At 47.1% G+C, this 255,633-nt stretch overlaps 3 protein-coding genes, 2 long non-coding RNA genes and 2 pseudogenes across 7 annotated transcripts in view; 4 read left to right on the top strand and 3 right to left on the bottom strand.

The window, feature by feature from the left end:
* The first annotated feature begins 16,504 nt into the window (after window positions 1–16,504).
* Window positions 16,505–16,682, top strand: LOC142583781 (U2 spliceosomal RNA; annotated as a pseudogene).
* Window positions 16,683–19,260: 2,578 nt separating this feature from the next.
* On the bottom strand, window positions 19,261–134,130 carry LOC142583707 (cytoplasmic dynein 2 intermediate chain 1). The gene is made up of 27 exons (XM_075694194.1): window positions 133,791–134,130; window positions 126,957–127,647; window positions 111,440–111,616; window positions 110,118–110,191; window positions 109,852–109,919; window positions 107,945–107,975; window positions 107,695–107,784; window positions 107,082–107,279; window positions 104,759–104,919; window positions 103,122–103,245; window positions 102,098–102,209; window positions 75,068–75,159; window positions 73,004–73,127; window positions 70,014–70,090; window positions 65,977–66,050; window positions 65,836–65,911; window positions 64,077–64,200; window positions 43,794–43,854; window positions 42,548–42,591; window positions 39,379–39,559; window positions 34,285–34,396; window positions 33,777–33,846; window positions 24,767–24,825; window positions 24,229–24,274; window positions 23,246–23,420; window positions 21,465–21,522; window positions 19,261–19,395 (listed from the first exon to the last, which is right to left on the bottom strand). The coding sequence occupies exons 1-27, from the start codon at window positions 133,803–133,805 to the stop codon at window positions 19,288–19,290; spliced, it is 3,222 nt and encodes a 1,073-aa protein (XP_075550309.1). The 5' UTR covers window positions 133,806–134,130; the 3' UTR covers window positions 19,261–19,287.
* Window positions 94,092–95,330, top strand: LOC142583329 (tubulin alpha-1C chain pseudogene; annotated as a pseudogene).
* A 16,023-nt stretch (window positions 134,131–150,153) lies between the features above and the next one.
* On the bottom strand, window positions 150,154–152,640 carry LOC142583328 (uncharacterized). 3 transcript variants are annotated; one of them, XR_012828597.1, is made up of 5 exons: window positions 152,577–152,640; window positions 152,413–152,504; window positions 152,181–152,339; window positions 151,465–151,624; window positions 150,154–150,650 (listed from the first exon to the last, which is right to left on the bottom strand). It is a non-coding gene; the product is annotated as an uncharacterized LOC142583328 (long non-coding RNA). The 3 variants fall into 3 exon arrangements; XR_012828598.1 differs by lacking the exon at window positions 152,577–152,640 and having other exon boundaries at window positions 150,155–150,650; window positions 152,181–152,286; window positions 152,413–152,556; XR_012828596.1 differs by lacking the exon at window positions 152,577–152,640 and having other exon boundaries at window positions 150,155–150,650; window positions 152,413–152,553.
* Window positions 152,641–179,517: 26,877 nt separating this feature from the next.
* LOC142583327 (mitochondrial import inner membrane translocase subunit TIM44) lies at window positions 179,518–182,399 on the bottom strand. Its single transcript, XM_075693750.1, has one exon. The coding sequence runs from the start codon at window positions 182,368–182,370 to the stop codon at window positions 180,976–180,978; it is 1,395 nt and encodes a 464-aa protein (XP_075549865.1). The 5' UTR covers window positions 182,371–182,399; the 3' UTR covers window positions 179,518–180,975.
* Window positions 182,400–182,892: 493 nt separating this feature from the next.
* LOC142583326 (uncharacterized) lies at window positions 182,893–187,841 on the top strand. Its single transcript, XR_012828595.1, has 4 exons — window positions 182,893–183,274; window positions 185,743–185,942; window positions 186,784–186,892; window positions 187,099–187,841. It is a non-coding gene; the product is annotated as an uncharacterized LOC142583326 (long non-coding RNA).
* A 51,820-nt stretch (window positions 187,842–239,661) lies between these two features.
* Window positions 239,662–255,633, top strand: part of LOC142583325 (uncharacterized) — a 19,655-nt gene continuing 3,683 nt past the window's right edge. Inside the window, exons 1-3 of the mRNA XM_075693749.1 lie at window positions 239,662–239,886; window positions 248,477–248,634; window positions 252,956–253,038. Coding sequence (XP_075549864.1) covers window positions 239,722–239,886; window positions 248,477–248,634; window positions 252,956–253,038 — 406 coding nt within the window. The 5' untranslated portion in view covers window positions 239,662–239,721. The remainder of the gene's footprint in view (window positions 239,887–248,476; window positions 248,635–252,955; window positions 253,039–255,633) is intronic.

The following is a 255,633-nucleotide window of genomic DNA, read 5'->3' as shown; positions in this document are numbered from 1 at the left end:
GTTTCGTACCTAAAGAAGAGGTTAATGACGACAATACATCTCAAATTTCTCGGCGGAAAGTCATAGGGCACATCGGTGCGGTCAATGCTGCAGCTTTATAACGCCTTGCTCCTCGGTTTCGCAGGACACAGCCTCCCTGTACTTGGTAACACCTGCAAAACAAACCTGCGTGTACTCCAGGGACTACAAGCTCAAGCCCTAAGGACGTGTCTCGGTCTTCCGAGGTGTGCGTCTACAGCGCCAACGATTGTCATAGCTCGAGATCATGCAATATCAACGTACTTGGCAACCGACGCTCCCATGGCGCATATTCGGCACGTTGCCCGACTACCTTCTCACAATCTTGCCGCTCTACCCGCAGAAAGGCCCCACACAACTTTCAGTCGTATAATTGTTGCGAATCGTACCTCATTGCCATCGAACTACATGCCTGCAGCAAGACCATCCTCACCATTATGGTGCCTGCACAGACCTGAAATACGCCTCGCCATCCCAGAAATCATGAAGGAAGCTAACATGCCGTCGTTTGCCCTGAAGCAGGCCACATTAGGGCTTTGACATGTGGTGCACAGAGGCCGCGTACACGTTTACGTCAATGGTTCGGTCACACCTACAAGTTCAGCTGCCGCTGTGGTGATACCAACAATATCAGTCAGAATACAGCTAAAACGTCACTTGTATCATCAACGACAGCTGCTGAACTGGTAGCCCTGCGCGCGGCTCTTCATTTCATTCAGGAGGAACCACCCCATCATGGTCCGTCTTCTGTGATTCCAAAGCAGCCCTAAAGAGTGTACTCTCAGCACTGGGCCATGGATCACACGAGCAGCTTGTCGCATGAGATAAGAGAAGACCACCATCGCATAGTTGACGAAGGACACGATATAATATATCAGTGGTTGCCTAGTCACTGTGGCATACATCGCAATGATCGAGTGGACGCAGCTGCCCGATCTGCCCATGACGGCGTCCACTGCGTTGCCATTCCTATTTCGAGAGCCGGCGCAGTGAAAAATCTTTCCGCACTTGCGCGTGACCTGACATTTGCTCATTGGAATTCATCTGAGTTCACAAGTGCACGCCTTCATACCCTGGACCCTAATTTGCAGCTCCGTATTCCGCCCGAGCTTCCACGACGTGACTGCACCCTCCTAGTCCGTCTATGGCTTGGAGTAGCATTTTCAAATGCGTACTCTTTTCTTATCGGAATGGCCAACAGCCCACTTTGTGACTTCTGCGGGTGCAATGAAACAATCGCGCACTTTCTTTGTCAGTGCTCTCGTTTCAACCCGCAAAGAGCAGTCCTCTCAGCCACCCTAGACAAAACTGGACAAGCGCCCAATGACAGAAAACAAGATCCTTGGAAACTGGCCTACGCGAACATCCGCGCGATCAGCTATGAAGGCGATGCTGCGGTACTTAAAAGACACGGGCTTTCTCACAATTTGTGACTGCACACTGTGTGACGTAGGCTTGTACAGGGACACTGCGTAGCACTAGGAACGCCTTTGCGGGCTGCATGACAGTGCCCACAGAAACAGTTCGTGTGTACGTGAGCGTGTGTGTGTAGGTTTCTTTATTTTTGTTAATTTTTTTATCCTTATCTTTCTCACCTATTGCATCCCCTTGCCCCTCCCCCAGTACAGGGTAGCCAACTGGAGATAATCTCTGGTTAACCTCCCTGTCTTTCCTTTGCCTTTCTCTCTCTCCCTCTCTTTTCAACCAGTTTCCAAGAGTTTGTTTTTTCCTCTCATAAAATCCAGGCAAGGGACGCTGCCGGTGTCACTGCGCAGTTATCGAAAGTCGGTCCCATGGCGTCGTCCCGCACGGCTGCATTACGAGAAAATAAGCGTCCTGCTCGAAACTATGCTGCACCCGCACTTCAGTTTAGTGATGAGGACTCGAGTTACGATTCCGTAGATGACAGCACAGCACATTCAAGCTCTGACGGCGCCGATGTTTTGAGTCAGCACGGGATATATCCGCGGCTGTTCACCGACTAGTTTCCTTCACGGCAATGAGCGGTCTCTTTCCTTGTGCGCACTTATCTGCCGATCTTTTTGCACAACCTGAGAACTCTACCGATTATCCTCAGGGGGTAAACTTCTCTAGGTTATGATGTGCTGCCATCGGCAGCGAAGAAACTTCCGTTCACGCCAAGAAGGCCACCCGTAGCACATCGCGGCCCAGCACTATGGATCAGTGCAAGAAAGTTTACAACGGCATGCGATTTGTTTCTACTCTTCATCTCTGCAGAGGGGATAAAGGCAATCTGCAAACATGCATATAGATATGCTTGGATGCATAATCTTGCAGTTGGCCGGCTACGCTGAGTGCAATCGGTCCCGGAAGAGGTGCATGACTCTGAATGAACTGGTGAAGTACGCACGACTTCTCATCGGACCATCCTCATAAGATGCCGAAAAGGCGGAGCTGCAACATGTATTACGAGGACCGCAAAGTTGAACGAAAACCAGACGTCTTGTGGGAAAAATGCGGAGTGCACCTGTGCTTCACAAAATCCAGGAACTGCTTCACCGTATGTCATGCGATGTACTGGTCTTAGTTTCTTTTTTGTATCCGAAGAACGACGGTGTACTGAGAATTTATTTTTTCAGACACTATTCCTGGATTATTTATTCTTGAAATGTATATTATGAATTCCTTTTGATAATTTTTTTGTGGATATCACGTTTTTATTGTTTTTATCAACTGGCAGCAAAAAAGGCGCTTTCTAGAACATTTATGTTTTACCTAATAAACTTTTTTATCTGTATGCGTCAAACGAGAAGTTCCTGGCGCTTGTGCACAACACACTAGACAGACTCATTGAGGCCCAGAGAGTAGTGCAGTATGAAAGACTAACGCAGAGTTTGACAGGAAAACACGTCTTAGACGACATCGGAATAACCTACGAAGCACAGCACGGACTGCGGAGAGACATGCCAATGAAAATAAGGGACATCTCTCAATACCCTCGATCCCCAGAAATATGCACCCGGAGTTTCACCTAGACAGAAGAATCGCAAGAGCGAGAGCTCTCCACAAAAGATTCCGTAATGCCAGGGAAGTGGTCTATGTGGACGCGGCGGAGTAAGCAAATAGAGAGAGTATGTCGATAGTTGGTACGAGTCTAGAGGGTGATTCCAGAGTTAGTAGCATTGTGAAAACAGGAAAGGCGGAGGTGGCGGGGGTGGCGGAGGAGGCTGCCTTAGCCCTGGCAATATCCTCTACGGAGGCTAACATCGTAGTGAGCGACTCCACGACAGCCTTCAAGAACTATGCCATCTGAAGAATCTCGCCGGAAGTGCTGAGAATTTTAACGAACTTTCGTAAAGGTCGAGACGTTCACATTATATGGGCACCCGCACACTCCTCCTTTCCCGGAAACGAAATAGCGCGCAACCTGGCTCGAGAGCTGACGGGCCGAGCAGGTGACATGCAAATATTGGGAACCGAGAGAGACCGGATGACGAGCCTTAACGAGATCACCAAACACTATAAATTGGGAAGGGCCCATTTCCCCCCAGCACACTCTCCGCTGAGTAGACGGCCAGCAACGGCATGGCGCCTCTTACAAACCAATACATATCCGAACCCGGTGGCCTACCACTGCTACCCGGACCTTTACACGGATAGATGTAGATTCTGTCAAGAAAGGGCGGACCTACAACATATGGTTTGGGCTTTTCATCGGACATTCACATAGAATAGAAGGAGCAAGACCAGAGAGCAGTGGGAGACCGCGTTGCTCACCTGTGCACCGGAAGACCAAATCAAGGCAATCCAGCAGGCCGGAGGTGCCGCCAGGGCCCAAGGGCTCGATGCCGTCATCTAGGTAGAGAGGCCTATACGTCTCAAATCTGCTGTCCACAAATAAAGTTTATTCCTCCTCCTCCTTCTGGCAACGTATGTTTTCGGAAAGAGCATTTCATTATGTACAATGTGCTACGCTGGAGTGTCGTGCTGGAGAATTAATTGTAGTGGTCAAAGGTCTTCTTACGAGACTTATAAAAAACGACCATTTTCTCGCCGTAACGAAAGAGTTAAGCTTCGCCTTCAAGGGCAGAACATGATAGCATTAAAAAATACCTGACTGCTTCTCACACTTCCCGGCAGCTGTAGCTTATGTAACCGTAACGTTTACCGGGAAGCGCTGGTGGCGAACGCTATGCAAGAAGGCGAGCTTCATGTGTGCGTGTGTGTGTGCGTGCGTGTGCGTGCGTGCGTGCGTGCGTGCGTGTGTGTGTGTGTGTGTGTGTGTGTGTGTTTGTGTGTGTGTGCGTGCGTGTGCGTGTGTGTGTGTGTGTGTGTCTGCGTGCGTGCGTGTGCGTGTGTGTGCGTGTGTGTGTGTGTGTGTGCGTGTGCGTGTGCGTGTGTGTCTTTGATGGTGTTACAAGGATTCGAGCGGGCCGCGCCACTCCTACTGAGGCAGAACTCAAGTCGCAGCTGAAAAACGTTATTGCGTTAAGAAAGGTTTCTGTTTGAGTTTCCGCGTAACAGAATTATGTTTTCGTGTATATTCAAATTACAGACGGACGCTGTCATTTCTTCTGAGGCATTTTTACTTTGCCAAATTCCATTAGTTCAGTAACGTCTCTACGCTCTATAGGGAGGTCCTGCGTGGTTGGGTATGCATGGTTCGGAATGGGTTCTTTCCGAAAAGATGGTCGACGCTTGGCGCGGGACGCCAACGCCGGCTTTTTTGCGACACGCGGCCATTAATGCTCTCGCGTTAATACACAGAAACCGGTTGTGACGGCGATTCGGCTCAGTTGACACAAAATATCTGCACGATAAATGCATAATTTGTCATGTTAACATCGAAAACCTCACCGGTTATTACAACAAGTGCTGGAGGGCGGGGTCACTGCCCCAGCAGTGGAAGACTGCCAAGACCATCCTCATCCCCAAACCAGGCAAGCCGCCGAACAAGGACAACCTCCGGCCTATCTCGCTGATGTCTTGCGTGGGCAAGGTGTTGGAGCACGTCCTCATGTGCAGGTGGCAGGATTACCTGGAGGAGTCGGGACTATATCCCACCACGATCATCGGGTTTCGGCGTTCCCTCGGCACCCAAGATGCAATGATTCTGTTGAAAGATATCATTGACGACGACACCCTAACGGAAGACAACAAGGCCATTCTGGGGCTGGACCTGCAGAGTGCCTTCGACAAGGTGAAGCACTCTGCCATCCTAGCCCAGGTGTCCAGATTCAACATGGGCGCAAGAACGTACGTACAATTACATCAAGGACTTTCTGACGGGGCGGACCACCGAGCTCTGCGCCGGCGATCTACGGCTCCAAGAGAAGAGGCTCGGCAGTGTCGGGACCCCCCAGGGCTCGGTTATTCGCCGTTGTTATTCAACCTCGTTATGATCGGGGTGGCCAAGCGACTCTCTCGCGTCGAGGGCGTCCGACATACCATCTATGCCGATGACATGACACTGTGGGTTCCGGGAGGCAGCGATGGTCACAGTGAGAGCACGCTGCAAGAAGCCGTCGACGCGATCGAAGACCAGCTGAACGGTTCCGGTTTGATCTGCTCACCAAGAGAGTCAGAACTGCTGGTGTTACCCCCTAAGTACGTCAGACGTAACAAGAGCGAACCGAGGGATTACGAGGCCATCAAGATCGTGACGAGGAACTGCCAAGTGATCCCGGAGGTCGACAAAATCCGGGTGCTCGGCATGATTATAGACAAGCGACGGGACAACGGCGAGACTATTTCCCGCCTTACAGCCAAGATTACCAACGCAATACGTCTCATCAGACGGGTCGCCAACCGCAAGGCCGGGATGAAGGAGGAAAGCTTGATTCGGCTTGTGTACTCCTTCGTAATCAGCCATGTCACCTACGTTGCAGCCTTCCACAACTGGATGCAATGTGAAAGAAATAAAATCAACGCCCTGATACGCCGAGCTTACAAGGCGGCGCTCGGACTATTCTAGTGTACGAACACCAACAAGCTCCTGAGCCTGGGGGTAGACAATACCCTCGACGAAACTGCGGAAGCGCAACGGACCGCCCAGCTGGAGCGGCTCTCTATGACCGAAGCCGGCAGGCGCATACTTCAATACTTGGGCTTCACGCCCGGAGCGAAAGCGGCGAGTAGCAACGTTTCTGTCCCGGACGGAACCCGGCGCCGGATTCGGGTAGACCTCATCCCGAGAAACATGCACCCGGAGTTTAACAAGGAGAGAAGAGCGGCGAGGGCCAAGGCCCTCATCGACTTTCACGCCAAGGACGAGCATGCAAGGTTCGTGGATGCGGCAGAATACCAGGGAGACTGCGCGGTGTTAGTAGCTACCGTCATCGAGGCGTCGTCCGGCGCGACGAGGGCAGCGGCGAGCTTACGGGTCCGCGAGGCGTGTCAGGCGGAGGAGGTGGCCATTGCCCTGGCCATTGCCGATCCCGGGTGCCAGACGGTGTTGTGCGATTCGCGAAGTGCAGTGCGGAATTATGCAAAGGGTAAAGTGTGTGGTGAGGCTGTGCGCGTTCTGTGCTCGGCTGACCTGAAACGACAGAATCGGTATGTTAGAATCAAGTGGTTCCCGGCGCACGCGGGCAACGATGCGTCCGAGAAGCACGATAACCACAACGAGACGGCACACGCAGTGGCGCGAGCGCTAACCAACCGCGCTGCTGCAACCGACCGTCCAACGTGGTGTAGTGCAAAGGACCGCATGACGACGTTCAATGAACTTACACAGTTCCACCGCCTGGCTCGAAGGACTTTCCCACCCCCGCACCCGGGGCTGAGCCGAGCGGAGGCGGTGCTGTTCAGACAATTGCAAACTGGTTCCTTACCCACCCCAGTGTTAATGAATCATCTGTACCCGAAATTATATGTGAGTGATGTGTGCCGCGTGTGCCAGCGGGAGAGGGCCACCCTGACGCACATCCTATGGGATTGCACCAACTTCCCCAATGAAGCTTTGACAAGTACAACGATTCCGCCGCGACTCGCGGCTGCGGCGGAATGCTACGACCATGAAAGCGAAACCTGGGCCGTCCAACAGGTCTCGGCGGCTCTTGAACGACAAAAGCCCAGCGAAACCGACGAAACGTTGCCCTTCAGGGCGACCGACCGCGGGAGTAACACACGCTGGAGTTGAGTAGAGACCATCCGCTGAGAAGACGTCAGGGTCCGCGTCACGGCGTCATTTAGTCATGGTGTCGTTCTGCAGGCGACTCAATGAAGTTGTTTCTCTCTCTCTCTCTCTCTCATGTTAACACACGTAATCATCACAATAGTGCAGTAGTGCACACATGCATAAGCTAAATACGCAAGCAAAAACGAATTAGCTGCCCCGAGCCAAAGAATGCTTACGCGTTAGTAGACAATTCTCAGAATTCCTGCAGCATACTTTTTATTCTTTCGATAAATTAGTGTGCGTAAAGAAATGTAATGTACTTAAAGCTAGGAGTGCATACAGCGCCGTGGCAATAGCTTTTGCGGAAGCGATCTATTGTATGGAAGCCCCGCATCACGTGGTACCCCTGACTACTTGTCTTTATTAACATCCCTCTCGCGCCTTAATGATACGGAGCCGCGCATCCGTCACGTTTACAGACAAAACAGCTACATTTACAGACAGATTTACCGTTATTTCATGTTTCGGGTCACAGAGGCATACCGGGCTTGCGGACACGGCACAATTCGTCCCCGTCCCTCTGTGGTGCGGTCAGGGAAAGCGCACAGTCCATTAAATAGATCGGAACAAGGCTCTATAAGATTGCCCAAGATTTCTGGCATTCCTATTGGCAGACAGAGGGAGTGAAGTTGAGCGTTGTCTGTGCGAGGCATGTAAGGGTAACGCCGGGTTGTTCAAGAGAGGCGCGTCGTTCGACACCAAGCGGGTGGCAGAGAGTTATGTATCCATCGTGGGTGGGGGAACCGCGGTTTGCGAAGAGTGCGTAAGCTAGTTGCCTGCGAGTCGGGGCTTCCGCCAGTCTGTTCGCAGAAGCAGTGCCGTGGCTTTGAAGTCAACCGGTCACCGCTAAACCGCACCGTGCCGAGACATTCCGCAAAAAGACCAGATGCCCCAACGGGGCGTGGAAGTGTTTTCTTCGGGGAAGTGTGTTTTGCAAGTTTGTGAGACAAGAGACTCGTTGCACTGCAAAGAACTTGTGGCAACGGCCCTGACGTATTGGAACTCCGGATAGTGTCACCCTGGAGCCCCGTTGTGTGCACACTGCGCGCATCGCAGTGTGATTGGACGAACGACGGGGCGAGGAGGGTGTTCGGGACGCTTTTAAGCACGTGCAGGGCCATTGGAGGGGGAATCGGTGGAGCATTGGCTAAGTAGACCCAAAATTGTAAGATGACTGTAACTTTCGGCTCGTAGTGGGATGTATGTGTTTCCATTCTATCGCTTGCCTATTCTATCTTGATAAACAGTTAACCCCTTGCAATGAGCATCACAGCCTTGTAATGTGACTTCGCGACATCCACAACACCTTCAAGTTTCCCTCACCGACATCGAGACGAACATCAGGGCATAAGACATCGTCCCATGTTACAAGCATGCACGCCATACCGCGGCGGTTCCCTTTCAACCATTTTTCTTATTACTGAGATAGATTGGATGCCGGCGAAAACTTGCGCGTGCGGGGACTATACTGTGAAGGCTCATTCACACTGGACCAGCAGGACACCGATTTCGGTCTGCCGACTGTCGGCGACAGCGTTTTTTCCCTTCGTGTCGGCGCCTCTGTCACACTGTACCGAGACGCCGACAATCTGCCGACGGTCGGGGGAGCCGGCACCAAGCAAAAAGAAAAGAAAAAGGAAAAACGCTCTCGCCGACAGTCGGCGGACCCAAATCCGCGTCGTGTTGGCCTAGTGTGAACGAGGCTTGAGAATGAAGCCTCACTTCCTGTCCGTCCAGTCAGCCCTGCCTATCGTTGCAAAATTACGCGACCCGGGCGGCGAGCAAATAGCGCCACTTAAAGGGAAGCTGAAGAGTCTGTCGAATTCAATAAGACGCTCATATACGGATGCGGGAACCTTATAAACCATGTAGATAAAATTTGGTTTTTTTTTTCATTTAGGAGCGACGTCATCGTCGGTTAAAATTGCGCTGTAGCTCCGCCCCCAGTCGAATGCCACGCGCTGCTGCTGACGCAGACGATGCGAGCGGAGACCGGAAACCGCGGTGTTGTGACGTCAACTCTAGTGTTTTGTTCCTTCGCAGCCTGCGCGACCGTGCCTGACCGTGCTTGTTTCTGCGTGCGTGCCATCGTAATCTGCTTCGATCGACCCTGCATTCCTTTGTTGGTGCGTCTGCGTGTATGTAGAGTGGTCTCACGTAGCCGACGGAATTCGCCGCCTTTACGACTTCGGTTACGAGTAGTGTGCGGATGGCGCACAGACGAAGGTCACTACACGTACTGCATGAACCCGGAAGCTTTTCACGCGTTTAAATCGTCTTTGTTGATTGCCGACAGCTTTGGACAGCGCACAAATGCCGACGATCGCATCCCCGCTTACGTTCCACGAGGAGGCATGCAGGAACACAACACTACAGTTGTTTGACCGGAAGCGAGCTCGCTAGATCGGCGAAAGACCGGCGAGATCACTAGATCGCTTTGCAAAAAACATACTCACCAAAGAGCATTTCCAACACGAGAGATCCCAAGACTTCGCTTTCGTTCGCGTCGAAAGCACTGCTCGCACCAGCATCGTTTGCTTCTTCGAGAGGCCGGCTCTTCGCAATCGGCTCGTACATGTAGGGAGTAACGCCGAACTCCTCAGAAAAACGCAGTCTCTCTCAATTTTCCATTACCTCTTAATTTTCCATTACAGCACCAAACTACCTGGCACCGCGCTTCATGTGTAGCGGCAGCGGTCGGTGACTAGAGTTGACGTCACGAGGCCCCCGACCAATCACAGGCGGAAACGAGACGCGCGAGCTCGGCGTATCCGCTGCTGCACTTTTCGTCGAAATAAAATATATTTGCGCTTTCTTTTGCTCAATTTCGATACGATATTCGAATTCGGAGGGTTGAAAACCATTATGTACACATGTTCACTCATTTTTTATGGAAAACCTTTCAGCTTCCCTTTAAATACCCATGCACTCGAAGATGATAAAACAAAGAGGGCCGTGCTTCTGCAACTTGACCACGTCATTATATGTTCCGTCTCCGTCACAACTACTCGATCTTCACATCCAGACGGTTCTCGATGTTGCTTTCTTCTTTTTTCTTGATAGTGACACTTACTTTCAGCTTTTTCTCACTCAACTAATCATTTTTATTTCTCTTTTCATGTGCAGTTCGCATGCCTGTTACTTGCCGTCTGCACAGATTGTGCCAACTATAGCGGGCTTTTCCCCTTGCCAGGTGGCCATAGCAAATGTATGCTTTCATCCTCGCGCCACATCTTTTATTTTCGTTTATTATTTTATTTCCAGTACCTCTTTCCCTTCATTACGCGTTTTTAATTTCGTTTTGACATCACTTCAAATGATTTCTCTTCTGCTTAACTTTTGCGGCTTGCTAAGACAGCAGGTGCACCTAGCCAGCTACACCTAAGCAGCGTGACCAACAGCACCCGAGTATACAGTAGCCTGAAGCGCCGCTTACGGTCACCACCGGCGCCACTATACGGGAAATAAACTTGCGGAATCGAGGTAGCTAATCACTTCTGAGCATCACGCCTTGTACGAACTACACCTAAGCTTGAACTAGGAGAAGGATGCCTATCGCACCACAGGCTCATGACATTAGGCCTGATTTTTTTCTTTCATAAGAACCTAATGCTGGAATCGGGATACTCCCCACTGTTCTAGCCTCCGAATCTATTTTTCCGCCGTAAAATTCTAATTGTTTCTTTTTCTAAAATTCATTTGTTGTGTTAATTTTAAAAAAATCTTTTCAATTATATTAAGATTGGCATTCGTGCTCAGTGTACCTTATGGTGGCCCGGGCTAACACTTTGCTATGGGCATTAAGGTACAGAAATGACGCAACAAAATACGCAAGGTACGTTTACCCATGCATTAGAAATCTTACTTGCCTGATTTAAGTCACAGCTGGCGGCGCACTGACGGGCTAACTTTGAAATCCTAGCGCTCCCTATTCGTAGTGGACTCGTTCGTTTCGCAGAGGGTGTTTGCGCGCTATAAGGTATAGAAATGAGCCCCCATCACTGGCGTCCGAGACTGGTCTGCACCGCTCTGGCTCGCGGCACTCCAATAGGCATTTGGGGCTCATATATATATATATATATATATATATATATCATGATCATATAAAACCAGCAGACAATGCAGTAAAGGAAAGCATCGGGGAAATCAGCTATGGTTGTAATTGAAATGTAGAAAATAATGGACAAAAGGGAAATGAAAGTGGGCGAAAAGGTAACTTGCCGCAAATGGGAGGCGAACCCGCAACCTCTGCATCACGCGTGCGTTGCACTACCAATTGTGCGACGGCGACGGCTATCAATCCGGCCACTATCTTCGGTAGTTATGTTTTACTAGATCTTGTCCTGGGAGTGTTAGCCAGCGCCATGGTGGGAGGATGGGCAACATCCTTGTTATTTTTTTTTTGCCCGATGGCGTCACGTAGCACGTGAACTTTTTAGAGCAGACAAGCGGCCAATAAAGCCTCACATGCTACCTACCCGCCGTGGCTATGGTGTTGGGCTGCTGAGCACGAGGTCGCGGGACCGAATCCCAGCCACGGCGGCCGCATTTCGATGGGGGCGAAAACACCCGGGTACTTAGATTTAGGTGCACGTTAAAGAACTCCAGGTGGTCGAAATCTCCCGAGTCCTCCACTATACGGCGTGCCTCATAATCAGAAAGTGGTTTTGGCACGTAAAGCCCCATAATTTAATTTTTAATTAATTTTCACATGCTACCTAGGGCCATCAACGCTGGAGACTCGAGACCCTCGCTATGAATGAACGAAAAGAGAAGGGAAACCGAGGGGCTCGTTTTTTGTTGATCTTTGGCCTACGACTTCGTGGGAACAAAGAAGAGCGCTTATTTCTCTCTCCCATTTCTATCGCTCTTTTTGTTGCCGTATGCATCGAGGGAAAATATACAGAGTGTTCCGCGGCTATCTCTGTGATGCTGCGTAAGCCCTGCAAATCTTGTCCAACATGGCTTTGAGTCATTGAATTTATTTGGGATGACGACATCAAAAGAATGTGCATACGCGGACACTGTGATAAAACGCTCAGAGGGCTCTTGACGTTGTCCATTGGCACGCACGGCCCACAAGACTCGGATTATTAGGCCTAATGCACTAGATTTAGCTTATAAAGGTGGCCAAAAAAAAATAGATATTCAACGATGTATCAGTGTACAGATCATAACAGGCTCATCGCTGGCGTTTGCTGGTATTCATTCGTATCTCTACACAGATTATTCCTCGACCATGGCTCTGGACGACCTTATGCCGTTTGGTTACACGCCTGTCACCATTAACAAGTTGACGAAACTTCCTTGGTATGATCCGACATGTGGTCCGCTTCGCACTGACAATGCAATGTTTGTGATCGAGAGGGAGGACAATTCACTTTCGATAGCCTATAGCACTTTCTGAAAGTCAAGCACGTGCAGCTACGAGAGTCAGTATTTGCAGGTGAGTTAATATATGAACAGAAGGCCGTACACGTTTCATCAATGGCCGTCAGCTCTTTAATTTTAGCAACCGAAGGAATAAGGTGACACAGTTGGCTTACTCGTAGCGAGCACAGATTGGTAGAATTTGCTTTGATTTTCTGCCAGAAAAAGCGTGCGTACGTCAAAGAAAGCTACAAAAGTGGATAAGCGAAGTAAGGAAGTCGTCATCGGTTTGTGCATGCAGCCACTGCTATGCGTACTTTGGGATAAAATATGTACTGATGCCACCCCGTTAGCGCAGACATGCTAGGCGTAATTCAATACATGAATGAATTATGGTGCACAATAAGGGGACTTGACCTTTGACTTTTGAAAGGGCTAAAGTATTTTTACTTTTACTGACATTCACATTACTCAATTTTCACAAGCACGTAAGAGGACGTCCTCAAGATGGAATAAAGAGAGTGCACATAAACAGTTGGCAACCTGAACAAAAGTTTTAATCACGAGCTGACGAACAGACTGCGCGCTGTCAACGCTATCACGCTTGAGGAAAAAATTCGAACTGCATCCATAAGAACGCTCTAGAGCCTGTGAATCAGTCTGAGCAAGATAAGATTGCGGGCCCGGTCTCACAAACGATCAATTCATTCCACGCTTCCTCAGAGGTATAACAGTTCGACTGTCGTGCCCGGTTGGCGCGGCCCTTTCCGCACTTTGGGTGACTTCGTCCTGACCAGCGCCGTGGGCGTACTCGGTTGTTGTGACGTCATGGTACCTTTTTTCCAGATCGACAGCTTCGAGCGCTACGCGCGCATCGCAACGACGACATGCTGCGCGCCCGCCATGGAACCTCGGCTGGGCGTCAACCCTCGAATGGCCTCTTCTTGCGGAATAGGCGGATGCGTCGGCTTGGGCCCCGCTCGCCGTCTCATCCTTAACGGGAAGCGATGATTCGGGAGTGACAGAAAAGCCCGCCTCGGTCGGTAAAAACCGCAGTGGGAAGTCGCAAGTCTTCGGCCCCGACTTCTGTGCTGCGAGGCGTAGCGGCGGGTATAGGTCGCCGATTATGGAGAATATCGAAACGCACAGGGCGACCATGGCCAGCACCACGAAAGCGAGGCAGACCCTTTTCGCCGTCGCGACACACGTCGTTAACGAAGTCCGCAGTCGGCTAGGAGCCGACGGTCGAGGCTTGCCCAAGTGATGTTCGATCGGCTCGACTCGGGACCGCAGGACTTGAGTCGTGCGTAAGGAGCCCGTCTGTGGATGGGGCCAACTTGTATTGGCCCACGCGTCCATATCTTCAAGCAAGGACTGACGATGCTGGACGTGTTGCTGCTGCTGCTCGTGTTGTTCGCCGGGTGATGTTGCAGCAGCCTCTGGAACAGCAGGAAGGAGGTGGTGCGGCAAGTCAGCGGAGCTTGTCGACGGTGGCACCTGCAGCAGCACACTGGGTGCGTGGGTCGCTTGGTCCTGCGTCCACTGGAATTTGGGCTGCCTCGGCTTGTGGCCATCGCTCTGCGTGCCGAATGCCATGCCTGGCAGGCTGCCGCAGACGATGTTCTCACGGAATGGGCCGATTCGACGAAATCATTCAAGAATGACTTCAATGGCTTCAAGAATGGCTCGTGGCCCTCGGCGCTTTGCCTTGCAGTGCCTGGTGGCCTTCTCTGCGCCCTGCTCATACAAGCTCAGGGAAAGATGCGTAAACTAGCCTGAGGTTCAAGCGGAGCTGTCCGTCCAATTTTTCTTCATAACCTGCTAAGAGTTTGGTACATACCCACTGCTGAGGATGATGATAATGATGATGAGTGCAGACATTAGTGCATAACCACAATAGACATCTTTATTTTAACGTACGCTATACTATAGCGGGTCGTTACAGCACATGCGCGGAACGCTAAACGACGCCTAGCGTATAGCGTACGCACGCTATTTCAAAGATGTAGCGTTAGCGTCCTTGCGCCGTTTGCGCAGCTTGCCTAAAGAAAGAAACGTTCGAGATGTCGGCGCCACTTATCGCTGCAGTCGGGAGATAGCCGCAACAACAGCATATGGTCTCTGAGATTTGAATATCTCGCAGGGCAACTAAAGCTGTAAGAAATGTGCTCTGCTTAGTGTACGCTATACTACAGCGTATAGCGTACGCTATACTATAACTGTTTAATGAGGGATAGCTCAAAAGCGGGCAACATACTATAGAGCGAGAACAAAGTTGGGGGAAATGCTGATAACAATGAAAATATTAAAGCTATAATTTAAAAATTACATGATAATATTCATTTAATAGTAAAGGATCAACATGAGGGATATGTAAAACTTATAAAATAAATGTATTGCAGGGAAGACTATTGAGAAATAAAAATTCAGTGCAATTCCACGCTGTGAAGGCGGATGACCAGCGTATGTGGGCCCTTTAATGTCGAACTGTCCACTGCCGTCCGTCAAACGCCGTATGCACGTAAATGGAAGATGAGGCGCAGCTAGTCGCTCCTCCGCGATGTTGAGCCTCCGAACACCGAGCACTTCTTGCGCTTAGCATTCGAAACAAAATTCACGTAACCCCAGTTCCCCGGAATATGCACCCTGACCGTGATAAAGGCCGAATAAAGGCAAGAGCACAAGCTCTGGTTCGACTCTGGCGATGACACATCGGACACACCAGTCCTATACACCGACGTGGTCTGGTACGCAAAGAGACGTATACCCTGTGTCTAGTCGTACTAGATAGTAGATACATTCTGAGGGCTTCGGCCACGCTCAACATTGTGGACAATGGCACGGCGGTAGAGGCTGCTATCGCCCTAGCCATCGTACACGCTTCAACGATACCGGCACCGGATGGACCCATCACAGTGGTGACTGATTCACAGACCGCCTGCAGGACTCTGGCACAAGGGATGGTGACAACCAACACTCATTGCATCCTTACATCATTACATTCCACAGCATTACACAGGGTGCGTATCGTCTGGACACCTGGCAATGAACGTGCTAATGCGGTAGCCCGATCGCTGACCGAGCGCCATTGGAAGAGCTGTCCAACCAGGACGACGCACCGACAGAACCACTGAACCATACTGAAACTCTACAACATTACAGAGATAGCAGGAGACACTTCCCCCCCCACCACACAATTCCATTACCGAGAAGATGCCGTCGCGTGGCGACAGCTTCAAACTAAATAATTTCCCTGTCTCTATCTTCAAATCTTCAATCCCACACAACATCCTCAAAATTTCCGTACTGGGAGTGCCCACACCCTTCGGGTTACTCCCCTATTCCTTCACCTTTCTCCTGGGAGACTGCGCTGACCAGCTCAGACCCGCAAGAGCAGCGACGGCTGATCCGACGGGCACGCTGAGTGGCGCGAGCCGATGGAGCCCTCAACTAAGGGCTCCACCCTACGAGGAAGTCTTCCCACCTCATTAGAAATAAATGTTTTCTCTCTCTCTCTCTCGGAAGATGATGAGGCACCGAGGGGTATACATACCCATGTATTGTTGCAAAACGCGGCACGACACCTTTTATTAACGAATCCCGGCACGTAGAACAGACGCGCCTCACAGCACTCCGAGGGCGCACTGCTTCAGCCTAGCCAAGGCGATCGCGCGTAGGTCGACGTCCCGAAGTGCAGTAATGGTTGTGAGGTCACTAGAAAACCACAGGCGGTCACACACAACAGAGGCCACAGAAAGTTAGTCCCCCACAAATTCCCTCTGAAAGCTGGCCGTTGCTCCGGTGAAACATTCCAAGTTTGCAGGATCGGGGCCACATGGACGGTTCGAATTTGTTTCCGCCTCGCGGTCATGGCGGGCAGCACGCTTACTGGACCGCCACCACGGGAGAACGGAAGGAAAGAAGATACGCAAGCTCTTGGAACGCCAACAAAGAGGGGGCGGTGCGAACGCAGACATGACTGTCGCTGGTCAAGGTGTAGTATCTGTTCTTATCAGCTTAATATCTGATACGGGTCGTATTTGGGTCGAAGATATTAATGGCGTTTTTCACTGGTCGATTCGGAGCAGGATTCCTTGCTCCGCGGCAACGAATCCGAATTTCACTGGTCGATCTGGAGCGGATTCGCGCGTTCCACTGGTCGTTCCGGATCAACTCGCTCCGCGCCGGATCGCTCTCACTTGCTCCGTCACCGAGGCGCGGATTCGGGCACAAATAGCTCGCGTCACTTCCGTCTTCAAGCGAAATCGGTAGTGATTCGGTACCCGGTTGGAACGCACAACATTGTGTTGCTTCGCAAAATGGCAGCGTTCGGTGCTACTGCAGAGCTCGTGTTTAGCGAGGAGAGCTCGGACGACAGCGATTACGAGGTGACGCAGGTGCTGTACGAATCCTTCTATGCACGTTGCCCACGCGCAATTCTTGCGGGCGCGACATGGAAATGACGGACTCTGCGACTGCCGCGGTCAAATTACGCACGGGGGACGGCGAGTTTGGTTGCCGTGGAAACGTACAGAGCGGAAGTCGGACATGGTTTCCGGAACCGGTTCGTGCGACGTGTACGCAGAATACCTGTGTGATCACCCGCGGAGCGTTTTTGCGCTCCGCTGGCCGAATCGGATTTGTGAAACCCGAGGATTTCGGCGGCCGCTCTAGATCGACCAGTGAAAAACGCCATTAACTTACTTTGGAAGTTGGTGGAGTGCTTAAAGAGTGCTTCGCCTCCGCCACGGGTCGGCCCGGTATTGCACTATCTTCGGGATTGGCCCAAGTACATGTGGGGAAAAAATTATCAATCTACATGGCTCTTGCTCACGGACACATTTTTCAATAAAACCTAGCCATATACAGCTTCGCTGCAATAAGTTGAAAATAGTGTGAGCCTGATAGAATGAAATATTGTAGGACGGTGACGACAAAATCTGGTTCGCAGCATTGGTGAATGCGAAGTAAGATATTCCGGACAAAACTTGGACAATAAAGCACTACAGCATACGTTCTGGGTTGGCAACTGTGTTGTGGTTGAAGCTCAAGGAAGCTATTCAAGATTTCAATCCATCTCATAATATATGTATTAAGCATATTTTTTACATTCGTAATTTAGATTTGGAGCAGGTGAGTTATCTACATTTATGGTATACTGGAATGGGGCAGTGTGTCGTCCGCACTGCGAAGCATCGGTAGAGCCGTGATCACTTTTTCGATGACGCCATCAGAACCGGTGCGCTTAATATGCAAAATTTAGGTACGTAATGCGCAACTTTCTGCATTTGTAATCTAAAACGTTGTCAAATTGATGATTGGGTATCCTTCTGTCTTGCTGGGCCAAGTCTCTCCACGGGATTTCTGGACCTATACGCTTCGAACGCAGGGGCACTGTAGTCGAGCAAACGTGAAACTTGTGCAAGAAAAATTACCTACTTGTAAGACTCCGGCCGGGATAACGTAAAACTATTTTAATCTGGCGCCCGCACACGTTGGGCTGGGTCCAAGCCATTTTTTACCTATCGCAGTGCGTTATTTGTAATAAAAAAACTGATTCGAATATTTTTACGCTATTCTGGCCCTGGTGATGAGCACAGGTACGAGTTTGACGAATTATACGACCAAGTGAGCTCTCTCAAACAAACGTACCGCCGAGTTGCTACGTTTGTTTGGGAGCCGAGCGAGAGCCCGATTTAGTTCCGATTGCGCACTTGCGTGACTCGGCCACGGAGCCATCTGTGCACGTGACAAGCACGTGACTGAGTAATGGATTGCCCCCCTCTACACGACGCCCAAGTAAGGCGCGTGGGTAGTACGGTTGCAAAGATGTAGGCGATAATAGTGTAAATGTGCTTTGTTTGTGCATGTGGTTTAGACAAGCGACCCCATCTGACTGAACTGAAAGGTGTTTCCCATCAAGAAAAGAAAGTAAAATCAGGATGTTTGAATGGTAGGTGCATTGCGCACGTTTGAAGAATCAACTCTATCTGTCGCTTACCTCTGCGCTCTACACTTTGGTCGTGACTTTTGCGTGCACGGTAGCAATGGGAAAAAAAGTTAGCACAAGTCTCCGGGGGCGGCGAAATTGCGATAGGTCGCGGTGTTGCGCAGGCGAGGGTGGTGTCCTTGTATATGTGCATGGCTCCCACAAGCCATATCGAAACATTGAAAAGGCCAGTGGCCATGTATACACGGACGCTAGTAGACGAGGGGCTGGGCTCTTTCCGCCTTTGTAGTTCCGGGGGAATCAGACGACAGTTCTGTACAGCAATTATGAACCTCCATACGCCACGATCTTTTCATCTCGTATGCCGGACAGTCGTCGTTCTTCAAAAAAAGTATAGCGACTGCTTGTGCACCGAACTGCCCTCTGGTGCGGGCGATGTGAACGGCCCCGTGTTCTTGCTATCAGCTATAGGGCGTCTACTATCAGTATGTCGTCAGCTGTAGCGCGGCTTATCGCAATTCCGCCGCTCCGATCGCCGGTACCTTGGGCTAATCTTTCTTTTTTTTCGCTTCCACTGCACATGAAATCGTACCAACTTGCCTAATAAGCTTTCTTTTTTTGCGTAATTTAAGGTACGTTAGGGCGGGGGCACGGGAAAGCGGTGCGTGATTTATGTCTACTTCATTTTAATCTAATCACGAGGCCTCATCAAGCTAACTTTTGTCGAACCGTCGACCACATCCGACAGTCTCAACGTATAACCCAATGCGCGTCGGAGATACAAATATACGTGCACGTTTATTAATTTCTACAGGCCGAGTAGCTTCTCTCGTATCTGGTCGCGGCTTAGCCGGTGGCTGTCGTCTGCGGGCCCCATGAGATGCACCTGCGCTACGCCGTCGTCCATGGCCAATGCCTGCAAAGACACATTGAAATGAAGGTTGAAATCTAGTTTAAGAAAAGGCACAATTAAACTAAATAACGCGCACACACTATAACACATTAAAAAAACGCGCCACATCGTTTGAGTCCTTCGAAATAGAAGGTTTGTTTCTCCTTCTCATCTCTAGCTCTCTCTCTCTGTCTCTCTTTCACAGGAGTCGCTAGGACCCATTAGTCACATACTGCCCCGCTACCGAACACTGCAAGTGGAGCACCGGTATCGGAATTGCAAGCATTTTTTTTTTTCTATTCTCAGTTTGACGGCCAAATGAATCAATCAACTTTAACGATGCCTACCGTCGCCGTCCAAACGTTTGCGAGAAGCCGGCTTCTCCGCGCACTGTGTCTTACCGCGGTGAAGCCTGCTTTGGTGACCAACTTTGACGAAGTCGTGGCCGAGAACAATGACCAGCCTTGCCCGCGACAATAAATTGATCGATCGAGTAGTCGAATAGTGATTGAGGTCGATGGAAGCGTAGGTGGAAACACGGTCTCTCGCGTGTCGCTCAGCGGAAAGAGGGCTGAAAGGGTAGTGGAGAGAATTAGGGCACGACGGCGGCAGAAACGAAGGCGCGATGACGCACGGTGTCTCGACAATGGCTGAAGTATACGATTCATATACGAATATACGAATGTGTTGGTAGACCACACGCTGACGAGGCGTGCGTGTCACGGGTAGGGCACGCGAGCAGCGATTGTTGAGACGCCTTCACCAGCTGGTAGATATTTCGCAGTGGATAGAACGAGAGGAAATAGTTAAAATCATTAATCTAAACGTTCGGGCGCTCATTTGTGATTGCACTACCGCGGGTCGCTTTCTCGGATTATGGCACTTCATGTGTTGCTTATGTGCACACAAAGCGAATGTTATAAGCTCCCTTGTTAAGAACGCTGCCGTACAAAAAGAAAAAAGAAGAAAGCAGAGAAACGGTATACAAGGGCCCCAATGATCATCCAAGCAAACGGTGAATCTGACGACAATCCCACGACTTTGAAACGCTGCGATGACCGCCATCGATCGTCTCAGCTTGGCAATAACAGTGGCTAGCCATTACTATATCATTCACGGGCGTGTCGACGTTGGATGCCTTCGATCAGTTCGTGAGCACAGCCTTCTGACGCGCCTCGAAATGTTTTCTTTGTCGGAATTTCGCGGTTGTTTTTGCAGGGACTTTTGATGTTTTCAAGCCGTTGCGGCTGCCTTCTGGCACCGCGCTCTGACGATTGCGGATCATGACAACAGGCCTTCTACTTTTTCCGGAGAAGTGCACGAATCGCAGTGCCAGCAACGTCGTTGCATTCGTCTTTGTCGTGAAACCACGGTGTGCCCTCGTAGTCGAGTTGGCATTCCGTGGTTCTAGCATAAAAGCGAACGTAACGCTGTGTTTCTTTTTTGCGTACCTATTGGTGTACGCAAAACAGTAAAGAAAATCACTTTTTTCCTGATTTCATATTCAGCAACGGCTCAGTAGACGCCAGCCGTGTACCTGCACAATAGACCCCGATAGGAAGTGAAATAATTTATAGGCCAATAAAAGTTATCGATGTCAGTGTCACAAAAGTATTTTCGATTCTTCCTTTCTGTCTTCCTTTCTTTTGTGAATTCTTGCCGTGTGGCAGAAGGATTCACGGTAACAATTATAACTAAAGTTCAAATTGCTCATTGCATGTTCAACCTGCTTATTTAGTTACGGTTGCTACGGTGAATATTCTGTGAACATTATATTATTAATTTTTAGCACAATGTTCAACTGTATGTGCGGCCAGTCATTTTCGTGCTGATCTGTGAAGTTCTCGAGTGTTGTAGTTTAAACGACTGTTGTCTGCTGCCAACGTGATAATTTTCCCGGACACAGTCAAGCTGCCTCAAGCAGCTGTTAGCCCGAAGACCATCCGGACTTTTGCTGGAGAAATAAAGTGCCAACTTTGATTACACGCACTCGCCTAAATACCAGTGCAAATAGCGCGGGGCCCGAGTCTAACACGCAATAGGCGTCGTTAAGTACAGCGCGAGAAACACGTAATGATAACCTGTAGTCTCACCAAGCAACGCTCCAACGTCCTGGACGTCAATGCGCTGTCCGCATCCATCGCCAACACCCTGAAAAAGAAAACGAATTGGCTTACATCAACGAGCGGTGCAGTCCGCCCAGCCCACCCAGCGTTGCTTGTTTGTTTTCTTTTTCGGCTTTGAGGGGCGAACGGTCGGCGAGCCCCTTATTCCCATTCCACGACCGTTGTAGAGCTGAGCAGCAGAGGGGAAGTGCACGGCCAACAACTGTTCACAATGATAACAGCTCGTAGCATTGAAAATGGAGACATTCACACAAATGTCACGTCGTGTAGAGACAGTGAAGAAACAAACACTCTAAAAAAAAGTGAGTTGTAAGTTTAACTTTTTATGTTACAAACTTACATCCAGAACAAGTGTTGAGTTAGTGAGCTCGGGGTCGCCGGTTCGACAACAGGCCGCGGCGGCCGCATTCCGAAGGGGTAGAAAGCAAAAAATAAATAAAATAATAGTAATAATAAAGAAGAGAAAAAGGGCGTCTACTACAGCATCCGCGATTCGCGTGGCCAACGCCGTAGCAGACGCCGCGGTTGTCTACACTTTGTACGGAGCGACGAGCGAGGAGGACATCGAGGCAACCTAGCCACCATCACCTAGACGTTCTCTAGAGGGTGCCCTAGCAGCCGCCGGAGAAGAACGCCCCTCCTCCCTCGCCTCACCCCTTCTGCCGCGCGCGCCACAGGAGAGGGCACACATCCCGGCCGCGTTCCTCGCTCGCGCACGCGAGATTGAACCGCGTTCGCCGGCTCACCCTCACGCGCTTTCATTCGCACATACAGAAACGGCGTAAGGCGACGGTTTTATCGCCCTTGTACTTTATACAGAACCTCACGGCGACGGCGATGCCGACGGCAGAATTGCGCCTAGAGTATCCATATAATTGCTATCGCAATAAAAAAAAACTGTCATGCAGTGGGCTATTGGTGCAACTTAAAGAACCCCGGGCGGTCAAAGTTAATCCGGAACGCTCCAGAAAACCACGCTCCTTAGAACCCATTGAGAAGTTTCGAGACAATAAACCCCACAATTTAATTTATCCGACGAATATGTTCAAGAAATTTCGGACACAGGCGCGTCTCACACCGAGCGATAACACGATAACAGCGCTGATCCGATGAAACAAGCTCACAGGCAAAGCGATGTACAAGGAACACATTTTTATCAGATTTCTGCGCAACGCATAGCTTCGATGTCGTATCTTCTAGGGATAAACCGTAGGAGCAGATAACGGTTAACACTACCCTCAAGAAATTGACTCGCGCCAAGTCGACAGCGCTGACGCCGTTCAGTTCTATAAAGAGTGTTTAGGAGACAGAGAGTTGAATTAACGGAACTGAATGGGTAACAAATTGGACGGAAGCTTCGGACCGATGTCGACGTATCGCTATGTCGCAAAGCTCGAGCATCGAAGGACTCGCACATTCGCCACATCGTTTTCGTATTATTATAAGCGCGAAATGTACGACCGAAGACGTAGCTACTGGATCGCTTCGATCCACGTCCTTTGCGGCAAAGCTGCAAAGGGCAAGCTGGTCGCAAGCCGGTCGACGCCCGTTTCAAGAACAGAGCAGTTTCACGACACAATAAGTGGAACGACTACGCGGGACGGGAGTGTGGTTGTTAACTGCTAGTCGGCCCATAAACTCCCGTGGTTCGTCTTGTCCTAGCTACGTCCTCACACTGCGCTACGACTCTTGAGATGCACCTGTCAACTTGAGGTTTCGCAACTGGTGTTTCGGCAGAATGAACGCACCTGGAAGACGGAAACCTGGCGACCCCTGTGGGGCCGTCGCGCTTCATCGACAGGTCCCAGGTGGTCACCTCTCCGGCCGCCGTGGTGACGTAGAACTGCGTTGGAGCACACGGGCTCCAAATAAGCGCTCCAAGCTCCATCCTCTCCAGCGGGTTCCACTCCCACACGGCTTGCTCTGCCGTCAAAGGGTAACAGTAAAAAATTAAGAAGAAAATAAAAGGTCTCAATAGCTAGATCGACAGCAGAGCAGGGAGGACGTACTGGCGTAGATTTAAATATACACCATCAAACGTGGATCGATGGATGGATGGACTTCAGCTTGCGCGTGAGCGAAGCACAGTAATTCTACGTTACAAAGCAACTATCTCGACAGAACAAGAATTTCGTTATAAACGACATTTCGTTAAAAGCCGATATGCCCTAAATGAGCTATAATGTGGGAAATGCACGTCAACAATGTAGGAGCTTGTAAAACGGTGAAACGACATCGAACGCTATAGCACAATGGCTACGTGACAGGTGAGAACTTCCGCTCGTTGCCGCGAGCAGCTCTTTCGTGCATTGGTTATGGTCACGTGACGCAGCCATAGGAGCTGGCGTCACGAGTGACCTCGATCTGCAGCACTCTGCTAATTAAAATTGACAAGAAAAAGAAAGGTAAATGAGTCACTGAACATATGTGCTGCATAACAGCGGCCCTGTTCCGATTTCCCGCTTCGCACTCAGAGCTATAGATTAATTTAAGAGATTTCCGGTGCCACTTCAATTGAATAATTCGTTCTAAAACGCATTAATTGCAATTGGAGCAGCCAAAAAGTTGTAATAAAGTCATTTGGTCATAACGAGGTTGTAACCCTTCCGCCAGTAACGAAAATGCGACGCATTCGCAAGTCATGCGTTCACCGTCCTGGGTTTACACGTTACGTTGCTCCGCGATAATGACATAAGTTTACTAAAGCATTTCCTTTAGATTGCGAACTCACCGTACTCGAGAAAATGCAGTCTGAGAGCGCCATTTCTGCTCGCCACCTGCGGTAGAACGTGTCGCATCTTCAATAAGCGCAGTAGCCGACTTTCCAGAACACATCTTGCAGCATTTCCAACATCATTGCCAGCAGGCAATGATGCTAAGGAAAGTATAGGGGTAATAAGCTGTGGTTGAAATTCGAACGTGAAAAATAATGAAGAAACGGGCAAATGAAAGCGAACGAAACGATAACATGTCTCCGGTGGGGACCAAGCTTACAACGTTAGTATTACGCGTGCGATGGCCTATCAGTTGTGCTACAGCGACGGCCACATATATATTTCAGGTGTTACGACGCAACACAAAGTAGGTAAGGCTGCAAACAACACGCTTTAATAATGGTGAATGGTAATGGTAATGGTAATGATGGTACCACATGGGGGCTAGGAGAGCGCAAGGAATCGTCTGGATGTGCTGTTCTAAGGACAAAAGCAGAAAACTTGAAGAAGAATAAGTGTTTGAAAAATTGCAAGAGATAAAAAGTGTTGGCTTACGAGAAAAAATGATGGGTGATGAGGAGACAATGAGATACAGCACTCCTGAGCAGCCCAAGCTGAAAATGGAAGCAGTAAGAGTGATTACAGCGTTGAACGGCCAAACACGGGACATATAACACCACTCCTGTGTGGGTCAACATTCGTGATGCAAGCGAATGCGGTTATCGACAAAATCCAAAGGTAATGGCGCTATTATTAGTTTTAGAACCGACTAAGCTTTCAACTTATATCTATGTATACACGCTCGCAAACTCGTGATGTCACAAAGAATGTGACACCAGTATGTGAACATTTGTCAACGCCAATAACACGTTCATGTAACTCCTTTGTGTACCCTCTGTGCTGTCAATCTTACTCGCAGGTATATATTTTTTCGCTGTCTTCTTCACTGCTAAAATACTTGCTAAATCTAACTTTAGTGATTGTCTACTAAATATAATTGATAGGTTTTCTATTTGTCCCGATTTGGCCTTCCTGTGAAACTTCTTGTTCTTACTTGCAGCAATGAAAGTTCCACGTATTTAGACTACCCATTGCTATGGGTCTAAATATATTCAAACAGAAGTTCACTAATCTCACCGACTCCCATGCTCCAAGCATCACAAGTGATGAGCAAAACGTGAACAAGGTGAATGCTGGACCAACGTTTCGACAAGTGCACTCGTCTTCTTCAAGGCCTTGAAGAAGACAAGTCCACTTGTCGAAACGTTTTGCTCATCATCTTGAATTTCCATCTCCCGCATTCCCCGTCTTTTCTAAGCATCACAAGTGGTAAGATGAACACGTCCAAACCATGTATTAACAGTTTTCTTGTTCGCCCCTACTAACAAGCGGCACCAGGCGTTTTCTAAACATAGCGAAAATAAGACTCTAGGTTACCTTCGTAAACTACACGAATTAGGAGGAAGCTTTAGCTCGGGCCCAACTCCGATGCGGCCTGTTCAAATACATGTAAAACGCAAAAACGCTTTTCTAAGATAACCCCTGAACCGATTTTAATGAAGTTTGTTGCATTTGAAAGAAAAGGATAAGTTTTAGTGACTGTTGCAAGTAAAATTTCTATTTAGGGCCTGAATTTCGTTAAGAGAATTTTAAAGAATTCTCAAGTTCGAAAAAAGATAGATGCACGAAGCACGTGAATAACTCTGCATCAAGAACAGATATCGCGGTCCTGTAAACGGCATCCATTAGATCATGCAAAGCGGGCAAATTCGATATGTCAATTTATATTTTACGTCAATTTGTTGCGTTGCTTGCAAGGGTTCTGCAAAAGCTACATTTCTATATTACTGAATTTTTTTTAGATCCATGTGTAAAATATCAATTTTGTCCGCTTTAGATGTACTACCAGATGCAATTCCCAGAATTGTGATATCATTTTTGCTTGCTTAGTTAGAGAGTTGTGAACTTGATAGTGACGTATTCTGAAAACTTTCGATTTTTGCCAATTTTTATTAAAAATTGACGATCTAAATCAAAAATTCGAAACCAACAGTCACTATAGGTTTTAAGCTTTTCTTTTAAGTGCAAGAAACCTCGTCAAATTTGGCTTGCCGAGAAAAATGAATTCTACTGTTACATGTATTTACACAGGATCGAGCACCGGAGCTAAAGCTTCCTCTTAACATTGTATAAGCGAGAGTCGTGTGAAAGCAAACAAAAGAAAAAAATGCTGTTCTAGCTCCCACAAAACCAAATGAGCGCAGCGTGATGTTTCGACCACTTTGCTTCGTCAGATATGCGCAAACGTACATTATTTTTTATTACCCCTGCTTGTCTAATTACACCTTCAATTAGCCTGTACTTGGTTGCCAACTTTCTTGACCTACCTCTTTCTCCATTCCGTATCCACACTTTTGAGGTTCAGATACTCGTGCACTTTAGCCACCCATTTATTTCGATGCCATGTTCCTTAGTCTCTCTTCAAAACTAACCTTGCTCTGCGCTCATGTGACTGCAAAAGAAGCCCAGCCCCTGCCAACTTGCACTAACTCGTTTGTGGTTTTACCTTGCGCCCACAAAGCCAGTCGGGCCGCTGCCCTCGACAAGATTGCTGAGTCACAGCACAGAATGGAATTTCCGAACATTAGAGCTGGGACCGTTTACACTGTTCTGGATTCCTCACACCACCTCATGTTTATTGTAGCCTCAAAGTGCTCTATGTTTCATTACAGCTGCGTTACGCTTCCCTTTCAGTTATAAATTATCTTGGTGGACGCCTGCAGTAGGTCTGTCGCCTTGGAGGAAGAAAACAACCTCCGGCGGCGGTTCCTTTTGGAATCCTGGCACACCCAGATGACGTCGGCTAACATCAGTCGTTTGTGAGGAACACTTACTGCCGTTTACTTTGAAGGTCTATGGTCCGCGAGCCTGCGAAAGCGCTAAAAAAAAAAGCATTGCTATGCCTCACACAATCTCACCCCTGAAGAAGGAGACGATCGAGTTCCGAAAAGTCGTGTTTTTAAAATAAATATCGGTTAGAGTTTTCTTCGCTTTTAAGTCAGTCGTCCCAAACCGGGCAGATATATCCTCGAATCTTTACCTTCGAGTAAGGTCTTCGTCTATGTGTACGGCGAGTTATTCATATTGCTTGATTATAACTTGTCGTTGAATTGATACCACGTCGTCACTTGTCTCCTCATTAAAGATGACAATTCCTCATTTCTCTGTGCTAAACTTAAGGCCTCGATTTGCCGCTTCACTGTCACTTATCTTCGCCAGTCTCTGTAAATCCTTCGCATTGTCCGCTAGTAGCACAATGTCGTCCGCATACATCAGCCCCTCGACCTTCTGTTGCACCTTTTGCCAATTACGGATGTAAGACAGATCAAAACCCAATTCACTGCTTTACAGTCGTCTTTCTATGCCCTCAACATAGAGGGTGAACAACAACGGAGAGAGGATGTCCCTGCCTTAGTCTTTGGTGAAATTCCATCGCTTCTTCATTGCTTCTGCGGCCTTCCCATACTATTTCTATACTCGGTTGTCCCTCTATATCGAGCTCACTCAACAGCTCCACGAAATCGTCGTCCATGCCCATGTGCTTGAAAATATTCCGTAGCAATTCCCTGTCTAGGTTGTCGTAAGCTCCTTTCATATCTACAAATACTACTAATAAAGATGTATTCTAAGCTATTCAACTCTCTATGCACCGCGTTAGTACAAATATACCATCCTCTTCTCAAGCGCTTGCCTGGTTTGAACACATTCTGTAGTTTCCTTCCACCACTCTCCCCCCCCCCCCCCCCCCCCCGCACAGTATATCGCTTTTCTCCACCCACTTCGACAGCTTTGATTTTATGGCTTGCCGTGATATTTCACACACAGCGTTTTTTTTTAGCTGCACCAAATTTGTAATAATTGCATGTGGCATATGTCGCAATTCTAACTCTTGATCTAAATTACTCGATGAGGCGGCCATTGCTTCTAGGAGAAATCAAGATGATAACTTAAATAACATAACTACGCTAAATAACTTTCTAGTTAATTATTTACGACACATATTTGAAGCTACGAATTGTACCTAGCGAGTAGGCAAGGTATATCGACTTAGAACGAATTCTCACGAACTACTCCAGTTTCCAGATATGAATTTTCTAAATGTCCGCCAGAAATGGATTGGAATTCCAGTTACTTTTGTACTCCAATGCATAAAACGGCGTTTTCTTTGAAAATAAGTGGAACAGTGCATTTTTACCGCAAGTTTGACGACGCATATCTCGAAACCGGTGCCGTCCTCAGAATTAGTTCTAAGTCGATATGTCTTGCATGCTCACGAGCTACCATTAGTAGTTTGAAATATGTGCGTGAGGTAATTCATTACTAAGGTAACTAGTGCAATTATGATAATAATTCAATAAAATATTTTGATTTTCTTTTGTAGAAGTAATGGCCGCCTCATCCAGTAGTTTCAATCAAGCGTTAGAACTGTGCTATGTGCCACGACCATTTTTTTAAATTTGGTGCAGCTAAAATAACTCCCTGCATATTACAGACGTCACTATAACTGGCTTGCATGAACTCGTCTTATCCTTATCACCTTTTCCCTTTTGGATAAGGTTCATCCTGTTTTAACGCCACCCAAACGGAATTTTATTCATTTTAATAACTTGCTCCATGGCATCAGTTAGCAGTTCCTTGCTCTTTGGACCTAGTTGTTTAATTAGCTGTGTTGGGATTTCATCGGATATTGCGTACGTGTTATTAGGGGCATTTTATTTTCTGCTTTTCTTTCAGTAAATGCTTTCTGCGCTAAATTTTGATCTCTCGCGCTTTTCTGGCGCTGTATCTGGCGTATCTGCTGTAGTGTGGACTCTCTTTCTTGCCGCAGTTATCCCTAATAACGTCTCTGATGCACCGAGGCGCGTCGTCTCCTTCAAAGACGTCTTCATCCCTCGCAACAATTTGCGAATGCTTAGTTCTTTGAGTGGCGCCCCCTGGCGCGAGACCTGGCTGCCGCACCGCGTTCGCTACGTGGAGGCGGCCCCTCCTGACGCTGCCGGCCTATACCTGCCCTGCTCGAATGTTTTTGAAATGTGATTCCACAGGTTGGTAGAACATTGTGTGCGGAATGTTCCGGAGCACTATTCCCTGCGAAATAGAGCGGCGTTGCCGTCTGGTCCACGCTTAGTTTGGATCACTTCTGGTGTAGGCCTGGATACACCCTCTCGCACCCACTCCGCGGAGCAAGCTTGAAGATTGTGAAACAGGATAAAGAGTGGTGCAACTAATATTTGGGATAAACCACCTTTCAGTTAAAGTATTGGACGTCTTTTTCAGCAAGAGCTTTGCGTATGCAACACCAAGTGGTTATAAAATTGTGAGCTAAATGTGAAATTTACGTTTAACTACAATGGCGCCCACGACGCCAATTTTCGCGAATGAGCCCCGAGATCGTCGACATATTGAACAAACAGGGCAGACCGGTACGACTTAGGTTAGGTGACAACACGGCTGATGATATTGTTACGCTGCGCGCCGGGGCAGAACAAAAGGAGATCGAAAAAAGGGGCGCGGTGTAGAAATAGGCTAATTTATGCTCTATATTATTTTGGAATAATCCACCCATTTCTTGGCCAATCCCCCATTGTGGGTAGGAGCCACACGTGCCACAGGCTACAACGACAACAACAACAAGGCCCGACTGCATGCAATATTGTCTCTGCGCCCCCTCGATCATTTTGTAAATATATCCATCTCCTCCGTAACAATATTACGTAGTGGATTTTTTCGAAGGACCTGAAATATACACAGGAGAAAAGAGCAGAAACGAACAAAGATAACAACAACAAAGTAAAAGAGACAACAGAAGCAAGCAACTTAAGCGTCTTCCCTTAGTTCGATCTTTCTGCGCTGTTTATTCAATATGTCGATGTTCAACCATCTATCCCAAATGAGCAATCTCGTTCCTGAGATCCTGCTTCGTTTCCAAAGCTGTATATATAGTCTCCCGCTTATAATATCGCGGCGTGATGTTTTATGACTGAGTCACGAGGGCCTGTTGCTGACTGCAACGGCTGTGATTACGTGAGATATGCATTAGGCGTATAACATTTGATGTCCTTCTAAGCGCGAGACCCTCATACGAGGTACACCGATGCTGCCAGGTACATTAAACGAAACGCCTTTGCCCTAAGCGTCACGGATCCCCAAGGCGAAGAACTCGCAGCTGTCACCATCCGGCGCAAGAGTCGCCGAGGCGGCAGAGGAAACGGCAATCGCTCTGGCGATAACAACTTGCCATGAAGTCGCAGCAATCCTCACCGACTCCCATGCAACAGCTCGCAACTATCGAAAAAGGACGCATGTCAGAAACCGCACCCGAGATAATCACCTCACACGCGCACACGCTCCCCAACACCAACACCACTTGGATTCAAGACCATCGAGGCACGACGGCAAACCAGGCGGAAACACGCCGCTGCCCGCGAGCATACCAGCCGGGCTTTCCTGCCTCCCCGGCCGGTCGCCAACGTTGATGACATAGCCCTAAACTGCTCGGAGCTACCGCAACACCACCGACTTAGCAGAAGAACGCACCCTTCATCACAAAAGAACCTCAGCAAAGAGGAAGGAGTCATACTGTGCCGCCTATACTGACAAACACCTACGTACACGGAATAATCATGCACAGACTCTATCTACGCATTACTAGTGAGCATGCACCCGCTGCGACGCCCCGGACAGCCTGCGACACACATTCCAGGATTGCCCACGGCACGACACATCCACAGACCCCACCTCACAAGCTCCACAAGACGGCTCCGAACAAGGACGCCCCATGGAGGCTGAAGAACAGCACAGCGTGTCAAAGCACATCCATATCGTCGCTGAAACATGGGAGGCCAAACATCCCTCTTGTGACCTGGACGACCAACGCAGTCTCGTCGCCCGGGCCAACGAGGCAGCCCAAGCCAGAGGGTTCTTGGAATAAGGAATCCTCCCACCTAGGGTTAACCGGGTCCTGACAATAGGATTACCGCTTCAGAAAATAAAAGTACGTATATTTCTCTCTATCCGCCCTTCTAATGCTGTCGCTTATAGAATTACCCCTAGAAAAGGAAAATAAATAAATTGTGTTTTCCCGTTCAGGCAATGCCAGAATACAGGCACGTATCCAAGAGGGGGCCCGAGACCCCCCCCCCCCCATATAAGTGGCCTACCTCCTCCCCCCCACCCGTCCACGCCCCAACTCCTCCCACAAATTCTTAAAGCGCCGCCAAATCAAGCTTGAGACTTGACAGCTATTCGGCGGTCAACGTTTTGCTGCCTCTTTGACTCCTTTTGGATGGCGGTAGTTAACGGCATCTCTTGGGGTGTGAAGGCCAGTATTCTCATCGATCGGTGCCCGCGTGATTAACTCGAGATGCGTTCAGCTGGCACCATCCATTGCAACGGTCACGCGCCTCGCTTTTTCTTCGTTAGTTCGACGTTCTTTGTTTAGACTCATTCAGGGACCAGGAAAGGGATTCAGTTCGTAGTAAGCTCTGTATGCTCTTGGAACGAGTTGCAGCAGGAGAAAACGCCAGCTGCGTTTAACTTTCCCTTTTGCCTCATTACTTCTTCGAGTGACGGCTCGCCACGACGCTGGCAGATCCTCGGAACCGTATACCTACCATATGGGTTAGAAAGGTGGAAAATAAGATCATGCCAAACCGCGTCCGTTGTCAAACCCTACAATAAACGTTAAACCCAAAAGCAATATTAATGTCACCTGTTACCTCGTCTGGTTTTTCGTTAATTATACAGTACTTTTCGCGCAAATTGACAACTGGAAACACGAGTCGCAAGGAGTTCAGAAATTACGCAATCTACGAAGGGAGAGAGTCGAGGCAACAGCCAAACAGGAAGGAAAAGCAAAATTAACAAATGTAACCGTTGTTTGTGAAAATATTTATGCATCAGCATCACTTTATTTAAAAAGGAAGTAGAGAAAACGCCGCCGGAAGTGGAGAATGATTCAGCGTGTTTTGAATGACGCTTCTACGATTATCAGTCGAGCCGCCTGACGTAGTCACTTCTCTGCTGTGCTTATGTGGGTGTTTTTCTAATCTTCCGCGGTGGACGCTGTACGCCTAGAAGCGCAGTGTCCTGCGCTCTACGCGGTTGTACGGGATCGGCGGCCACGCATCGTTACGCAACTTCCCCAAATAACAATACGAGTCGGGTTTGCCACTTGGTGAAGCAGTAAACGAGGAATTCAAGAGAAGTGTCATTGTGCCGGAAATATATATTTCTCTATATTGCTTCCCGACCTAATTCAAAAAGCGCTACTAGAAATCTTTATTTGAGACTCGCTTGTTTACTTGTTCTTGGCAGTGTTCTTCCTGCGCTTCTTTTCTGCGCGAGTCCATTTGATGTGGTTCCTTGTTTGTCATGCAAATGACAAACAAATTGTGGTATGTGTGAGATAGACCTTATTTCATTTCTTTCTTGCGGGTTTACGCGTCTTTATGGAAAACGGTTGTCATCATTTCCATTTGTACCAGTAAAGGTGCCCCCCCTCATTTTCCTAGAAAAGTTACCTAGGGTTGCCCCCCCCCGCGCCCCCCGATGATGATGATGAAAAACTTTATTTATCCCTCTTTAAAGGGAAGGGGGCAATGGAATAGAGGGTGGGGGGAGGAACTACTTGAAGTAGGCCTCCTTTATCCTCTCAGCCCACTCCAGGATGGCCTCCTGAAGATCGGGCCTGGAGCTGCGCAAGGCAGCCTCCCACTGCTCCTCACTAGATATTAATTGCTTGAGGAAAGGGGGAAGGGGGTGCTTAGGGCACCCCCACATGAAAAAAATCCTGGGTACGTGCCTGCCAGGAGATAATAAGAATCAACAAGAAAAGCAATTCTTTACCTCAGATATGCTCGGCTCTCAAAACGATAATAGAGTACTAAAGTGTTCTGTCTTTTGAAAAATACTTCTAAAACGATAATTTCACCTCACTGTCTTGAAGTTCATTTAACGTCGCTGCGAGACCGTGAAGATGCCGGGATAGAAATGGTTGGGCTTCTCTTGAACGTGACTTGACGTGAAACAGCGTTATGAATGAGAAAATAGGGCTTTCTTAGAAGTAAAACGCAATAAATAGTATTGGACCATTTTGCTACCTATTGTGGTATATATTGTTTGGTCACAGAGTAAAACTAAGAGAAGACAAACTATGCCAGCACTCAGCATCGCTAACTCTAAGTATGCTGTCGCATACTTAGAGTTACAACAGGCATGTTGTACATCTAGTTAGAGTTTCCAGAACTAACTATGGTGGAGAGAGAAAGAGTGCATATCCCAGGCGATATCGGAATTGATTCTATGCTTTATCAAGGGTATGCGGAGCATTTTTGCAGGCAGCTGGTGCCAGCTCTCTGCAAAATGTTTCTCACAACATCGATCCCCACGGTGCGGGGGATCTGCGCGTGCATATTTTTTCCGTGGAATTCTACTGCCTCACTGAATCCCAATTGTACTATACTTTGCAAGTCGGAACACTGACCACCCTGCTTATTATACGTACGCTTTTTCTTTGGACTGAACACCTTAGGTGATGTTCTCGCCTTGTAAAGATCCAAGTGAACGACCACTCCCTGCGCAAATTTAAAAAAAAAGTGAAATAAAGCAGAAACAATATAAATGAGTATATAAACGTAATGCGATATTCTTTTTAAAAAAACACGTGCCCCTCCCTCCCGGACACCAATTCCTGGCAACGCCACTGGTTACGAGGCTGCTATATTGCATACGAATATCGGTCAATAGAGTTGTTGTGTTCGTTATAGGGCAAATAATTCGCTTTTTAATCGGGTTCGTTTTAATCGAGTTATATACTCGTCGCCATGTATACGCACGGGCCTAGATGGCGCCCATGTATGCGCCCGTTCAGACGGGCTGCTATTACTGCAACCATCCTGCCTCCCTTCTTTTTGTCTCGCTACGCCTGCGCGCATCTCCTCGTGCGTCCGGCGTGTTGCCCTTCGGCGAAAGCCTTTTTACGCGGCGAGATTACGTGGTAGAGTCGGACTCACAATGTCCGTGGTGACCAGAAGGCGCGTGTCGCCGAGCCTGGCGACGCCGAAGGTCCTCAGCCCTTCGCGTGCTTCCTCGTACGACCTGCGTGCACAAGCGCGCCGACATTTGCTGCAGAGAGAGAGAGATAGAGTTCTGGCAAGATGGAAAGGGGAGGCAGACAGGCACGCTAAAACCCCTTAAACTTCGTAAAGTAGCGACACTCTCCTCCTCCGCCTTGACTCCTCCTCGTTTCTCCTCTCTTTCAAGCACCCTCCTCGGCCGTGGCGCCGCCTACACTGCTCGAGCGAAGCAACGGTGCCCCACATGCGCTCCTCGCCACTTCGTAGACGCTTCTTGAGCAAAAATGGCGCTTATACGCGGCGCAAGGGCCCACGTGATGCTATTAGGCCAATAGCGACGCGGCGTCGGCCTCGGCCCAAGTGCGCGAGGAGGAGGCGACATTCTTCAAAGCGTGGCACTACTTTACAAAGTTTAAGGGGTTTTAAAGGGAAGCTGAAACGGTTTTCAATTTCCATGAATTGCTGGGATTGGGAAGAAAAGGCCTAATAATTTACGGTTCCGAATTTTTTTCTTCGTTTTGTTAATATAAGGGGCGGAAATCGCTTTCTAAATCGCCGCCGCGGATACACCCCCATCGCTTCCCGGAGCGCCGGGTGAGTTGGTTGCCAGAGGAGAGAACCGGCGAGAGTGACGTCATTCGCGGCGACCGAGTTGCTTGACCGGCGTGCTGGCATGTACTGGCATGCCTCTTTCCGTCCTGCGCTTTACTCAACGACGCTACGAGAGATCTGCCGCCGCCGCCGCCCACGTTTGTTTTCTTTTGCGATTTTCGTAAAATGTTCTTTCGTGAAGCTGCCCGTCGCGGCAGGTTCACGTGCATGCTCGCGCGAGCAAACGCCGCTGGCACGCTGCGAAGCATAGACGGAAACGCCCGCAGTAATAAATTTCAGTGACCGGACTTCGTGCGTAGCTTCCTCAGCGTTGCACCTGAGGTATGAAATGGAGTATAGGCTTGCCTAGTGACATTCGACGTACGGTTGCAGTTATCGTGTTTACCACACGGCGGTGCTAAAACTGCCTAATATCTTTATGTCAACACTAGCATGGAGCACGCATACCGATTCTTGATCGAGCCACAATCGCAAAGTCGTCGAACCATAGTATGAATATTGCACATATAATACCTCTGGCCATCTCTGGATGTGTATGATAAGCAACTTCCGTGACTGTACCTCGCAGCACTGCATGTGCGCGGTTTGAAACGCGGCACTTATGTTCGCGATCGTGTATCAACACTCAAAAAACCACGCGACTTTAGTCAAGCAGCGGCAAGGTGCTTGACATCGCAGAATTGCACCCGTGTTTACAATCTAATGAGAAGTTAGTGCTTCGGCATTCTTCCAGCAGCAAGTTCCCAGTGACACTTTAGCGCATCAATCCGCCGCCGTGGTTCCTCAGTGGCTATGGTGTTGGGCTGCTTAGCACGAGGTCGCGGGATCGAATCCCGGCCATGGCGGCCGCACTTCGATGGGGGCGAAATGCGAAAACACCCGTGTGCTTAGATTTAGGTGCACGTTAAAGAACCCCAGGTGGTCAAAATTTCCAGAGTCCTCCACTACGGCGTGCCTCATAATCAGAAAGTGGTTTTGGCACGTAAAACCCCAAATATTATTATTATTTTAGCGCATTTTTTTCTCCCGTGATTGGAACGTGCAGCTACATGAAAAAAAAACATACGTACCAGCTAAGATTTCCAACGCGCGAGAAGGTGCACAAATAGCTCTCGCTGCTGGCACACTCAACATCGTCGTTGCCGCCATTGCCGCCATCGTTTTCCGTATCGACTGTCGGTTCGAACATGTACGGCGAAAATACAAGCTGTCCGAGACAGCGAGAACGTTCCATAATGCTTACAACTCAGCTATGAAGCCAGAACAGAACAGCGAGCTGCGCTCTGAAACGGCGGCGTGCGGCGGCGCCGACCGGCGACTGCCGCGATTGACATCACAGCGGCCCCGACAAATCACGGGCAACAGCGGCGTTCTTGCGATGCCCTGAGGCGCTGGTGCGCGTTTTCTTGAAAAAACAGCCGCTTGCTTTTGTTTCCGCCCTTTTTGAACCAGATATTCGTGTTCAGGGGACTCAAAACGGTAGAATGCCGCAGAGAACTTTTTTTTTTTTTCGAAAAGTGTTTCAGCTTCCCTTTAAGGCACGCAACGTCCTCGCACCCACCACCGCCAGCAATCGAGGTGGCTACACACAGATAAGGTCGGCAAGCGGGCGTGCGTACGGCGGGGGGGGGGGGGGGGTGCTCTCTATACGCAGGATTTGCGAATTATCCGACGGCACAGATCCAGACGGCCTCGCGAGTCGTGGCGAGCGCAAATGAGCGCGGTGAGTGTTATCTCCTAAAAGGCGCAGATCGTGCGTGCTCAAAATGCGCGCACGTCAAATCGCGTAATTTGCCTCACTGCGGCCGGTCCTGCAGTCGGATCGCAGCGTGACTTCCTTCGAATCAACAAAAAGGGGGCCACGCGGTGCACACCGTGCGCGCACTGCCGAGAAAGTATTCTGCAGTTCGTGTTCCTTCATATTCAATTTGGTTGATGTAGATGCATACTTTTGTGAATACATTACGGCATTGGGCAACGGGACCCGAGGTCGAGTACCGTATAGCCACCTCGTGCGAATCAATGCAATAACATTAATGTGCAAGAAAGCAACGGGAAGCAGGTAGAAAAAGAATTAGATGGGAAATTTAAGCACTAATATAGACGGTTTAACACTTGTTTTTGATATCGACAACATTATTTTACAAACCACCCGAGAGAGAAGGCACAATTTTACTGCGCGAATTCGATTACCGGAGTAAAAGGGACATACCTATAACTGAATGAAACGTCACATCACTAAACTAACAATCTAAATTCAATTAATTACCTCTTTATATAACGTCTAAATGAAAAATTGAAGCCGATGATTTCGGAAGGCAGGTTTTACTTGGAACTAATTTCTTAATTGACATCAATTTTGACAGAACCGCTCTGCACAGTTGGCTCACTCATTTATTTTTAACATGGCGCCTACTTAGGCAATGTATGAACGATAACACTAACGCATTCATTTCTCTATTCTGAGAACTGATCTTTTGAATACGGTTGCAGCCTTAGCATTAATTTTAAATGAATGTGCCCTACGAACTCATCAGTTACAATTCGTAAATTGCAACACGTGGTCTAAACTGATGTTTAAGAGGAAGCTTTAGCTCGGGTGCTCCTATCTAAATAAAAAGGAGAATTCGTTTTTCTCGGCTACCACTGTACCAAACTTCACGAGGTTTGTTGCATTTAAAAGAAAAACTTAAAATCTAGTGACTGTTTAATTCGAATTTTCGAGTTAAGTCGCCAAGCTTTTATTGAAAATTCGCAAAAATTGAAAATTTTCAGAAACAAAGCTATCAAGTTTACAACTCTGTAACTCAATAACCAAAAATGATACTACAATTCAGTGAATTGCATCTAATAGTGCATCTAAAGCGGACAAAATTGATATGTTACACATGATCGCGAATATAAAAGAAATTGTAATATGAAAACACAGCTTTCGCAGAACCTTTGTAACCGACGAAACAATTTCAAGTAAGATGTAAAATGACATATCGAATTTGCCCGCTTTGAATTATCTAATGGATGCCGTTTACAGAATCGTGATATCTGTTCTTGATGCAGAGCTATGAATTTGTAAGCCTCGTGCTTCTATATTTTTCAAACGGTCGTATATTTTAAAACATTTTTAACAAAATTCAGGCCCTAAATCGAAATTCCGCTTTCAACAGTCACTAGAATTTAACTTTTTCTTTCAAATTCAACAAGTTTAATTAAAATCGGTCCACCGGTTATTTCAGAAAAACGTTTTTGCGTTTTACATGTATTTGAATAGGCCACCTAGGTGTTGTGCCCGAGCTAAAGCTTCGTCTTGAGGACATTTGGCGAACTTTGCTTAAACAGGCCACTCGGATTTCTCGCGCAAGTAGTGCACGATGCAGCTCGAGAAGGAGAACTGCGCTACGTAGCACAGGCATACGATTGCTTTTCAAAGTCAGTTCAGGTAAAAAAGAAACAAAAACAAAGTACGCACGGTATGTAGGCGCACTTGCAGAGCGTGGCGTATGTTTCTTTGCTCCCGTGCACGTGTTATCGCGCAGCTAAAATTTACAGGCATGGACCAATTAGGTCGAGGAAAAATTAAGAGCTCGCTCCGGCTCGCTCGGTTGTCTGTTATGCTGCTACACTGGTCCGCGCAATGAGCGGCAGCACAGCAAACAGCCGAGAGAGCCGGATCGAGTGCTCTGCTCCCACGTGACCACCTTCCGCGTCCTGACATCACGACACGTACACCCACCGGGAAACAGCGACTGGTTAGCAGAACAAGCTATTACAGTAAACAATTGGGGGCGGTCTGAGACCCGCGACCTCGCGCTGAGCGGTAGAAAGGCATAGCAGCTGATTCACCGCGGTGGATAACGATCCTAACTGCCTTAGGGTGCCTCAATGTCCTCCTTGCCCGCCGCTCCGTACGGGGTGAATGAAGTCAACCGCCGCCATTCTCACGCCCGCTTTTCACGTCAGGACACGCGGCCTAGGCATGGCAATGGCGGTTCTGGCGGCGAGAGCCTCGTCAAAGAATGTCTCCAACCTGTACGGAGCAGCGGGCGAGGAGGACATTGAGGCATCTTAAACTGTCAAACATTCGAACGCCCTGTCTCGGAGCCGATCGCCCCGATAGAATGAGGCAAATCACTATCGCGCGCTCTGTTTCAAGCATCAGAACCTGCAGCGCACCACTCGCGGACGCTGAATAAAGAGCCGGTGTAATGCGAATATTCCTTCTGCCATATTCTGTTCCTTTCTCGTCATCTCACGAGCGGCCGGCGATGACGTAAGCGGAGCGCCGCCTCGACCGCTGATGAAGGGCGAAAAAGGAAAATAATTTCAACAGACTGGTTGGCGCCACGATACCGACATTGTCCACGCGTTAGCGAGTTGAACGCCGTATCGCCGCACCGTCACGGCGCAGGAGTGCATACTCACAGCGGCAGGAAGTGCGGCACCCGGAACACCGCGGCCCGCACGAGTCTCAGCGCGGCCCCAGGCGCGAGCCCGAGGTCCGAGAGGGATCCCTCCGGCTCGCTCTTGACGGCGGCCACCGCCCACGAGACCAGCGTGCCTTCTTCGTCCAGGCTCCAGACGTTGTAGCCGCCTTCGGACGTACCTGTGTCCGAAGGGCCGCCTTCTTGCTTTTTTTTTCCCGACGTTTCGGTGGAAAACAGCGACGCAGATTTATTATTGCGATAGCAATTGCAGGGAAGCTTCAAGCAAATTTTTCGCAGTCGTCATCGCCATGGCCGTTATGTTCCGTATAAAGTCCAAGTGTGATAAGATTCTACCGCCGTCCGCGCCCCGTATGCTGGGTGCAAGGGTGAGCGGATGGTAGCTTGATGCGCGCCCAGTAGAGTTCTCACGCTCCGCTCAGCGAGCGAATGGAGCGCGCATGCGCAATCCGCCTCAAGCGGAGCGAGGCCCGCTTGCCTGAGCTAGCGAGGGTGGTCGATGCGCGCGCCCTTTCCCGCGCACCTCGCTCTTGTCCAAGATGGCTGCCTCCAGTGACATGCACTTCAACCACGCCTTTATGTTTGTCTGCGCCGCGCAAGCCACAAAAGCGATTCGCGCATAGACCAAGATTTGTGTTTGCTACAACAAGTTGCAAGTGCTGACCCATTTTAATACCCCGCAGCGTGGGAGGATGTGGTGCGCGCTATGCAGCGCGTTGGCTAGCATTGGCGTCAGAAAGGATTGGATTGGATGCGGAAAGCAAGCTCGCTGGCTATCACGTGGCGCTTCCCGAGACGGCGCTTTATTTTTCCGAGATAAGATGGACCGGCATAGCATTACAAGCGCACGGCTAGATACTGCATCGACAAATAAGTTATATATATATATATATATATATATATATATATATATATATATATATATATATATATATATATATATATATATATATATATATATGTGTGTGTGTGTGTGTGTGTGTGTGTGTGTGTGTGTGTGTGTTCGTTTTACTTTATAAAAGTGATCAATTGATGTTTTTATTTTGTTTCGTTACTCTGAATTTGACCAGAGCGCGCTGTGACTATGAAAGGTCCGCTCCACAAAACATATAACTAACTGACGGTAAGGACGGCCAACTAAAACGCTCCAATATTAGAGGTCACGTGATCAAGGGCACGGTAGGCGGGGAGGAGGGATGTGAACGCCCGGCTCCTTCGCTCGCCCGAGAGGCTGAGCGCATACGCGACCCGTGCACCCTATATACCTTGGGGGCAATCTGTGGCGGGGTTGTCCACGAACCTTTCGCTCTAAAATTAGGAAGAGAAATTAGTCCAGAGGAATTCGAAATCCCAAAGGTAACGCCGGAAGCACTAAAGAAAGCCTTGGGAGATATGCAAAGGGGGAAGGCAGCTGGGAAGGATCCGGTAACAACAGATTTGTTGAAGGATGGTGCACAGATTGTTCTAGAGAAACTGGCCACCCTGTATACGCAATGCCTCATGACCTCGAGCGTACCGGAATCATGGAAGAACGCTAACATAATCCTAATCCATAAGAAAGGGGAAGCCAAAGACTTGAAAAATTATAGACCGATCAGCTTACTGTCCATTGCCTACAAACTATTTACTAAGGTAATCGCAAATAGAATCAGGAACACCTTAGACTTCTGTCAAGCAAAGGACCAGGCAGGATTCCGTAAAGGCTACTCAACAATAGATCATATTCACACTACCAATCAGGTGATAGAGAAATGTGCGGAATATAACCAACCCTTATATATAGCATTCATTGATTACGAGAAAGCGTTTGATTCTGTCGAAACCTCAGCAGTCATAGAGGCATTACGGAATCAGGGTGTAGACGAGCCGTATGTAAAAATACTGAAAGATATCTATAGCGGCTCCACAGCCACTGTAGTCCTCCATAAAGCAAGCAACAAAATCCCAATAAAGAAAGGCGTCAGGCAGGGAGATACGATATCTCCAATGCTATTCACAGCGTGTTTAAAGGAGGTATTCAGAGACCTGGATTGGGAAGAATTGGGGATAAAAGTTAATGGAGAATACCTTAGTAACTTGCGATTCGCTGATGATATTGCCTTGCTTAGTAACTCAGGGGACCAATTGCAATGCATGCTCACTGACCTGGAGAGGCAAAGCAGAAGAGTGGGTCTAAAAATTAATCTGCAGGAAATTAAAGTAATGCTTAACAGTCTCGGAAGAGAACAGCAATTTACAATAGGCAGCGAGGCACTGGAAGTCGTAAGGGAATACATCTACTTAAGGCAGGTAGTGACGGCGGATCCGGATCATGAGACGGAAATAATCAGAAGAATAAGAATGGGCTGGGGTGCGTTTGGCAGGCATTCTCAGATCATGAACAGCAGGTTGCCATTATCCCTCAAGAGAAAAGCATATAATAGCTGTGTCTTACCAGTACTCACCTACGGGGCAGAAACCTGGAGGCTTACGAAAAGAGTTCTACTCAAATTGAGGACGACGCAACGAACTATGGAAAGAAGAATGATGGGTGTGACATTAAGGGATAAGAAAAGAGCAGATTGGGTGAGGGAACAAACACGAGTTAATGACATCTTAGTTGAAATCAAGAAAAAGAAATGGGCATGGGCAGGACATGTAATGAGGAGGGAAGATAACCGATGGTCATTAAGGCTTACGGACTGGATCCCAAGGGAAGGGAAACGTAGCAGGGGGCGGCAGCAAGTTAGGTGGGCCGATGAGATTAAGTAGTTTGCAGGCATGGCATGGCCACAATTAGTACATGACCGGGGTTGTTGGAGAAGTATGGGAGAGGCATTTGCCCTGCAGTGGGCGTAACCAGGCTGATGATGATGATGATGATGACACGAGCGCGTACACGGCGTACAACCTCCCCACAGAGTACACTGTGGACCACACGATCTCGTGACGTGCTTATTCGCCACAGCGCTGGCGGCTTTGCATGCGAGAAAACGAGCGTGCGTAATCACGCCGTCTCGAAATGGAGTAAGCGTCTCTCAGTCTTAGATTAGCCTGAGCCGTTGCTGCTGACAGGTGTGCAGAGACACGTGTGCGTAAGAGGTGCTGATCACAAACGCTGAGGTACATATTCGAAGTTAATAAAAAAAGCGTAAACGTAGGGAACTTACTTTGCGTAGCCCGGTGCTGTTTGACAATGTCGGAACTACCGCACCTGGATGCGCATGCGCACAAGAAAAAAGAAAGCCGGCATGACACATATTTGTATACAAGCGTTACTGCAACTGCACAAAGAACTATAGTGGGGACCCATAGCGATCAAAAAAAAAATTTTTTTTCGCGGATACCACATGCATTATTCGTTTTACGCGAGGTTGTGAAACTATGGCCAATGAAAAGAGGCCGGTCACGGCTTTCTCGTTCAAGTCTACTTATTGACTAAACGGAAAGCACGTCCTGCTGCATGCGACACACTTTATAATTGATGTCACCGGGCTTGTCTTTGGAATCGTTGGTTCTATTATGAATATTGTGAGCACCATCATCATGTCAGAGAAGGAGAGTAGCCAGTGACATGCACGGACCTCGACCTCGCCTTAAATATAGTTATTAAAAGTGATATTCTCCATTAAAGATTGAACACACTCGAACAAACGTCTCGTAACATTCAAATTCAATTTTATTTTCATCTGAGGGATGACGGTATGTTAGCTCGGGAGAAAAAGTGCGTTTGTCGTCTGAGGAGAACCCGAGCCTCCCTGATACACGGAAAGCAACGAGGACATAAAGGCGAAGTCACTGAACGTAAGAAAGCGTGACAAGATTTTGCACAGTAGAAGACATAGTACATATGGACACCATTGCTATATACACAAATTACAATATACATAGACAGTTTTCTTGACGCCTAAATTAACATATCTTTTCACAATAAAGGTGCTTCCCCAATCGAACAATTAATTCAATAGTCAAATTACCCACTCCCACATATCAGTGGGTCTCGAAAAATAACCTTGGGCTTTAAGAACAGAAATGGAAAGCCACGAAAGCAAAAAAGAAAGCGCGCGCAGGGAAATGTTAGAATGTACACTGTAAACTAGCTCTTTTACGTCCTTAAGGGTGCATAAGGTACGGGTGTGAGAGTGTGAGTTACAGACCTATTTGCGCCCTTGTGCACACCCTTAAGGGTGCATTTTAGTTGACAGTGTACGCGTCTGGGACTCAAAATACTGCAGTAGGCGTAATGAGGCGATAAATGCAATGAAACACGCGTTTTAACGAAGGGTCGTCCTTTTTATCAGCAACGCGCGACTCGATTAGTCACGCATGCCAGATAACGTGAGACACGCCCGAAAAGCATCACTTGGTCCCCCATGCAAGGCGCGAAAGGGAACGAGCAGCGCTGTTAATACGCACGTTTGGTGGCAGCAGACGTCCACGATTTTGGCAAAGTGGCAGTCCTTGTCGAAGAGGGATGCTGGAAACAAAAGCAATGAAGGGTGCAGTTCTCGTGACTTGCATCTAAGCATGCTACTTGCGACCGCGATAGCCGTTAGTATAGTAGCTGGAACAAGTAGGAGGAGCACGCTGCACACGACACGCCTTCGGAACAGTTTTGGCGAACGTTTGTGGGGGCATCCAAACTACTCAGACCTGTGCTGTTGTACTGCCCGCCGTGGTTGCTTACTGGCTATGGTGTTGGGCTGCTAAGCACGAGGTCGCGGGATTGTATCCCGACCACAGCGGCCGCATTTCCATAGGAGCGAAAACACCCGTGTACTTAGATTTAGGCCCAGATTAAAGAAGCCCAGATGGTCCAAATTTCCGGAGTACACCACTACCGCGTGCTCCAGAACGTGGTTTTGGCGCGTAAAACCCCATAAATTTTTTGCTACTTTTGTAGTTCGACACAACAAAACAATGGCTACTTAGGCGTTAGAGTGATCGCGTCGCTGATAGCGCAGCAACATCACTCAATAAATACTGCAGCACGTAGGCCATGCAAGCGACTTTCCGTGGACGCCCGTATAATTAGGCGAGGTTTCACGCACATGTGTAATTTTTGGCGAGCCGGTAATGACGGTGCATTTCGATGGTGTTCACATTACAAAAAATGCAGTCATTACGCGATGTGACTTTTGCCCCAGAACCATCGTGTGTTGGAAAAGCACGCATTACCCCTAACACAGTATAAGAGCACGCGGCAAAGTACATGTACATATCACATTTCGCTGCTTACCTATTCAAGTTCTTCCACGGAGTTTTTATCTCAGCGTTGTCATTCACGACCCTTTGTTGGTTTTTATTTCTCTCAGTCAAGGATCTCATTTTCATAGCTAAGCTTTCGCAATAGTATATTATCTATTATTAAATATAGAGTGCACTACTTCGGCAGTCAGGCTTCTTACGGTTTCTCAACTATAGCGAACAAAAACCACGACGACTTTAAAAAGAAGTGCACAGCTGTGTGCGCACATTCTTTCTTTTTCTCCCTCGAACAGCACAACGAAGTACAAGCGGGCGGTAGACCCCTGGTAAACGCGTGTGTAGCTATATTTGCTTTTCAAGCTACCGCCACCATGTTGGCCCTGAACTATTCACGTCAGTCAGTGCCAAACGCGACACGATATAAGCCGACGCTAAGCTGCGCGTGCCCCTCCAGTCTATCGAAAGACGGCACTGGTCGACGCGACCACTTATTTGAATCATAAGGAAGCCGGAACTTTCTTTGCGAATTAAGCAGTAGCAACTAGCTCTGTACTGTTAGGATCGGCCTGCAGGGGTGCTGCTCTGCAAAGCTATTTCAGCCCGCTGCACGTGCTTCGATCGACCCGCGGTGGTGGCGCCCTTCAGAGAGCCAGCGAGGACAGCGCTAACCAACCATGAACTTTCTTCAGAGAACTGCGCACTACGGCAGCGTCAATCCACGAGGCGCCTCGTTCGGAGAATCTGTGGCGGCCGCAGGGCGGGCCACGTTTGGCGCCCAACGTATTGTTGGTTGATTTGCCGTGTCTTCATGGTCTCTCTCGGCAGCAAGAAGAGCTTCGCCCCCCCCAAAAAGGTGCTTTGCGGTGCGTGGGCCCCAGGATTCGTCACAGTCTGCTGACACTAGTGGCGACTACAGAAGAAAGGCAGCTCTGGAATTGAGAGGCGCTGGCTGGGGTCAGGCGTCACCACCTGGCTACGGGGACGCGCGCAACTCGGGTTCTGGGAATCCAAAGTGCGTGAGCCCTCCTCCTCCAAGTCGGGTCGACTGCGCCCCAACGACTATGGACAGTCCGATTGGACAGCCATTTCTCTCACCTAGGGAACTAGGGGCGGATGGAGTGTATAAGCAGCTGTTGTCGGCTGCTAAGGTGTGCTCGTCGTCGTGCTCTGTGCTCGTGATCGTACTCGAGAGCTGTGTGCTCGTCCGTGTGTTTGGAGCTTCATGCTCGTTTGCTGTATGCTTCGTCTTGCGTGCTCCATTTGGGAGCCACGCTAGACTGTCGAATGTCATCTCCTGTTTAATATGTAAATACTGAAAATAAACCCTGTACGCCTAGTTCCTCCCAAAGTTCCTCTCTACGACCTTCAACCCTTACAAATGGTGGCAGCGGCGAGATCGTCCGACAATCCTGCAACTGGCAACAGCGGTGTGATCGCCCGACAAATCTTACAGTACGAGAAACTGCCTCTTCCTGTCAGAAAAAGGCGACGATAATTTTCTGCACAAGGAAGCGGACACGTGCTGTGGTCCGAACTGCGACGAAGAAATGGAAATCAGGCCTCGAGCACGCTCGCCAAGAACAAGCATGGCTATTCCATTGTTTTCCGCAGGCGCACTTCCATGTCTGCGTAACGCGGGCAGTAAACGCCTGCCTTTGTCTCGCTAACCTTTATACAAACGCGTATGTTTCAAAGCACGCAAACAAAAGCAGTACACTCGGTTTGTTTTCTTTCAAGGGGTCCATATTTATTTTTTTTGTCGTAGTTGGTAGATCTGTACAAAGAAATGTACCAGTTGTTTGTTTTGTATAATAACAGTTAACGAACGCGAAAAGCGGACAGGTGCTTATTGAATATTTCGAAAGCCTGCCTGTTCCAATAATAAGTTGAAGCGCATTTCGCGTATATTTGCCCCCGCTTCTGTACACAACAAAATTCAAGTATACACCCCGCGAAATTGACGACTAAACATTATAATTCCACCCTGCGAAAGTAGATGTACGCTGTTGCCGACGTTACACACACCCTCACCGCAAGCGACGTACGTCACGCCCGCACGCAAGTGTTCGGAAGTACATCCTTTCAGGCCCTCCGCCAAGCGAAAGTGCATTATTGACCTAAATGAATGTTTAAAAGTAAAATGCGTCAGAAAAAATGTATAAAGTATGACTTACACGCAAGCCGTGACAGGCTGCGGATTGGTATTCGAATAGGTGGCGGCACCGTTAGCACAGCATGCATCCTCATTCTTGTAGGCCCTCCGCCTAAAGCGCAAGTATGTTATTGAAGATTCTGGGCTAGAATATGCATTGCAGTCTTCGAAATTCTTCCGCCCATGTACGTGCGGTACGCCGCTTGAGAGTCCGTGATGGTGGTCTCAGCTTTTGTCTGAGTGGTGACTAATGCGATCACTGCCCCTTCCGCTTGGAGGGCAGTCGACTATCTTGGCTCGTTTTGCAGGTATTGGGGGTGGCGGCGACTGCGGTTTTGCTGCATGAGCGGGCGTAGTCTGTATACACCGTAGTTCTAGTGCTTCCGTATTGTTTTTCGAGTGTTTGGGTCCTGGCCTGTCTTCACCCTTCGATATGGGTTGAAGGTTTCGTGGAAGCGGGGTGATTTTGCACTCTTGATGGAATGTCCAGTGGGATGTCCGCCGTTGTGTCAGTGGCTTGTGGGGACGCGTAGCCTAGGCGTTGTAGTACGTGGCGTCCAGTGGCAGCGGTGGATAGGCGCACTTTCCGCGCGGTGAAGTGGGCTTCAATCGATTATTCTATGGTCCAAATGCTAGAGAACGGGCAGTTGCTGTACCCGTGGGTGGAGCTGAAGCTTGTTTATAGGCCTTTCCGATGATTGCGTTTATGTTCTTACTTACCCCCACCTGAAGGGTGGCGTAGGGCCCGACGCAGGTTATCCGAGAAACAATGAAACCTTGTACCAGACGTACCATGTCTTGTTCTGTCATGCCGTTCTTCTGATTGGCCATCCTTCGGATTATTCTTGCTATCGGGACGTCTTTGAGTCTAGTTCTTGGATGAGCTGGTTGTTTTCGCAGTTTTCTTGGAAGGTCAGGCCCAGGATCTTGGCGGTGGAGGTAGAGAGGATATTATGTCCTTCCAGTGACATTTGTATGTCCGTGGCAGGGTCACGTCGCCTCTTCTGCACGAGTAGGAGCTCGGATTTTCGAGGGGCACAGGCGCACTGTTTTGCGTAGGCGGGAACCACGTTGGCAGCCTGTTGGAGGTGGTCTTGCATGGTTCCTGCTGGCCCTTTGTCAATCCATATCGTAATGCCGTCGGCGTATACTCTTTGCCGAATATGCGGGATTTCTGCAAGCCCCGTGGGGAGGCTGATCAGGGCTATATTGAATAATATAGGGAACAAGACCGCTCCTTGCGGTGTTCCTCTGCTTCCGCACGCAATGGTATCGGTCCTCAATGACGGCTTGTCTGTCTGTGAGGAAGCCTCGGGTGTACTCGTACGTTCTTTCTATGATGACCACTGCTGTTCTAGAGAATGTATGGGTCACGTTATCGCCTTTGAGGTCCAGGGCAAGTATTGCCTTGAGCGTGGTCTTGCTAGCAGGGCCGACGATTTCACTATTTGTAGGAGGATGTTTTGTATCGACAGGCCAGGACGGAAACGGAACATCATGTGTGGCATTTTTCTAGTTGCCTCGAGGTACATTTGCAGACGGATGAGTACGATGTGTTCCATAACTTTTCCGATGCATGAGATCAGGCGGATCGGGCGGAGATTGTCGACGCTCGGCGTCTTGCCTGATTTGGGAATCAGTCTCACCTCGGCTTCTTTCTATGCGATCGGCAGTTTGCGGGACATCCATAAATTCTGTTAGCGCTAAGCGGGAGCTTTCTTCTAGATTTGATATTGCCTTGTTGGTGACCTTATCTTTGCCTGGGGATGTATTTTCGCAGGTCTTGGCAAGGACCGCACTGACCTTAGCCTTAACGGGACAGTAAAGGCTAATACTAAGTCGACATGGACTGCTTAAATAACTACTCCCGGAACCTCGCAACGCTTGTTTCCTGCCAAGACTTAGTTTACGAGAAAATTGCACCTGAAGGGTTCGAGTACCTTTTTCGAAATTCAAATCTCCCGCCACCCAACTGGGGGAACGGTGACGTTGCATAGACCCTCACCACACTTTGCTGCGGCGTCCAACAGAGGGCGGTACCGAGCCAAGACAGAAAGTCAGAGCGGCGGATTCGCCGCTGCAACTGCTTTTTGGCCAAGTGGCGTAGACCGTTCGTGCCTCCGCGACATCGCATGGAAGTTGAATTCTCTGCTACTTGCAGCTTGTGCGACCTTCGCGAGCCATCAAAACCAGCGCAGCACTACGCGATAACTACTGAAACGCGAAAGCGTGAGCGGCGCGGAGTCGAGAGAAAACGAAACCGTTCGACCGCCCGCGTCGTTGTCAATGGTAATTTCAATGAGTTCTTTTGTCTAAAAATAAAATAGAACTGAAAGGCAGCATTTTATTTCGTCTTATAATACAAAACAATGATGTTTTGTGCAACGAGTGGTTGAGTACTTGTGACAGAATTTAACTGAGGAGTGCTTTCGTCATCGGACAAGTGCTTGAATTTCCCGGCGGACTCTTTAATTATGTCCTGCATTTACCTCAATTTCTCGATAATTAAGGCTCTGTTGGCGATAATATTGACGCCTTAGAGATTCTCGAATACTAATCTGTCACTTTAGCTTGACTTAACATTAGCCTTTAGTGTCCCTTTAGCGGATATTATTGGCTGATCGAATGTTGGGTTGGTGGCTCCATGTACGGAGGGGAGGGGAGTGTTCTTTAGCGGAATCTGGGAAATATCGTGTCATGAGGCTTTCCATGAGATCTTCTGTTGAGCCAAGGCTGAAGAGTGTTTGCATGGTATTGCTGGTTTCTCCGCGACCTTTGGTGGGATAAATAAGATACCGGAGCAGGTTCCACGTTTTGGAGGTGCTGAGCCTTCTATTTAGGCTGTCGCACATGTGGAACCAGTTTTGCCGGCTAAGATGCGCCGCGTACATGGCTGCCTCCTTGTTGAGATTGCCTATCCGGATTCTGAGCTTTCTTTTGTCTCTGTCTCTTCCATATCCGGAGTAAGCTGCGCCTGACATCCCAGAGGTGGATGAAGCGGTTATCTACAGCCGGGAGTTTGACAGACATTTGGAACTTCACACATGTGGTGGATTACATCGCTAGCGAGTTCTTGTAGCCAGATTCGTAGGTCATCTATGATTTGTTTCTTTCGAATGACATCCGAGTACGTTAATTTTGTCTCTCCTATCTTTCTTCCGTAGTGAGGGTTCCGGAATATTTTTTCGATGCTCATGTGATAGCTTCTCATATGGTATTTGTGGTTCCGCCAGCTGGTACGCGGGGAATTGGCTGTAAGAGTAAAGTCCGGCCTTATGCCTCTTGTTTCGCTCGTGCCAATTCGCGTTGGTGTGTTGAAATCGACAACGAGAGTAGGGTTCTCTTCATACTTGATTTATGAGAGCCCTCTGTCTCGTTTGTTTCTACAGCTGTAGCACCAAGCTTGATGCTCCGCGTTGAAGTCTCCCACTTGTTTGGGGCCGGCTAAACGTTTCACTTGCCATAAAATGCCGGCTAAACCTGAGGCCTTGCTCTTCGGACGACAGTAGATTTTAAGGACAAATACAGTCTTGCCCTTTGTATTCTGGGGATGAGTTCAGTGAGAATGTGGTCGTGGGTATTTGTCATAGGTCTTTGTTGAACAGTCGTTATGTCTCTTCTGATGAGAGTACATACGTCCATACAGTTTTTCAAGGTATGCGTTATGTACCTGGCCGTTACAGCTGAGCGAGTCGTTTATTGCAGTGCAGTGACTTGTGGAGTGGTTGTCCGAAAGAATACGTATTGTTGGAGGTCCCCTTTCTTATGTTTGAAACCGCGACAATTCCACTGTCAGATTAGGAGTGTGGGCTGTGCCATGGCGGGGTGGGTTGGGCTTCATTATTACTTGTACAGTTGTCCGTGGTATGGCGTCGGTTCGTCCTGCTGGACGCAGGAACGGCTTCTGTTTTCTCGAATAGCGTCCTGACCCTGTTGGTTGTTGAAGCTACCAGGCGTTCAATTAAGATTTGGGTATTTTGAACCTGCGTTCATAGTTGCGTGGTTTCACTCGCCGTCTACTCTATTTGTACTGTGGTTGCCTGCAACTGGTCTCGTACCAGATTGGTGAGCTGCTCGAAACCTCTTTGGAATTTTTGCTCGTTAATGCAGATTGTGCACCCGATGAGAATGACCCGGCATCGTCAGCGTTAGTTAGCGCACAAAAAAAAAATATATTGTAGGAACAGAAGGCCCACGAAGAATTGTCATTTATTAAACAGGTGTCTGCACTGATGTCGCGGCTACCATCGTTCAGCCTATATGCCTGATGGCACTAGTCTAGTCTCTTCTTCCACCGCGGGACTCTATGGGCACTATCCCCTACATGGCTCCTCCCCCCCCCCCCCTAGCGATGAAAGATGGCACTGCCGTTGAGCGGTTTAAGTTGTACAGATGGCACTGCCACAGTCTAAATGAGCTGGCGTAAAGCGGTCGATGGAAATTGTTTCTTCGCGCCCGTTGACAAGAAGTGTGAAAAAAATGGCGTCACCCTTGAGGACTTTGAAGGGACCGTTGTAAGGAGCTTGTAAAAGAGCGCGAGTAGCGTCGTGACGGATAAATACGTGACTGCTATGAAGTAAAGATGGGCTCACGTAAATATTTCGGTGGTCGTTACGAAGCGGCGGTGGTATAACAGTGGCCATTGTAATGCGAAGGCCGTCGGCGTGGATTGTAGGTCAGCAAATGACGGTTTCGAGGCGAAGAACTCACTGTGTACGCGAAGTGTCGTGCCGGAAATGAGTTCTACAGAGGAACACTGAGTATCTGCTTTCAGAGCTGTGCGAAGGCCTAGTAACCAAAGGCAGGGGTTCTGTCCATGGAATGATGGAGTCATGGGCACAAAGTGCTGTTTTTAGTTGACAATGGAAGTTTTCTACCATGCCATTGGAACTTGGGTGATAAGCTGTCGTTCGTACGTGCGTTACACCCAGAAGACGGGAGAGAGCTTGAAAGAGGGACGAGTCAAATTGGCTTCCTCTGTATATCGTTATGGCGCGTGTGGCACGCAGTAAAGAGAAATCCATGTATTTAGGATGGCCTGGGCTACGGATTCTGCAGTAGCGTGAGAGAGTGACATTGCTTCAGGCAAGCATGTGAAGCGGTCGATACAAGTGAGTATGTATCGTTGGTTTGAGGACGGTGGTAGCGGACCAACGATATCGATGTGAACGTGGCCGAAACGAACGACTGGTGGTGGAAAATGACCAGGCGCGCTCATAGTATGTCGACTGACCTTGGCGCGTTGGCACTGTATGCATGCCCGAACCCTCAACAGACGTCAGCGTTCATACGCGGCCACAGATAGCGGGAAGTGACCAGACGTTGTGTGGCACGTACTCTAGGGTGCGATAAGGAGTGTAGTGCGTCAAAACCTTGCTGCCGAAACTGATGTGGAACGTGCGGTCGAGGATTACCCGTAGACATGTCGCATATCACTGGGACGTTGCAGCCAGGCAGTGAGATATCTTCGAAGCGCAGAGAATCGTTGGCCGTCCGGAGTGTTTGAAGTTCACGGTCTGTGTGTTGAGTGGTAGCAAGGTGGACGAAGTCGATGCCGGGACGATTTTACTTGGCTTGCATTTATATGAATACGTGACATAGCGTCAGCGACGGGGTTATCAGCACCGCTGACATGCCGAATATTAGTAGTGAATTCGGATATATAGTCAAGCTGGCAAATTTCGCGGGGTGCGAGGAAGTGTTGGAGGTAATAGCATAAATGAGCGGTTTGTGGGCGGTGAGAATAAAGAACTGATGCCCTTCGAGATTGTGACGGATGTGGCGGACTGCGAGGTAGAGTCCTAGCAATTCGCGACCGAAAGTGCTGTAGCGCGTTTTTTGCGGCGTCAACTTCCTTGAAAAGAAAGGTATAGGCTGCCATGTCTTGCCAACTAGTTATTGAAACACGGCGCGAACAGCTATGTCAAAGGCGTCAACCATAAAGGACATTGGAGCGTCTGGTTGCGGGTGTGCCAAAAGAGTAGTGGTAGCAAGGGCGTTCTTGGCAGCGATAAAAGCAGATTCCGCAGCATTAGTCCACGATATAGGCGCGCTAGCTCGTGGTGTGCCTGACAGTATAATGTGCAGAGGTTGCAAAATTGAAGCACAACGAGGAATGAAACGACGATAGTAATTGCATGAGGACCAGGGATGCCCGTAATTGGTTGGTGAAAGACGGACGTGGGAAATCTTTAATGGTTTGGACACTGGATGGGTTGGATGCCATGCTCCTTTACCCGATGGCCCAGGAAATCGAGAGAAGCAACGCCAAACTCACTCTTTGAGATGTTTACAACCAGGCCATATTGACGGAGGCGTTCAAACACCTCATGAAGGTAAGATTCGCGTTCCAGACCAGAGCGATTGAATATAAGAATGTCGTCTAAATAGACGAAGCAACAAGTCAGGCCACGGAGTACTTGATCGACGAATCGTTGAAATGTTTGAGTGGCATTACGGAGGCCAAATGGAATTCGCACGTATTCAAACACGCCAAAAGGGGTAATGATTGCGGTTTTAGGAATGTCGGAAGGCTTGACAGATATCTGATGGTAGGCTTTTACTAGTGCCACCTTGCTAAATATGCAGCACCCATGAAGTGGTGAAGTGGTGACCGGTGAAATCGTGGATGCGAGGTACAGGGTACCTATCAGGAATAGTCACTTTGTTTAGGACGCGGTAATTGCCACGCGGTCGCAAATAACTCGTCTTCTTGGGCACCATGTGTACAGCAGATGACCAAGGGCTAGCTGAAGGGCAAATGAAGTCCTACTCGAGCATGTGTTCGAATGCTTGCTTTGCAATTTTCAGACGGTCTAGGGCTAAGCGGCGAGGGCGGGCGTATACTGGTGGTCCTTTAGTCACAATGTGGTGCGTGACGTTGCGCACTATTAGACGACCTGGCGAGGGTGGTTCGTACAGCTCTGGAAATTCCAGCAGGATGGTGGACCACGGTTTCGGTACCTGGGTGTGTGCTTGAGACGCAAAGGTGGTGCAGACATGGTGATACCTTGTACAGGCAGGTTTGTTGAGGAGTCAAGAAGGCGGCAGCTACGAAGGTCGACGAGGAGGTTAAACTTTCACGGAGAATCAGCGCCGATGATCGGGCCGCTGACGTCAGCGACGGTGAATAGCCATCGCAAAGGGCGTCGCAGACCAATACCAAGAGTGACAGATTTTTGGCCGTACGTTTTAATGTTGGAACCGTTGACGGCAGCGAGAGAACACGTGTCATGGCGATGTCTTCTGCGGGCTTGAAAAGTAGGGGGAATGACACAAATTTCCGAAGCAGTGTCTACAAGGTAGCGAACTTTCCTGACAGGGTCGGTGATGTAGAAGAGATGGTTTGATGTAGAGCCAGTACCACTAGACGTCATCAGAGACTGGCCCGACCGCTTCCTAGAAAGTTGCAAGGCGGACGGCACTGCCGTGTGCGAGTGCCATATCTGGCGTGATACCAAGAAATAAAGGGAAACAGAGGGCGTGACACGTTTTGGCCATGCGAGCTATGCCGCTGCTGATGGTTATTCGCCCGAAAGCGTAAGGCAGCCAACTGCTTAGTTAGCTCCACTACTTGCGCAGCAAGGTGCGTGCTTGAAATGACGGGTTCTTCAAATTGCTGTTGTAACTTGAGTTTTGTCGCAACGGGTGCATTACAACGGTCAAAAGTGGATATAACAGGATGGAAAGAATCCATAATCTGGTCTGCCATCGTCACTAAGACTGCGACAGACGTCGTAGTAGGCGAGGCACACAAAATCATGCGTACCTGGTTCGGTAAACGCTGCAAGAAGAGCTCCCGAAGTATATCAAATTATGGGGTTTTACGTGCCAAAACTACTTTCTGATTATGAGGCATGGCGTAGTGGAGGACTCCGGAAATTGTGACCACCTGGGGTTCTTTAACGTGCACCTAAAACTAAGTACACGGGTGTTTTCGCCCCCACCAAAATGCGGCCGCCGTGGCCGGGATTCGGTCCCGCGACCTCGTGCTCAGCAGCCAAACACCATAGCCACTGAGCAACCACGGCGGGTTCCCGAAGTATTTTCGAGTCTGCTGATGATTGTCTGGTTCCCAGGAGTTGTGTCATGAGGCGAAGCATCTCGGTCGGTTTTCTGTCACCAAGTTCCTCCGATGAGAGGAACTGTTGAATCCTTCGCGACTCAGAGTTGGTAGTGCGCCGTATGCTAACTCCCGCTTAAGGTTGTCGTACTGATCATCGGGCGGACGAGCTAGCAAAATGTCGTGGCTACCATCGTCGAGCCTATATGCCTGATGGCGCTAGTCCAGTCTCTTCTTCCACCGTGGGGCTCTATGAGTACTGTCCACTACAGTATGTAACGCTAGCTTGGCGTTCACGGACCATTAATTCCGCACGCGCAGACAAGTGCGTACACATAGCAGCTCGGCAGCAACGCAAGTGCGCTTACAGTGTGCGTGCGCACAACACTCGTGCCAGCAGCAGAAGTCAATTAAGTAACGCCACTCCTGCTTAATTAAATACCTAAATTAGGTACCCTCTAATCAACTGCACGCGTGCCACACATGCGCCCTACGATAGCAAGAACACACAACAACGATGACATAAATGCACCTCGAGTTTTCCTATATTTACTATCGCAAAAATTCGCAGGTGTCCTTAGCTACCGCCTAAGAGACGCGAAGGCGAAAGCCTTGTAAGACCTACTGTAATTCCCTTAATCCTGCTTAATCGACCTTAAACCACGCTAATCCACTTTAATTACCTAATACACCTTAATCTACTGTATGACACATTAATCCACACTAATTAATCTTAATCCTCCACCTTAATTGCCATTAATCCACCCGAATCCTTAATACACCTTCGTCCTCCTTAATACACCCGAATGCACCTTATTCCACCTTAATCCAATCACTAATCAATCATTGATCAAATTTACTAATAATCAGTCTTCTCTTTTACACGGCTGGACATACTTTGCTTCGCTTCTGGTCTTCCTTGGATCACGTGACATTTTCTGTACCTTACAACGCGACCTTGAAACATAGACTAAGGCTTTGGCTGTAAGTATAAAAGTATCAGATGAGATTAAGAAGTTTGCAGGGACGACATGGCCACAATTAGTACATGACCGGGGTTGTTGGAGAAGTATGGGAGAGGCCTTTGCCCTGCAGTGGGCGTAACCAGGCTGATGATGATGATGATGATGATAATGATGATGATGATGATGATGATGATGATGATGATGATAAAAGTGTCATGCCAATTCAGCGCAACTCCAGGAAGTGGTCACTGACTTTGACGATTATCCGCTTATGTGGCTAAATTATGAGCGCCCGGAAAAACCATGCTTTGTGAAGCTTCAGTCAGCGCTAGAAAAACATTGAGAACGAAATATTACACGGCTGTCAGTGGAGCCAAATGTAAGCTGACGTTGCTAATATTTGCCATCTTAAAAGGCCACCGCGCTTGCTCTGATTAGCCTGCAAATTTTGTCTGCATCCCTAATTAGAATTAGGGGCAATCTTGTCATAGAAATCATGCCATAAAATTGTTCAACCCACGATTCATATCGTTTAAACTAACGTTTCAATGTAGGATAAATACACACTGAAACTGTATTTACTACCAATACTGCCAGACTACCAAACTGTTTGCGCTACCATTGGATAAAGAAAGAACGTGGCATGATGGTATAAATGCACCTCGAGCGTTCCTATAATTACTATCGCGGAAATTCCCAGGTGTCCTTAGCTATCGCATAAGAGACGAATATTCATCAACGGCATACGTATACCTAACGGAATTTCATCTACAATCCATCTATTCGCAGATGACTGCGCACTTTAGCGCAGCATCAATGACCACCAAGATCACGTACATCTGCAGAATGACTTAAACCTAATAGAAAACTGGCGCTCAAAGAGGATGATGAAGCTTAATGTTTCGAAATGTAAACTTATGCACGTGTATCGAAAACGCTTTAACTCCACTTATACATACTCGTTGCACTCGACACCGGTACCGCAAGTACAGGAATATCGGCACCTTGGCGTCTTAATTACTGCAAAACAAACCTGGGCAGAGCACATAATAAAGGTTACAGCAGACGCGTCGAGGTCACTGGGATTCATAAGAAGAAATCAATCTTTGTCACCACCCTCTGTTAGACATATGGCCTACGAAACATATGTACGCACAAAGCTTGAATATGCTGCGTGTACCTGGAACCCCCATCAAATTTACCTCATTTACACCATTGAAGCAGTCCAAAACCGCGCAGCACAATTTATATGTTCTAATCATGACTATAAGCACGGTATAAGTAAAATAAAGAACGCCCTCAGTCTATCTTCTCTAGCATACCGACGCCGAATTGCCCTACTCTGTTTATTTCACACGATTTACTACACATTTTCGCGTTTACATGGAACGCTCCTTTTCCCGCCGATCCGCACTTCCCGGCGCCTTTTCAATTCATTGAGCGTCCAGTGTCTTCCCGGTTCTACTAATGCATTTAACAACTCGTTCTTGCCTACTGCTATAGCGGAATGGAATAAACTTTCCGAATTGATCGTCCTCGAACGTGATCATGTAAAATATTGCGATTTATTATCCACACAATCTATGTAATCCTCGTACTCACTACAGTTCACCTTCGTTTCTGTTCGTTTCAATCATGCTTTGTTTTTCAATTTTGCTTCTCTGTCCCAAGCGTTCTTGAATTGTATTTCGCTCCGCCGTGTGTATGCTGCGCAATGTTCTTTTTCTAGTATGTCTTAGTGATACCTGTTTGACCATGTGCATCCTGTTTTTTATTCATTCAAAGACTTCTCACGTTTTTCCCACTTTCTTTACTGACGAATTTATGTGCATTCTGTAAAAGTACTACCCCCCCCCTTATGTAATACCCCAAGCAGCTAAGTGATGATGATGATGATGAAGTCGCTGGACCCTTGTTGTGGTCGATTATATATATATATATATATATATATATATATATATATATATATATATATATATATATATATATATATATATAGCGAGAGAGAGAGAGACAGAGATTATTTCAGATGAAGTGGTCTTGACAAAAAAGTAGAACGCATTTTTCTAAGGTGTAGTGGAACCTTTAATGCGCATTCACAAATACAATAAATGCGCACAGCCTATTTTCATATACAGTCTTAGTTTGGCGTGTTTAGCGCAATAGCGGGCTTCGCGGAAAAGCTGGATCGAAATGTGCATGCACAGGACGTAAAACATGTGACCCATAGAGTTTAGCGTGCGCATGCGGGTTTACGTAGTTTGCGCAAAACATGGCGTCGGTCCCAGCCGCCCACTCCGAACTGAATTTGGCGGTGCCTTTGTAGAATTCACTTCGTCTGTAGCAAATGACTGTGTTAACAGCTTTCGACAAGTCTCGGTCCCCCTCGACGAAAGACTATTAGGGATAATCTTGTGGAATTTTCGAAATCGCTTCTCGTTTCGAACACGTCGAGGCCTAACGAGAGAATGATGATGATGATGATGATGATGGCGGCGGCGGCGACGGCGACGACGACGACGACGACGACGACGACAACGACTTACTGGCATTACCTTTGAAACAGGGCGGTGACAGATAGTCACCTAACCTGATTCAGTTACTCAGGTATGCTATAAATGCTTTTCATTCTAGCATCTTTGTATGCATCCCTAATCTTTCTTTCTTTTCCTCAAAGCTTCTCTACGGTGTACCGCTACCTGTGCTTACAACTGATCCGGTCGTATCAGTCCCTGGTTTTTTCCCACCAATAATCTAAACGTCTCCTGCTTATCTCAACTGCTGACCGGTCGATGCCTTCCGTCTACTATAAATCCAAGCCCTTACGGAAGCGGTCTCTGTGGGCGAATCCCTTCGCATCGGCAGCTGGACGTGAACTCGTCTCTCACGAACGCTACTTCCATTTTTCAGCTATCTGCCGCTGTTTCGGCGCCCGTCGTCCTGGCTTTCCTGGTGCTTGTCAAGATTCCAAATCAGTGTGCCTCCGTCACCAGCCAGTATTCTGATGCTCAGCGCATGCCCAGACGCATCTACACCAGGCGTGCAAATTGACTGACCTACGACGTCACCGGGATCTCGGCGCCACCCTGGGCCATAAAAGCGGTGGCCTCACAGTGAAACGAGTCATTTGGCAGCAGCGGCAGCTGGACGTGAACTCGTCTCTCACGAACGCTACTTCCATTTTTCAGGTTGGTGTAACAACCCTATTCCGTAAACCCGAGGTCTATTTTCTGAAGAGCGCTCTCGCTGCTGCTGCTGCCATTTTGCATTTGTTAGTCTATGCGTTCGTAATATTCTGTTCTTTTTTTGCGCATGCTTGTTGCTGCCAACGAAACTTGTTGATCGCGCATACATCATGTTACGCTGCTGCGCGTGCCGACAGCTTATAGCTGACGGCTGTCCTTCAATACGCTGCTCCGAGTGTGATTTTGTCTTTCATCTCGGACACTGTAGTGGCGTTTCGGAGGATACACACAAATCGAAACGAGGAAACGCACATAAATCCTGGAAGTGTGAGTCATACAAGGGTGGCGGAAAATCCCATATTGCACGTGAAGAACAGCCGTCCGATCGAGAGCTAATCACTCGGCTTCTTGCAATGGAAAGTAAGATTGACTCTCTCCTGGCCTTGTCTGCCAAGCTTGAGCCTCTTGAATCATCCGTCCAACTACTCTCTGATAAGTTTGACGACTTTCAAACACGCCTTCTTGCCCAAGAAAAGTTAACCAAGGAAGTTACGAAGCGAGTTGAACAGCTCGAGAAGGGGGAAGGGGTCAGCGAAATTGCACAGCTCAATCTGGATATACATAATCTAGAGTGGCGCAGTCGTCGTCTAAACATTGAATTTCATGGCATCACGGAGTCTGATGACGAAGACTTGATGAAGAAGGTTAACGACATAGGTACGACACTGGAGCTTAAGCCGTTGTGCTCGAGCGACATAACAGCCATTCACAGGCTTCCTGCTAAGCCGGGTAAAACACGGGGCGTAATTGTTAGCTTCGCAAAATCAGAAATTCGCGACGCTTGGCTGGAAAAAAGGAAGGCGTTACGAGACGCTAATACCAACATGTTTATCTGTGAAAATCTGACTCGTTTCTCTCGTACTCTTCTGGCAAGTGAAAAATGCTGGGCGAAGGAATCTGGCTACGCGTTCGTTTGGCACGCGAATGGAAAAGTACTTGTAAGAAAAAAGACCGGCGCACGTGCAGTTGTTGTCCGTGATAAGGACGATCTTGCAAACCTGAAATGATAGCATAGTCCTCTGCTATACTTGCATGAATGCGCCACTCCATTCATGTCAGATATCTCTTATCATACTGTGCAGCTGAAGGATGAGCAAAATCTTTCATTATTTCATTTGAACTGCCAAAGCTTGCGAAATAAATTTGATGAGGTTACCTTATTTTTATCGAGCCTAAACCATGAATTCGATTTCATTTGCTTTAGTGAGACATAGCTCACACCGGATGACTGTTTTTTACTACCTGGATATGACTGTGTGTCAGCCTGTCGTTCATTGAAGCGTGGAGGTGGCGTTGCCCTGTACGTCCGTTCGGATCTGCCGTACCAAATTCCACCAAATTATAATATTGTGAACGAAAATTTAGAATGTGTTTTTATTCACTGCTATAACATAATTCTTGCTGTCGTGTACCGCCCGCCATCTGGGTGTATAAGTGAATTTATGCAGTTTGCAGAAGAAGTATTTGTGCGCAGTATTGAAATCAACCGTGAATGTGTTTTTGTCGGCGACTTCAATATAGATGCTTCTGAAAATAATGCTACCTTCTTGCATTTCAGAGAACTTTTCGAATCATACGGTTGTACAAATGTAATTAACGAGCCTACCCGTGTCACCTCAAGTACTGAAACAATATTAGACCTGTGCATTACAAGCTTTTGCCCTGATGAAGTGAAGTCAGGTGTAATCACTTGTGACCTTACCGATCATTTACCAATTTATTGTCTAATACCATCGAAACAAAAGCGTACATTAGTAAAAGAAACACTGGTTAGAGACTACTCGGAACAAAACATGTTAAGGTTTAAAGAACTCATGGAAGGACAGAAATGGGATAGTGTCATAAAAGAAAACGATCCAAATGTTGCTTATAATGTCTTTCTGAAGTGTTTTACTTCTGCCTACAATGCCTCCTTTCCGCTAAAAGCTCCTAAAAAACACAAAAAGACAAGAAAACCTTGGATATCACATGAATTATACACCAGAATTAAACAAAGGCAGAGACTTTTCCAGAAGTTTTTAGACACGAGATGTGAAGGTGATCTTCAAATATTTAAGAAAATGAGGAACAAATTAAGTGCTGATATCAAAACAGCAAAACGAGAATTCTACATGAAAAAAGTTTCTGAAATTGTGGGAAATTCTCGTCTTGTATGGAAAGTGATCCGGGATATTATAGGAAAGACAAGTTCGCCAAAACGTGTTTTGTATGAAAATGAGTCCATGAGTGACATTGAGGTCGCAAACTTGTTTAACGAACATTTTATTAATGCGGGTGCTTCGGCAGATGACCGCGCCAAAATGCCTTGTGAACATTTTGTGAAAACACATTGTCAAAATACTATATTTATGTCACCCACCGATCAATATGAGATAACTGATATCATATTGGCTTTGAAAAATGATTGCGCCGCTGGAGCTGACGATATCAAAGCTAGACCACTGAAAGCTGTCGCGCCGATGGTAAGCATCCCGCTTATGCACATTATCAACCTTATTCTTTCAACCGCAGTGTTCCCAGACGCAATGAAACTAGCCCGTGTTGCTGTAATACATAAAGGTGGTTCCGTTAAAGACAAGAACAACTACAGACCAATATCAGTGCTTCCTATCTTTGCAAAGATAGCGGAGAACATAATACATAAAAGACTTTCCGGCTTTCTGACGGCAAACAATATAATAGTAAGCGAACAATTCGGGTTTAGAAAAAACAAGTCATCTGAAAGTGCCCTTCTTGAAATAAAGGAGCACATACTAGACAACATCGAAAAGAAAATAGTTACCCTGGGAATATTTCTGGATTTTAGAAAAGCATTTGACTGTGTCCAACACGATGTGCTCTTAAAGAAATTGCCATTGTATGGAATACGGGGCAAAGCTTGGTCTTTGATAAAAAGCTACTTAACTTCGAGAGCTCAATTCACATGCATAAATGGCGTAAATTCGGACTTAAAATTTGTAAAATTTGGCGTACCACAGGGATCATTACTAGGACCAACGTTATTTTTATTATACATTAACGATATTGTAAACATTAACAAAAATACAAAGTTAATTTTATACGCAGACGATACGAATGTATTCTTTACAGGTGCTCATGAAAGAGAGGTATTTCATCGAGCTAACGAATGGCTAACAGGTCTGGATTTGTGGCTTCAATCTAACAGACTTAAATTAAACATCAGCAAAACGAAATACTTACTCTTCCGGCCGCGAGGACACCACCCGACTATAAACTTGGATTTAAAATTTCAAAACGTTACCATCGAACAATCTGTATCAGTTAGATTTTTGGGGGTGACATTTCAAGAAAACCTTTCATGGACGCCTCACGTTGACAAGCTCCGAAGTGAGCTAGGGCGAGCTGTTGGAATCTTAAATAAAGTGAGATATTATATCCCGTCTGTGGTGAAAAGGCAAATATACTACGCGCTATTTCATTCCCGGTTATGTTACTGTTTCTTAGTATGGTCAACAACGACTAAGACCAACCTAGACAGTCTTTTTTGTTTGGAAAAGCGAGCGGTGCGTGCAATAGAAATTTAGAACTTTCTGAAGACACTACACCCTTTTTTAAATCTAATAAAATACTGCCTATTCATAAATTGTATAAATACAACTTGGCCCTGGAAATATTGCATCAGCACCAAGCAACACCTATTCAAACCAAATATCAAGTGAAACCTGGTCCGTACTGCCTACGAAAGAATTTAATACCCAGGCCACGCTCGCGTACAAAATATGGCGATCAAAAACTAAGCTTTATGATACCAGACCTTCTCAACGAATATCCGGAAATTGCTGAAGCGCTCGTTACAGCTACCTCAGCACACATTTTCAGAAAAATGCTCAAAAATTTTTTCCTTAACACAGACTAAAAATCGTGCTGGACTGATCCCAGTTGTTTTCCTCATTGTGAAAGTCCGATATATTTCCTGTACTAGGACGATAGTTCGCGACATACCTGTACAATGTATCAAATTATATGTGTATTTATGTTATTGATGTGTATGTGTATTTATGTTATTATGTTATTGATAAGGAACACTTATTGATGTTTAAGTTCTACCGTGTTCCAAATTGAGCCTATTGTAGCCAATACTTTTGTTATTATTGTTCTTGTGTGACTGCTGCTGCCAAGGGTGGCGAGGCCCAGTCAGGCACGTTCAGTGCCTTTTGCCGCGTCCCCCAAGGCATTTCTGTAAGGAATGTCTTGAATAAATGAATAAAGAAAGAAAGAACTGCTGACCGGTCGATGCCTTCCGTCTACTACAAATCCAAGCCCTTACGGAAGCGGTCTCTGTGGGCGAATCCCTTCGCATTCCATCAGGATGGGCTGAGTGGTCTCCGGATTTTGGCTACAGTATACACACGTCTCATCTAATTGCGCATATTTGCGGCGGTGTTTTTGTCCTTACGCAACCATCTCGGGCCTGAAATAGCAAGGCACTTTCCTTCATGTTATCGTTCGTAATTTCTTTCTTCTCATCCTTGTAAATCTTCACCGTCATTTCTGTCTCCGTTACTTGCGTACAATGAACTGTCTCTGTTTCTCTCACTTTCTTCCTGATCACTCCTGGTTCTCTATTTATACACTTTAAGTTACCCTGCACTTGGTTGCCAACTTTCTTGACCTCTTCCTCCATTCTGTGTCCCCAGTAAACGGGACAAAACCGTTGAAATTGACAGCTGCAGAGCGCCTGGAGTGTAAAAGGGGCGTTCACCGTAGCTTCTTGTGCTACGGAAACCATGTACGCGTACTGCACTTTGCTGACGAACTAAGGAGGTTATACGACGTGGCGCTGCAGTCGTTAGTCGCAGCGATTCATATGCAAAGAAGGGGTAAGGCGTGCAGACACGGACACAAGAGAAGTGTACAACACGAACGCCGACTATCAACTGCAGGAAGCACTGAGGCGAAAAAAGAAAGAAGACACAAAACGCATATGCGCATGCCCTTCTTTGCATTATGAATCCTTACCAACTAGCTCTTGTTTCTGTTGTTCTAAGTCGCAGCGACAAAGTTTTCCCGCAACACACTGAAAGGCTTCAAAAAAAAAATTGTCACCTGTGGAGTACGCCGGCATCTTCATGCTGTACTCTTGACATTGTGGGTAGCCTTCGTCGATCACAACGTTCTTGGAAAGGCAGAACTTGTCCCTGAGGTCCCACAACTCGACCGAACCGTCCAGCTGGAAAAATGAACCAGTCATGCGGATAGGCTTTCGTGTTTGCATAGGTCGACGGTTACAAACAACTACTGGTCGAAGACATTACCACTGCCGTAAAAATGAAATTTATGCAGTAGGCCTCTCAACTCATATTCTCGTATCACTACTTGTTGCTGAGCTGGTTGGTTTATATATATTATGGCAAAAAAAGTTTGGCGATTTCGCCCCAAAGGCGAAGCATTGACAGCGATAGCAAGGTATGGCGTTGCGTTTGAACTCTTCGGTCGGTGTTCCAACAATACGCGGGTGCGACATGTTGGCTCGACGCAGCATGCAAGACATCTGCTGCGCTGAAGAAACAGCGCCCATGCAGCTACCAGGCGTCTCACACCGCTGGCGTGTTGAGGAGCGTTGCCAGTGGCGTTGTAAGCGTCGCACTTCGATGATGCATGAGGCGAGACCGTCGGCACTATTTTTTTTAATGCGCAAGCATTCTTTGACGAGTATACCTTAGCCCGTCACACAAAAAGTGTAAGGCCTTGTATCTGCTCAAAAATGCGTAATTTGCGAAGTGGACACATTTAATCGTCATAATAGTGTAAACGTAGATGACTGGAAGCTTTAGAAGCAATAGGGAACAATCGAAAGAAGAAAATTCACGCAGAAACTCCTCTCGTATTTGTGTAAGTATGGGTAAACATTGTGCCACTTGCTCATCTCCATGAAGCCCGGTGTCATTATCAATGTTATGGAGCTAGATCCGACCAGTATAAACCCTTATCGACCCACAACGGTTGTTCACTTATCATATTTGATAGCGAACGGGATAATGCAGGTTTAATAAGGCAAAGTTCATTACGGCAGTCGAGCTCAAGACCTATGGTGTTAATCAATGTGACGGTAATTAGCAACGGTTGATTAAGATAAAATTAATTAAAACACTCGAATCCTCGACTTTTGGTGAGAGTCGAACGCACGACCTTTGGCGTTAATTAAGGTGAATTAAGATTAATTTAGTGAAACTGTTGCAAAACCACCACTACATTTGCTGAGGGGAATATGCAATGCTTTATTGATGGTTCGGGAGCTTGTTTTGAGCTTGTTCTTTATTAAAACGTATGCTGTTCTCCGTGTTGAATAGGTGATTTCAATAAATGTATGGACTGTTCGCTTCACTTTGCTCAGCGCTTGAAGCCTCTGCCTTACGTCGATATGAGCCATTTTGCTTACGGTGGCATCAGCCGTTGCTTAAGGGGTTATGAGCCATTCACTGTACGTGACGGACGTATTTCTCGTTCGGTAGGCATAGAAATGCTTAGACATTTTAAAAGAATGATCGAAGGTCCGCAGCCTTTTTGGTGTATCGTGTGGTCACGCCAAGGCCAAAAACGCCGGATTTCCCGCCTCGTGAGCCGTATAATGTTTTCGCTTTAAAACCTGTCCGAAAGAGGACGGAAGTTGCGCGGTTCTTAGCACGTTATTTGCTTCAAATAGGAGCAAGGGCGCTTGCCACGTCACAAGATGACGTTTAAAACTGCTTATATACATGGGCGCTCATCTGATCACCGGTGCTTGCTCGCTCATTCCACGGTGGTGAAGAACGCTCTGCGGGATTCTGAACGGCGTCCCAGTTCTGCGCGCATAGCTGCCACGTACCGAGCCTGTGACCAGGGACACCGCATCCAGAGGAGACCAGTGGCAACACGTCACCTGGCAGTTTGAGACGAGCACACTGTAAATGGAAACAATGCATCGGTGAGCGAGACCGCGTTTGCAGCACGAAGCAAAGGCACGTACTCCGTCGGCGTCGAAGGGCTGTTGAGGTTCCAGACGCAAAGGACCGTGGCACCAGGAGCTCGCATTTCATCCGGCTGCGACCCCACCAAAAACAGGCTCAGTTAGGTACAAGAACGGTTCGAGAGAAAATTCGTACAAGAACGGTTCGAGAGAAAAGAGCGCCCGTAAAGAGGCACTGAACGGGAACATCAGGCGGTATATCAGCGAGTTGCGCTTACTCAGTCGCAAAATGACCACGCTTATCACGAGAGGAGACCTGCGCCTGGAGAGACTCAAGTACGGAAGACAGGTGGCGACTCCACCCTGTAATTTTCGCACCAACTCGCCTCGACGTCGCGGATTTTTTGACAGCACCCACTGTGGTGTATTCTAGTTGCAAGTCATTTAACGCATCAACGTGGCCGGATTCTGCGGCAAAACAGATCGCATTCTACAGAAGGCTCAGTGCGGCAAGTTTCACGGAGCTGCGCTTCGCCACCGGCGGCCGACGTATAAAACAATACTTTGACAGACATACCAGCAATTAAGTTTCGATGGAGGGAAATTTTGAAAAGAGAAAAATTTGGCATTCATTCTTTTCTATAGTAATCACGCGTTCTCGGCCAAATGAATGAAATCTTTCTCTCGAAAGAATACCGCGGTAACTTATTCTTTTCTGTGTTCCTTTGAGCTACGTCCTCACCGGCGGCAATAAAGGGAAGCCCGCCTCCAGCTGCAGCACATCGCTCGTATTTAACCCGCTAGTGTGTAAGTATCATCTCTATCACGAAATATATATTAATGATAGAGGCGTGCGAATATTCGAAGTTTCCAACACCAATCGAATAGCCTCATCTATTCGATGGGTATTCGATTCGAGAGTTCACCACCATGGATTGTCTAACCTTCCTATCTTTCAAATACAAGAGATAACGACACTTATTATAGTCTCGAAAGAAAGAGAATGACAGAGGCGAGGACTGTTCCAAATTAATCTGCCAAAGGTGAGCCGCCACTGCTTCGAAGAATCACCAGTTGCTCAGCGAATGCATGTGCTCAATAATTGCCAATTATTCAAAAGGAATGGCTCGCTTTTAGGCAGTATATATACAAATTTGTTGCATGAATTGATTGTTTGGCCGGCATCACCAGGTCCACATCTTCAAAAAAAAAAAAAAAGAACAGTGGGCGGCGTTGCAGTATCAAATTTTTTTCTTCTTCGGCGAATATTGTAAGTGCATATGATGATGTGGATGTTTCCTTAACTTGAATTAAATTGAATTGTTTAAATAATGTGCCCAGAGACAGCCCGCATGCCTTCTAATTTGGTGCACAGGGAAGAAAGAAAGAGATGAAAAGATATCAAGAACAACATGCATCTAATTCAAGACGATGAGCAAAACGAGAACATGGTGAAAGCAGGAGCCAACGTTACGACAAGTGGACTTTTCTTCAAGGCCGAATTTCTCAAGACTCAAGAGTAATTCTAACTAAGAGTAATTCAGTACTATTAAATAAAACACACACAGGCTATCATATATGAAAATGTCAGCATTACGGTTATCATTCACGGCATTAAATAAACGTTCGAATCGAATTATGGACTCTGATTAAAAACTTTATGAGCTCTAAATACGTGATTCCACCGAAATCGACCTTCCGGAAAATAAAAACAAGAACAGTGTAGCAAGAGCGAGCATTCATTATACCCATGAATACAGCTATGCAAAAATGAGTTCCGCTACTTTATGTCTCTAACTTAATATTTTCATGCTGTACTTGATAAAGACTCGCATGTAACTAATAATAGACCATGTACCTAAATTACATAACTACATGTACCATGTAATTTTAGACCATTTACCTATCGAAAAGTAAATTAATGTATCTGCGCTACATTTCTTTTTCAGTTTTATTCTGAAGAACCACGCCAACGTTATTCCATATTTCTCCAACAACGTCGTTATCCTACAACCTAATCGTCATTACTGTCATTGTGTCATGGTACCTCAGATAGCTGAAATCAGTTGTTTTCTGCTTACTACCAACACTCCTGGTGTTCGGATGTCCAAGTGCGAATGGTATTACACTCATACGCAAATAAATGTATGTAAGCCTCCTTTTTGTACCAAACGGACTCCGCGCAGAGGTATGTTTGACTTTGTATGGACTCTTTTCACGGCGATCCCATGGGCGCCGCCATGTTTGATCACGTGGTGAACCGTCCATTGCTTGTCTCAGCTGCTTTCATTGCCGCCGTGTTAACAACGGATGTGCACGACGCTATTGCGGCTCAGCAAACAACTGTTTCGATCGGCAGTTATCGTAGACGGTGACTTGGTGACACGAGGCTTTGGGCACCGCTTCAGAGTACATGTAAGCGTTTTCAGAGGTCATTATGCCTTGCCCAAACGGCGCGAGCAGTACGGTGCTTGGGCGTCAAGCTGGGCTAGAAATGTATTTCAACCTGTTCAGACGTTCAGCTTAGGAATTAAATCAGAATCAGTGTGTCTTTCATTTCGTTCTTTATTTGGCGAGCACTTTGAAGAAGCGGCTTGTCATGTCTCTGACTCCATCGGTGCGGTCGCTGCCTGATTATATTCTGCCTAATCGCTCACGGGTGTGCTCAGTTGCGATAGATTTGTTCTTGCTGCGCACAATTAAGGCTTGCAACGTATACGCTCTGTGCTTTGTGATAGCTTGTAGCAAAGGCGTACTACATCTAGTCGCTCGCTTACTCTGTGGACCATCACGAAACGTTCACCTCCGAATATTCGTGCGCATTCCGTGTAGTTGCCGTCACCAATGCTTCGGCGTAGCAGGGGTATGTGAGCTTGGCCGCACAGACTCATTCAGCTCCTTAAAATGTCGGTCGCAACTTCTTGAAGCCAACTACCGCACACGCCCTCCCTCTACCCTTCCACATTTTGCAGCACATACGGTGCACACTGCGTTCTAGCGAACACCCAGTAGTATTTCGGGCAGCTGAATCGGAAACCGAACCGGAGCATCGCAAACCGGAAACTTGCCTCTGGTTAACCTCCCTGCCGTTCCTCTCTCTCTCTCTCGCTCTCTCTCTCTCTCTGATCACACAGCGGCAAGCAGAAGCGGTAAGGGTTTCGTATTCGTGCATTTTCGCCGAGGCAACGTGCGGCGCACCACCGAAAGTGCCACCTCGTTCCTCAAGAGCCAACTGCTCCACGAGAAGGGTGCCTATATAGAAAGTAGAAAATATGCAATATTGAATTCAATACTCGAAGGTCTTTCTTATCGAACATGGGCATTTAATTCGATTGGGTAGTTTCACTATTATGTCCATCCTTAGGACTTAGAACTTTGTTAACAGGAGAACTAAATTTGTGGCACGTTATTACAATGAATATAACAAGCCGCACAACATGCCTGCGCATAATTTCTGTTTTCAGCAACACTTGAAAAGACAAAATTAGTCATCATTGCTATAAAGGTGTGCGTATATTCGATATTTTGAATAGAATATAGTGATTGCAGGTAGTATTGCTACTGATCCGCAGTTTTCATTGTTGTGTTTACGCAAGTTGACGTTATAGTACACATGTGCCTACACGCAAACTGCACTTCTACACCACAGTTTACACCATTATTCACTTGTAAGAGCGCATAGTGTTTTATAGTGTGCGCTGATGTGGGCATACATTTATTTTTCTCCCTTTGCAAACTGACATTGCGCCTTGTACGAAATATTTACCCGCACTACTTTCTTTTTATTTTTACTTTATCCGGCGTAGTCTCCATTTCCGAATGTATGAAAACATTTGCTATTCGCATTGATATCCGAGGCCTCTTTCTTGCTGTAAACACCCAATGGCTATGATGAACGCAATTATCGACCTATATATATAGTTTTAAATTCTAAAGTACTTTGAGGTAGATTTAATAACTTTCTTTTTCGAATAATAGTGTCAGATTACAATCAAAATGTAGAAAATTCCAACAGTCTAATCTTTACTGCATTGTCGCAAGAATTATTCAGCGGCTACTGATATGAGCCACTGGCGTTGGGGCGTCGGTGAGCTTACCGCAGATGTGAGGTCGTGGCCTGTGACCAGGTAGTTTGGACACGGTCGTGAAAAGCGAACGAAGTTGATCGGAGAGCCTGCAAAACAAAGGTTTGCACGTTTAAACGACACAAATCGATTGTACTTTTTTAAAACTGTGGCCAGTGGGAAAGGAAGCGGTTTCGGCTGAACCAGGTAAAAAAATGATCTGGCTCACGCTGGAGGTACGCAGTAAACCAACGACACCATCATTGCGGCCAGTCGAGTGCTGTCGTACAGACCCACTAAAGGTTGGTGCGGGACCAGTTAGACAAAGTCAGCATTACGAAATTACGGCAGAGCCCATCTTACGATGACTACCAACGTTAATGCGTTTAGCATTCAAGCAACTCAGCGACACACCGAATTGCTGAAGACGTTTTTGTTTACAAACTACACAGTGGTCAGATTGCAATTGCTTCCGCTATATATGCGACATACGCTGCCTCCGAGATCGGCAGGCTTCACTGCGACAATCTCTCGCCAAGGTCGGCCATGACCGTGACGGCATGACGTATGCTAACGAGGGAATGACGACGATGGCATGACGACAATGAGACGAAAATTCTAAAGTTATGGGCACGGTGTAACTACGCCATAGTGACGACGACAGCCTGAGGACCATGGCATGACGAGTGTATACGCGCCGTGCACGCCGACGGACGCGCCACTGGTGGCGGCCTTGCGCAGAACACGCGGGAGAGGAGCCTGGCGCGCGCCGTAGTTTGTTGTTTCGGTGATCGTGCTTCTCTGTCTTATTGACGTTTTAAGAGCAAGATAGGCAATACCATTAGCACGTGTGGGGTGGCCAAAGCTTCAGGGAATGTCGAATAAGAATGGTTGCAGGGTGGGTGGCTCAAATACCGGTGAAAACGTGCCGGCGATACGGTTCTAATCATTCCCGGCAGAGTCTCATCATCGGGAGCAACGGTAGCAAAAATGGATTGTCGCTTCGAAGGGAAATTTCTTGTTCTCATCCTTTCCTTTGTCTCGTCGGTGTTTTTTTGCACTCGATCATAGTTAGACGCGTGAGCAACGAAGTTCGTCTGCAGTGCAGCATGAGGTTTAAAGGCATTTCGCTAAAGTTCCGAATGCTGTTTGCCGCTTATATTGTTTTCCGCTTCTTTACCGCGTTTCGCTAGCTAGGCAGCACGACTGCACGAGCGCATTGCGTTGTACGTTAAAGCTACTGAAGTTTGCAAGAACTGAAATGGTTGGTTTCATGTGGCGCGGTAAATCCTCGCACCAGCTTTCGCGCATTTCATGTTTTTACATATATTTTATGCGTGGCTTCGCACATGTTTAACTGTTGCTAGTTGCTCCATGCATAACTCTTGTCGATTCTTTTGAGCTGCGAAGTTTTCACTCTGCCTTGTTTGTAAAGCGCATAAATCACGCTGTGTCTTATCGGAATGATACCGAGGAAGTGCTTCTTTAACAGCTTTATTCTTTTCCCCCGAGGGCATCTTAGATATTGTTTGCGTTTTTGGAAATGTGCTTAGAAAATAGGTAGTTCAGGGCGAGAATTGCTAATAGCTGCTGCATACGGTATTTTTGTTCCATTTCTGGCTGAAAAGTTCTCTTCCGTTTGGGAAATCATCACACCTCGATGCTGCCTGAGCAAACTTAACACGCCGAGTGATTTGTTTGTTTCACAACGTAGTCCTTTCTTGCATGTGAGTTTTGTACTCAACTGAATTCTTTCTTATACTTACGCTGCAGACTACTAAACCGGGCCTTGCCGCCAGCGCTCAACTACTTTGACTGGCGCTGCTCTGCCTTTAAATATATCATGTGGCACCTCTCTCTAGTAATATAAAAAAGTACTGAAAAGTTAGTCAGTCTTTAGCTACGTACGTTTCCAAGCAGCTCCCTTGGGGAACTTAAAATTGCACAAACTGCAGCGGGAACGGTAGTTCATCGGCGTATGCAGCAGAATTGCATCGGCGGTACAGCACTAACACGCGCTTTTATTAAACTGTGTGTTTGGTGACTTCGTTGGCTAGTGTACGCGTTTCTATCAATAAATTGGCAATTACTCTTCTTGAGGTGACTTCGACTGCACTTATTCTGCGATGTCACATGTATTCATCGGCAGAAAAATCCCAACGGCATATGCAGAGATTGCACCGTGCGGATTTGTTTGATATAAGTCTGCACTAACGACGGGTGCTTATTATTCAGGTACGGAAGCAGCATTGCGGCAAGGGTAGAATAAAAAAAAACCATCGAGAAATCGCATCACTCAACAAAATTTATCGGCTAGTGAACATGAGCTCCACGTCATGTAAATGGGATTCATGGCGTTTGTCTGTGGGACACACCTTGCACGTATGTGGGCCATCTTGTCCCAAACACCGGTAACATCGTGTTCATACCAGCTCGCACAGAGGTCAGCATCTTCCCTACAGCTGCCACCGCAGAAGAAGCAGCCTGGCACCCGTACAAAGGAGAAATCGCAGCCGCGAACTTCATCCATCCTTGCTGCAAAGGGTTGTCGTCTGCTACTGCTCCCGCGTGTACTGTTGGAAGCGTCCGCTAGGTGGCTTTCAGTGGCGCCTCTATAGGTGGTGCATGAGGCGTGACGACTTTGTGATGACAATATATCCTGACGACGAATGTATGAATGCGGAGATATGACAGCGAATGCTTGACGAAAACTGTATGTCGAAGAACGCAATAAAGACGGTGACCTGCCAACGGAGGCATAATCACAATTGAATGAAGACAGCATTATGGCGACGTGATTGAAGAGCGGCATAATTAGTCTATATAGATAGACACAAGGTGGCTGAAGTAGGCTATAAGAATGCTAATCGCATTAATAAAATTTTACATTTACTGGTAACAATAGCGCATTAGCTTGACCTGGGACTACGAGTTTTTCAGCAGGCGATAAGCCCGTCAAAGGAACGGATATCCCTCTCAGAAACAGGTTCCGTAATTCGTGCAGACCGAAGGTATTGACCCACCTTTGGCAAAAGGGATGGGATCCAGCCTCAAGAAGCCGCCGCTGAAGCCGTCCACCTCGGATGCTCGCTTGAGGTTTCGCCGCGTTTTGCAGGCTAGGTCTTCATCAATAACGCGAAGCATGAGCTGTGGAAAGAAAAGCGCCAAGCAAGAGTTAGGAGTCTGGCTGCGTGTTTAGTCTATAGCAGCGCTCGAGTCGCCTTGGTTGACTTTCCGTCCCCGTCTTCTTTTCGCCCTTCAGCTTCTATAACAAGTCTGCAGACATGTTTTGGAAAACCATGTAGCCAAAGCCTTTCTTAATTCCAACATGAATAATTTGAAGCACAGCCAAAATAAGAAGGTGAGAGGGGTGGGAGAGGGGTATTAACCAATGTGCCGCCGCTACGTATGACATTCGAGCCAGACTGCTGGAATATTCAGGTGTATTTCATGTTGTAAATACCTTCTTGTTATGATGAGCTCGTTATTCCACCGCCGGTGTGTTCAGTTTCATGTTCTAAATGTACTCTCAGCTCCACGTACTTTCTTTTCCCGATGTTGTTTTGGCCCACACTTAAATGGAGCACTGTGACCCCTTTGTTTCTTGCGGCGTTGTACCTTTCGCGTTGGATGATTAGTCATACAGTGAGTGACGAAACACGCACTGCGAAGAGGCAGTTGTGCACGTGACTGCAGTTCTGTGGCTGGTCTTGGGCGTCCTCGAGGGGGAAGGTGCGCGGCGTCTGGTTTGAACTTTCAGCTTTTTTTTTGGGGGGGGTAGGGGGTAGGGAGGGGGTGCTGTAATACTGTGCACACGAGATCGCCGGTACTTAATGTATAGGCACGGGTTGGGCTCGGGCTTGAAGCCACAGGCCCAGGCCGGACTCGGGCCCGCTCATGAAGGGGCCTTAGTCATGCCTTTGAACACGCACGAACATTATGTATTGCATGGTCCAAGGCATCCTATGCAAAGCTGAAGTGACACGTGGTTTAGCAAATAAAAAGAAAAAGAAACATATAAAGTATTTTTCTCTTTTCTTTCTTTTCTACAAAACATTGTTTCCGCGTAAGGAAAAATAAATTAAACAAAAAACTGCTCTTCAAACCATATTCCTGTTACCGCTTTTGCGATTGCACTATTACAACTCTGGATGCTATTGTATTATTTTATCGCTAACGCAGGGGTGTCTGTCTCTACTTGTGCGTTTATTGTATGGTGTATGCTCGTGAATACGACTGTTCGTATATATATATATATATATATATATATATATATATATATATATATATATATATATATATATATATATATATATCTTAAGAAGCCAACAAACACTGACACCAAGGACAACATAGGGGAAATTACTTGTGCTTAAGAAATGAAATAAGGAAACGATAAATTCATGGAAATTAAAGTGGATGAAAAAACAACTTGCCGCAGGTGGGAACCGAACCCACAACCTTCGCATTTCGCGTGCGATTTCCATTAATTTATCGTTTCCTTATTTCATTAATAAGCACAAGTAATTTCTCCTATGTTGTCCTTGGTGCCAGTGTTTGTTGGCTTCTTATGATATTACTAATAAAAATCGGGCCCCTCGGTTAACCCCCTTTCTTCTTGTATATATATATATATATATATATATATATATATATATATATATATATATATATATATATATATATATATATATTCGAATGCTAAATGACCTCGTCGGACCAAATCGTACGATCAAGATAAAAGGCATGCGCTCCAGCGGGAAAAATAACACCACAGGCAATGGATCACTGATGTTCCCAAAGGGGAAAGAAAGATTTCGGTCTCCTTCCACACCAGGCCCGTGCAGGGCTCTATTATATACTACACAGACCTGTTCAAAATGGTTAAACCTAATGGGAAGCTCTTGGAACACACAACTCATAAAATTCCTGATTATGCTCACTGTTGCTCGCCTCTGTTGGGGACTGCAGCGGCAATGTGATAGAGCACACTATAGATGAACAAATTTAGCTTTGTGGAGGTGTTCTCTCACGAAAGCCTTGTCGAGCTCACTGCTTTACAGACGTGCAGCGTTATTCCTACTCACGTCGGACGAGTTCTTCAGAAAGTCCACAAGGTTCATCACGTCCTCGCCACTCTGCAAGCGCCGAGCGTCGCTGCCAATGGGTGTTCCGTTTCCTGCGAGAAGAGGCGCGTAAATGCTGGCTGATGCAGACTTGCACATGCGGCACTTCAGTATGCATCCCGTATCACGTCACTCTGGAATATGGAACTAGAAACAAAACCAACAGAACGCCACTTAAGCGAAGTTCGAGGGATCCCGGGAAACGAATCACACAAGTGAAACTTCATTCAAGCGAAATGTATAGATACACAAGCTTGGCACTGGACAGACGTTCTAATTGTTCGTTGAAGTGAATAAAAATTTTTTTAAGTGGTGCTCGTCGTAGTGGGGCCCGACGTAGTGGTATTTCGATCGCATAAGAACAGTAACACAGTTACAGTCATGACGCGGGAACGCTATGGCCCACTAGGTATTCCATAACATCGCCAGGCCCTATACTGTAAGGTGTGCAAAGAAATAAATACATAAACAAAAGAATAACGCGCCGGGGTAACAGACAAGTCCTATAAAGTATCAAACAAGCAGTTAAGGTTTGCAGAAGTCGCGTAAGTCTGCAACGACCTCGGCGGAGAAGTGTGTGAATAGGGGTGCATATTTGCCGATGCATGTTTGGTCTAATTGAATGAATGAATGTGTGGTGTTTATTGGCGCAAGGGCCAGGTATGTCCAAAGCGCGCCAAGTCAGTGTTGTTGAATTTGCAATGGATTTATGACTTCTATGAAGTTGATGTGACGTGGCTGTAAAGGGGCCTTAAAAAATGGTTGCTCGAATGTGCATAAAGTCCATGTGTAATAAAATTATGACAATGACAAAAACGTGTACTATGAGCATTAAGGTGCATTACGAAATAATGATACCATATAAAGATTGTGTAAGATTCTAAAATTCACTAGAGCACCACGGCCTCGTTAGAGACCTTGAGACACAAGGGCCTAGAAGCATGTGCTATACAAAACAACTATCACAGTGGCATCCTCTGGAAAGAGGATGCGCTACGAGTTTAATGGGCTTATAACATGTATGACAACATCTTTTAAAAAATTTGGGACCACTTTGGTGTTAAAAACGGTTCTTTACCAAGAAACATAGCTGGGTGAAGAGAGACGCAATAATGATATGCAAGAGGAAAATGGTTCTTTCTTTCAGATTCAGCTTTCCGACACTCCGAGAGGACGTGGAGGGCGGTCAGCCTCTCACCACATCGACCACAGGTTGGGGGTTCATTTCCAGTAAGCAGAAAATTGTGGGTACCAAATGCGTGCCCTATTCTGAGGCGACAGAATAGGACATCTGTTCGCCGAGATTTTGTTGGGGAGGGCCAAAAACATAACTGTGGCTTTATAACGTGCAGTTTATTACTTGTGTCTGCGTTCCACATGCGTTTCCAATGTTGTCGCAGTTTCTTTCTTAAGAAAGGCTTCATATCTGTGACAGGGACAGCAGCCGTAGGAAAAGTGGTTAGTGATGTGAGTGATGTGGCCATTTTGTCAGCTAGTACATTACCCTCGATACCTCTATGGCCAGGTATCCAGCATATTACTACGTGCCTATGTGATAGATACATATTGCATAAGAGCGAGTAAAGTTCAATGAAAACAGGATTTGTATGCTTTTGTAAAGAAATTAACGCTTTTACAAGACTTAACGAGTCTGTAAATACTATTGCTCTGTCGAGTTTTAATTTATTTATATGTTCTACTGCAGACAGTACTGCTTAGGCTTCTGCAGTGAAGATACTTGTTAACGGGTTCAATACGTCAGATTTAGAAAAATAGGGACCAACAGCAGCATAAGATACACCAGCATGTGCTTTTTACGCATCTGTGTAGAATTCTGAGCACGAGTACTTCGATTGAAGTTCACGGAAATGCATAGCTATTTCGAGGTCAGGTGCGTGCTTTGTTACCTGTACAAAGGACACGTCGCAATCTATCGCCTGCCACTCCCAGGGCGGTAATGGCTTAGCTGGAGGCATTAGGCGATGTTCGAGAACTGGGGCGTCCATTTCTTCGCTAAGTTCTCTTGCACAGAGTGACAAAGGAAGTCTCATGGAGGGTCTATTACAAAAAAATGTTTCGCAGGTCAAGTCGTTTACAGTTGTGAAACACGGATCTTCTTTATTAGAGCGCACTTTGAGAAAATATGTGACGCTGACGTATGTTCGCTGAAAATGGAGTGACCACTCGTCTGACTCTACATATAGACTTTCAACAGGGCTAGTTCTAAATGCGCCAGTGGCCAGGCGGATACCGTGATGGTGAACGGGGTCTAACATCTTTAGCACACTCGGGGTGGCAGAGTGATAAACCACGGCACCATAGTCAAGTCGTGATCGAACTAGGCTCCTGTAAAGATTCAGTAAACACTTCCTGTCGCTACCACATGTTGTGTGAGATAGGATTTTAAGTAAGTTCATTGTTTTAAAACATTTGACTTTAAGACATTTTATATGTGAGATGAAAGTAAGCCTCGAGTCAAGTATTACACCTAGGAATTTGTGTTCATTGTTCACAGGTATTTGTTGTCTGCCCAGTTCTACGCAAGGATCTGGGACCAGACCTCTCTTTCTTGTGAAGAAAACACAGGAACTTTTGGGGGGGGGGGTGATGATTCTAAATCTATTTTGGTCTGCCCACTTGGACACCTTGTTTAAGCCCTGCTGTACCTGTCTTTCACACACTGTAAGGTTGGAGGATTTGAAAGCTATCTGTATATCGTCTCGTAGACGGAATAAAAAATGGGTGGTGATATTGAAGAACGAAGTGTGTTCATATTAACGATAAAGAGAGTGCAACTGAGTACTCCGCCCTGAGGTACACCTGTTTCTTGTATAAAAGGTCGCGATAATAGGCTGCCAATTTTTATGCGGAAGGTACGATTTGACAAATAGCTTTCAATTATGTTCAGCATATTTCCACGGATGCCCATTTCCGACAGGTCTCTCAAGATCCCGTAACGCCATGCCCTGTCATACGCTTTCTCCATGTCAAGGAATATCGATAGGAAAAACTGTTTATGTATAAATGCATCGCAGATATTTCGTTCAATGCGCACAAGATGATCGGTTGTCGACCGCCCTTATCTGAAGCCATACTGATAAGGATCGAGCATATTGTTGAGCTCAAGGAAATGGATGAGTCGCCGATTAATCATTTTTTTCAAATACCTTACAAAGGCAACTTGTGAAGGCTATTGGGCGGTAACTTGCCACTGAGGAAGGGTCTTTGCCTTGTTTCAATACAGGGACCACAATGGCTTCTTTCCATGCGGTTGGAAGGTATCCTACAGCCCAAGTAGTGTTGAAAAGTGCGCGTAGTGTAACTTGGGTGTCATTGTGTAAGTTTTTGATCATTTCATACATGATTCCGTCAAATCCCTGTGCAGAGCTCTTGCATGCGCTCAGGGCAGCTCTCAACTCGGCAATACTAAAAGGACGGTTGCACGGTTCATTCTGTCGATATTTTCTTATGAGTGGCTTACATTCTCCTATTTGTTTGTATTTGAGAAAGGATTGCGAATAATGGGTTGAGCTTGACACGCTCTCAAAGCGCTCCCCAAGTGAGTCTGCCTGATCTTACAGGATATCGCCTTGTGCGTTTACCAAAGGGGGGGACTATGTTTGTCGCCCTCTTATCCTATCAACCCTGTTCCAGACTTTGGCCTCATCTGTGTACGAGTTGATACTCGATAAAAACTTCTGCCAACTCTCTCTTCTGCACTGTAGGCGGGTTCTCCTGCCTTGGGACATTACTTTCTTAAAGTTGAGAAGGTTACCTGCAGTGGAAGAAGCGCGTAGCAACCCCCACGCTTTGTTCTGTTTCCTACGAGCGATTCTACATTCCTCGTTCCGCCACGCGACACGCCTTTCCATGCCAAGCCACTTACTTCAGATATGCATTTAGATGCGGCATCTACCTTGAACGCTGTAAAATACTCCACTGCAGCATCAATTCCTAACGAAGACATGCCATCCCATGAGATACTAGTGAGAGTTCGGAATTTCTCCCAATCAGCTGTATCAATCTTCCACCTAGGAGCCTGTGGTGGATATTCGTTTTCTTTAGGTGATCTTAGCAGTATGGGGAAGTGGTCGCTCCCGCAAGGATTTTTGGTAACTTCCCATTCAAGTTCAGGCAGTATAGATGGGGAAACTATGCTAAGGTCAAATGAAGAGAAGGTTCTGTTTGCAAGGCAGTAATATGTGGGTTTCTTCTTATTCAACAGGCACGCGCCAGAAGAAAAAAGGAACTGTTCAACGAGACGACCTCGCGCCTCTATACGAGAGTCGCCCCACAGGCAGCTGTGAGCATTGAAATCGCCAAGAACAACATAAGGTTCTGGCAATTCATCTATAAAGGACTGAAATTCATATTTCTTTAATTTGTAATGTGGAGGTATGTAAAGCGAGCAAATAGTGATGAGTTTGTTTAGGAGAACAGCTCGAACCACCACTGCTTCAAGGGGCGTTTGCAATTGTAAACGTTGACACGCAATGATTTTTTGGATAACAATGGCAACATCGCCCGATGATGCGACAGCGTCATCGCGATCGTTGTGAAACGTTATATACTGTCGGAGAAAGTTTGTGTTCTTATTTTAGGTGTGTTTCCTGTAAAGACAGCCCTTTTGGATTGTGTTCGTGGATGAGTTCTTGCACATCATCAAGGTTTCTAAGAAGACCTCTGACGTTCCATTGAATAATTTGTGTATACATATTGGAAGTAAAATGGGTGCTGTGTGTACAGAAACAGAAGTAGTAATTATAGAGATTACAGAGATTAGATTACAGAGCTCTTTCAAGGCCCTGTAACGGAAGTTCAGCCCTTTCTGGAGCGTTCGAGGGAGCCTCGCCGCTCCTTAGGCGCTTGGTGCGCCGTGAGTATAGGTGTAGTGTCCATTGCCTCATGTGAGGCGCCGGACACGCGCTCTTGCGGGCGAGAAGTTTTCCGAGAGAGTCCTGCCTCGGAAGGCAAGACCCCTGAGCTCTCCAGCCCGGAATTCGATGGGGCTCCCTGAAGGATTTGGCTGCGCCGGCTGTTGCCAGCGCTGGAAGGGGCTGGAGAGGTTGGGCCTACCTTGGCTGCGCCCACCTTCGGGGTCGATGGTCCCTCCTGCTGGGTTGGCGGATCAGCGCTAGCTGCAGCCGCCGCGGGGGCAGATGGCGTAACTGCCGACTCACTGCTTGTGGGTAGGACAGCCGCCGGAGGCCGTTGTGACGCTGCCCCCTGACGCGCCACTTCGGCAAAGCTGTTCTTTGTCAGGTATGCTACCCGCCTGCGTGCCTCTTTGAACGATATGTTTTCCTTAACTTTGAGTGTGACTATTTCTTTCTCTTTTTTCCATGATGGACAGGACCGCGAGTACGCGGCGTGTTCCCCATCACAGTTCACGCAGTGTTGAGCATTCTCGCAATTGTCAAATGGGTGCTCTTGGGCACTATATGTAGCGCGAGTCGGGCGGCCTCGGTAGTTCTGTGAACTGTGGCCATATCTTTGACACTTAAAGCATCGGAGAGGATTGGGGATGTACGGTCTGACTCAGATCTTTATGTACCCAGCCTCAATGGTCTCAGGTAGCATACTTGATGCGAAAGTTAGAATTAGGTGCTTTGTTTCAATCTCCTTGTCATCGCGCCTGATCTTTATCCTATTGATATTTATCACATTTTGATCGCTCCAGCCCTCCAGTAGTTCGGCTTCAGTCAGTTCCATGAGATCAGCATCGGAAACGACTCAGCGGGTGGTGTTCATTGTGCGGTGCGGTGTGACTGTCACTGGAAGGCTCCCGAAAGATACTAGATTAGAGAGTTTTTCGTGCTGTTTCTTATCACGAAGTTCTAAGAGGAGGTCGCCAGTTGCCAACTTGGAGACATTATAACCTGGGCCAAGAGCTTAAGTAAGTGTCTTTGCAACCAGAAAAGGTCAGATCATCCTCGCTGCCTTTTCTTTTTTCTCTGAATGTATTACATGAAATCTCCGAAAATTGTCAATGTTTCGGCAAAAAAACTTGAAAACTTCTTCGCTGCGCCCTCCTTTATGAAGGCGATCAGGAAGTGGTGGAAAAGAACTTGCCATAGATATATGCGAAAATTCGGCAGCGCCGCCAGCCACCCACCAAGGAGCCCAACAAGGGGACGCTGCAGAAACGTGAAAAGACGGCCTGCACGCGCCAGCTGTACGACACTACTATAACCAAATCTGTTATAACCAAGGTTCCGTGGCTATCCCACACGAGGTTAACCCTTGCCGCGAAGGAGAAAGGAAGTAAATAGAAGAGAGAAAAAGACAGGAAACGCCAGAAAGTGAGAGAGAAAGACGAAGATTCGAGAAGGAAGAGAGGAAGAGGCGACTGCCGATTTCACCTGGATAGGTCAGTTCGGGTGTGCCGTCTATGTGAAGCAGAGGCCGAAGAGGTGTGTTGCCTCCGCCGGGGGCCTTAAAGGTCCAAACACCCAGCATCGGCTCAATCTCCGGGATCCCCCTTTCCCGAGACACGGCTAAGCCGCGCACGGCTACACGCGGGAGGGGCCAACCCTCGTGTGCTCGAGTACGTGGTGTCGCAACACAACAAACGCCTGCTGACGCAGACGCCCCTGCGGAGTGTTTGGTCTAATTAAGCATATTTTCACGTAGTAGTGACGGTGAGGAAAGCCGCAATACTGGGAATGACGAAACTAGCGTTTTATTGGGCGAACTTGTGCCCTAAAAGAACACGCTATACTCAAAGAACGGCGACAGCGGCGAACACAGTCGGCGATCGTCGAAAATCTGATCAGCCGATCAAGCGCGTCAGCTTGTATACATCAGTCGTCGAACATTCCAGAGTAATCGCTGGGACCCGCGTGTCTGCCACAAAGTTCTACATTATTCGCATCGTGCATACATGCAATCAGATTACACAAGGTTTAGGCACAGACAGCGGATGAAACCACCGACAACATTCCCGAAACTTTCTATACATTCAGGTGCGTTCTGCACTGTGCGATAACATTTGTTGGGCGGTGAAACGTGGTCTCCCGATAAAGATAAAGAAGTACACGTGTCATTACTCCCCTCTTAAAAAAGCATCGTCCCGATGCTACAAAGAGAGCGAAACACCAAAGGACACTTATGAAACAAAAGTTACGAAAAAACGAACAGAAACAAAGTCCAAATGACACTTACGTCCCACAGTTCATTAGCCTAAGGTCCCAAAGTTCATTAGCGCTGGTAGTACGGCTTGTGTCGCTCAACATGGACTATTTCAGAGCGTGAGCGGCGCCGCTGTGATAGTGAAATGCCGTCTGGCACGACCTCACAATCCAGTGCGCCAATGCGTCGGATGATCTTGTACGGTCCGAAATAGCGACGCAGTAGTTTCTCACTAAGTCCTCGTCGCCGTATAGGGGTCCAAACCCAAACACAGCCGCCGTGCTCGTACACGACGTAGCGTCATTGGATGTTGTAGTGTCGGCTGTCGGTACACTGCTGGTTCTTGATCCGTAGGCGGGCGAGCTGTAGGGCGTCTTCGGCGCGCTGGTGGAGATAGGTGGCGACGTCAAGATTCTCTTCGTCGGTGACGTGCGGCAGCATGGCATCGAAAGTCGTCGTCGTGTTCCTGCCGCAAACCAGCTTGAACGGGGTGATCTGCGTAGTTTCTTGCACCGCCGTGAAGCGAAGGTTACGTACGGCGGGACCACGTCACACGTCTTGTGCTCGACGTCAACGTGCATTGCTAGCATGTCGGCGAGGGTCTTGTTCAGGCGCTCCGTGAGACCATGCGTCTGCGGGTGGCAGGCAGTTGTCCTCCTGTGGCTTGTCTGGCTGTATTGCGGGATGGCTTGGGTTAGCTCTGCTGTAAAGGCCGTTCTCCTGTCGGTGATGAAGACTTCTGGGGCACCACGTCGCAGCAGGACGCTCTCGACGAAAAATTTTGCCACTTCGGCTTCGTACCCTTCGGTAGAGCTTTAGTTTCAGGGAAGCGGGTGAGGTAGTCCGTCGCCACGACGATCCACTTATTTCCGGTTGTTGACGTAGGAAACGGCCCCAACAAATCCATCCCGATCTGCTGAAAAGGTCGGCAAGGAGACTCGATAGGCTGTAGTAATCCCGCTGGCCTTGTCGGTGCTGTCTTGTGTCGCTGATAGTCTCGGCATGTCTGGACGTAACGGGAGACGTCGGCGGTTAGGCACGGCCAGTAATACCTTTCTTGTATCCTCGATAGCGTCCGGGATAAACCGAGGTGCCCAGCGGTCGGATCGTCACGTAGGGCGTGCAGTACTTCTGGACAAAGCGCCGAAAGAACAACAAGATAGTTAGTTAAATGGGGGTTTAATGGCGCAAAAGCAGCTAAGGCTATGCTGCGCCAAACACGAGGTGTTTTAAAATCCAGTTTATGGAGGAAAAAGCCGTGTTCATAATCTATATTATATGTAAAAATTCAGTGTCTTCTAGAAATTTATGCACGTCACATAATGGTACTAGCGGATCATCACCTAAACTTAGAACAGGGTGTAAAGGTATGTGTAGTTGATATAATTTGTGCAAAAGTGTTCGCCTGTGTGTTTCAATCTGCGTACATGTGAGTAATATGTGCATAACTGTTAGTGGCTGTTGACATTTCTCGCATGTTGGTGTGTGTTCTTTCGTAAGTAAGTAATTGTGTGTGAGGTGTGTATGCCCAATGCGTAGTCGGCATAAAACTACTTCGATGAACCGCTCCTGATGATAGCATGACTTCCACTCGCCAACTATGGATTTCGTGAGATGTAGCTTGTTGTCGGCACAACGGTCCCATTCGCGTTGCCATTTTACCGTTAAGGCTTTTCTAATTGCACGGATGCCATCTTTATATGGGAGTGTTGTGTTTTTAATGTCTTTTTGCGCTGCCATCAATGCATATCTATCAGCTGCTTCGTTACCCGGTATCCCAACATGGTTTGGGACCCAGCAGAAACGAATTCACCTCCCGTATTGGTTAAAACCCACCATGTTTAAAATTTCTCCAATCAGGGGTTCACACTCAGATTTCAGGTGTAGAGCATTCAGTGTGCCTAAAGAATCTGTGTATATGACTGCATTTTTGTGTTTATCAGCGATAATCTTTTTAACAACAACCCATATAGCGAGAACTCCGGCCGTGAAAACAGAGGCGTGTTGTGGCAATCGAATACTTTTTCCTAATTTTCCGTTACGATCCCCACACCCACGTGTTCTTTCGTTTTAGAGCCATCAGTGTAGAATTCCATGTGATTTTGACGTTTGTCCTGAAGAGCACCAAAATCTTGTGTAATGTGTTCGCGTGGAGTGTCTTTTTCCTTTAAATGTGTCAATGTCCAGTAACATAACGGTTCAAAATTGTACCACGGGGGCAAACGCTGTGGCTTTCCGGCAATCTGGAGGACTTCGCAAGGAATGTCGTAATACCGAACATATTCCTCATATCCCAGGACAAGCGGTTTAATCATGTTCGGTTTATTTGTATAGTGTAGGCGTGAGTTGCATTGTGTGAGGATGTTGTAGCATATGTGTTGCGGTGATGACTGAATTCTGAGTACGTAAGAAAAAGTGAGTAATGCTCTGCGCTGGCGGGTTCATTACACTCGACGTATAAACTTTGAATAGGTGAAGTTCTGTAGGCACCACTTGCCAGTCGCAGTCCAAAGTTATGTGCTGGATCAAGTAGTTGGATGTAGGACTGTCTGGCTGAGCCGTAAACAATGGAGATGTAGCCTAAAAGGCTACGAACAAGAGACCGGTAAATACGTAAAAGACACGTTCGGTCGGAACCCCAGTGCTTATGAGATAAAACTTTCAGGATATTCAATGCTTTATTCGCCTTAATCTTTAGTGTTTTAATGTGGGCTAGGAAGTTAGTTTTTTGTCAAAGATTAATCCCAAGAATTTATATTTATTTATACTCAGTGGGCGCGGCAGCAGTGCCGAGATGCATCGGTCAAATCCATTCGTGTTTGCCATCCAGGTTGCGCTTGGTTTGCTGCTCACTGTAACCGGACCTTCACCAGGGAATGCGTCGACGCAACTGTTCCGCCTACCTGATATCCCGGGACGTGACTGGTCTTATCGTCGGACACCAGATGGTGCCAGAGGCTACTTGACCCCGACCAGTTCAACTCTATCAGAGCACAAGACGATGACGTCACGGGAATGGTATTTAAGGATCTGCTTCTGCGAGGGATCCTTCAGTGGGCGCGGCAGCAGTGCCGAGATGCATCGGTCGAATCCATTCACGTTAACCATCAAGGTGAGGAAGCGGTTCGGCAAATACTTTCGTAGCAGTAATGTTTGTCTTGTTTTGCTGCCGTGCCGACACGCTTTGCTTGAGTGGTTCTGTGATCTGTCGAATTCTTGCGGTTCCTGTTGTTGCTGGCAGGGGACGTCGAGGCTAATCCTGTGCCCGGTGACATTACGATTGAAGAGCAGCTCAAAATGATTGAAAAAGACATCCAAGAGATAAAGAATGAAAAACTGGTGACCAATAAAAAACTTGGAGTGATAGATAAAAAGCTGGAAAACATAGGCAAAATGGAGAAGCAGATCTTGGAATGCTTGGAAAGGGTTGACAAACTCGATCACCTGGTACTGTTCTTGACTAAGAAAGTCGACGAATTAGATAACAGAGGCCGCAGGTCTAATCTTGTCGTATACGGTGTTAGGGAAATCGAAAATGAGAGCCACCAAGATCTGCTCGATGCTGTTGAGAAAAAAATCTTTGAAGATACAATAGGAATAAAAACGGCTGGCATCGAAAGAATCCACCGTCCTGGGCGAAAACAAACGATTGATAATCCCAAGGACGGACCTGTCATTTTAAGTTATTTGACTACCGGGATAAAGCTAACATACTTAGCAATTGCAGAAAGCTAAAAGGAACTGAATATTCAATTAGTGAGGATTATTCGCCTGCAGTAAGACAAATTAGAAAGAAGCTATGGGAAAGAATGAAAGTACATCGAGACCAGAAATAGAAAGTTTTTTTGTCCTACGATAAAGTCAAAATAAATAATCGCCTGTACACCTGGGATGATCAAGCGGACGACATAGTGGAAGTTGCAAAAAACGAAAGCATGCACAACGGACCAGCCACGCGAACTCGAAACCGCCGTCGACTCTGGTCGACGGCGGTTCTGATCGGTTCTGATCGGCGGTTCTGATCGCTCTTGAACCTGACATTATCTGTGTGACTGAGACATGGCTGCATGCTGACATCACAAACCATGAAGTAGCCCCTCCGGGCTACTCCATTGTTCGAAAAGACAGAACTAGAGGCTGTGGTGTTGCTTTGCTCATAGGTCAAGGCATAAATTACTCAGTGATGCCAGATGTCCCTGGTGTTGAGGTGGTCTGGTGTAGAATTCAGCTGAGCCAGACCCACGTCTATGCTGGCGCCGTCTACAGACCGCCCCAAGCCGAAGTATCGTATCTCGAGCAGCTTCTAGAGTACATGTATCAACAGATGCTGGGGAACGCCATAATAATGGGAGGAGTCTTTAATCTTCCAGATATTAACTGGGACTCTCTGAGCCCATCCAATGTAACAAACAATACCTTGCTGAGCTTTCTGTTTACCTTCAACCTGACCCAAATAGTATCCAAGCCCACCCGTGTCCAGGGCACTTCAGGCTCCATTTTAGACCTTATTAGCGATTTCTTTTCCAAAAAAGATAACAAAGTCGATATTCTTGAAGGACTATCGGATCATCACATGGTTTTTTGCACGTTCACAATTCCAAACCGAATCCGCCAGCATAACACTAGAAAGCGCGTGTACGCATTTAACAAAGCAGACGATGACGCCATTATGACCTACTTTGCCCACGAGTACTACGACTTTAACGAGCTAATCTCAAAGGGCTCGGCCAACATCGACGAAATTTGGTTGCTGTTCAAAGCACATGTTATGCACTGTTTAAGGCAATTTGTCCCACATATACAAAAGAACACCAACAAGCACAACCCATGGATTACACGTGACGTAATTCATTTAAAACGTAGAATAAAAAGGTTGCGGGAATCTAACAAATTATGCCCAGTTACAGACTTCTGCCAAAAAATAAATTCGTTAACAGACTACTAAAGGAAGCAACATAGGTAGGAAAACAGCGCTTCTGCGGTACAACGCTTAGCAATTTTATCAAAGACTCACCCCAGAAATTCTGGCGTTATGTCAGGCACAACGATAATCGTACAAAACCGTTATCACCGACAGAAGAAAAGAAACAAGCGGAAGCGTTTAACACATTCTTCCATTCCGTATTTTCCCCCGACAATGGCATTAGGCATGCTTACAGCCCAGAAAATATAAAGCACAACGAAACACTGCGCACTCCAGTCGTAACTGAAGCAGGCGTGTTCACACTATTATTAAATTTAGACGATAAAAAGTGCAACGGTCCTGATAGAATCCCAAAATGTTTACTGAAACATTATGCCGAGCCTGTAAGCAAATACTTATGCCTTATTTACAATAAATGAATCTCCGAACAATGTATCCCAGCAGAATTGAAAATTGCTAAAATAGTGCCCGTCTACAAATCGGGCAATATTTCTTGTCAGTCAAACTATAGGCATGTTTCTCTCACATGTACATGCTGTAAAATCTCGGAACATATCATCTTAAAATCCATTACACATTTCATTGAGGCAAACAATGTCCTCCATCCATGCCAACATTGCTTCAGGACGGGTCTGTATACCGTTACCCAACTCGTTGAGATACTACACGATTTCGCCAAAGCAATTAACTACCAGAAACAAATAGATGTAACTTACCTAGACTTCTCAAAGACCTTTGATCTTGTCTGTCATGCTAAACTACTTCTAAAGCTTGAACATATACTAGGAGATGGGCCAATTTTTCGTTGGATTAGCAATTACTTATCTGACCGCCGCCAGTTTGTTCAGTTAGGCTCCCACGCTTCTGAAGCGTGGGAGCCTAACTTTCTAACCTAACCGTGGGAGTACTTTCTGGTGTAGCTCAGGGTTCCGTTTTAGCCCCTATCCTGTTTCTTTTGTTAAAAAATGACATAACTAATCAGATTGAATCCGAAATTAGGTTATCTGCAGACGACTGCGTCCTGTATAGAGAAGTACTAAACCGGCAAGACCAAATTAGTCTTAACAAGGATTTTTCTTTGATAGTCCAATGGTGTGAAAACTGGCAAATGGCCATCAACTTCGATAAAAACAGTTTCAATGTCGGTAACAAAAAAAATCCAAGCTTACTTTTTCATGCGGCTGTGATAATACTATACTTTCACTAACACTGTTACTCACTACAAGTACTTGGGCGTTATCATATCATCAGACTTAGGATGGTCGGCTCATGTAGAACACGTAGCAAGCAAAGCGATGCGAAAGCTTATGTTCTTAAAACGGGCCCTGCGATACTCTACGAAGGAAGCCAAGCTCTTGGCCTATGTTACGATCATACGTCCTGTCTTAGAATATGCGAACGTGGCGTGGTTTCCCTTTGCCCAAAATCAAATCGCCACTCTTGAGGCTGTCCAGCGAAAAACCGCGCAGTTTATCTGTAACCGATTTCGGCACACCGACTCGCCTACTCAGATGCTATCCGAGATCGGCCTTCCCATACTAAGCAGTCGTGCGATGCTGTACCGACTCAAATTTTTGTATCTCATCCTGCATAATAAGGTTCATGTGGATTCTAACACCTATATTTCCTATAACACATCCAGAGAAACCCGTCACAAGCATCACCTTACACTCCAAGATTATTCTTGCACCAACAATACATTCAGCTTTTCGTTCTTCCCACGAGCTGTTCACGATTGGAATGCTTTAGCCCAGAAGGTAGTCGCACAGCCCACTGTTGACAAACTTGTTGAATTTGTTGGCCCAACAGTGCTGTCAATCACAACTACATGATGTTATCAACATTGTCTTTATCATTGTATTAATCACCAAATGTTTTTGGAAATGTGTGATGTGAAATGATGGATGATGCTATCAATTGTATAACCATATGCTTATCCTTCTTTTCTTCCTTTTTATCTCTTTGCAAAGCATCATATGTAATTGAAATAAGCTCTTTGTGCGTTATGTTTTGCCATACCTATTGCTGTTAACATAGGTCCATGAAACTCTACACTTACTAAGCACCCTTGTGTATTCTTATGTAAATGCCTGTACTACAATGTCTACAGACCCTTCTAACCCACTCCTGTAAAAATCCCTGATGGGATTGACAGTATCACAAAATAAATAAATAAACAAATAAATATTCTTGTTTTACCGGCAGCGCGACATCATTCAATTTTACATCCGGGTCTAAGTACCATTCTCGTTTTTGCGAAAAAAGCACTGTAACAGTTTTCTGAGTAAAGAAGCGGAAGCCATTTTTCTCAGCCCATTCCATTAGTTTATTTATTGTTATCTGAAGCTGCCATTCACATGTTCGTAAGTTTGAGGCGCGGCACGCTATTTGCAGATCATCTACGTATATGGAGTGCCTAACAGAGGTGGGAATGACTGTTGACAGAGTTCATTTTCACTATAAAGAGTGTTGTGCTAAGTACGCAGCCTTGTGGCACGCCGTTTTCTTGGATAAATGTGCGCGAGAGCACAGTGCCTAGACTGATTTGGAATGTTCTGTTGGACATAATATCAGCAAGACAGTTTAGCATTTTGTCACGGATTCCTAACGCGGCGAGGTCACGCAAGATTCCAAATCTCCACGTGGTGTCGTACGCTTTTTCTAGGTCGAAGAACACTGCCAGGCAGTGCTGTTTGTGTAAAAATGCTTCACGTATTTCGTGTTCAAGTCGGACGAGGTGGTCTGTCGTTGAACACCCTTTTTTATAGCCGCACTGGGGAAAATCAATAGAGTTCTGTGAATCAAGCGTGAAAGTTAATCTCGCATTTACGACACTTTCGTACGATTTCGCCAAGCAGCTTGTCAGGGCAATGGGTCGAAAGCAGCTTGGGGATGTGGGGGATTTACCTGTTTTTAAATAAGGCACAACTATTGCGTTTTTCCAACTTTGGCATGCTTCCAGATTCAAATACATTGTTAAAAATTTAAGGAGAGCATCTACGGATGCTTGGGACAGGTGTGCAAGCACGGAATAATGGATCCGGTCAGGACCTACTGCAGTTTTTTTGCCAGCACAGAGGACCCTGTTAAGTTCTTGTACCGTGAATGGAGCGTTGTGTTCATCCTTTGACATCGAAGCAGTTGGTAGCTTCTCCTTTTCTGCTGACAGTTTGTATTTTAAAAACGTGTTTGAATAATTAGTCGAGCTAGAGATATTATAGAAATGTTCCCCAAGTATATTCGCTTGTTCTTGTAGTGTAGTCTGAGTGCCTGAAGGTGTAAGTATGGGTATCGTGTATGATGAGTAGTCCCCCTAAACTTCCTGACCTGTTCCCACATCCTTTTGGATGTGACGGTGCTAACAATTGTAGATGTATATTTCTGCCAAAACAATTTTTCCGCTTGTCTTCCAATGTATCGAGCTTTCGCTTTGGCTTGTTTGAAATTTAGAAAGTTGTTATGTGTTGGGTATCTGCGTAAGATTCCCCAGGCCTTATTTTGCTGCTTTTTTGCTACGGTGCATTCATGTGTCCACCAAGGATTCAGCTTTTTCCGAACAATGACAGAAGATTATGGAATGGCCTTTTAAGCTGCAGAAATAATACGGTTAGTAAGTTTTTCATTAATTTCGTCAATATCTAAGTCTGTTAAAGTAAGCTCCTCCAGCCTGGCACTTTCTGTGAAAACAGACCAGTCTGCCATTTGTAGTTTCCAATGGCGCGGTTTCTCAGATATAATGGGCAGCGTTGAGGTGAGGTTGATTATAGCAGGTAGATGATCACTGCCATATGAAGCCTCCAGTACATCCCATTTAAAATCGGTAAAAATGTCGGGAGAGAAAAATGCTAAATCGATGCAGCTAAAAGTACGTGAACTCGATGAAAAATGAGTTGGCGTGCTTGAATTAAAAAAAAGAACAGATGGTATTTGTCAAGATAAAATTTTCGAGAAGTTGTCCTCTTTGGTCATTCTTATCGCTGCCCCAAAGAGTGCAGCAAGCATTAAAGTCTCCGACTAAAACAAAAGGCTCCGGCAGCCGGCCAATTCAATTTTCTATGTCTCGAATTGTGAAATGGGTATGGGGAGGGATGTACAACGAACATATGGCGACAGTCTTTAAAGATAAAACGGTGACAGCTACTGCCTCAAACGCAGTATTTAATACAACGTTCCGTGTAGGGATACCGCCTTCGACGACAATAGCGACACCTCCTGACAGACGGCTGGAGTGCTCGCGCTCCTTCCTTAGGACAGTAAAACCTTTAAGAAAATGTGCATGTTTGGTAGCCAGGTTCGTTTCTTGAAGGCAGAATGCAACTGGTGAGAACTTATTTATGATGTCTTTGATGTCACCTAGATTGTGAATTAGTCCTCTGCAATTCCTATGAATGATGAAAGCCATCTTATCGGAGTTGAAGAAAAAGATTACTTATGAGTGTGAGCTTACAAATTGCAGGTGACATGTGTTTAAAAGCTGATTACTCTTATGAAGGGCGGTAACCGTTCAGCTTACCTTTCCCTTTCTCAGCGAAGGTATAATATGCTTCTCCTTCTGTGAGCGCTCCAAGGAGCGCGGGTCTTGTGGCGTCAATGACGTCGGGGTTTTAGGATCGTCCTCCATCGCCTTTTCCGAGGCACTGGATGATCGAGAGCCAGGCACCGAGACGCGCGTCTCGGGCTGTGGGGTACGCTTCAACTTCGGGCCCTGCGGCACGGTTGTCTGCGGGCTCGTCTTCGTTGCTGATGGAGCAGCACTGGCTGCAGCCACCAAGGGGGCGGTTGGGGTTTCTACAGGGGTACCGGACGTGGACCCTGTAGATTCCTGAGGCCGGTGTGGCGCTGCCCCCTGCCACGCCACACTGGCATAGCTTACTTGAGGTAAGTGGGCTAGCCTTTTCCTCGCTTCATAGAATGAAATCTTATCCTTTACAGTTATTGCAATTATTTATTTTTCTCTTTTCCAGCAAGGGCAGCTCCGTGAGTAAGCTGGATGATCACCCTTGCAATTGACACATTGTGCGGGAGCATTGCAGTTGTCAGATGGATGGCCGCTGGCACTACACTTCGCGCATGTTTCCTTTCCTCTACATGATTCTGATGCATGTCCGAACCTCTCGCACTTGAAGCACCGCCTCGGGTTCGGTATGTATGGTCGGACATTGATATTCAGGTAGCCTGCATCGAGTGAGCTTGGCACAGTACTGGAACCAAATGTGAGTACTACGTGTTTTGTGGGGATCTGTTGGTCGTTTCGTCAAAGTGTTATCTTTTGTACCTTGATTACATATTGTTCCTGGAATCCCTCAAGGAGCTCTTCGTCACTGAAGTTCAAGAAATCTTCTGATATTGCTCCTCTGCTGGTGTTCAGCGAGCGATGTGGGGAAATTGTGACATTAATATCACCGATACTTGTCAATTCACCGGTTTTTTCGATTTGTTCTTTCTTTGTTAGTTCGAGGAGGAGGTCTCCGCTTGCCATTTTTGATGCTTTGTAGCCTGATCCAATCGTGTTTGATAGGCATTTAGATACTAAGAAAGGCGATAGTCTTCTAATGGTTGTGTTGCCTACACTATGAAGGACATGGAACTTTGGGAAGGTGCCATGGTTTGGTTTCAATTCGAAGTGAAATGTTGCTTCGGTGCGCCCTCGTTTTTGAGGTCGATCTTGGAGTGGGGGAAGCGTTTGCCATTAAACATTGGAAAATTCGGCGGCGATGGTAGCCACCCACCTTCGAGCCCAACTAGGGGACGTTACTAGGTTGGAAATCATACCTGCAGACGTCAGCCATGCATCGCCGCTATAACCTAATATATATATATACCCAAGACTGGATATATTACACACGGTTAACCCTTGCCGCCAGCAAATACGGAAGTGAAGAGAAGACAGGAAAGATGGAAAAGTGGCAGAGGAAGACGAAGATTGGAGAGGAGGACAGGAAAAGGCGACTGCCGATTTCCTCCAGGTGGGTCAGTCTGGAGGTGCCGTCTATGTGAAGCCGAGGCCGGAGAGGTGTGTTGCCTTCGCCGGGGGGCCTTAAAGGTCAAAACACCCGGCATTGGCTCAACCCCCAGGATCCCCTTTTCCCCGGACCCGGCTAAGCCGCGCACGGCTACACGCGGGAGAGTTCAACCCTCGTGTGCTCGGGTACGTGGTGTCGCAACACACCAAACGCCTGCTGACGCAGACGCCCCTGCGGGGACGGAACAACAAGAAGGTAGTTGGCGCGGACTGGTGAGAAGTTCTTCTTCACGAGTAGGTTGTTTTGAAGCGTGAACGAAGACAATCCGCGCTTAAACGACCTAGGGACAACGTCGGTATTCCCTTCTAAATACTCGACGAGGCCTTTTAGCTCCGGGTCTGCTCGTTGTTGTTCAACGAAGTCTTCCGCGCTTGCTATTCCAAGGAAGGCGTCGTCATCCTCGTACTCTTACGGCGGTGGGTCAATGGGTGTGCGTGATAGGCAATCCGCATCAGCGTGTTTTCGCCAGGACTTGTAGATTACAGTGATGTCATATTGTCACGTTGTAGTGACGTATAAAGAACACTATGGAAGACGAAACTAACTTTACAGGGCGAACTTGTGTCCAGAAAAAGCAGCCTACACTCAATGCTCAACGAAAACGACGAACACAATCGGCGATCGTCGAAAATCTGATCAACGGGTCTAGCGCGTCGGCTTTCATACATCAGTCGTCGAATGTTCCTGAGTAATCGCTGCGACCGGCGTGTCTTCCACAAAGTTCAACACTATTCGCGTCGCTCATAAATGCAATCAGGTTACACAAGGTTCGGTGACAGACAGCGGATGGAACCATCGATAACATTCCAGAATGTTCCAGACCGCCGACATAGCCAGTTACGTCAAGACATGCCGAGCCTGTCAGCGACGTGTAGTCCACCGTAGTGCCGGACCATCGAGCAAGCCGATGCCCAGCGACAAGCTGTCCGGTGGGATTGATGATTCTTTCAACATTTTCTTCGCCGATACTGGCGCCGGCCATTATGTCCCGCGAGCTGTGTTCAATGATCTCGAGCCAACAGTTGTTGACGAGGTGCGAACTGGTGCTTACCGGTAGCTCTACCACCCGTAGCAGCTAATCAGTGGCAAAAAGGACGCTGCAAACAACTACGCGAGTGGCCATTGCACCATTAGCAAGGAGCTCGTCGACTTGGTGCATGACCGTATCCGCAAGCTGGCAGACGTGTGCACGGGTCTACAGGGCTTCCTCGTGTTCCACAGCTTTGGCGGCAGCACTGGCCCTGGATTCACCTCTCTCTTCATGGAGCGCCTTTCGGTTGACCATGAGAAGAAGTCCAATTGCTCCAGTTTTCCATCTACCCTGCACCCTAGGTCTCAACTGCTGTTGTTGAACCATACAGCTTCATCTTGACCACATACAGGACCATGGAACACTCTGACTGTGCCTTCATGGTTGACAATGAGTCCATCTTCGGGATCTGCCGGCGCAATTTGGATATTGAATGAGCCTCATACACCCGCCTGAACGGGCTCATTAGTCAAGTTGTCTCCTCCATCACTGCTTCCCTCCGCTCCGATGGTGCACTCAACGTCGATTTGGCTGAGTTTCAGGCCAACTTGGTACCTTATCCTAGGATCCACTTCCAACAGGTCCCATATGCTCCCATCATCACCGCTGAGAAGGCCTACCGTGAGCAGCTTACCATAGCCAAGATTACCAACGTATGCTTCGAGCCGGCCAACCAGATGGTCAAATGCGATCCGCAAGTATATGGCCTGCTCTATGCTGTACCATGACGACGTGGTGCCTAAGGACGTCAATGCTACCATTGCAACCATCAAGACCAAGCGTAGCATCCAGCTTCTCGACCGGTGTCCCACAGGGTTCAAGGTAGGCATAAACTACCAGCCGCCTCCCGTTGTGTCCGGCGGGGACCAGACCAGGGTCCCGCGTGCTGTCTGCATGTTGTCCAACACGACAGCCATCGCCGAGGCCTGGGGCCGACTGGACCACAAGTGCGACCTCATGTATGCCAAGCGCCCCTTCGTACACTGATACGTGGTTGAAGGCATGGAAGAGGGAGAGTTCTCCGAAGCCCGCGAGGACATGGCCGCCCTCGAGAAGGTCTACGAGGAGGTTGGCATGGACCCAAAGGAGGACATCGACGAGGGCGAGGAGTACTAGGCCGGGTGCTGCATTCCCTCGACGGGACCAAGGGACTTCTCAACCAAGCGAAAATGGCTGTTGTCATTCGAAATTTCGTAATAAAGGATTTGATCATTCCTAAACAGACGGCCAACGCAGTCCGTGATCGTCGAAGATCTGATCAGCGGGTCAAGCGCGTTCGTTTTTATACATCAGTCATCGAATGTTCCAGAGTAATCGCTGGGACCCACGTGTCTTCCCCAAAGTTCTACACCATTCGCGTCGCGCAGACCTGCAATCAGATTACGCAAGGTTCAGTGACAGACAGCGGATGGAACCATCGATAACATTCCAGAAACTTCCGATACATGCAGGCGCGTCCTGCACTGTGCGATAACATTTATTGGGCGGTGAAACGTGGTCACCCGATAAAGAAGTACACGTGTGAATTTTCTTGCAGTCTGAGGCTCCACCTCGCCAGCCGTTTTGAAGGGTCTTTTGAATTAGCTAGCCAACACAACGCGTGATGGTCTCTGACGACGTTGAATGGCCTGCCATATAGGTAAGGGCGGAATTTTGCTGTAGCCCAAATGATGGCGAGGCATTCCTTCTCAGTCGTAGAATAATTGCCTTCCGCTTTCGACAGCGAGCAGCTAGCATAAGCTATCACCCATTTAAGTCCGTTTTGCTCTGGACTAGGACGGCACCTAGGCTACTGGTGTCAGTGTGAATTTCGGTATCGGCGTCCTCGTCGAAGTGCGCAAGTACCGGCGGCGACTGTATGCGTCTTTTGAGTTCTTGAAATGCGTTGGCCTGCGGCGTTTCCCACTTGAACTCGACATCACATTTGGTTAGATGTGTCAACGGCTCAGCGATGCGTGAAAAATCATTGACAAAGTGCCAGTAGTAGGCACACATGCCAAGGAATCTGCGCACTGCCTTCTTGTCGATGGGCTGCGGGAACTTAGCGATGGCAGCTGTCTTTTGCGAGTGGGGGCGGACACCACATTTGCTGATTGCGCGGCCTAGCAACAGAAGCTCATCGTAAGCGAAGCGGCACTTTTCCGGATTCACAGTGAGCCCTGATGACTTGATGGCCTCCAGTACTGTCGCAAGCCGCTTAAGGTGATCGTCGAAATTTCCGGCGGACGGCGACGTCATTCAAGTGAACGAGACAGGTCTGCCACTTCAATCCTGCTAAAACCGTGTCCATCACGCGCTGCAACGTTACAGGCGCCGAGCACAGTCCAAATGGCATAACCTTGAACTCGTAGAGGCCGTCTGGGGTGATGAAGGCGGTATTTTCGCGCTCTCTTTCCTCGATTTCTATTTGCCAATAGCCAGACTTGAGGTCCATCGACGAGAAGTATTTAGCGTTGCCGAGCCGATCCGATGAGTTGTCTATCCGTGGGAGGGGGTATACGTCCTTCGTGATCTTGTCCAGATGACGATAATCGACGCAGGAGCGTAAGGTTCCGTCCTTTTCCTTCACCAAGACTACAGGATATGCCCGCGGGCTTTTTGACGGCTGGATGATGTCGTCTCGCAGCATTTCATCGACTTCGTGCCTTATAGCTTCACGTTCTCGCGTCGAAACTAGGTAAGAGCTCTGGCGGAGTGGTCGAGCGCACTCTTCAGTCATTATGCGATGCTTTGCGACTGGTTTTCGTCGAATCCTCGATGACGTCGAAAAGCAGTCTTTGTATAGTCGGAGTAGAGTTCTGAGCTGTTGCTGCTTGCTGGATTGATGGCGAAGTCTGGTTCGGGAACTACGGCCGTCGATGTAGATGCGGCAGAATCCGAGAGGACAAAGGCATTGCTGGTTTCCACAATTTCCTCGATGTACGCGATTGTCGTGACCTTGTTGATGTGTTTGAACTCCTGGCTGGTTAGCATCACTTGCGCTTTACCTCCGTGCAGTCGAGTAATCCCTTTTGCGACGCAAATTTCACGCTCCAGCAGGAGGCGTTGGTCACCCTCGATGACACCTTCTACGTCAACGGGTGTTTCAGTGCCGACGGAAATAATGCTGAAGCGAGGCGGAGTGCTCACTTGATCTTCGAGCACACTAAGGGCGTGGTGACTACGAGAGCTCTCCGGCGGTATCGCTTGATCTTCCGACAGCGTTATCGATTTCGACTTCAGGTCGATGATTGCGCCGTGTTGGTTCAGGAAGTCCATGCCGAGAATGACGTCTCGTGAACACTGTTGGAGGATAACGAAGGTGGCAGGGTAAGTCCGGTCATGAACGGTAATTCTTGCCGTGCAGATTCCTGTCGGCGTGATGAGGTGTCCTCCAGCGGTCCGAATTTGAGGGCCTTTCCATGCAGTTTTAATTTCTTTCTTCAACTGGTCGGCGATGTGTCCACTCATTACGGAGCAATCGGCCCCTGTGTAGACTGTGACTGCGTGGTCGTCGAGAAGCACGTCTCGAGGTCGGTGGTTCTTTGTCTTACGTTACAGTTAGCTTGGCGTCGGATCACGGATGCGTCGTGTTGACCTGTGGCTGGTATGTGGCGTCGTCAGGTCGTCTTTCGTCGGCGTATTCTTTGCTTCCAGAATTATTCGGGACGGCGGTGTTTCGTTCTTATGTGTCTTCGTCGGCGGCGTAGGATCTTCGTCAGTTCGACGAACAGCAACCGCACCTCCATCGGTTGCTGCTTTTAGTTTTCCGGTTATGGACTCGCAGAGCAGTCCCAGGCTGGGCCAGTGTATGGTCGGCGCTGCGGCGACAGGTAGCGGCCTGGTGATGGCGAACGGGAGGGTCGTCGAGGACTGAGTAGCGGCGAGGTAGTCGGCGATGCCACGCGGGCGCTCTCCAAGCTGCAGTGTGGACGCAGCGCATTGACGGCGAACGCTCCCGGTCCCAAGTAGCGGTATGGGCATCGGCGGTACAAATGGCCGGCTTCTCCGCAGTGATAGCAGAGCGGGCGCTGGTCGGGGGCTCGCCAAGTGTCCGTCTTCCTCGCGTAGCTGCACTGAGCGACTAGTGGGCGTGCTGGCGGCGGCGGCGGTATACGACGGAATTACGGCGTTAGAGGGCCCTGGCGTGGTCGTGGGGGGGGTGCCTTCACGACGGGAAACGCGGCGTAGGTCATCGATTCCGGCTGGGGTTGAAGTGATTGTGGTTGCACCTCAGGAACTCCCAGGGATCACTGAACCTCCTCTTTGACGATTTAGGCTATTGAATCCACTTGAGACTGCGACCTTGAGTAGAACTTCTGCAGCTCTTCCCGTACGACCGCTCTGATAGTCTCACGTAGATCGTCGGTGGCCAGTGTTGAAATCCGGCGTTAATTACAAAAAGCTGAGCTAGTAGGTAAGGAGTCATGCAAAAAAAAATATTTTCTCAGCGACGCGCAATTCAGTTTCTAGACATTTCCTTGGTCTTCGAACAAAGTCACGTTTGTTGGCAGTACTCCCGAAGATCTTCGAAGCCGTTGTTAAACTTTCAATCCAAGCATTCAAAAGCAGTAAAAAACGGAATTGCCATGTCGTGCCTTAAGTCTTCACTCACCAGATCCTGCATGTATAAAATGAGCGCCAGTTTTAATGCACAGGTGCGACGCCTATTAGAAGCAGGTTATCCTAGCCTAGCAGTGGCCACTGCGGCTGAATGCCTAAAGAAGTCGGTTTCGAGGGGGGCGGACGTGATTACAGAAAGCAGTAATAGCAAAAAAAGAGTAGTGGGTATTCCGTACATTGATTCAGTATCGCACAGGCTTAAAAAGGTTGCAAGTAGGTATGATGTCACTGTTGCTTTCACTGCTCCTAATAAGCTAGGTAAGATATGCGCTGCCGTGCAGAGGAAAAAGGAGCAGGTAAAAGGCAAAAAAAAGAACAGATATTTGTCCAGTGAAGCACAATAAGAATAACTGTTTTACTGACTGTCGTATGGGTGTGGTTTATAAAGTTCCCTTTTAGCTGTGGCCAGTTCTACGCAGGAGAAACGGGGCGGTGTATCAATCAGAGGCTAAAGGAACATAAAAGGTCGTTAACCGGTGGATCGCCTTCTAATCTTTCCCTACATTGCCAAGATTGTAACTGTACGCCAGAGTTAGATGAATGCGCGATATTGTACAGGCATAAGAATGATGATACGTGTCTTATGGCAGAGGCATGACATATCTGTAATGGTAGAAGTGCGTGCGTGAGTCAGCCTTCGATTACTTTACATAAGGAAGAGATTAAGTGCCTGAACAGTTATCTCTAACATAGACCGGCACATGTACCCGACTGACACGTGGTGATACCATTCCAGGGCTTGCGCAGATGAGTTCTGTTTTTCTTTTTTTCGCCTCAGTGCTCCCTTCAGTTGATAGCCAGTGTTCGTATTGGGGTCCACTTTTCTTGTCCTGTCTGCCCGCCTCACCTCTTATTTTTTTGCATAATGTAATTTGTAGAGTTCGTGCGGCGTTTGAATTGCCGGTTCCGCATCTCCAGTGTCTTCTAGACGCCAGTGGCCTCGCGAAGGAACTCGTCGACGGTCTTCAGTGGGCTCCGTACCGTTCCGGCGAAAAGTTCCTCCTTTACACCACGCATCAGTAGGCGGACTTTCTTCTCCTCGGACATTTCCGGGTTGGCGTGGCGGAACAGGCGGCTAATTTCTTCTGTAAAAATCGCGGTCGTCTCATTAGGCAGCTGCAGTCGGGTTTCTAGTAGTGATTGGGCTCGTTCTCGGCGTACGACGCTTTTGAATGTCTGCAGGAAGCCACTTCGGAACAGGTCCCAGGTCGTTAAGCTGACTTCTCAGTTCTCGCACCACGTCCTGGCGGCGTCTTGCAATGCGAAAAAGACATGTCGCAGTTTGTCGTCGCTGTTCCAGCTGTTAAACGTAGCGACCCTCTCAAGGCGGAACCGCATGGCGCGATTTCAGGCGCGATTGACGCGCGGATGGTGGGACGCGCGCGTCATTTTGACGCGTGCCCAGCATGATCCGTCACGAAATCGCGCCGCCGCGTGCTGCTGCTCGGAGTAGAAAAAATCGCGTCGCGCGGCGCGTCCACCAATCAGAGTTCAAGCAAGTCACGTGGCATTTAGTCACGTGGCATTTTGGTTCTTTCTTTGCCACCAGATGGCCCTGCTCTCTGCGCATCTCGACGGAACCTCCTTGGCGGAATTTTTTTTTTCTCTCGGCAGAACTGGCGCGCGCGTCAAGGAAAACGTGTGCTACCGTGATTTCTTTTGCGCATCGTGTTGGTTCGCGCATCGTGTTCACCTAACATGAACAAAGCAACCTTCAACGAGGCCCTAATAACTAATGTGGAGAAGCGTCGCGTCTCATCGCTAATACTGGCAAGACAATTCGCTAATAATATTGCCAGTGTATGCTGCTCGCTCTCTTCTCAACCAGGCAGGCCGCACCCACATGCACCTCCTGACCCGCATTTTTTCTTGCTTCAGTATCAGCATCCCCCTTAATAGTAGCAATCGCCTCTTCTGCTCGGTAGTAAGCGGCCGACCCTCCTTTTCATATGTGAAGTTGTAAACAAGCAGCGGCTTCTCAGCATGCGGAAGGTACATAGTCGCAGTTTCGCACACGATATTGCTGCTTGAAATTAAGCTTGATAAATGCACTTCGGAAAGAAATGTCGCTGTCTAATTACACTCAGATTATTTTTATTGTAGTGTTCTGTAAGTTTAAGGGCATATTATATATGCGGTAACAGAGACAATACATGTCGTTGAGAGTTATGTTGTCGGGCAACCCGGAAAACGCGGCGCGATAGCGCCGCTCCTTTTTTCGTACGGGTGCTCGCGCGTCGGCGGCAACGCGGGCGTTTGCCGACCGTCGCGTTTTTCGCTCGCGAAAAACGCGCCATGCGGTTCCAGCTTCATACGTCTCAAGCCAGCTTTCCGGGTCCTCGAAAGTTGAACCGCGGAATGTCGGAGGCTCCTTGGGCTGCTACAGCACGATGGGGGACGCTGGGGCTGCCAGTGGGGTTGACTGGGCGACGATCTTCCTGCTCGTCTCAGGCAAAAGTCCGTGCTCCGGGGGCACTCCTTGCAGCCTGCGGCTGCCGCGCTGGTTCTTGTTGACTTTGGTGAAGTCTTTCGTGTTCGGGCTTTTGTCGCGGCTTTGTGGGGGCATCCGGTACATGAACGCAAAGCACCTCCACCAGATGTCACGTAGTAGTGGCGGTGAGGAAAGCAGCAATAATTTGAATATCGAAACCAGCGTCTTATTGGGCGAACTTGTCCCCTCAAACAAATATGCTATACTCAAAGAACGGCGACAGTGGCGAACACAGTCCGCGATCGTCGAAAATCTGATCAGTGGGTCAAGCGCGTCAGCTTTTATACATCAGTCGTCGAATGTTCCAGAGTAATCGCTGGGACCCGCGTGTTTTCCACAAAGTTCTACGTTGTTCGCGTTGCGCATACATGCAATGAGATCACACAAGATTCGGTGACAGACAGAGGAGGGAAGCATCGATAGCATTCCAGAAACTTCCCATACATGCAGGCGCGTCCTGCGCTGTGCGATAACATTTGTTATGCGGTGAAATGTGGTCACCGGTTAAAGTACACGTGTCAATATTTAGGGTTACCAGACAAACCTTGCCATAAGGTTTACCTATATGTGAAGTAATGCCATCTTCATGGAATGTGGCGGGCGCACTGTGGAATCGTTCGATCACAAGACAACAGTGCCCGAAAACCATGATAAACCACTAGTGAGAATTCGCTCGGCAGGAGGCCAAGGCAAGACGAAACACCGTGTCAGGCCGTCAACACTGCGCCTGGAGTCAAAAGTGACTCTGCCGGTCCTTCTCTAGAAGAGCGTTCGCGACTTGTGCTCTTACCTACGCCGAAGCCCTTGTAGTCGTGAGGAGGCTGCTGAGTCCATTTCTCCACGAGCTCGATGTTTTCTGTTTGGCACTCTTCCTCATCGCCGAGTTCGGTTTGGATCAGCACCTGTACGTGCAAGATGGAGCGCTGAACCAGAGGTGCCGCATGAGCCAAGCGTACTACGTCCTGCACTACTTCTCTGGTGTGTTCAAGGCGGACGTACAAGGTAGAGAGTTCGATAACCGGCCATGCCTGCCGCATTGCTCGCTCGGCGGAATGCAAAGATGCTCGCGCACTGTAATTTTGTTGCGCGGTAAACGTTATAAAGAAACACTGAATCCTTTTGAACTGATAAATTATTGTTTCAAATCTTCATTTTCGTTAATTTTAAGGGCTACAGGTTGATTATCAGAAGAGAAAATCAGGTCAAACTTCGCCATTTTTTTTTAATTATCGCTCGCGCCGAAATCAGGGCGCCGTTACTTCTGTGTAACGTCACAAGTTCTCGAAACTTTAAGCTTGCCTGTTCAAGTTCTTGTCTTTTTTAAAATACAATGTATTTCATCGTCAGCGAGAAAAAGGTAATCCAGGCCCGATTGGGTGCCGTCAAATTCATGACGTCACGCCCAGCTAGTGCAGGAACTTCGAGGTGGCGTCGCCACCAGTCTGTCATTTCTTGCGCCTTTTTCTGGCTTAACGAGGCTTCTCTCAAAGTAAGGAAATGGTTTCTTTAATGCTGTGGTCGGGAAGAACAGTAAAGTTGTTTAATATAAGCATGTTTTAAGGGTAGCGCTATAACTCACAAAGGCACGTACAAATGTTTACCTGATAAAACGGTCAGTTTAAATGCCGGCGTTTTGTCCGTCGTATTGTGTCTTTCGTTCCGTTTCCGTGCGAGTTACAGTGCTACCTTTGAAACCTTAAAACATGTATTATTGTGGAGTCGGTAATTTACAAATGCAGCTCAAATACATTTCTCTTTAGCGTCACTTTATGTCCGTTGTGTCTTTCCTGTCCTCCTCACATGCCAACGTGTACCTGTTTGGCGTCGGCCCGGCCGAATGTCGAGATGTACACGTCGTAGGTGACTGGCGGGATGTCGAACACCTGGTACGTCATGGTATCCAGGGAGACCATCTCCAGGACGTCCTTAGCCCGCTGCCTGCAGAGCACGTGGAAGACAGCCGCGTGCGTCACTCGGGCACTGGCGCTGTCTTTTCGCTATTCTAAAAACCGAACACTTTTGCCAAAGTACAGTGTTTAAAAAGCTCACTCAGATCTCACGCAGTTTGGCAATCGGTGTATAAGCGAACCCTTGTTTGGACCTACACCCGCTCTAAACTTGTTATTATTTATCGCTTCACTATAGCGCAAGTGAGGGTTTTAAACGGTCTCCAAGCGACAGCTGCCACGCGGAGCGAAGAATGGAAACGGCGGAAATTAGCAATGAAGCACTCTTAGAGGCGATCGCGCGTCCACACGCCTCATTGAGCATTTCAGTCACCTCAAAGTGTCACGACCTAAGAGCTGTAACGCTGAGACTTAGATATAAATATATATCTTAGAAGCCTGCGCCTTTCTCCTCATGGCTACAGCACATTGATATTGCGAATGGGGATTCTGGTTAAAATCCTGCCATCGGAGACGTGTTTTTGTTTATTATTAATGAGGAGCAGGTTCCGGGTGGAGACGCGAATAAAAACGAAAAATTACGCAATTTTTGCCGACAAAGCAATAGACAGTCCCCTCTCACACATCGACATGAGCTTGGGACACCGGCGGCCCCGCCCTGCGGAAATACGCCGAAGTGACCATGCTGCCAAAACCGAACAGGACCCTGGGCATTCGAAACCCCCGTCCCATCCGTGCATTCGTACTTCGTGTGCGGGCAAGCTGTGTTCGAGCGCACGGTACTGAACAGATTCTCCCGCTATCTGGGAGAAAATGACCGCTTTCCCACCACGATGTACGAATTCGGAGCACACCTCTCTACGCCCCCCTCCCATGCCACCCACCCCACACCGGAGCAGTGGAAGACCCAGCTCGCCAGCCTCAACCCCGATGACAAGCGACAGCTGGTGAACAGGGCAAGGTAGGCGGCCAGGTCACATGGCTTTCTGGACTGAGAAAGTCACCCTCAGGGAAGGCGGCAAAAAAACGTCATCTGCTCTCGATAAAGCTCAATCATCATTGCTAATGACGAGCACCTTGTGTCAAATCACCGCTGAACCTATATGGCAAGAACCCTACCGAACGACGTCAACCATGGGAAGTAGGCGAAAAATTAAGGTCACTACAGAAATCGAAATTTTATTACACTGTTTCGGAACCCATGCAACTTCCCAGTTCATTATGCGGCGGTATTGGTGTTGTAATCAGTTTATATACGTAGCACTTGACGTGAAGAGGAAAGATAAACTGGGGCGAGGTAACTCTGCTCCCTACGTCACGTGCTAGGTATATATGTCTACAGCACTCTGTCCGCTGCATTATGAAGAAGGAACTCGTCTGGGTTCCGAAACTTTCCGATTCTTGGCTTTCGCCAGTCATTTTTCGAATCTGTATAGCGTGGTACCATATCAAAAGAGCTCTCGTCAAACTATTGACTATATGTAGGCAAAGAGAGCCCCGATTTAGCACGGGCATGCTGAACACTGGAGTATCGGACAACGCACTGCGCTTTGCTGAGCACTTTCTTGTCCTCTTCTTTCTTCTGAGCCATCAGGTAGCTGACCAGACTGTACGTCGAGAAGGAAGTTGGCATTAGCGGAGCAGGCGGTTTCGCGTCCACATCGAGAACCGGCTCGGATTTCCAGTGGGACTGCTGTTTTAGTTTCTGCAAGGAATTCACCGAGATGATTGAAAGTGCGACAGGTCTCGCGTTAGTGTAATGTTGCCTCTATATTCTCTTGCACACTTATAGCAGGCAACGCTATGGAAGCTACGCATGCAAGTAGCGCGGTCATAAGTATCACTCCGCAGGTTTCGCAGTGAGGTTTTCTTTTATTTACTACGCTTTTTCATTCCTACGGGATAACTAACGCATTTACTAGAACAACTTGTGGGCGCAAAAATACGTCAAATCACGTATCATTTATGCGTCTTTATGCTTCTAGTAGGCGACGCCAGGCGCGAACCCGGGATTTTCTTTCGGGGGGGGGGGGGAGGGGGCAACCCTAGGTAACTTTTCTATGAAAATGAGGGGGGAGGTACCTTTACTAGTACAAATGTGAATAATGCCCATCATACACCATAACGATGCGTAAACCCGCAAAAGAGAATTGAAATAAGGTGTACCTTACAGGTACGCCTGTGAGATACCTCTCTCCTTTACTTGGCAAACAAGGAACCTCATCAAATGGACTAGCGCATGACAGAAGCGCCGGAAGGACACTGCCAAGGACAAGTAAACAAGCGAAAGTGTAAAATAAAGATTTTGTATTAGCATATATTGAATTATCTCTGGAACAATTATAGAGAAATATATATATTTGCGGAACAATCGCAGTTCGATCCCTCGTTTACTGCTCTACCAATTGAAGTGCCAAAATCGACTTGTGTTGTCATTCGGGAAATTGCTTATAACGATGCGTGGCCCCCAGTCCTATACAACCGCGTAGAGTGCAGGTCAGTGCGCTTCTAGACGTACAGCGTCCACCGAGAAAGGTTAGAAAAATGCCTATTTGCTGCCACGAGCGGCGCTGCTCACAGCGTCCTCGAGTAAGGTTACAGCTCATGTAAACGAATATAAATACTTTGGTGCATGGATAAACGAAGACGATAGATATCTGGAAAGAAAAAAAAAGAACTCCTTGAGACTCTTGCTTCCAGTTGCCAGTTATGCTCCAAAGTGCTATACAATTAGGGAAAAGCCATACGGGGTAACAAGTGATAGTCATATTGCTTATGGGTTTAACGGTTATTGCAGGGCCTGATGATGGATGCTGTTTCACATTATTTTATTTTCCGCCTTATCTGACCCATATCGTGGGTATATGGTTCCGAGGATCTGCCAGCGTCGCGGTGAGCCGTCCCTCAGAGAAATAATGAAGCAAAAGGAAAAGTTAAACACAACTGGCGTTTTCTCCGGCCGCAACTCGTTGCACGAGCATACAGACCAGCTGGCTGCGAACCGAATCCCTTTCCCGGTCCCTGGATGACTCTAAACAAAGAAGGTCGAACTAACGAAGCAACAGCGATGCGCGTGATCATCGAACAGATGGTGACAGAAAGTGAGAGAGGCATAAAGGAGAGATGCCTCAACCTGCACCACTAATGCACCGCAGGTAATAGATGGTGACAACTGAACTTATCACGAGTTAATAGCGCGGGCACCGAATCGATGAGAAAACTGGCCTTCACAACCCAGGAGATGCCGATAACTACCGCCACCCAAAAGGAGTGAAAATATTGACGACCATTCCACTCTGTGAAAATGGAATCGCAGCAAGAGCTGACGACAGTCAAAGCTCTCAAACGAAAAGCAAAGCGCTTCACCTCCGCCGCGGGTCGGCCCGAAGGTAGTGCAATGCCGGGCATACCGGCGACAAAGGTGAAGCAGGCGTTAAGCACTCCCCATACGTTGACCGGTCCCGAGGGTAGTGCAGGAATGTGTGTGAGGAGTGGTGGCGTGGGAGGGGAGGGGGGTATGCCGCTTAATTTCGGGGGGGGGGGGGAGCTGGTTACGCGCCTGTGCGACGCACTAGGTTTTGGTCGCGGACGCAAGTGCTGCGCTTTGGTAACTGGTGGCAGAAGCGTGTCACTGCGCTCGTTTGGCAGTATATACGGGTTAAAATCTCCGATGCCTTCCATGTGATAAACACGCCATGTCCTGCAAAACGAAGGTGTGCGACCTAATGGCACGTGTAATTACGTGACGCGTACGTATAACTTTCTGACAACTGCGACGCACTATTTCTGTGAGTCGAGCTCTAAGAGAACTCTGTCTAGCCTTCGTAGCGTTGCCATGCTGTGTGTGAAATGGAGCATAGACTTCACCTCTGAGTTGACTTCACTGTACTCCTGCGTTGTCAGTTTATCATTCGTCGGTAGCAGGGGACCTTCGCTTGACGTCACTTCATCGTTTCCGTTTGCGGGGGCGCTGTCACTGACGTCACTGCTGCTGTCACTGACGGCGCTGCTCGCACTACTTTCGTCGTCCACTGCGTCGTCGTTTTCAAAGTCAGATTCGTAATCCTGAAATAAATGCAATATAGCGCTGAATTGGACTGGTCTAAAACATTTCTCTTTGACATGCAATGCTTCAAAAAAATTTTTTTTGCCTATCGCCAGGTAGGTAAAAGAGGTCGGGTGGCAGGTGGGTCGGCTAAGTCAGTATGTGAACTACATTCCCCAACCCGGCCATGTTCTATGCACACAATGCATATAACAACGGCATGCCTTGAGAGTAATTGTCGTTTCTTGCTTTCTTTCTCCCCTCTTGGGGAAGGGGGTAGGGGGTCGCATTCGATGTCTCTGCATATTTCGTAGATTTTTATGTGCTCTGCAGTTTGGTTCTTATTTTATCACTCCCACACATCACCGTTGCTGAGAGGGTGAGGAGCATTTGAAATAAATAACTAAATAAATAAATAAATAAAGCTATCGTTACCTCGAAATCGTCGTCGTAACTGTACCCGTCATCAGCGACTGAAGAATGCCTCATCCTGGACGTTTCTGACTTTGAGGACTCAGGGATAACCTGGAAAATATAGTCGCAGCGGCTAGATGAAACAACTTCAAAAGAGGACTAGGTAGCACTGCAGAAATGTTGCCATTGTTGTATTTTCGGATAGCACTGAAGAATGGTGGAGTGCAAAAAAATGCAGTGCGTCGATTTCTAAAGTGACACAGTTATTCACCTTTTCTGCGGAATGAGACGTTGAAGCTCGCCTGTGAAAATGAAGAGAAATAAATAAACAGCCGATTATTCCGAAAGCTTGAAAGTCATTATGTGCATCTTTGTTCGCTGGCTGTCGACGGTAACGCCATTATCATTCGAGCTACGTATAGCGACACATTGTACTGCTGAAGAAGTTACGTTTATTTAAAACCTGCAGTGGTAATTTTGGAACTTCCGTTGCTAGGGCTATATGCGACCTACACTATCTCCGGTATCGGCCCACTTTTCTATGACACTCGTTTGCCGAGATCACCCATATAATAACGCGCACAATAACGCAGAGACAATTAATATTCCTCTTTTGCGCAGTGAAATCTGCCTGCTCCTGAAACGGACATCCTGCCGTCTCAGCAAAACTACCTGGTTTGATAAGGAATCTTAAGAACTCGGAGTTATACGTTATAGACCCATGTGTAAGCCTACAGATTCCGTCAAACCTGAGAGAAAAACAGTAAGTTCGCCACAATAGTGCACTGCTCGAGGCTTGGTACTGCATGCATTTAGGCCAAACTTCTTATACGGGATAAAACGTGCCTCTAGTCCGCAGTGTTCTTGTGGCCATCCAGAGGATATGCACCATCTCCTCCTCGACTGCACTGAATATGATTCACCGCGAAAGGTATTGCAAGCAAATTTGTTGCTTTTAGACAGAAGAACATTCACTCTAAATAAGATGCTTCTTATATTGACAAGAGCGGGCCTTTGGAAAAGAGAACTTGTTGCTTTGAAAAACTTTTTCGAAGGCACAAACATTTTGGGGAAATATTAAATTTCAGTGTGTCCTAATAAGTCAAATGAGTGATATAAATGTGTTGTCTTGATTTATGTGGTGATCGTGTTCTTTATGCTACGTGCAAATAATTCCGTTGTCTGTTTTGGCCATTCAAAATATTTGACTTTATGTTTGCGTATGTATACTGAAGTCATGCACAAATCTTTGTCATTCATCTCCTGTTGGACTGTATTGTTTTTATACATCTCGTCTTCTAATGAGTGCCATAGTTGTGACATTATTCACTAGCTTTGCGCATATTTGCTCCCTTTCCTAAGCGACAAGGAGTGGCCGGTGCTGCCATATAAAGGCGCCAACGTCTCTTAATAAACATTTCAATAAAAAAAAATCACCCATGAACATGAAGGCATGATGACGACTGTATACACCACACAGTGACGACGATGGAGTAACGAAGAAGTAAGTATAAAATAATGCTAATAGCTAAATAATGCTAATAAATAATCGTCATCTGTCTTGCTTGCGTTTTCGTTCACGAGAACGCTGCACTCGCCCATTTCCTGTTTAGTATCTTCTGTCAGGCTGATAACGCGCATGCCTCTCATAACCTGGAAGTACCGGGCGCGCAGCGTTGAAGGTAGGGAAGTTACGCAAGATAGATTACGATTGTTGTTTGGGGACAAGATAAGTCCCAAATGGTTTGAACTTTTCTGATAGTGTACGATGTGGCACAAACAGAACAATACCCACCCGAGGCTCAGCAGCGTATTTATTCATTTACACATACTATCGGTGCAGGCTAGCGTCGATTGCCAGATGACCCCTGTTAAATGAAACAATATTCAGGTACAGATGGAGTTAATGGTTACTCGGTACATCGAAAATCGCAATCTCGTATTCTCAATCTCACGCAATCTCAATCTAGCACAGCCTCTGATCTTTAGAACAATGGCAGACAATTCCGCCTCAACCTACACGGCAGTGTAATGTACTAAGCAGAAGTAGACTATCAGAACAGAAGTTTCAATGTCACACAGCAAGGACGTCCGCGCAACAAAACGCAATCAAGCTTTTGTCGGCTACAACCCTTCAAGGCAGCCTTCCCGTCTAGCCTATATCGCTCATATACTTACGCATTGTCGATTCCCTGTTCAGTTTCCATGGCAACTTCCACGGCCCTCACCGCTTCCCTCGAGCCAGCCTGCGAACGTCCGCTCCAGTTCCAAGACAAAAAGAAACAAGCCACTACGATAACCTAAGCGTGTATGTAATTAGCGCAGTCGCACATGTTCATAAAGCAAGCAAACGTCGCACAAAATACTGAACAGCAGCGTTGCTTGCGAACGTGCAATAAAGACGCCATTGAAGTTGAGAAGGCACGGACGATAAGGTTACTCACCTGCTGCAACTGTTCCGCGGAATAAGTTTCCTGTCTTGTGACCGTCCGAGACCTTTTTGATGCCGTGGTGGTCGCTTTCTCAGGAAAAAGGAGAGGAAGCAAATAATTCATTTCACTTGGCAGCACGAAGTGCACCGTCTTTCGAACTGGACGATGTTTTAATTTGGAAAAAGAAAAAGAAAGATGAATGCACCTTCTGCACTTTCGCACCTGTACAAACGGACGCCTGAGATATAAGCCCCGTGGTGGCTGTAGCGGAAAGCCCCAGCATGGCCCGTCGTTCGCGGGCCACGGCGACTGCTTTTCGATGCGGGCGGAGCGCGGATACGCTCGTGCTTTGGGACGTGTGCTTCCAAGGTGGGGGAAATTATTCCGGAACCACCACAAACAACACAAAACATGTGTCCCGGGAAAATCCAAACGCCCTAGCTTGTTATGGGACGTACTGAAGACGTGTACAGCACCATGGCCACGGTGAAGCTAATCTACTGCTGGACTTTTCGCAAACCTAGCTTTACATATATCCGAGCAACATCCTTAGCAGGATATTCTCAGTTGCTTCTGCAAGTGTTTATTCGGGAGCTTTATGTTGCCCGAACGAGATTGAGTATAACCAAAAATGAAGTATTATTATTATTATTATTATTATTATTATTATTATTATTATTATTATTATTATTATTATTATTATTATTATTATTAATGTTAGTATTATTCTATTGGTCGTGGTGTCCAAAGCACACTTCTCTTCTGACAAACGCGGATCCCAAAGGTCATGCTGCTGTAAGTGCATATGAGGTAGTTCGTCTGATACCGAACTGCTTTTTAATGGCCGTAAGGAGCAAAGATGCGAAATTTCTGAGATTTCAGAGCACACGAAAACGCACAAATATCGAAACGGAGTCCTACAATATGGGTTCTCACATCCAAGCTCCGTCATGCACCATAGTAACCCAATTTCTAAATAATTAATTGCCCTCCGATTACATTGTCAAACAGTAGTGCCTTGGAGCACGTCCTGACATCACCCTAAAGTGGTCCTGCAATTATGTACCTGGCATGTTCTCGGCATCTACTTGGGACGGACAGATGCACTTGATCAGGAGCCTTTTAGGATTAGTGCAGGACATCCTTAAGACGTACGAATGTCCTGATGCCGACATCGAAGAGCCCTAATGAGGATGCCTTTGCGTAGTCTGGGACCCCACCGTACGGCGTTTAGCATAACCATTGTGTCGTTTTGGGGGATCAAATACCATCAGTTATACATATCGGCGACTAAGAACAAAGAAAACAACTGTGCCATCGCTTGTAATACTCACGTGTTGGAGGTTGCGCATTCTCCTTCTCTGAAACAGCAATCTTTTGTGGCCGAGATTTTGACGTCTTGTGAGACGTGCCTCCTGTCACATAGGGACTCTTGCGTTCTTGATGATCAGGCTTTTCAACTTTGCTCACGTGCGACGACTGCTTTTTCCGAGATGTCGCTGGCGATGAGCCTGTAAATTACTGTGGTCACTGTTCTTTCCGCGCCAAGTCACCATTATTCCGCGATCAACCCGGTTTTCTAAGTACTGCCCTGCCTCTAGGATCGGCCGCAGCTTACACGGCGAAACACGCGAACAAGCCAAACCCCGGGCAAGTATACGCGTAAAAATGCTGACTAACCGTATGCAGATGAAGCTGTAGGTGGAGGTGGATATGACATACACACACACTGTGTGTGTATGGTGTGTGTCCCAATTATCGTGCAATTAAAAATATGCAAATGCCACGTAATCGGACAGAACTAAATAACGTAATGTTGTTTGCCATCGCTTGAAGAAACTCCAAGTACTTTTTTCGCATTCCGCCTAATCACATAATTATCCTAAATAATTAATGATACAACTTATCAAATATTATACTTAGATTAAAGGTGTCAGTGAGAAAATTGTAGAGCAGCATCAAAAATCTCCCGGTACAACTTTCTGTTGCTCAATATGTGCTACATGAATGTGTCTTTCCTAGCGTGAAACAAGTCCACGAATACACGCAAAAATTGCCGCGCGACTGGCAGCAATATTGGTCATATATTGTCATAGGCCAGTAGGAGACGGGAAAGCCGGTGTAGGGGACGTATGAAAGCACTTTATCAGAGCAGTCAACGCGACGTCGTTGTCGTCTCTGTTTTCGTACTCGCGCGCTACTTCAGCGTCGTTTTCATCGCCTGGCACACACCCGCAGCGACCTTATAGGATGTGGCATTTGCTCCTCCTTTGGAAAAAAGGTATCGTCCCGATGCACCAACCTCCCAAGGCTGTGCACAGACGGTGTAAAGTTGAGGTCATGAGGAAATGTATGATTTCATACGAAGCACGTGCACAACCTCCGGCAGATGCCGCCGGCGTTTGGAGCAGTTATGGCTGTGGGGGACAACTTCATAATTCACATCGCTGATGCGGCGCAGAACTGTGTACGGGCCGAAGAATCTTCGCAGGAGCTTCTCAGATAGCCCCCGTCGACGAATCGGAGTCCAGACCCACACCTGGTCACCGACGTTGTATGGGACGGGTCTGTGCCAAAGATTGTAGTGTCGGGCAACGTATTCCTGTTGTTCTTGGATTCGGAAACGCGCAAGCTGTCTGGCTTCCTCTGCGCGTTGCGTAAATTCCTCGGCGCCAGTCTCGCGGTCACCGCACTCGTGTGGCAGCATTGCGTCCAACGTTGTTGTCACTTCCCGGCCGTAAACGAGGTTGAAAGACGTCACGCGTGTTGTCTCTTGGCGAGCAGTGTTATACGCAAATGTAACATATGGTAAAATCTCGTCCCAGTTCTTGTGGTCGACGTCAATGTACATACTCATTATGTCTGTCAGTCTTATTCAAACGATCTGTGATCCCATTGGTTTGGGGATGATAAGCCGTGATATTTCGGTGAGTGGTACCACTTAGTCGCAAAACGGTATCCAAAAGCGCAGCCGTGAACGCAGATCCTCTGTCTGTTATGACCACTGCGGGATCGCCATGCCTTAGAACGACGGCTTCGATGAAAAATCGCGCTGCTTCGGCTGCTGTTCCACGTTGGATAGCACCTGTTTCGGCGTATCGAGTAAGGTAATCTGTGACGACGATTATCCATCTATTTCCGGCAGTAGACAGTGGAAACGGACCTAAAGGGTCCATGCCAATTTGTTCGAACGGCGCTTGCGGTATCTGAACAGGATGCAGCAGTCCAGCAGGCTTGCCGGGTAGGGTTTTGCGGCGCTGGCAATCCAGGCATGTCTGTATGTAACGTTTCACGATCGACGCTAGTCTCGGCCAATAGTACTTTAGCCTAATTCTTGCCAATGTGCGGGTCTAGCTCAAGCGACCAGCGGTCGGCTGTCGCCGTTTCACGCCACCAACGCAAAGACGCATAACTGGTTCCTCTTTTCGATTACTTAGAGGGAAAAACAAGAAGCGTGCCGGGGTTATTCGTGAGATAGCTGCCTTCGTTTTGCTTGTGCCACGATGTTCTCTATAAGAAGAACTTTTCACCTAGTGGCAGCAGCTACCTACTTGTCATTCCCGCATCTCTTCGCGACGAAGTCCTACATGCCTGTCACAACGAGCCGACCGCTGCTCACTTGGGCTAGACCCGCACATTGGCAAGAATTAGGCTAAAGTACTATTGGCCGAGACTAGCGTCGATCGTGAAACGTTACATACAGACATGCCTGGATTGCCAGCGCCGCAAAACCCTACCCGGCAAGCCTGCTGGACTGCTGCATCCTGTTCAGATACCGCAAGCGCCATTCGAACAAATTGGCATGGACCCTTTAGGTCCGTTTCCACTGTCTACTGCCGGAAATAGATGGATAATCGTCATCACAGATTACCTTACTCGATACGCCGAAACAGGTGCTATCCAACGTGGAACAGCAGCCGAAGCAGAGCGATTTTTCATCGAAGCCGTCGTTCTAAGGCTTGGCGCTCCCGCAGTGGTCATAACAGACAGAGGATCTGCGTTCACGGCTGCGCTTCTGGATACCATTTTGCGACTAAGTGGTACCACTCACCGAATTATCACGGCTTATCATCCCCAAACCAATGGGATCACAGAACGTTTGAATAAGACTCTGACAGACATGATGAGTATGTACATTGACGTCGACCACAAGAACTGGGACGAGATTTTACCATATGTTACATTTGCGTATAACACTGCTCGCCAAGAGACAACACGCGTGACGTCTTTCAACCTCGTTTACGGCCGGGAAGTGACAACAATGTTGGACGCAATGCTGCCACACGAGTGCGGTGACCGCGAGACTGGCGCCGAGGAATTTACGCAACGCGCAGAGGAAGCCAGACAGCTTGCGCGTTTCCGAATCCAAGAACAACAGGAATACGTTGCCCGACACTACAATCTTTGGCACAGACCCGTCCCATACAACGTCGGTGACCAGGTGTGGGTCTGGACTCCGATTCGTCGACGGGGGCTATCTGAGAAGCTCCTGCGAAGATTCTTCGGCCCGTACACAGTTCTGCGCCGCATCAGCGATGTGAATTATGAAGTTGTCCCCCACAGCCATAACTGCTCCAAACGCCGGCGGCATCTGCCGGAGGTTGTGCACGTGCTTCGTATGAAACCATACATTTCCTCATGACCTCAACTTTACACCGTCTGTGCACAGCCTTGGGAGGTTGGTGCATAGGGACGATACCTTTTTCCAAAGGAGGAGCAAATGCCACATCCTATATGGTCGCTGCGGGTATGTGCCAGGTGATGAAAACGACGCTGAAGTAGCGCGCGAGTACGAAAACAGAGACGACAACGACGTCACGTTGACTGCTCTGATAAAGTGCTTTCATACGTCCTCTACACCGGCTTTCCCGTCTCCTACTGGGCTATGACAATATATGACCAATATTGCCGCCAGTCGCGCGGCAATTTTTGCGTGTATTCGTGGACTTGTTTCATGCTAGGAAAGACACATTCATGTAGCACGTATTGAGCAACATAAAGTTGTACCGGGAGTTTTTTTAGGCTGCTCTACAATTTTTTTACGTGACGTCGTCGTCGGCGATACGTAAGCGGGGTCGCTGGCATTCCGCAGGGTCGACGTCGTCTGAGCTCGTAAAAATGTGACGATGAGGTTACGGACATTAATCACGGCACCGTACTCTCAAGAAATCCATCCCCAATATAAGTTCCTTACAACACTCAAAGAGAATGACGAGGGTGGCGACGAAAGTTGCACCGGCGATTACTATTCTGGCTGTGCGTTTTCAAATCGGCGTCATCAACTGGCCGCCGGCAGTTCTGATGTTGGGCCCGGTCCACGGCATCTTCACTTTTCTTAGCCTGTCGGCCAGCTTTTCACTTCTTATCGAAAAATGGGAACCAGTATCGACGAGAGCGGCCACTTGGTGGCCGTCAATGCAAACGACAAGATCGGCGCTGACGGCGTCGGTTACAGTGGGCGCGGTTGGAGTCGTCGGAGTTTTATAGTCGGTCGTCGGTGATGGGGGCTTTTGGAAAGCTAGACGGTTTGCAGCCTCACCCCCGGGGGTCGTTGCTTCTAGTTTTCCCGGCGCGGGCTAGGGGACCTGCCCCTAGATGCGTCAGAAAAATTGCGATGGGTCGGTGGGGTGTGACGAGCCGGAGAAGGGGAATGCGATCGAGGCGTCGCTGAACCTTGCGGCCGAAAGTTTGCAGAATTTTCATCGCAGGTACGTGCAGCATCAAACACAGGATAATTGCAGTTGGAAAACCTTGGATACCTAGCTGCGCGGTAGTGGCACGCGCGGTAAACACGTCCTGCTTCGCCGCAATGAAAGCATAGCGGCCGGCGGTCAGCAGTGCGCCACAAATCGGTCTTTCGAAGCGGGTAGCCAGCAGAGGATTCGCCGTAAGACCGAGGCGCAGCGATCGGCTGGCGACGATACGGCATAGCTGGCAGCGGCTGTGACTGTCGAATATACGGCGTCGGGCGTAGCGGTGATGGCTGCGTCGTAGTGTTTGACGGTGTCAGCAACATCGAAGTGGCGGGAGGTGGACGACAGACAGCTTCCGCGTAGGTTAATCGTCATGGCACCACCTGCCAGTCGGGCGACGAAAAGGCCTGTCGAGTTTCCTCCTGAACGATATCAGCGACAGAAGCTACAGCTGGTGCCATAGGAGAAATCCCGAGCTGTCGGATCACCTGTCGCACAATCTCTCGGATGACTTCACGCAGAGACGTGCCGCAGCTCTCAGGTAGAATTGAAGCATTCACCGGTGAGTTCATGCGATCATATTGGCGGTACCGTTGCTGTGGTGCCCGTTTTATAGCGGTAGCCTGCTTGGTGAATCCGGCCACTGTCGTCGGTGGGTTCCTCACGAGTCCGGCAAACAGTTCCTCCGTCACTCCGCGCAAGAGATAGCGTAACTTCTTTTCTTCGGCCATCTCAGGGTCTGCTCTGCGGAAAAGGCGGGCCATATCTTCTGCAAACATGGCAACGCTCTCGTTTGGTTTTTTGAATACGGGATTCGAGCAGGCGCTGCGCATTGTCTTTTCTGTCGCTACTAGTGAATGTGTCTAGCAGCTGGGTGTGGAAGGCATCCCGCGTGGTCAAACTTCTCTCCCGGTTCACAAACCACGTCCGCGCGCTGTCTTGAAGCGCAAAATAGACATTAGCCAGCTTTTGCTCGGATCCCCAGTCATTATAACTGGCGACACGCTCAAATTGGTCCAGCCAATCTAGGAAATCTTCAAAAGCGTCGCCATGGAAACTTTCTAGGATCTTAGGATTCTGCAGCGTCACCTGCGATGGAGTTGCAGTAGCCATGGCGGAAGTAGGTAGACGCGTTCCTGCAGGGTCCTGCAAAGGGGTGAACTCGGGCGTCAGGCCTAGCAGGCGGCGACTGTATCGGTGAACAGGAGTTGGGACTAACGAAGGTGATTCCGCGTTCGACGTATGGCTCCGCGAAGGGGTGCCGAACACGAGGCAATCCTACCCAGCACCTCCACCAGTGTCACAGCCTATAGTAGGAGACGGAATAGCCGGCATATAGGACGTACGAAAGCACTTTATCAGAGCAGTCAACGCGACGTCGTTGTCGTCTCTGTTTTTGTACTCGCGCTCTACTATATATAGATACAAGTACTGTAGTATGCAAACGTCGCAAGAGCAGTTCGCTGCAGAATACTTCTATGATTAATCGTAACCATTCTAATCAAGCCTGTTTTATGCACTAGTCAACTGCATAATGTGATGACGTAGTACGTCAGCGTGCCAGTGCAACCGTGCGTTGTCGTGGTTGTTTCAGGTTGTTTTCAGTTTTTTTTTTTTGCCGCTGTGGCACAGTTAAACATTTCTTTTAGTCGCTATACGTTGTCTCAGGTCCATTTACAACACACCCTAGGCAATCATTATCAATAGAAAAAATTAAGTAGGCCCATGCAGACGCCGCCAAAATGTATGATGTCACGGGAAACTGGCGCGGGAACTTCAAGGCGGCGTCGCGTCTTTCCATCTTGCGTCTTTTCTGGCTTATCAAGCCTCTTCCAACGTTAAGAACGGATTTTTTATTTTCGTATTGTAGAAGCGTGATTTAGTTGCAGATTTTAGCTTCTTTTCCTGCTTTGTATTGTATTTTGCCACGATCGTAAATAGCAACACGCGGAGAGTATACGTTTGCCGCGGTCACCAAAGTCGCATTTGTCCGCCCCTTTATTTGGCCACCAACCGCGAAGATCGCATTCCACTGCACAGCACGAGGTCGCTGCTTTGATTCCCAGCTGTGGCGGCGGCCGCATTCCGACAGAGTTGGAATGCATGAACGCCCGTGTGCCGGGGGCGCTTCGTTTGCACGTTAAATGGCTTTCGGTGGTATTCCTGACCCTTATATACACTATATAAAACTAAAGAGACGCGAAAGTTTTTAAGGGCTACAGAATTGGACAAGCGCTGTAGCATGAACAGATTTTCATAGTGCTGCAAGTGCTACTGTGCTGTGCGGGGACAGTGTGCGGCGACAGTGAACAACTGTGATTGTATGTCTGTGCTCCTTTCTTTATCTCTACTTTGTTATCTGTTTACCTCCCCCTCCCCTCTTTCCCCAGCGTAGGGTAGCAAACCGGACCTTCCCCTCCGGTTAACGTCCCTGCCTTTCCCCTTTCCTCTCTCTCTCTCTCTCTAAAGATACGCAAAGAAACCAGACAAAGAGCTACTCATTGTTCCAACTTCTCCCTCTTCTCTTCTTGCAGTGACCGCCTGCCCCGTTAATTCGTCTTTTTCTACATACTCCCGCCCCCCCAGTAGCATTGTCCAATTCAAGCTTGTACAATTTCTGCACTGGCCTTCTAAGCCTGCCATCTTGAGCTTTCACACGGCAGGTCCGGATTATTCCATCTTGACCAGGGAAGACGTCCACGACTCGTCCCAGTGCCCAAATGCCTCTAGAGATGTTAGGTTCCTCGATGAGTACTACATCATCTACTTGTAGACTGCTACTAGGATGCGATGGGTAGAGGTGAAGTGCCCGCAGTTCGAGGAGGTATTCTTTCTTCCATCCAATCCACAGGTGGTCCACGAGCTTCTGGCGGTATCGCAACTTCTTGCTGAGGTCACGTCGCGTGGCCTGTGCACTTCGAGCTTCGTCGTCACTGTTGGTTCGCTCTGCAGAGGCAAGAAATGAGCTCCCGACAAGACAATGAGCAGGACATAGTGGAGAATGCTCTCTAGGGTCCGTATACGTATAGGTTAGGTCTTGAATTGATAAACGCCTCTACCTCCAGCAGTACAGTCTCAGTTTGTTCGCTGGTGAGCTTGCTATTTCCCAGTACTTTGCTTAAAGATTCACTCATTCATTCATTCATTCTTTATTTACATCATATTTTACAAAATACAAAAGCCTTACTGGACCCACAGCCATTGGCTAGTCCCGGGTCCGTAGTGAACTTAGGCTATAAAACGCAACAGGCGAGCACACAAAAGCAGCAGACATATTACATAATAGTAATATAAAACATAGATAACTCAGACATGAAAGTAAATATAACTCAGCGTTCTTTTATCCTCAACGCGCGCGGGCAACAAAACGGACATAATACTTAACAATGACATTGACATTCACAACTTGAGCAATTGACATGTACAACTTAGACAGGAATCTAAATTAAAGTAGTTTCTTTTTATCGACTGTATTTTTCAAAAAAGTATTTTCTCACAGCAGACCTAAAGTTACGGGCTTCTTTTATATGTATTGGCAAAGAATTCCAAATAAGTACGCCGTTAAATTCCACGAGTCTTCTCCCGTACAGATTTTGACATGGGGGCAAATTAAAGCACTGATTATTTGCAGCTCTTGTATTTCGTAACGGGATTTTAAACAAGGTAATCGGAAGTGGATTATTGTTTTCGATAATACTATGAATTACCTCAGCAGTTTTCAATTCATACAATGCCTGCACTGGCAACACATGCAATGAGCTATACAAGTACGTACTGGATTGTGTACACCTAGATGAGGTAATAATTCTTAATGCGCGTTTTTGCAGACGGAATACAGGCTCAAGGTAAGTTGGAAAGGTGTTACCCCATGAGTCAATACAATACGATATGTGGCTCTGAATGAAGGAGAAGTACAGAATGCGTAGGACAGGATATCCGAAACATTCACGAGCCTTAAGAAGAATATAACATCCGTAAGCAAGCTTAGAACAAAGGTGTTTAATGTGAGTTTTCCAGTGCATGTCTGAATCAAAGAAAATACCTAAATATTTGTAGGAGACAACTTGTTGTAGTTTAATGCCACGTAATGATATGTCCAGTATTTCAGTATTGAGCTTTTTCTTCCTGGAATGAAAAACTGTATACTTAGTCTTAGTAAGATTAAGGGTCAGTTCATTAGACGTGAACCACTTAAAAACATTATCTAATTCTGCATTTATTTTATCCTGTATATCGGGCAGACTGTCTCCAGTAAATAGAAGAGCGGTGTCGTCAGCATACATCAAAGCCTGTGAATGCCTAAGCGTTGCAGGGAAATCATTTATGTAAAGTGAGAAAAGCATGGGCCCAAGAACGGAACCCTGTGGCACACCAGTTAGTACAGTTTGTAAAGTAGACGTATAATTTTTAAGTATTACTTGCTGTTTGCGGTTACTAAGGTAGCTTCGAAGCAGGTTCAGGATTTTGCCCCTAAACCCTAGATTGTTAATCTTGTTCAGTGATACTTGACTGATCGGATAAGACTCTCCCACCAGCCGCACCACCAAGGTGCGCCTGGCATAATAAATTTCCATTCTATGCGAGGCGTCAAGAGCAAAGATGCAAATGGAGAGCTCTTCATGGTGTTCCACATGTCCCATAGGTCTCGCGATGCTCTCTTAAATGCGAGAGCATTATCGGAGTACAGTGTTGCGGGCACTCCTCTACGAGCCAAAAACCTACGGAACGCTAGTAAGGAGGAGCTTGCAGAGATTCCACTCGTGAATTCAAGGCGCACAGCTCTCGTGGTCGCACATGTGAACAACGGAATATAAGCTTTGTATGTAACTCCATCAGTCTTATGTTGCTTTACATATAGTGGGCCTGCAAATTCTAATCCCACAACTTTAATCGGCCGTGATGTGAGAAGCCTGTCTTCAGTCATTGGCGCAAAGTGCACCTTTACAGGTTTGCCGTTGTATTTTTTGCAGAGAAAGCAAGCATTGATGATCCGCTTAACTTCTTGTCAAACACGTATAACCCAGTAACGCTGTCGAATCTGCATCATAGTGCTTGCCACATCGCCATGTAAAACTCTGCAGTGTGCCTCAGTAACAATTAAGGCCGTGAACGGATGCCTTTGCGGTAGAATAACCGGGTGCTTTTCGTCATACATAGCGTTCATTCTTTCAAGTCGGCCACCAAGTCGAAGCTGCCCGCTGTGATCAAGGTAAGGGTGGAGATCGCGCAGTACGGAATGTTTCTGGACAGTGTCTCAAAGCCGAAGGTGCTCAATGTCATTCGTGAATACTTCTAGCTGGACACGACAGATCCAGAACATTTCAGCCTTGTTTAGCTCCTCTGTCTAAATAGTTCCACCGAGCGATGTTTGACTACGACGACATCGATCCACAAATCGAAATACCCAGGCGGTGACGCGCAGGAGCGTCTGTAGGTTGCCAAACTCGGCGCTTGAAGTACATGTTGCGTGTCACACACTGACTCTTCGTAGATCGGTGTGCTCATGTCCGAGTCTGTAGGCCAGGTAGATCTTGGCTGGCATAACCATTCAAGCCCCCTCCACCAGCTGCGGCATGTACGTAGAATATTTAAACATACGCCCCAAGTCGATAAATCTGACGGGTTGTCTTCTTCTCCTGGGCAGTAACGCCATAGCAGTGGGTCAGCAAATGCTGCGATTTCAGTCACCCTGTGCTTTACAAACTGACCCAACTTGTTATGGTCACCCCGGATCCAGCTCAGTGTCATCGTTGAGTCTGTCCAGGTGACGCAGGGAAAATGCGTTGAATCCCATAATGAGCGGATCTATTTAATAATCTGGCTCCTACCACCGCAGCTATAAGCTCGAGCTTCGGCAGTGTTAAAATCTTGGTAGGTGCTACTCAAGACTTGGCTACTATTAGTGATGTAACTGTATTTCCGCCATCATCAACTGCTCTCAAATAGGCACATGCTCCATAAGCCTTCAGGCTGGCGTCGACGAATATATGCAGCTCTGCCTTCTCGACCGCTTCATATAGCCCAGCTGTCACGCAGCGCGGAATCTTGATGAAGCCAAGCTGGATTACGTCTCTGCACCATGCTGTCCATGTCGTCTTGGTCTCTTCTGGCAACTGGTCATCCCAAGAGTGGCCTAAAACCCACAGGCGTTGAAACAAAAGCTTTGCAGTGACGGTGAAAGGCAAGAGAATACCAAGAGCGTCGAAAATTCGGGAAGCAGCCTTGAGAAGTGTACGTTTTGTGTCAGGCTGAGCTGAGGCTAAGTATTGGGCTATAGGTTTGGAAGAAAACTTGAAGTAATCAGTTTCGGTATCCCATTGCATTCCCTTGATGCACCTTCCACTTGCTCCTGCTGGTTGTCGAAAATGTTCTGTACTTGCTGGTTATTGGTCTTCCATTTTCTGAGACTCATGCCTGCATCTCGCATAATTGACTTCGACCGCTCATAGATGCTCAGACCATCTTCGAACGTCTCTGCAACCACCAGTAAACCGTCTGCATAAAAGGACTTCTTCAAAATAGAAGCAAGCGCTTTTTCCTCCCAAGCGTTGTCCAAGTGGTGATGAATAGTGGTCATGAGCAGGAAAGGGCTTGATGTTGATCCAAATGGTACCCGGGTCATGCGCCATACGAAAATGTTACTGGTTTGGGTGACTGGAATGGCATCAAACAAGAGAAACCAGAATGCATCTCGGTCGGTCTCCTGCATCTCAATTTGTAAGAATCCCTTCTCGATATCCGAGTTGATGGCAACCGGAAACCACCCAAAGCGAAGCGGTATTTTATCCAGGCAGTCGTTGGGTGATGGAAAGCCTGGAGCGTGTGAAGATACGTCGAACACGACCAGGAGCTTGGTGGTCAGCGATTCATATCGTTTAACTTCCCGATATGGCTTATAATAGGTGGCCCGATCAATAGAAACACTTTTAGGTACGACTTCAGCGTGTGCTAGCTCCAGGTATTGTCGGATGACTGCGTTGTATCGCTCCAATAATCCTTCATTCATTGATAGCCTCTGTGTCAGTTTTTGTAGACGTGCGAGCGCTGTATCACGGTTGCTTCCAAGTAGCTGTTTCTGATCTTTCCAAGGCAGCGCCACGGTGTATCCGCCATTTTTCTTGCGAATTTTTCCTCGGAACCATGCAATGGACTCGGGAGCGGGAGGTTCGCCAGAATCTGTGATGCCCGTTGCTTCGAGCTGCCAGAACGACTGTAGAATGTGTGAGGTTATGCAATCGTCAGTAATCGTTTCCACTCGCAGAACGCAGACCATAACGTTAGCGTCGCAGTCAAGAAGGGCGTTTTGGCGACTCGGTCCTTGCAGTGTCCATCCAAATGCCGTGTTGATTGCGACCAGTCCTGGAATTTCTATGCTCCTTGCAACTTCTCCCGTCATGATTTCCCAAAGATGGTCTGCTCCAATCAACAAGTTGAAGCCTTTCTCAGTATCCGCTTCAAGGAAATTGTTGTCGTCAGCGAGAAATTTGCCATCACATCACAGCTTCCGAAGGAAGTTGTTATCAGCTGTTGGCGCAGCAATGTCGTGACAGATAACTGGAACTATAATTGCTTGAGCATTATAGATGTCGGAACAGTGATGACTACGCAGTGGTACTTCAACAACCTTTCGCATTTCAGCAGAACTTGGGGATGCGTTGCCATACGTGTTGAATGAGATTATGGTTTCTCCCAGCACCTGCAGTTGCAGTTTTACAGCCAGATCTCCTGTGATAAATTATCTCTGACTGCCTCTTTCCATAGTCCCTCTGATGTATCTGGACCTGTTATTTTTAACGACAAAAGCGCGAGAAGTCTGCAGGTACACTTCTCTATCCGTCTTTGCGCAAGCGTTTGTTGAATCTCCGTCGCAAAGCATTACTGATTGCGACGAGACTATCCCTGCTGTGCTACCTGAAGCCACCGCTGGTCTCGAAGTTCCCGCTGTGGTATCTTTCTTTTTGTAGTTCGGGTCACACATACTCGAGGCGTGTCTTCCGTGACACGCTGAGCACGTCAGTTTGACATGGCAAGACCATGCCTGGTGACCTCGTGATGTACATCTATAACAGCGGTTATCCTTGGGTAGCTTCTCTTTTTTGGAAACAAGAGATAGGTTGGCATCGCAGGCGCTAGTACCGTGCTTCTTAGATCGACACAAGAAACATTAGCTCCAGCTGTATGATGCACTGTGCAGTATGGAAGCGGTGCTGCTCCCTCGAGTTCTCTCAGCACGGTCATCTACAGATCATTGAGACGATGTGTTGCACTGCTCTCGGCTTTCAAACCCAACACGTGTGAACATGAGCAGCTATTTTACCTCCGCTTTCGATCTTGCATCTGCCAGTGCTGGCTCCGAGAGGTTCGTATCAGGCCCATGTTGACGTAAAGTGTGACTCCGCTTTCCTCGTGTAGATGCAAGAACGATCTCGTATGGCAACGCCTTCTGTAGAATATCTATCAGTATTGCAGAGAAACTGAGAGTGGGTACGTCTAGTGCAGACAGACAGGGCATATTTAGTTGCGCGGCATCATACAGCTGCCTGAGGCCGCGTACGTCGCTTCCGGACTTTACATGAGGTAGATGGCGAAGCGCTGTCGGATGGTGCTGCACTATCCTTTGACGATCGCCAAAACGTTCTTTGAAAAGTGCTACGGCATCTGAGTAGCAAGCTTCATAATAGGTAAGCCGGCAATGGCCGCTGCTGCTTCCCCGGAAAGATAATGCCGTAAATAGAAAAGCTTCGTCGTTGTCGATATAGCGTTGTTGAGATTAACAGTCTGCTCGAACTGCTCCCAGAAAGGTGCCCATTTGTGAATGTCGCCTTTAAATGTCGGCATATCAAGATTCGGTAGCGTTGGCCCAATTCTGGGCACAGCATCAGGAACTGTCGGGGTTGCATTCTGAGGAGCAGACTCCGCTGTACTGTCCACGCGTCCCAAAGCATCGATATTGCACCGAATCTTGGCAAGCATGCTGATAGCTTGATCGTTATATTGTGCAGCAGTTACGTATTCTGCTTCGAGCTCATCGTCGGCAATGTGCTCTTCGAGTGCATCGTTAAGTTTCGAGAGCTCGTTGGTGCGAGCAGATAGACGGTCAAAAATACCTGAAAGCTTGGGCTTGTCCACGGTAGGATCTTTAAGTAGCAAATGTGCTTCCTTTAGAATCTTCGTATTCTGGGTTCGTCGAGCCGACCGCTTAGTCTTGAGGCGATCCATCCGATTAGCTCTTGATAGATGTCTGGTCTCCACGCCGATCATGAATGATGCGTTATCTAGTAATTCCTCGCCACTCGCAGCACGAAGCGGTGGAGCAGAAGGCCCTTGGAGACGTGCGATGAAGGTAACGAGTCCGTACGAAGGTTTTCGGCACCAAAATGTATAAAAATAACGAGACGCGAAGAAAGCAGACAAAGAGCTACTAATTGTTCCAACTTCTTCTTCTCTTTTCGCAGTGCCCGCCTGCCCCGTTTATTCTTTTTCTACATACACTATAGGGAATCATACAGTCGGCGTCGCCCTTGTGTAGAGCGTGGGAATGGCGGCCTCCGGGGCGCTCAGGAGCCAGCCAGCGACGTCTAACGGTACTTGTTTGGCCCAAACGTGCCCAGCAGCTACCATTAGACGTCGCTGGCTGCCTCCGGAGGCCGCCATTCCCGCGCTCTGCACAAGGGCGACGCCGACTGTACATAGTATCCAACGTGTTGCTCGAAGGATATTAAAACCAATCGACCAATCCATTATTATCACTGAATTAATCAATCAATCAATCACATTACCATGGAATAAAAATTGCGACCGATCCAACAAACCTTGTTGGGTTCTACATATACAGTGAAGCTTTATTCAAATGCACAAAGAATTGTGAAACCTGCGTTAGTTTGTGTGATAGTAATGTGAGTGCAGGGCCCTCGCCCAAACCACATCATTCCCTTCATAAGTAGTTCAACCGCGGCCCTTCCGCATCTGCTCGGGTGCATGTACCTACCCATGCTACACAATGTGACACACGCGGCGATCGGTCGTGTCGGGGAGAGAGAGAGAGAGAGAAAGCAAAGACAGGAAAGGCAGGGAAGTCAACCAGAAGAGCACCCGGTTTGCTACCCTACACTGGGGGTGGGAGTCTACACGATATAAGTGTACCTGCGATTGTGGCCCAATCGCAATAAATGAAAAGAAAAAAGAAAACATTGTGGCGTATTGGTTGGATCATGGGGTTGCTGTGCTCGATGGACCGAGGTTTGCTCTCGCGATTGAGCACACAATAATACATTCCTTTTTAAAGCGAAGATTTCTTTGCCTCTTCCTTCGACTTTCCCACTGCTGCTGCTGTTATTGTGGGCTGATGTCGCGCACACCACTTCGAGGGGAGGGGTTCCGAGCGTGTGTATAGACCTTTTCATCGGACGAGGAGGAAACGGTGTGCAGCGAGCCTTTCCTCCTCTCTGGCTGGTGCGATCCGGCGCGGCGCTGCTTGAAAGTATATTGCTGTCGCGTGCTGCGGAACGATTTCGATATGTTTGAAATCGTACTTTGTGAAATTTACGCAATGTCCGGTCATATAAGGTCCTCAGGGAAGCATTCGGTGCATCGGTAAGCCTCATCGGCTGATGCGGCAACCATGCCAGTGCTCATTTTATGAACGTGATAGCCTACCAAGTGATCACAACAACACTTCTGCGCTTTATCTTTATTTTCAGATGTCGGCCTCACTTTAACCTTCGTTACGCGTTTTTTTCTTTATTTTTTATCACGCGTAGTAAACTAAGAGTGGCCGGTACCTCTAAGTGGCGGCAACATCTCTTCAAATTCATTTACTTAAAAAAAAGGAAATTGCATAAGAAATATATATAGGACAATGACAAGAAGTCTTAACAATCTTTCGAGAAGTGTCGTTGTTGACATGATTAGGTAAACTACTGTGTAGGCACATCTTTCCAGCGTTGATGAGCAAGATTCAATGTAGACATTTTTACGAGCACGAAGTCTGTCAGTTTCTTGTTTTATTCTTAGGGAGTGTCGCGTCCCAGGTCCCTATAAAGCTGTCCCTAATTCTCTTGTAGTACCCAGTCACGAACATAGCTGCACCCATTGAGCATTTGAAAAAAGCAGCACATACAGTTATGAATCATACGAGCCGAGTATTCGAATTGGTTACCTTTGGACTCAGTCTCGTCGCCGTCCTTAGCTTCTGCGCTACCACCTGGAGGTCGACCCACCGCCGTCCTTGTGCGGTCCTTGGGACGTTTTTCCAACGCGCCACTCGACGACGTCGCTGTGACCTTCCCTACTCCTCCTTCTTTCTCGCTATTTCGCGAGTGTCTCCGGCCGCTCGGCTCGGCCGTCTCTGTGCCAACGCGGCTCGGTGACTTGACGCCAGTGTTTGGCACCCGCGACGTAAGGGAGTCCTTGTTCCTCGACGCAGTCGGGCGCGACGAAACCCTCGGATCGGCCGCGATCGCCTTGCTGTCGCGTCGACTGGGCGCCGCTTTTCCTTCGGGCTGGAGGGTCGGCTTCCCGCTCTCCGGTTGCCTCGACGTCGACCTGGCATGCCGCTGGCCGGGCGGCTTCTTGCTCTCCGGCGGAAGTGGAACTCTCCTGCTCTCGTGCTGACCGGAGCTTCGCTTGCTCGCATTCTGCGCGGGCAGCTTGGTGGCCTCGCGACGGTCGGCGGCTCTGTTGTCCCTGCTGACGCTCCGCGCTTTGGTGCCGGCACCGTCGTCGACCGTGCTTTTCCTGCGAGATTCCGGAACCTTTGCTTGAGTGCCGTTCGGCCGCGGAGCGCTTGACCGTGTCTTCTGGGACATCTTGGAGCGAAGGGGTTGCAAATCACCCCACGAGGCCAAGGCCTGGCAAAAAAAAGGAATAATAAAAGAAAGTCTTTGCACAACTCAGTTCCACTGCGACTTTCAGTATAAGGCGGCTTGTTCCCCTTAGATGACTATGCAGATGCGTCGATAGGCTCTACGACATGGGGAAATAAAGCGACCTACCAAGTTAGCATTCAGCACACGAGGGACGCCGATTCCCCCTCCCCCGAAAGGAAAGTGAGAGTGGGGAGGGCCGTGGGTGAGAGATATGGCAAGGTAGAAAAAAGGAGGGAGATGCCATATATATATATATATATATATATATATATATATATATATATATATATATATATATATATATATATATATATATATATATATATATATATATATTCATTTTTATCGATATATGTGCTCCCGACAAACGTTTCAAGGCACATTGCTTTTCAAAAGCTTATCTAGGGGCTTTAGCCCCATCACGACAAATAATTGAGGAATAATCACTTGCTTCTTGTGCGGCTCGTTAGTGTTGCGTGGTTAGCCCATACAATAATTTCAATACAATGCCCAGACAGTTTTGTCTCAGTCAATATTTTTTTCTTTTTTGATGACACGGTATTGTTTGGCGATGTCATACGGGTTTGGCACACGTGAGAACTGGATATCTACATCTGGCGTCCTAGGCCAAAAAAAAAAAAACGGCCCTTTCGCGCCTCCAGAGCGTCGTAGCGAGCCGGAAAAGGTGTGAAAATGTGGGTCTCAACGAGATAAGTGAGAATTAGTCGCAGAATAAGTAAATTAACGGTAATTTACTGTAATTCCCGCTAATAAATGAACAATTAACTAATTTGCACTATAGACTGCGCTACCTCCAGGATCGGCCAACCTGCCTATTACCTGGTAAAAAAAAAAGCGTGTCATTCAAAGTCAACCCGAGAGAAGACAACGTCGACGTGGAAGCGCGTACAAGAAAAAGCGAATAAAAAAAAAATCGACGGAAATAAAAAGGGACAGAGGGTACGGGAAAAAATGTAAAGTCTGAAAATGGAACGAAGCTTAGAACGACAGAAAGCTGAGCTAGGTTGGTAAGGATTCATTATGCAAAAAAGAGGTGAGGCGTGCAGACAGGACACAAGAGCAGAGAAGTGGACAACACGAACGCAACATGAACGAAGAAAATGCAACATTGAATCGTATTACTGTGTGCGCATGCGCCGACACGCCATGCATCTCGGAGGGCGCGCGCAGGTTTTGCGGCTGCGCCGTTAGATGGCGACGTGTTCTTTGAGAAGAATCGAACGGGGAAGGATCGAGCCAGTGAGAGCGGTCGGTAGCGTACGCCTTCCAGAAGCCATTTAATGTGGACGGAAGCGTCAATCGGTCAGCAGTCGTCGAGACAAGCAAGACATGTTCAGAGAATTGGCGGGAAAAAAAAGAAGGCAAAAGACTGATACTACCGGATCCGTTACAGGCATAGGTGGCGGTACAAGGTAGATATAGAAGTTTGTAAAGAGAAAAAGAAAGCTTAAGGAGACGTATACAAAAATTCTAGAACGAAGATCATGTGTAACATCCCCGAGTAACTCAAGCAGGCTAGGTGACTAATTCTCACCGGCTTGTTTCAGAGGGGAAGCCAACAGATCATCATCATCAGCGTGAAAGAGGAGCGCCGCTGCAGTACACGCCTCCTGCACAACTCGTTTCGGCGGTGGCAGCACGTTGTGTCGCTGTATTGATTGAATTCTGAACGGATTACTGTCGACAGACATCGTGAGATGGGTTCTGCTGTTTTCTTTTTTTTTTTAATCGTAGAAGCAAGCATGCTCGAATCTGTAGTTACATATTCGTCAACTAAACCCGTAACGTTTCGTACAAATTAAGTGGTCAACTGTTATCGAACTGCCTCTGGAGTGAACGTTCCGACAAGCACTTTCGTCAAGGCAACAATGCTTTCCTTGACCGCATGACTCACTCTTTCCCATCCCCGGTGGAGGAGCAGAATAAGGGGACGTGATGAGTAGCGAAAGCTCTTCCCCCACCTGTTCCGCGTGCGCCGAGGCCGAAACAATCGAACATATTCTTCGTTTCCGCCCCGTTTCCCCAAAGAGAGAGCTTCTCTCGACGCGTCATTTCGACGCCTGGGTCTCCCTGCGGTCTCGGCATCCCAGCTTGTGTTCCTTGGCCGACACCACGGTTCCGCCTTCAGACCCCTTCTCTCGTTCCTGGAGGACACGGGGCTGTGGTATAACTTGTGAATGTGCCGCTTGGTTGTCGCTGACAGCGGGGGGAGGGGGGTGGTCTCTGTAACCGCCTCAACCTTCTCTCTCTTCTTTATATCCCCCTCCCCTTCCCCAAGGCGCCCAGTCGTGCTCCCTAAAGGGTTGCAGAAAAATAGTGCATCTTCTTCTTTTTCGCAATCTTTCTCTCTCTCTCTCTTTAAGTGTGAGGTTTTACTTGCTAACACCACGATATAATTACGAGGTGCGCCGTAGTGCATGGGGGATCTCCGGATCAATTTAGACCACCTGGGCATCTTCAACGTGCACCTAAATTTGTGTACACGAATGTTTTCGCATTTCGCTTCCCATCGCAATGCGGGCTTGGCGGCCGTATTCGAATCCGCGACATCGAGTTCACAAGCGCAACGCCGTGGCTTCTGGGCTGTCGCGGCGTTTATGCAGATATTTTTGCCTGTGTCTGTATAGACGCCTACATGCTACTCTATGCTTGGCGGTTTGAAAGGACATAAAGGAGACAGAGAGGTAGGCGAAAAAAATCAGCCAAGGGTGCATGTAAAAGCTGGTCTTACTTGTTATTTACATTCAAGAACAACGTCTCATGTGCAAACTGAAGGCGATGCAATGGCGCTGTTGGGTCAGTCTAATATGTATGAAGCGCTTCCTGAAGCTTATTGAGCCAGCCGATGTCTCGAACATACGAAGACATCACGTTAAAGCCTTACCGTGCGTAGAAGGACAAGGCACGGAATCTATAATGTGCTCGTACGTCAGGTTCAGTGGTGCCTAACTTTGCCCATTCGATTTTCATAAAATGTTCTTCCATCTCTATAACTAAGCTGGGCATTCCAGTAGGGCATGCTCAACCGTTTTTATAACACCCCAGTTGTCACAATAGCCAAAGGCATTCAATAAGCTTGTTGCCCTTACGAAGACAAGTCCCTTTGTCGAAACGTCGGCTACAGCTCCATTCCTTAATTGAATTCAGCCACTGTTAATTACGTATCTAGCTTCCTGTGAGCATCTGACTTATTTGGATTCTTAAGATATAGTCATTTTCTCATACCGTTAGCGTGCCCATGATGCACTTGGACAACACTCCTTACTGCAATTTGTGTACTAATCACGCCTTTAGTCAATCTTTATCGACAAAAGAAAACCACAGAAATAACAACATATGCAGGCAGAAAATATCATGCATAGGCCAATGCGATCGAGTGAAAAAGAGAAGTGAACTTTCCCAGCTATTGATAGACTCATTCCATTCTTCTTATATATATATATATATATATATATATATATATGGATCTGCCGGTCATGAACGGCGGGTGACAAGGAAGGAATAGAATCAAGCGAAAGTAGTCCTTACAGTAACGTGCGCTGGTGAGCTATAGTCGCTACATGAGTTGGAAAACAAACAGCGCTGAAAACGGCGACTAAACAAGTAGACACATACAAGACAGCACACGGTCTCGTGTCTTCTCCTTGAGCCCCGTTTTTGTGTTCCAATCTCTCCGATATGCCAGCCATGCTCTCTATGAAGCTATACCGAAAGATAAATGACGATAACGCTCGGCGTCATTCACGTAACCCAGGCTCAAGACCCACCAGCTCTTCGAGAGGTCATGTATTTCGACGGCTTCATCCAGGGCCCACAGTTAATTGTTTATCAGTAAAGATGGACTACATCGCATGCTAAAAGAACCAGATTGAACTTAGCAAGTTACGTGAACCTTTACCGCAACACAACGACACAAATACGAAAAGACCGTTAAATCCATGACGTCAACGCCAATGCACCGGCGCTGTGGTTCTGGACCGAGTTTCGAAAAAACGAAGTTTATCGCGAAATTATTGACTCTATAAAGAGTTGAAAGAACATTTTACCCGTATAAGCTTCTTTAGGGCTTCTATTTAATGCCTGCTTAAGGGAATCAGAGAGTCACGTGAGTCTGCCGTCCCTTACGTGACTAGATATTATAAAGGGGACCGCTCATTAGGAGAAGAACGATGTTGTAGAATGAAAATATATGCTGAATGTCTTTTTTTAGATAATATAAAATGCAGCAGACTTAAGCGATTGTCGGGACATCTACCGCGACAGCAGCAAGCTCTCATAGCGCGGTTATTGGTACATTGTCAAAAAAAAATTATTCTGGGGTTTCACGTGCCATAACCACGATCCGCTTATGAGGCATGCCTGGGGTTCTTTAACGTGCATCCGATGCACAGTACATGAGTGTTATCTTTCTTTTTGTTTTTTTGGAGGGGGGGGGGGATCCCACGCCCGTCATAATGCGGCCGAGGTCGAAACCGCTTCCGAACCAGCGACCTCAGGGTCAACAGTGCAACCCCATTGTCAGGGGGTTGTCACGGCAGGTTGGACGGACAGAAAGATTACGCTGTAAAAAGAAAAGAAAGGATAAATTTACGCAAGGATAAATAAACCACTGTGCGCAAAAGGCACAGGCGTGGTATACTTATGCCGCTATGTGCCATCTAAATCTTGCATAATAACTGCGAACTATACATGAAACTTTATTGAAATCAAAATTATTTTCTCGCTTAGCCCAACCGAAGCATTGGCCATATGCACCCGTAAAATATACTAGATCGAGTTCAGCGATTTATAATTTTCCTCTTTTGTTTTATGTAGTTTATCCTGTGTATAGCTTGTTCATTTTAATGTACTGTAGCAGTTGTTGCCCCTTTCCTCATGGCTTTATATTTTACGCGATAATTTCTAATAAGTCCAGCCCTTTCGTATGTGCGTGCGCATCTTTCTTTATTTGCATATAGTTCTGAAGTTCTACTTTTGCAGCAGAAAAATAAAATAAAAAGAACGGGTAAGTTTCGACCCACCTGAGATGCGAAATCTCAGTCTGCTATATGTTTACAGAGTACGAACACACACGTACACGTATGCGCTAATGACATAGTTGGTAACTGTGCGGCAATTCTTTGTTTTTTTTTTGTTGTTGTTGTTATGACATTTCTTTTTTTTTCTTTTTTTTCTTTTTCTTGTATTGCACGTGCTCGTAGACCTCCAGTTTTAATTAAGCTCACAGTTTCCGAATCAAAACTCAGTTGTAAGTTCAGCAAGAGCGAAAGAGAGAAAGAGTACACTGTTCAATGGCGACTGAAGATGTCAGCTCTGGTATGTGCAGTTCTTGCTACTTCAAGTGAGGTGTTCGAGTTCGCGCCAAGAGGAAAAGAGTGCAGGGAGAAGAGCACAGCAACAAATAAAATTGAAAAAGCTGGGAATATATAAACAAATTAGACGCAGCCGCCAACCGAAAAAGTTAAAGGAAAGCGCGCGCCTCCTATCTTGTCCGTCCCCGCTGCAGATAAATACGGTTCACCAAATCAACTCGACCAATTTGCTCTTTTGCTAAATACATTAATTCACCTGCGCCTTTCGTTCGCGATGCATACAGATTTATTTATTCCACTTTTCACTTGCTCAAACACATATTTACCAAACGTATACAGAAAACGAGCATCTGGCATTGGCAGAAATATTTGACATACATACAACAAGAAACGATAAGAGGCCTGTCGAACGCAATAACTCTCAGGTCATTGCACAAAACCTAAAATTAGAGCATATCTGGTTTTAGCTGTCCCTATAAGAGTGTAAAGCAGCTAAATGTTTGCTTAATGGTCGTGAGTCTATGCCACCTTAAATTTGTGACAGGGCTTTACGCGGAGCTGCTTGTCCTGTCATTTGGCGCTCATCCTACGCTGTAGCATTGCAGACGGAATACACCACCCTGAACCGTAATAGTTGCGATTGCTGACAACAGATGCTTTCCCCTCGTCGCTGTCGAGTCCGAGTGGCTCGAAAGCGAGCAAACGATGCAGGACTGGGTGCCGCGACCGGTCGAGCAAATCCGAACCAACGTCGATCGACAAAGCTAGATCAACAACTCGGAGCGTGCTTACCTGTTCCGCGCACATTTTCCGCGACTATGCAGACACCAACTACGCCAGTTAAACTGTGTTCATCAGCTTTTCCAAGCCAGCCGGTTAATTTTAGCAAAGCCATGTTGACCCGCTGCCGAAGCGTTGTCATGGCGACGGCGAAACGTTTTGTCCGACCGCCGCTCACGCGTGGCGCTTCCTGCAGCGGCGCTTGCAGACGACAACAGTGATACTGGCGAAAGTCGAGCGCTGCTCGGCTTCACTGGGAATATTTAAAGGCAATGCGGCTAATAACTGCCCACCTTCACATACTGGGTATGTTACTAGCCTTGCTCTTTCGTGGGCCGATGCCGGAGACAGTCCCCTCTAAATATGTACGCCAATCGCGAAGGTGGATCTGGTGCCGGTAGCGTGCGTCTATTTGTCGTACAAAAATCCCTCACGTGACCTGATCCTAGGTGCCTAGGGACAGCATCGTTTAGGGATTTTTGAGAAGGCGCGATGCTGGCGCCGAGCGACGCCGTGGCGTGTTCGTCCTCGGCGTGATCGTTCTCTGGACCCCGCGTTGTTCAACATTGCTCATGTGATTGTACGTGCATTGCTTGTGTGTTGGTTGTAGGTTCTGCGTTACTTGGCGGAAAGCCGCGAGTAGTGGTGGTGCGGCAGTGCGGCTTTCGCCTCGGTGAGCTCTGGCAGTAGAGAATCTGCGTTGTGTGACCCGTACTTGCTTGACAATTGAAATGTCGAAGTGGCCTAGCGCATCGGCAGCGAAGTTCTGCGAACCGCGATGTGGCGTCGCCGTGTCCGACTTTGCTTAACGGACATCGAGGGATGTGCTGCTCGCTACAAGTCATGTAAATGCGACTGCATCGACCGCCCACTGTTCAGTGCTGAATGTGTGTTAGGTGTGCTGTGCTTGAAACGAGTGGTTCAGCCGTGCAGCGGGGGGTGGTGGAGGAGCAGAGTGGCTTAGGGTCTCCATTTGCACGTTCACAGATATGTGCTCCCGTTTTGGTCTCATTAGCGGCTGTCGCGGGATTGTGGTGTGCTCCTTGCCTAGTATGAAGTTTACGATGCTAACACACAGCATGTTCACGTTTTTCCGTGCTATATGTCATTTGCATGACGACCGAGTTGAAAACAAGGCATATGTATCTGTTGTTTTCGTTTGTGTGTTGTAAATTACTTCCTGTTGTGTAAGTTCTGGAAGTCTTATTACGCAAGGAGTACGAACGTAAACATATAAACATATTTCTGTGTGTGTGAAATTATGAAATACCCAGAATAGCCTTTACGACTGATAAGTGGGCTACACAGCCTGTGTGAATCAGCTACCTTTTGTTGCGACGCTCTTCCATGTGGTAGACTGATTCATGGTGCGCGTTTATTTCTGTACTGTTGTAAAAACCATTTGTTTATTCACTCAATACAAATGTACTGCTTCTTCGCCGCAGTGCATTTTAGTTACGCGGTAAAGGATACTAAAAGTGGGAGGGGGCCGCTATCACCCAGCATAGTATGTCCACTCAGGCGACCTGAGAGGCGGCGGTTGCGCGAGTGTGTAATCATAGGGTACAATTAAAGAACTCTTTTTATGTCCAGTGACAGTGGCCCCTTTCCACTTTTAGTATGCTTCAACGCAGTACATTGCTTAGGCTTCACCGCAGAACATAGGTGTATTGCAAAAGAGGTAATCTTAAAAAGCTCAATTATGCAACGTTTCTTTCGTAGCTTGCTACACCGCAATACAGAGGCGGAAATGAGCATCGTGCAGTAAAGCATACTAATAGTGGAAAGGGCACATAGGTTTGCTCATTATTTTCAGTTGTGATATAATTTGCAAGTGCATCTGTGCTCTTGGTAAGCTTAATTGACAATTCTTTGTACATTATAGATTCATATTGCAGGGAAGCTTACTAAGGCACATTCGTCATTTTGTAACGCAGTATTCACCTTCAATGCAGGAGCACAATGCGGATTCATACCTATGCTTCTGGCTGGACTGCACATGCTCTTTGAGAATTGATTCGTTGTTCATAAGTGCACTGGTACTTTACTCTAAACTGGAGGGCTGAAGTTTATACGGAAGCACAATTTTTATTAAGGGGACAAGATGTTGCCAAGATGGTTGCAACACAGCTTTTTTTTCTTCCAGGCACCTTTTCTATTAGAAGCTTCCATTGCAGTGTTTCGAGGCTCTTTGAGCCAGCATACAGTGTATATAAAAATCGGACACCCATTGGGAACATCACCTATGCTCTCTTCAGTAAGCTGCGCACAGGATAAGTTCATGCCTATATATAGAAAAAAATGTAGCATGACCAGACAAAATAAAAGGGGGTGGGCTGCAGCAATACTAGGTGTTAAATGGTGCCTTATCCTTTCCCTTCAGTTTTCTGTTTTGTGCTTTTTATTATGGATCCTCCACAGTAACCACACGAGTGCTGAACTTGAGCTTGTTGGTTTCAGATCTGATGGTTGTTATCAACAGAACAGTGTGATACACGAACAAGGGTTTGGAGGCATCCGGTCACCTTGCTTGTCTCATGGTGTCGCTTTGTGAGCACCATGAGCCTCCAGACCAGCTCGGAAGAAAGGTTTCTTGCAGTCGCTTCTGAACTGTATTGCCACCAAACCAACTGTGCTCTCAATGACAACTTTTGGACAGTAGAATGCTTGCACCCAGCAAAGTCTAAGAAGGAAGCATTCAGGATGTGCCAAGTGGGCCTTTTGAAGCTGGCAGCATTGCTGAAGGGGCTTTGCCTATCCGCCCTCTTTATGGATGCACAAGGATGATTTCTTCTTTCAGAAGGATTGTTTCAGAGGTGTCACATGGCAACAGTGTTGGGTGTTTAGTAGCAGATAAGCTTGCCTTTGGCCACTGTCAATAATCTGTTTCTTCTCCAGTGCCCCTGTGAATTGCCTACTTTTTGGACACAATGTGCTCTCCATGCATGCATGCATGCATTTTTAGCTTGTAAAGATGTCTATTACCCCTTGCCTCAAGCCGGTCCTTGCTGATGTCAACCAAGAAGGCAGTGGGGAGTATGGCGATGCATACTTATAAAGCACTGCTGATACCAGTGAAACCAGATTAGTGGAGCTGCCGTTTTTTTGTCCACTCCATCTTCATCAGTTACAATGAGCAGTTCTTTGTCCAAACAGAAGGCATATGTAGTTGGTCATGCATAGCCTGCGCACTAAGATTTGTTGGCGTGTTACAAGAGACGTGCCTGAGAACCTTAGCAGTGTCTATACGCAAAAACCTTCTGATGTGTTGGTGACTTCCTTCTCTTTATCACAGTTTGCCTGATGAAGCCAGCAACTTGGTCAATTAGATGTTCAACAGGCTTCCCACTAGTTTTCCCAGCGTCTCCTTTACCAGTGTGCTGCTCATAGATATCTGTTTTCTTGACCTTGCACTGCACTTCAACCATGGCCACACCTGCTGAACCTATAGTATGCGATCAGAAAAGTGCTATACATCACATTGCTCCAAACTCATGACAAGCTAGAAGGCCTTGAGGAACACCTTCATTAATTTCCGTCCTCATCATACTGTAGGAAGCTTCGCATGACAAGTGCAACAATTAACATCTGCTGGTTTTTCAGTGCTATTCCTGTCCAGCTTGCTGAAAGCTATCTTGAGTGTTTCAAAAGCAAAACTGCTGCCGGACAAGAAGTGCATAAAGCAAGGGTAGCTATAACCATATATGTCACACAAAATGAAGAAGGCCACCGAGTGTACAGGCGGTTTAATTCATATCCAACAAGCTTGGTTCTCTCTTTGCAAGTGAGTAAACCCAACTTGCCTCCGAAACATGGCCTGTGACAAACTATGTGCCAGATGCTGTGCCCTCTGCAAAGCTGAAGATGTGTACAAGATCCTGACACCCGCAGTGGCTTCTACACTGCGCAAACAGTTTACTATAAGAACGACTGCCTCAACTAATATGCTAATAACATGAAAACGGGCAGGAATTTGGCTATTCATTGGGCCCCACTGCAGGTGCAAGCCACTCTTCCGCCAGATGCGTGTTGTTCACAGGAATGAGCTATACAAATGCAGATAAAAACAATGATGTTTGAAAGTAGTAGAGTTGAACTATATTCTGCACAAACAGTGCTACTTGCGGTGCTGATAACTTATAGCTACAATTCATGGCTGCCCCACCATGCAAAGGCACTATTCTTGAATTAACTTCTATTTATGGTGGCCATATATTGCAAGTACATATCATCCACATTGTGTGCAATATGATTAAATGATGTCAACTGTGATAGCCATTCCTAATCTGAGATACAACAAAAGAACTAATATAGGCAACAAATTGTAATTCGAAAAGACAACCAGTGCACAGGATAAGTGACAGACTTCCTTTTATTGAACAAAAGTCGCATGTGTGTCACATGTCAACAGCAGTGGGTAGCAAGCTTTGGTGACAGAGGCAAAACTTAGAGAAATGCTACACTCATACTCAAATGTAAAACGGCCTACGACACAAAAAACATTATATTGTACTGAATGAAAGGACAAGACTCCATCCAAGAACACACTATGGCACCACATAATTGACATGGTGTAAAAGATGTTAACATGCCCTCTCCATAAAAAAAAAGAAACACTTAAAACCTGCCTTAAAAGGCAATGTGCAGTCTGAAAGCAAGGAAAAACAACCCAAAAAAGTTTTCGCTAAGTCTTTCAATGATTAAAATTGTCAAACTGTCTTGTCACTTCTTAATGAATCTGCACAGCGGAAAAGGATGAAAAGAAAGCCCAATAGCAGGGCCGCAGAAAATGTCACCAAATAAATAAACCTTGCTTACCAAGGATACTGGTTTAGTTGTCTGACTCTGCACAATAATTGCGTATGAGCTTTTCTTGTTTAGAATGGTTTAGCAGATCGCAGAAAAAATGGACATAAGAGCACCAGGTGCATGCATAGTCGATACACAAAGAGCCACTTACTTTTTTCTTACTTTTTTTCTCTACTACTATTCACGAATATGTAAGTGCCTTAATAGCACTGCTAAAATCCTACTGCAAAACACAAGATTGGGCAAGTTGTGGCATAACGAAAATTGGAGTTTCACTCGTACTGTGAAAGTGATGCAATAAATGGTTAAATATGCGCAGGAAGCTTGCTTCATTCGGTGTTTGTTGAAGTGAACACTTGCCAATGCAAGTCAGTAATCTCCTTTAAAGAAGTAAAATAAGTGGGAGTTGTGCCTCCCAGTGTTGAAGTGGAAAGACTAGTTTTCTTCCTCCTCTTTTACATCCAGACTTGGTCTCTGGTCTCCAGAAAAACAACCCTTTAGCTTCTTACTGCTGAATTAATTTGGTTTTCTCAAATCTATATTTGAGCTACCCATTGCTAGGTCTCGCGCTCTGCCCCATCAACCAGCCCCATCCAGTAAATCTGAGAAGCCAAGCACTAGAAGATTAATAAAGCAGATGTACCCAATCACTGTCATTACATGTAAGAAGAAAAATTAACATAGTACTGCCTTCACAAAGAAAAATTGACATAGTACTGCCTTCACAAGTGGGGAAAGTGATGAGTAAGAATTTGAAGGCGTGGACGCCAGCTCTATATACAGCACGCAGACATTGAACAGGTGTTAGCCAATCATGGCACCTGTTGGCTAGATTGCACTCTCCAGGATCGGTATTCGCCACGACTGTACCTTCAGCAGAGTGGCTGAAATGTAGAATTGTGGACTGCCAATCTTTCGATCATATGTTTGAATCCACACATCACAATGAGAACTTTATCTGCAATATTCTAGCAATAAATTTGGGGATTAGAGTGACAACACCAGTAGACATCAGAACCAGGGGAGTTGGCCCATAGCAGCTATTGGTGTAAAAAAGAAGACTGGCATAAGAAGAATTGAGATGTGCACGCTACATGCCTTTGTTCGGTAGTGTTCCACTACTTTGGTGCTACAGTTAATGATCTCGAATGAGTTCAAGGAGCAAGAATTTAGTCCAGAAAAAAATATTACGCATAACAGCTGTATCTAGTTGTATCATTTGCCTATGCCGCTGTATATAACCCTGTCCACACTGCTAGGAAGGGAAGCGTAGCGGAGGGCGGCAGAAAGTTGGGTGGGCGAATGAGGTTAAGAAATTTGCAGGGACAGCATGGCCACAATTAGTACATGACCGGGGTAGTTCGAGAAGTATGGGAGAGGCCTTTGCGCTGCAGTGGGTGTAACCAGACTGATGATGATGATGTCCACACTTTACCTAAAGCACATGAGTGGCATCCTAAACAAAATTGAGCTTTTGATATTGCTTTGGAGAAAATTAATCTGTTTCAGCCTAACAGTATGTATACATACTGCGCATACCTGCATTCGGTGTACCTTATCACCAACTGTTAAGTCACCTTCTTACCTCATCAGCGAATCACTCCTGCAACCAAGTGTGCTGGTCCGGGTTTTACCTGCATTTCCACCTGTGCAGTTGGTAAAAGTCTTTGGCTGTTTACTATAACTTCATATTCAAACATATGGTTGCATTAGAGGCTTTCACACCACTAATGACTGGGCAGGCTTCACGAAAGGCCACCAGTACCTCCTCATTGCAGACTGTGCTCAACATCCTTCTTGGTTGGACTGTGACTAAGAACCCATACATCTTTCCTCCAAAGCGGCTGGCATTGACGATGGTTTGATGCAGAAAGAGGCTATTGTCTTTCCCAGATGCTGGTTCAGCCTCGCGAGGCACATTCCTTCAGTCAATATGCACACTGTCAATGTGAGTGAGACTGATCAAAGGTCGTCTATGGTGTCAGGTTTCTTGCCTGGTTTCGGTAGTGGCATCATGACCAAGTGTTTCCACTTTGTGGGGAATTCCAATATTCCAGATTTCATTGATTACAAGCAATAGTGCTTGCTTCCTTGTTTCGGCAAGATTCCTCAACATCTGAAAAATGACTCCATCTTTGCCATGTGCACTTTAAGTGTTGACATGCTCGAGAGCATCAACAGGTTCTGCCATCGTATATAGAGGCTTTCCATTCCTTCCTTGGCAAGTGGTCATTAAGGTGCGTACAACTCAGGTGATGGTCAGTCACTGTGAGGTGGTCGGGGAAAACATCTGCCGCTTGTTCCTCAAATTTCTCATATGTGCACTGAAAATCGAGCAGCATGTTTTCAATAGTATTACAGTATTTGGTGCATCCTGTTATAGCCAAGAATGTGTTACAGCTTACTGAGGCCTATATGTTTAAATGACGCGCCCAGTAAGCTCTAGTTAGCATGTCGCTCTTTGCAGTGTGTAAAGGATGCGTTTTGCTAGCGATTCTTCAACACCTTCACATTCTGCACACTCAAGTGCATCACGGAAATGGTCCCAGCCTGAAACCCCGATTTTTATATGTGGCACATTTTCACCCCTACATCAAGTATTATATCACATAATGGTCGCTTCCTCTTGGGGCAGAGTCGCATTGACACTCTGGATGAAGGCCCTAGTTGCCCATGCTAGGTAAGTGTACTGCCCTTCTGGTTTGAATGGAGGGTATACCAGTTGGGATAGTTGGTGTCATTTGTTAATTTGAGGTCTGTGGTGTCTGCTTCGTCAAGGTGGCATCCTCTTGGCCGTATGTCTTTGCATCCCCAGTGTGGGTGATGTGCATTGAGCTCACCTCGACTGAGTATTACGTGCTTGTGAAAGCGAATTTGAAGCTGTCAAAGCCAAGTGAAGTCGCCTTGGCTGTGGTGCCTGGTTTTGGGACAGAGGTAGACCAATGTCAAAACGGCTTTTAGCCTGCAGCACACCACCGCAACTTTCTGATGAGACATATGTTTATTCAAGCCGTTTTTTCCTTGCCCTAATTCAATAATAGCCAATTTTAGCAGCTGCAAATCAAGCTGACTTCAGAAGACTGCTCATTTTTTAGCCACTTCTAGTAGATTATTGCATGGTTAATTTTCTAGTTGGGCATGACATGCTTCGTGCTTAAAAAAATGAACTGTTTAAAGAATTATTGGAGTAATATTAGGACAGGCAATTCTGACTGAGTCATCACTGCTTTTGTCGCAAAATGTGGCAATGAGCTAGGCAGATGCTGTCACGAAACCATAGGTTGTACAAGTACAGAAGAAACAAAATTGGAGTTGTGAAATTCAAAGCCATATTTTTACAGCCTCTCTTTATACTGCTGACATTAGAGAGCTTTAGATTAGTGGACGCAAGCAGCGTGTGTAGACAAGCACCATGTATGGGTATTTCTGGCACCCATGTGGTTTGCATAACCAAGCAGCACACGAGTCGCTTGCGTCCTCTTATGCAGTACTATTATTTTCATTGTAAAACTACCAATATCAAAGTAAGTCTGATCAGCCTGCATCAATATGCTAGAAATTTTTAAGCACTTAAGGTGTGTTGGTTGAATGTTTAAAGCACTTCACCACACCCTTGGTCACTAGACTTGAACTTTCCAGTATTACTTGCTAATCAACTCTTGAGGTGTTTACGTTGCTTTTCTGTGCTGTAAGATTAGTTTGACAGTCCTAATAGAATTGTTAAAGTGAAGGTGTGAGCTGTTGTATTGGCCATGTCATTCTATAACTGTTAGATCTGACACTGCCAAAGCACTTGGCAACATTAATCAGCTTCACCTCACTATATATATGTATTGCGGTAGGACCATTCAGCACGTGAAAATAAAAATACCGGCAAATAGAGAGTTCGAGAGCACCTGAGATTATAGTAAAGCGGGCGGGGCAGTATGTTCAGGGTAACAAATGTGTTGCGGTGAAGTTATTGCAGACGTATATACACATTCATTCGTCCCAACTTTGCACCGAACCCTGCGTCCCGTTGCTAAAACTAAGAGCGCGAAAAACGGGCACAAATGCAGCTGAAGATTACAGGGCACAGTATTAGGCTCCACCTCACTGTGCTTATCGCGCCCTTAGTACGAATAATATTAAACATCTACTCTGCATTTCGTGGAATTCTGGCAGATCATGTGACATCACTAAAGCTCCGTTATGTTCACAGCACTACGCGATAATTGTCATAAAGCCCACGATAAAAGTAAATCACATGAAGTGACGGATAGTGCACTAGCGCTAAACACGATTGAAAACATGCGCTGCCCTATTTCAAGGACGCGTGAACAGTTGTGAGCAAACACCACCTTAAGCATTATATTACTTACGTAAGTCGTGGCGAAAAACACGTGCAACACCTCCGCCTACGAGTCCCGTCAAGTAAAAGTGCATGTGCGATGTGATGACGCTGCCGAAAAGGGGCGAACACGACGACGCTGCTGCACAGCGCCGGTTCGCAAATTGCATTGCCGAGGCGCTACGCCACTTAAATATTTCAATCGTCAGCACCAATGAATTCTTCAGAAATACGGATCTCACACCACCAGAGTTCACCAAGACTTAAAGCCGACATGCCACACCACTATTACTGCGCGACTTTTAGCCAACAAATACTGAACCCACTGCGGAGACACATGACCAGCGGTCGGCGTGGGCCGGAGATTCAACGCACGCCACGGCATCGCGGTTCGCAGAACTTCGCTGCCTAGGCGCTAGGCCACTTCGACGTTTCAATTGTCAAGGAAGCACGGGTCACACAACGCAGATTCTGTACCGCCAGAGCTCACCGAGGCGAAAGCACAGATGGCGAAAGCCGCACTGTCGCATCACCACTACTCGCGGCTTTCCCGCTAAGTAACTACAACCAACACACAAGCAACGCAAGCACAATCACATAAGCAACGTTGAACAACGCGCGGTCCGCGCGAGCCGGTGAACGATCACGCTGAGAACGAACACGCCACGGCGTCTCTCGGCGCAACCATCATGCCTTCTCAAAAGTCCCTAAACGATCCTGTCCCTAGGCACCTAGGATCAGGTCACGTGAGGGATTTTTGTACGACAATTAGACGCACGCGTGCCGGTACAGCGGGCGTGGCACTTGCGGAGACGACGGACGTTTGCGCGCATGCGCGAGTAAGAGGGGGTGCGAGAGAATAAATGTGGGGACTTTTGCTCCTTGAATATACGATTCTTCCTTGCACTACGGAGGAGTTTCTTAGCGCGGGTTGTATCCGCTTGTCCCTAGGCGTGCCGGCAGAAGTCGCGAAGCGCTGTAGTGCTGAAATAGGGTGGCTAGAATCTAGCCACCTAGCTGAACTTAGCATCGCAAGTTGGCGGCTCGATGCAAATATATTTATTCAATCGTGTTTTTTTTTTTGCTAATTAGAAGAACGTGGCATTATTTCGCATTATTGGCGGCGCCTCCAGGACACCAAAGTGGCTACGGGGACATCAAAGCTATGGTGGCTAGAAGGAGAGGTGTCAGCTTCGGCGCGCCGGAGAGGGCGCGAGAATTCATCCAGATGCGGCGGCGCTGTTGTCGGCTCCGAGAACTCCGAGATGCCCTCCGCGCTCGCGCGCGCGCGCGTAGCAGCCGTTTTTCGTTGCAGCTATTTCACGATACCGTGCGGATTACAACAAATGCTAGTTGGCACACTTTTCTGACGGCTCGCTGCAAAGCCTGTATTGGCACTGAAAACTATGTTTTAACTTGCTTCCCTGTATATTAGCTGCGTGCGCCGCTGGCACCCCGAAGCGCTGGAAGATAGCGAATCAAATGACTTCTTTGATGCCGCAGTGTTCTCCATGACGTCTCAATTCAGGTAGAAGCATCAGCAACCATACTTGAGCGCTTTATTTTGATGACTTGCACATCGAAAAGCAAGGTATATTTCGTACAAGCTTCAATAAGCAAGACATTTATTTTGACACACTCTTACAATTGAACGTCTAAAACACCATCAAAAGAAAAATAAAGAGAAAATATGCATCAATGTAGGGGAGAACTGCAAGTTATACAAAACTGAGCTTAAGAGGAAGCTTTAGCTCGGGTGCTCCTATCTAAATACATGTAAAAGGAGAATTCGTTTTTCTCGGCAACCACAGCACCAAATTTGACGGGGTTTGTTGCATTTAAAAGAAAAATTTAAAATCTAGTGACTGTTGGTTTCAAATTTTCGATTTAGGTCGTCAATTTTTTATTAAAAATTGGCAAAAATCGAAAATTTTCAGAAAACGAAACTATCAAGTTTACAACTCTGTAACTCAGCAAGAATAGGTGATATCGCAATACTGTGAATTGTACTTAATAGCACATCTAAAGCGGACAAATTTGACATCTTATGCATGAATCTCAAAAAAATTTATTAATATGTAATTACAACTTTTGCAGAACACTCGTAAACAACGTAACAAACTCACGTAAGATGTAAAATGAGATACGAAATTTGTCCGCTTTGAATGATCTAATGGGTGCCGTTTACAGAACCGCGATATCTCTTTTTGATGCAGAGCTATTAGTTTGTAAACTTCGTGCTTCTATATTTTTCAAACTTCTGAAATTTTGTAAATCTCTTTAACAAAATGCAAGCCCTAAATCAAAATTCCGCTTCCAACAGTCACTAGAATTTAACTTTCTCTCTCAAAAGCAACTAATTTCGTTAAAATCGGTCCAGGGGTTATCTCAGAAAAACGTTTTTGCGTTTTTACATGTATTCGAATAGGCCGCGTCGGAGTTGGGCCCGAGCTAAAGCTTCCTCTTAAGGAAGTAAATAAGGCAAGTAAAAAGAACAGTCAATATGCAATGCCAAAATGGCATACACAAATGGAATTGAGATTTGATTGGCAAACACAGATGCAGCCATAAACCAGTTTATGAAAATTGATTTCTGCCTATGTCAAACACACAGCCAGATTGTGAGATCAAATTTGCTAATGGGATCTTTGTAATAATTAATGTGAATAAGACATTACTAAAGAGTTAACAGACGACACAATGTGGATACGTACAATAAAATAAAAAAGAAAACCTTAATTGTTGGCTGTGTTAACGTTATGAAAGTTAAGTAGTACGTCTCAACTTCAAGAACTTCATCTTTTCTCTCTTTCATTTTTGGATGGACGCATTTTCTCCAGCTACAAGAAAATGCATCTTTGTCAGTGTGAAGAAGCGAATGATTTGATTCGTTATTTCCACTTTGTGCTGCTCGCAGCCGACTATATTTAACCTCTTCACAGACAGGCAAGACATGAGGTCCATGATGCTATCAGTTTTCAACTTGTTGAAACTGAAGCAATAGGTAAAAGCATCAGAATACAGGGGAGTCGCTCAACCTGAACTCGACCAACCCTTCACCATATCCGAAATCCGGAGGGTGTTGAGTGAACTAAATCGGAAGTCAGCCCCCGGTCCTGATGGAGTAACAAACAGATCACTTAGAAATCTCGATGAGCCGTCAATTGAATCGCTGACAGACTTCATCAATGAAGCATGGATCTCAGGCGAAGTCCCAGAAGAATGGAAAACTTCACAGGTTATACTAATACCGAAACCGGGTAAACCGCCAAGCTTGGACAACTTAAGGCCAATATCACTTACATCATGCGTGGGGAAGGTCGCTGAACACGCAATCCTTAACAGGCTAAAATACCACTTAGAGGACAATAATATATACACTCACAACATGCTGGGTTTTAGGTCCGCACTTTCCACGCAGGATGCCATGAAGCAAATTAAACACCACATTCTCGACGGATATTCTAGAAATACTAAGGCCATACTGGGGTTAGACTTGGAAAAAGCGTTCGACAGCATCAAGCATGAGTACATCCTCAGAACGATAGAAGACATTGGACTCGGATCGAGGATGTTTAAATACATAAAATCCTTTCTCGAAGCACGCACAGCGAAGATAAAGGTCGGAGACACAAACTCGGAAGTGGTTCAGCTCGGAGGTCGAGGAACCCCCCAAGGATCGGTGATCTCTCCCGTCCTTTTCAACCTGTGCATGATTGGTCTGTTCAGAAAGCTGGGCAAGATTAACGGCATTGACCATACCATATATGCTGACGATCTCACTGCATGGTGTGCTGGTGGCAGTGAAGGGCAGATACAGGACGCACTGACTGAAGCGATCAAGACGGTGGAAGAATACCTCAGGCCCACTGGACTCAGGTGCTCCCCACATAAATCGGAGTTGCTACTTTATAGACGTGAAAAGGGGCGCAGGCCTAAGGGCTGGAAACCTCTATCGGAAAGCAATGTACACCTACATACAGAAAATGGTGCCAATATACCGAGAGTCAACGTGATCAGGGTACTAGGCTTTTTCATTGATGCAAACGGTGGAAACCAAACCGAGGTCAAGAAAATCACCCTTAAAACGGATAACGCGTGCAGGATGATCATACGCCTGGCAGGAAGACACAAGGGCATGAAAGAAGATAACCTCATCAGGTTAATCAACTCTTTCGTACTCTGCCATATATCATACGCCGCTGCCATGTACAACTGGGCGCAGTTTCAACTCAAGAAGCTTGACGCCGCGATCAAGAAGGTTGTTAAAAGCGCATTGGGGCTCCCAATTCGAACCAGCACTGCAAAATTGCTCAAGTTGGGAATACACAACATGACCATGGAGATCGCGGAGGCTCAAGAAACATCACAAATAGCGAGACTATCTACAACCAGCACGGGAAGATCAATCCTCGACAAGATCATGATCAACCCCATTACGGATCCAGCACAGTACGTTAAAGTTAATCAAGAATTCGCAGACAACATAATTGTCGCACCGCTACCCAGGAATATGCATCCAAAACATAACATCAACAGGAGAGTCGCACGAGCCAGGGTGTTAATCGAGAAAATGGATAAAGGGGGCAGAGGAGCCTGCTTTGTCGATTCGGCTGCCTACAAAGATCGAACTAAGTTCGCGGCGGTGGTAGTGGATCATCAGGGCAATTGCACCAACTGCGCCACGGTCTACACTAACAAACCTGAAGACGCTGAACAAGTTGCCATTGCATTGGCACTAACAGACGATATATATATAGATTCATCGAAATATATAGCAACTCGAAAACAGCTATTAGAGCTTTCAATAGGGGAAAGATTGCCCCACAGGCTGCAAGAATAATTAACAAAAGGCAAACAAATGTTACACGTTACATTTATTGGTTCCCGGCGCACCTTGGTTCACTTGATAGCATTCCTGTCAATCCAAATGAATCGGCCAACAGCGTCGCCCGCGACCTTACAGACTGGGCCGCTTTTAGATATGGTTTTGATTCTGCTGGATTGGAGAACCTACAGAGAGATACGCTCATTACATACAATGAAATTACAAAACATTACTGCATGGGAAGGAGGGAGTTTCCACCCCCTCACTATAGGCTAAACAGAGCACAGGCAGTTACACTTAGGCAATTACAGACAGAGTCTTATTATTCACCTGCACAAATAAAGGAATGGTATGCCATTGCAGACATGAATATTATATGCAAAGCTTGCAAAAAGGATATATGCACACTTGAACATCTGCTCTGGGTGTGTGGGTCGCTCGGCCCTGGCATTTCCCGGAATAGGTTTTTAGGAATGATCAGATCTCCAGATCATATCCCCCAAGTCCTGGCTGTCCAGTACGCCCGTGATAGGGCTAGGAGGCTTGACCTCCCGGTCCCAACATGGGACTAGCCAGGCAGGTGGCAACACCTTGTACAGGACAAGAATAAAGTTTTTCCTCCTCCTCCTCCTCCTCCTCCTCCTCCTCCTCCTCCTCCTCCATAGCTTTGACCAGGTCTGCTAGGGACTCAGACGGGTACAGGAGGCTACCTCTATCTATGTAACGTGCGAGGCATGACTCTGCCGGAAGCAAGCTCGAGTCCTCTGTGTGAAGCAACAGCCTGCTACATTCGTTGCACTTCCGTCTTTTTCAACATCTTCCGGGCCACACAGCCACTGACGTAATAAGTGATACGGGAGTCACTTTTGTGTTCAATGATTTCAGCATGGTCACCTAGGGCTCTTAACACCAGATGGTCGTGTCAGCAACGAATATGTAAAGAACGCCTGCAAATGCGACAGCGACACTTCAAGTTCAGTGACACCCAGGGCAATGCCGCACGTTACCATGGCTGTTTGCCAGCCTAATGGCTTCGGTAAAATGCGAGTCAACTTCGCGTTTACTTTCTTCAGTGATGAAGTTTTAAGGGGCCTGTATGTCTACAACAGCCATGCACCTCCAAAGGGCTCTTAACGAGTTAGCAACGAATATGTAAAGGAGGCCTGTAAATGCGACACTTCAAGTTCAGTGACACTCAGGGCAATGCCGCACGTAACCGTGAGTGCTTGCAAGCCTAACGGCTTCGAAAAAATGCGGGCTTGTTTTGGCAAGAGGCCGGGACAACAACTCTAGCAGCGTAGAGGAGTAAATCGTTCTCCAGAGTTAGCTGGTGTCGCTGCTCGTTGAAGGGTTTTAGGTCCACTGGTAAATCTCGCCTGGAGGGCCACTCTTTTTTCTTACTCCACCGGCGAAGTTGTGCACAAACAGGGTCTGTTAAAGGGAAGCTGAAGAGTCTGTCGAATTCAATAAGACGCTCATATACGGATGCGGGAACCTTATAAACCATGTAGGTAAAATTTGGGGGTTTTTTTTTTTTTCAATTCCACCAAGCTGACACCCCAACTGCCGGATCAAGAGGGCCTTCGGAAGTTCGAGGAACAGTATACCGGAAACGTCAAAGGAAAAACTTCGACAGAGGTTACGAAGTGCAAAAAGTGGGATCACGGGGGATTTCCACAGACTCGCCGTTGATGACATGCTTGTAGATACGGACGACGAATCTCTTGTCGAAATGAGCCTCGCACACAACGCAGTTCTTCTCCAATCGCACACTCCCAGGTCCTGCGTCGTTCATCGTCGACGCGAACAGCGAAGAGACACGCCTTCTTCCCTTGTTTGCGGGCCATGCGGTATACATGCGTATATTTGAATGAAAGAATCTGAATCTGATGCTGCTTCTGTCCAAATGAGGGATGGGGGACTTGTCAAGCTGTTCAATGGACAGCTTTTTTTCCTCCACCTCTCCATCTGTATCTTACAAGCTCTGTAATCGTCGGTTAAAATTGCGCTGTAGCTCCGCCCCCCGTCGAATGCCGCGCGCTGCTGCTGACGCTGACGATGCGAGCGGAGACCGGAAACAGCGGTGTTGTGACGTCAACTCTAGTGTTTTGTTCCTTCGCAGCCTGCGCGACCGTGCCTGACCGTGCTTGTTTCTGCGTGCGTGCCATCGTAATCTCCCAAGCAACAAAAAGACCGTGGCAAAAAGTCGGCCCGGCGTCTCCGGCCGACTGCAAAACGGTTGGCCCGACCTCGGCAACCAAGGGCGGCCCAGCTTTGGGGATTGACATTGGCCTAACGTCGGCCGATCGTCGGCAATCGATGTAGGCCCGACCACTGTGGCCGACTTGGCCGACGGCGTCCCATACGAGGGCCTACCAAGGCTTTAGGTTCGTAGTCAGTCGGCCAGCCGTAGGGCCATTCTATTTGGCCAACGCAGCCGAGCGCATGCCACACGCGGGCCAGCCATGGCCCTGACGACAATAATGGTCGGCATTGCACCGGCCCGGTGCTGAAAGCCGACGTTGCTTTTGACGCCCCGAATAATCGTAGCTTTTGCATCATGCATTTACAACAGCATGTGCATCATGCATCATGCTTGTGTGGTGGCCGTCATAGAAGTACCACACGAAAGCGAACGCTTTTTTGTACTTTTCATGCCACATAAATGCCAGGCAAAAGATTCTGATACAGGTCTTTATTTCTTGTAATTGTCTTAAATTGGATATGTACACCGACACGTTCACAAGTTTCAAACACTAGTTCATATTTGGTGGGCTTGAAGCAGGGTCACGGCGCCTTCTTTCATTCCGGCCTCCATCCCTGTCAGCTGCTCCAACCAACCAGCGTTTTGCGACTCTAGCCACTGATGCTAGTGAAGCGTCAGGGAACGTGCTCCTCACAAATGCTGCAAAAAAGCGGCACATATAAGAAAGCTGCCCCCGCTTTATAGTTCAGTTGGTGAGTCGCATTCCATTTGAAGAAGTGAAACAATCAAAAAGATCATAAGTCAGATATTCACGAAACATTAAAGAAACGACAACAAAGCAATATTAGTGACGTGCAAATCAGTATCGAAGCTGTCAGGAAGAGTGGCTGGACGACACAAATCGTGTAAGTACCGGATAGTTGGTAATTTATATGTCGTTAGCAATAGCGGGAACTGAACACGGAACCATAGCAAAACACGCATACACAGTGGCTACTGTGTCTATAGGTAGCGCGGCTATTTACACCACGATAGGTCTTGTTGCTTCCCGTGAGCACTGTATGAAACAGCCGAGTTGAAACGCTGAGACAAAGAACGCGCCGGAGCCCGGAGCGCGCCAAGCGGCACAAGGAGGTGAATAGGTAAATGTGGAGAGGCAAGAGGGGAAGCTTATGGCATGATACATATACTTGCTGACATGATGGCAACGATGATAGGTCTATGTTTTGCAGAAAACAGTTAGCATACATGGGTTAAAGCAGAAACAGCATATACAGCATATATTATATGGTGAAGCAAAACAAACTCCTCAAAAGCAGTGGCAAAATATGGACGCCGCAAGTAGAACTCACTTATTACGGCATTATTTTATTAAAGAAAATGCTAATACTGGACGCAGCAAGATGCAATAAGCAGCAGCTTGTTTGAATGAAGAAAAAAAAACTAAGCATGCAGTTGGTACCGATGTTCGCAACGTGCACTAGAAAGCTGATTGTTATGCCATATTTCTTACTTATATTCGTGATGGCCATGAGCTTCACGAAGGCGTGCTTCCTCCCCTGCGACCCTTTCCAGCTGAACTGCAGTGCAGCTTCATTTGTAAGTATGCCCTGCAGAATAGTGCTCACGGCACGACCGGTGTCCGTTCCTCCGTATCTGGAAAAAAAGTTCACCTGCACGAACCAGCGCACGTAGAGTTAAACCAGACATCCAAATACGTGGTTATCGTGGTCTGTAAAAAATAATGGCCAGGATAAGAAACGCTCTCGTTTTAAATGTTTTAACCACATAAAACAAATATATCTAGAAACAACGTTCTATGACAGAATGGCATATGGCTGCGGTATTGTATGAATGACAAAATGAAAATCAACCAAATATTAAACATGAATACATAGTTTCTCTAAAAAGAAAACACAGCATGTTATTCACCATCTGTTCCATGCGGGAATCTGAAGCTAAGTATTCCTCTAAGATACGCTTTAGAGCCGCCCAAGGAAACATGAGGACAGGAAGGATAGGTTTACCGACTTTGGTCGGAATATCAGTGAAAAAAAAACCATCCAGGCAGCGCGATAAATGAATACAACACACAGTTGCACAAACAAAATAGCACGCAGACTGCCACGAGACAAATGTATAGGTATACATAACGTCGAGACCGCGGTGACAAAGTATTACACGTAAACTACGAAAAGGCAACAAAAGAAAAATTGAGGAAGAACTTACATATGGGCTATCCGCAGGGTTTCACATACGTGTCTTCTTGTCTGATGTTCCTAGATCTACTCTAGTCCACATGCGGTGAAGCGCGCCACACACAATCCATTCTTACCTGCAATGCACCAGACGTATATCATACAGGTATTTACAGTTATGTTTTTTCATCTGTGGGAAGGAACGAAAGCAACTTCTAATTAATTATGACTTTTCCGCAATAATAACCAGACGAGCGTCTTACCCGATTTCTTCCCGAATGGTGATAACAGTTCCGAGCGTAGCAGGTCATTCGCACACTGTGCTTCAATTTAAGCAGTGTCGTTCCAGTGTTTCCTAGAGAAAAATTGACGAGAATACAAGACGAAAAAATAATATTCGAAATATATACATGAAAGTACGTCTCACATTTCCCTGTCCCAACTGTCGAACGCTTGATCCGTTCTCATGTAAAGCCTCTTTTTTTTTCTTCCTGTCAGAAAAAATAAGCCCGAAAAACAAGGAGTTTATCATACGTGGCAAAACCATTTACACAATACAAAGCGACCTTTGGTCACTTGAAAAAGACAGTCATGCATTACACAACGTGAAATTAAAATGCCACTTACGAGTACGTATATCTTGAACGGCGAGATACGGCGGCTCCACTGCATGGAAAGGGCTTGCGCTGTTCTTGTCACTTTTGTGTAGTTTGCGTTTATATGCGCAGTCCATGATAGCAGAAATGCACCAACTAGTCTACCAAGAGACGCGGAACGAGCTGGCATCCAGAGCTATTTGGCGGCAACTCACGCAACTGCTTGCGCCCCCGCGCCATTTGGCGGGAACTCGCCTGCGCCCCTGTGAGCAGGCGGCGTTGGCCTGACGAAGAAAATATAGACAGCAAGGAAAGCCCCGTTTCGCTTTCTCGCCCCGTCCTCGCTGGTGGGAGCTGATGCTGACAGAGAGAATCGCCCGTCCCTGCTTTCCAAGAACCTCTTCATTCCTTCTGGGAGAGGCGACAGCCCAAGACGACCTCGGTTCCCCACACTTTTCCTTTTTTTTCTTTTTTGAGGCGCTTCCTGTGAGCGCGTTGCCGTTTCCTTTTGGTGTGTGTGCTGTGCACGTGCGTGCGTGCGTGTGTGTAATGAAAATCTGCGTTCTATATTTTGCAGGGTTTGGTAGCTCTATACGAATATGTATATACCTTATGTGAACAATAATTTTGACCTCTTCAACGCTATGTACGTTAGCATGTAGGTTCTGTTTTCTTGTTTGGGAGTATTGTACAAATATCGTATAATCTTGATTGGTTTCCTTTCGTACTTGCTCAGTATTGTATACCTGTTATTACCGGGTGCAATTGTCTTTGTTTTAAAAGTGTCGCTGTAAAGGCTCTGCCAAGCGAAAGGGGGCTGCGGCTTTGTCAATCTGTATCTGACAGCTTTTTCTGCGCCTCTGCTGTCTGTACCTTTACAAGGCAGAAATAAATAATTTGAATTTTAATAAGTATTTATCGTCAAAGCATCACGTCTATATGTGCACGAAGTTCGATAGGTGCATGCATGCATACACAGTCAATACGCTTTCCAGAGAGCTTTGCACGAAAATGGTAGATATGCTTCACAGGAGACGGCGCTTGAAAAAACACTCATGATATACCATGAATTTATTAATTCTTAACTGCTTGATTGTTGAACGTCATTAGTTAATTGAGCGAAAATTGGAAGAATTTGATCTAACTCTAGTTCTTCCCAATCAAATCCACGTCGACAGCAGAAATGCTCTATTTTATGATTTACATTGATTGGCATGCAGCCTTAATTATTCTTAGACGAATCGACAATAGCTAGAAAAATTGCAGATTTTGACATCTCTTCACAATTCGCCTTCGTATAATCGCTTCTTTCACCCTTCCCAGAGAAAACATCTAACTGAAATGTTTCCTAGAACTGTACAGTCCACGAGTCGCCTGCGCTTAGTTCGTTTGAAGATTTTTTCTGTGCTGCGACAGGGCCGTTTACAATTAACGCGCCGTTCGCGAACAATTTTGCTTGACTCTTTCTGCAGTTCAGATGACTATTACGAGAACTGTCTAATGCAATATCCACTTGATTAAATTTTGTTCCCCGTTAAATAGTTATTTTCTCGATAGTTTAACTACAAAAGAAGAAAGCAATAATGAACGACACAATAGTGTTGCAAACATATCCGTTTTTGAAGTATTGAAATCTTGTGCTTTTTGGTAAAGCAAATGTAATACTTACGCGATATGTCTTCTTCTTGCGACTTGCACACTGGTCTCCACGTACTCTTGCTCTCATAATAGTGGTCGTTGCATGCGCACCCGCATATATGGCGAAAATAAATTTGATTCTGATTTCATTATTCACTCTAATTACTAGAGTTCTATCAGTCCAGAAGAAAACACAGAACCATCCTTTAGCCGGAAGGTGATCTAACTGCCAGATGAACTGTCACTAACGTCTGTATGTGATGGTTGCTGTTTTTCCCCGTGTGATGAACCGCCGTCATCGCTTTTGTATAGCTGGTATATATTCCGTCATTATATATATTCGTCCTTCAACATTTGTTACGCAAAAGCAACAACAACAAAAAATTGCTACCTCTCACTTCTTCGAAGCACTGCGCAGCCTGTCGGAACGCACTGGCGCGTGTGAACGCATGGCCTGAAGGTTCAATTTCAAAGTGTTGTTCAATTGCTGCCTGAACCACTCGTGAAGACCTTTCGTGCCCCGTTACTTTATTATGCTAGCTTTTCTTGTGACCGATGACAAGACATTAAATTTGGCGGCCTCTGCAAGACTAAGCTGCACCAACACAGCTTCTTAAATATACGAATTGGCTCAGCGGCTGTCGGACAGTGTGCATGGTCCCTTGTGGCACGTCACTAAAAAACCAATTAAACGCTTAGCGTATATGCACAAAATGACGCGACCACTAATATAACATGAGAGGGGACTTTCGGTCTCACAAAAAAAACGATATATATATATATATATATATATATATATATATATATATATATATATATATATATATATATATATATATATATTACACGAAGTGCGCATGCGCACAAGCATGATGCATGATGCATGCGCATCATGCATCATGCTTCGGGTATCACGCTGTTCCACCAGCTTTTTTGACTTCCTTTTTGTTTTCCAACAAACGTGTTGCTTCTCCTTCCTAATTTCTCTCGTCATTACATTTAGAAGCTCACTGTATTCCCACTTTTTGCTTGGCCATTTGCCGTGTTCTTTCTCGACTGCCGCGGCTATATTTGTTATTTGTTGAGCGTTCAAAGTTGGACTGGCCATTCTTCGCTCCGTGCTCTCCTTCACAACTACATATCCCATTTTCAAAATGGTGCGTTTATGGCCAGTCCTTGTGTTACTACAGTCTTACTCGCCAATGGCTCAACTTATCTCAACTGATCTGAACTTATCATAAATATCTTCCGTCATCAGACAGTAACCAATAGTCGATTGCCTATTTCCAACTTCCCATCTGATCTGACCATCAGATTTACGGCCCGTAATTACGATAACGAGGTTACGTTGCTCACAAAGGTCCAGCAATAACTTCCTGTTGTCGGTATAAACGTCTAGATCCTGTATGTGGGCATTCATGTCATCTAACAGGGTAATTTCGGCATTATTTCGGAAAACGCCTAATATCAGCACTTAGGCATTCCGCTAAGCCTTGGTTCTTCTCTCTGCAATGTTTTCTCGTTCATAAATACGTTAAGCCCAGCCAAGTTTTATTTCCACTCATTGTGCCTGAAAACCAAAGATGCCCTTGACACTTTGAATATGCTTTTTCCCATTTGAACATTCCGGCCCCCCTCCCTTTCCTTTCGATTTAGTTCTGTTGCAACCTTCCCAAACATAATTCTCAATGACTGGTGCATCTTTTAAGTCTCTAAGGTGCGTTTTTTATAATCGCATACACCCCGATTTGTTCTCTATTTAACTGCTCCTCAATTTAAAAGCGCTTTTCCTTTCTTCTGGCGCCCTGCATGTTTATGCAGCCTATTGCATGGCGAGCTCGCATTTTTTTTCCACCTTTCTCTGTGGTACTAATCTGAGGTACCGCCACCTACCGGCCGTGGCCACTCAGACAGACCTCAAATGGCAGCTAGAAAAGGGCTTTGACTTTCAGTTTCCGCGCAACAGAATTATGTTTTCCCGCATACTCGATTTGCAATCCGAAGTTATCATGTCTGAAGCTTGTGCTTAAGTTGTATTTTACGCATTTTCTGACAATTTACCCTCAAAGATTCATTTAGTTCCATAAGGCTCTTGCGCTTGGCGGGGGCCATGTATGCTGCACTTCCGTATACATGCGTGCCCGCGTTACGTACGTCGCTTGTGCTGTAGTGGTGGTTGGTTCCTGAGTAACGTCGTCTAACGTCGACAATCGTTTCGTTGTACATCCACTTTCACAGGGTGCAATGGAGGAGGGCTTTACTTTTTTTTTTTTGCTAAGAACACTGCAGGGAACCTGCTGAGAAATATGCGCACAAAGCCACAAACGTGCGAAACCCGCGCACAGCGTAGGCAGAATGTAGCTGTGATACCTTACGTTCACACACTATCCCACAGTTTGGAAAAGGTGGCTCAGCGTTACGAGTGTTCGCTGCTCCCCATAAGCTGTAAAAGCTTTGTAGAATGACCGACCCGGAAGCAAGCCAGTAACGTGACTGCGGCATAAAGCACAGGCCGCCTTTTATTGAATACGCATAAGGGGTAGTCTATGAAATTCTTTTAAGGTGCGGAATAGTGTACATTGGCCATACTGGGAGATGTGTTAATGATAGGTTAAGGAAGCACGCAAACAATGTAAAAAAATCCGCGTGAAGGAAAAGATTTCGAAGGTTTTCTGGCAAGTCATTGTCTGACTTGCAGGGACTGTTCGCCCGACCTTGTAAACACTTTCGTTATTAAGAAGAGTAAAACTCGTGTTATACGGGAAATCGCAGAATCTGAACCGATTTCTAGAAGTGAACTTGAACTTTATTTCCATCATCGATGGAGGAGAGAAAAAAAAGCTGTGTAAGCATGGGGATGTGTCAACATGGCATCCATCACGCTGTCAGACAAATAGTTGGCATATTAACGAATGCGCAGATGATTACACCGGGCTCGGACAGCATGTATATATTCTTGATTCATTCACAATAAATGTTTTTGGAAGTTCAGCACCCATCCTTGTCCTCTCGTCTCCGTCCGTGTCTTCTTGCGCTACCGCCTTTTCAAATTCTTAGGATATATCACGCACTTTCCACTGTGTGTTTTGCGGGGCAAGGAGTAGTATACGCGCGCCGGCGCGTTTCGGCGGCAGGGAGCCCGCTCCTCTCCCCAGCCCCGCTGTAACATGATCGCCGCCTGCACGGCATGAATGGACCCCGCCTGCTCTCGCGCGACGTGTTGGTGGGGGGAGTGAGGGGGCTGTGTTCGTCTTTACATTCGGGGTCGCGGAAACCAGGCGGTTCGCTTGCCGCCGAACTCACAACTTTCTTTACCAGTGATCCAAGAAGAAGCTGAAAAAGAAAGAAAAAAAAGGCCAGAACAAGTTTCGTCCCCTCAGGCTCCGGAGAAAAGCATTCCGTCCGCAAGCAGCAGCGCGAGTTCGAAACGAAAGGAGACTTCACAGTCTTGAGCAGCGCCGCGCCGTCCGTCACGAATCACCCGAAGAAGATGGCACATGCTCAGTCTGAAGGATTAGACTGAATTGCGCGCAGCCAGTGGCACATAGCGAATGATAAATCATGAATCTGAACATAAAGCACTATTCCATTAAGAGGTCGGTGTGCTGTAGATATACATATGAGCCGAAATCATACGTGTTAGATTTTTTATGAAGGAACGTATTTTTTGTTGCACCGAAGAGAAACGCGCTTACTGCGAGGATACAGTTGTCTGTTATGTATGAGTGCCTAACAGAGCGCTTGCCAGCCCAAATGGAAAACCGGCAAGCGGCGTGCCGAGTGTCAAATCGGCAGCCCGCACCATGAGGGAAAACCTTGCATTGCTATTTGAAAATCGCCCACGCGGAAACTATGCGAGAAAACCTAGGCGAGCGCGAAGTGCTGCTGCAGAAGCGTGCAACAGAGAAAGTCTTGCTGGGACGCACTCGTAAAAAGGGATCCTCGAGCCTTTGGCAAACCATTTCTTGAAAGAAGAAACAAAAATTTAGAGAATGGGTAGTGGGACTCGGTGCCGTAGCAGATGAATTGCGCCGTCGTAGCAGCCAAATCATTTCTACTAAAAGGAAGAAAAGATTGGCTGAGAAGATTTCGAGATTGTGTTGCTGTAGGTGCAACACCGAAGTTATACTATTGATGCATTTACGTTTCACAGTCCCGTAGCAAAGCAGGAACAGAAAACTGCTGGCGCTCCCCAGTCATCTCCTGCAAAATGAAGGCATCAGCACTTTTATTAGGGGAAGTTAATTCTTAGTATGTCGCATAACGTTTGCTTGGGCTATTTGGCTCATGGGAAACATCATGGCGTGAAAGACGAGGACACAGGGCTCATTCTGTTTCTAGTCCTCTTTTTTTCTTGCGCCACTGTTTTTTTGTTTCCAGCGGTTTCCACATAATATGCATTTTCCTAACCGTAGTTCTATTCTTGGTTCAATACAATTCGCGTTCGCCTTTTGGCAAATGCTCAGCGTGCGTTCAGTGTTATCACCTCGTCGCGCATGTTCTTCCGAAATTTTAAATTGTGAATTCATATCGGACCAATTCATTTTGAGTAAACAATATATCTGCGCCAGCTGTAGTAAATAGATGTTTAACTAGTTTTCTGACACTTTCCTTACGTCAAATATCCAAAAGAGGAGGATACGAATAGTCTTGCCGTGATAAATGAAATAGAAAAAATTCACTGTGGAGCAAGGCCTACATTAGTTTTTTCTGTTTGGGAATGAAAGCATCACCGCTCGGTACTGCCTGCTGAGCGGAATTCAAGGACTCCTAGCTCCACAGTCTGTAATAATTCGCATAAGTTAACTTCAGGCTGAGCATACGTATGTTCTGGTGCACTTGTCGTTCACACGAGTGAAAGCGCTATTAGTTGATGCAAAAAGGAGCTTGAGGGAGGCAAAGAAAGATGCCAATCATCGTAAAACGCGTCTCTTTTTAGTGGTGGCTGAATGCAGTGGGTGGGGAAGGCGCCTCTGTGTTGCAGCTCTTGGCGCGGAGGCGGAGAGTCCGGGTGGAAGAGGGGGGTGACGTTTGTGGAGAGGAGACGCTTGTGGGAGGGAGTAGGAGGAAAACTAGCAGTGCAGCGAACGTGGCAGCGCGTGCAGCGCGCCGAGGGCAGCGCTAACAGAGCGATGCGATGTCTGGTCGCACTAACCGCTTCAGCGCTCCGCCCCAGAGATTCGTCGGCGCTCTATGATGGCATCTCGGAGGCCATGTTTAGGGCGGTAGGTACAAGTTTAATTTAGTGACGTTTGCTTTGTTAAACCCCAAATATTTCTAGAAGGTTAGTGTTTAAATTACAGTAAAAAAGAATTAGCAAAAATTCATAATATATACCACAGCCCACGTGAAATTCCGCATGTTTACAGAATTAATCCTTGCAAGCATCCCGAGAATTTCCCTTAAAGAAGCATGGCAGGTTAATTCACATATGTACGCGTTCGACGAGTTTCATATTGCTTCAGAAAACGGTCCCACACACATATATCGCTGTTTCTGAACGCATTGCGCTATAATGCAGCTGTGTATATGTAATAGTCACGAAAAGTATAAATTCTGTAAGCATAACAATGTATTACCTTCACCTATAATAAATTTCCCTAGTGAGAATTTTATAAGTATAGACCGACAGACAGGAATTGATATAAAAATTAAGTTATGCTACTCATCGGCCTCGGGCATTGGCCCGACGCGTTGCCATCGTACCGAGCCGGCGACCAACTGGTGGGTCGGGAGTCAGTCTGACAGAGAGGTTGGCAAGACGCCCTCTGCCGACTGCCCGCCGGTAAAGGCGGCGGCCGTTGTCATACCGACCTCTCGCCAACCTTCGCTGGCCAATATAGTCGTTTGACGATCATTTCCCGACGATCGGCCAAGCAGCGGCAGTTGGCCAAGGTTGCTTGGGCTGCTTCGATCGACCCTGCATTCCTTTGTTGGTGCGTCTGCGTGTATGTAGAGTGGTAGTCAACGTGCGCAGCATCAACTGAAGTGGTGGGCCGATCATGCCGGCTTTCTGTGCAGCCTACGGTTGCACGAGCACCAGCGGCCGCGACGATGTTGTCTTCCATTGCTTCCCACAAGACAAGAAGCTTTTAACGAAGTGGGAGGCTGCTGTGAAGCGAAAGAATTTCAAGCCCTCAAGAACAACAGTGCTGTGCTCCAACCACTTCCGTGCCGACGATTATCACGAGAATTTATCATTAAAACGCGCGTTGGATTTGCCAGTCAAGTCGGCTCGTCTAAGGCCCGGCGCAGTGCCATCAGTGTTCGCGTACACAAGGAGCGTACACACGAACTCGCCCAAACCTGGATTTTGATTTACTGCGAGCTCCTTCGTGTTAGCACGCTGAACGGAAGGTGCATGTTTATCTCCCGCCCTTGACGCAGGTTTTGTCGCAAAGCGCGAATTTTCTATTTGCACGTGTGTTGTAAAACAGCCTGCATGCAGCTACCATAACGCAGTGAAAATGTAGAGTTTGCATGTGCTGGAAAGCCGGCGCACGCCAGGACGCTACGCGCCCCCCTTCTCTCGCGCACAGCGAGAAACCGACCGTCTCACGTAGCCGACGGAATTCGCCGCCTTTACAACTTCGGTTACGAGTAGAGTGCGGATGGCGCACAGATGAAGGTCACTACACGTACTGCATGAACCGGGAAGCTTTTCACGCGTTTAAACCGTCTTTGTAGATTGCCGACAGCTTTGGACAGCGCACAAATGCCGACAATCGCATCCCCGCTTATCCTTTGTGGGAAAAGAGGTTTTCAAAGAGCATACGAAACCTTCACATTTTCTTCGAGCTCTGAGCCCTGCGGAACTACTGATGGGTGGTCGGCTAAGAACCAGGCTTCCTTTTAGTTCCACCAAGCTGACACCCCAACTGCCGGATCAAGAGGGCCTTCGGAAGTTCGAGGAACAGTATACCGGAAACGTCAAAGGAAAAACTTCGACAGAGGTTACGAAGTGCAAAAAGTGGGATCACGGGGGATTTCCACAGACTCGCCGTTGATGACATGCTTGTAGATACGGACGACGAATCTCTTGTCGAAATGAGCCTCGCACACAACGCAGTTCTTCTCCAATCGCACACTCCCAGGTCCTGCGTCGTTCATCGTCGACGGGAACAGCGAAGAGACACGCCTTCTTCCCTTGTTTGCGGGCCGAAACATGCGGCGACGGTGGTCGGCGGGTGTTTTCGACGGATCTGGATGGATGGATGTTATGTTATGAGCGTCCCCTTTGGAACGGGGCGATCGGTTACGCCACCAAGCTCTTGCTATTATACTGCTTAATGTCCTACCTAGGCCAGTGTCCTTTGCACGTACTCTGGACACTGGCCTAGGTAGGACATTAGGCAGTATAATAGCAAGAGCTTGGTGCGTGCAAAGGACACTGGCCACCCGGAACGAAACGGTGTATGTCGACGCCGCAACATACACCGGCAAAGGGGAAGAAGGCAATAAGCATAAAGTGGCGACGGTGATTGGCCCGGTCCTCAGGGATATCACCAGCGCGTCAATACGGAACTGCACGGTAGTTGAAGCCGAGGAAGCGGCCGTAGCTCTAGCGGCAGTGGAGGGCTATCGACTAGGCAAATCCCTAACGATTCTAACAGACTCGCAAACAACATGCCGGAATACATGAATGGCAGGATCAGCCGCAAAGCGCTGAACATTCTCCGCTCTAACGGTCGACCCACAGACAAGCAAAGCAAACATGCGATAGTTTGGATACCAGGACACACGAGCGTCGAGGGAAATCTGGAGGCCGATAGGATAGCTCGAGGGTATGCAACAAACCGGGCGTTCAAGAACACTGCCGCCATAGAGGACCCAGAACTGGTAGGCCAAACATACGCTGACACGCTAAACTACTTCAGGGGTGCCAGAATGAGATACCCGGCACCAGACAAACAACTCAACAGAGAAGAAGACGTAATCTGGCGGCAACTACAAACGGGCACATACCCGAACTTATACACACTAAACAAAATTTACCCTACCCAATATGAGAACACATGCCCCTGGTGCGGGGACAAGACCACGCTATATCATATCACGTGGGCCTGCCAAAAAGCAAAAGAAATAACCATAATAGAAAACCTGAGTGCGGAGCAGTGGGAGAGGATGCGTTCCAGCGACATCCTGAAAGTCCAGCAAGGGCTAGTAAGGCGTGCTCGCACGGCAGCTACCCTCAGTGGGGCCCTGGACTAGGGGCACCAACCCTGCAATTCAAGATGGAAGAAGCCATCTGAAAAACCACTAACTCCATATGTAAATAGAGCAAAATAAACGTTTTTCACCACCACCATACCTAGGTTAAAAAATAAAACAGAGAAAAAAAAACACTATCAACTACCCCACCCAAATTTTCTGATCCCCTATTTCGAACTGTGCTTTTGTACGTCTCCGTTTTTTGTCGTTTCCCTACTTTTCTTCCACCAATCCTCTAATCGCCTCTTACTAATGCCTATTGCCGGACATGTTTACTTTTCCACTGCTCTCGCTGAACCCAAGTGCTTCAAGGAGGCCAGTGGCGCCTAAATCGACCGCTGGGTAGACGTCTTCACATTCTAATAAAACATGCTCCATAATCTCCCTAGCTTTACCGCAGCAAGCACATGCTTCTTCCGTCTTATATCTCGGCACTACCAGATCTGCTGGATCTCTTATATCTCGTCGCTATATACCGGATCTCGGTGGCGACGTGCGCGCCGCCCCGCGGCGCCATGAAACCCCAGCACGCCTCCGATCATGGCGCGACCACGACGATGCTGACACCGCTCCTTCTAGCCAAAGCTAGAACCCGGACTGGTCCGTGGCAGGGTTGGGGCTCGCAAAGGCCTGCGCGTGCTGTCCTCGATAGCGGACAGCCAATTTTTTTATGCGAACACCCCCTGGCAGGCTTCGGCCTCTGCGGCCCCAACGCACGGGCCGCCCTGCTTCCAGCTTTGATCCCCCCGCGGCCGCTACCGCTTGCCCCGAAGATCCTGCGCCGCCTGCTTTAATATAACCTCAGGTGCTCTCCTGAGGCCTCCGTTTGCCGGTTACATATGTGCCCTCCTGGAGCAGTGCTTGTATAGAATGCAATCTATCGTCACGACGAAAGAAGCGACCCGCGACTTATACAGCACCAGTCAGAACCTGGCCCCTTCAGACACAGCGATCACCAAATGGGGTGTCCGTGCCCACTGCCTCATCGCGCCAGCAGCCAGCGGCGGAGCGTAAACAAACTCGACCGCACTCCGCAATGCCGGCATGCCTAGGGGGGCAAACGCATACAACACACGCTAAGAAACCTCCTCCCTAGTGCCTAGGCAGACTCACATATCCAAGGAGCAAAGGCCCCCAGATTTTATCTCGCACCCGCTCTTACTTGCGCAGAAACGTCGAGCGCCGTGAGAAACGCCACGCCCCGCTGTACATAGTAGCAATTGTAAAAACGCTGCTGGTACTCCCGATGGCGTAGGCGCCGACCCCCAAAGTGTGATTACCATAGTTCTGTTACACACATCATTTGAGGTTTCTTTTGCGTTGCCTCCGCCTCGCTTAAAATTTTATTGTGGCCAAAAACTTACTGCATCATCGTCGGCGTGACATACACAGATTTTACTTCATTGTTTCGCTCTATTTGTTTGCTTAGGTTTGTGAATCCAGCAATAATTAAAAAGTTCACTAATTAAAGCAGTAAATTAATAATTTGCGATGAAAAGAAATACTGCGTGTAAGTACACACGACTGCTGCTACTATGGAGTCAGTACGATTTCTCTAGAGCTCTTCTTTTTTTAAATCTTGGTCAAAGTTAACTGGGACACACGGTATATTATGTTCACTTAATAGCCCTCGACAAATAGTGCTGTGAAATATTGCTTTGAACACTCATATAGCATACTCAACATGTGGAATGCAATATATAGTGCTTGATTGTTAGTTGTGCTCGTGCGTGTGTAGTTACGGCTGCTTTTTTCTATGCCCAGCACAGTACTAGCTATTACATTGCCCATGAAGTGGCCCTTAAACGAGCACAGCTACACTTTTTGAGCACTAAGAAAACATTCGCTATGTGTAGCCGATGCTGCCATGAATATACGAGCCAAATAGGTATTATTCCACTGCAAGCAGTAGAAAGTCCACAATCTCACATAAAAGACATTTCACATGTTCACTCTTAGTCATGGCAGCGCCTTTTGATGGAAGCAATACGGATAAATGCCCAAGTACTTAGATTTAGGTGCATGTTAAATAACCCAGGGCGTTAAAATTTAATCTGGAGTCTCTCACTATGGTTAGCTTTATAATAAGAGTGTTATTTTGGCACGTAAAACCCCAGAACAGATCTGAACTGAATTTTCACATGAACGATTCCTTGCTCTCTCCTGCAGCTTACGAGGCAACCTCCTATTATGCCCCGCCTTTGACATGACTCACACTCCACCTATTGGTGATCATGAGACGCTCCTGAGCAAAAGGCTGTTCACACAGCAGATTGTTCTAGTCAGCTAGCAAACAAAGGAAGCAGCATTCAGCAATGCGTCCTGCCCTCCCTGTCCTGCTCCTCTATCACTCTCAGGCACCTTTGTCAGATGCCAACCTCTAAGGGTTACCAATCTTGTTTGTTTAAAGCCTAACGACCCTGTTACTATTAGTGCACTCCAGAAAGTTGAAAAAGTAAGAAAGGTGCAATAGGCAGTACCGCACCCAGCTGAGAGGAAAGTTTGTGCTAAGGAGCAATGGAACAAAATAAACATTGCCTTTATATCTCTCTTATTATTGCGTCTTTTCTCACATTTTTGCAAGCATATCTTCATTGAATGAAGTTATACTTGCAATAGGCTCTAAGTACTTTTATTTTGACGTATCAATGCAATCGGTCAAAGAAATAGCACAGTGGTTGCCCTGGAATAAGAACACTTATTCACGATCACAACAAAATCCCATCCAGCAGTCTTTCTTTTTCAGTAGTCTTCATAATATCTGTAGTTTTCTTTCTAAGCACGATATAATATCACACCTTATGTCATCTTCTGGTAGTAATTTACTCCTTGCTATGAAAACAAGACTGACTGGTGATGTCACTGACAGTGAAATGCTAGCTGCCTTCCAGGTTTTCCTGTACACCGTAAAGATTGCATCAGAACATGAGATCGGGGAGTCTTAATCGCTGCCCAAGATCAGCTGTCGTTCAATTTTATTGATGATAACAGAGACGTAGAAATGTTATGGCTTCTCAGTCATGCTTCCCCAAACAGTATTGCTGGGCATCCGCTACAGGCCCCCTGGTAATGACCCGGACTTCTGTTCAAAATTAAATAACATAATGCTCCATAACATGGGCCCATCTTAAAGCACACATCCTTTTATTTGGCCACCACAATTATCCTTGTATTAATTAGCCCAACCAGACCTAGTGCATTCAAAGAAAGAACATTTCTCAGCATTTCTCTGAACTTCACTCTTGCACAACTAATTGCAGGGCCAACATGTGCTGACAGTGACTCTGGGAACACTCTAGATCCTGTAAAAGCTAATCATCCCGATAGTCTAACCTTTACAAAGTACATTTGCGAACTAAGTGATCGAAACAAAATTCATATGCTACATTTTCTCTTGTAGCTTCTCCACATAGCTCCTTTCTCGTTTTTCCCCCACCGCTTCTGTGTCGTGATATCGCAGTCCTTTCATACCCTTCTATGCATATGAGGAAACAAAACAAAAAAAGTTGCACGAAGCGAGGTCAGGCGCCCACGTCCCTTACTCACCTGATCTCGCTCCGTGCAACTTTTTTTGTTTTGTTTCCTCATATGAAGAAGGGTATGGAAGGACTGTGATTTTACGATGTAGAAGAGGTGAGAGAAAAAATGATAGAGGAGCTATTAGGCCATCAAAACAGACGATTTTCGAAAATGTTTCAAAGTATGGAATTGCAGATTGGACAAATGTATTAAGTGTAATGGAGAGTATTTTAGAGGTGATAAGGTTGTTTTGTAATAAATAAATAAATAAATAAATAAATAAATACATGGCTTTCTAAAAATAATTCTGGTTACTTTTGGGTATGCCCTCGTACATCACAGCGCAACAACCGTCCACTTCAAGTTCCCACTCATGTTCCTGAACTACTAGTTCCACAGCCTTGTTTTTGTTCAGGGCAACATCAGACTGGAAAGGCCTTGCCCGTCATGTTGCACCTAAAGTTGTCCATCAATGTTCTTGCAAAGGCTAACGGAACTTGTATCCCAATAAAATAACAGCATGCAACCCAACACATAGGTAATATCCTCAACATAGGGGTTCTTAAGGAAGTAAACTGAACTGAGTAGTTGTGCTCGCATATATGTGTGTTGATGGTGTTCTTTTGTTGCCCCATTGTGTCATCTCCTGTGACCCTGTTGTAAAAACGGAAAACTCGTAAGGGAAAGATGGGTATGGTGTCCAAAGCAGCCACGGCATAGCATGGTGTCGCTTAGAAGGAACTCAGTCATTGGCTGGGAAAGGCTAAATCACATGCATATTTCATTGAGCTGCGTAAACATTCTTACTGTACTGTCGCATTAGACAGCACAAGAAGCGACTCGTTCAAGTAAGTAAGAACCACTAAGCACAGAATTCTTTAAATTAAATGCTGCTAGAGGTGCAGTCAATGGTTACGTTGTATTAATTTAGTTGTTAACCAGGGCATTGGTGTGGTGCAGACCATGTTCTCACTACCTTTGATAACTGCCTCGTTTGAAGGGCTAAGTCACAGTTCACATTACTTAGTTGCTGTTAGTAGCAACTGGAATGACATGTTCACAATTGGTATTGTGGTCCCAGCAGTATCCGAAGAATTGTGAAACTAATAGTATTCAGGTGAATGCAGCAACGTCGTTCATCTGCAACACTGCAGTAGGAAAGGTTACACTCCTCGGTAGAAAGTGCATGTAAGCTTGCCTTCCCCAGACGATGACGCTGCGCCATGTTACGGCTACATTGTGCAGCATGCCAGGCTTTCCCATAGACATTTCATGACCAGAAATAAAGTTATGAAAGAGACTAGGGTAACAGTAAAACATTTAGTTCTCATTTTTGTGAAAAGCAACTATCATGACACCACATGAATGCTCCACATCGTTGTTCTACAAGCACGTGACACAAAATTCACCTAGCAATGTTTTTTCACAAGTAATGAAGCTCAAGCTTTTCATTTCCTGCTTTGCCTTGTAAATGATGTTACAAGTACTTATGCATCTGTCACACTGTTTCACAGCCATTGGTGCATCGTCTTGCTGACATCGAGCTTTTTAAGGTGGTTAACATTTAAACTGTCATCTGATGGCTAATTTCAGTAGAAAATATGCAAAAATACCTACTCATTTATTATGACTTAGGAAATTACGGAATAAATTAGGTTTGTACTAAACATTCATGCAGTCAGCCAGCAAAAAGAAAGAAGAAAGAAATATGCAGATCCCACACAGTGTGTCAACCGATGTAAGCGAAGCTTTCTGTGCTGCTTGCTTTGATTAGCTATAATTAGTGATGATGTTGATGGCGAATGCTTAATTTATTCGTTTAGTCCAACACGAGAGTGGCGAGTTTGTGTCAGATGTTACATTGTGTGCACCACTGCTGTTTCTCTGTGTAGTACACAGAAGACACAGGGAGAGATGTTTGCTTGAGGAATTCTTGCATGCCATACTTAATAACCTTCGAGAGGGTTGAGCATTGCCATTTCCTCACATGGCACATTGCATCATGGCAGAACTATTAAACTTTAATTGTATTACGGGGCTGCACATGCCAAAACCACAATCAGGTTATGAGGCACGCCGTAGTGGTAATTTCCGGATCAATTTTGACATTGTAGTGTTGTTTATCATGTTTCTATATCTAAATGCATAACTGTTCTTTATTTCTCCCTTGTTGAATTGTGGCTGCCGTGGTTGGGATCAAACACGTGACCTTGAGCAATGCCATAGCCGCAAAGCTACTGCGGTGGGCACAGAAGCATTGATCTGACGTGTGACTGCTTCCATAGCATCGCCTAGACCTTACGATGTGCATTAGTGCGGCTCTGCTTTTGTACTGCCTGCATAAGTTGTCCACCTGACAAATTTGCATGGTGTTTATTTTTCAGAAATAGCAGAAATGTACTGCACCGTGCCTGGAACACAAATTTATCAAGTTTGCCCGCAACCTCTGTTCTGTTTGTGCAACAAGTGGGTTTAGCATCTTTGGGAAAGCTGTGAGGACTCCAGCGACAATGAAGAATCGGGATGCCACTCCACCTCACACGATAGTGGAAATGTACACCACTTATACTTTCTCTTGCTCAATGACTACCAGATGACTATGAAAATGATATCAGATGCACTTTGTTTGGAAATGTAGGCAATTCACGCAGTTCTTACGGAAAGCTTAAAAATATAAAAGGTTTGCGTCAAGACAGTACTGAAACTGTTAATTTCTGAGCAAATGTGACAAAAATAATGTTGAATTGCTTAGAAAGGTTTAGATGAATACAATGGATATCTTCAAAAAGGTCCTCACAGGACACAGAACTTGCATTTATGAATATGACATAGAGGCAAAGTGTAGAGCAAGGAGCCGAAAAAATGAGCCAATGAATAAAGTACACAGAGAAGTAAAGCCAAAGTCAGTCGCCTTGACTGCGTTTTTTGACTGCCATAGAATTGAGCACCACAAATTTGTACCTGAAGGCCAAACTGCCAATGCAGCTTTCTACGACGGCTTCAGGAAGGGATACTCTACAATGGATCACATCCATGTCATTAATCAGGTAATTGAGAAATCCACAGAGTATAATCAGTCTCTCTATATGGCTTTCATAGATTACGAAAAGGCATTTGATTCAGTAGAGATGCCAGCAGTCATAGAGGCATTATGTAATCAAGGAGTACAGACCGCTTACATAAATATCTTGGAAAATATCTACAGAGATTCCACAGCTACCTCATTTATTCACAAGAAAAGCAGGAAGATATCTATAAAGAAAGGGGTCAGACAAGGAGGCACAATCTCTCCAATGCTATTCACTGCGTGCTTGGAAGAAGTATTCAAGCTATGAAACTGGGAAGGCTTAGGAGTAAAGATCGACGACGAATAACTCAGCAGCCTTCGGTTTGCCGATGACATCGTTCTATTCAGAAAGAATACAGACGAGTTACAATAAATTATTGAGGACCTTAACAGAGAGTGTAAGAGTGGGATTGAAGATTAGTATGCAGAAGACAAAGATAACGATAAATAGCCGGGCAAAGGAACAAGAGTTCAGGATCACCAGTCAGCCTCTAGAGTCTGTGAAGGAGTAGGTTTATCTAGGTCAATTAATCACAGGGAACCCAGATCATGAGTAGGAAATTCACAGAAGAATAAAAATGGGTTGGATCGCATACGACAGACATTGCCAGCTCCTGACTGGAAGCTTACCATTATCATTGAAAAGGAAGGTGTACAATCAGTGCATTTTAGAGAATTCAGAAATAATTTAACCTACAATGCGGACAGGCTTCTAGGGCAGTTTCAGCAGGAAGTTATATGAGCTGCCATCAAGAGCCCTCTTGGAAGACAAATAGCAGAAAGAGAACTAGGCACAGTTTCACAGAGGTTCTACAGAGAAGCTTGTAAACCTAAAAGAATTTGCTCTACGCTTTCCACACATATACATCTGTGGACAAATATTTTCAAGTATGAAGTGCATCGCTTCTAAATATAGAGTTAACTTCTCTGGTAAGCATTTAAAGTTCTTCCAAATTATTACCTCTTCAAGGTTGTAACCAGAATTCAGCAAAACAGTGAAATTCAAACATCAGCTGCACCATTCTCATTAGCACTTCTTGTCCTCCAGCGAGTGAGCACATTAGTATTAAATTGCAGATTTCAGTTCCTTGCATTTATGGAGTTGCACAGATAAAAGATTACGCAGAAGTGATCTAACTTGATTATCTGAGTAATAAAATGGCTTTATAACCCTGGTGAATTATCCGCACAACTTTGTGAATCACTGAATTGCATCGGATTAACCGGCAAGGATATGAAGATGACATGCCGAAGACTTTAATGGTGTTTTGATGATTGAAGCATGATGCAGTTGTGCATTATGCTTTTGGATGAGTAAATGCAAAAGTTTTTAGCAAATCAGTAAGAGATTTCGTTTTTTTACCTGGAATGTTTTCCTGGGTTGTTTTCTAGATGTTATCAAAACCCACAAGGTTCCACTGCACTGCTTGTGTTTTTCACCCACACCAGAAACTGCACAACACCTCTCTCTGTACCTGATGCGAAGTAAACATTGCCAACATACCAGAATGGACACAATAAAGAATGTTGTCATCCACGACACCCGGCAACAAACCATCCAGTGCATGCACAGCAGGTCAATGTACTCCCTCACGAGTACACCGACTCATAATCATTTCGCACTCAATTCACAGGCATGAGATGGAGCGTTTATGAGTGATGAATGGTGTGAGTGGACATTCATGTGAACAGAGGTGAGTGGAGCTTAACATGAGTATGAACTGGAATCAGTGACAGTGATACTGAGTTTACACATGAATGCGAGTGATTATGGGAGAGTGTGAGTGGACTTGAAAATAAGCATGGTGGCTGCCAGTAAGTGTGAATGAGTGTTAGTGGGCACGAATAGGAACATAAGCGAGTGCATTTGATGAGTGATGTGGTAGTAAGAAAGCGATAGCTGAAATTATAACGTCAGAATGACTGAGGAAACAGTAAAAAATAGCTGCAGCATGAAATCAGTGAGAAGAAAACTTGGCATAGGACAGGGCAAGATGTATGCAGTGAAAGATAATCAGGGTAATGACATCAGCAATTTCGATGAGATAGTAAAAGCAGCAAAAGAATTCTATACTGACCTGTACAGTACATGGAGGAGACACGCAACCTTCATTAGAAGTGGTGATGAACAGGACACAGAGGCTCCTCATATAGCTAGCAATGAAGTTAGAAGGGCTTTGCAAGACATGTACCAGCAAAAAGCAGCAGGAGAAGATGGAATAACAGTCAATTTAATCAAAATGAAGGATATAGTATGCTTCAAAAGCTTGCAGCCCTTTATACGCAATGCCTCATGACTAAGTATACCAGACTGCCGAAAGGATGCTAACATTATACTAATCCATAAGAAGGGAGACATTAAAAAATCGAACAGTTGTAGACCCATCAGCTTGCTTTCAGTATTGTATAAAATATTCACCAAGGTAATTTCCAATGGAATCAGAGCGACACTTGACTTCAATCAACCAAGAAAACTGGCTGACTTAAGGAAGGGATTTTCTACAATGTATAATGTCCATGCCATCATTCAGGTAATTGAGACATCTGCTGAGTGCAATCAACCTTTCTATATGGCTTTCATAGATCACGAAAATGCATTTGATTCAATAGAGGTAGCAGCAGTCATGGACGCATTGCGTAATCAAGGAGTGCAGAAAGGATATGTGAATATCTTGGGAAATATCTACAAAGATTCCACAGCTAGCTTGTTTCTCCACAAGAAAAGTAGAAAATTCCCTATCAAGAAAGGGGTCAGGCAAAAAGACACAATCCCTCCAATGCTATTCACCAGATGCTTAGAAGTAATCAGGCTATTAGATTGGGAAGGTACTTTAGTAGTGAGGATCAATGGGGAATATCTTAACAAACTTTGGTTTTCAGATGACATTAAATTATAGAGTTTTACGTGCTAAACCCATAATCTGATTATAAGGCACACCGTAGTGGGGGACTCCGGATATTTGGACCACCTGGGGTTCTTTAACGTGCACCTAAATCTAAGTACACGGGTGTACACGGATTAAGGACCTTAACTGATGAAGTGTATGAGTAATATGCCGAAGACAAAGATAATGTTCGGTAGCTTGACAAAGGAATAAGAATTCATGATTGCCAGTCAGCCTCTAGAGACTATGCAAGAGTATGTTTATCTAGGTCAATTATCCAAAGGGGACCCTGATCATGAGAAGGAAACTTACAGCAGATTAAAAATGGGTTGCAGTGCATACAGCAGGCATTACCAACACCTTACTGGGAGCTTACCACTGTCATTGAAAAGAGAAGTGTACAACCATTGCATTCTACCGGTGCTAACATATGGGTAGAAACTTAGAGGTTAATGAAGAAGCTCAAGAACAAGCTAAGGACTGTGCAAAGAGCGATGAAACGAAAAATGTCAGATGAAACAAGATGAAACGTTAGGAGACAGGAAGAGAACACTGTTGATTAGAGAGCAAACGGGGATAGCCAATATTCTAGTTCCCACATCAAGAAAAATATGCGAATCCCGCACAGTGTATGAATCGATGTAAGCGAAGCTTTCTGTGCTGTTTCCTTTGATTAACAATATTGAGCATGATGTTGTCAGCGAATGTTTCATTTCTTCATTTAGTCCAACATGAGAGCAGTGAGTTGATGCTAAAGGTCACCTTGTGTGCACCCCTGCTCTTTGCCTGCTTAGCACACAGAGCAGACAGGGGGAGGTGTTTGCTTGAGGTCTTGTTGTGCGCCATACTTCATAACTTCTGAGAGTGTTGAGCATATTCATTGCCTCCCATGGCACATCGCGACAGAAGCATTGAACTTTGATTGAATTATGGGGATGTACATGCCAAACCATAATCAGATCATGAAGCATGCTGTAGTGGCGGACTCTGGATTAGTTTTGATGTCTCTCTAAATGTGACTGCGCGAAGAAGAAGAAAAAAGGAGAGAAAACGTTGAGTGCATGAGTGTCTTTTTTTATTTTGCCCTCGTCTAAATTCAGCTGCCATGGTTGGGATCAAACCTGCGACCTCAATAGCTGCAATGCTACCGCGGCGGCCACAGAGGTGTTGATTTGACGTGACCGCTTCTGTGCGGCTCTCCTCCTGCATGCCATGCATAAGTTGTCTGCTTGACATATTTGCATGGTGTATATTTTTCAGAAATAGCAGAAAAGTACCGTATCGTGCCTTGGACTTAAGTTTATCCTGTTTGCCTACAGCCGCTGTTGCGTCTTCATGCCACCTGTCCATCCCCCTTGTATGGGAACTGCGAGAAAAGAGTGGCAAGGCACTTTTTCACTCATTTCGCTACTGCTTCAGTTCTGCCCATTCTCTGCCTCCTCTGCCCCCTCCTATCTACCATTCTATCTAGTTTCCCTCTGGACTTGCACATTAGTAGAAAAGTAAGGGCTGCAATTCCTGCAATGCTTTTGCGGGGTGTCGCGGATAATTACAGCTGTCAAGATGCCAATGTGGCGACGCCCAGGGAGCTCCAGAGGGCATTGTACACATTTAATGCAGGGCAAATGTCTAAGCGACTTTCTCGCATCGCCTTTCCTCTCTGCTGTGCTCTTGTCATGTATACACATGCTCTGAACGACCCCCCGATGCAGTGTGCCTGACAGCAACAGCAGAAGCAGGGCAAAAGTCAAAGGAAGAGGCAAACAAAGTTTCGCTTTAAAATATAAATGGAGATAGGCAGGCCATTTAATGCATAGGGCAGATAACCAGTGGACCATTACAGTTAAAGAATGGGGGCCAAGAGAAGTGGAGTCAAGGATGGCAGAAAATTGGGTGGGGTGATTAAATTAGGAAATTTGCATGTGCAAGTTGGAATCGGTTTGTGCAAGACAGGGGTAATTGGAGATTGCTGGGAGAGGTCTCTGTCCTGCAGTGAAAAAATAAATGAATAAATACAGGATGATGATGATGATGATGAGTAATACAGCAGTACTTCTGCGATCTGTGACCTTGACGCTAGTGCTAGAAGAGGAAAAGGGAGCACACTGGCGGTGGCAAGAGCCGTGGCTGGATGCTGCTGATTAGGACTTCGGCCTGTTGGCCAAGTCTGTGGGGCCGTGCCATCGTCCCCTTCATTGGCACCGGATCGCGGGGTCCCAGAGGCATTGTGGGACAGATCATGATCACGGGGCAGCTTGCGGTGCTGTTCCACAGCAGGCAGCCCCTCTTGCCCCAAACTGATGGTCAACCTTCGCAACGATGGGCGCTCCCCTTCCACTTTTGCTCCTCCTCTGTTCCAAAGATAGGGCGGGCCCAGTGCATTACCAGCCGGCACCGTCTCCAATGTGCTGCTGCAGCTCCCGGCCGTGCCATTGCAAAAAGGGCACCGCCGGCACATACAATGTTACCAACGTGATGCACAGATACCAGCTCGAGGTGCCGCAGTGACCCCTAATGGCAAAGTATGCAGACTTCCAGACTACCGAGGGTAGGTATGGTGTAACTCCTTGTTCGCAGCACTCAATGTTCCTGCAAGGTCAAGTTCTAGGAGGTCAAGAGCTAATTGTCAGCAGCAGGGATGTTGAGGCATCGTTTTCATCCCGAATCCAAGCTGACATCATACCCTGGCCACACTACTCCAAGAAACCACTATTGTCAAGATCAAATGTGTGCTGTAAAATATTCTCTATCTGTATCTACATCTACCTTGGTTCAGTGACGATCTGCAGACTTGCCGCCTCAATTACCTGCACACCTGAAGTGGCTGGCCAGTCTCCTTGTGGCGGAATGGAAGTTAATAGGCAGCTACCTGCTGTGTGCACTCTTCAGAACGAGGTTAGGGAGGGAGACCAGGCTTGTGTACGAGAAGGGTTTAGAATTTAGCACTGTTTCAAGGCCTCGCCAACTTGCAAGATACACTACCTGGTCTACTGCATCTTCGTGAGGTGCACATCCCGGAAGCTAGCCAGGTTTAGGACCTACGGGCTCCCAGAAAACAGCGGCGACTAGGATATTGCCTGCTCTGCCGCATCCATGTTCGATGCATCAGTATGCAAGGTTTTGATCTCCAGAGGGGTACCATACCGTCGCTCCAAGTCATCACGGGCCAGTGACATTGGCTTCGCAAAGGGAGAGCCAGTGTGGAAACTGCTGCCATGTTCCAGGACATCTAGGCTAGAAATGGACGAGAAGCAGGCAAGCCGAGGACAGACGGTGCTGGCTAGGACTGTGGTGCCATGCTGTCCCCCACAGTACATAGCCTGAAAAAATATCGGTGAGTGAGCATCAGTGAGTATCAGCTCATTCTGCTGCCAGTCGGTGAAGCGTGTGGCAACTCCTTGCAGCCCCGTGTGAAGTAATGTGGTGAGCTCGCCATACACAAACAGGAATTCCCGTGCGCATGCATTTGGCCAGATAGAGAAAAATGCCCCTCTGACTCCCAAGTAAATATATTTGTATTAAAATTAGAATTTTCTGTTTATATTTATGTGCATTTGTATGCATGCTTCCAAAAAGCTAAGAATATATCTTCCATTGCTCTCAACAAGCATTTTTTTCATTACTCCCTATTAAAATGCAGTTGCCACGGCAAAGCAGTCCAGGGGTGTGATTGGAGAAGTTTGAAACACGCACTCTGTTTGCATTCAGTTTTACCTCGCACAATCTGCCGTTTTCACGGCGTGACGGCGCATGCGCCCTGCCCTAGCGGATTAGTTGCAAAACGTTTCGGAAGGGACGCGCGCGCGGCCAGATATCGGGGGAAAGTAGCCCAAAAAAAAAAATCTGCACGCAAGCTCATTGCAGCGAACACTTGTGCCATGTACCACGTTGGTACTCCACCTTAACACAGAAAGGGGCCAGGGATTTGTCCGGACTGCACCGTGAGCGACATAGTTGCCATATTGCATTGACAGTTAAGCCCTTGCATACACTTGGGCGACACTTCAAAAACGTCGCCTTGCTGAGGCAGTCTTCTTGCAGTGTTAGCCCACTCTTGCTGGTGGTGGCAGTGCATGCCTGTCTTTACATGTTCGTTTAAAGTGCAGTAACACTGGGTCGATACGAGACCGACAAGATGTTCACGCCAATGATTGGCCGCCTATTCAGCACTGTGTCGCTGAGACCATTTGATCATAACAGAATGACAACGATGCAACTGACGGGTGCGAGTTCTCTTAGCGCGACGGGCTTTCTTGTCGATGGCACTGATAAAACCAGCATGCCGACCATGATCACGCGAACGAACCCCACACGATCAGCCATCGAACCGACAACACGATGGCTGCAGCTCATTCACTTGTACATATAATTATTTGCGCTCGACATGCATCGACATGCCTTCGAAGTTGAAATGCACAAGCTTCAGTCCTCAAGCTGTGCACAAGAAGTTTGAGCCAATGTTGATCCTGTTTAGAGAAGGTTGGGTTAGGCCTGACCCCGTCGAGTTCGTGCATTCGCTACCGATGGACCTGAACCTAAAAATAAGCAGTCAGGAGAAAGAAAACCGCTTTTATAGTTGAAGTGTGACCCTATAGCGATATATCATCTACTATTCGCTAGGCACGCACACAATAAGCAGCAAGGGGCGACACAATGCTGTGCTAACATGTTATACTTTGGTCACCGTTCCCGAATGCTGCCAGTTGCATTTGCTACGTAGATGCTGGGTCTGTACGTGTTGTTATGCTGACACATTTCTTAATTCCAGAGAAGCACTGTTTACCTCTGTGTCAAACGGGTGCGTTCGGTACAGCAGCATACAACTCGTTCAATTATACCAATGGCGTCAGCGATGGCATCCGCGTTTTTGTGAGAGAACTACACGGCCTATGAGTGAGGGCTTATGCCGAGCACAATTTTCTCTTTTATAGCACGCACAAACTGTAAGTATATGATGAAGCTAAACAAAAGCGAGAATCAGTAATAACAGCCCGTAATATATGTGTCTGGATCACATTTGCAGTTGTTTATGTGGCGCGGCCGCTCGTATTGATTCATCTCAGGGTGGTACAACACAGCTCATATGCGCAGATATGCAACTTTCGCTACGTTTTGAGATGATTTCTTATCAGCGATGCACCGTTTCCACAATATATCCGAAGCAAACAGCTATCTGAAGCTGTAGACGTAAACAAATGCACCGCTTTGGCAAATCCGACGTGCAAGGCTGCGCTTGAGGGCTTCCTGAATATGCTAAATGTTTAGTGAATGTCTAAAAGGAATACAGAAAGCGATGTGCAAGCACAGACAACAGCGACAACAAACTCCAAGGCAGCCGCATTGGCAGACGGAACTTGGCGTGCCTTTATCGGCCAACAATTCACTCGGGCCTGCTCACTTAGTAGTAGATGAGTGAATGACATGCTCCCCCGGATAGACCATCAAGAGGAAGCTTTAGCTCGGGCCCAACTCCGATGCGGCCTATTAGATACATGTAAAACGAAAAAACGTTTTTCTGAGATAACCCCCGGACTGATTTTAATTAAATTTGTTGCATTTGGGAGAGAAAGTTAAATTCTAGTGACTCTTGCAAGTGGAATTTCGATTAAGGGCCTGAATTTCGTTTAAAATATTTTCAAGAATACAAACATTTGAAAAAAGTAGAAGCACATTAATAGATCTGCATCAAGAACCGATATCGCGGTTCAGTAATCAGCATCAATTAGATCATTAAAAGTGGACAAATTCAATATGTCATTTTATATCTTACGCAAATTTGTTACGTTGTTTACGAAGGTTCTGCAAAAACTGTATTTCCATATTACTAAACCTTTTAAGATTCATGTGTAGCATATCAATTTTGTTCGCTTTAGATGTGCTATTAGATGCAATTTACAGAATTGTAGTATCATTTTTCGTTGCTGAGTTAGAGTTGTAAACTTGATAGTTTTGTTTTCTGAAAATGTTTAGATTTTTGCTAATTTTTAAGAAAAACTGACGACCTAAATCAAAAATTCGAAACCAACAGCCACTAGATGTTAAGTTCTTTTAAATGCAACAAACCTCGCCAAACTTGGTGCGGTGGTTGCTGAGAAAAATGAATTCTCTTTTTACATGTATTTATATAGGAGCACGCGAGCTAAAGCTTCCTCTTAACAATTAATTGCGTTCCACAAAACACACAACTGACGGACATTCAACATATGTGCAGGTGCACAAATCAACCGGCAAAATCCCCGGCGCCCTTCCAAAATGCTTCCAGCAATGTGCCGCAGAGGGCAGCAAAGGAACATGAAAAAGGCGAATTGGCTGCGCTGCTGTTGTCAGCCGCGCCCGTCGGCGCGGCCCAGGCCACTTGCGTGAAGCGAAACTGATTGCAAACTAAATGTATGTTTTCAACAACGATCGCCAATTGTGCCCCAGCACAAGAGCTCATGCGCAGCAAAAGACCACCACAGCGACCGAGCCATCATGGCTGGTAAAAACAGCTTGTAGTCATGACTTATTATTGCAAGAGCAATTATAGATGGCTTGCATTGACATCATCCTAGATGCCATGTTGGAGGACCAGCACGATGAGAAACTGTCATTGACGTCATATACAAGCTACCTACACACAAAACTCCAGATGCATTCATGCTATCATTACCATGCTGTCACGGCTTTTGGAGTGCTTGCGCAGCCCACAAGAAACGGTTAGAAGGTATCCAGTGATGCGAGAGACGTGCAGCGAGTTTGCCTGAAAAAATCACTCGGCCAAGTGGACACAGGTTCGTGCTCCGCTCAGTTGACTCTGCAACGAAGCCAGGGTAGTGTTCTGCCTTCCATTGCTGGGAGGAGTATTGTGCACACAAGGGCTAGCGTCTCTGCAGAGCAGAACCATGGTGCATACACTGCTCTGAGCAGAACGGAGAGTACACTTCACGCTACAGACACTAACGGCCTTGCTTCAGTTTCATTTCGTGCACCACCAAGGTCAGATGCCTGCAAGGCCAGTGGCGGCATTCCTCAACACGCCTCCATTGTGAGAAGTGTAGTAACTGCCAGGGTGCTCTTCCTGCTGCGTTGCAGCAGTTGACAAGCATAATGTGTGGTGCCAATATATCGTTGGCAAGTGCTGTTGGAGGACTGTCTAAGGAGCTTTGGCACAATGCTAAACCTATCATTTTCCTCTGCAACAAAACTGCCAATTTTTTTAGAAAAACATCAGATTTGTGTTTCATTCACGAAATGCTCTGATGTAACGAAAAAAATCTTCCATGATGGCTGTATTCATTAGAAGCAGGCTCAACACAAGCAGCCTGTGAATATGACATGTGGTGGAGGACACATGAGAAACTCAAACCATAAGGAAATTTATGGTCATATTATGTTCGTTGTAACTTTTTTTGACACAGAAATATTATTAGCCATGCCAACAATTAAGCATAAAGCGTTGATCAAAAATTTCACTTACACGTTTTAAATAACATTTTAATATGGACTGAAAGTGCAACAAGCTATAACAAGGGGCTGTAAACGATATAGTGCTGAATATTGCATTAGAATCTATGGCACTGATGAAATTATGTTTAATGATACTGCCATATGTAGTCTGCAAATTTCCATATTTTGTTTCACGTTTAACAATTCTGCCTTCAATATTTATGACCACAGAAGCTATTCATACCGAAAATATGAATCAGCAATACAAAAAAAAAAAAAAGAAATGCATGTGGCTTACTGGACGTGATAACTGGGAAAAAGAAATTAAGACAAAATAAAACAGGAAATTGATCAAAGTGCCTCTACATTACATTATTATACTTTGGTGAAAATACAGCTACCCCTTAAAGGGCCCCTCACCAGGTCTGGCCATTTTGAGCTTACAAGCGCATTGTATGAAATGCGTGCTAATGATTGTGTCTGTTAAGTATTACATCGCTACGTGCCACGAAAAGAGTCCCAGCTGGAGAGTCGAGGTCAATCGAACAAGTGCGCCTATGTACACGGCAGTTCTGTGACGTCATTCACAGTGGCGTGCGACTTTGAGGATTATTGGAGGCAACATCAGTTATTTGTTTAAACTGTTCCTTCAGTAGATGAATTAAAGTTTACAGAAATAATAAAACACACAAACTGAATGTCGACGTGTTTTTGTTTTAAGTTGCACTGCAGCAAGAGGGATGTACCTTCGTTTTGACTGATCCTTCTCACGTCATGCTGTCGTGTGTGCAGACAACAAAACAATGCGATTTTCTGCTGTGTTCCAGCATGCGATCATGCTCTGTGATCCGCTCGTGTCTGCCTCGGTATTCGCGTAGCACTGACAAATACCGCTAGTCAGGTGTTCTCGTGCACAGCGCAGCAAAAAAGCAAAGAAAGAAAAAGTCAAGGCGGGGCCTGTGAGGTATGCATCATGCGATCCTTGAGCTCCACTATGGGAGAATGCAGGGAAGAAATTTCGCTAGCGGAGGCTAGACGGGGCAAGTGGAAAGAGTGTCTCTCCTGGTAGTGGTGCTCACCTCCTGAAATCAAGGTTCGCAGCAGTGAAATATTTCTATCTTGGTTATTAATGAAGCAGTTTGAAAAATTCTTGCGACAGAACGCTCCCTAGAGGGCACGTAACAACTTCCAACGTATAACCGAAATTTGCTATGTGACATGGTGAGGGACCCTTTAAACAAAAGTTGATCTTGCATGTGTAGGCTTCTGGTGGGGAATCCATAACCCAAAATGAAATGTGACATGGAGCATGATTGTGATGTGTTGTGGCTCTCGCATGCCTCGCATGATGAGCCACCAAAATTGTGGTATTATTTCGAGAAGCAGTACTGTACACATACACACACACTATACTACTTAGATTGCAATCAGTCCTAATTGAAAAAAAAAAGAAAGAAAACAAAGTGTGCTATGTCCAACGACTACTCAAAGCCACTGAGCTGACGAGGAAGCTGACAAGTCCATCAGCTTCCAGGCAGCCTTGGGATCAAGCTCATTCTGGTCTCGGCAGAGCACCCAGGCATGATGTATGCGCAGGATTTTCTCTGGGTCGCCTTCAACCACTTCACCTTTGCTGTTCCGCACCACGTTGATCTGCTGCGATTGAAACGTAACAATGAGTACAGGTCCCTGCTCCATAATCTTTCCCATGGCTAGATCCACGTTCATCACATCGAGCACTTTGGAGTCGTAGCGATAGCCCAGCTGAATGGCCTGCTTCATGGGCGTGCTGATTACGTTAAAGGGCGCGTCGTGACACCAGTCCCGCAGAATTTCGAGGTCCCCTCGAACCATGGCCTCCAGCAAGTTGGGGATGATGTCAGTCTCGCACATGCGCAAGAACTCGTTCTTGTCGAAGTTCGGGTCGGTCTTGCAGATCTCGGTGAGCACCTCGGACAGCTCAGTCTTCTGGAACAGGCCGCCGAAGATGTCGGACACCTTGTCGGTGAGCGAGCGCGAGGCGCGCACCAGCGGGTTGTCGCTCTCGTCGTAGCGCGTCTTCAGGTCGAAGAACTTGTGCACGTACGGGTTGTTGTCGCGGAAGTTCTGCCAGCTCTGGGACCAGCGGGAGTCGCGGTGCAGCTCGACGCCCGTCGCCTCGTCGTTGGGGGCGACGACTCGGGCGTCGACCTGACCGAAGCCCAGCTCGGAGCGCTTCCGCAGAGTCTTCGGCGCCCTGTAGACGCGCGCGCCGGCGGCCGCCGCCTCGTCGATCTCCGTTTTCACGGCCTTTATGCCCGAAGACACTGCTTGAAACGCACCCGACTTGCCGAGCTGATCGCTTTGCTTGGCTATCGTTTCGGCCGCTGACTTGGCTGACTTGGCGAGCTCTTCGGTCAACTCGCGACTCTTCTTGCCGATGTCGCTTTTCTGTGCTTCCTCGATGCCTTCCTTGATTTTCTCCTTGAGCGACTCGAGCTGCTCCATGATCTGCTGCGAGCCTTTCGCCGTCTCCGCTTCGATGTTCTCGTATTTCAGCCGGGCTTTCCGTAACGCCTCCGACTGCTCAAGTTTCGCGGCTTCCTCGCGAAACTTCTTTAAACTTTCTTTCATCTCCTTGTTTTGCACCATTTCTTGCTTTATGTTATCGAATACCTGCCCGAAGAAACCTTTCCGCTGCGAAGGCGAGCTGTAGCACCTGACGGCGAGAGAATCACGAAATAGAGAAGTGTTTACATTGCCGTTCCTGAGGAGGTGGACGGAGCAGATGTGTCGGAAGGCAGAGTTCGTTGAATTTAGACCGTACGAAGATCGGGGAAAACGCAGTACGCGAGAAACACTGAGCCATGCTTGCGGCACGGCGAACGCCATTTTAGCCATTGGCGTGATTTCCAACGTTGCTGGTCAAAAGCGGGAACAGGTCGCTTTCAGCGAAACTAGCTTGATTTCGATTTCGTTCTCCTGTGCTTCGCCGACTTATCTTTAATTCGATAGGGTAGAAACTTGGGCCGGTTGGTGTAGAATAGCTTGAATTGTAGAATACAAGCGTTTAAACTAAATACATAGAGAGTGAAACACACAGAGAAATACACAGGGAATGACGAAATACACATGTGTATGTGCTCATGTATACACCGACATCTATGACGTGTTTTCGGCTCCCAAAATCGCTTCCGCCGTAGTCAGCTAGCGAAAGCACAGCCTTTAAGATTCGCATTTAAAATCCAGAAGGCGCCACTCTATGAAGCGTGGATTTGGACACCACCTATTTTAATTATTTTTGACCGGCCCTGGGCACACGCTCGAGAAGTGCCTCCTCGAATAGAGTTAATTATAGAGGTTCATATAACTGTAGGAAAATCTGGCGCTGCAATCGTTCAACTATCATGGGAACGATGATATTGTGCCTAGAATTCACTGGCTAGTGTCCCGTGCACCAACTCTTTTCAATGGACGAGCGTAGCGCCGCCTGCAATGAATGCCCACGATGGCCGGCAGAGGTCGCGGTCATATGGGTGGGTGCAGACTGCGCGTGTCGTCTGCTTCGCATATCAGTTTCGCAGCGGTTGCGTTCGTTTCTATGTTTGCGTTTTCAGTGTTATTACAGTGTTGTGTGTTTGTTCTTGGTGTTGTCAAAGAGTGAGCACGTGGATGCTGTGTTCGTGTGCCTGTAATTACCAGAACTATGCGGTGGCGGTGAAAAAATGCCGAAGCTATAGAGACAGTGCAAGGAGAGGACCTGCTGTGTGCCGTTGTGTAGGAGCGGTTACCGCTCGAACAAAGGGTGGGTATCCTTGTTTACTCCACCATCTGGTACGAAGCGGTAGCAGAATGGGCAAGAATGATCAGGAGAACGGACAGAAGGCTGGCACGAACTGCTGTGGTTTGTGAAAAACTTTTCGGAATCAGCTTAGTCGAGCGCGCGTTTTCTATCACCATGAACGGCGTACGTTGTCCACGGGATTCCCCGCGATGAACCACGTCTGAAACCATACGCTATACCCACGATATTTCCTGAGTATCCTAAGCATGCACTTATTTTTGTGAGTGCCAGGGAAAAAAAACAAGGAAAAAGGAGCAGTAGTGCATTGATCTACTATACTGCATGTTACGACGCACGAAATATAATTGCCGAAAATTCTTTCCCACAGTGTGCAGGCTTCCTTTGCGTAAGTAAAGCTGAAGCTAGTGCCGACGCTGCTTCATTATTACACTACCCATTTTGGACGAAAGTGCAGAGAGCACACTATGTGATTTTTCGGCTCTTTTCCAGCGCGCTGTGGCAGAGGTACGGAACTGAACCACTTCTAACGGAGAGGTTCACTCGTTGGCACTCAGTGATAAGTAACGTTGGATTCGCCGCTGCAACTGCCCTTGGCCAAGTTCCGCGGACTGTTCGTGCATCCCACGACATCACATGGACGTGGCATTCTCGCTGCTTGTTCCAAATGCAAGTTTCGCGAGCCAGCAGGACCACCGCAGCACGACGCGATAAAGAAACTGAAACTCCAAAGCGCGCGCGGCGCAAAGTCGAGAGCGCAGAGTCGAGTGAAAACGAAACCTTTCGACCAGCCATACTACTCAAGTGTAGCGTCAAAATGTTATTTTTTTTCTTAGAATCGGATAGAAGTAGACAAGTAGCATTTTCTTTCGTCTTATAATCCAATTAAATGATCTTTTTAACACAAGTAGTTGTGTACTAGTGACATAAATTATGATGAGGGGTGCTGTCGTCATCGGGCTAGTACCGGAATGTCGCTCGGGGGTCTCAAATCGGGTCATGCATTTACCTCAATTTCTCGGTTACTAAAGCTCTGTTCGCGATTATATTGACGCCTTAGACGTTATAGAGCATTGCTTTATCACTTTAACTTGACTTTCTGGTAACCTTTAGTGTGCCTTTAACGTGGTCGGCGGAAACGTGTATGGAGGGGCTTTAGTACCGACTTGGGTAGTATTGAGCCCTGGCTGTAGCGAAGCACGTTTCTAGACCGCGTTTTGCGTAGATTCGCACTTTTTTCTGCCCTATTGCGACTGCGAAAAGGCTCGTTACCTCTCACAGATCACGCCGACCACGCTGCGAGCTAGCCGCAGCCTATAGTTTAACGAAAACGGACTCTCCGTGAGACGTAATGCTGGAAGCAGAAGGAATCGGCGACGCCGATCCGGAGAGACCTAGCTCAGCCTCGTAAAAGCGTCACTGTCGTTACTTCTGCGTCGTGGGCTGCCATGAACAAGAAGGCCTGAATCCTAACATCAGATTCTACCGTTTTCTTTCAAGGCCTCACGAAGCGGAGCGTCGGGCGCGCTGAATAGCTGCAGTTCGTCGCGCTGGGTAAGCGAAACTTCGCGCCATGCTGACTGCTTCGCCTATGTTGAAGCTTGCTTGATTATCCTAAAATTCGGTTTTTTGCACCTACAGTCCTGACGGCAGACCGACATAGCAGCAGGCGTGGCTGGTGATTCACGATTCGAGACCGCGCCACAGCGACAATTAACAATTCGACTGGTGCGAAGTGGTTAAATGACCAGGTGTGTGCACAAATGACACAAATGACCACAAATGGTCGGGCTGATTCGGTGGCAATTCACTACACCACTACGAGCGGCACAGGTTAGAGCGCTAAATGTGCTCAGCTTTGACCTCAAGCCAGCACGTTGAGGCAGCGCAGCAAGGTAGTATTGATTGCAGCACATCGATGTTCGAGCGCTGTCATTAAAAGCTACATCAAGCGAGCATCGCACGAGCTTGCGCTGCAGTGCGATTCGCACGTACGTTACTGCGAGCTCATGTGTATTGCGTCAGTTATGAGTTGCTAAAGGGACAGATGGCCGCTACTACAGTGCAGGCATAACTACTTGTCTAGCGGCATGCAATCAACAAAGATTGCAGGAGGCCCGCCGTTTCGCGGCATGTCGAAAGACTGCGGCCGTCGCGGCGTGTACGATATCGTGCGCTCGTGCAGTTGGCACATCGCGGCATGCTGAAAGACTACTGCCGTCGCAGCGCGTAACGTCGTGCGCTAGAGCAGTTCCGTACACATGTCTGCTTATCGCTGCCGTGAATTAATTTATAGCAAATATTTCCTCACGTTTGTGCGCCTGAATCTAGCAGTATGCAAACCTTACCTGAAGTTCAACTTCGTACGCGACTCGCTTCACTTGCGATTGACACCGCGCTAAAACTTCGCCGCTTATTTATTGAACGGCGTACACGTATTCGGCGTTGCATAATTTATTGCCTTTACGCAGTGTGCCACCCCTGAAAAAATCTTCGGCGCCCGATATTCGCTGCAAGCCGTGGTACAACAAAACCGAAAGTGGCGAGTCCATATTGCAAACGTGCTTTCCGAAGCAGACGACCGAGCTTGGTATTACCCAGTTCAAGACAGAGGGCGCTTTTTAGCACCATTTTCGCAGCGCCCCTTGGGCAATCCAAGAGCCCCATAACGGTGAGTCGTTTAGCATGGCTGCTTGAATCGTTATATAATATTCGTCTCATTAACTTACAGGCGGTGACGCGTTAACGAACTAGATCCTGAATTATATATGGGCAGTCAGGATCTCAGTTGCTGTTTTCTAAATAAACCTTTACTTGCGAGGCTGTCGTTATACACACTAAATCAGGAAAGAAAGAGCGATATCGGAACGCGCGTCGCATTTTTCATCTCACTGTAGCCGTGGCCATAGGTGACTGAGTAGCCTAATCAATATACATATAAAACTGTTTTTCGAGTCCGCCCGCAACTTCTTTCGTCCACAAAACCAAATAATCCTTTTCTAAAATGAAGTGAACGTGCATGATTTAATGTATTAAACATTTGGCAAGCATTATAGTTATTCACCCATATTTCGTGCCTGTTGGTTCCAAATGTTCTTGCTGTTCAGTTTGATTTACCTCAGGGCATTTATTCTTGCATAGTGAAGTGGTGCATCATGTTCGAGCAGAAAAATAGTGCATCAGTTCCAATAGCTTCATGACTTTCATGCATTTGTTTGTGGAACCAGCAGTGTGATCTATTCTGGTGTATAAATGAGCGCACAACTGTTTGCCTTTGGGATTTTAATAATACTTCAGCTGTTGACATGCATTGTAGTTAGGCAGGCATCAATTTTATGGACAGTAGCAATATTTATTTAACATGCTGCTTAAGCACCCTAGAATAGACAGTGTACATTTGAATGTGTTCTGTAGTCGCAAACCTTTGCAATATGTATGTCACACCTTATTACATTTCATATTGCGAAATTGTGCTTCTTAAATTTCTGATGCAGTCAAGATTTCTCTTTCAGACGTGCAGCAATGAGGACGGCACCAGTATAAAGCAACACACTACACGCACTAAACAGAAGCTGCTGCCTGCTACAAGGCCATTGTGTGGACTTTGGCTGCTACTACAAGGTAAACAACACCTGGTTCAGAAATAATGCTTGACATATGCTGTATTGGCTTGCTAGTCTTGAGATACATGTCATTTGTTTGCAGCAGATATGAATGCTTTTTTTTCAAATTTATGGTTCAGTATAATTCGTTCGAACAGAAAAGAAAACACTGCATGAGTTTGGCTAATCTATGCTGTATCTCATGTGTCACTTCTGCCCCAACAGAGTCTATGCCAAGCACATCTTCATCACAGGAGCTCCCATCTACACAAACGGGAAGGGGCTGGAGCCAAATTTGCAAGGCTTTTACACAATGAAGAAGCCCAAACAGAATTTGAATACCAAGAAGTCTGCAGAGGACTGTGTCAAGACTGAAAAGAGCTTCAGCCACCATTCCACCGGCATAGACATTTGGCCGAGTCATCTAGGTAACTCCATCCATCCAGGCAAAAGGGACTTTTTGAAATTCTTCATCTTCAGATGCACCTGCAACTTCTGACCAAGCACCGACGACGCTGGCCAAAAGAGTTTCGTCAGTTTGCCCTTAATCAGCTTCCTGGCCATGTCATTTCCATTTGTGCCAAGTGCAATTTTTTTTCTATAAATGCAAGATTTTTCATTGCCCATTCTCGTTAGAGATCATTCATCCTCATCCAAACATAAAAGTCAACCGATTCTTCGCTGATACTTAATACCAGTCACTGTCTGGTAGCGTACCATACCTGTAGCAGTATCTTCTAGTGCATGTTGTCATGCACAATTCCTCTCCTGAAATAGCTGGTGCAGCATGGGCATGTGTCTTGCATTAACCTACACACCGTGTGCTATGCACCATTTTACTTTTCTTGATGTTTTTAGCCTTCAATGCTTGCAGAGCAGAGTGACTTCTCTCTTGAATGCAAGCTTTCTCATATTCCATATTCCTAGTTTCGTTGATGATTGCTCTTCTTCCTCGATAGCCTGAGTCTTTGCACAAACTGCACTGAAGTAATTGAGTGCAGAATCTGGTTTTGCTGTCCCACTTGGTTGTGGTCGCCGTGTTATGTTTCTCGGATCTGGGGGCCTGGTCAGTTGCCTTGGTAAGCAGTCTCTCGAGGTAAGCATCTGCTCCTGCAGTCCGCACAGCAACATAGACTCCCAGTACACACGCACTGTAACTGGTGCTCTCCATTCGTTCTTTGCTGCTGCAGCCATGGGCAAATTGTGCTTGTGGCCTACCTCGGCCATGATTTGCTCAGAACGGAGACCAGCATATGTGCTTACATGGTTCGAAGTATATGAAGTTGATAGCCACATGGGTGAAAAGGCCCGCAAAAGTGGCTGTCAAAGGTGATGCCCAAGGAACCGATTTATCCGTATTGATACAAAGTGGGGCGCCAAGTGCGAGCCGCACGTTAGTGGCCCCCGAGAGAAAAGAAATGTGCAGTTTCGAAAGGAGTTCACGCTAAAATACCGGGTGTCTATGTCGCTGTGTTGGTTGCGGCAGCAGATGCCTGCATCACCTGATTGCTTCGCAATGTAAGTTGCTCATCTTAAATGGCAACTGTCGGTTCAAACAGGTGCGACGCTCTGTCCAATCTGTTTGTACTGCTGGTTGCCGCTCGTTACCAGACCACCACGTGCGACGAAGGCAAGCATTATGCCTTTAGGTAGGCGGCTGAATGTACTCTAAGAGACCCGTGTATGTGAATGCTCACTGTTGCCATATGGTTCGTAGCCAATGTATCATGTATTGTCTGAACCTTATGTGGTGATTGACTGCTGTTTAATTTCGCTGTTATCTCACTTGGTTATGGTCGCCGTGTTATGCTTCTCGAATGTGGTGGCCTGGTCAGTTGCATTGGGAAGCAGTCTCTCGAAATAAGCATTCGCTCCTGCAGCCTACACAGCGACGTAGACTCCCAATTTACATGCACCGTGATTCGTGCTCCCAGTCCACCTTTTCCTGCTGCAGCCATGGGCACATTGTGCCTCTGGCCTTTCTCGGCCGCGATTAGGCATGAACGGAGGCCAGCATACGTGCTTACATGGTTCGAAGTGTATGAAGTTGATAGCCGTATGGGTGGAAAGGCCCGCAAAAGTAGCTTATGAAGGCGATGCCCACGAAAGCGACTTGTCTATATTGAGACAAAGTGGGACACCAAGTGTGAGTCACACATTAGCGGCTCCCGAAAGAAATGAAACGTACAGGTTGGAAAGGAGTTAATGCTACAATGCCGGGTAGTCCATGTTGCTGTGTTGGCTGCGGCAGCAGATGCCTGCATCACCCGATTGCTTCGCAATAGAAGTTGCTCATCTTTCACGGCGACTGCCGCTACGAACAGGTAGGACACTCTGTCCAATCTGCTTGCGCTGCTGGTTGTCGCTCGTTACCAGACCGCCATGCGCGACGACGACGGTGAGCCGTTTACGAGCTCGCGTCAATGATTCCAGCGTAACTCGACATGCAAATTTTATTTCTGCTATTGCACGAGAATGTACACTGCTTGTCTTCTGCCAATAAAGTCGCACGTTCTGTTCACTCACTTGTAGCTTGTTTGTATGGGCGTCAGTAGAGGCTCTTTGGTCTCCTGGCAATTAGAACGCAGCAGCCAAGGCATTGAGGCATGCCGCATAGCTGGCAGGGCAAGCACGGCGTGTACCAGCGCACGCGACCGGCAAAAAAACGCCCCCCCCCCCCCCCATATTGGATTTTGTTCTAAAAAAAAAAAAACTGCGCTTCCGCTGGATGGATGGATGGATGTTATGAGCGTCCCCTTTGGAACGGGGCGGTGGCTTGCGCCACCAAGCTCTTGCTACTATGCTGCCTAATATCCTACCTAGGTTAACCAAAGAGAAACAAAAAAAAAAAGACGCTATGAACTACCACGTCCAAATTTTCTGATACCCTATTGCGAACTGTGCTTTTGTACGTCTCCGTCTTTTGTCGTTTCCCTACTTTTCTTCCACCAATCCTCCAATCGCCTCTTACTGATGTCTATTGCGGACCTGTTTGCTTTACCATTGCTCCTGCTGAACCCAAGGGCTTCAAGGAGGCCAGTGGTGCCTAAATCGACCGCTGGATAGACGTCTTCACATCCTAATAAAATATGCTCCGTCGTTTCCCTAGCTTTACCGCAGCAAGCACATGCTTCTTCTTCCTTCTTATATCTCGCTTTATAGGTGCGTGTTCTAAGGCATCCCGATCTCGCTTCGAAAAGTAATGAGCTTCCCTTTGAGTTATCATAAATGGTTTCTTTCCTAATTTCGTTTTTTCCCCTTAAGTAGTTACTCATGGCAGGTTTCTTTTCCATTGCCGCCACCCATGAGATTAATTCAGCCTCTCTGACTTTCCGCTTGACCTTCTTTGTTGCTGTGTTGCCCACCCCACAGGCCGCATACTTGCCGGTAAGCTTCCTAGTTCTTTTCCTCCACTGTGAATCAATGTTTTGCCTGTACAGATACCTGAACACTCTCCCAGCCCATTTACTTTCCTCCATATTCCTCAGCCGTTCTTCATACTCAATTTTACTGCGAGCTTCCCTCACTTCAAAACTAGTCCAGCCCATATCCCCTTGCACAGCTTCATTTGTAGTCTTCCCGTGAGCGCCCAATGCGAGGCGACCCACTGACCTTTGGTTCCCGTCGAGTCCTGATTGTACCCCTGATTTAAAGCAAACAACCGCATTTCCAAAAGTAAGTCCTGGAACCATTACCCCTTTCCACATACCTCGGAGGACCTCGTACCTATCGTATCCCCATAGCGCTCTGTGCTTCATTATGGCTGCATTTCTCTTCCCCTTGACTGTTATGGTTTTTTCCTGTGTTTCCATATATCCGTTGCCTTCGTTTATCCATATACCAAGGTATTTATATTCTGTTACCCGAGGTATTTCTTGGCCCTGTATTCCGGATCCCGCTTCCGGATTGAGCAGCGTCATCTGGCGGCCACCTAAGCAAATTCCATGCGCTGCCGCTGCTTATTTTCGAACCATCGCGGAAGGTACAGTTTCCCTTCTCTAAATTGGTTCTTTATTCTATGCCTAGGGTGCCTCGATTTGCGCGGGCGCGCATCGAGGCACCCTACACTCAATGTTCTTAGACATACTTCAGCTTTGCAGCTCCCTATGCGAGCCCATTGGCCGATATGACCGCAACGGGTGTCACTGAAACTACCGGCGCTGCAGTCGCGTCTTTTGTCATGCGCCGCGCGTCGTCTGCTCCTGCTGCGACGCGTCGTTTGCACCAACTGGCCTGTAGGCGCTTATCCGTCGGTAAATGTAGTTTAGATACACGGTCTGAGTTTTGTGACAAACCTGCCGCGCCTAAGTAACAGGGACTTCACGGTGTCTGTGCACTATCGGCGCTGCAGTGACGTATCTGTCACGCAGCGCGCATCGTCTACTCCTGCGATGTCATCTCTGCGGTGGCTCGTTTTCCCTAAAGCCCCTGCATCTACGCGCCACCGCCGCTTTCTCTTAAGTAGCGACAACCTTTGTTGTGCGCCGCATTTTCCCCTCACACCAAATCCGGTTCCGGTATTTCCGGTTCCGGCAATTCCGGTTCCGGCGTTTCCGCTTCCTGGAGTTGCGCTGCGGTAATTTTCGCTTTGACTTCTGTTAGACGATGGCTGTGGACGATGGTGCGACGCCCGCGCGTGCTTAGCAGAGCTGTGGCAGTCACCATAAGAAAAATGCAAAGGGGACAAGCTGTTGTATTCCGCTGAAGTATAGTTCGCGGTTGCCGTTGTCCAAATGCAAGAAAAACGGCAGTGGTCTCCAAGCGCCCAGGCACTACATTCACACTGTACGTTGTCGCTCTTGCCACAACCCGTCGCAGGTTGACGCGAAGCAGCGAACACGAGCAGATCGCTGGTTACAGTAGGCGGTGGTTCTTCGATGGAATCGCATTCAGTTTCAACCGCAGCTCGTGCAATTAAAGCCTCTCCAGCGGCGCGAAAGTAAACAACGCTAAAAAACAAACTGTCACTTCCACCCGGAACAGGAAGCTGCAGCTACGTAAGTTCCGCTTGACGCCGGAAGCTAAGGGGGTGAGTGGGAGAGGAACGTGGAGGAGGTGGGCAGGTTGGCGGTACTTAACCTGGTCGGCGGAAACGTGTATGGAGGGGCTTTAGTTTTCCCTAACTGGCCTGTGCCGTTCGCTCTTTGACGACTGTGTTTTGGCTGCCCGCACAATATTTTATGCCAAAGACCCTTGAATGACATGTCTAGCTAGTCTTTAGAGGCTGCAACTACACCGCAAATGAGCGGTCGTGCACTGCGATTCTGCTTTTCAACCAACTTTTTACCTATACAAGCGCCACGGTGCTCCCTTCAGCAGGGGCTTTATATTTTGCTGCTTTTCCTTAAGATGTGTCGTAATTAAGGACGGCGCGTGCCTGAGCAGACGTAGGGACATTAACGCATCACGCCCAGCAGTAGCTTCAGACAACGCTGTGGTGAATTGATCCACCCCCGCCAACGCTTCTTCGCCTAATAAATTTAATTGACACATGTATTTTTTATAGTTGTCTGCGGATATTATGGAACGTGCAAATGAGTTGGAAGTGATCTGTGAGCAGTGACAAGGATGAAGTTAAATACTATGAACATATTTAGGTCAACGCTTAATTCATTTTCTCTTGGACGAACAAAACAAACAACAAACACAGTGACACTTTTTATTTACTTTGTGCACAAAAAAGTAATTTTGAACTACTTTTGCTCAAAGCAATTTTGTCCTCTTTCTGGCTGCTTGCACCTGCTCTGTCAATGAGTTATCGACTCCAATCAGCACAGGTTATATATGAAAAAGACTACGCTAGCTCACCTGTCCATATTTGTGCTTGAGCAAATGGTTGCGTACACACTTTAGGCCATGTGGCATATCACACAGGAAATAAAGGTACGCGCGCTCACGCAGGCATGGATGTGGAATCTTGTGAGAATGTGAGGTTACGCTGCCACTGATTCCCATGTGCTGTCACATTGAGCGATTGTTCCCAGCTCCGTCACTGACTACAGCGATCAGTATAGCACCCTGTTTATGCAATTGCATTACTGCTTGCAACACCAACTCTGCTGAAATATTGCCAGGCGCAGCACCTTTCATGGCAAAGGTGGCCATCGGTTGCACCCAGCTCTCCAGAAGTGGTACGAACCTCAGCACGAACGCATGATCTGCAAGTTGGTCAGTTGCTTCATTTGAAATACCACCGTAGTCCACAGAACCATCAAGTTTGAAGGTTGACTTGTAGAAATTGTATGCCCGGCGTAACTTTATTTCATCCAAAATCAGTGTGCCGAATTTCTTCCCATCTGCTCTGTTGCCCAGCTGGTTTCTAATAGCTCAAATACAGAGAGGATTGAAACCATACTTGCATGATATTCCTTTCAGTATTTATGTGAGACGGCTCAGGGAGGGCAAGGGCAGCATATTCATGTCAGATAGAAGCTTATATGCTCGAGGGCTCGCTATCCTCAGCATTAAACAATTTAGAAGCCAGTCCGCATTGTACCGCGCGCCACAAGGAGACTTTGCTTTCAACTGTTTAAACGCAAATGCCATAAACGCAAGTCGCTGTAAAGGTGGAAGTTCGGCCAACGCTTCCTCGATTCTGTTATCGGGCATTTCAGAAAGCCTTTTCTTCTGAGCCAAAATTTCCTTTTGCTTTTGATGCGCAGCAGCCGCCCTAAGCAGCCTCTACTTCACATAGCGTAGTTTCTGATATCGCTTGAGCGTTGCGCTCGAAGCCTTAATGCTCAGTCGAAGTTTACTCTGTAGACGGAGACAACGCGCGCAGACTAGTTGCTTTGTAAGTACATTGCACTGCTTGTGGTGCATATTATCTGATGTCGCCGTGTCACGCTGGCCTGCTTTCACGCCCGCACATATTTTGTCACGTGGTAGTGACGGTGAAGAAAGCAGCAATACGGTGGAATACAAAACTAGCTTTTATTGGGCGAACCTGTGCCCACAAAAACAGGCCACACTTATAGCACAACGATAGCGGCGAACACGGTTGGCGATCGTCGGAACAAGGTAAATATACCTGGTAGCGAAGCTTCCATAGGAGCCCATACGTTCAAAACATGGCGGTCCATCGGCGGTTCATGGGGCTTAGCGCCATCTGTATGTGGTGGGAACACTTCCGGCGGAAGAAAAAATAATGTAACGCCATGTCCGGTAAAAGCAGAAGTGACGTCATTTTGTTTTCGAAGGCGCGAAATTTGTTTTGTTCTTCCTTTGGAGCTATATATTCAAATGCCCCGCCATTCGACTTGGGCGTTTCGAGCTTTCAGCGTGGAAAGCGATGCAAGAAAAGGCCAGCCGTACGGTTGTCGAAATCGCATCCCTGCATAGAACATACTTTCATTGGAGGCCGACGAAAGCTTTAGGCGTAGTGTGCCGATCCTGTTGTTGGATGCCAAGCCCGTCAGTCAGCGCAGTCGCACGAAAACAACTACACAATTATCTGGCGGTCGTAACTCACTACTTTTGACTGAACAGATTCAGAAGCAATGAAGCTACCCGCGTCACCAAATTCAGACAAACTTCGACGAGCAAGAAAGCACAAACTGTGAGGGGGGCGTATTTCAACAGGTGATACGAGTGAGCCTTTCTGCCCATTTCAAGACGTGCATTGCATTGCGAGTGATAGTGGCGTCAACGCCCCCTGTAGCGATGGGCGCTGAAAAGAAATGCATTTATTAATAATAATAAAATTAAACTTGTATTTTCTTAACTCGTCACGAATATATAAAATTGACTAGGAATTTTATTTTTGTTGAATGAATCTAACTGTGGGTCTCGTTTGAATTAAAAGACGCGTTTTTCTTTTCCAATGTTTGTTCCCTCCAAACATAGTCGCGCTTCAAACGCTGCTCCCATAACCCCCCATGGTGATGTCGGTGACAATCTGTACTGAACCACTTTTCGCCCGAAGCTTCGCGACCTATTTGAATCGACCTTGGTCGGAAATCTGATCAGCGGGTCAAGCGCGTCGGCTTTTATAGACCGTTTTTTCGTAGGCGCCGCCATATTGTGAACGCAGTGGCGCCGCCTATGAGCAGCGCCATACTGGCTTGGGTGAAAGCGGTCTCTTGCATGGCAGGTATACGCTCGACGGTAGGTTGTGGCGTTTGTTTTCGCGGTCGTGCGGTCTGTTTAGTATGACGTGCGTCTTCTACGTGGTAAATGGTTCTGTGAGACGTGCTGAAGCGGTTTAATGCGTCATGGCCGGAATTTCTGCTGGCGTTAAGGTGGATGGAACACGCAGCGCAATGTGTGCGCGCATATTTGAGCCTACAATCAGCCTCGGAGATCAATTGTGTGTTTCTGAATGTTCCAATCACTAATGTGACCTTATTGCAGTATTATCCTCTATTTCTAAGCTGCAGTTTAGGAGCCATGAAACAAACGCGACGATCGTAACAGCGTGGGTACCGTTCTGCTACGATAGGAGCTGTGATATACTTTGACAAGCGTTCAAACTGTTCTCTGCAGGTTACATTGCTTGACTACTTGGTTCGATGGATGAGGTTTCCACCCCTGAATAAAATAGTTTTGGCAAGCAATAGCAGCGTACCTTACAGTCTGAATTAAGCTTGTCCAGCAAAGGGACTCTTTACGAACTGCGCGAGCGTCCTAAGCAGTGGTAGGTACTGGATTACGTATATCTTTGTTCTATATACCGCATAGTCCAAGCATACGGCATCAGCGGTTATATATTTATAAACGTTGTGCGGCATTAGCCCGTTTTCTCTTGCTCGTTAGAGAAAGAGGATGGTAACAGATTTTTTTTTTTTGCGGTTGTGTTCGTTCAGTTCTCTACGACGCGCTCACACGTATTACGGAAATCTGGCGCTGAAAAATAGCCATCGCATTCTTTTTATGCGAACCCTCTCATATATTATGGCTGTATAACGGCCAAAAAAGGCAATGCCGAAGCACACAGCTTATATATGTATCGTGCTGGCTCACCAACTGCAGTGATCGCTGTGTTGAGCAGCACCATGGGCCTCATGCAGCAAGACATATGGTAATTTGAAGCATACTAGACTTGAAATGCGTGAGAACGATGCCAGTGCATCACAAATATTTAATAGCGCGCCTGCCGCTTAGATGTTTCGGGGTTGCCTTAGGTTGGCTGTGCACGAGCATGCGCTCTTATGCTTTATGTTTTACTCCGTACGCCAAGCGATCTGATAGTGAGCAGATTTACCATTTCATGCTGCTAATACAGAGACACCGGTTTTCTTTGTTGAATTAAAGCCGAAATAAGCAAAATAGTTCACAACATATACACACACCGCGACTGATAATCATGTGCGTACACCGCGGCTGATAAAGCGCGTCACATTCTTGTGCCCCCAAGAGATATTTCCGCCTACTGTAGTTACCTATGCACCGAAAGGCTTCCCTGACGACCTTATATGAACGGACATGGCGTAAATTTCACAAAGTACCATATAAACATCTCGAAATCGTTCCCCACCACGCGACAGAATACTTTCAAGCAGCGCCGCGCCTGATCGCCCAAGCCAGAGAGGAGGAAAGGCTCTCCGCGCGCCCGTCGAATGCTCCAGACTAATCGTTCCGACCCGCGTGCCTTCCACAAAGTTCTACACCATTCGCGTCAGGTGATGAAATCAGATAACATAAGGTTCGGCGACAACAGACAGCGGATAGAAGCATCGATAACTTTCCAGAAACTTCGGATACATGCAGGCGCGTCCCACGCTGTGCGATTACATTTGTTAGGCGGCGAAACGTGGTTGCCCGATAAAGATAAGTACACGTGTCAATATGTTCAAGCTGTCTGCTTCTCTCAGGATTCTTTCCACACTTGCAATGCTAGTCGCAGCTCGAAATAGCCTCTTGTGAATTTTGCTGTAGCCGTTTACGCAGCAAGTACCATCCTCTTCAAGCACAACCGTTTTCATTACTCGCAGATGCCCGGCTACCAGTTGCCTCATATAAAATACTCCACATCGCTTCTGTGTTGCGTCGTCCTCAACAATTTGCGGTGTCACGTTCGTGAGATCGTTGAGCACAAAGTGTGTAGCGCATATTTCTGAAGTTCCTTATTCCAAGCACAACAACAGGTTTGAAGTTGAAGCGCTGCCCCTACAAGCTTCGCCCGATGTACTGCCGGCACTTGCGCTCGTTCTTTTGGTGGACGGTGCTTTCGCTTCACATTTTTTGGCTTTGAGATGTGCTCAGGCAGCCCAGGAAAGAGCCGAGGAAGTGGGCCGGGAACAAGCATTCATTTCCCGTGAGGAATCAATATTTCTTTGTTACCGACATGCTTGAAGTATTTCAAAATGTCGTCGTCTTCAAAGTGGCGTTCCCAACTTATAAACTCTCCAGCGCCTTGCGGCGGTGCGAAGAAATGGTGACCAGCGGCATCGTGTCTCAGGCGGCTGGTGCAGCCGGGGGTAAAATAGCACGGAATAGGGAACTTCTTGCTGTCATGAGACGGGGAAACGCTTCTTCGAGAAGCTTTTCAAGAGACCAAATCACGACACATCAAACAACACCTACAAAACGGACAAGGATAACGGCAGACGATGCAGCGCTACCAACATGAAACCAGAAGTGAAAGCAGAAGTCAAGTTTCAAGTTCATTACCAGAAACGCATTTACAATATCTAGCTCAGATATCACAAATTTTCACAAAGAGGCTCAAAATTAAAACTGTGAAATAACTATTTCTCAAAATGGAAACCGGAAATCTACCAGAAATGGAGCAACTTCTATCAGAAACGAAACAAAAAATGACGAAAGACGTAACCGCAGAGCCGCTAGTTCGCGTGACCACTACTTTGGCCATCTCTCGAGCGGAGCTGTGAAACTGAAGTATGTCTAATGGCGTTTTTCACTGGTCGATTCGGAGCAGGATTTCTTGCTACGCGGCAACGAATCAGAATTTCACTGGTCGATCTGGAGCGGGTTCGCGCGCTCCACTGGTCGTTTCGGATCAACTCGCTCCGCGCCGGATCGCTCTCACTTGCTCCGACACCGAGTCGCGGATTCGGGTGGAAATAGCTCGCTTCACTTCCGTACTTCCGTCTTCAAGTGAAATCGGTACCCAGTTGGTATGCACAACAATCGCAAAATGGCTGCGCTCGGTGCTGCTGCAGCGCTCGCGTTTAGCGATGAGAGCTCGGACGACAGCGATTACGAAGTGACGCAGGTGCTTTAGGAAGCCTTGTATGCGCGTTGTCCATGCACAATACTTGCGGGCGTGACATGGAAATGACGGACTATGCGACTGCCGCGGTCAAATTACACACGGGGGACGGTGAGTTTGGTTGCCGTGGAAACGTACAGAGCGGAAGTCGGGCATGGTTTCCGGAACCGGTTTGTGCGACGTGTACGCAGACTACCTGTGTGATACCCCGCGGAGCGTTCTTGCGCTCCGCTGGCCGATTCGGATTTGTGAAACCAGAGCGCTCGCTAGAGGATTTCGGCGGCCGCTCCAGATCGACCAGTGAAAAACGCCATAGGCACGTTGCTCTAAACGGGTGGATGGATGGATGGAAGGTAGGAGCGTCCCCGTTGAAACGGGGTGATGGCAGTTGCCACCAGGAGGAGGAGGAGGAATAAACTTTTATTGTAGAACCTGCACTTTATGCTGGCCGGGCCTAAGCCTGCCACGAAGGGACGTCGAGGGCTTGCCTCGCCGCCGTCTCGCGGGCGTGCTGGGTCGCCCAGGTTTGGTTGTCGAGGGCGGAGTTCCGCAGAGCCTCATGCAACCTCGACGAGAAAGTCGTGGTGTTAGCCTGTGTGTACTGTGCTGGGCACTCCCATAGCATATGCGGAAGCGTAGCCGGGTGAATTCCACAGCACCGGTAGTTGGGGGTAGTGTAGACGTCCGGAAATATAAGGTGGAGGCGGGCGGGTGAAGGGTACGTGTTTGTTTGTAGTAGACGCAGGGTGGTAGCCTGCGCCCGGCTGAACTTTGGGTGAGGCGGGGGGAAGGTTCGGCGACTGAGATAAAAGGCCTTAACGAGATCGTTATAAGTTGTCAGATTGTCCCTGGTTCCCAACTCATCTCCAGTGACTCCGGCGCGGTTGACTAGGCCTCGCGCAATGGAGTGGGTGACCTCGTTGAAATTGGGGAGGTGTGGGTGGACAGGGCCCGCATGGGCCGGGATCCATGTTAGGGAGATTATGCTGTCTTTAGAGTGTGGTGCCTGGCAGAGGATGCGAAGAGCTTGGGGAGAAATACGGCCTTTGCTGAAGTTAGTAACGGCTGAGCGAGAGTCACACACTATGGTGTGACAGGTGGGATCTAACGTGGCCAGGGCGATGGCCACTTCTTCAGCCGTCTCGGCAGTGGGGGTAGTGACGCTGCAGGCGTGGTGTAGGACTCCATCGCGTGTGGCGACAGCCACAAATCGTGTGCCATGGGAGTATTGGGCTGCATCAACAAATGTGACGCCAGGTACGTAGGCAAGGGCTTTCATGATAGCTCTGGCCCGAGCTTGGCGCCGGGCCCTGTTATATTAAGGGTGCATGTTTCTAGGGATAGGGTCTATGTAGGTCCAGCTACGGATGTCGGTCGGGATCTGTTGTTTGGGGCCCTGTTGCTGATGGTAGGTGAAGCCAAGCGTGGACAGAATAAAGCGCCCCGTTTCAGTAAGGGTGAGCCGTTCAAGCTGAGAGCGTTGTTGGGCTTCAATGAGTTCGGAAAGGTAGTTGTGAACTCCCAGTTGGTAGAAGAGTTCAGTGCTGGTGCAGTGCGGGAGACCAAGTGCTTGCTTGTAGACCCCTCGTATGAGGGTGTCGAGCTTGTTTTGCTCAGCCCGGTACCAGTTGAAGTACGCAGCAACGTAGGTAATGTGGCATATGACAAAGGAATGGACGAGTCGGAGAAGGTTTTCTTCTTTGAGTCCCCCTCGTCGGTTAGATATACGTTTAAGAAGTCGTAGGGTGTTTTGAGATTGGGCACAGATCTTGTTGAGAGCCAAGGCGTTGGAGCCGTTGGTAGAGAGGGTAAGACCGAGAACCAGGATACTAGGGACGTGTGGGATAGGACTGCCATCTTGAAGGCGTAGGGTGATGGCATCACAGGGTCGGGGATCAGATTGGTGTTTGGTAGGGCGACCCCGCTGAATGGGCTTGTATAGCAGAAGCTCCGATTTAGCCGGCGAACAGCGCAGTCCGGACCCTTGGAGATAGGCTTCAACCGTGTCAATCGCCGTTTGGAGAGCTGATTCCACTTGACCATCACTGCCTCGGTACGACCAGATGGTGATGTCGTCGGCGTAGATGGTATGGTTGATATTGTCGACTTGTTGCAGTTGCTTGGCAAGGCCAATCATGACTAAGTTAAAAAGCATGGGAGAGATAACTGAACCTTGCGGGGTGCCCTTGCTGCCAAGGGGAAGCTGGTCTGATCGTAAATCCCCGGCCGAGAGGGTAGCCGTGCGATTGGAGAGAAAGTCACGGATGTAATTGTAGGCTCGCTCTCCCAGGTGGAGGTTGGAGACCTGGTCAAGGATAGCTGCATGGGAAATGTTATCAAAGGCTTGAGTGAGGTCGAGTCCTAGGATGGCTTTCATGTTACGGGAACGATCGTTCAGCACTTGATGTTTGAGCTGGAACATAGCGTCTTGAGTAGAAAGGTGAGGGCGAAATCCAATGATGGTGTGGGGATAGAGAGAGTTGTCCTCCAGGTGACTGTTGATGCGTGCTAAGAAGGCGTGTTCCATCACCTTGCCTACGCATGAAGTGAGGGTGATGAGCCTTAAGTTATTGAGGCTAGATGGTTTGCCAGGCTTTAGGATTAGGATAACGTTGGCAGTCTTCCAGGCAGCTGGAAGGGCACCACTGCGCCAGCAATCGTTGATGTAGTCAGTCAGATGGGACACGGACTCGTCATCGAGATTGCGAAGGCTTTTGTTAGTGACCCCGTCTGGCCCTGGAGCAGAACGACCGTTAAGCTTGCGTAGAGCAGCATGTATTTCAGATACGCTGAAATCGGCGTCTAGTGTAGGGTTGGGGCTACCGATGTAATTGCTGTGTGGACTGACTTGTCCCTGCCACCATGCCACCATGCTCAGTTGCCACCATGCTTAGCTTTTTTCTTGCCTTTTATTTTTATTTACCTGTGCTGTGTGTTATTAAAATTCTCGATTTTCTTGAAATACGTCTGCCTACCCTTTTAACCTTATGTAACCTCTGCTTTTGAGCCACCAATCCTCTGATTGCCTTTTGGTCATTTCCACCGCATATGTATTTACATGACTATTATTATCTCTGAACCCTAGGGCCTCAGGAAGTGTGACTGTGGCCGCATCGACCTCGGGATTGATACCATCGCATTTTAGTATGAGGTGTTCTATTGTTTCTACAGATTTACCACACACAGTACATGTGTCTTCATTAACTTTCTTTTTATAGCTCCGCGTTCTAAGAAATCCTGACCTAGCTTCAAAGAGAAGGGCACTGCTTCTTGAGTTATCATAAAATGCTTCCTTCCTGATCTGCTGTTTTCAGTCTCGATATAGTTCAACACTATGCTTCTTTTCCATTGAATTTATCCAATTTTTACCTTCCGCGTTTTTAACCTGTCGTTTAATGCTCTGTCTTTCTTCGTCCTCGTGTCTGGCATACTTACTGGTTAGCTTCCTAGCTCTTTTCCGCCATTGTGAGTCAACACTCTTTCTGTATAGGTATTTAAATACCTTAGCTGCCTACCTGTCATCGTCCAATTTTCTCAGGCATTTTTCGTATAGGATTTTACTCTGAGCTTCCCGTGCTTCGAACGATGCCCAACCCATATCCCCCTGTACTGCTTCGTTTGTGGTTCTCCCGTGGGCACCTAGTGCTAATCTTCCCACAGCTCTCTGATTTACTTCTAGTCTCGACTGAACCTCTGCCCTTAAACACAGGACCGCATTTCCGAAAGTAAGCACCGGCACCATTACTCCCTTCCAAATAACTCTCAGACCTCATACCTCAGTACCCCCACAATGCCCTGTGCTTCATTATCCCGGAAGCTCTTCGTCCTTTTTGCTATGAGACACTCACCTGCACTGCAGCGCTCCTAGCGGCAGCCGTCGGCATTGATTGCATCTGGTGCCACCCGGGAGGCAGAAGACGGCACACTAGCCGGTAGATTCTACAGGTTTTCCCGCTCAGTTTAATCCAAACGCCATTGAAAATAATCCAGGTGCCAGCCAATTTAATGTGAGGGCCAGCATTTATAATCCCAGTGCGAATAATTTAATCCAAGCGCCAACACATTTAATCCTAGCGCCACCCTAATTAATCTGATTGCCAACTCATTTAATCCTTGCGCCAGCCATTTTTATCCCAGTGCCAGTCAATTTAATCATGTTGGAAATTGATTGAGAAACAAATAATTCTTGCAGAAGAGCTCGTAACAGGCGCATGAATGCCGTCTATTCATTGATGTGATCACTATATCGGCGCCAGCACTATAGAAGCACAGTTTCCACGCTACCGGTGTTGTCATGGTTTCTTCAGAAACACTTCCGTGTGTTATACTGCTCGCTTATTTCCTCCTTTCCGAGTCGCATTTCCGAGCGACAAGAGACTCGCATAAGTGAGGCAGAATCGTGACGGATATTACGCGACTTGGGTTGCGATCGTGACATGCGATTTCCTTCCCTATCGTCTTGCATATCGTTCGACATTGTTCGCAAGTGTAAAATCTTGCTCACTATTACTCAGGCACTTGGCATGATCACTAAGCGATTCAATATAGCTCACTAACCTTGTATTTTGCATGCACTCTTATGCTTCCGACATGCATATCAAACGAAATGCTTCTGAGAATGTAACAGCTTATTCTTGAGTGACATGATTAGGTCACTATAGTGACCTACTCGACTTCATCGCCGTCTCACCTCTCCTAACCTGCCTAGTAACATATCAAAGGAAATCGCTTTCAAAGCTTAAAAACCCGCTCCCTATCAGTGACTCAAGTGACGTAATCACTAGTGACTCGAGTGACGTCACCTCGCTTCTCACGCATGCACTATCCAAAACTGCCGGCATGCATATCAAACGAAGTGGCTTATAAAGGGTAATAACCGGCACACTATCACCCAGCCAATGAGTTAGTCACTTGTGACTCACGTGACGTCATTACGGCTCTCGCCCAACCATGCACTCTCCTAACCTGCCGACATGCACATCAAACGAAATGGCATTTAAAGAGCACCAACCTGCTCATTATCACAAAGTCGAATGAGGTGATCACTAGTGACTCATGTGACGTCACTACATTCGCACGCGAGCGTTAACTCCCTTTACCTGCCAGCACGTATATAAAAAGAAATGGTTTTCAAAAGGCAGGTAGCTGCTTACTATCGCTCATTAACATGACGTGATCACTAGTGACTTACGACGCGCTGTTCCGAGGAACTCGCTCAAGACATCGTGTTAGAGAAGAGACGCATTGACACGCGCAAACCGTGTTATGATGGTGCCTCAAATGACGTCACTATGAAGACTATTTAGCACGCACTCTTCATTAAGGGCTGCATTAATATAAAAATATATTTAAAAGGCGAAATATGCGAATTGAGTCACACCTTTTTCTTACAAATGACTTGGTCATTATCGAACGATGGTTCTAATATGGCCAGCAACCTTGTCATGCTACCGACCTCGAAAGAAAATATCCTTGTATAGGCTTACACTTTGATGGTTGCCTCGCGTTAATCAAATATAAGTGGAAAATTGACGAATAGCTGAATCTCGGATGCGTGGGATTGAGTGCGCATTCTATTCTTCTAAAACCCGAGGATGGACTGCAAGAAAGACAACCGAAAAAAATAGCGTCGTGATGTATGTTATGGGACATCTCATTCGACACGACATGTACAGAGATACGATGAGATCTTTTGAACGAAAAGATGTAATTTATTCGATGCGGTATTTAATTTCACAAGATACCAGGGCACTTCCTGAATGGTATTATAGAAACAAACCGAGAACAACTACATGTCCTCCTTTCTAAGCGCAACCTGAACAAAAGAAATGTTGTGCCTATCAAATGCAGCGCAATCCACGCGTGGAACAAGTTCCATTGCGTGTTGTGCAGCATTTACAAGCAACGAGCCCCTGTGCTCCTTTTGTGTGACTCCTTGTGGAGTCACCAGCACTGCGTGGCGCCGCTCACTGAGGTACTGTTTAATTTGACATTTAAACTTGGGGACAACTTCCTCAACGGGATTAAAAAAAGAGCTGTATGGCGGCAGGCGCTTGATGGAATGGTTCGAGCTGACCAGATTTGCCTGTTCTGCGCGATTGTGAGCGGGAGCGTTGTCGAAAATAAAGACGGCCTCTGTATCCGGCTCCTCAGAGTCAACCTGGGCCGAAACGTCGGCGAGAAAGTCAATGAATACGACCCAATGAACTCTGTGGGTTAGAGCCGCGGTGACGTCACGTGAGTCACTAGTGATCACCTCATTTCGACTTTGTGATAAGGAGCAGGTTGGTGCTCTTTAAATGCCATTTCGTTTGATATGCATGTCGCAGGTTAGGAGAGTGCATGATTGGGCGAGAGCCGTAATGACGTCACGTGAGTCACTAGTGATGACCTCATTCAACTTTGTGATAATGAGCAGGTAGTTGCTCTTTGAAAGCCATTTCATTTGATATGCATGTCGGCAGGTTAGGAGAGTGCATGGTTGGGTGAGAGCCACGGTGACGTCATGTGAGTCACTAGTGATCACCTCATTCTACTTTGTGATAATGAGCAGGTAGTTCCTCTTTGAAAGCCATTTCATTTGCTATGCATGTCGGCAGATTAGGAGAGTGCATAGTTGGGTGAGAGCCGTGGTGACGTCACGTGAGTCACTAGTGATAACCTCATTCGACTTTGTGAAAATGTGCAGGTTGTTGCCCTTTAAAAGCCATTTCGTTTGATACGCATGTCGGCAGGTTAGGAGAGCGCATGGTTGGTTGAGAACCATGATGACGTCATGGGAGTCACTAGTGACCACCTCATTGGCTGGGTGATAGTGTGCCGTAATAACGTCACGTGAGTCACTAGTGATCACCTCATTTGACTTTCTGATAATGAGCTGGTTGTTGTTCTTGAAAAGTTACCCTTTATAAGCCACTTCGTTTGATATGCATGCCGGCAGTTTTGGATAGTGCATGCGTGAGAAGCGAGGTGACGTCACGCGAGTCACTAGCGATCACGTCACTTGAGTCACTGATAGGGAGCAGGTTTTTAAGCTTTGAAAACGATTTCCTTTGATACGTTACTAGGCAAGTTAGGAGAGGTGCGACGGCGGTGAAGTCGAGTAGGTCACTATAGTGACCTAATCATGTTACTGAAGAATAAGCTGTTACATTCTCAGAAGCATTTCGTTTGATATGCATGTCGGAAGCATAAGAGTGCATGCGAAATACAAGATTAGTGAGCTATATTGAATCGCTTAGTGATCATGCCAAGTGCCTGAGTAATAGTGAGCAAGTTTTTACACGTGCGAACAATGTCGAACAATACGCAAGACGATAGGGAAGGAAATCGCATTCACGATCGCAACCGAATTCGCGTAATATCCGTCACGATTCTGCCTCACTTATGTGAGTCTCTTGTGGCTCGGAAATGCGACTCGGAAAGGAGGAAATGAGCGAGCAGTATAACACATGGAAGTGTTTCTGAAGCAACCATGACGACACCGGTAGCGTGGAAACTGTGCTTCTGTAGTGCTGACGCCAATATAGTGATCACATCAATGAATAGACGGCATTCATGACGCCTGTTACGAGCTCTTCTGCAAGAATTATTTGTTTCTCAATGAATTTCCAACAGGAATAAATTGACTGGCACTGGAATTAAAATGTGTGGCACTTGGATTGAAATGGCTGGCGCAAGGAATAAATTAGTTGGCACGCGGATTTATTCGGATGGCGCTGGGATTAAATGTTGTGGCGCTTGGATTAAATTATTGGCACTGGTATGAAAAATGCTGGCGCTCAGATTAAATTCGCTAGCACCTGGATTATTTTCAATGGCGTTTGGATTAAACTGAGCGGGAAAACCTGTACTTCTGGGCACTATAATCAATGCTACAATCACGGTGTAATAACCTCATTTAAGCAAATCGGAGCTCGGGCGACCGAGCTCCGACTGTCTCAAGCCAACGTCGCCCCGGCGCCCTGACTTACCCGAACGCCTCGGCGACAGTCATGGACAACGTCGTAGTTGGGACTAACGCCTCCCCAGTCGAATTCGATTCGACCGATTGGAAAACGACTGTTTCCTATCGTAATAAGAACCCCAAAGCTGAGTCATTACCAGCTCAGAAGCCAAATAAGCAGACCGAGAAGCCGCAGGCGTAACCTCTCCCTCCTCTGCATTCTAAGAAACCGCTTCCTCGACTTCCGGAGGAGGATTATAAGATAATTTACAAACCAACGGGTGGCGTAGATTTCACGCGCTACACCGAGAAGTCCATCAGGCACGCGATCGCAACAGCGAGCGGCATCACCGCGACCGAGGCTGATAAAGACCAATCTAGAACAAATTCTGCAAAAAATGTGTTCACCATATCGACGCCGGTACAGGCAAACGCACTACGCTACGTCGCAGTCAAGCAAATCAAGATAGAAGGCAAAGACGCCGTCATGACGTCGTACATCGTCCCTCCGGACAGAACCCTGCAAGGCATCATCTATCGGGCTTACGATGGGGAAACTCAATAAGAAATGACGACAGAATTCAGCCAAAGAAACCCTGAAATCGTACAAGCCCGAGCCGTGGGAAGAACATCAAAGTCCCTTCTGCTCCACTTCGACGCGGACGAACTACCAGATAGCATCGTATACTTCGGAGTCCTGTACCCAGTCTACCCCGTCACTCCGAAAGTAGAGGCGTGCACGAACTGCAGAAGAGGCGGACACACAAGAGACGTATGTCCGGAGCCACCGCAACAACGGTGCGCGTACTGCGGCAACCAGCACCTAAAGGAAGAAATCTGCGACCCAGTTTGCATCGTCTGCGGAGGAGGGCACCGCACAGGCGATAACAGTTGCAAGAAACGATTTCAACGACCCCACACAAAAACATCGGAGCACCAGTCAAGATCCATATCCCGGACCTGCGACGACGCAATATCCATCCAAAGGAAGGACCACTCGAGCTCCTTCCCATCGTTGGACAGTGGACGCAGCAGCAGCCGCAGCGGAGGTGGCAACAGCACCAGCAGCCGGACTCAGAGCCCCGGACCAAAACAGGTGAGCTGGGCGGGAGTGGCCTCTCACGGAAAGGGGACGAAGCTGCAGTCATTACAGTCTAAACTCGATCAGGCACTCCACCACATTCAAATGCTCACGGATCGAATGAAACACTTGGAACAAGAAAATAGTAAACTACAAGCCCCCACAAAATCTAAGGACCCTCTTCCAAAACCACTCCCAATGCCGGAGGTCACAGAAATGGAAACTACTGTGGCCGCATCAGTCGAAACACCAGTAAGCGTAGTAAGCAAGGAAGAAACACTTCGCAAAAAACGAGCAATAGCTGACGTAAGAAATCCCTCACTGGAACATAGAGTCCCAGAACTCGAACAAAAAGTGGAAGAGCACAGCCAGAAACTCGATAACCTAACACAAAGAGTTGACAATCTAACACAAAGCCTCGAACAACACATACAGAATGTAAATCACAAGTTCGGAGTACTCGACACCGTTTTACAGGAAATTTTACGTCGGCTTCCCCCGTCAGCTCAAGGGGCGCCAATCGATCAATTCCAGCAAAATGGACAATCCTAAAACCATAACAATTTGGCAGTGGAACTGCAGGTCTATGCGCAATAAAAAAGCACATCTGCAGTTACACATTCAATCGCAATCCGAAAAACCTGACGTAATTGCGATCCAGGAACCCAGAATGTCTCGACTAAAACTGCTAGGGTATCGGGCAGTTCTGCCGTGCCACATCACAGAACAGCCATTAACCACTCCGATGGTACATAGAAACCTTACCGTGGTTAACCATGAGATTGAAGACGTAGAGCTCGATTGTATATTAATCGAAATTCTACCTAGCAAAAGAAACTCCTCTTCTCTGTTCATACTTAACTCATACAGCTACCCAGGGCACAGGCTGGACCAGCGAAAGCCGCTATACTCAAAGCCCTACAAATCGCAGGCCAAAACCCAATCCCAATTGGGGGCGACTTCAACGCTCAACACGTGCAATGGGAACACGCAACAATATCCAGGAAAGGCACGGCCCTAATGCATTTTATCCAGCAAAGAGGGTTAACCCAATACACGGACCCCATGCAACCTACCAGGATAGGCAACAACGTGGAAAGGGACACGTGCCCGGACCTCACGATAGGCAAAAATCTCCCAGAAAGCTGGAGCAACACCAGACAAAATCTGGGAAGTGACCATTGTATCATAACGTCTAAAATCGTCATTGGCAATCTCAAACCCCAACCCAGAAAAAAAACAGAATCACTGACTGGGACAAATTTAGGACGATCCGCGACCAAAATCAGGAACCGATCGCAGACCTAGAAGAGTGGACATAAACCCTCCTATCAGATGTGGGAAAGGCCTCTAAAGACGTAGTACATGACCTAGGCGTAAATACGATTGACAGCCGCCTCACACACATGTGGGAGGCAAGGCAAAGCCTAGAAAAAAGATGGCTTAAGCAAAAATAAAACAAAAAGCTTAGAGACATGATAGTCACACTCACGGAAGAAATTCAACACCACTCCGCAGAAATCGCAAGACAGCAGTGGAACCATATCTGCGAAAATGTAAATGGCAATCTAGGCACGAGAGATACGTGGAATCTTCAGCGGCATCTCCTTGATCCGGAATCGAACAAAGCTACGACTCAAAAGGAAGTCACCAAAATTTTAAACATAGACGGAGGCACGGATCAAGATATTATAAACACGCTACAGCAGAAATACTTCTGCACAACTCGAGAGACGAAGTCCCTACCCGATTATAAAGGACAACCTAACCCCATCCTGGGCGCTGACATAACAATGGTGGAAATAAGAGCAGCCCTCCTTAAGATACGCACGACATCCGCTCCGGGAGAGGACTGCATTAACAATAAGGCACTCAGAAACCTAGACGACGCTTCCATCACAGCCCTCACGGAATTTGCGAACGGGTGTTGGAGGGAAGGAAACTCCCAGCGTCTTGGAAACATGCCATCGTTAAATTCATCCCAAAACCGGGCAAAAAGCTCGCGCTCGAAAACCTCAGACCTATTTTGCTTACTTCTTGCATAGGAAAACTGATAGAGCACGTCATACTAGACAGACTGCAGTCCCACATGCACAAAGAGAATTTATATCCAAACACTATGGTCGGCTTTAGACCACATTTATCAACACAGGATACGATGCTCAGACTAGCAAACGAGGTCCCTTCTCAGGAGCAAGAAAGGAGCACAAGGGCAATTCTAGCTCTAGATTTAACCAAACCATTTGATAACGTCAAACACAAAGCAATCCTAGATTCTCTTTCACCGTTGAATGTAGGCGAAAAAACGTTTAACTACATCAAGGACTTTCTCTCCGATAGAACGGCTAAAATTCAAATTGGCACAATCAAATCCGACACCTTCACTTTAGGAGACAGAGGAACGCCGCAAGGATCGGTCCTCTCCCCCTTCTTATTCAATATAACCCTCATCAAAATGGCACACGAACTCGCCAAAATCCCTGACCTAGAACACTCCTTGTACGCGGACGATATCGCCCTTTGGACAACCAAGGGGAGTATCGGCACGATACAAGATACGCTACAACAAGCGGCAGATGTAGTAGTAGAGGAGGCACAAGCCGCGGGACTTGCGTGTTCCCCCCAAAAATCTCAACTCCTCATCCTACACCCAAAGCGTCAAAGAAAAAATAAAGCGCCTGAGATCAAAATATACGCGGAAGGGCAGCCATCCCAGAAGTGGAAACACTAAGAATCTTGGGAATGCTGGTACAATCAAATAAAAAAAACTACACACTAATTAAGAAGCTGAGAAACACCGTCAACCAAATCTCCTTCCTCATCAGACGCATCGCGAATAGGCGAGGAGGAGTTAAAGAAGCCGAGCCTAGGAAACTAATCCAGGCATTCGTTTTTAGCAGAGTCATCCACTCTATAGACACCATACGTCACCCTCACAGTCAGAGAAAGGGACGACGTGGATTTTCTAATTCGACAATCCTACAAAATGCGGTCAACCTCCCTCGTCATACCCCAAATGAAAAACTACTACAGTTAGGAATTAATAAAACCTTAGCGAAAATTATGGAAGCACACCTCGCCGCACAATACGAAAGACTATCAGGCACTGAAACGGGACGTTTCATCCTAAAGAAGGCAGGAATACAATATGAAGGAATCCGAGCACACACCTTGCCAATTCCAAGACACGTGCACGAATACTTAATAGTCCATCCTCTGCCCAAAAATATGCATCCACACTACGATACAGACAGAAGAAAGGCTAGGGTCCAAAAACCTCACGGAAGATTTTCAGTTCAGAAAGACACGGCGCATGTGGACGTGGCAGAACATGCGGACAGAGACGCCTTTTCCCTGGCAGTTGTTGATCATCGAGGTTCTCCCCTCGCATCGGCGACAATCTATAAAACAAAATTTCTGGAGGAGGCCGAAGAAGCTGCCATAACTTTAGCCATTACCTTAACGACTGCCAAATACATCATCAGCGACTCTAAAACCGCAATTCGAAATTTTTGCAAAGGAAGGGCCCACTCAGAAGCCATCAAAATATTACAAAAGATCTCCAATACCCGCCAGATCACATTGATCTGGGTCCCCGCCCATTCGGGCCATCCTGGAAATGAGGCGGCGCAGCAATTTGCCCGAGGATTCGTAGTTAACCGGGAGGTGCGTTACCCTGAGGTCAGGTCGGCCAAGGAACGAATGACGACCTCCAAAGAAATTACTACCCACTTCAAGAAAGAAAGACAAATCTTGCCAGAACCACATAGATCTCTAAGTAAAACACAACAAGTCAGTTGGCGGCAGCTCCAAACAAACACTTTCTTTAATCCGTACCCAAAGCAGTTCAGCCCCGTCTGTTCTCTCTGTGGGCACCATAAGGCAGACACACCACACATCCTATACTCATGTAATCAAGACAAGCCATCGAACAGTCTGCAGCTCTCTACCCAATCGCAGTGGGAGGCCGCGCTGCTCAGCTCGGACCCGGAGGTTCAACTCCGAGTCACGGAGCGGGCCGAAGAGGTCGCCGAACGACATCGTCGGTCGGCCACCTGGCGTCCGGCCTAGAAGAGGAGCCCACCGCGGGGAGGGGAACGTCACCCCAACCCCCGCCTTAGACCTCTTCCTTAATAAAGTTTATCTCCTCCTCCTCCACGTAAAACGCGTTGAAAGATGTAAAAACGAATTTATTTAGTGCGTCTTTCATTAATTATAATCATTGAAGTTCCTCAGGTGCCGTAACAGACGATAATGTCTCTAAAATTGCGCTCGCGTCGCTTGTTCTAGCAGACGGCGTTTGACAAAGCCTAGGAGCAGTAGCGGAAAAGCGGTGAGGGCAGACGATAACTTCTCTCTCTCTCCTTTTCTTGCAATGTTTGCTTTACCGTTGAGCAATCAGTCATACTTGTTCTCGGTGGAAGCTTAATAATGTAAATAATGGAAAAGGACGAATAAGCAGATCGTAAGAGAGGGAAGAAGAGAGATTTACCGTTTGAGCAGCGACGTACGTTGCCTGGCAGAGAGGGATCGAATCGCACTATGGACAAAAAGTGTTTCGTTACAAACTGCAAGAACGGATGTGACTCGTGCAAAGATAAAGTATCGATATTCAGTGTCCCTGAAGAGAAGAGTCGACTGCAAGCATGGCGGGATGCCATACAGCGTGAAGACCGTGTCCTGTAACCAGACGACTACGTGTGCGAGAAGCACTTCGACCCAGTGTGTGTGACAAAAACATGGACGGCAGTGCATAGTGGAGTTGTTTTAGCCAGCATGACCCGAAGAGCTTCTCTAGCTAGAGATGATGTGCCGAGTAATTTTCCTGCTTCTTCGCACTTCACTTTCAAAGAACGGTGTTCCGTGACAACTGACGCTTGCCGAGCACTTCCAAAAGAAGGAGCAATAGGCAGAAAGCACAAACGAAAAGGAAGAAACAGAAAGCAAAATGTAGTAAATTGCGAGTTACTGGAGTTAGCAAATGATGTGCCAATAGAAGGCGGCCAGAACCAGTTTAGCACTGCCAATACAAGAATGATGAAGAATGCCACAGGGATATACGTATCCTACATCGATGAGCTTCCTTTGTCTTGGTTTGCAAGTTGATTCCATATTGGTTTTCTGTTGCCTCGTGAATTTTGAATAAACAAACAAAAAAAGAACGATCAGCGTCTCCTATCATGAACATTATATTAAAGAGCATATATGCACACACTGATTCCATTGAACGCTATAAATGCATGAAAGGCGCAGTATGTTTCACAAGAAACAAGCAGTCTTTGTATTGGTGCTTTATGAACTCTACTATTCACGGCGCCCATATGTGAAAAGCGCGATATTTAATTTTCGTTTGAGTGTACAAAACAGTAATGGTACAGCTCACTGCATTACGCGAAAGCGCTTACACACTGCCTTTGCATGAGAAATGAAAACGAGGACGCAGCGTATAGCGATGACAGATAGCAACTCGTCATCTAAACGGAACTGGCAAATTGAATTGTCAGCTGCTCCAACAAAAATGCGGACTGCGAGAACCGCATTGAGCAAAATATACGTTTTTGATTTTAAAAGGCAGAACGTGTTGGGGCAATGTAATGTAACTCTATAAGCTTTTAGGAAATTCAGATAGTAGCCTCAATATGAGAGCATTACCACTTACACGCACTCTGAAAAATGCAGGCTGATATGCCCGCGCTCCGGGCCAGGGTTGCCAGATTGGGCTATTAATAGCCAAATTGGGCTACTTTTGTCCGAGTTGGCGTCAGAATTTTCCTTTTGGCTATATGGCTATTTTTGGACTGCATCTTTTTCCTGTGTAAAAAAAAAAGGTTAAATAGTTAAGCACAAATGAAAAACACGCTGAAATCAAAATGCAGGCGATAGTAGGTTAAAGAAATTGAGCGCGTCTGCTACAAGATCAAAATTTGCTAATTATATGTTATAGAACACACATGCATGTCAAAAGGTCAAAGATCGTGGCCTTTTGATAATTTTAATTAAGAAAGCTGGCCACAGGAAACACGTCTCCATCCGCAAACTAACGCTACCCGCGTGCGCGCACCAGCGAACATAGACTGTTGCTGTCTTCACGTGTGAGCTTTCGGCGCTCTACATTTTAAGCATGAGATGCTTGTAGCTCCCTTTGACGTTGCGCCGCAGGTGACCTCAGCGCCAGAACGGAGGGAGAACACCGGGCTGAACCTAACCGAAATTTGCCAAATTTTCTGCCTGCCGCATGGCGCCTACGTGGCAATTCGCTCGGACCCTTCCTGCCCGAATTGCCCCTGCTCCTATGCCAGCGTAGAACATATCCTCTTCCGTTGCCCCACAGCCATCCGTTCCCTATACAACTCCAATCTCTCCCCCCCCCCCTGTATTTGCTATCGCTACCCTTATTAAATGCCGCCGTCGAGCGAGTGTTCAGCCAAGTCTCACTCATTAAAACCAACCCTCGAAATAGAATGTCGAACGAGACATTGGTAGCGCTCCTCCACGTGAAGTTTGGCCTGGCCAGGAAGGGAGGCTGCTGCAAGGATATTAAACCGGGCCAAGAATTTTTGTCCCGTTTCAGCTCTGACATATTGTACGGACCAACAGTTCCACTTCTCAATATGCTCGTGATGCTTAATAATAGCATACTTTTTATGTCTATATATCGCACTAGATTTTGTACCAACCGCCATCTATTGTGTTAGACTTTGTCTTGAATTTTTTGTATTTTTCCGTTTAGTGAATTGTTTAGTGAAATCAAAGCTCGAAAGTGGGTCGCTTTCTGTAACTCCAAGGCAGCCTTTCAGAGTCTGCAGTCAGTCTTACGACGGCAGACCAATGAACAGCTGGTGTTTGAGACCACAGAGGTTCTCCATCAAGCCCTCATAAACGGGCATGTGATAATTTTCCAGCAGTTTCCGGGGCACTGTGGCATCGTCGGAAATGACCTTACTGATGATGCCGCCTGGTCACTCCATAAAGAAACCATGACACTTCCTATAGCCCTATCAAGGACAGACGCCGCGAGGGGTCGTTTACTTGCTCAAACCAAGACTGCAACTTTGTGCAACACCCCGATTTTCTCCAACTGCCGTCTCAACCGGCTGGTTGAGACGGCAGTTGCAACGCCAGGTCGACCCGCGGTGGAGGTGAGGCAGGCTTTAAGCGCTCCCCACCTGGGCCGACCCCGATGATAGTGAAATAGCGGGCCTACCCGCGACGAGGGGGAAACAGGCGCTAAGCACTCCCCATAAGTGGGCTGATCTCGAAGATAGGCCCCACGGCGGAGGTGCTGTTCGTAGTTAAGGGGCGCACATACACAGCTTCGCTGGTCATCCTTCTTCACAGAGTAGAAGAGCACTGAGTTTTTTGTTGGTTTTATCTGAACCAATTTCCTTGCATTATTTTCTTCCGCCAGTGGGAAGCAGTTGTGCAAAGATTTTTATATGAAGTATTGTACGCATATTTCTTACATAGTTGACTCTACAATGAACCACTAAATATAATTTCGCAAGATAGCGTTTCACATCGGCATCATCATCGTTATGAGCCCGTTTTAAGCCTACTGAAAGCATCAAGGCCTCTCCCAGCTATCTCCAATCACCCCTCTCTTGCGCTAGTTGATTCCAACTTGTGCCCGCAAACTTTCTAAATTTATCACTCCACCAAATTACTCTGCGGCCCTCGATTGCGCTTCTCTTCCATTGGCAACCACCTGTAACTCTGATTGTCCGCCGGTTATCTGCTGTACGTACTACATGACCTGGCCAGCTAAATGTTTTTTCTTAATGTCAACTCAGCTATCAGCTATCCCCGTTCGCTCTTTGATCCATACCGCTCTGCTCCTGTCTCCTAACGTTATGACTAACATTTTTTTTTGTTCCACCATACTTTGCCTGGTCATTACCTTGTTATCGAACTTCTTTGTCAACCTCGAAGTTTCTGCCCCAGATGTTAGCACCGGTAGAATGCAATTGTTGCACCCATTTTTTTCCGCGACACTATACGTTCCTTGTAAGGATTCGGTAATGCCTGCCGTAGGCGCTCCAACGCATTCTTATATTCCCTAAATTTTCCTCTCGTGATCAGTGTCACATGTCAGTAATTGAGCTAGATTAACGTATGCCAGCAATAATTCTAAAGGCTAACTGGAGTTTAGAAAATCTTGTTGCCTTGGCAGGCTATTGAAAATTACCTTTTCCGTCTGCGCAATAAAATTCAGGCGTACTTTTACACTTTCAAGGCTAAGGTCCTCAGTCATTTGGTGCAATTCACCCCAGTGTCGCTGAACAGCACAATGTCATCTGCGAACCGAAGGAAGCATTCGCTATTGATTCTTACTCCTAAGGCTTCACAGCATAATAGCTTGAGTACTTCTAAGCATACAATGGATAGCATTGGAGAGATTGTTTCATTATCTGACACCTTTCTTTATAGGTGACTTTCTACTTTTCTTGTGGAGAAACAAGATAGCTGTGCAATTTTTGTAGATATTTACAAACATATTCACGTATGCCTCCTATCCTGCATAAGTACGCTATGCCTCCATGGCTGCTGAAATTCCTACGTAATTAAATACATTTTCGTAATTTATGAAAACCACATTGAAGGAGTGATTGTACTCTGCATATTTCTCAATTCCCTGACTATGACGTGGACGTGATTCATTGCAAATTACCTTTTGCTGAAGCCAGTTTCTTCTCTTGGTCGATTGAAGTCACGCGTAAAGTAAGGTAAGGTAAAGGGCTGTGATTATGGGCTAGTGATGTGTAGGATTGCTCTCAATTTGGAGAGAGGACAAAAATTAGTCAAGAAGGAACAGACTCGCCTAGACGCAATGCTGGCAAACAAATATACAGTTTAGAACAGGAAGATGAAGATAACAAGAACGTTATGAATGAAACGGCATCTAGGCTGATTTCAGGAGCCGCACTTGAAGTGGGAGGTAATACATCAAGGCAAAGAATAGGAAAACTCTCCCAAATAATAATGGACCCAGTAAAGAAACCACAAAGCATGAAATCGTCCAACTCAACAGGTAAGATTTAATTCAATGAACTGTCCAAGTTGATAACAAGAAGTGAGGCGATGTGTGAAATTATACGACCAAAATTATTGTGGAAGCACTAACAAATGGCCGCAGCATGAAAGAAGTGAGAAGAAAACTTAGCATAGGACAGGGCAAGATATACGCAGTGAAACATGAGCAGGGTAATGTCATTACGAATTTTTGGGGTATTGTTGCGCTAAAGCTTCAGCAAGGACGAGTGAAGAGGAGAACGAAGTGCGCTCGTCTTTGCAGCGGCTCGGTGTCGGCGCGGCCCCTTTTCATCAATTCATATTATAAATAAACGCACCCCATCGTAACTGTTTTGGTGGACGGTGAGGGGTAAAATAACGGTGCCCCCGAAGAACGTCGACGAACCGCCCGCACAAGTGGAATCCATGGAGCTTCGCCGAAGTCGCCGAATCGCCGGTCGGCCACCAGAAATGGCTTCCGACGGCGACAATCCGCCACTTTCCTCAAGTAACCCGTGACAGCCCTACATCGAACCACGAACCTTCGCCCGAAAAGCCGGGGAAGACATGGACGGATGGCGGAGCTTTTACCAACGCGCAAGTGGGTTCAATGGCTGGAATGCCACCGCCCTGCTTAACAACGTTGCCTTCTTCGTCAAATGAACCGCGTCTGTGTGGCTCGAAAACCACGAAGAAAGCATGACGATGTGGGAAACGTTTTTAGACGAAATGAGGAAGTGCTTCGCAGATCCGGCCGCCCAAGTTCCCGGCGAAACCTACACGACGTACATCGAGGAAGTGCTGAAGTTGTGCAAAGCCCTGGCCTCTCAGATGACAGAATAGGACAAAGTTGGTTACCTTTTAAAAGGGATCGCCGAGGACGTATACCAGTTTCTCATCGGAAAAGACAGTCTGGACTCCGTAAGTGACGTCATTCGGCACTGCCGCACATTTGAATCCTTGAAAGCTCGGCGAACCTTTTTTTGTGTCCTGTCTGCACCCCTCACTTTTATTTGCACAATGAATCCTTACCAACTAGCTCAGCTTTCTGTCGTTCTAAAGCTCGGCGTATCACATCGAAGTTCGGCCACCTGGCCAACGTAACTAACGTCGCCAGTGTTGACGTGGTCCCAGCTCCATCTCACCTTGCGTCAGTTATTCGGCAAGTGGTGCGCGAAGAGCTTGAGGACCGTTGTGAGGTGGCTTCCCTGTCTACTCCGTGGGTTCGAGAGCCCTTTTCTCACTGCGACTTCGATGAGACGTCGATCACCACCGCTTCCGTAGACGCCTACAACTTCGCTCTTCGTTCAAGAGCGCCAAACCCTACTATGAACGCGCATGCCAGTTATCATTTCCACGACGGTTACTCACAAAGACTACCTTCAGTTTCTCAAGAGTGGGACGGCGTGCCAGTTATCCTGCTACTCACAATTTCAGTGCCTCCCGTGAGCGCCTCATCTTCCAATGTGGTATTCGCTGTCGCGTCGCCAGATTTTGTCCTCATCGCCGTCGCACGTCACCACCATCCTATGAGCGACCGTGTACTTTGTATCTGCGTAGCAGTCGGCACGGCGACGGGACACGCTGGCCTTCTGACTCCGATAGCAGGAAAAACCACCAGGCGAATTACCGTAGCGACTCACGAGCTTCTGTGCGGAGCTTGACACCGCCATCTTCATGCCAGCGCTGGTCTCCATCTTCGCGATGGCGTCTCACGTCACCGCCGCCGGAAAACTAGGTGGCGTGACCAGTAGAGGTGAGGTCGTCAGTCATTATCAGCTACACACCCCTATGCCTCCGCCAGTCAGCATGTGTCATAACAAGATTCGTTGTTTAGTGGACAATGTCGCTACGTCGGCCTTACTGGACACAGGAGCGAGTGTCTGTTATGAGCCTGGATTTCAAAACCCGACTAGGCAGTAAAGTGACTTTCCGCTGGCATAACGCTAATGCATTTCGTGCTGTGAGATGAGAGTTGCTCCGACCTATTGGAGTTTGCACCGTGAACGTTTATTTCTGCGATAAAGTGTATCAAGTGGAATACGCAATGCTTGCGCAATCCACTCACAATGTAACTCTTGGTCTGCAAAAGTGCGGTGCCACTGTTGACGGCGGTACCGGCGAGCTTTTCCTGTACCCTCTTGCCGATCAACCTGCTATCTGTTCATGCACTCTCGCCGTCATTGAAGACACTGTCTTACTGGCACGTTCCTTATGCAGAATTCGAGTTGCTGCTTGTGGTGTCGATGTCGATACATTTGACGCAATGGTTGAACCTGTGCCTTCCATGCTTGTGAAAAAAAGTGTTCTCCTACCTCGATACGTCTTCTCTGTGGCCTGCGGAACAACTACACTGCGTGTGTCAAATTTATCCTCCCAGTCTGTTTTGTTACTCACCGGTTTGCGACTTGCCTCTTTAGAAGTAGATATCTGTCTCAGCATAGGCGCTTTAACTGACACGTCCCACGAATCCCGAGAGCACGAGGCTGGCCCGGTGTCCCTGAAGACTCGTTGCCTTTCTTAAAAATGATCAACGACTCACTTTCTTCAGAGAAGCGTCAAGTCCTGGTCAGCGTCCTTAGCAAGCAAGCGTCATTATTTGATTTCGCGCAGAACGCTAACAAAGTTCACGTTCCAAGTACGCGGGCTCGCCACAGGATAGACACGGGTTCCGTGAGTCCCGTCAGGTAGAAGCCATGTCGCGTGTCTCCATCAGAGCGCAACATCATCGCTCAACAGATCGACGACAGGCTAGCCAAGGGCGTCATCCAAGATCCATCTAGCCCTCGGGTTGCGCCGGTCATCCTGGTGAAAAAGAAAGATGGGCCCTGGAGGTTGTGTCGACTACCGGCGTCTCAATTCTGTGACGAAAAAGGATGTGCATCCACTTCCATGTATCGATTACGTTATCGACTGCCTTCATTCCGCATCCTATTTTTCATCTGTGGACCTCCGATCACGCTACTGGCAGATACCCATGCAGTCAGCTGACAAAGAGAAAACCGCTTTTGTGACCCCATACGGCTTGTTTGAATTCAACATCACGCCGTATGGTTTGTGCAAAGCGCCTGCAACATTTGAAAGGTTTATGGACATGGTACTGCGCATGCTGAAGATGCTGTTTTACTGGCACGTGTTACTGGCGCGTGGCACTGGTGTTAATTTAGACGACGTCGTCATTTTTGGCCGCACTTTTGCAGAGCACAACCATCAACTGAACGTTGTTCTGATGAGCCTTGAACAAGCTACCCTTACCCTCAACTCCAAGAAATGTCACTTTGGCGAACGAGAGGCGCTAGTACTCTGACATCTAGTGGACAAGCAGGGGGTGCGACCAGACCCATAGAAGGTCGCTGCAGTTAGCGGCTTTAAACAACCGCAGTCACAACGCGAACTGAGGAGCTTCTTGTGCCTTTGCTCGTAGTTCCGACGTGTTGTGCGCAACTTTCCCGGTACTGCCTACCCTCTGGTTTCATTGCTGCGCGAGGATAAACCTTTCACCTGGACAGCGGACTGCGATTCCTCGTTTCGTCAACTGAAGTTTCTGCTCTCTTCCGGACCCATACTTCGCCATTTTGACCTGTCTGCCACAGCAGAATTGCACACAGACGTGAGTGGAATCGGCCTTGGCGCCGTCTTCGTCCAGCGTTTTGGTGACGCCGAGCATGGCATTGCCTATGCCAGCCGTTCCTTGAGCAAGGCCGAACAGAATTGCAGCGTCACTTGGCAAGAGTGTCTCGCTGTTGTCTTTGCAGTCCAGAAGTTCCGTCCATATTTCTACCGGCGCCGCTTCGCGATCGTTACTGATCACCATTCACTATGTTGTTGGTTGGTCTCCGCGACCCATCTGGCCGCCTCGCTCGATGGGCGCTACGTCTGCAGGAACTTGACTTTGCAGTCCGTTACAAGAATGGCCTACATTACGCGGACGCCGACTGTCTTTCGAGGCTCCCTCTACCAACAACTTCCTGTGTCGCTGACAATTTCGATGAGTTTCTCGCCGCCATCTTTTTCCCAACCTGGCCACTTTCCGGGAAGAGCAGCGTGACGACGGCAGCCTCGATGCCCTCTTCGCCACAGATGCTCAACCAGCCGGTAACAATGGATTTGTCATCGAAGATGACCTGCTCCAGAAGAGGAATTATGCGGCTGATGGTGCCCGCCTCCTCTTAGTGGTCCCTAAGAATTCGAGAACCCACGTGCTCCGTGCTATGCGTGACGACTCGACCACTGGGCACCTTGGTTTCACCAGAACATGCCACCGCATTCAGGGCCGATTCGACTGGACTAATAAGCGACAGGATATAGAAAAGTATGTGGCCAGTTGAAGCAATTGTGCCAGCAATTCAAGCGTCCTAATACTGCTCCGCTCGGTCCTTCACCCTGTGGCGCCAATAACATCTCCTTTCGAAATGGTTGGAATGGACTTTCTCGGCCTATTCCCACGCTGAACAAACGACAACCGCTGGATTATAGTCTGCGTCAACCATCTGACGCGTTATGCTGAAACCGCAGCGGTGCCAATGGTCTCGGCTCTTCATGCTTCGAGCTTTCTCCTGTCCTCCGTTATACTGCGTCACGGGCCCCCTCCTATTATCGTGAGCGATCGTGGTCGCCAGTTCGTGGCTGACGTGGTTGAAGAGCTGTTGCGCCTCTGTGCTTGCCATTTTCGCCAAGTGACTCCGTATCACCCACAGACAGATGGTCTCGTCGACCGCACTAACAGAACTTCGATTCCAGACACAAAAATTGGGATGACATCTTGCCTTTTATCACATACTTCTACAACACCGCAAAGCATGAAACTGCCGGCTACAGTCATTTCTATCTTTATGTCAGACCACCCCGCAGCTTCATCGACACCATTCTATCTTTTACTTTTCATGCGCACTCTTCTACTGCCCAGACTCTCTGCCGCGCTGAGGCAGCATGCCGCATAACTCAGCTCCGTATATTGGGATCCCAGGACCGCTCCAAGATCAGCTACGATTCACGACATAGTAATGTCATCATCATCATCATCATCATCATGGTTACGCCCACTGCAGGGCAAAGGCCTCTCTCATACTTCAACAACCCCGGTCATGTACTAATTGTGGCCATGCCATGCGTGCAAACTTCTTAATCTCATCCGCCCACCTAACTTTCTGCCGCCCCCTGCTACGCTTCCCTTCCCTTGGGATCCAGTCCGTAACTCTTAATGACCATCGGTTATCTTCCCTCCTCATTACATGTCCTGCCCATGCCCATTTATTTTTCTTAATTTCAACTAAGATGTCATTAATTCGCGTTTGTTCCCTCACCCAATCTGCTCTTCTCTTATCCCTTAACACTTACACCTATCATTCTTCTTTCCATAGCTCGTTGCGTCGTCCTCAATTTGAGTAGAACCCTTTTCGTAAGCCTCCAGGTTTCTGCCCCGACACATAGGAATGTGTCGTACCACAAAGGGGAAGTAGTAGGGCTTTGGACACCACTTCTCAAGCGCGGCCTGTGCCAGAAGTTCCTGGCTGGTTACACTGGGATTTTCGTCATCACCAATCGCCGAAGTGATGTGACCTATTCGATTGCTCGTCGCGTATCTAATGGCTACCGGTCTAAGAATACGCAGCTTGTACACGTCGCTCACCTGAAACGCTGCCATAGCCCTGACTCCGAGTGGACGTAACAGTTACTCGCCCAGTGGGCTTCATCTGTGAAGGGAGGAGTGTTACGCTATAGCTACAGCAAGGGCGGAAGAAGAGGAGAACGAAGTGCGCTTGTCTTTGCAGCGGCTTGGTCTCGGCGCGACCGCTTTTCACCAATTCATCTTTAAATAAACGCATCCCATCGTAACAGTGTGTTTAAAGCAGCTGAATTATGCACTAGACTCATACCCAGGGCAGCCACGCAATGGTCACATGAAGCAGTGATGAGCACGATACAGAGGCTCCTTTTACAACTAGGGATGAAGTTTTGAGGGCCTTCCAATGCATGCCCCGGTTAAAAGCGGCAGGAGAAGCTAAAATAAGTCTATTTAATCAACGATGGAGGAGCTATTGACACGTGGACTTGTTTATCTTTTACGAATGAGCGCTTTTCAATGTCTATACTCCGTTCCATACATAGCAGTCAACGCTGTGGAGGCTAGATACACTTCTTGCAGTGACTTCCGCTCGCACTTGGATATGGTTTGATGTTTTTTGACAGCACTTGTGCGCAAGTGTTGTTTATATAGGCTCAATATTGAATCACACAAGCTTTTATCCTTACAAACAAATGCACTGTGGCATGCGGCTGCTAATGGCTTGTTTTATATCATTTTTATTTTTGTTGCTCTTTTCGTGTTCTTTATTTTCAACCTGTCGCGAGAAGCCTCGCGTGCATGCTCGCACGAGTGCATGCTCTTGGAGCGCAGCGAAGCATAGACGGAACGCGCGAAGAGATAATGTTCTTTGACCAAACTTCTTCCGTAGCTTCCACAGCATTGACTGCTATCTATGAAACAGAGTATAACGAATGTTATTGCTCAACGTGTGACGCGCCCGCATGATAAGAAGTTTTGCGAATGTTATCGATGGTATTGTTGTCACCGAAGTTTGTGTAATCTGACTGCATGTGCGACGCGAATTGCGTAGAACTTTCGGGAAGACTCGCGGGCACCACCAATTACCCCGGAACCTTCGATAACTCGAATATAAAAGCCGACGCGCTTGACCGCCAGATCAGATTTCGACCATCGCCGACCGTGTTCGCCGCTATTGCTGTGCTTTGAGTGTAACTTGCTTCTGTGGGCACAAGTTCGCCCGATACAAAGTTAGTTTTGTCATACACAGATTTACAGCTATAGTATTCACTCTCCCTACTATGTCACATGTGGTGGAGGTGCTAGTGCCTTCATATGCCGAACTCCCCCACATAGCCGTGATCCAAGCCCAAGCCACGAAGGCAACAACAACGTCGCCACGGACCAGCGAGGACTACGCCCCGAACACGGACTTTAGTCTGAGAATACCAGGAAGTGCACGGCCCCGCCAGCACCTACAATCACAGCCGCAGTGTCGCCAACACTAATCCTGCTGCTGCAGCTCAGGGAGCCACCGATTGTGCGCAAGGTTCAACATTTGAAGACCCGGATAGCTGGCTGGAGACGTATGAGAGGGTCGCTACGTTTAACAGCTGGAACAGCGACGACAAGCTGCGACATGTTTATTTCGCATTGGATGACGTCGCCAGGACGTAGTTCGAGAATCAAGAAGCCACCTTAACGACGTAGGACCTGTTCCGAGGCGGCTTCCTGCAGATATTCACAAGCGTCATATGTAATGAGCGAGTCCAAGCTGTTATAGAAACACGAGTGCAGCTGCCCATTGACACCATCGCAATCTTCGCGGAGGAAATTACTCACTTCTTCCGCCACAACAACCCTACAAGATCATCCGACGCATTGGTGCACTCGACTATGAGGTCGTGCCAGACGGTATTTTGCTATCACAGCGGCGCCGCTCATGACCTGAAGTAGTCCATGTTGTTGCGAGTTAAGCCGTTCTACGAGTGCTAACGAACTTTGGAACTTCGCATAGTTGAAATTTGTACTTTCTTTCTTTGGAGTGTGTTAATTTGGACTTCGTTTCCTTGATGTTTTGTTAGAATGGCTTGTTCGACTAGTTGGTACATGGTTATACTACGAGAATGCCAGCGAACTTGAATCTAGAAAAAATCGAGACGCAGACATAGACAAAGCGACAGGAAGGTGGCTGGACTAACGTGTTACTTTTGTTTAATGAGTGTCCTTTTGTGTTTCGCTTTCCTGTTATGTTTGTAGCATCGAGACGATGCTTTTTGAGACGGGGTCATTGACACATGGACTTTTTTATCATTTACGGGTGAGTACTTCTCACCGTCTAAGGAATGTTATCGCTCAGCGCGGGACGCGTCCCTATGCATCGGAAATTTCTTCAAAGTAATCGATGGTTCTGTTGTCACCGAAGCTTGTGTAATCTGATTGCCTCTGCGATGCGAATTGTGTAGAATTTTGGCGAAGACACGCAGGGCAGCACCGATTACTCTGGAACTTTCGGTAACTCGTGTATTAAAGCTGATGTGCTTGGCCGACTTTTCAGATTTCGACGATCGTCAACCGTGTTCGCCCCAATTGGTGTGCTTTGAGTGTAACTTGCTTTTGTGGGCACAAGTTCGCCCAATAAAAAGTTAGTGTTGTCATTCACAGTTTTACAGCTGTGTTATTCACCGTCACTACTACGTGACAATGTTGTGCCTGCAAAGTTTGCGGCCCTTTATACGCAATTCCCCACGACTTGAAGTGTACCAGAAAGCACGAAGAATGTCAAAATCGTACTTATCCGTGAGAAGGTAGGCATTATAATTAAATAATTATAGGCTCGTTAGCTTGTTTTGTGCAGTGTTTAAAACATTTGTCATAACAATTTCTTATAAAATCAGGCGACCCTTTGACATAACTTCATGTCTTATATCAGGGGTCAAGTGACCACACCTTGATTTAGGCGGGACATGCCCCGTGTTTACCGGCGTGGTCCTGCTGTTCACGGTTTGTGTGTGGAACGGTGTTTTGCCCCGTTTTGGGAAATCCAAACCTGAGGCGTCCCGAAATGTCTGCCTAGCTCTCGTGCCGAATCGAATGTTCGCAATCTCGGGTGTGGTAGCTTTCAAAAAGACTCTTGAGGCAGTCGTCGAAGTAAATTAGCACTTGTGCAAGTGTGTCAGCAGCACCTGCGATTTTATAACCGTTCGCAAAATGAAACGTTGCTTGCCCTGGCGCAGTTATTCACAACGGCACTTTCGCTGACGAAACCATGATTTGGATAAACCATGCGAAGGCAAGCGAAAAGTTTGCTTTCCCAACAAGTATCAGATTAAACCCTTCCTCAATTCCCGTCCACTTACGGCTCGTACGTTTTCCCAGTCGAGGTACAATGTGTTTCCCGATGCACCATATAACAAGTCGTTGCCAAGCCAAAGCGCACTGACCACGCCGTCTTCATGCCGTCTCCCTTGCCTCGAATGTGATGTTAGAAGTATAACGAACAATGTCTAAACGCAAGTACAAGTATACCGAACAACTTCGAGAAGAGCTTCCCGTCACATAAACGGAACTTTTAATAAAAGCACCATTCCGTTTCTACCTCCGATGCTTCCCCGCCCCCCTCTACTGGAGCATTGGCGTCTGAAGAATATGGGTGCTATATTGAAGGCATACACAGAAGCACATGCATTTTTATTATTTAATTGTGCATGCACAATTCTTCAGACCTCGTTAGTTTTGGTTCACTACACACATCAAAGCGTCCGCGGTGTTAGTATTGAAATCCTTTTTTTTCCGGTGAGCTAAACGTTAGAAATAACTCCTTGCATGAGACACACGTTGTTTAAGAACGTTTTGAATAAGAATGCTTAAAATTTTCACATTTTCCGTAGAAATTAATTTGCCTGTAAACATGTGCTGTACATGAATATACTACTAATATGTTCTTTCATTCTTCAAGAATTCTTTTTAATGAACTTGGTTTCATATTGTTGTCATTAAGTACACACGTTCACATTGGTTGGTGGCTTCACCCATTCAAAGACGAGAATGTATTGTCCATACTTAATGTCAGTTCTACTGGTTCGTATTGGTCCTCAGATTGTGCTGGAAGGAATTATTGACCACCAGAGAACCACCCGATTCTTGACGCATTCTTTACTGCGGTATTGTGCAATGCTGGTGTCTGATTATTATTGTCGCTAAAGCCTCGTTTGCACCTTCAACGTTGTTTTTACTTTCGTGACAACGATTGATTTCACAACTATACACTGTCATCCTTTCATACAAGTTTACAAGATGACGCAGAATGGAAGAATCGCATACATGTTGGAGAAGTTGCATACGATTCGCACATTAACGTCTTCCTCCACAACAATATTGTAAAAGTAGTGCAGACACTACTTTGTTTCTTTATTATACAAAGTATGATTGGTATTGGGTAATCTGCCAAAGCTGTCGCTGGAAGGGTGTGGGTGAAGAAGGCGAAATGTGGACAATACTTGCTTCTTGCAATGCAGCATTTTTTGCGAAAACCTGCCATGTCTCATACCCTATCATCTTCTCTCTGGGCTAGCGACCTGCCACCTAACCCTACATTGAGGAGGCGTATAAAAGCCCAGAAAATAAATCTTTTTTATCGAAATACGCAAAACACACCAATAATAATCGTAATAAACAAGAAAGAAAGATATTTTGCGGAAACTTCATTCAGGAATAAACAGAAAACCCCCGGAAGGATACTGGAAGTAGGCTGCCCCCAACCCATTTAGGGCTTCGATTTAAATTTTTATAGACAGTTTTCATCATATGCGAACAACAGGTGTATATTTCATTTGCTTTACCTCACACGTGTGACACCCAAGCAGCTGGACAACTTGGATCGGCCTGTCTTCTCCCACTTTTCATTCAAAAGACAGTGAGTCGCGTGCCAAACTTCTTCCTCGTCCAGTGTTCCTGCTCTAAACCAACAAATGACGCTTGCTGCCTGTCATTCGGCGTTGGCCGAAGACACTTAGCCAGGAACATTGTACTCAATACTGAAACTCAGCAAGAAAAAAAATTTTTTGATAGGTGGCCTCTAGGCGACATTCGTCAATAAAAGGTTAACATATCAAGCATTTGAGAACATATCCAGGTTCGTGGAGCAGCTGCCTGGCCGCAGAGAATATTGAAATGCTCCACAAACGCAGCCAGGAGCCGGTAATACAATAAATATTCCTGGAAATTCGTCAAGGCTCCCACTTTAGTTACGTTCCTATGCTATATTGCGATGCTTCATGACTCACCGCATATATTAGATCAAACGCACGAAATAGCACCTGAAGAGCTGACGTAATATGGCTGCTGGTTTCGTGTGAATTGTTGCCCATATTTTGAATCTGTTAATTCGAGACTACACGGAGGAGTCTTTCGTTCTATAGTAATTCGAATAACTTGCATTTGTGCATTGGTAATGTTCAGTCAATGGTTTTAGGCTTTGAAGGATATGTGCATATGCTTGCTATCGGAGGGAGTGGCGTTATGAACAATTTGTTTGGGCTTGCCACGGTACATGTAACTTAACTTCTCGAAGAAATAAACACTGCAAGAAAAGATAACACTCTAGCTAGGCTTCAAGTTATGAAAATTAAGGCACCCCAGAAAGCGCGTGAAGTTTATGAGACGCCCTTAGGGTAACTAAAAAGCGACCTGCAAGAAGCCGTTATACATGCAGTAGAGGTACAACGAGGAAGCCGTCAGACAACGTGCGTAGGAGAAGGCTTCGGTAGTGCTTTCTATGCTCGATATAAAAGAAAGAAATTTATGACGTATTCTGGTTGTAGAACAATGCGTCCGAGCTAAAAAAAAAGGATCGCGAGATGATGAGGTTAACACTCTACCGATATATAGTGACAAGCATCGAGGCGCTCACTTATGCTAAAAACAAGCAATGTCTGAGTTTAGGTCAGAGCCGGTTGGTTAATATTTTGTTTTTACTTGTGGTTACAGTTTAGTGTCACTTGCACGTACAACTACATTGTCCTATTTTGATGACATGACGTAGGTCTTGAAAAAGAAAGAAAGATGCGGTTTGTATTCAATAGCCTAGGAAGGATGGTTGAAAGAATGGCATAAAAGAAAAAAACCTACTTATGATAAAGCATTTTGTAGACGCAAAAAAAGATGCAGGGTGCACGAAGCCTGCAATATCGCCTCTGCAGCTTCTCCTCAACTTCTTTTGAAACGAGACGTTACTGGTGCTTCGGGCTGGCCAGGGGAAATGATTTATTGCTGCATTTAGAACAAGGTTTCAGTCAGAATATGTAAAAACATTTACGGAACGTAGCTGACTACTCAGTTGTAAACACCTTGGATGTACTACACGATTAGTTGTAGAATTGCGTAATAATGCAGAGCAAAGAGCCAGCACATTCAAAAGAGAAAATGAAACCCCTCACTAAATGCCCTACATACACCAAGTCGCGCAAGAAACTAAGAACGTGGCCAGCACTTACGTTGTAATGTTGTTTTCCTGCTTTCAGAAAGTTGGCTGCCTTTGCTTATGAGTTTAAGAGCAAAGGAGGCCTTCGTGTAGTTTTGTGCAGGTGAAGCCGAAGTTGCCAGCCCTGTAATAACGGGGCATTAAATTTTCTTAGCCCGCGGACAACTTACAAGAGCCACACTGGCCGAAGCGATAGAATATAAGCATGAACAAGAGCCTTGGTCATAAACAAAGCCACGTCATGTTTGCGGACACATGAACACTGCTGAAAGGAAGATGGATAAAGGCTAAGTCACATGTACTTAGCTGAAATTGTGACACAAGCACCATTTTTCGGAACATTTGACTTTCAGATTGGCTCAGAAAGGAATCAGGGTGCTAGCTTTGTCCAGAATTCTCTGAAGGTTTCGACTGCGAAACTGTTAATCTGAACGCCAGTATATTTCCTAGTGAAATTCGGTAGAAACCGCGATGCTCGAGATGGAATTGGCGTAGTAAATGTTCTGGCGGGCGATGGAACGTTGCCGGCGCAGCTCGTCAAAGCTCTGGCAGAGGTTAATGAGGACGGATACGCTAGTTGGGCTTTTGGCCAGCAACATCTGGAATGCGCCGTCCTTTATGCCCTTGAGGATGTGCTTGATCTTCTCATCCTCTGACATGCTGGGATTTACCCGCTTGCACAAATCGAGAACATCCTCGATGTAGCTGGGGTATCTCTCTCCAGGCTGCTGTGCGAGCTGGCGTAGACACTGTTCAGTGCGTAGCTTACGCACAGGGGTGATCAAACACTTCGGCAAAAAGGTTCTTAAACGCTGACCAGCTTGTGAATTCGTATTCGTGGTTGAAGAACTAAAGTTTGGCTACGTCAGCGAGGTAGAAAGGACTGTGGGTAAGCTTAGACTGGTCGTACCATTTGTTATGGGCACCTATACGTTCGTACGATGAGAGCCAGTCTTCCACGCCGTCCGTGTTCGGCGGTCCTGCTGAAAATGGGTGGGTCGCGTTGACGAGGGACGCCGGCGCAGACAACGCCTGCGACGCCGGCGCAGACAGGTAATGAGGTGGCGGGATCAGGCATAGTGCAGGGCGATCTTGTTGGCAGGGCACGAGTGCGGAGGTCTAGGACGAGGCGAAGGATCTCAGCAACCTCCAACAAATGCGACGAGGTTTATTGTCGTTGACATCGTTGCTGGAACGCTAGGTAAAGGAAGGCACTGCAAGGGCTTTCGGTAGAACGGGGCTCACTAGCGATCACGGCACGGTTCTTCTTCTCCCTCTTCAGTCGGCACATACACGAGGGCGCGTCTGCTTCGTTACAGCTCCAGGGAATTGCTGTTGCAACCTTGCTTCTACTCAGGCAATATATGGCTTCATTGTTTCGCGGCTTCATTTACACACTGCAGGCATTGTATGTTTGTGCTTATTCTGGATAATTAATGGTGTAGCAATGTTAGCGAGATTTCTTGTATATCATACGATTTGGCAATGTCATGTAATTGTCGCGCATCGGAAGATCTAGTTGTGAGACAAGATTTGAAGAAAAAAAATTTATTTTACACTTACGCACACCAGCACAGAAAGATAGAAGTCCGGCACGCACGGCTAACATGTCTTTCGCTGTTCCTTGTCTATTAAATTAGTTTAACATCTTAACATCAGCTTAATGGACAACTTAGGCTGCTCCCACGTACCTGTAACGTGCGCAAATTGTACGCCTCCGTTGATACTGAAGTGCCCGCTCAAAAATCCGCGGATGTCAGTATTCCTCATGTATACTGCGAAGTGAAGATGTGCGTGCTCGGTAGTTTTTCATGAGTGATGCATCTCACCGGCTGGGTAGCTGTAAATGTGGATTCGTTAACGAGAACCTGAAACGCCCCTCGAAACGTTTTTGAAATACATTTGAATGTCCCTCCGAGAGACCATGAATGGCTGCACGAACTATTCATACTTTTAGCCCTATGTATGTTTGTAACAACTAGCCCCTTTCACAGCCCTTTTCTGCTACATGAACGAAAAACTCGTTTCGTTCGAACGGGAAATAATGTCGTATCGAATAATTCAACTCACCAGTGCCGGTTCTACGTGACAACAGACAGGCCAGCAACCTATCCTGGAGGAATGATGACCAGTTGCGCTCTCCTGTGTAAGATGTCTCTTTTCACGATTTTGTCAGTGCAGACTAAAGTGTAGAACTTTAGTTGTACAACATCTATCAGCGATGATATACACATTTGTTGTAATACTCTAGTGAAGTAATATGTTTATGGTGGCATATTTCAAGCAATTAAACATATCTTAATCTGCACTGTTTTTCGCTGTTTCTTAATTAATTCGACTTCACGGATAATTTGACCAAGACTGCTTTACGCTAGGGTTCAATTAATGATCGTCGACTGTGTATATATATGCAGTCGAGCCTTTTGCCATTGCATATAAGGCAGCGGCAAAAAGAAAGAGTTCGCTAAGCAAGAGAGAGAGAGAGAGAAATAACTTTTATTTACGTAGTCGGCAGAATGTTGGGGGGTCCAACCCCGCCTAGATGGCGGCCAGAAGCCCTTGTGCTCTAGCGGCATCCTCGGCCTGCTGGACAGCCACAAGTTGGTCTTCGGGGGCCGAGCTGAGCAACACGGTCTCCCACTGCTTCCGATCCTGAATTTTTTGGCCCTGTCGGGGCACCCGAGGGCAGGCCCAGATAATGTGACCCAGTCCGCCCTTCCTTGACAAAATTTACAATTAACGTGATTTTCTTCATTATGAGCGGAACTAAAATTATTACCCGAAATGAAACTGAGCGGCCAGTCTCAGCTGCTCCGCAAAAGACATCCCTGTTAGCGCCTATCCTTTTCGAGTTTTCTCGCCAGTACTCTACTAAATCACCAAGGTGGGTTGTAGCTTTGTTGGTGCCATGATTAGTTTGACTCTGCCGTGGTCGTGCATTGCTGTGGTTTCTTTCTCTTGGTGACGTCAGGGAGCTGTGAGCTTGGTTAACGCTTGTGATGATGGCACAGAACCGCCGGCACAATGAGCGCTCAATGGAGATGAAGATCAAAGTCATCAATGACTTCGAGAGTGACTTAATAAAAATTTAAATATTTGGAATAAATTACTACTTTGTTTTTTCTACTTATCATAGGTTCTTGTCAGCAGCTGTGTGCACGAATCTTTAGTAATCAGCCTTTTTATCAGATCGGCTAGCCAAATTACCTGCTGTTGGCCATGAAGCGTTTGCACCTATCAAACGGCATTTTGTGCACACACGTGTTTAATCCCTCAAGTGGAGCTCCTGTACATGACAGCTCTCTGGTCCTCGGACATCCTGTTTACTGAGAATCCACTGCACACACACACATACATATATACGCATATCATAATCATCATCGTAATCATCATCATCATCATCGTCATGACAATAATAAACATCAGCCTATTTTTATGTCTACTGCAGGACGAAGGCTTCTCCCAGCGATCTCCAATTACTCCTGGCTTTTGGTAGCTGATTCAAACTATTAACAGCAAATTTTCTAATTTTATAACCACAGCTAATTTCGTGCCGTCCTCGACAGCGCATCTCTTCCCTTGGCACCCATTGTGTAGCTATAATGATCCACCGGTTAACTGCATTACGCCTGCCCTACGCATAACATGACCTGTGCATCTCCATTTTTCCCTCGATGCCAGCTACAATGTCGGCTATCCCCATTTGATCTCTGATCCACACAGCTTTCTTCCTGTCTCTTACCCTTACGCCTAAATTTTTTTGATCCATCGCCCTTTGCGCGGCCCTTTAATTGTTCTTGAGCTGCTCTGCTAACCTCCACGTTTCTTCCTCATGTTAGCACGGGTAGAACGCCCTCATTATACATATGTCTTTTCAACAACAGTGGTAACAGCATTTAGTAAGTCTTTTTTGGGACAGGCACACACAACCTTGAGGAAGGCCGGACCCTGGCCGGAACGTCCGTAAATTCCTGTAATTTTTCTTACGTGCTTTTATTCTTTGGACTATTTCTTTTCCAGATCCTGTGATTCTATGCTCCACTGATAATATATATATATATATATATATATATAAATATATATATATATATATATATATATATATATATATATATATAAATATATATATATATATAATAAAATTTAAGTTATGCGGTTTTACGTGCCAAAACGACTCTGTGATCATAAGGCACGCCGTTGTGAGGGATTCCGCAAATTCGATCCCGCGACCTCGCGATGAGCAGCCCAGCACAGTAGCCACTAAGCAACCAGGGCGGGTTTATGTATGTATGTATGTATATATATATATATATATATATATATATATATATATATATGTATATATATAATTAATATCATGCAAAGTCAACAAACGATGACACCAAGGAAAGGACAGCATTATGGGTAGTTACTCGTACTTCTTAATGGAAATAACAGTGGATGAATAAACCACTGACCGCCTATCGTATACGAACCCACGTCTTCTCATTACGCACGCGATGCTCTTACCAATTGGGTTATCGCGGCGCCCTTTTCTCATCCACTTTCTGGGTTATTTATATTTATCTACTAGAACTAGCCCTGGGCGTGTTAGCCTGCGCCACCGCGCCCAAACCTTCCCGGTGGTTGTGGACCATCCTCTCTGCCACAGGCGTCGCGTCTACTTGAACGATTTTTTTTGGGTGAAGGCAACAATTTTACACACCCACACATGCTTTCTGAAGGCCTCACAGTTGTCGGATTTTAGACCGCCCGCTAGGTAATGAACGAAAGGAAAGAAGCTTATACGAATTATAAAGATCGGGCCCCTCGTTTTCCTTTCTTCTCCTGAATGTTATATATACTGTGGGTTCGTCTTTCACCAGCCAAAACTTACCTTTTCGGCCACTTTTATTTTACCTTTGAGTTATTTTCCATATTTTAATTTGAACCACAGCTAATTACCCATATGTTTTCCCTGCCTGCATAGTCTATTGACTGTATGTGGTCATGAATGACAAAAAGCGCGCCTCTCCATTTGCCTTCATCACGTTCACGTATGTATGTATGTGTATATATATATATATATATATATATATATATATATATATATATATATATATATATATATATATATATATATATATATATTAAGCTGAAAAATATTGACACCAAGGAAGACATGGCGGAAATTACTTGTACTTAATGATTCAATTAAAGAAAGATCACGTTAGAATGACGTACTAGTGACGCCTGTGGCCGAAAGGACGTTCCACACCTGCCGCCAAAGTTTTTGAGTGATGGCGCTGGCCAGCACTCCAAGGGTTAGTTCTAGCAGTAAAACATAAATACCCAAGAAATTGGATGGGAAAACGGCGCCGTGGTAGCTCAATTGGTAGAGCATCGCACGCGTAATGCGAAGACGTGGGATGGTTCTCCACCTGCGGCACGTTGTTTTTTCATCCACTTTCACCTCCGTTAATTCATCAATTTGTTAAATTAGTTAGTGAGTTTAAGTAATTTCCCCTATGTTAAACCCATTTCTTCTCGTTTATATATATATATATATATATATATATATATATATATATATATACACATACATACGTGAACATGATGAAGGCAAATGGAGAGGCGCGCTTTTTGTCATTCATGACCACATACAGTCAATAGACTATGCAGGCAGGGAAAACATATGGGTTTTCCCTGCCTGTGGTTAGCTGTGGTTCAAATTAAAATTGTGGCTGCGGAGCCGGGCATTCCTCTTCACTACAATATATATATATATATATATATATATATATATATATATATATATATATATATATATATATATATATATTGTAGTGAAGAGGAATGCCCGGCTCCGCAGCCGCATCGCCAGTCGCCCGGGAGGCGCGAGCTCGAGATTGCCTGAGCTGCTCTGGTTGAGACACGCTGCCTGCTGCTCTCTTGTGCTGTATTCCTATTAGATTCAGGTGGAGGTGCTACGGTTTTCCCCAACCTGGAATTACGCACCCGAACTCTGTCATCCGTCATGCCTGACGACCCAAGCACGACATCCCCACCGATTACTCCAGCCATCGTATGTGTCGGTGCCCAGCGTCAGCCGGATCCTGATCTTCAGCGGCACCGATGAGAAAGACGTTGAAGATTGGCTGGAATCGTATGAACGCGCCAGCAACACCAACAAATGGGACGATCCCCTAAAGCTCGGCAACGCGATATTCTTTTTATCGGGCGTCGCCAAGCTGTGGTTCAAAAGCCACGAAGCCGATCTCCGCATGTGGTCTAGTTTAAAAACCGGCATCGCAGAAGTTTTCGGCCGCCCTGGCGTGCGCAAACTTTGCGCTGAACAACGCCTACGAAGCCGATCCCAGCAAACTGGTGAAACGTTCACCAGCTACATAGAGGACATCGTCAACCTCTGCCGGCGTGTCAACCCGAGGACGGCGGAGGCGGACAAGGTACGTCACATCATGACGGGCATCTCCGACGATGCCTTTCATATGCTCCTCCCCAAAAACCCAGGCACTGTCTCTCAGGTCATTGAGCTTTGCCAGAGTTTCGACGAGCTCTGCAGACAGTGCCTTCTCAGGCGGCGCCCCCTGCTTCCGACGAAACCCTCGCAAGCACGACCGCGGCTCCTGAGATGGACACCCTGCTTGGCCAGATAAAAGAGTTCGTCCGTGCTGAGGTCGCTCGACAGCTTTCGCTGCTGTCCTCAGCCACGCCACCACCTTCGCCTTTGCCGGTCAACCTTCGCCAGATCATCCACGAGCAAGTGTGCGCAGCTGTCCCTTCTGCCCCCGAGACTCCGCCTGTGCCGAATCCCGTTGCTTCTCCCGAGGTGACTGCACCTCTCAGCTATGCCGAGGCTCTCGCGCGGCCACCACCTCCGACCTTTGCGCCATCCCCATCCATCGTGCCACTGTGTCCAGCTCCTCACTTCGTTCAGCCGCAGTACAGCAGTGGACAATGGCGCACTCCTGACAACCGGCCAATATGTTTTGCGTGTGGTTTACCTGGCCACGTTGCGCGATTTCTTCGTCGCCGCGGAACGTCTACCGCCGCAGTTTCGACGCTGCACCATACGTTTCCCCATACCCGCCATCCTCCGCGTCTCAGAACCCCGGCCAGATGTCTTCCTACTCGGACCACCGCCCTCTTGTTGACCGCCGTTCGCCATCGCCTCGAAGCCGTTCACTTTCGCCGATGCGCCGTCGTCCTCCTTTGCCGGAACGGGAAAACTAATCGTCGCACTTCCAGAGGTAAGAACTGTGTCACCCAGGAACAGACCAAGGCCTCTCCCTTCCCCGACTGATGTTATTGACGTATATGTGCACGGCGTCGCTGCACTCACCCTCGTTGACACTGGTGCCGCAGTTTCAGTTATTAGTGCCAAACTTTGCCGTTCGCTCAGAAAAGTCACGGCGCCACTGTCCAACGTGTCACTTCGTACTGCCAGCGCAGACAGCATCACGCCTGCAGCTGCCTGTACTGCTCGCGTTGTGATCAACAGCCTCCTCTACACCGTCGAATTTTTGGTACTGTGTCCTTGTTCCCACGATCTTATTTTGGGCTGGGACTTCCTTTCCGCTAATAAGGCCGTCATCGACTGTTCTCGTGCTGAAGTGGAATTTCAAACGCTGTGTACTGCCCCACTCCTTAACGCTCGTGAACCTGAAGATAAAGTATTTGTTGCCGAAGACGTTACAATTCCACCGCACTCATCGGCCCTTGCCACAGTGTCATGCAACATTGTTGCTGATGCCAGCGAACTTTTTACGCCATCTGGAATTTTCGCTCGTCGCAAATGTTTCCCGCTGCCTTTCACTCTTTTGGACGTTCATGCCGGCGTCAGCGGATTGCTCGTCTCCAACCGATTATCCTGTCCTCTCACTTTGCTTCGTGGGGAGTGTGTTGGCCGCGCCCAGTGTGTCGACCCTGCTGCCGTCATTGACATACCAACTGGTCCCATCGCCACTCATGAGGTCGCCGGAGTGGCCTGTAACCCCGCGCAGGAGCCGACTTCGCCCGATGTTTTACATACCTCCATCGCCGACATGTTGACTGTTTCTCAACGCGCACAGCTTCTACGCCTTCTCGACAAGTTTAGTTCGTCTTTCGGCTTCCAGCATGTTCCCTTGGGCCGCACGTCAACTGTTTGTCATCGCATCGACACGGGTACCAATGCGCCACTGCGACAAAGACACTTTCGTGTATCCGCGACAGAGCGCCGTGTTATCGACGACCAAGTAGCTGACATGCTCAATCGCGGTGTCATTCAGCCTTCGGACAGCCTCTGGGCATCTCCCGTTGTTCTTGTTAAGAAGGATGGATCGATTCAATTCTGTGACGATTACCGTCGTCATAAGAAAATAACTGGTAAAGATGTTTACCCTCTTGCGAGAATTGACGACGCCCTTGACTGTCTCCAAGGTGCGGAGTTCTTCTCTTCTATTGACTTACGCAGCGGCTATTGGCAAGTCCCCATGGAACCCGATGACCAACCTAAAACGGCCTTTGTAACACCAGATGGCCTATAAGAATTTCGTGTCATGCCTTTCCGGCTTTGCAACGCCCCCGCAGCATTTGAACGTATGATGGGCAATTTCTTGCGTGGTCTCAAGTGGAAAACGTGCCTGTACTACTCAGATGATGTGGTTATTTTTTCGCCTGATTTTCCCACCCGTCTCTGTAGGCTGGAGGAAGTGTTGCAGTGCCTAGCTTCCGCCGGCCTTCAGCTCAACCTGAAGAAATGTCACTTTGGCGCAAGTCAGCTCACCATCCTTGGCCATGTAGTATCTAAACACGGTATTCTTCCTGACGCCACCAAGCTCCGTGCAGTTGCTGATTTTTCCAAACCTTCCTCCGTAAAAGAACTTCGCAGCTTCCTTGGCCCGTGTTCTTACTTTCGCCGCTTCTTTCGGAATTTTGCGTCCATCACCGCTCCCTTGAATCAGCTTCTACAGAGCGACTTGAATGACTACGCCTTGTCGTCCGCTTGTGACAATGCCTTCCAAGAGTTACGTCGTCTACTGACCTCGCCACCTATACTGCGTCACTTTGACCCGACAGCTCCGACCTAAGCACACACCGACGACACACAGCGGTGTTGGACTCGGCACAGTGCTCGCGCAGCGCAAACCTAGATCCGACGAGTACGTCATTTCATACGCAAGCCGCACCCTCACCAAAGCCGAGAAGAATTATTCCGTTACGGAGAAGGAATATTTGGCCATAATCTGGGCGGTTGGTGAATGTCGGCCCTCCCGCTATGGCCGTCCCTTCGACGTGATTACAGACCACCATGCACTTTATTGGCTGTCCACGTTGAAGGACCCCTCAGGTCGATTAGCTCGCTGGGCCGTGCAGTTGCAAGATTTCAACGTGCGCGTTGTCTAGAGGTCTGGCCGCCGCCACACCGATGCCGACGCGCTTTCCCGTTCGCCCGTGTCAACCGAAAGCGATGCCTGCCTCTCTGCCATTGACCAAGCACTTTCGTTCCCAGCAGGCGGCGACATGGCTTCGGAGCAACGCAAGGATGCCTGGATTAGTACTCTTATCCGCTTCCTTTCAAACCCGTCGACTGTTCCTTCACCTACTCGAGCTTTGCGACGTCAAGCATCTCTTTTCGAAATTTGGGATGGACTTCTCTATCGCTGGAATTACGTCTCTGACGTCCGCAAGTGATTGCTGATCATACCTCGACATCTTCGTGGTGAAGTATGTTCGGCCTTCCACACAGCCCCCCCCAGTGTGCACATGCGGGTGTCTTCAAGACGTACACCCGGCTTCGCTCCAGGTTTTATTGGCGTGGCATGTACACCTTTGTGTGCAAGTACATTCGGTCGTGCCTTCAGTGCCAACGCCGCAAGGTTCCTGCTCAGCATGTCTCTGGCCCACTCCAACCAATCCCGTTTCCTGCCAGGCCCTTCGATCGCATTGGCATTGACCTGTATGAACCCCTTCCTAGAACCCTTCCTGGAACCGCTGGATAGTTGTCGCCATCGACCATTTGACGCGATACGCGGAAACAGCCGTTCTGCCTGCTGCCACCGCTCGCGATACAGCATCCTTCCTCCTGAAAAACTTTATTCTCCATCACGGTGCACCTCGCGAACTTTTAAGTGATAGAGGACGTGTCTTCCTCTCCTAAGTCGTAAACGCGCTCCTTGCTGATTGTCGCATCGTTCATCGCACCACCACCGCCTACCATCCTCAAACTAATGGCGACATGCTCTCCAAATACGTCGCCTCTGATCACACTGATTGGGACCTCCCATTCTGCCATTCATCACGTTCGCCTACACCACTGCATCACAGGCGACCACAAACTTCTCCCCATTCTTCCTCTTGGATGCCCGCGAACCTTCGACTGCCATCGACACCATTCTTCCCTACAGACCCGATTCATCCAAATGTACGCCCCTCTCTGAAGCTGCCCGCCGCGCAGAGGAATGCCGTCAGCTCGCCCGTTCCTTTAGAGCCGTCAACCAACGGAAACAAAAATCTAGGCTGGACGATGATCCCCCGAATTTTCACTTCCTTCCGGACTCCCTTGTATGGCTCTGGGTTCCCGCCGTTTCTGCTGGACTCTCATTCAAGCTTCTCTCCAAATATCAAGGACCCTGCCGTGTTGTAGCGCAGACGTCGCCTGTGAACTATATTGTCGAGCCTGTCACGCCACCTACGGACCAACGCTGTCGTGGTCGTGAAACCGTGCACGTAGAACGCCTGAAGCCGTATTACGACCCCATAATTCTATGTTCACCATGAGTCGCCAGGATTGCTCTTTTTCCTGTGGGGGGCGATTGTAGTGAAGAGGAATGCCCGGCGCCGCAGCCACATGGCCAGTCGCCCGGGAGCTCGGGATTGCCTGAGCTGCTTTGGTTACACGCTGCCTGCTGCTCTCTTGTGCTGTATTCCTATTAGAATATATATATATATATATATATATATATATATATTGACGTAGGTAGCAGGAGATGAAAGGTGGTTTTATTGTAAAGGATACCGCCATGTTACACAGTCAGATCTAGCCATATCTTGCCCAGAATAAAATGACCTATACCCAGTAGTAAACACAGCCGGAGTGCTTCCTTGCAAAAATAATTTTAATGATATAGTTAGGGATGGAGTGCAAGCAGCCTTCACAATTCGTGCATTTGAGAATAAAACAATACGTCTCGGAAGAGATAGCGTGTGCCCTATTGCGAACGAATTCACAGAAAACAATTTTAAAAGAAACGTGAGGTTTGAGGCGAACAAAGAAGTTTCATGACATTGGTTTCAATGCAGCGCAAATGGAGTTTATGATTATTTATTTGATTCAGTAGCATACCATTGTAATATCTGATAGAGATAGTTGCACGACACATCTCTCTACTTTCCGCAGTGAGCAAAGAAATGTAAGAAACTCGAGGGTGTTTTCGTATTGAAGCCCACGAGGCTTCTGCCTCCCTCCACACAATAGGGACGGCACACTTTTTCAGCTGCGGCATCGTTTGCATTGTTCAATCCAAATGCCGACTGCATTTCGCCATCAACCATCTTGCGCCGAGCTTTAAAAATACAGAAGGTGTGTTTCTGAAGTCCTATTCGCCTACTTGGGTACGCCAGCACAGGGACAATGCTGTTTCTTCTGCTTAACCTTGCTATCCCTCAGTGCATACTAGGCGCTGGAATTACTGATTTCAGCTCAACAGGTATTGGCTTTCAGCGCCCTGGCTATGGTTTTCGTCATCTTCCAGACGAAGAGAATCCTCAACATTTCCACGAACAGCTACTGAGAGACGTAAGCGAAAACAGATGGTAGTCTTCTTTTGGGACTCGCGCAAACAAACACACACGGGTGCATTTTGGCGCTAAATAAGCATAAGTGCAAGAGAATGCCTGTACTGTACCTTTATGCACGCTGTACCTTTATGCAATCCCAGAGGCATTGTTTTCTTTGGTATTAGTGAGTGTTGGCATCAGTCTTAATGTTGCACCTTAGAATGATAAGCACAGTTCAAAAATTTTTTGCTGATCAGCTTTAAGAGGAACTGCCATGTATTTTGTTGCAGATTTTGTTCATGTAGACTAGGGACCCGATAACGTAGAACTATTCTAATATGTTCTTATTCCAATCTCATGACGTCAAATTTGCGTAACCGCCGACACAAGCATTGGGCGGTGACCCACAGTGTTGTCTGAAGAGACCAATCAAACGCTCTCCTCGTTTAATAGAGGTAACTTTTGTTTGCTTTAAAAAAAATAACATTGCCTACAGGGACCGTCTTGTCTTATCTAATTGGCTGACAAGAAGTGAGGAGTAAACTCAAATGGAGACGGATTCGATGGGGCCGATCCAATGCACTGAAAATCGATAACCGAATGAAGAGGGCAGAGCTGGCGTCTGTGATTGGTGCGCTTTCCCTTACTTACCTTGAGGTGGCTGGTCGAAAATCACGGCGACATGCAACGGAAGGTTAAAAATGTCGCTAGAACGAATCTCCAGCAAAGAAGAGTTGGTGAAGCGAGGTCGTAAACGTGACGAAAGTGCTTGAAAACGTTGATGGCAACGCAAAAGGCTTTATTGTACAGAAATAAACCTATGCTCTCTGGCATGTGCTAGTAGCCAGTGCCTGAGCGAACGGCGGCAGCCATCTTTTATTCCTTTTGGAACGGGGAAGCCTGCGGCTATTCAGAAGAATTCAGAAGAAAAGTGAGTTTTCGCGGTTTTGTGATGTGACGTGACAGGCAGGTGAAATGGGTGCAGCCCGAAAACATTTGACCAGTAGCCGAGGACTAATGGCGAAAAGGCGTCGAATCAGAAATAACTATTTTTCTTTTGTTCGGTCCACTGATGTGCAATCAGTGTCTATGCGTCATATCAGAGGTACTCTTGTGCTCTTTAGCGGTTCTTGTGACGTCGCATGATAGACAGGCACAGTGGGGTTGGTTCAAAAAAAGTTTTTGACCAATAGCGGAGGGCTGAGGGAAAAATTGGAATAGAAAAGTTTCGAATAGCTTTACGTTATAGCGCCCTAGGTGTTAAAACGCAGCTTCTTTTATATGAATATGACTTAAAGGGGCACTAAAGCGAAACAATAAATCAGTTTAGACTAATGAAGCATTGTTTGAGAACCCTGCAGGCAGTCATTTCAGAAAAATAGTTTGATTATTAGATGAGAAAATGAAGGTACAAGTATCAGTATTTGAATTTCGCGCCGAAACCCAAGCGTCGGTACGTCATCGTGACGTCAGGGACTCCAAAGTATGTTTTCGCATTTTGGCCGCGTTGGCTGAATAAAGGTTCCCGAAACTTGCCATGTTTAATATTTGGTTCCTTTAGAACGCAATGTAGTCAATCTGTACCGCTATATATAATTAGTAGGCCCTAGAAGATTCCATCAAAATCCAAGACGTCACAGCCCCCAGGTGCGGGAACTTAAGTAGGCGTCGCCACCCGTATTTTGTTCTTGCGCTTTTTATGGTTACCAAACGTCTTATCGTTGTAAGACTGCTGTTTTTGGTGTTGTAGAACGGTAATTTACTGATGCAGAAGAAATCATTTTTCACTTTAGTGTCCCTTTAAATACTGGTCGAGTTTTGTGCCGCTGTTTCAGCATGTGATGAACAGCAGTAATACATTTTTAATTAATGGTCGACCAAACGGTGTGGCAGAAACGAACGTTCCACAAGCGGACTTGTCTTTGTGATAAAAACAAATGCTTTCCTTGCGAGCGTTTTTATAGCTCACTTTTCCTCACCCACCTTGAGGGAGAATAGGTGACCGCGCATGCAGAATGAGACAAGTCGCAATGTTCGAAATGTGGGACCGTTTGTTTGTGTATGTTCCGGGAATGAAAGGGAAAGAGGGTGTGCTGTTTCTTCTCTAATGTGGGTGTGACACAAATAACGTGGAATAATGTTCACGTATGCGCTTTCTTCGTGTTTACGACAGGGTAATTTTTATCACAGAACAATAACTAACGCCTTCGTATAGTAAGTCAAACAGAAACTCTATTCTGGGGATTGACGGTCCAAAGCTAAAATATGATGATGAGGAACGCCATAGCGGGAGACTCTGGAATAATTTTTACCACCTGCATTTTCTAACTGCCCCCGAATGCAAGGTCACCGGCGTTTTTGCATCGCCCCCATCTTAATCCAGTGGCCGCATCCGGGTTTTGATCCCGAAAAGTCGCGCTAAGCAACACGCACCATAGCCGCTAAGCCACCGCGGCAGGTATAGTAAGTGAATCCACACACGAGAGAAGAAAAGAAATGGTCATGACACAGAAGTAACATATCCGCAGAAAGAAAGAGAGGGGGCGTGGTGCATCAGGGGCCCTTTTGTTTCTGTGAACACGAAAAAGATGGCGCAGTTTCGCGCAAAAGACGTGGCCGAATCGCAATAGCAGATTATGAGACATCTATGCTAAGTAAAGCAAGTAGATTTATCGGTCGTATAAACTTATAAACATGCACTTACTAACCAAATTCGGAAGCATGGTGCCACGCGTGTGGAGGCAAACATGAACACAACGCTGGCCTCAGGGAGAGCGGCAGTAGCAGCAAGCGAATTGCCCTTAATGCTGCCCCTCACTTCAACGTGAAGTTAGCGGTGAGAACACAACGCAGACGAAGCCATCAGCCCTCGGGGCAATTGGAATCTGCACGGAACGCAGAACACTTTCAAGAGAGGGCCCGCACGGCTGCGCTCGGCCGCGCCATAGGCAACAGCGGCAGCTATAGAGTTTCACACAGTTACTAGAGGAAACTTTCGCCCTAGTGTCTACTGGAGCTACATGCAGGGCAGTTCAGCCAGCACGGGAATATTGGGTAGTACATGGATTTGCCTAAACTGCGTTTTTATGACTTTAAGTGATTTCGTGGCTTTCCAAGGGGATCATTATAAAGAAAGTACTGTGTTATAAGTAACCAAATGCACATCATTTAAAGCACCCAACGGCAGGTTTCGAACACAGGACCTCTAGCCCAAAATCCCGATATTGAAACCATTACGCCACGGACGCATGGGCAAGTGGAACCACTGTAATTAGCAGCGATTGTGCATGCCTGCTGTTTCATTACCATCAGGATTAAAAATGTATAGATTACTTTGAAATGCAGGGCAATTTAGGTCCCCAAAAGCGTAATAAACGAAGCCACAAGAACGTCTGAAGCCCCATACCCGTGCTACGCATCGTTCGCATGGTAGCTGAACGATCGCGGCTCCAGACTTCCCTCTAGTAATTGTAGAAAGCTCTTTGGCCGCAGGAGTCGAACGCTTCCTGGAACCTTCCGCGCTTCGTCAAAGAGCGCGAGTCTTCTCCGCCTTCGTCCTTTACGAGCGCGAGATTGAGTCACTACCCTTCTTGGCTCACCTTTGCACACTTTCACTTGCACCCACGGCACACGGCGCGTGAACGCAATGTTATTGCGCTTTTACTTTATACGGAAAACCACGGCAATGCCGGCAGCGGCAGAAATGCGCCTCGAGTGTCCATATAATTGCTATCGAAAGAAGATATGTTGCTCCGAGGCGTGCATCTACGAGACTACATGCATACATTTTTTCTTGAGCGTTTCTCAAATTTTATGAATTCACCGGATAAGAAATTGGAAGTAGCACTCTCCATCATTCGTGTAAGTAGACTAAGCACGTCTGCCATTCCAGACCAAAGAGAACAATGTCTATTATCTGCCGAAATGTGGCAGGTGCAGAACGTAGGCCGAATGGGAGAACTTTAAATTTATGTAATCCACGAGGCATCACAAATACTGTTTTTTTTCGCGGTCGCGATCATCTACTTCGATCTGCCTGTACCCGGACTTAAGATCCAGAGGTGAAAAATTGGGCACGGCGTAGACGGTCCAGACCCGAATCGATCCTTTGCAGGGGATAAACGTCGCGTTTGGTGACACTATTAAGCCGTCGATAGCCTACACAGAAGCGTAGTGTACTGTACTTCTTTTTAATAAGACTACGGGGGACGCCCATGGACTTATGAACGGCTGAATAAGGTCATCATTGATCATATGTTGAACATGGTGCTTTATCACCTCTCTTTGCCTAAGCGAAACGCGGTACGGATGTTGACGAACAGGGCATGCTGACTCGTACGCAGTAATTCGATGCTTAGTAACGGAGGTGCGCCGTACTTTTGACTCGGTACAGAAGCAAGCAGAGACGCCATTGACAAGGTCGAGTAGATGCTGTTTCTGTCCTTCCAATAAGCCGCAGTTAATCTGAATGCGGTCGCTCAGATCGACCGCTTCCGATGAATTAGGTGAAGTAGTTCCGAGCAAGGCGACATTCCTGAATGCAGCAATTCTGTGGAGGAAGGCGACAGCTGTGCCTTGCGGTAAGTGCTGATATGCGTTGCTGAAGTTTGCCAGCAGGACTAATGAGTGTGTTCTGAAGTTGGACGAGGCCCCGTGCAATGCAGGTGTTCCGTTCAAGCATTAACGGAATGTTGACCTCGGCGAGGCTCTCATAGCCGTCGAATGCGGCGCACGTTACCAGAGTCAGTAATGTAGGCTGCTTCTTGGCGGTACCGTGATGCTGTCATGGGCGATGCGCAAGGTGTTTTCGGTGTGGTTCTCGTCGCCAGTGTCGCTTGCGGTGGTTTTTGCGGTAGAGAACGTCACGTGTACTCAATTTTTCCAAATTCTGACTACGTTCGCCTGTAGAAAGTTCATGCCGAGTGTCAAGTCCTTCGAGCAACTGGGCAGAATAATGGAGACCCCGACGTAAGTAAATCCGCGAACATTGACTCGTGCAGTGCATCTGCCTACGGGAGTTAGTAGATGACCTCCAGCAGTACGCACCTGCGACATAGTCCATAGTGTAAAAACTTTAACTTTGACACAAGCTCTCTGGTCATAACCGAGCTGCCCACACCAGTGTCAATTAAAGCTGTGCCTTCTTTGTCGTCCGTGGTAACCGGTATGTCCGACGTTACAACTTGTCGTTAATCATCGGAATGCGTCTGAACGTCGGTTCATTGTCGTCGTTGTCGTCGTGATGGAGGATATTCGATACGCTCGGCATCAGCGGCCTCACCTCCGGAGGTCGCTTGACTCAGTTTTCTGGTTTTGTAGGGCTGGGCGAACGACGCCTACGAGCGTCTCGAGGAAACACGGGGTTGGGTGATCGGTATCGAGCGGGCGATGAAGAACGGGGCTCGTGCCTTCGCTGTTCGAATAGATTATCCCGACGCTCGATGAAGTTCTCTATCTCCATAGGGTGCTCACCAGGTCGTGGAAGAGGATCACCTGGAGGGAACCTACGCAGACCCATGAGCCGATAGGGACGCATTCTGCAGACGTGGCCAGCCTCTCCACAATGAAAGCATAGGGGCCTGAGGTGAGGAGCCCGACAGACGTCGCTATTCCGGCGCCTCAACTCCTCGATGGGCGGTGATCTGCGACGCCTGAATACTGCTTCTGTTTGATCGGTGGGGTGCATGAAGTCTGAGGGGCCGTACAGCGGCCGTCGTCGTACCGCGTCTGCATAAGTCATCCAGACTGGCTCCCACCATTATGATACTTCGTATCGTTTATGAGCTTGGATCACTTTCCGTTTCTCGTCGCGCACTATCTCTGCCACACCAATTCGCGCTGTCGGCGTGTTGGTTACCAGCCATTTCTGGAGCTCTTTCCGTACCACAGCCCCGATCAATTCGCGCCGGTCCTCGAGGTATTTTCCCAAAGTCCTGGTAGGGGGCCTGCTCGAAAGTTCCATATCGTTGCGGTCGTACTGTCTGGCACGTGGTCGAAGGGCCCTTTCTGTTCCTGTTGTTTCGGCAAGGAAGTCCGCAAGTGTCGTGGGCGGATTCTGAATAAGCCCAGCAAAAATTCCTTGCATCACACCTCGCATCAAATATCGGACCTTGTCCTCGGCCATTGAGGCATCCGCACGTCTGAAGAGCCGAGTCATGTTTTCAGTATACGTGGTGACAATCTCGTTCGAGCCTTGGAATCTTGCCTGTGTTGCCAATTCTGCTTTTTCCTTCCTGTCTGTGTTGGAGTGTGTGGCGCTTAGCTGCCGTCCAACTTCGTCCCACGAAGACAATACCGCTTCATGGTTATGAAACCACGTCTTCGCAGAGTTTTGGAGCGCGAAGTACGCGTGGCGCAGCTTGCACTCTTCGTTCCATTCGTTGCATTAGGCGACCAGCTCAAAATGGTCTAGCTAATCTTCCATGTGTTCAGTATACGTGATGACAATCTCGTTCGAGCCTTGGAATCTTGCCTGTGTTGCCAACTCTGCTTTTTCCTTCCTGTCTGTGTTGGAGTGTGTGGCGCTTAGCTGCCGTCCAACTTCGTCCCACGAAGACAATACCGCTTCATGGTTATGAAACCATGTCCTCGCAGAGTTTCGGAGCGCGAAGTACGCGTGGCGCAGCTTGCGCTCTTCGTTCCATTCGTTGCATTAGGCGACCAGCTCAAAATGGTCTAGCTAAGCTTCCATGTCTTCAGTAGCATCTCCGTGGAATTCAATCGGCGTTTGTGGCTGGTTGACGATGAACTTCGCCGGCACATCGTCCGGATACGCACAGGTTCATCGTCCGGATACGCTCGTGCAACAGATCGTGCTCAGGTATGAGCCCTTGCAGACGGCGGCTGGTACGTACATGCACAAGGGTATTCTCTCCCGGACTACTCACAGGAAACAAGTCAGGAGTACGCTGCGTTTCTGGTAGTGGTATTATGTACCCGGCACCTCTTCCACTAAAATGCCTCGGCGATAACTAATACGGGCTCGCCCACACAGAACAGCCTCCCTTAATGATGGCCGACACCCAAAAAGACCCGGCGCACAACTGCGCCCTTCGTCGTCTTCCCTCTGGCGATCGGTGCCTGTAGTGGGCAGTTAACTTCTGGCGATCGGGACTCGTAGTGGGCAGCTTCCTCCGTGTCAATATTAACTTTGGCTTAATCATCATCAAAGGTCCTGGGTTTGGCTCCCACAAATGGTCGTGGGTTCGACCATCAATAGTGGCAATATCAATTTTGATGCCATTGAATTTTGGCCCAATCAGAGACTGAGGGTTCAACTCCCACCAATAGCTGTGGATTCGAGTGCATTCATTAACTCAAAATTAATTAAACTCACCTTAATTACCACCGAAATTCATTGGTTCTACTCCTCCTAAAAAGTCGTGGGTTTTAGTGCCTTAATTACATCTCCCTTAATTACCAGTGCGTAAATAACTTCAGCTTAATTAACAACCAAGGTCGTTGGTTCGACTCATACCAATGACGGCACCATCAGTTACTGTGCCATTCGATTTTGGGCCCACCAAAGGTCCAGGATTCAACTCCCACTAATGGTCGTGGGTTCGAGTTCACCAATGGTCGTATACATGGCACCATCACTTTTGGTGCACTGTATTTCGGTCACGTAACCCTGAACGGTGAATTTTTTTCGTTAACGCCAGAAAACAGATTTTTCCACGGATGAGGCTATTAAGGCTTTTTCCTTAATAACATTGCTCTGCTAATGTTATTATAGCTTTATATATGCCAGGCTAATGGGAAAATAAACGCTCGTTGTTGGAAGCTCAAGTATCATCTTTGGCTTTGCGCTAGAACATTGATCGTGCAAAAAATTTGCTAAGCAGTTCAGATCTCGCCAAAAATCAGTTACAGAATGACACATCTGCACGGAGAAAACAGATGCTTTCAACACGTAAAATTACTTAACGACACAGAAATGGCCATAGCTAATGGGGTAATGCATCTATGAAAATTGTTTTGCAGTTTAACGGCACACATATAACCTTTTTATGCTTAGGTTTTCTCGCAGTATAGAGGACGACGGTTCTTCATATAATGCGTATCTTAGGGGATGTTTCTCCCCATGTGCGAGTTGTTCAATATATACACTTTATTTTCAACATATAAGCGGCAGATGATTTGTGGGCTACTGAGGACGCTGGAAGGTAGAAGCAAGTAATTTTGCAGACAGATTTAGTTTAGCATGATATATAATCCTGTTGTAGCATAGCTAACCGTTATTGATTGCCAAACGCTCAGTTTTATCTGGAAGAAACAAACAGTAGGACCTCAGCGCCTGATGATCGAGAAAGTAGCAACATTTCATTTCCTTGTTACGTATTTTAGCAGTTTCACGGGAGTCTTGCAAATTGCGATTGAACGCGTTTGGCTTGAATTGGATAAGTGAAACGAACAGCGGCGTTCTCTTGAAATTGTCAATTTAATATTACCATCTAGTATGGTCGACACATAAATAAGAATAATAGCTGCATCCTCATGAACATCCTGATAAATTGCTCACCGAATTTGAAACCTTTTGCGTTTTTTCGTTGGACTGTTTTCAAGATACCGTATACATAAATTCTGAATTTTGATCTTTCTCTACACAGCTGACAGATATTGCTGAACCAATCTTCATTAAAGAAAGGAACTATGAGACAAACACTCCAACCCGCTGTCACTCGGCTCAGAAGATTTCACAGCTGTACGACGGTTCTTTCTGGTACAACCTTAACATACGGACTCTTACGAGAGCCGGATACCAGTAGTAAGTAACCACGATATTTTTAAAGCACTTTTAATTTAACAGCCATTGCTGTGAAACTTTCTGCATGCTAATGTTTTACCGATTAATTTAGACAAACTCTCTAGTAACCTAATTCCTTAAAAAATTGCACTTTCAAGATACGAGGCACTGACAGGATTGGAACTGTTTGGCGTTGCACAGGAATTCCTCCGAAGGTATTCCAACTATACGCCTGTGCGACATGTTAGCACAATACCGCTGGCAAAGTAACTCTCAACGCAAACTCTAATTCTGACTCTAAAAGTAACTCTAACGCAAGTGTTCGGCAGAAGAAATAACTGCCTAGGTGCTGTTGCCAGGTGGGTCGCAAGGAGATGCACCCCGCATCTTGCATAGAAACACTCTAAACCTCTGCACAATGGCCTCTCCTGTGCGTTCAGGAGGACAGCATGACAACGGTGGTAGTGTGGTCCACTGTGTGAATGCTCCTTGAGGGCCCGTGCAATTAATTGATCTCGGAACAATATATATGTATAGACTGAGTACGGGTCCATTCATACGTTTGAAGAACAGTGCATTGGCTAAGAATCCTTGACGTACAGTTTAGAAACTCCATGATAATATAAATCCTTTTTTCCTCCAGCAACAAAATCCATTTGATAAAATCTTATGTTATCTCGTTTACGTATGAGGTTCCAGAAATCTACACGAGTATACTTTTTCCATATACCGGGGGCCCCAGTTAAGTTGTACCAAGATTAAAAGTAATAACACAAGAACTCTAGAGAAATCACAGGGACTACATAGTAGCTGTAGTACTATGTATTTATAACCAGTATATTTTTCATTACGAAGTATTAATTAGTTAATGCTTTTTAATTACTGAGCTTTTTCATTATTGCTTGAATCGCATGCATATCAGTTACAAAGTTGTAGGCCACATCAAATAACCTCCGAATGAAGCGTTTGTTTCGCGCTGAGCTTTGTATCGTCAGCTTTTTTCGAGAAAAACCAAGGAAACCAAAGCCAACGCTTATACAGATCCCACGCACTGGGGGAATCGATGTAAGCAAAGCTTTCTGTGCTCTTTGATTTGATTGATAACAATTAGTGGTGTTGTTGATGGTGAATGTATAATTTCTTCAACGTTTTGTCCAACACGAGAGTGGTGAGTTGATGTTAAACGTTACCTTGCATGTACCACAGCTGTTTGTCTGCGTAGTACACAAAACACAAAGGGAGAGGTGTTTGCCTGAGACGTTGTTTGCGCTATATTTCATGATCTTTCAGAGGGTTGAGTATTCTCATAGCCTCACATGGCACATCGCATCGTGGCAGGTATGTGCATGGGGACTGTGAGCGAAGAGTGGCAAGGCCCCCCACTGTTCGCATTCATTGGATTCACGACTGCGTCGGTTCTACCCATTCTCTGCCTCAACTCCCCCCCCCCCCCCCCCCCCACTCCCTACTCTCTTCCATTCTATCTAGCTTTCTTCTGGACTTGCACATTGTTAGAAAGGTTAGCACTTGCAGGGGGCCACGGATAATTACAGCAGTCAAGAGGCTAAAGTGGCGATGACCCGGTAGCTCCAGAGGGCATTGTGCACAATCGACGCGCTGCGGTCGAAACGAGCTCCTCGCGCCTCTTTTCTGCCACGTTCCTGACACGTATACACACGCTCTGAACCACCCCCCTACGCTGTGTGACAGACAGCAGCAGCCACATCAGCAGCAGCAACAGCAGCAGTGGGAAAGTCAATGGAAAAGGAAAAAAAAGCTTCGCTTTAATACGAAATAGATAGGCTCTCGTGTGCCGCTACTCAAGCACTCCCAAGCGAATAGCCACGTATACACGGCTTTACTGGCGGCGGCATATCGATACAGGGCTTCACGCTATGTGATGGCCGCGGCATCAAGAGAGCACGCCGCTGACGCATTGATAAGCGTATCCGTGCCTCAGGGGGTGGGAAGGAGGGATTTCGAAGCAGGGAAACCGTGACAGTGCAATTAGGACTGTAATTTTGCGTACTCATCTTGTTCCGTAGGTAGGCGAAGGTAGGCTATTTCCATCTAATGTGTTTTGGCGGACCTGTACGGCCAGCATATGCTGTCGTCTGTTACGCAAATTAATTTTGCTTGACGTGTCACTGCGTAGATCTCAACGGTACCACTCCAGTGACCTGCTCTTCAAAAAGACAGTTATGCCCTTCACGAATGATCAGAAGGCTAAAATGAGCCTGGCTCTGGGGGCGGCACACGGTGACAAGAGGAAGGCAGCCTAGCTATTCCGGATGTGGCATTGTGGAAGACGCCCTATTCAGTCAACAATACTTACAACGTGCGAAGTCCTTTGCGTGACGGGTAGCTCCACAAGAAAACGACGCAGGACTGCGACGGCAGTTCAAAAAGCGGAAACGGATGTTTTGACGTTATTTGCAGCTAACCTTCACGGCAGTGTGCGCGACGCCAGTGCGGAAGCCAGAACCTCAAGGTCGTCAGTGTGGAGGATTTTAAGAAAAAGATCGCATGAACCCGTACCATGTACATCTTCATCAAAAGCTTGAAGACTGAGATTTGAAAACAGACTTGACTTGGCCCGTTAGATTTCCATGAAATGTGAAGAAGAACCGGACTTCCTCACTCGCGTGCTTTTGACGGATAAGCTTAATTGCTCCAGAAACGCCCAAGTTAATCTTCAGAACGCGCACTACTAAAGGCATAGGAGTCTACACTGGCTGGCACAAACACTACACCAATACCTGTGGTCGTTTAATGTGTGGAGCGGTATTTTGGTGGTAACATCATCGACCCAATTTTTTTTGACAACACACTAACGACGCAACACTATGTAAATGACACCAGCGAGGGGGGCTTGAACGACGTCTGTTTCAACGTTCCACTTGCGCACCTTTAGAACATCTGGTTTCAACACGATGGTGCTCCTACGCATAGTAGTGGTCAGTCTCGTGCCCGGCTCGACAAGCTTTTTGCTGGCCAGTGGACTGGCGGGCATGGACCTGTACCCAAGCCTGCAAGGTCGCCGGACATGACACCGCTGGACATCTTGTGGGGCTACGTGAAAGATCGCGTGTATAGCAGCAAAACTACCACTCCGGACGCCCTAAAGGCTAAAATAAGCAGAGTCTGCCGCAAGATTCCAATGTCGTTGGTCAAAGCTGCAACAGCACAAATGTTGGAAAGAAGCAAGTACTGTATTGCTTCATACGGTGACCCGCTTGAGCACCTGCTATAAGTGGCAGTGGAAAATGACCGCTCAAAACTGGTGTAAAACGTGACTGTTTAACACACCTTCATGTTGTCAGCCTATCCTTACATAAAGAAAGTTTGCGACAACGATATAAGTAGGTAAAAAACTGCTTTGTTTGGCCCCTTTTCTGGAGTCCAAGAGACAGAAAAGGCAAATGGCTAAACCAATTCCACCTTTGGGTGTTTATTTATGGGTGGCTGAGACACCTTACCTGCTTTTGGCTTATTAAAAAAAAAGCTCTTGAATAGGTCTTTTCTGTTCTTCCGAGAGCTGCCTTTTTTTTCCTGCTCTTTTGCACACTGTTCTTTTTTAACATTCGTTGAATTTCTTTTGTACTACATTTGCTTCATGAAACGCGAACGTTAAAGCTATCCCGAGTGCCTCATGATCATGCACAACATTCTTGCGTACGCAAATGCTGACGCTTATCGCACCACGCTAGTTAGGTCGCGAAACCTCTCGAGCCATCCTACATGACGAAGCCTTGTACGATGCGGCGATAAACGAATGCAGCCGTGTACCTTTCAAAGGCTACTTGAACACGCTCGAGCAGCAGCGCGCTAGCGCGCATCGATTTCATATTTCGCGTATTTTGCGGGCTTCTGTTTTTTCTTGAAAAAATAAAAACGACGAGGCGCACTTCAGCGCGAAATAAATGCTTGATTGGGAGGCTATTTCAAGCGCTCTACAACTTTGTAATTGATATGTTTGCGATTCAAGCAATAATTGAAAAGCTAATTAAAACACTTTATTAATCAATACTTCGTGGAAAAAAATTACTGGCTGTAACTACACACGACTGCCGCTACTATGCAGTGGGCACGATTTCTCTAGAACTCCTGTGTTTTTAAAATATTGGTCCGAGTTAACTGGGACACCCGTAGTGGGCACTGTGGACGTAATTTCGCGGAGGGACTTTTTCCTAGAGGCTGGTGGTTTTGTTGCTTCACTTCGAATAATTGCTTTAAATTTCTAATCCATGTAATAAGAAAAAGTGAATCCTAACGCAATTACGGGGAGGCTTGGTTTAAATTTTTTTTGGATTTCATTCAACAATTCTCTCTTTCGGTGCAGCTACACGTTTCCAAACATTGCGACTCCATTCCGGACGGGACGGCATCTATACCCCAATGCTCTGTTGTACAGGTTTACCCCAGGTGAGGACACTATTATAATTACGCAATTTTTAGCGCATTAACAGGAAACAAGCGTTTAGTTATCCCTTTTATAAGCCTTTATATACCTAGTAAGTGCCAATGTGGGAAAATGAAGGATCTCAAGAATGCAGAATACCAAAACAATAATTTAGGCGCGCTGTCGACAATTATTTTTGGAAAGTTCATGCATTGTTTGAAAACCTTTCCATCCGAAAAAACAATTGCGTGAAGCTCACTTAAACTCCTAATTTTATCACAAAACAGCATTTAGTATATAAACGCTAGCTGTAAAACTGGGCTTATGAAAATTCAAGGGGACTACGCGAATATGTGTTATTCCCATATTTATGAGGCACCCGCCTAACACACCTAATTCACAGAAACTAGATGCCACAGTTATATATTCTGGGTGGGCCCTACCTCCTCACCGTCCATGCGCGGGAGCGACGGGCAATGGCTTTAGATAAAGCACACTTATAGCGGTACCGCTTGTCATGTTTTTCTGATACCGCTTTTCTGTGCAAACGTTTTAAAGGGACATTAAAGGCAAATATGAAGTCAAGCTAAAATGATAGATTAGTGCTCGAGAATCTCTAAAGCGCCAATACTATCGCGGACAGAGCCTTAACAATCGAGAATTGAATTAAATTCAACTTTATTGCGCATATCCACATGCCTATCACTGTTTACGTGTGAATTCCCTCCCCCCCCCCCCCCCCCAATGGGAAATTCTATATAAATAGATTTTAGGAACAGTCTACAACGGTTGTTGGCTGTATTGATGCACGAATACATACTAGTTAACAAACTACTACGGCACTCTCACGAACGCAGGACCGCCTGCCTAAAAGTTACTAAAGTTGCATTTCACACGTTTACCTTTTTCTTCAACGTTATAGATAGATAGATAGATAGATAGATAGATAGATAGATAGATAGATAGATAGATAGATAGATAGATAGATAGATAGATAGATAGATAGATATTGACATAACCCTCTTTGTTGTACCGGTGACCTTCTTTCATACACTAGCCACTCTTACCAAGTTATCGCTTGGCGCAAGGATGCTCTATTAGTGCAGTGTATTAGCGCAGTCTCCCAGGAGGAAGGTGAAGATGAAGGAATAGAGGAGTAACCCACAGGGTGTGGGCACTCCCAGGTGCGATGATATACTGTGGGATTTGGTCCAAAATAGGGACAGTATGAGGGATATTGTGTGGGGTGAAAGAGGTAAAGATGAAAGAGGCAGGGAAATGAATTAGTTTGAAGCTGTCGCCACGCGATGGCATCTTCTCGGTCAAGAGAATTATGCGGTGGGGGGAAGTGTCTCCTGCTAACTCTGTAATGTTGTAGAGTTTCTGTGTAGTTCAATGCTTCTGTTGGTGCGTCGGCTGGGTTGGACAGCTCTTTGAATGGCGCCCGGTTAGCGAGCTCTCGGGCTACCACATTAGCGCGTTCGTTACCATGGAGAGAGGCGTGTCCAGGCATCCAGACTATACGCACCCTATGTAAAGCTGTGGGGTGTAATGATGTAAGGATGCGGTGTCTGTAGGGTGTCACAATTCCCTTGTGCCAAAGTCCTGCAGGCGGTCTGTGATGCAGTGACCACTATGATGGGTCCATCCGGTAACAGCATGGTTGAAGCGTGTACGATGGCTAGGCCGATAGCAGCCGCTTCCGCCGTGCCACTGTCCACAGTTTTGAGCGTGACCGAAGCCCTCAGAATGTTTGTACTATCTAATACGACTAGCCATAGGGCACGTCTCTGTGGGTAGCGGGCCACGTCGGTGTATATGACCGGTGTGTCCGATGTGTCATCGCCAAAGCGTCGACCCAGGGCTTGTGCTTTGCCTTTCTTAAGCCTTTATGACGGTAAGGGTGCATATTTCGAGGAATTGGGTCCCCGTGAATTTTGTTGCGAATGCTAAGCGGTAGAAGTGTGCGGTTTTCTTGTTGTGGTTTTCTTGGTGTTTGGTGTCCTAGCCGGGATAGAATGAGGCACCCTTGCATTGTTCGTTGCAGACGTTCCAATTGGCTGTTAAGATGACCTTCGACTAGTTCGCGGATGGTGTTGTGCATCCCGAGTGGTAGTAGGAGCTGCGTGGACGCATGTTTGGGTGGTCCCAGTGATGCCCTTAGTGCTGTACGGAGGAGGGTGTCCATCTGGTGCATCTCGGTCTGAGTTAGCTTATGATAGGGTAGATGGTAGGGTAATCTGCTAATTATGAGTGCTTTCACCATTCGGAGTACACCTTTTTCTTGGAGTCCTTGTCGGCAGTTTGTAATGTGCTTTATCATGTGCGTTACTTTGGTGACTTGTTGGCGAAGTATGTATAGGGTATGTGTGGCCTTCCCGTTGTGTTGTATTTGAAGGCCTAGTGGACGTGTCGTCATTCTAAACAATCTTGCATCCTCCCGATGGGTAAAACGCATCTATGATTATGTCCGACTCTTTTTATCTGACCGCACAGCCACCATCGGCCGAGGTGATATTCGGTAAGATATCATAAAACTTTCCGGCAGAAGGACTCCCCAGGGTTCGGTTCTCTCATCCACCTTCTTCAACTTGGCGATGGTAAAGCTACCACTACTC

This window comes from Dermacentor variabilis, chromosome 5, assembly GCF_050947875.1.
Source record: "Dermacentor variabilis isolate Ectoservices chromosome 5, ASM5094787v1, whole genome shotgun sequence".
NCBI classification, from domain to species: Eukaryota; Metazoa; Arthropoda; class Arachnida; order Ixodida; family Ixodidae; genus Dermacentor; species Dermacentor variabilis.
The sequence above is the reverse complement of the archived record's forward strand: the minus strand, read 5'-3'. Positions and strand labels throughout refer to the sequence as shown.

Coding starts and splice junctions, on each gene's coding strand:
- LOC142583707 (XM_075694194.1), bottom strand. Junction 111,617..126,956: donor CGACGAGACTGAGTCCAAAG/GTAACCAATTCG, acceptor AGTAATTTACAG/GCTCATCGCCAGCGACATCT. Junction 33,847..34,284: donor TTCTGGTCACCACGGACATT/GTGAGTCCGACT, acceptor AAATTTGCGCAG/GGAGTGGTCGTTCACTTGGA.
- LOC142583327 (XM_075693750.1), bottom strand. CDS start 182,370: ATGGCTAAAATGGCGTTCGCCGTGCCGCAAGCATGGCTCAGTGTTTCT.